This window comes from Centruroides vittatus, unplaced genomic scaffold (assembly GCF_030686945.1).
Source record: "Centruroides vittatus isolate TY-2023 unplaced genomic scaffold, ASM3068694v2 contig_436, whole genome shotgun sequence".
Classification (NCBI taxonomy): domain Eukaryota; kingdom Metazoa; phylum Arthropoda; class Arachnida; order Scorpiones; family Buthidae; genus Centruroides; species Centruroides vittatus.
Window position 1 is genome coordinate 1,014,585 of NW_027122237.1, and position 210,612 is coordinate 1,225,196.

At 31.1% G+C, this 210,612-nt stretch overlaps 2 protein-coding genes and 1 long non-coding RNA gene across 4 annotated transcripts; 2 read left to right on the forward strand and 1 right to left on the reverse strand.

Moving 5' to 3' along the window:
- Positions 1-1,188: 1,188 nt before the first annotated feature.
- Wbp2 (WW domain binding protein 2) lies at positions 1,189-37,981 on the forward strand. The gene is made up of 8 exons (XM_067272339.1): positions 1,189-1,334; positions 15,930-16,032; positions 20,375-20,513; positions 25,675-25,767; positions 31,626-31,772; positions 33,802-33,909; positions 37,254-37,360; positions 37,806-37,981. The coding sequence occupies exons 1-8, from the start codon at positions 1,279-1,281 to the stop codon at positions 37,848-37,850; spliced, it is 798 nt and encodes a 265-aa protein (XP_067128440.1). The 5' UTR covers positions 1,189-1,278; the 3' UTR covers positions 37,851-37,981.
- Positions 37,963-206,105, reverse strand: l(2)gl (LLGL domain-containing protein l(2)gl). 2 transcript variants are annotated; one of them, XM_067272309.1, is made up of 26 exons: positions 205,955-206,105; positions 176,390-176,476; positions 143,611-143,708; positions 139,689-139,770; positions 135,660-135,769; positions 134,814-134,957; positions 133,476-133,632; positions 131,740-131,866; positions 124,486-124,540; positions 114,888-115,042; positions 101,727-101,947; positions 97,810-98,025; positions 97,258-97,410; positions 96,952-97,127; positions 95,282-95,370; positions 89,332-89,485; positions 61,633-61,814; positions 60,156-60,272; positions 59,587-59,753; positions 57,697-57,802; positions 57,410-57,530; positions 56,099-56,395; positions 50,032-50,163; positions 49,813-49,949; positions 42,541-42,653; positions 37,963-38,590 (listed from the first exon to the last, which is right to left on the reverse strand). In XM_067272309.1, exons 2-26 carry the CDS (start codon positions 176,471-176,473, stop codon positions 38,519-38,521), a joined length of 3,465 nt encoding a protein of 1,154 aa, XP_067128410.1. In that variant the 5' UTR covers positions 176,474-176,476; positions 205,955-206,105; the 3' UTR covers positions 37,963-38,518. The 2 variants fall into 2 exon arrangements, with proteins under 2 accessions (XP_067128410.1, XP_067128411.1); XM_067272310.1 differs by lacking the exon at positions 42,541-42,653 and having other exon boundaries at positions 205,955-206,104.
- A 1,907-nt stretch (positions 206,106-208,012) lies between these two features.
- Positions 208,013-210,042, forward strand: LOC136976947 (uncharacterized). Its single transcript, XR_010881005.1, has 3 exons — positions 208,013-208,158; positions 208,242-208,402; positions 209,755-210,042. It is a non-coding gene; the product is annotated as an uncharacterized lncRNA (long non-coding RNA).
- The last annotated feature ends 570 nt before the right edge of the window (positions 210,043-210,612 follow it).

Sequence of the window (210,612 nt, forward strand, 5' to 3'; positions counted from 1 at the left end):
TTCATCATTATTAATAAATCTGAAGACGTTATGTCGGAATTGAAGATTACGTGGAAAATTGAGTTTCTAATTTTTCCAATAACGGGTTAATAATAAATTTTCGAATGTCACAACTTTCATTTGTGCTACAAATACGTAATATGCGTATAATTTATGGTGGCAGCCATCTTCTGTTTTCTGCAGTTCCTCCCTGGTTTTCAGCGCTTGCGAACGTCGTCGCACTAGCACTGCAGGGGCTAACTTAAAGCGGAAATAGCGTAATTTTCTTTTAACAAAGCGGCTTTACTAGGAAATGCGCCCGTGCCCATTACGATCCATTGTAATAAGAGACAAGGCTCGAAAATTTCTTAGTCGACCGCGCCCGAACCATTACCTCTAGCTATGTTTATCTAGGAGGTGTACTCGAACCAGGGTCCTTCAGAACATGTTTATATCTACAGTCACGTCCATCCGGCTGTCAATGGAAAAAGTCAACCTGTACCGAGAGACCCGGATTCGAGTCTCAACTTATGATGGCATAGGTTTATAGGAAGGAAAAAATCCGATAAATTTTTTTACACAGCCGGATGATTAATTTAACGTGGCGTAACCTATCGCTCTGGAAATCTGGGATCGAAAACGGACAGGTCGAAAAAATTTCGGGAATTTTTCGGGAGGTGGTCCGAAAAGGTATCCGGCCTCGTCACTCACCACCCAGCTGCTCCGTTGTGAACCCGGCCGAACCCATAACGAGCTTACCGAAAAGGGCGGAAAGCACGGCGGATGGCCGAGCAGTCGAGGTGGCAGCCTACCGCTCCGGGGAACCCGGAATCGCGTCCAGACGGGTCGAAAAATCTCCAGGAATTTTTTTGGGGTAGTCCCAACCGTCACCACCCGGCCGCCAAACCCATAATGGGCTTTCTAAAAGAAGCACTCTTAGTGCTCACAGGACGGAAAGAGTTGAAAAAAAGCTAAATTTGTTTTAAATAATATTGTTAATATTATTTAATGGCTAATAATAATAATAATATAATAATTTATTTATATTAAATATTATAATAATAATAACATTATATAATTTTTAAACAGATGGCATTTTTTTTTTTAATTTAATTTTCTATACTTCATTCTAATACAATTTTTAATGTTCTTGTGCCAAAATTTAAATAAATATCCTCAAATTATTAATATTATACAATTTCATGTTTAAAAAATGACAAGAGTTGCGTAAGCGATGACGTCATTAGTGCTTAGTTGCAAATTGCGGCGAACTTACGAAATTGACGACGGGAATCGAAAATGTCTTTGAACGTTGCCCACGCCAACGGAGGAGTTTTGATATTTAATGGAGAATAGTAAGTTGCGTAATTATTAAAGCCTTATATCGAAAATGACTCTTAATCGATCGATGGCGAAGATTGTCTAATTTACTTTTTATAATCAATTTATCATTTAATTGCGTCTGATCGCAATTTAGGGGAATTCCATTCAATTTCACTTCAATTTCGATCCAAAGTGTTGCATCCGTTGACGTTTTCGAGTATACCTATTTATCGATGACGTAATAAATATTTGTATTCCAATAAGTAAATAAAATCAATTTAAGACATGTATTTGTCTTAAATCCAGTAAAAAATAAATAAATCTGGAAAAATTGTAAAATCTAGCAATTGCGACGAGAAAAGGCCCATTGAAAGTGTTTACTTTTTCCGTAGTAAAGAATAAATGTTTTTATATGATATTTTTCAAGAAACAAATTTTGTGAATATAAATGAGACTGACCTCGTGTGGGCCTCGTGTTTAATTAATTGCCGAAACCGTTACCCGCGTTTTCGGTCCGCGCCGAGGTGCATTTCTTTAAAAAATCGAATTCCTCCGGTGCCGGCCTTCCGACTTCGAACGCGTGGGAGATTCCGACGCGCTCGAGTCCGAGCGTCGAATGCGGATCCGGAATGACCCGGGCGTGGGCCGAAAATGTCGCCGACGGTTTTTGCGATTAAATGCCGAGCCCTCGTGGGGTTGGCGAGTTTTATTTGTGTCGATTAATACCTTGCCGTTAGAAAATTAACTGTATAAATATTAATCTGTTTCTTTGAGAATTAGTGTTTTTACTGGTGGTGCGTTATCCTGTGGGCAAAGAGGGCAATTGCACGGAGCCCCAGACCGACGTTTTATAAGAAAATATTTCTCCGGAGACGTTTCTGCCCGGAAAAATGTCCGAAGTCGACGTCGCCTCCGATTTGAATTTGCCGGACCCCGCAAAGCTACGATATGCTATCGGTTTTTACCGTATTTTGGTACCGTTGGCAGGTGTGAAAATGTGAAAAAATGTCAAAGATATTTAAATTGGGTTGAATGCCGAAATATAGACCCTGTATTATGTCGTACGGGATGGTTCGTATAGACCAAACCGAAATTTTTTAATTTTAAATCTTAAATGAACGAACGAAAATCGACGAGCGTTTTGGGAAGTTTACTACCGCTCGTCTCGAACGTGTCATGGTAAATGTCGGAAGTGACGGCCGCCTTCCGTCGGGACGCGTCGTCGTTAAAATCCGATAACGAAGCCGGAACGGGTGGTTCGATTTTGCGAGTTGTCGATAACCTGTGTCGATATTGCATTGTCGATGTTTTGGATCTCGTTTCTAATGTTATCCTATAAGATGTCGATCGTGTCGGGTTTGTTATGTTATACTCTTCCATTAAGACGGTCCCACAAAAAGAATTCCAAAACGGTAAGATTGGGTGACTGGCGGCTATGGCATTTTGGAGACGACGTGGTTCAAAAAAGAGCTCTGGATTGTCGCCGTTGACTCTCGTGATGTGTGGCAAGTCACTCCGTCTTGCCGGAAGTAACCCCGTGTCGGTTCTGCGTCGTCCAGTTCGACAAATTCTGTGAAAATCCACGTACGTGTAGTGGTATTCGGTGTTTAGCTAAAGAAAACGGGGCTAAGTAATGCTGCTTCTGCCACCTAGTGGCCAGTTCCAGCATGATGTGTTCAACATAAGTGGAGAAATTCTTCCCGAAAATATCGTCAATTTCCATTCATTCATTTAATTAAGATTTATAATAATAAATTTGGTTTCGGGTTTATACGAATCGCCCTGTTTTAGGTACTTAATTGTAATTCGGTCGTAAAATACCATCCTCGTTCAATGCATTTTATCATTGTACTACAGAGCGTATAACATGTTGCTTGATGTTGGTTGTTGCTTGATGCTACAAATTGTGCAGTATTTTAGTGTGTTGCTTTTCTGTAATATATCAGTTCGGCAGCTATGGCATACTTAGTATCTGCTTATTTTAAATTTTACGGCACATTGCAATATCAATGTTAATAAGCGAGTTTAACAATATTTTGCTGTTATTTGTTAAATTATTAGTAAAAAAAATACATAATTTAATATTTTATTCTTAAATTTTCATTAAACTCAAGCCAAGTATTTTATTAATTAATGATGTAATTAGTAAAAAATAATTGTATTCTCACCTATAATATTCAATGCATTTAACTTTTCCTTTTGGAGACTACTTCAATGTCATGTGTTACTGGGATATTTTCACCATTTAATAATTTTTATTAAATTTACTGCCAAAGTTGTGAAATGCTTAGGCATAGAAATCTGTGCCCAATAAATTAAAATTTTTTATCAATGCACTATTTATCAGCTAGGACAGGTAAAATATCAGTAAATCAGTATGAGAAATTTGGATAAATAACCCAACCCTGCATTAAAGATTACAAGTTTATGCATTCTTCTTCAATCCCAAATTTTGTTCAATCTACACGAGAAAGATATTGATCATATAATCCATATATAAAGCATCCTACAAAATAAACTGTTCCAAGTAGATATGAGCTTTGTGATTTGTAATGCAAATATTTATCAGAAAGACAAAGTTAATGCAAGAGCAAGCTTCCTTTATTCATATTTTGTGATGAAATTCATCTCAAATTCTTAACTTTATGCAAGGGTTTTTTGAACCTGAAGCAATTTCCAATTGCAAAGTTGTATGTCTTAGACTTGGAAACAGAAACATCCTGAAAATCATTGACATTGGCCATGACATTTAAAGGAAACTGGAATCGCTTTTTGAAATGAAAAAGTTTTGGAGAGTGAAAAAAAGATTTATTTTTATCCAAAAGGTTTCTCATTATAGCTTTGTGATTTCAGACACTGCATTCATCAGTAAAAAATGAAGAATGTCAACAGAAGCTGTATGCCACAGTGTGCTTGAGTTAAAAACATTTACCTTGTTCAGGACATCAACAAAGTAATAGATTAATGGAGAATGTATTGTACCAAAAAATACCAGAATCTTGGTTCCTGGAGAGTAGAACAATGATTTTAGTATATAATACCCTGATGCAAATGATGATAGTAAAGAATCGCTTGATGTAGACTGTGTAGACTTAAAACATTGACAACAAAAAATCAAGAAGGCACATGTCACTGTACTATAGGATTGACCATTGAGCACTCGGTTAAAGTGTTCAAAATAAAGAATCAAGATACAGCAAAATATGAGATCTTCAGCAAGCTTTAAAAATATGTTTCTCTTTCTCACAGTGCAGATATGCAGATATTGAAAGAGTGTTTAGCAAAACAAAAAGATATTTTGTCCAGAAAGAGCAAGTATCAATGTAGAAAGCATTAATGGATTGAGAACCACTCCATTCAATATGGACAGACTCAATGGAAACCTATAGAAGGTTCCAATAACAAGACAGTTTCTGCAGTCAGCCAATAATTCATACAAACAATGTAAAGAAAGAATTACTAAGTAAAAGGAAGCAAGGAAATAAAAAGAAGATGAAGAAACTTTGTTAGGAGTACCAATATCTTCAAAAATTCCAGATCTATCTTACATCCAAACTCAAGTTATGAGGACATAATTAATGAAAGAAGAGAGAAATGCTTCAAGAAGCTTGTAGAAAAAGAGGTCTAATCAAGACAAAGCATCAAATGCAGTTTTGAAAAGTGCCATAGACATAGATAATGTAAGAGAATCAATTGCATAAATAGCTGGTAGTCCCATCAAAGAAAAAGAAAACTAACTGATCAAATAAATTGTACTGTGTAAATGGAAAATGATTCTGGCAAAAATAAAATGAAATGTGAATAAAGATCATTCGTGATCATACGAAAAAGTATGAAAAAAGGCAATTTTAGGTGTGGAAAATAAATGTGAATATTACATTTTTTATGCTAACAAGGGTAATTTCAAATCACATTTTTGTAAAATTAATTTGAAATTAGAGATTTTTGGGGAAAACTAAAGAGTAAATCTTCAAAGTTCAGTTCAGAAAACACAAAAACATAAATTAAAAATTCAGCGCAGTGTAATCTAAGACAAAACAATTTTACTTTGTAAGAGAATATCCAGCCCTGCACACTGCTAATTTAATTTGACAAGCTCTTCATCCACAAACAATTTTACATTGAAAGAAATTCTAGGGATAGTTTTGCATTGATCTTATGTTCAGTACTGCATACATTTCGCACAAATAACAGGCTGACCAATCAAATTTCATTTCATCAGCTTTTATTGATGATCATTTTTCCCATTAACCTTTCTGGGACTATCTTGAATGTATGTACAAAGTTACATAGAAATCAGTTCAGCCATTCTCATGTGATATGTGAAGAAGTAGACAACCAGATATGAATTCAATTTGATATACAGTGGGTGATTGGTTTACGAACATAATCCGTTCCAAGACTTTGTTCACTATCCGAATTGTTCGTTAACCGATTATCGATTTACCATAGGTTTTTATGGGAATTTGATTAATTCGTTCTGGAGACCCAAAAAAATAAAAAATACTGTATATACTTTCTTACAACATTTATTTATATGTAATAATAAAAATACATATATACACAGTCTGCATTTTTATTAGTCATGTTTCTTCTGTTGGTGGGGGTTAAAGAATTTGTCTGATGTCGATTGCTTTTCTCTTTTTGGGATTTTTCAGAAGAAATTAATAGGATCGTAATTGTCGAGATCCCTAAGCCTATTAACCTCAACCTGGTTTGGATGCCATTCTAAGACCGTCGTTCTCACATCCTCCCACTTCCTTCAAAAAAATGTTTAATAGCAGATATCGACATTAATTCTTTTTTTTTTCAGAAGAAAACATATCTTTCCAAGTTTCTTGGTGTTCTTCATTCAAGAGTTTTTGGCGTTCTTCTGTTGTCAGATCAATTTCCATTATGAGCTCTTCAATGTTCTTTATTTCTCAGATGTGATTTTTGTTACTCCTTAAGCTGCTTGAGTTTTCTTGATAATACAATATCTTTCTTAGATAAGATTGAACTTTGGCTACTGTGGACCTGTTCGAGCCATAGTGCCCGGCAACATCAGACATCTTCTGCCCACTCTCTACGTTTGCTATTATACTCTCACCTTTCAAAAATAAAAACTGATGCAAAATTTAATGAGTGCCTGCTCGACAGTCTCGCGAATACTATAAAAGAATTGTTTCTGTCAGAAAAATAAAAGGCTGGAATTACAAGGGAGAGTTTCAAAGTTTGGAGGAATACTATCTGATCGGTATGTTGAACGTCGACGTCTCTCACGCTCCAAAAAGTTTCGAATTGTTGCCCGAAGACAAGGGAAGACCAATCGGTATTCATTATTTTATGTTGATTCTTCTTGTATTTGTTCTGTGGTGTTCATTATCTGATCATGTGTTTGTTGTCTGAACATAAAAATCTTTTGCGAAAGTGTTCTTAACTGATCACCCACTGTATATAGGATAAAGTATACCCTTAACCGACATGTCATGTTATTCTCAATCTCTTGTATCATTTGATAGAAAAAACTACTCAAAAACAGGCAATTATTCAGGAGTATTTTTAAAACATATATAATGCAATCTGGTTCAGGCACTTAGTTATTTGTTATTGAAAGCTGAAATGATTTTCTCATCAGTAAACAACTTATCTAACAAGTTATCTACACAACTTGATCTCTGATTCAATACAAATATGTCTATGTACTATGAGATTTGTAAAATTTTTAGAGAAATGATAACTTGATTTATATAGTCTTACAGTAGTATCTTAGTTTACTATTAAGGGGCTGATGGTCCAAAGATTATGATGATAGTACTTCTGCAGTGGGAAAAATTGCAGATAATTTACATGTATTGCAGCAGTATTTTGAATCCCTTCAAAACATACATGAAATACCTAAAAGGCACCATTAAGCAACTCTCCACTGGGTTTCTAGTTCATTTAGGTATGTTTTTTGTAAGCATTTCTAAACATTGCTGTTCTGTAGTATTGACAGTAGTAGATAAGTGAACAAAAAAAAAAGAACACAGTTGAAAAGTAAAACAAATTGGCTGCTGACCATGTGTAGTCCTTGTAGTGTATGTTGAAAAAATTCATAAATTTAGACATCACAAATGATTGTTACATAGTTACTTTTATAAAACAACTTTGTAGTTTGTGTAAAATCAAACTTGTAATTTTAAAAAACAAATTTTTGACATCTACAAGTTTGATAAGAGAGGGAAAGAAGCTATCCCAGTTAGGATATTTCTGTTTCTGCAGAGTGGTGCTATGAAAGGTAGAAGGGGAAATCCCCCATCATTTTCCTTCATATTGTTACAGGGGTATATTTGGTCCCATATTGGACAGTAGATTTGGGAGAGATTTTATGTATGGAGCCTCTACTAAGAAATCTTGGATGCATAGAATTAAAGAGCACCAATAACACATCTCTAATATTAAACTAGTAAACAACACTGGCTCAATATGCAAGAGAGTCCAAGGTGTTGATAATCTCGGATAAGGCAAAACTGATGAGTCTTCGAAACTAAGTTAAGCCTGTTCAAAAACTAATAACCTTGGAAGCCTGGAAAATTTTCAATGCAGCAATCAATGGGAATTACATTAATATGGTAGTAAAGATTGTGAAACAATATCTGCTGCAGGACAGTTGTTGGTTGATAACCCTCTAAAGCAGGGGTCACCAAACTTTTTTCACAGTGGGCCAGATAACTGAGGGAATGATGAGTGCGGGCTATATAACCATTTTGTTCAATACAGCACATTGAATACACAAAAAATAAAGACAACTAACATATTTATTTACCAATACATAAACATGATTGCTGCAGCAAGCTGGTAATTTCTTTCCTTAGAAACTTCATTGCAGGTACTTATACAAAAAGTGCTCTGATATTCAAAGTTGCAAAAAGTTGTCAAATTTTTTATTTTACTGATTTATCTAAAAATTGTATTACTGTCGGATGCAAAAATCAGATTAGACCAATTTTGGCATTTTTACTTACAATCATTTACATTTTTTTACATAGTAAGTTTATCTGCAATCTATGATATTTCCATATAAATAATAATATTTTAGCTAATTTGTGGCACAGTGCGGCAACGGGCTGGTTGAACTGACCTCGCAGGTCGTAGTTTGGTGATCCCTGCTCTAAAGGGAAGCAAATAAATGATATTAGAGCAGGATGGTACTATATGTACAGTACGCAGTTACTGTAGTATGTGTGTTTATCTAGTCAAAAAAATAATTTTAAATGTTTAGTTTTTTTATTGTATACTAATAATTGTAAACTATGTGTAAAACATAACACATGCTTGTTAATTAATTCATTCATTTAGATTCAAAGTGCTTCCTTGCTATAAGAGAACAATAGACCAAGAACAATCATAATTTGTTCAATATGGCTTTACTTTTACATTTTTGAGTGTCACCTTACCCACGAACCACCCTTTATTTCTCTTATAATATAGCTGGAGATATTTATAGGGCTATTATATTTGGGTGACATACTTTTTTGGCCACTTTAAAAAATAATTTAGGCAACATTTTCTTTATTTATATTTACACATAAGCAGAAAAGTCCCGAAGGACAGTTGATATCTGTTCCCAAATTAACAAGTACACAAACATAAATATAAATGTAACAAATAAAGGAAAAAACAACAATTAATTAAAATTAAAAAATTACATTTTGAGGAATTCTGCTTTACTTTTCATAAAACCTATCTGGTAGCTTGTGAGGTTCTCACCAGACATGCTGTTTACCTCCCTCTTGCTTATATTATTATTAATTAACAAAAATAGCATTTTGTATATGTAGCCATATTCCATTTGCTTAATAAATTGTCTGTTATGTGCAGTGGTGATATTCGAAATAGTTAACAAAGGGTTCGCTAGCTGAAAATTTTTCCCTGACAATCACTGACAAATGAAATGGAAGTTTTGGCTAGAGATAAATACAATACCTTTTCTTGCGATATATCTAATAATTAGTGGCGTATTTAGAACCTAACAAGCCCTGGGTGAAGACCAGGTAACAATAGTATATTGCTGCTGTCAACTTTTTTTTTTAGGCAGAAAAATTTTTTGCCGCGAATGGCACTACTCATAGTAAACAGATGTGATCATCTCTCGTAATACAATATCCTTTTTATTTCGCTGTCCATAGCCCGACACGTCTTCCACAGCCATCTTGTATTATCTTGCGTGCGTGGGATTGTGGGATCTCTCTTATGACTGGATCTAGTTTTGAGAACTTTCTTGAATCGATTGCGATTAAACCTCGTTTCGGTCGAGATTGAAACAGTTGAGAGAGATTGCACCAAGACATAGTCCCCAACCTTGCTCACAACGTAGATTGAAATGCTCGGTGCAAACGGGGTATAAGGTTCTAGTTTAGTAGTAATACAGAGTATAATACGTATATTTTAATATATTTAAAAAAAAAAACAAAACCACTGAGAAATGTTCCGTGTGTTTAACAAGGTTCGGAAAACTGAAAATTTTAACAACCACCACTGATATCACCACTGGTTATGTGGCATTTGGCATATTGAATAGAAATATGTAAATCTTGGATAATTTGAAGTCGCAATTATTTCATCCCTTGAATTTTGAACTAATGACAATTTCCTGTACATTGGAACCTTGCTTAACGAGCATAATTTGTTTCAGAATGTTACTCATTAATCAAAACAATTTTTCCCATATAAATTAATGTAAAATAAGATAATGCATTCCATGCCAAAAAAAAAAAAAAAATACTCAAATACTTTATGTATAATGTTTATTCAAAGAAAATTATACAATATAGATTAAAAAACAAATTTCCAGCAATAAAAACATTTAATAATAACGTTTTTGACTGTTTTAAACAGCCATCATCAGTTAAAACGAACTTAAAAAACAAAAGAATGCAAGGAGGGTCAAATATGGACGGACATTTATAGAAAACCCAGCTATCAGCCCATTATTATACCAAAAAATTCTTTCGATCCGATGAATTTTAAATATGCAGCTTTTCATGCCTGGATCAAGCGTGCTCACACACATTGCACCAGTGTACCTATAAGGAATTAAATGACATTCGCACTGCAGCATTACAACACGGATATCGGAGTAAGGAGATTGATAGGCTTATCGACAAATTTCGGAAAACAAAAAATCGGCAGCTTCCTCCTATGAATCAAGGAAGAAAAGTGATTCTCAATTATTTTCCTTTCTTGCACACGATGATTAAGAAAGTAGCCAGAAATAACAACATAAGCTTGTTGTATCGACGTAATCCTACAATATATCGATTATTGAGAAACGACAAGAAAAAAGAGAACCAGAGTTTTAAGACAGGGGTATATTCTATACCTTTAAAGGATCGTCGGTTTAATACAGATCTGGTATACGTTGGTGCAACTATGAGACATTTAAAGCAGAGGCTTAAGGAGCATAGATACTCCATCAATAAGAGCTTGGATACTACTGTGCTAGCAGCTTTTGCTAAGCATCAGGATGTCGACGTTCATTGGGACAAAGCGTCTATTATTAGGGCCACAACCAACAAACAAATGCTGAAACATCTAGAAAAGCTTGAAATCTACAAAGCCCACGTTAACACTGGTTGCATTAACCATAGGGACACAGATGGTTTATCCACGGCATGGAAGTAGTTTTACCGAAATGCATAACGTTCTTGTAATAGAAATATTTTTGCGGCAGTATTTTTTGTTATTTTATTTTTATTTTTATTTTTTATTCTTACTACGATATTTAGCGCATGCGCTGTTTGTTAGTTTCTAATATACGACGGCATTTTTGCTTTGGAATTATTTTGAATTTTAAATATTTGTATTGCTTGGGTTCTTTTTTCTGCATTCTTTTGTTTTTTAAGTTCGTTTTAACTGATGATGGCTGTTTAAAACAGTCGAAAACGTTATTATTAAATGTTTTTATTGCTGGAAATTTAAGGTTTTTGTTTTTTAATAGTTTATTTTCCAGTAGCTAGTTTACTTATTACAATATAGATTGTTAAGGAGCGTGAATTATCATCATCTTTTCTTCTAGCGTGGAATGAACTAACCTGGAATACAAATTTGATTTACAGAAAACAAAAAAAATCAAAATACAGTAATTTTTAATATTTAATTATAGCCTTTACAGAGCCCAGAATTTGGCATGTCATTTGGCATGTTGGCATGTATAGGCTATGGTTGTTGTTGTTGTTGTTTATATGTAATATGTCTGAACACAAGTTTGGAAAAATGTGTGATCACAAGCAGCACTAAGATGCTAGTAGAACGAGTGCTAAACACAGACTGATGTAGCATGCACACAATCTGGGACTTCCCCTCTCCTTGTCACTCGTTATGCGAAACATTACTTGTTAAGCAAATCATTTTTTTACAATTTTCTTTGCTCGTTATGCAAATTACTTGTTATGAGAGGTGCTTGTTAAACAAGGTTCTACTGTATTTGTAAAAAACATTCTAAATTTAGAATATCTGCTAACATTCTGTAATGATCAGAATTTGAAGCAAGCCCCTAAAAGAGGCCAAAAACATTCCATTTTTATTTGATTTCAATACATATTTGCTGGAAGACTGTGTGTATGGTGCTTAGTTTTAGTTTGTGTACATTCCAGCTTTTGGAGAATTGTATGTTTATCTAAATGCTAATTTAGCACTAGATACATCTGAGTAAATTTTGCTTCATAATGCATGCTTAATTTTTTCAATATTTTCTTGTACTTGTTTGTCTTTGTTCATTGCATATTTGCCATTGAGAATTGGTCAACATGTTATCATCATAATTATTATAAAAAGAAATATCTTTATGATTAGATGAAATTCTGACCTGATCTCTATGAATGCAAGATGCCTCCTGTATCAAAGTTTTATACCAGATTTTGTCATTATATACAACACAAAATTATAGAAGCTATTAATGTTGGAAATTAACTGACATAAATCTGATTATCATTAAAATTATTGAATGAGTTAGGTTTTCCTATTCTCCTGAAAAACATCTAAAGACAACCAATTACCAGTTATTGAAAATTCAAGTAGTTTTTGTTAATAATGATGAAAGCCAGCTTAGCAATATATTTGAAAAAGATTTGTAATCTATAATTTTTAATGCCTGTCAATAAGGTGACCAATTGTCCTCCTTTAGGGAGGACAGTTGTTTTATAAGTTCTGTCCTCCCTCGAAAAGTGTTCTCCTTTTTGATATTTGAAGACTAATCCGTAAATCTCTCTATTCGATTGATGCCGAGCCGATCCGTTGTGTGTGACATGATGTGTTTGTATTTGATATGACAATTCATCAAGGCTTGGTACAGTGAGGCAAGATGTTATTACGAGATGCATGCACTCTGCACGGGAGATCTTGAGAGAGAGTGCCGCACACAAGTGGCTTTGTTTACTTCTTACCAAAACACAACACGACACATATGCATGCAATAGAGATTATTATAGTGTATTATTGTTGCAATGAATAAAATGTTTCTTTTATTTACAATATTTTTTCCTTCAATTTATTTGTGTCCTCCTTTTCATTGTAAAAAAATTGGTCACCATACTGTCAAAGTACTGTTAATATAATTAGACAACTACCAAAGAAGCTAATTACATGATTTGTTTCAAAGCTTATTTGTTATTTATGCTCAGATTTGAGATTTCTATTTTCTTTAAAATTTTGGTTAGATTGAGTTGTCAAGAATTAGAACAGAGATTATTATCTTAGGCAGAGAACTGGCATGACAACAGGACTAGACATCCAGTTATAAATAATCTAGCTTCTATAGTTAAGCAAGAAAATAAAAAGTAAGTTAAAAACTATATACATGCATACAAAATTTCCATTAAATAATATGTATTTGAATTAAATACAAAAAATGGAATTTGATGATACTATGGATAAATTAGTGTAAGTACGACATGCGTATATCTTCATGACATGATTTTTATTTGTTTAAAAGTTTAATTCTATAATAATAATTTGTTGAGTAGATAAAAATGTAACACGTGTGTTAAACATTGAAAAAATGGATTAAAGTTGAAAGGAAAACAATTTTAAAATACGTTCTAAAAATAGAATATCTAATGTTCAGTTAAGTTTGACGCTTGACGAAGGCCCTAAAAGAGGTCGAAAATGTTCCATTTTTTGTATTTAATTCAAATACAATATGTATTTGCTGGAAACTTTGCTGTTTGCTGGAAATTTTGTATGCATGGTATGTTGTTTTTAATTTATATACATTACAGCTATTAGAGACTTTTATGTTAGAAAGTGAATGTTGGGAATTCTCATTTAGGAGAAATTCCTGGAATTGATCCAATAAATATTGAAAGGTGCAATTAGAATAAGATTTCAGATGCTACATTAGTGCATGGAGATTTCTTTATAGAAATATGTAGATGACTGTCATCTGAATGTCCACATAATCAATACAATATAGGCAACGTAACTTTCTCCTGCCTGTCTCTACTGCTGAATTTGTGCAGACTCATCTGCAATGATTGAGATAAATTCTCTACCTTTGAAAAATTGGGAATCTATACCATTGGAGAATCCCGTAACGGGGATAAACACAAGGTACAGTACATTGGGGCCACAACATGAATGCTTGCTAGCCACCTAGCTGAGCACCAGGATGACATGGTGAAAGAAAGTTTACCACAGAGCTTGCAAAAAAAGGTGCTCAAACAGAATTATAACCCATTATGGGCTCAAACGATGCTACTCAGATGCTGCAGTGACCAGAAACTCAATGTTTATATGGGAATCTCTCCTTGCAACAACTTTGGGGCCATGTAACACTTCTACGCTTGACCTGCCCAGCATGTGGGTTGCTCTATATAAATGGTTGAATAGTGATATAAGTCTGTTATCACTCCTTTAATTAACATTGGTCTATATCCCCACATGCATTGCATGATGTCATAACATCTAGTGTAATCGAACTTCGTAGCATGCTCATGATGGTTTTTTAATTTCAGTTTTAAATAGTGTGTGTTCTACTTACATTAGAACATTGTATTCTATTTTTAAATTTTTGTTAGTCTGATGATGATAAGCATAAGTTTGTTAAAAGTGCTAGTGAAAATAAAAAACTGTTAATGCACTGAGTGAGGCACTCAGTGTGTCTTTATTTCCTCTTACCACATAATCAAATATTTGATACTTACAATGTTTGTTTAATAATTTTTTTACAAAGACTATTAAAGGTAAGGTGGTACTAATATTGTCTGCTTTGAGAGGCTATGTCAAACTTCTCACTTAGTAGCAAATGAAACTGCCATTTATCTGTTTTTAAGGATGCATTGCACTGAAGCAAAAAGTTAGAAGTAATAGGAGTACTGTATTTGAAAGTATCATATAGTGCGTGAAAAAGAAATGGTGAATTACAGAAACACATTCATTTTAGGAAAAAGATACAGCCACATAGTTTACCTTAATTAGTAAGCAAATTTTCAAGAAATCTCAATATGTGCATCATGTATTACTCTTACAATATCAACACCATGTTTAATCTCTCTCCAGGTATTATATCATTGTCCCTCTTGAGTGATAGTCAAAATTGTCACTGTTATGTAACATCTGTCCATGTCAGATTATACTACAAAGATGGTATAATAAACATAATTCTGACTAGGTTTATTATATAACTTTTTATTGTTTCAATATTTGTAACAGGTGTTTAATAAACCAGATCCTTCACATAATTCACAAGAAAAAACGCCAAAGGGATTTTGTTGGGAGTGGGGTATAAGTGAATTGGTACATATCATCCCATCATAAGTCAGGAAAAACTTCATTCAAAATTTTTACCTGCAGCAATAGTAGAACCCTGTGCTTTTGTAATGCAGGAAAAACTATATTTCATTGATAATTACTGAAGATTTGTTTTCCTTAAATACATAATACTTCTCATAAATTATCAGTTTTTCAGACACTTTGTATTTGTCTTTTCTGCTGTCTGCAAAATGAAAGGTCTAGAGAAGCCCTGAGATGAGCTAAGTAATGTGTCATATTTGTCCTTCAATCTCTGCTGAGCTTCTGTATGAGAAGGAAGAGAAGAATTAAAACATTTCTTGAAAAGGATTCTTCAAAAATATATGATTTCATGTAAACTTTGAAACTATAAACTAAATTAGAAATTGGAATCTCTTGAAGAAACAAGTAACATCAATCTATTTATCATACAAGATAAAAACATGTACATGTTTTATAATGGACAAATGCAATTACAGTTTAAATGTATTACATATATAACCTACAGATTATCTGTGTTTCAAAGACTGCTTGACAGAGATGTGGGTTATGTGATAGAGCAGGTTATACACAGATTTTAAATCTCAATTAAAAGCTTTTATCTATACAGCAGTCATTGCTCCATATATAGGTTTGAGTATAGAGTAATTGAGCTATGCAAAGATTTTATTTTTATTCTAGCAATTTTCTGTGGGCATACATCACTGTGGGTTATACACACAAAAATGCATTGTGTGCATGCTTAAATACATGTAATACTTAAAGTAAATATATATAATATATTGTATATGGAGAAAGTTGAATAATGATTATATTCAGTTTAATTTATTGATAAATGAATGCAAATATTGCTAATAATTTCTTATAATTAATTTTAGTATTCTCTTATACTGTGATGGAGTAGAAGTGCAGTTTGAAGGAGATGATGCAAAAAGTTTTCATGGAGTCAAAAAAGGAAGGATTTATCTTACAACACACAGAGTAAGTTCATAAAAGTAATTAAACTATTTCAATATGTTGAATAAATGAAGTCTTGCTGTGATGTTTTTAAAGTTTATTTAAATATATGAAAGTCAATGAAATAATTTTAAGCAATAGTCTTTCATTATAAACGGTAATTCATGGTATTATGAAATTTTTTAAAATCTGTTTCTTTATATTTATATATTAGGGCCTAAGATAATAATTGTTAAATTTGGTCTTATTTTACCAGTTAGATTTTTATTGATTAAGTTTTTGATTTTTTTTATTAGTATGATGATTATAAAATGTAAGACATTATATTATTTAATGATTTAATTCAGCACACAATGCAATATGAAAAAATTATTTGTTTTTATCTGTAGATAAACAAAATAATCATACATAGAAATTTAATACTTAATAGTTTGACTCTATATTGAAAAGTAGTTTGGCAAAATTAGATGTGTGCTTGTTAGAAAATTCCAAATTCAAAAATAAGAATTTTCCATACAAACATACTTTTTATACTTTTCCAGCATTAACTTTAATCACAGAAATAATGTTTTTGGACCAATTTACAGGCCTGCTTTGCATTGGAACTATTCCAAAGATGAAAGAGCTGTGTTGAGTTCTAAAGTGGAACAATTTATATAATTTATATGAATTAGTCTTTGAATTTTATTTAAATATGTAAATACTTAATTGCAACGTATGAATTTTAAGTAATGTCACAGAATGACTAGAAACAGCTATAATATAATATAATAAATTATGAGACAATTTGGCAATAGAGTTAGGCATTAGGTGCCATCTCTTGATAGATTTAATAATTATAATTTTAATTAAATAATTTAAATAATTTAGAACTACCGGAAGAAAAGAATTGGCCCGAAGCGAGACTCGAACCCGCAACTCCTGCTTACCGTACAGATGCGTTGCCAATTACATTACCCGGACCTCCGGTCCGATCTCCTCTTCCAGTATATATAAGAATACGTTATAACCATTGATGGCTATTACGGTGCCAGCTGGGGATGCACTCGCACCCTCATCCTTTAAACATCTCCTAAGGCACTTAACCGGCCATCACAAACCCTGGCAAGGCATATATATATATATATAAACAAACATCATTGCTAAACCATCTGGGCTGATTCTTTTCTTCCAGTAGTTCTGAATTATGTAATTAAAATTATAATTATTAAATTTATCAAGAGATGGTGCTTAACAGCAACTCTATTATCAAATTGTCTCATAATTTATTAATATTACAGCCATTTCTATCCCAATAATATTTGGCATTGGTCGGTGTGTAGCTTTATAATATATCGGGTTTACTGATGATGTTTGTCCACTTTAGAACTCAACTTATCTCTTTCATCTTTGGAATGGCTTGTAATCTGAAGCAGTCTTATAAATTGGACTGAAAACATTTGTTCTGTAATTAGTGTTGGAAAAGTACAAAAAGTGTTTTGTGTGATTTTATCCAAGAAATTCCAGCTTTTAAAATATATTTGATATTGAGAATTTTCTGTGATAATTTGTAAAAAAAATCTACTAAATTAGCATAATATCAGTTTAATAAAAGTTTCTTACTCTCAAAAATTAGTGTTTTATTTACTTAAAATAGATGTAATTTTGTAATTTAAATTATAAAACTGTAGTTTAAGAACATGCTTCAAATAAAGTAAACTTATAAACAAAGATTGCCAAAATGTTTTTAATATTATATAGTGAAGAGAGTTCCAGGTTTACTGAGTTATATTATGCTCTGTTTCACATTTTGCCAATAAGCAATTTCTGAGATTACCGAATCAATTGATATAGCTATTTTTTGGTTTTAAATCATATCAAATGTAAAAGAAACTATTAATGTTCATTATAATAGTAATTTCAAACTTTTCTAAAAAGAAAAAGGCACCTAGTATATCTGTGTTATAGCTGAAGGCCAAAATTACAATTTTTTTTATAATTGATCTCTGATGAAAAATTTTCTCAGTTAAGTCTATTTATATTTAGAATTGTATCTTTAGAATCTAGCTTTGTATACTCTCATTGTATTTATATTAATTTCTCCATACTTTATTTGTTGATCTTGTAAAATTTTTTCTCCTAACATTTTTTTCTACATTATTGACTGAGAAGAATGCATTGAATCAGTTATGCTGATGCTATTTCTCACAAGGAATGAAACTAGATAGTTATTTACATCACATTTTGTGTGTAATTTTGAAATAAATTGTTTTATTCATTATTGACTTAACTATTATTTGAATATTTCTTTTAGGTTTGGCAGTTAATAAGTTAAGAATCAGATAATCATATTATCTGATTCTTAAATTACATCCTTGAGTTATCAGAATGATTATAATTAGATATACAGTGGGTAATTGGTTAATGAACAAATCGGATAACAAACACTTTTGCAAAAGATTTTTATGTTCAGACAACAAACACATGATCAGATAACGAACACCTCACAGAACAAATACAAGAAGTGACATGAATACCGATTGGTCTTCCCTTGTCTTCGGGCGACAATTCAAAACTTTTCGGAGCATGAGAGACGTCGATGTTCAACATACCGATCAGATAGTATTCCTCCGAACTTTGGAACTCTCCCTTGTAATTCCAGCCTTTTATTTTTCTGACAGGAACAGTTCTTTTATAGTATTCGTGAAACTGTCAGACAGGCACTTGTTAAGTTTTGCATCAGTTTTTATTTTCGAAAGGTGTGAGTATAATAGCAAAGGTAGAGAGTGGGTAGAAGATGTCTGATGTTGCCGGGCAGTATGGCTTGAACAGGTCTACAGTAGGCTGCAGTTCAATCTTATCTAAGAAAGATATTGTATTATCAAGAAAACTCAAGCAGCTAAATGACATTTGAGAAATAAAATCACATCGAGGAGCTCATAATGGAAATTGATCTGACGACAGAAGAACAATAAAAACTCTTGAATGAAGAACACTGAGGAACTCGGCAAGATATGTTTTCTTCTGAAAAAGAGGATTAATGCCGATCTTTTGAAGAAATGGGAGGATGTCAGAACAACGGTCTTAGAATGGCATCCAAATCAGGTTGAGGTTAATAGGTGTAGGGATCTCTACAATTACAATGCTATTAATTACTTCCAAAAAATCCTGAAGAAGAGAGAAAAGCAATTGACATTAGACAGATTCTTTAACCCCCACCAATGGAAAAAACATGACTAATAAAAATTCAGACTGTATATATATGTATTTTTATTCTTACATATAAATAAACGTAGTAAGAAAGTATATATTTTTGATTTTTGGGGGGTCTCCAGAACGAATTAATCAAATTTCCATAAAAACCTATGGTAAATCGATAATCGGTTAACGAACAATTCGGATAGCGAACAAAGTCTTGGAATGGATTATGTTTGTTAACCGATCACCCACTGTACTACCAACAGTTATGAATAAACATAATCTCATTTTAATTTCCCGGCTGCTATGTATACATAACAAGGGGATGTATTGGAATTGTGTCAGATTTGACCCTCAGAGTTTTTTTCAAATCTCACATTTTGAGACATCCTGAATCCAAAAAAGTAAAAAAACAACAAAAAAGTTCTTTGTACGTGTTGGTATCTATTTTACTTAATAGCGAGGTTGAGGCCGAAGTTTTAAACGTGAAAACATGTACGTCGGACGTTCGGTGCCGCTTTCCCGTAAGCCTAGAAGTTTGACAATGGCATTTGGAAAGTCAGTGGAATCGTGCTCGACATTCCAAACGCCATTGTCAAACTTCTAGGCTTACAGGAAAGCGGCGCCGAACGTCCGACATACACGTTTTTACGTTTAAAACTTTGGCCTCAACCTTGGTAATATCTGAAGATGGGGTAAAGATTAAGAAACAAAATTTGGCATGGTGGCTTGTACATGAGGGGCATTGGTACTATTAAATGTTGGTGGTTAATGGTCAAGGGGATTGTATCTCCAGTAGGGTAAACTTAATGATGATTTTACTCATTGTTAACATTTATACTTTTTATAAAACTCATGCCTACCCTAAATATTAAGCTTTTTGCCATTTTATAGTAATTAAAAATATAGAAAAAAAATTTTATAATAAAATCTCATAACAGATAGTGCCACACACAATTTTATTAAGTTATACTGTAATTAAAATTATAAAAGTTATTTTCTAAATAGGATCTTGTAATTGCCAGAAAAGTCATGCAACTCATTGCTGGATTTTTGAATTTGTATTTATTTAGCAGTTGCTGGTTCTGAAAAGACTTGAGACTTCTAATGTACTCTGTAATAATCTCTTAAAAAGTAATTTTTAAAAATTTTTTAAATAAAATATTTTAAATATACTGTTTTATTTCAGATGATATTCACCAATAAAAATGCTAGTGACTTTCTTCAGTCATTTAGTTTCCCATTCTTCTCAATGACTTCAATAGAACTTGAACAACCGATTTTTGGTGCTAATTACATCAAAGGAAAAGTAAAAGCTCAAGCAGGAGGTATTTAATTATTAGAATATTTTTAATAATAAATATGTGCATATATGATTTTATAAATTAAAAATATAAATTCAAGATTGTCCTAGACTTCACTTTTATTTTTAAAAAATTAATGAAGGATATAAAGTTTTTATTATGTTCAAAGATATTTTGCCCTTAACAATCATTTATATCTCATAGTTCTGGGATATATAGTTCAGCATGTAAAATGTTGCTCTACTTTTATAATTCATTACAGGTGAACTTCTCTCAGTCTGTGAAATTTATTGACCTAGGTGCATTCGTCTGAAAAGAAACTCGTACAGGGATAAATGTGTGTTGTGTGGAGAATGTTTCATGATGTAACCTTGGTCAGATAAATCATATATGTAATCATCAATGCTGTTCTGCAGTCAATGTAATATCTTGAATAGCACTACTAGCAGTTCTGGATTAAGGACAAATGATGTACTAAGCACAACCAACCAATGGTGTCCTTTGGTCTTGACTTCTCCATTGCTTATTGAATCTTAATATCTCATATCTTAAGTACTGATCATGAAATAGTTTAAAAATTTATATCCTAGTTTAATTCTAAATTTAGTTTTCTTCCAGGAAAAATTTTACAGTTACATTGAATAAAAACTTTGTTTTTTTTTCATTTGTATTTATTTAATAAAAATACTAAAATATCAGTAAAATATATAAAAAAACAAAGACTTACCTACAGATTTACATTTATTTACTTTTTTAAAATATTTTCTTGTAGATTTTTTAAATACAAAACCCTTTGATCAAAGTCCTCAAAATTGATTTGGCATAATATCTTCTATACTTATTGTGGATGGGGCATTCAAACTGTCTTGTTGCATAGCTGTTCTGTTGGTATTATTAAATGCTTGAATAGAGAAAATGAATGTTCAGCTATGCAGTTTGTAACCATTGATGTTAAAAATATGCAAGAACTGTATTTACCAAAAGTTGTAGGTTCAAAATGAATGACTCAAATAAAGACAATCTGAATGAAATAAAATGTTGAACAGATATCCTAGTGTATCTATTTGTATATCCTAGTGAAAATTTACTAAATAGATTCATCCAATTCATCTAAATAGATTCATCCAAAGGTTGAAGATCTTAAACTACATCCTCAACATCCTGGAACAACCTAATATAGCTCAGCTATGGATGCTGTAACGTCTGTTCACTTCTGTCTTTGTGAACAAGTTTTACTCGTGTTGGCGGAGAAGATTCATATCAGAAAACTTAAATGGTCCCCTTTCCTTTAGTACTTTAATTACATATTTTGCTTAGATTAATCTGGTACTGACAACTAGAGTCGTAAGGCTTTTGAATGCAGTCTGTATGAAGTAACCTAAAAATTATCGATAAAAGCTGATTAAAACTAACTACATACTAAAAGTTTTGGGTCTAAATAAAAACAAGTCTAGACCAATCTTGAATTACTTATATGTAAATATATTACTAACCCATGATCACATATAGTTTTTTTTAATCACAGAATCATATGCATAAGGTGATGATTTTCTGCTAATTTTTCATTCATATAATTATACTGCATGTAATTATTGGTTCCTTGAATTTGATAATTGTGAAAAATCCTGTGATATGTATTCTCTGCACATACAAAATTTCAAGATCATTCATTCTTTAGTTTACAAGATACTGCTTTTTTTTTGTCGAACAATGTCCTTAATCTTTTTTCAAAGGAAACTTTCCAAATTTTGTGATAATGTGGACTAATATGAAATGAGTTCAGCTGAAAATGAATGATGGGAGGGCTGATGTGTTTCTCAGAAGGATCAGAAAATGATTTTTTTGTATTTTTCAGGCACAAAGTAAAGTAAAAAGAAAAAATTTAAATCATTGAAGGTCATAGTACCTTGGCTATCTTATGGAGACAAGCATTCAGAGCAATTCATCTTGTGGCATCATGCATAGTTGACAAACATCTGTAATGTCATGATTCACTTTTGGGGCAGTTTTCAAAAGCCTCCAAGACCAATGTCATTGAAAAATGATATGAGTGGAAAATTGTTACATATGCATATGATCATTTGTTAAACAATGTACACAATTTAGGATAAACTGTCTTAAGAAGATGCAAATTGTTACCTGACAGCAGCTTAGACTGTAGATACTCCAACTGCCCACCTCTGGGGAGTGCCAATGACGTCTCCCCAATTTTGAGGGTCCTAATTGGTCTGTAGGGAAACAAACAACGGGGTGTCCCATGTCCAAATAGATTCAAATCAGGGCCTGGTGTGCATGTTATATATAGCAAGGGCTGAATAATGTGGCTGCTAGCACAAACACACTAGTCGTTCACAGGCGTTTTTCATAAAACTGACTGACTTAGTCGTGCTTTTACAATATCCTCATGTTACGTCTAATTGTGTAAATATTTCATTTGAAAAAGTTTCTCAACTGAAATTTTTAGTTATCTCAGCCCTCAAGAAAACACCACTGCAGAAAATATGTTACACAAGATTTGTTATTGCATACAATTTTTTCCCTCACATAATCACATGCGTACATGGCAATTTTCTGCTCTAACATCATTTTTGGGTGACCCGACGTCGTCAAAATGATGTCGTGGAGGTCTCTCGTGATTGTCGTAAGAGACAATCTAAGCCATTTTGAATAATGAGTTACCACTGATTTCAGAATGCAAAATGCATCTTGTATAAAGACAATATTTTGCATTCAAGAATAAATAAATATATATAGAGTACAATTTGCTTGTGCCGGTAAATATAGGTGGCATATGAGTCGACCAAAATGGCTGCCACAAAGGGTATAGTGTGCCTGACGACATACAAGAGTTACTTGTATGTAGTCTTTGTAATAACTTTTCTCTCTGTAGTCAAAACATTTTATCCGCATTTGTGTTCGACATTAATCCTAGTTGATTTTGTAGTTGTTTAACCCCTTCCCGTCCGCGCGAATTTTAAAAAAAATCATAATTAATAATAAAATCATAATTAAAAATAGTCAAAACTAAAAAAAACGAAAGAAATGTGTTAATTTTGAAGAAAACACTTCAAAGTACAATTTCCTTTTTCTCGCCTTAGCGCGAAACTTGACACTGATGAGTCATTGTTTACACAGCTGGATGACCTTGAGAACAGCTGGTGTCGTCTTTCGCGGGACATTCTCATGAAACTCTCGGGAGGAGAAGGGTAAAAAGTAGGGTGAATACTAGATGGCTGGATATTTCAAAACTTTTTTTTTTAATTACGATTTTATTGAAATTTCCGACCCCCCCGACTTAATTACACGTAATTATAAAAAAATCTATTAATTAAAAAAATTAAAAAAACTATTGGATGTTGTTTTTTACATCAGAAAATAGCTTTAAATAACTTTACCGAAGTAAAATCGGTGCGCTAGAAGTTTAGAAGGATAAATAAAGTTCTATAAAAAAATCCCATAAAAAAACAATTAAGCGTTAATTGCCCGTCATTAAGGGTTAATTAAAATCGCAATAAAATTTTTTCGCGCGGGAAAAAATTTTTCAAAAAATTTGGGGACTGAAAATACATCCGAAAGTCCAAAAAAACATTTTTTTTTCGCCGATTTTTTTTCTCCGAGGGTCTAAAACACCATTTTCTTTGTAACGCTATGTAAACCGATCGAACTGAGTTCGATTGCGGACAGAAAGGGGTTAAGTCATAATGATTATACTTTGTGACATTTTAGAATATGTGGATGATCAAAAAAGATGTCTTATAGAAGGAGAGGAAATGCTAAAACTAATAACTTCATATCTATCCACCTCTTCCTCAGCAAATAATTCACTTCAGTTTCACCTACATCTAATTTTGCTGAGCTTAAGATTCTTTTATTTTTACAAATGCAGCTATAGATATTGGGTGCTCTTTTCTTATAAAAACTCGAGAATGATCTATAAAAGAGCACCCAATATCTATAGCTTGCTACGGAATGATAAAGACAGCATAAAAAAGGAAGAGAAAGCTGGGGTATATAAAATACCATTTGAAAATCAACAGTTGGGAATCAAAAAAGATTATGTGGGTGTGACTAGAAGAAACCTGGTGGCACGTCTGCAAGAACATAGATACAACATTGACAAAGGGCACAACACAACAACATTAGCAATTATGGCACAGGTCGAAGGAGTGGTTGTAAAATGGGAAGAGGTGAAAGTCATTAAAACGGTGCACCCTCCATTTATTGTGTTGGAGATGGAAAAGGTAGAAATTTATAAAAGTAAAATGAAAAACCCTTGTCTAAATGCTAGGGCTGCTAATGCATTTCCAATAGCATGGACATATATAATAGAAAAAAGAATGGGGCTTAAAAACCCTTAAATCATGTTTCTTTGTAGTTAGCTTTGTTTTGTATGTTTCATTTATTTATTTTTTATTTATTTCATTTATTTAATATATACACTTCTTTCAATTTATTTTAAAGTTAAATTATTTTTAAAAATTTTAAATATGTAAAATGTTTGAAAACGGCACATTCCATTTTGGAACATTTATAATATTAAACCTGACGATGACCTATATTAGATAGATAGGTTGAAAACATTTGTAAAAATAAAAGAATTTTAAGCTCAGCAAAATTAGGTGTTGGTGAAACTGAATTGATAAATTACTGCAAAAAAAGTGGGAAATAAAACAGAAGTTATCTTTTGGGAATGTGTGCGTATGTACTGAGTTTGATGAACCTTTAGACTTACATCCAAATACACAGCAATACTTACTATTTACCATTGTAGGTTGAACACTTTCTAAGTCTAATAGACCACAGACTTTATACCCATAGCAGCCACCATTATGTAGTTTGCACTAATACTGCTAGGTGTCAGATCTATCGTTGGCACAAGTGAATAATGATGTTTTTTAATTTAAATAAATGATATATAGAGAGCCATTCTGTCATTAGAATTAAGATTAATTTTTGGAAACTAGACACACATTCTTAATAATTAAATGTCTTGGTTAATGTATGATTTTAATTTTTTCCAAATTAAATCCTAGATATTTCTTTACATCATCTTTATACAGAATTTAGACAATGTTTTTTGGTTATATTATTTCTATGTAAATAGAATTTTATATGTCTATGTGTATTATATATCAATTTTTCAATGTTAAATTGATAAAATTAAATAAACATTTTAAAATTACAGGAAACTGGGCAGGCCATGCAACTTTTAAAGTGAAATTTCTGACTGGCGGAGCTATAGAATTTGGACAGGCAATGCTGCATGCTGCAAAAATAGGTAAATATTGAAATAGTTATTTGTTATATGTGTGAGGTTCCAGGCCGAGTCCAAACCTGTTGTTAATTGCACCAAAAAACTATCTTTAAAACAAAAAAAGAAATTGTATCAAATGAACGCGGCATGAAGCGATGTGAACATAAACAATGTGAGTTCCAAGTGCAACTCAGACACATGTTAGATAATAGATAGGTGTCAGTCCAGAGAGTTTGAACCTTGACTCTGATGCTCATTTACAAATGATCAAAATTAAACCGAATCGGAAAACTGGAAAGTTTAACGAAAGAAAATGTCACGTTTAGTAGTTAAAATTTCAAACTGTCAAAATGGAGACATTAATGGGTAAAATACAAGCACAGGTTTCAAAGTTCCATCATCTCGTGATCAGAGTTGAGAGATAATTCAAGTTGAATATGAAAGATAACCTTTCTCATGGCCCGATTCGATCTTATTTCCACCTGGAAACAAGGGAGGAGAATGATCGGGAAATAGTGAGAGGGAATTGGAGTAAGAAATTCTAGGATGAAATCCTTTAAATACCCCAGATTTCAAGGAGAAAAGTGGATTTTCTGACTTTTTACCAAGTCCAAAGTTCTCTCTCTCTCTGTTTTGTGTGCCATCATCCTCCATCCACCTGACTTTTACACAACACCATCCCAGGACTGCCGAGGAAACATTGAAGGGATACGTTTGGGCATTTTCTAACTTAAGATCATCATCTGAGAAGGAACATCTCTCGGAAAGACTTTGTAAGCTGACAATTTACATTTAAAATAAAAAGTTTTAAACTGTAAAGTTGCTTTGTCTCCGTATGTCCAACACCACTACCCACGTAGTCTTTTGTTCCTTGTTCATCCTTACTGGAGTCTAATTAATTCTCCCTTCCCCTAGTCAGCAAACTTCACATATACATGGTGAAATCAAAAAGAAATAGACTATTTTTGCTGTTTGGTGATAGTGGAATGTTTAGCTTTTTTTCTATCAAGGATTGTTACCCTTGGCACTTTAGCATCCGTTTGCCAAGTGGTACTGAATTTTCAAATCAAAATGATTGCCATATGCAATTTTGTAACATTGTGTTAGTGTCATTCTGCAATTTGAAAATGAACTTGAAAATTGACCAAAGAGAAATTTTTAATTTTGCATTAAATTTGGGAAATCTACCGTGGAGACACTCTAAATGCTTTGGGAGGCATATGTCAATAAATCATTGGGTGAGAGTTGGTGTTCTGAGTTGCAGTCATATTTGATAAAGGGTCAAACATTGCTGGAGCATAATGACACTGTGACACTGTGCATCAGCACTTTGGTATTTCATTTGGGAGCTGCTCAGACATCATAACAGGCAATATATGCATATATTGCATTGCTGCCAATTTTTCACTCATTTGTTGACTCAGAACCAGAAGACCATTGCTTCAGCATCTGCAAAGATCTCTAAACAGGCCACTGATGAACCTATCTTAATGCAGCAATCATTACAAGTTACAAGTGTTGAGGTATGGTTGCAACTTGGAGACCGCGTAGCAGCTGCAGCAGTCTCAGTGGAAGAGACAATCATGGAGACCCAAGAAGGTAAGGCAAGTCGGGAGTGTGATGACGATCTCGTTGATCATTTTTCAACTGTAAGGGGATTGTATACTGAAAATTTGTTCCTGTTAATTTGTTCCTGAAAGTAAATTCAAACTTTTACCACAATGTTTTTGTGGTGAGGATATTTGTTACAAATATCAAAACTGTGGTGTATCCGAACCTGGCTTGTCATCACAACAATGCTGCTGCACACAAAACTTCAAAATGTAAGCATTTTTTTGCTTAAAAAAAACACAAACAACAGTACTCTCACCCTCTTTACTTGCCAGATTTAGTCCCTTATGACTTTTTTTCAATCTGGAGAATGAAAAAAGTCATAAAGGTTTGTTATGGTTGAGGAGATCCAGGCTAATTGCAATCGATGCTTTAGAATTTTTAAGATTTAAAGACTTTCGTCGAGCATTTGAGGTTTGCCTGAATGATGGGATTGCTGCATAAATGCAGGAAGAACTACTTTGAAGTAAATTGTGGCCAAATTTAAATTAGTTATGTTAAAATCTTTATTGGTCAAATCCAGGTTTTTTGATTGCATCTTGTGTACACAAATTTTCTTTATACAGTACATTTTATATATATGTTTTATTGTTACTTTTATATATAAATTTTTTTGTTTGTTGTTTAAAAGATATATTCAAACATTGGCATTTAAAAACAAGAAAGAAGATTGAAGCTGTTAAAAAGTTGTTTATCTTAATAAATAAATAAATAGTATTAAAATGCATGGAAGCATTTTACAGTGGCTTCTTCATTTGCATGACAAGTTATTTTCAACATCTCATACAATTAAAATTTGTGTAAACAATTACCAAAAATGTGATAAGAATATGAGTTACCTCTGCTGAAAGACTTCTATCACTCTGTTCTTTCGAGATGATTTCTGTAAATGTGGTAGCCATGCATTATTTTAATTTCACATAAATTAGCAAATCATGATATTTGTAGTTTTGTTTATATATGAAAAACTTTATATGGCTTGCTAATTGCTGAAATTTCACAAATTTGTAAAATTATTTGTTGCCTGTTCAAAAAATTATGCATTTTTAGCAATTATGAAACTGTACCAAATTGAAACTGTGTCGTTCTAATTTTTGTTTTGTAAGCACAATATAGTGCAGTTAAACGAACACTAGGCATCATTTCATCCGTTTATTTCTTCTTCTTAGTTGATATGCATTTTTACATATTACGAGCCTTACAACACCCCTCTTCAGTCAACTAATTTTAAATGTACATAATTATTACATAACATCAAACCATTTAAATAATACATATAATTTACAAACATACCTTCTATTCCGTATTTTATGTTAGGCGAATTTAAGTTCTCTTCTGTTGTTTGCCTTTCTGAGACTATTTTAATTAATGTTTTAACAGATGTGCAAACATAGCATCTTAAAGTGGGTGTATGCATGGGTACAGAATTTTAATAATTCTTTCTATTCTGCCAAACGTGTAAAAATGCATATCGACTAAGAAGAAGAAATAAACGGACGAAATGATGCACAGTGTTTGTTTAACTGCACTATATCGTGCTTACGAAACGAAAAAACTTACAAAACTTTTTTAATAAATTTTTTATAGGCATGTTTATACTAAAAATATAATAAAACTTTTATTATATTAAACAACAATTATTTATTTTGTAGTTGTATCCTATTTTTACTTCAGAATTAGCATTGTTCTCCCCAGAAAGTTTTACTAACTGGATAGAGTGAAGTAACCAAGTACCAAAAGTGTTCTATGATATTTTTAACATTCTGCAGGTGCGGATTCAGAGGGGCAATGGAGCAATCGCCTCCCCAAGCTTCCACTATTTCGATAACCCAAAAACTCGGCATTAAAACTTAAAACTGTCAAACCCATTACATAAACCTCTGCTGAAAGACTTCTATCACTCTGTTCTTTCGAGATGAACCCATCTATGGCTCACTTGTATTGGATGGATTAGATTGTACCCAGTGTGCTGCTTCTTGATTTTTTTCATTATTCAATACAAATAAATAAATCAGAAGCACCGGTTAATCTCCCAAGCATGCAGAGTCACGTAGGATTAGGTGCTTGCATTTATATATTACATACACTTTGGTTTATATTATTAAATGCACTCCGACTGTCGGGGCGCCGACTTTTTTTTATCACCCCCGTGACAGACGTCTGGATCCACTGCCGATATTCTGTGGTTTTTACAAACACACACAAAAGTACACATACATGTATACGTACGATCAGTTTCTTCCGGTCCTCGACAATTTTTTTACTCTGTTCTGTTCTTACATATTCCTTCCTCGATTTCTCTCTTCTCCATTCTTTATATACCTTTTTTCAAGGTGTTCTCAATTTAATTGTTAGCATAAGATTGCTTGAGAGAATGAGTCATGCTGAAACACAACAAAAATAGATGTATGGACTTTATTAATTCTGGTGGATGTGCATTTTGGACAATATGTCTCTTGTCAGTCCTCTCTCAACTTTATATCAATCTGGTTTAAAAAATTAAGAGGACAGATGACGGACACGTCTGAAATGCATATCCTCCAGAATTAATAAAGCCCATACTTCTGTCTTCATTGTGTATTCCTGTGTGATTCATTCTCTCAAGCAATCTTATTCTTCCCTGTGGTTTCTATTTTATGGCTATCCTAACTATTCCTTATGTTCATCACTTCTTTTAATTTTTATTTTGTGCATGAATAATAATATGCATGATCTTGTCATTGCATCAGTTATAACTTCATTTAGTCATTTTTTTCATCTGTTTTGATATTTCCTATCTATTGGCTCTCTGTAATACATAATATACTTTTTACTATGGTGTTACAAATATTCCATTTTGAGATTTTAGCATTCCATCAGATTCCATTCAGAAGTTGCCTTTTTTTATTTTTTTTCTGTATCCTGTTCTCGGTTATCTCTTCCACATTGGCTTAATTCCACTCCTAAATACTTGTAATAGTCACTTATTGTAAGTTTAAATTTTCTATTTTTATACTCCTATATAGTTCCCTCGTACAAATAGTTTGTTTTTTTCACATTCATAAATAACGTACACAGACGTTAAAGTGTGCTCGAAAGAGTTTATACGGAAGTTAATTGACCACGTACACGAAATCTCCAAAGTCTTTATGGATAATTTATGATTCTGTTGTCTTCACTATCCTGTTTATTAGTTTCTTTTTAAAATAACTGAAGAATAAGGTTTTCTGACGTACCTTAAAGCATAGTTTGTATCTGTTGGAGTGGCAATACAGTATTTGAGAATATTAGACTGCAAACTAGTTGATATGACAAACCAGGAACATTATCGTGTTTTTTAGAGACTGTACCATATTTTTTTTTACAAATTTATGTATTTGAGTATCTGAATAACAATTTTTTCATATCCTTTCTTTCCCCTAGAAACTTTATATGGATTTTCATTTTGAGTAGTATTGTGCTGGGTGACATTCAATAGCTGTTTGTCCTTGTTTGGAAGAAGTTTGTTTGCTCCATCATATTTACCACAATATAAATTGTTTGTGTCTTATATAAAGTTCAATTTGTAGTCGACCGTGACACTCTTAGATACAATAGACAATTAAAATTATTGGACAGTCACTTTCTATCTATTCACTTTATCGGGGCCAACATGAGTAAATAAAATAAGAGACTAATACACTTACAAAAATACAATTGTAAGCTCAAAATTGTGACAGAGTTAAGGGGAAAAAGCGATAAATTGCTTTCGGGTTATTTTCGTCATAAAATCGTTTAAATACGGTAGAATCCCCAAAGTAACGTGGACCGACGGTACCTTGAATAAACGAAAACCGGGAACAAATGGACGGCCACGAGTTTTGGATTATAAATTTTTTTACATTGGCAATTTTTATGGTAGTGCTTTCCAGCCCTCTCACGTACCTTAGTTAATTTAATCGTATATATGAACATAAATTTCTACATGATTTATTATACAGCAATATACGTACACATTTTTTATTCTCAAAACTATTTTATTATATTATATTTGCTGCATTTTAATATAATCTGTTTTCTTGCATTGAAGTTAAATAAAAGGTAACAGAAACAAATCATTTTTTAATGCGTGTTATTGTTTCAAACTTTCTTTTGTGGGTTACGGTATAGGAAAAGTAGCGTATTTGCTTACGAATTTTTCTCCGTTAATCGGGGTTATCGATATATAAAAATTCGATTAGACGTGATTTTGTACGTACCGTGTTTATCCTATTAAATATTTTGTCCGGTATTAAACACTTTATATTTTGCAGTTTCTAGAAACATGCCGTCGGAACCACCACCCTACGTGCCCCCTTCGGGGCCCTATTATTCTCCTCCTCCTCCGGCATACATGGCACCGCCTCAAGGCTACTACGGATTCATACCCCCGACCGACGTTTTCCCCAACGTTCCACCAGGTAATTTATTTTGCATATTTTATGTTGTTGTAATAAATTTTTCAAATCTAATTGTAGGTTTTTATAGAATAAAATCTAAAAAGTTAGACGAGTAACGACTGTTACGGCGACTTCGGATTATTCCCGTTTGACATTTTTAACAAGAGTTTTTACTCGCGTAAGTTATGGGAACTTTGATGAATATCATTAAAATTACAGATGCTACATTGAAATTACCGATAATACTCCATCACGGAACAAGTATAGACAGGATAAATAGGTTATCTTTAATTGATAAAACGTTATAACTGATTTGTCATATTGCATTCTCAACACGTCGAATCCGTTCGTAGATACAGGGTGGTGTAAAATAAATTATCTGATTTTTAAAAAAATTTTTTCTTACAAAATCTCCAAACAAAAAGACGATTTTTTAATTGTTTTTTATTAAAAGCCTTTAAATTTTCTTACGTACGGAATAAAATATGTGACAAATTGCACTTCGAGCAAAGTCGGGTTTCTCTTACGGCATTTTCCATTAAATTTTGCAAAATTTCTGTTGTTGTTTTCAATTTTATATCGAATATTGTCTTTTAATTGTTGCAAAATGTCGGGCTTATTCGTGTAAATCTTTCTCTTTAGATAGTTTTGTAGAAAAAAGTCCGGTGCAGTCAAATTGGGCAATCTCGACGGCCCAAGAAAGTAAATAACCCGGAAAATCTTTCGGCTCCGGATTGTTTCTTACGACGGGCGTAGGTAGTGGCCGTCTCGCCAAAACCACACATCCCGGGGTCTCGAGTCATTCGACAGAGATGCCAAAAACTCCCGGATCGTCTCCCAATATTGCCCACCATTTACAGATATTGCAGTGCCAGAAGAATTACCAAAATACAATAATTTTTTCCAAAGAGAGTACAGATTTATTGTAAATTTTGTGGCATTCTTTGCAAATGAAAACAAACCATTCACAGAAGACTCCATTTACAAAAATGGGTCCCCGTTCGAATTGGATTATGTATTTCGCACCATCCTTTATTTAAATTATACAATTCCAAGGTAGTTTTAAGTGATAGTTAAAACTTCCTTTTGGGGTTTTTCTCCTAAGGGTGGGTTCTAGTGCAATGGCAATTTTGTTTACTTGTTTTAAAACGAAAACAATGTATTTTCTTCTCTGTTGCTCTCTCCTTATTAATATTCATATTTTGAAACAACAGAAGAGAAATTTCCTATGCATTTGCATTTTAATGCACTTGTCAAAGCCATATCTTGTTTGCAAAATATGTTCGGAAAGAAAGGTGCGGATATTTATTACATTTGAGAAGAGAATAACAAATATTACATATTGATCAAAGAAATTGGGGAAAAGAATTGGGAGCAATATTTCAATATTTTATGTAATTTTAAACTACATTTTACCCAAAATTTTTGTATTCGAGTAATTTATTTTTTAAAATACACAGGTAAAGTATAAAAGTGTCAATAAACATTTTATTGGGAATAACAACACAAAGAACTGAGGTATATGAAGCATGGAAGAACAGAATTTCCTTCCACTTTTCCTGAAAACTGAAAGAGAATAGAGGTGTGTTGTGGGTATAAATACAGAAGTATAATTGATGTCCTCTGTTTCATTCTCTCAAAATACAAACTGGGCTTTACAATTGCCAATTTACTTATAGTTCATCAAAATTAACTTAAAAATTGACACAGGATTAACTATGTTACTAATATTTTTGTTAAATCAAATAAATTCTCTAATAATGTCAAAATTGTATAGTTAATTCAGAAAAACATTTCAAACAATGGCAAATTGTTGTCTTGTGTTAAAATGTCAGAATTTTCTACTTTTAATTCTCAAACAGATTCATTAATCACAATTGGAAACTTTAATTTATAATATTTGAAGGTAATATCCATCAGTAGTAATTACGTCCAAACGTCTAAAAGTGGGAAGACGGAACGGAATCGAGCCACGGTCTCGCGTTACGATTAATAATCGGAAACGAATTTTAATTACAATTCGTAATTAACGATTTTTAATTAATTTCAGAAAATACGGTTTACATGACCGACATGCCTCCTCCTTATCCGGGACTCAATGCCGCCGGAGCCACGGGATATTCCGGAAATCCTCCACCCGCCGGATTCGTCGACGCAGGTTCGTATCGTTTTCGAACGTCTCGATCCTTTCTTGTTCGGGTCCTTTGCACCCACGTACATTAATTCGTTTTCCGGTTTCGCAAACTAGATTAGTCTAAACGACTAACGTCGTCCTCTTTAACTCTTAGCGACTAGTCGGTCACCGTTGCTTCCGAAACAAACAATAACGATCGAAACTTTAGCTTCGGTTAGAGACGGCCGAGGCATCGTCCCGCCACCCCGTGGAAATCCGATTCGAATCCGTGCCGGATCCACACCGTTCTAAATTCTAAAACGGCGTGGGCCGGACACGTCGGTAACCGTTCGGCCGAATTCCTCCGGAGGCCCGGGCAACGACGGATTTACAAATAAAACTCTCGGTTTCGACACGGCAGAAAGAAAAACAATAGAGTACGGGGCCCGGTTCTATAGATAGATCTTATTTGCATTCGACGAGCAGAAAAACGTAAGCGACGATGCAAAAGTGCATTTTCTTTCATATATCATTATTACCGTTTGATTACCCCATAGAAAAATTCACTTGTGTAGTTTATCGAGAAAAATGAATTTATTGCTTCAAAATTAAGTAAAACACTTAAGTGGTAATCTAGTAATTAGTTTTGTTTGTTGATATTGAAAATTAGCTAATATCTAAGGAGAATGCCATTCCTTCCAACAATTCTGAATTCTCCTACATAAATGATTTATGAGAATAAAAATTTGAAGCATAGGATGGAATGAATGTTTGACAAGTAAACTTGATTTTCCTTAGAGAAAAGAACACAATAGATCACAAGAAAACCTTAATAATTTGTTTTTTTATCCAACAGTTTACTAAATTTTTCTATTAATTTACAAAGAATTACAATTCTACAGTAAAGATAGTGCATTCAATAAAGATGCTAGCACCCGACATTTTACGAATAACGTGAAAAAAAAAGTCAAAAGCTCTAGAACGGTGTTTATCTCGTGCACGACGGAATCTGTAATTAAATTTCTGCGGTGGAAAAAATCACACGTTTTAAAGTCGTGTCTGTAAACATTCTGTCACTATATTATTTGCCACTTAACCTAATTCTTTTTGCGAATTAAATAAAACAGTATTATTGTTCCAAGCAGGAGGTTATAACAATAGTTATTTAAATTAATAATTTTCATTTACACAATAGAAGCAATTAACATCGCCTTAATATGCATTTAAAAGTGGCACAACAATTGCCTTAGAAATAGCAAGAACATTGGATAGACTTCTAAAGTTAAAATAATTTGAACTAAATATGGACAATTATAGACATTTTTGATTTAAAAGAAAACATCTTCTTCAATGAAATAAAAAATATATATGCATAACACCAAGTTACTGTTACGTACACGTTTACAAGTTTTTTTTTTATTGTTTGCACTTCTTTTGAAAATATTTATTTAATAACCTTCAAAAAATTTTATGGCAAACCAGCTGAAAATCACCATTCTAGAAACTGTTATTATCTGATTGTTCTCACTTATTTCTTCATAAAGACACATTTGTATACTAACAGAAAATAATTTATTTAGAATTGTAACTTTGAATAATTAGCCTGCTAGTGTTCACTAATAATAACACTCAAGTTAAAAAACATGTTAAATATATAAATTAATTTTTTTATTTTTAAACCGGATATCTACGAAACCAAATCGTCTAACTACCGATATTTGTCGTCGTCGTCGTCGTCGTCGTGGCAACCAAAAATTGTCTGCTCGTATAGCAAGGCATTGTTAATTTGGAAATGGCAAAATGGGTAACTGCGAGATTTTAAAAGGGCAAAGTAAGTGTTGTCGGAGAAGCCGGCGAATCAATAAGATTGATTGCTAAAAAATGGGAAGATCAGTTTGCACAAAGTGGAATTATTTGAAATCAGGCAATGAATATGGATATTTGAATATATATACATACACACACTTTTCTTAAATACACTTTATATTCTTTTTAAATTCCAGGAGATTGATTAGAGTTAAAATCTTGTAGCCTTCTGGGACTGTTAATAAGAGAAATTATGAATGGAACGAGCTCTTTCTGAAATGCTGCAAACCCCGAATACGGAGTCGGCTCGGGGACCGCACGAAACGTAGTTTGCCCCGCAAGTCGTCTCGAATATGCCAAAAGGAAGTCCGAACGGGAGTTTACGGACCGACTTTGGCCGGAAATCTCTCGACCCGGAAGGGACGGCAGAAGAGCGCAAATGTGGTCCGACGAGAAAAAGTTCGATTTGGACGTGCCCGACGGTTGCCGATACCATTAACACGACTTAAGAAAGGTGTGGAAAATCTATTCCAAATGACAAATCGGTAGAGTTTGGGTTGGGCTGCCTTTGGAGAGAGGGAAAACAAATATTACCCTTCTTGAAGGAAGGCAAAATTACATCCGGCAGCTAGAAATGCGTCTACTTTCCTTTGGAGAAAGACTAAGGGGTGGATCCGGCGAGATAATGCTCCCACGTTACTCCGGAAAGGTTTCCGGCCGAGATTCGAGTCGTGTCGCCGGATTCGAACCGTACGGAGACTTGCGGAAAGCAATACGACGCCGCCGCAGATCTACGGACTGCAATCGCCGAGAAACGGGAGGAAATTCTTCGAGTCGACAACCGACGGTTTTCTAAGTTGTAAACAAAGGAGGGTTTTCTGGTTATTAGCTTTCGTTACTAACCTTGGAAATATCATTTTCTGTCCATTATTCATAAGTGTTCTTATCATTATTGAAGGCTAAAAAGTAATTTTCTTGTGAATAATTAACCCACTAATTTAGTTACAATTATAAATGTTATTTCTGTCATAAAGATGCATTTGTAAATTAAGCGACGACTGGCTCTTAGAACTGTCGAGTTATTCGTAAAGTGTCGGGTATTCTTATCTTTAACGAATGCACCGTATCTTTCGAACCGGCAAAACATTTTATTAAAGGTGTCGTTTTTGGTATTTGCAAATGGGAGTTTGTGCCGGAAACGTGCACGTCGTCGGCCTAGGTCGTAAACCTCGCGTTTCCGGCGTGCTCGATTTTAGAGTCGTCGCATTTTGTGGCAATGAATTTTTAACTCTCGCAGACCAGTTTTTGATGCCTCGCATAAAATAGGTATTTTGGCAATATGAGGTTTGTGAACTAGGCAGATGTTATATAAAATTTCTGGCCAGACACTGAAAGTGTAAATTCAATAAAAACAAAAAATTTTTATTTTGTCTTTTTAAAAACATTGATGTAATTGTGTTGTGTTTTTTCCTGACACAAAATGTATTCTAGAGCAATTAGCCAAAAAGCCCTTTATATTAAAACTTTCTACTGTCAAGTTTGTATATTTGTACTATATTATTTTGTTTATGGATTTTTTTTAGATGCTAAAGCAAAAGAAGCCGCTCAACAACAGGCCTATTATAATCCCTACAATCCCAGTTATGCATATGTTCCTCAGCCATACCAGACTTCTCCTCCCATGCCTAATGTAAGTACAATTACACTTTTATGTCTATCTTGGCAACATTTTGTTCATCACAAAGTTGGTTGATATAAAATCTCTGATATTATACAGAATTCCTTTATTATGGTTTACTCCTCCCAAAAAACTTCTACTTGTTAGTAATTAAGGTGTGTTGTTCGTTATATTCTGTGTTGCTAGGTACTTAATAGTTAGTCTAGACTTGAGATAAAAATGATTTTTGCTTTATATCAAAAAATTACCAGTTAACGTATTCGTCTGCCAAGCCATTTTCTTTGTCGTCGACCGACCCGGTCAAAATTGCACGTCCGGCTTAAAATAAAGATTTACGATAATTTTTGGCACTAGAATGTAGAAAATGTCCGATTAACCTAGATATACGTTACCTCGTTCCGAAACATCGATTAGGTTAGCAGTTGGTACCCGTGCCTAACATTTTAAATTTTTTCAGGCACCGCCCCCTTCGTATTGGGATGCAACAAAGAAACAACAATGAAGAATTTTTTCTTGTTAATAATCAAATGTTTATTAATAAAAAAGACATTCCTATTTTTATTGCAATTCTCAAAATTCTATGTAATCATGTGTAAATAATTCTAGAACGAATAAAAGATTTAATCATCATGATTTTTATTTATTAATTACAAAAATCTGTCTTAACAAAATTTTTAATACAATCTTATACACACCTGTTGTTTTTTTTACCATACAGTATTAAAAAAATGAAAGTAAAATGTACTGATGGCAAGATATCTATAATTAACCACCACCAATCATTTGTAATGGTACATTAAAAAATGATTAACTATCACAGTCACAAATTAGCCAATTATAAAAATTACAATTTTTCCCAGCACATAAGTAAAAGAAAAAAAATTGTAAATTTTTCGGATGATAAAAAACACGGAACGATATAGTCGTGTAATTAATTAAAGCCAATGCACGAAAACGAATAAAAATTTCTACAAAAAAAAATAGCAGCACGTGAATGATTAAACCGATTACAAAATAGTATCAATATAATTGTTTGTCGAACGTTCTCTTCCCCTTCCTTTGAGCATAATGACATATTTGTTAAAATAAATTTGTTGGCAGCAAAACGTCCGACTTTCGGCGATTATTAAAAAAGGCATGAATTTGGTCGTCTCCGGCGGTGCGGGCCCGTCACGCACCCCCGTCCTCGTCTTCGTCTATGTGATTCAGTTCTTCGATGCGGGCGGTCGGGGCCCTCTTAGTCTGAAAAGAGTCGAAAGAGAACGGTGAACCTACGGCCCGGATCGAATTTTAAACACGCATTGTTAATTTGCGGGAAGAAAGTCAATAGTCATTTCTGCAGAATTTAATTTAGAAGCTGTAATTTGGAAATCTTAAATTAGTATTTTACGTATCAGATATTCACGCAGGGAGAGGCCGCGTACGTCGAGACGGACTCTCGGATAATGAAAATTACTAGATTACGTTCAGCAAGACGAAGCATATCAACCAGTAGTGTTAAAAAATTGTTGCTGCAACTAGAAATTGTGCTAAAATCAAAAGTTAGTGTTACAGCTTTAATAAATTAATATCTGTTAGATTGGGAAAGGAGAGAGGAAGGCATAATGCACAGAGGATAGGCACAATTCCATTTATTACATGCACATCAGGTAACGTTTAAATTTAATGAAATTGCATTATGCCTTTAATGTTATTAGAGTCGGGCAAAAGCATTTTATTTGTCTTATTATTGTTTACCGTCAACTTTGAAAAATGTTTTGCAGATTTCGTATATTATTTAAATCGAGTGGGTTATTTTATCGCCCTTTTTGCAACCTCGTTCGTCGTCTAAATGGATTAACACAAGTCGAGGCATTGACGACGTGTTTATTTCAAAGGAATGCTATTCTTCCGGGTGTCAATCTTAGGTTAAGGTAGTGTTCTTGCAGAAAACAGTAGTAAATAGAACATAAGTTGTAAACATATATATCCCAGTAACTTAAACATGCTAATAATTCTTGTTATATTACTATCTATTCAGATAATTCCGCAACCCACTTTGAGCACCATTAGTAACGACAGGCATGAATTTCCCGTAGGGGTCACTATTACAATTTTCTTTTTTTCCTGAGAATTTACTAGTTGGCAAAATGGACGATTCCCAATTACCTTTGTGACAAATAGTAGAACCAATGCTCATTTTGAAGTTGGAAGGCTTTATTTTTACAGCAGAAAAATCTATTGAGACAGACCAATCTTATCTTAAACATACAAATACACTGGAAACTGAAAATTCTGTTATAGAAATGTTTTTGGCTTTCTTGAAGATATTGTAGCTAGTTGTAACTAGTCAATATCTTCAGAAATAGCATTCTTTCTTTTCTGACATGTAAATTTAAATATTTGAATATTCAATGTAAAGTATGTAAAAATCTCCGTGCTTTAAGGATTCTAGGATTGTCAATGAATCCTGTCTATTCTGTGGCAAAAGATAATACAATTTGGAAGAAGCTTTTGGAAATTAATTAATTTGCATTACACAGAAAAATCTTTGTCTTTTGAAGCCACTCCGTCCTCACAACTCGGCCATTACTACCATTAACGTCGGGCCGGAAGAAACAACCTCTTAGTGCGTAAAGGGCAAAGAGGTAAAAAATACCTCCGATCTATTTTACGACACTTCAATTTTTGTATCCGCTGCCTATTATGCTAAAGAAGTCGACGGATCCTAGCTCTCGGTCGTCGAGTAATGGCATTTTTTAAGAAACGATAAACTTTTATTGCGTAGGTTTACTTTTTTTTGTTCCGACACGCAATTCAATAAAACCGGAAACGTTTCCACGAGAATAAAATTTTTGATTGCCTTAATCCACCCATGTATTTGTATGTTTAAAAGAAAATATATGATTATACCTTCAAATGTTTTCACTTTTCTATCAATAAATTTTCTTTACACAGAATTGTTTTTAATAGGAAACAATCCTCATACCGTTACTCCAATATCCAATATCACTTCCTAAGCCTTTTAAATTTCGGTACTGCATACGAAAATTAACAACTAACTAACGTTTTCGATCGCCTCCGCGATCTTCGTCAGGTTTTATCGACGGTTTTGAAAAAGAATGCAAAAGGAATTATTTCAAAATTCAAACGATCGAATCTCTCCCGCGTGCAATAATTGCGAATGATCTAACAAGCAATTAATCTCCCTGATACCATCATACAAATGTCTCTGTCCATCCATACAGGAATACTACACTATCCTGAGATGCTACCAATGCGGGTGCATTTCGGATACATACCGCCACGCATATGATAATACGTTGCCATCCTTGGAATTAATACATTTCCCCGATTTTGACGCCTTGTAAATCTCAAGGGTCTCCAAGGCCCTGATGCGGTCCGTGTCGAATGACGTTTTAACGAGGCTGGTTTTATCAAAATCCGCCTTTATCTCGGGGTCGGTGGCGTACGTCGACAGGGCGGTGGTGTGTCTTTTTTTGGCAACGTCATATTTGTGTTCCGAGATCCTTCTTTGAACGGACCTCTTGGTAGACCCGATGTATATTAGGTCCCTTTGGGACCTGTGATCCCTTATCGGGACACTATATACCCCTGGTGCTCTTAGAAAATCCGGTCTATCTTTGGCGTTCCTGAGTAGCGAATAGATCGATTGGGTTCTTGAGTACGCCAACTTGGTGCCCTTCTTCCGCGCTATTTCCTTGTATATGTCCTGCATACCTCTGTTGTACTGTACCACCGTGCGCCGGTTCGGCCCCGAATTGGACCTATCCCGTGTCAGCGAAGCGCCAAGTGCCGTGTTTGTATTACGGAAGTTACGCGCTAATCTACGGACGAGGTCACGTTTATAACCATGGTTAGCGGCTATGTCTTCTATGTGTCGCAGCTCTGTGAGCGTGTCCTCCCATTTAGAATTATGAGTGTACGCCCTCCTAACTAACGCCCTGAACGCCGCAATCTTATATGGATACGGGTCTTCAGACCCAGCAGGTATGTACATAGGTAGGTAGTCGGGCTTGTAATACACCCGCGTTTCAATACTGTTTACCTTGAGTTGAATGGCGACGTCTAAAAAGTGCACATCGGTGCCCGATAGTTGATCTAGTTTAAGCGTTAGCCCATACGAATTTTGAATTTTGAAATAATTCCTTTTGCATTCTTTTTCAAAACCGTCGATAAAACCTGACGAAGATCGCGGAGGCGATCGAAAACGTTAGTTAGTTGTTAATTTTCGTATGCAGTACCGAAATTTAAAAGGCTTAGGAAGTGATATTGTTTTTAATAGGATTCAAACAAATACAAAACACCATTTTTAATGCTTTATTGAAAATAAACATGCCAAAAGAAAAGGCATCTTTGTGCATAAGCAACAAGAATTGTTTTAGAAGGCATCTTCTATTCTACCAAATAAGTATGTATTCTCTAGAAATGTCTAAACAATATAAAAATATATGATGTGGATTGGATTTACTTTTTCTATAAGACTTGGTTTTTATTAAGAAAACTTTTGTCCATCTACTTTTCCATGGAAAAACTATGGAACATTTGAAGATATTATTATAATCAAATATTTAATTTAATACATATCTGCACTGGATGACTCGAAAAATAAAACTATTTGAGTAGAACAAAGTTAACTTTTATCCTTCAAAAATATAAAATAATTGCAATAACGATAACTAGAAAATAAAGAATTATTTTACGAGACTTCGTCACTCAAAGTTTTTTGTCACGCTGCTTTTAAAATCCGCAAAACTCGTTATTTTCACGAAATAATCAAATTCTCCGATTTTCGTATAATTACAGTTTGGTTTTCCTTTTCTTAGTTGTATGCTTAGGAAGTTCGGAATTTATTCCAAAAATAAAGCATAACCACAAATAAAATTTGCTAATGCCCCACTCAATTCTTTTGTTAAAATTTTAATTTATATTTTCTACACATCCATGGTAAAAGTTCAGCATAGTTAGCAAAATTCAGAACAACAGAATTATAAATCCTATAATAAATATTATAATTCCGTCATTCTTCGAAATTATATTCTCTTTTGCTAGCAGACTAATTACACACTCAAAAGCTGGTAAACTGCTAAACGTGCTAAACTTTTTGTTACGGGTGTGTAGTTTGTATCATAAGTAAAATTATCAGTTGTCAAAAAAGATATGGATTAGAATTTCTGGGAGGGATCTCTGACCTCATCTGTGGCAGACGATTTCGGAATCATAGTTGACGAAATGATAGCGGTACCGATGCCGGTGACGAAGGGAAGATCGTCCAGTAACTGTCTACCGGGTGCCTGTTGCTCGACTGCCGACGTACGGGCAAAATAATTAAAAAATTTAAATTATTAAAAATGGCATATAGATACACGGTACTTGCTTCTTCCCACACTTGACATTTTATTAACATTAAAAGCTGAAAGAAGAGTTGCTAGATAATCGATTCTAATGATTTAATTAACTTGGCTAATTATTGATTATATATAATAATTATTATGCAATTATGAAGTAATTTAATAATGAGATGTTATAAATAATAATTTCTATAAAATTGAGAAACTAGCCATGTTAATTTTGTTAACCATCAGAATTTGTTTACTAATTCAGAAAAGAAATTATATATACTACGGAATGCCATTATGTGAAGTTTATCAGACTCGCTTTAGAAACGTATTTTCATTCCCAGTAATATCGTCACAAGTTTATTTTATGTAGTCTTACGCATCTACTCTAAACATGAGTTCGTGCAGGAAATTTTCCCAATTGACCACACATTTGTAAAACTGGTATCGTTTGCTTTTTTTTTTTTACATATTACTATAATACAAAACAAAATATTAATTAAGCAAAATTTCTATTCTATTTAATAAAATTTTCTTTAAAGGCAAATAATTTCAATAGATTTGGAATGATTGAAAATGAATTTGAGCACTAAGAATAAAAATTGGCTCCTAAATTAAGTCTTATGTGATTTTTTCACTTTTGTTGTTTAGACCAATCCACAAATTTAATTAAAATTAAAAGATGAAATTGTCAAGATTTTTACAAGCAAAGACTGTGTATCCTATAAATAAAACTTTTGCCGACAAAACATTTCTGAGCTGTTTTCTTGCTAAACATTCAATTTGGAATTTAAAGATGGGAAATTGGTTTACCCTTTTATTGTGTTAAAAAGTTTTGCTATGAACAAAACATTGCTTAAAATTAAAAATCACCACCACCACCATAAATCTCAAAAAAATAACCGCGTAGAAACAAATTTCAATCGGCTTACTAAATGAGCCATAAGTTTCTCGACTAAAATCCGTCGAGAGTATTTTGCAACAACTAAGATTTTATTGTTTTGACAAATAAAATTTTATCCTTTTTCCCTTCTTACTATAAAAACTATATATTTGTCAGTAGGAATGCATGATTAGTCAGGGCAACAATGAGAAAGGATGTGAGGTCCCGTATGGAATTTGAAATTATGTGCTAGAATGTTAACAAATATCCGACGAGATAGTTAAACTCCCACCTTTCAAATGAAAAATTATTATTCCCTTGAGTTTTGAAATAACAAGGTTTTGTAATGTGTTGTGGAGACAATTATAAATTCTTGATGTCAAAAAGGTAAACACGAAAGGCTCGATCGAGTTACGAGAAAAGGTTTCAAAGTTGGTAAATATTATCTGATTAGCACGAGATTGGATGTCGACGACGACTTCTCCCGTGGCCCGAAAAGGTCTAGAATTGTCACCCAGAGACAAGGATGGACCGATCGGAAAGTGACGAGAGATACGGTCAATCGACTGGAATGCAAAATTGGGGCGAGAACCCTTTAAAACCTCTGATCTCACAGACACAAAGTTCTTTTCACAAGGATTTAAACCTTATATACAAAAAGTTCTCATTCCACGATGTCCTCTATAGCCAACCAGATTTACTTATCTGTTCTATGCTTTCCAAGTGGCCGACTGTTGGAACACGCCTCGGCCAATTCCAAGTTCCAACCCGATCCAAGATTCGACCGGACGAAGCGAACCCCGGGCAATCGATTCTCAGACAATTTATCGACTTTAAACGAGTGACATTCGAATCACTTCTAGAATTGATTAAGATTATTATTATTATGAATTGAGTCTGTCCCCAGGAGACAAACAGGCTGAATTTTTGTAAGCATTTCTTAACTCAAATAAACAGTTTTTTCTTTTAAGTGGTAACCCTAACTTAGTGTCCAAACTGCAATCACATATGATCTTTTGACCTGCTTGTTGTCCTAATGTAAATTTTGGCTATTTTTGGTTACTCAGTGACCACATAATATTTACAATATTGTATTTTCATTTTTGATAACACAAAGTTATACTGATAATTAACATGGTTACAGAAGAAAACCTTAAAAATTACAGTGGTACTTCGGTATATGTCTGCTTTAGAATATGTCCTGTTTGGACATAACAAATTTTGCTCAGTATACGACTTTTGTTTGGTATACGACTTAATTCAATTATACGCACCATCTATGAACAAGTAGCACTATCGGTGTACTAGACCAGACTAGATGTTCGCAGTGCCACGGTCTATAACTTTGTTAAATTTCTTCTGATTTTAATTTGTAAGTAAAACTTTATTAATTTTTATTAATCATGAATTGCAAAAAGGCAAATGAAAAGCAACAGAAAACTAAAAAAATGACTAGAATCACAATGGAACTGAAAAAAGAGATTGTTGAGAAATACGAAGGAGGCATGCGTGTTCGAGATTTAGCTGTTGCATACCGTATTCCGAGAACGACAATCGTGAAAAATAAAGACATTATTAAATCTGTTAATGTTGTGAAAGGGTCAATCAATCTAATCAATTTCTAAACAGAGGTTGGAGACATTAGATCATGTTGAGAAATTGCTTTTGCTTTTGATAACTGAAAAACAATGTGCTGGCGACAGCGTATCGGAAGCAATTATTTGCAATTATTACTGTAATAACTTTAAAAATCTATAATAAAATTTATTCTTTTATTAGTGTGCTCAAACAGTGTTTCAATTATTTTACAACCCCATTAATATACCATATCAAGAGGAGTTTTTTTTTACACAAGAATGGATTAATCATTTTTACATTACTTCTTATGGGAAAGGTTGGTTTGGTATAAGTCCAAACATCAGGAACGGATTAAGGTCATATACCGAGGTTCCACTGTATACGTAAAACTTTAAAAAAAAAATACCAAAAATATTAATTGTATAAACTGGAAATATCATCAAGTTCTGTAATATGCTTCTTGTCTAGTCTTGTCTTCAATTTTACAAGTTCTATGACTGCTTTTCTTTTCCGTTACACTTATTACACCATTGCGGAAAAGAAAAGCCATCGTAGAGCTCGTAAAATCGAATAGAAATATCATTTTGTTTTTATGGATGATGTAGTAGTAGTAGTAGTAGTAGTAGTAGTAGTAGTAGTAGTAGTAGTAGTAGCATTCAGGAGATAAAAATAAATTTAAAGATTTCATTTTTTTAAAAAAATCAGGTCATGAATGGTTTTTGTTAACATTAAAAACTGTTTCCAATATCAAATTAATCATATTTATCCATCACACAAATTAAGTGTATTATCCTTAATAATCTATAACATGTTTCTGCTTAATAGCCATATTTTCTGTACAAAACAAAACTGGAGAGGGATGAAAGTACATATTCACCTTCTGCAATTAGTAATACAGGATGAGAAAATGTAAAAATTCATTTACTCTCTACCTACAATTTTTTGTAACGACTTTGAATACCAAGACTGGTTGATTGAATCTTAGTTAATGGAGTTTCCATTACAACTTATGAAATTATCAGACCATAATGTATTATTATTTATCATTGCATCATTATATATGCATTGATAATTTCTGAGGATAAAAAATGCACTGACCAAGTATTTTTTTTTATTTCCGTTAAAATTTTTCCTGTTGAGAAATAATGCTTTTGTCAACAAAATTATAAACTATTACTTGATGTAGATCACTCATTGCCATTTCTTAAGTAAAATCCATCATTTGAAATACTTCATTCTGTTCAGTTATTGCCAATGAAAATATTAACCAACTATATTTGAAGTTTGAAAACTAATTTATGCAACTGGTAACTAATGCATGTTAATTAAATTTATCTGTTAACATATAAAGGATAATAAAGATTATTAAAAATCTTTTGTATCCTGATTTTTATTATCTAACTTTTAAAAATCAAGAAAATAAAATCTTAAACAGAATATCTGAACATTTTTTTAATTAGTAAGCTAGCTATATTCAGCATCATATTTCTGTTATTTAGCCCCATACAAAGGGTAGAAAACCATGTACTAATTTAAATAGATAAATATATATAAAATCACATGAATCTTACCAAAGAATTAACAGCATTTATTGTATCATTTTTTAAAAATTATACCTAACAACAATAATAATTCATACTGATTTACTGATATAAAATTAGAAATAAAGAACCTTTTTAACTGTCAATAATTAAAAATTTTTTTCATGTTTATTCAATCCTAAAATTTCATAACATTCTAAAGACAAAACAGTTATATCAAAAATATTAATTATATGTTACAACAATCTCTTACATAAATATTAGAAAAGAAGGTCACAATGTGATGATAAAAAACAAAACAATTCTAAACATATAGATATACGAAGTTAAAAAGTGTATTCTAAAAATCACTTTGTTAGTATCTGTTCTAAACTGAAGATATCCAAGTAATAAAATTACTTTTATTATTAAATATTCAGTATTTACTATGATAAAGAAGTTATTTTGCAAGATTTGGAATTAACTGTTTCAAAATATTTTAATCCATTGGTTTGATTCAAAATTTTTAATATGTATAAAGCTTATGTTCAAATATGTATAAAGCTTAGTTCACACTGAGCAAATAGTGAAAGTGAATGCGAAAAGCAATTTTTATTTGCTTGGCGAAATTGACCCTACAACCAAAAGTGAAAAGCGATTGTGAATTTTAGGCAGTCGATCGTTTGCAAGCAAGTGAAAACGTCGTCTCGAAAAACAAAATGGCCGCTTCGGATATTCCGTCGTTAACCACATTTGTTTATTTATTGAGAAAGAAAAATAAGTCAAAAAGAAAACGATGCCGGGTGAGAGAAATATTAAAAATCCGTAATTACATGTACTCTATTATGTGAGAAAGTTTCTGTAGCCATCTTGAGAACAACAAAAACGTGACAATTAGTGGGAATACGATTGGTGCAAAATTTTTTCGCTAGCAGAAAAGCTCGGCAGTTTCGAACTTCGAAGCGATTAGCAAAATGGTAAAATTCGCCGAAAACGACGTCGTGTCTGACGTGCCATTTGCTCTGTTTTTTTGCTTTTGCCAGCAAATCGTGCTCGGTGTGAACTAAGCTTAAGAATCAAATACTGTATAATTCCGTTTAGGCCAGATATTTGTAATATTTTACCTAAAATATGGTACTCTATTTGTATTCAGTTTTTACAAAGGAAAAACTGATAAACCTATTTTATGTTTTTTCAATATAAAGTTTATACTTGAGAGAAAAATATGTAACGTATAAAACATTTCATAAAATAAAACTTTTTTATTAAATACTCTGAGTGAATTGTTCCTGTTACTGTTTCAATATAATTATATTTAAAAAGTCAACATTTTTTATGACAAAAACTAATCTTTTTCTCCAAAATTATTAAACTATTTGTATAATGAATAATTAACAAGAAAACAGTCCAGAATTGTTATTTAAACCTTGTTATTTCATACAATAATTTTGCATGAAAGCAAACTGCTTTCTTAAGAAATATTTTCAATGCTTAAAAAATAATTTTAATAGCTGTTGCATTAAGAGTTTAAATCACATAATGAGTTTAATAAACTAAATTTATTGCTTTTCTAAATCAGATTATTATGTATAGTTTTATATATTCCTGAAATTGATATAATACTATAAATTTTAAATAATGTAATAGTTTGATACTAAAGGCTGGTTTATAGTTCAATGGCAATGAGTATTTTCAAGCTCACTCGCTAGCTGTTGCCGGCACATAACTTGTCGGAAAGTAGTGTGGTGGTTTACAGTCAAAACTGAGCATTGTTTAACTTTGAAACTGCATTGCTAATTTACAGTTTTAAATGCAAACCAGAAAGAAAGGAATGCTTCAATTGAATGGATACTTAAAAGAATTTTTTGTTCCAAATTAATAAAAGTCTTTAATCCAAGATTTTATTATAAACATAACATAATTAAGCAAATAAATTAGGAAAAAGATTCACTTGAAGTGAATAGTAGTAAAGATCAAGTCTTTTTAGTATCAAGCAATAAAGTAACTATTTTAACTAATTTTTTTTCTTAAAATTAAATTAACTGATAGTTTAATATTGACAATGGCAAAATGAAAAATCTCTGCAACAGATTTAACCAAACAGAATATGCAGTGATGGAATAATGCAGCACCAAGCATCATTGGTAGTTTGATAATTAGTAGAGCAATAGTATAGTGAATTTCACAGAACATCTGTCAAAGCACTACACTGCCACTGGACTATAAACTAACCTCAAAACTAGTTAATTCTTTATTCATACAGAAAGAAATAAAAATAAAATTCAAACTGTTTGTTACAGAAGCCAAAAATAAGAATTTATTAAAAATGTTTTTGGCCAGCTTCACTTAATAACATTCAACTAGACTTCAGTTGGATGTAGTAACCTGAAGGTGGCTGAAAATTATACCAAAAATATTCAAAAAACATTATTTTTGATTTCATTAACAATCAATCTGAGTTTTCTTTTTATTTAAATATGGTACTAAGTTTCATTCATTTCTCAGATATAGACTTCTATAAGTAAGGTGTTTTTGTTATTTCTATAATTAAAAAATACTTTATCATCTTACATTTAAATTAATATTTCATTAAGTAAACTAATCTAACTTAAAATGTCATATTTCAAGAAAATTAAACAATCAAAAAAATCTTAAATGAGAGATGCCAACAATATATATTTTACAAAGTTAAAGATAAAATTGTAAACTACGTTAATATTAAAGAAAATTGCTTTTATTACTAAAAAGCTGAAATAGAAAATAGTGTATAAAATAGTAATACAATTTTAATATTTAAATTCTCTTATATATAAAATATATTATTTCAGATTATATAATTAAATATTTAAGCAGAATAATTTTTATTAAAATCTTTAGTAAAATAACCAAGAAAAGATTTGAATTAAAAAAATACTTACTGAACAGTTATAAAAGAATTAACATTAATTTAGAATTTTACTTACAAAACACAGAAAAAATTGAAACACATTTGCATCAATTAAGACAAATATACAAACTATCATAATGTATTTAATATTTTGGTTAAAATGAATAAATAAAATTGTAAATTTAAAACTGGTTGATATGCTTTATATAAATCATAATTAAAATATTTAAATAATTGAATTAATAAATAATACATACTTTCTTCTGTTGAATTCACTATTGTTTCCCTAGTAACAGTTGTGGAAGTTACTTTCCTAACTGTTTCTTGTGTTCTCACAACCTTAGATTCTTCTCTAGTTTCGAGAACTGTAGTGGACTCGTCTGAATTTGTTGTCCTGAAAGATAAGAGAAAGTATTCATATATTTATCTTCCATTTATATATTAAGATGCTAAACATAGAAAAAAAAGTAAAATACCCTATATGATCCCTAATACTATCTACAGTAATATCAAGGTCTCTCCTCTCTTCGTCTTGTGAAATATTCCCATCTTGTTTAACTGGTTGATGTTCCTCTTCAGCAGCATCATTAGAAGTTTGTGTTTTGTCTCTATTAATAAAAATTTTTTACTGCTATATATTTTATTTAATCTAAAAACGTTTTTAACATAATAAACAAGAGAAAGGCAATTTATAAACAAATAAAATTAAAACTGTAAAAAAATTATTGTTTTCATTTATTTCTCATAATTAAACATTTGGGATAAATAATTAATATTTAAGATGAATTATTTCTTTATCCATTTATTTATTCTTTATCAATCAATAAAAAAAGGTTAGGGTTAACAAATTACAAAAAATTTTTTGTAATTAATCTGAAAATTTTGTAATTTGTAAACTTACAGATAACGAGGTGTCTTTAGGCTATGTTTAGGCTAGATTTTAAACATCAAAACTAAATAATTTGACTTATATGTTAGTGTAACTTTTTAAAAAATCTTTCAAATTATTTAGAGTAGATAGACAAAATTTTAAATAATTATTTCACATTGTCTTTTAATGACTTACACCAAATATCATCCTAATTGATTAATCCAAACATTAATTACATAAAAACAGCCAAGGTGGTGCAAAATTATACTGGAGATTTTACTATATGTAAAACATCTAATGGAAATGACCTCTATGATGAGAGCATCTCTACAAAAGAATAAATTTTACAAACAAAATTAAACATATACATTTTATTTAAATTAACTCAACAATCAATCAGTTGATCAAAGGAACTCTCCAACTGCAATCACTTTTTGGACTCCTTCCATTCTGTGGGCAATAAGAGGGCTTTTATCAGCCCCACAATGGGGCAGCTTGGTAATGAAAGACAGTAGGCCTGGCATACCTGGGATGGACCCCTGTAAAATTCCTGGGGTTTTTCAATCCACCTAGATTCTTCCCAGGTCCCTAGAGCAGTAGGCTGGTATATACCTTAACCATTTGGCTATCTGTAATCACTTTCAATTTATCAGTTTTGGGATTTTCTACTGTGTTGTAAGGTATTAATACTTACAGTGCAGTTGACTAGGTAACAATTAACAATTACTCTTATCTGTTTTTAAAAATGTAATTTTTTCAATCCTATTGTGAATAAGAGACATAAGTACTCGTATAAGTGAGGATAAGAGGTGACCAAATCTCATTCTTAAAATATGATTTTTCTGTTCCTCTACAAAAACCATCTGTTTGAAATGAAAGGTTGTTGCTTTATGGAGATTTTACTATATTTTGTCATTCCAATTTTTCCTGATATGTAATTCAAATGGAAATGCCTAAGTGAATATATTGTTTCATTCCTATATCTGTACTTACAACATATGCTTAAATTACATGATCATTTAAGATGTTACTTAATAGTTTGAACTTCATACTACAGAGTAAAAACAGACTAAAGTTTATTAATTGATCAGGATAACTTATTCCCTCATTGAAATTAAAGGCAGAAATTGATTCCTGCATTAAATCTAATGTTAAGTTTTTTAAAATTTCTCTTAACTATTAATTTGTTTTTACTTAAATCTATTTTTATTTGTTTGTAAATAGTGGTTAGGAGAATAATGATATAATTAGAAACTTGTTTGTAAGTAAAGTAAGTTATAAATATGACTAAATAGTTACATTAAATTATGATTAATTTGCATCCTTGAATAATGTTTGATTTTTATTGTAGTTTTTTTCCAGCAATATAACATGATGACTACCTATAGTGCTAAAACAACAATTAAATTCTGATAACAATGCATAAATAATGCATTATATTACAAGCAAAATAATAATATATTACAGGGATTGAGATAGACTGATGAAACAAGGCAAAGCAACACTGGTAATCTGCCAGTGCACTTTCCAAGAAGATATTCTATGGGAAACTGGTCCCAAGTGAAGAAAATCTGGTAAATTCCATGTGACCAGTCTATTGATCAGGAATGAACCTGGAACCAATTTTAAGTGTATAGTGGTTTTATCCACTTGGTCACACAATGTTAGAGGGACAGACGACAGAGACATAAAAATGTTTTACAAGTAGGCTTGTGGATAATATATGTAATTTAGCCAAATTCCTTTATTGATCCTGTTTGATGAAGAGATGATATAAATGCAATCTTTTCAACAACAGTTCAAATTTCTATGTTTTTGTTTTAAACAGTTTTTAATGTCTCTGATCATCTACTTAAACAACTGAAAGCCAAATTCTAGCAGATTAAATTATAAAACACAATCTTAATTTTTTTATTTTTAATCTATTGAAACAATTTTTTTTAATGTTGTTAAGAAATACAGTAAATATGAGACACAGATTTGCAATGATAATCTGAAATAAATTTGTACAATATTTTTTTCAAAATATCAGGAAAGGAAAAACAAAATTTAGATTGTGTGTGTTGATAAATTTCAGTATGATTTAAAAAAATCTTAATTTCATCATAAACTTTCATAAAGTTTTACTTGAATAAATGTTAAATTCTTTACTAAAAATTGTAAAATTTTAAAATGGATTACAAAAGATTTTAATCTATATAGTCAACTCATGCAACAAAACAAAAATATCTACTCTAATATTAAAAATGAAAAATTTTACTGTTTTATAGGGACTAAGATTTGGAAGAATCTTAACAGATCATAATATCTGTAGAACACATTAAAGTCTACAGCTCCCACATCATTTTGAAGATAATCTTTTAGATTGTTGTAGAATTTAAATCTGAAGGTTAGCACACTACCAATTCCATATTGAAATACATTTTAATAATGGCTGTGTCTAAAATGAATTTTTTTTGTTAATCTAGTACTAAGAATAAGAATATATTAATTACATGGTCTTTTTTTTTACAGTTATGGAAAACTTTTTACTAAACTTACAAATCTCAGTTTATTTTGTTTTTGCACATTATCAGTGCTTTCTGATGCGCATGTGTATGCTACACACTACTGTGTTTTATTTTATTGATATCTTTAAGATACATATTACATAAATAAATGCTTACATACAAAACTACTTTCATTTTCTCCCCTTACATTTAGATACTATTTTTAAACTATTTTGCAATGCAACTAGTTTTCAATTTATGGAATTTATTTCAAAATTATGAACAACAAATGACAAAGAATGAATTATAGTTTTGATTTTACCTGAATTACAATTATTTTGTTGTCTATTGTTTTATTAACCAAATTAATTTAATTCTAGTTGTTTTGATTACTAATTTACAATTCCATATATTTTTAATGAATAAATTTTAATTATTTAAATTTTTAAGATTTTGATTTAATTTTTCCTTTTGATATTTATGAATTTGATAGATATTTTATAATAATATAAGATATTATATGATACAAACAAAAGTCAAATCGTAAATTTCTTCAACATAATTATTTTTAAAGTCTTGTGATGCTTATCAGTTTTTTCTTTGGGTTATCAGTATTTAAATTTTTCAAAGAGAAACTTACAAAAATCATCAGTTTCAATAATATAATGTTACATATTCATAAATGATGATCAAGGATGTTTTCAACAGAAGCAATATAATGCTGAAGAAAGTTTATATTGACAGTGGTATTTACATGAATAATATGAACTTGTTACAGTGCTAACTAGAAAGTTAATCTGATTCCTATTGAATGTAAGAACTTTTTAGATTTGCTGGAGGACTTTATTATAAACAAATTAAATAAATATACACATTTGAACAATCTACTTAAAATGAAAATGAAAGTATAAGTAAAAGTATAAAAGTAGTGATGTAACGAATAGTATATTCGACCTCAGCCGAATACCGAATATTCGGCCAGGAGCGTGGCCGAATGGCCGAATATTCGGCCAAACTATTCGGCTCGATTAACGCACGTACAAAAATTGGCGCGCAAAAATTATGGCAAGGATCGCGCACCCTGCTCTCTATTTGCCCGCTGTCACTACGATTTTTTCTTCCAGTAGGTCTAAATTATTTAAATTAATTAATTAAATTATAATTATTACAGTTAATACGAGATGGAGCCTAATGTCTACCTCTAGGGCCAAATTGGTTTATAATTTATGTAACAGCCGTAAATAGCCCGATATGATTTGGCAGTTGTTGGTATTTAGATGTAAGTTATAACCTAAAAGTTATTTTATTTGCAATCGATCTTTTTAACTCTTTAATTAAGCACTAAAATTTTGTTTTTACTACGTATTTGTAGACTGAATAGTGCCCTAAGGATATACTTTAGTGGGGACGTACGGTCTAGTTTCTGCCCAGTTGTGGAACAGTTCGAATATATTATTGGGGGTTTTCTATTTGTGAAGTTTTGTGATATTTTGTTGCTATCGTTTTTGTCAATATTTTTAAAATTAACACGATTTCAAATGTTATCTTTTGCATATAATGAAAAAATGCTCGTTCTTTGTTTTATATATAAAATAAATTATATATTAGTTACTCATCTTCTAGAAATAGATAAATAATTCTTTCTTTAAATACGATAAGTTTCAATAAAACGTTTCGTAAATCATTTTAAAACATCGTAAAAAATATTAAAATATACGCGAATACGAATATAACATAATTAACTAAACAATAACATTAATGCCCGATACATTCTAACCTACACGCCATCAATGCCATAAGATATCGGGCTAGATAAACGCTATTATAATATTTAATTACGAAATAATTTAATACTAGAGTTAGATGCTATTTCTTATTAACTTTAATAATTATAATTTAATTTTCAGCATTAATAAAAGTTACCAAAATGATTAATTTACTGTGTTTTTATTATTTGTTACTCCTGTTTTTAGGTATTCGGTATTCGGCCGAATAGTGAAAAATAGGCCGAATACCAGGTAGTAACCGAATATTCGTTACATCACTATATAAAAGTGATTGTGAGAGTTAATTTGCACGTAATAAAGTATTTATATCAACTTTCTTCCTTTTAGCCTCTAAATTTAAAATGTCTAGAATGACAAATAAGTAAAAAATCCTAGAAAGTGAAGAAAGATATCCATAAAAAATTTATGGCATGTGAAATGAAACTAAAAATTCATTCCTAAAAAAAAAATTCATTGTAAAAAATTTAGCGTTTCCATGATGGTAAATGGACATAGCATGTTATCCAGAATAATTCTAGATGCACTGAATACATTGTGTTCATATATTCATTTCTCTTGTTTACCTTACTGAAGAAAAAAACATTACCTCAAATTAGCTATTTGATATGTGCTTAAAATATTATGTGAAAAAAGTCCCTTTCTGTAATTTTTTCTCTCCTTATGGAAACAGTGAACATATTAAAAAGAAATATGCTCATAATAATTTGTTGAAATAAATGTTACACTACATTTTCAAGTGATACAAAATTAATCAATGAACACAATTCGGAAATTAAACTAACAACTTCATACATTGATATATTTGAGAAAACTCAATTATAGTAAGCATATAAAATAAAATTTAATGGGTCAAACTGGTTCTTTTTAAAAAATCTATTGCTTTTATTTCAATTCACAAATACATAATGTAGACAAAACAATTAATTCATTTAAAAATTAAAAGAAGAATAAATTTTTTTTATCATTAAAATTATTGACTTATTTACATATATTTATTCCACAATTCTTTTTAATTTTATAAGATTCTTATAATTTGGCTTATTATAGTGTTTTAATTGTCTAATCAATAATAATCATTTGATATTATTAAATAAAAACTAAGTTTAAAATATAAACATTTTATTAAACAATGTAATAATAATGGAATAGAATAAAACATTAAATTTTGGAAAAATAAAAATCAAAAATATTTATTATTGTTATTAGGTAACATTCAGTGAACAGAAAGAACTATGAAAGAAGCAATACAGATAGTCACAGTAATATTAAAACTGTTAACATGTTTAATTGATAATACATTGTGATTAATATCCTGATTTACTATTTAAATTGCATATCTTTTAGAAACAGTGAGAGAAATACAATGATTTAAAAAAAAAAAATAGTTAAACCTTACCCAGTAGAATCAGCTGCAGGTACATCATCAGTAGTTTCTGCTATTTCAGTCACTTCAGCAGTTTCATTAACTATTACTTCTGCATTTGGTTCATCAACTTTATTCTCTTGTTCTTCTTTTGGTTCCTCTTTTACTTCTTCTTTTGTTTCAATTATTGGACGGCATCCTTCAGGAAGTTCTATGCTACACAAAACTTGAGTAATATTGCTTGCAGACAGAGAAAATCTTTCAAATTCACATGGTGAATGCAAATAAAAGCCTTCACCAGTCTTTGAAAATACCAGACTTGAAATTCCACTATTATAAAAAACAATAATAATAATAAGTTAAAATAACTTTACTTAAGATATAAATTAGAAACTTATTTGATTTTCATATGCATTACAAAAATATTTGTAATTAAAAATTAGACATGCAACAAAATTATTGAAATTTTATAAATCTAATAAAATTTCCAAACTGTAATGTTAATATCATATTAAGTTTTAGTACAAAATACTCAACAGCATACATTACACAAATTATGATAGGGACACTTTCAATGCCACTGGTAAAGATATCATTAAGCTATCATAAATAATTTCAGCAATAAATACATGAATTTTTTGTAATAAAGAAATCATTTTTTACAATACTTGTTTATAACTAATTTTTCATACAAACATTAATACTATTATTAATTTAATGGCCAAACAAATATCCTGGCATATTTGGAATTAAAATATGAAGTAATCGTTTATGAAAAAAGAATATAAAAATAACTAATATGTACAATATTGTGTAATTAATGTCAATGAAACTTTAAGAAAATTTACATATGAAATGTTTTAAAACATGATTTATATTACGTAATCGTTACTTTAAATTAATATTCATTAGTATTTCTTGCAAATTTGTGATTGATTTTACATTAAATGTAACTTTCTAAATCAGTGATTCTCAACCTTCTTTTCGTCACAGTACACTTTTAATAATTTAAAAATTTGGCAGCGCACACAGTTACTTTGGTAAGTACCGCAGAACAACCAGTGACGTCATAACAGCGATTTTTAAATGTGGTTGGTTATTTAGGTCACATTTTCTAAATGCCTTGGTAACTACAGGCTGTTACCAGTAACACTGATTACAATTTCCAAATGAGCCCTTGGAAGGTAGAACCGATTGAACTACTTGTCTGACGTCATTTATGTATGAGTATTTGCAGTGGCAACACACTTCAAAAATCTTGCTCGCGATTCTCAACACACTTCAAAAAGTGTGTTGAGAATCACTGTTCTAAATCAATAAAATATATAACAGAAATGTACATACTTTATATCTTCACGTTTAAGGCACAGTTGTGCGAGCTGCCTTCGAAGTTCAGGAATACTATAAATACTTAAGCTGCCTTGATTGGTAAGACATGTAAGACAATATTCACAATAGTTTTCATCTGAAATAAAAATATACTTTATTGATAATATTTTGAAATTATTGCAACCTCATAAGTGTGGTATTAATAAAATAAAGTAAACAATATATTAAAGTTTCACAAATTTAATTAATTTTTGGTGTCAGCAAATGCTATTCTTAATATATAGTTCAGAATATAAACTTACCACTTTTACTCCTGAAATTAGCAATTCCAACTCTTCGAACACGAGCTCCCTCGTGAGCAGTCAGTTTAAATTTGCAAAATGGTTTCAAACTAGGCAAGGTAAAAACCTGTAATAAAGAAATTACTTAGAATTAAAATCTTTTTTAAAAAATTTCATTTATAAAAATTTTAATGCCTTGTGTCATATGTAAATTACAATTCATTGTGTCAAATAAACAAACAAGAGGGAAGACACGGTTTCGAAAGTGAAGATGAAAAATTTTTTTTATTAGAAAAGTATAAATTGTAATTAGCTGTAAAGCAGAGATGATCTTAAACTAATGTAAGTTTAAGAACTTAAATCTAATTTAACTACTATACATAGGTAATTTTAACTGTAGACATTATCTACATTATTAAACTTTTATTAAAAAAATATATGGTATATTTGTGAAACAAATTATTATTAAATTGTGTTATAATTTAGTATAAATACTTATAAATGTTATCACTGGACTACAGTTTATATTACTATCTATTTGTGATATTCACAATAAATAAATAAACAAACAAAATTATGCAATGAGAGTCACAATTTTTCAATTTATTATATTTACTTTTCATGAATATCTTAATATTTTATTATTTTTTTTGCATCTAATGTTTTTCAATTATCATTATCATTTCATGAATTTTGATTGGCTTGATTGGCTCTATCACGACAACTAAGACAATGATTTGCACAATATAAATCTGTAATGAATAAACTTGAATTGAGAAATCAGATTGATCAGCTGTAATGGATAAATTACATTGTGTTTTTATAGATTTTTAAAAGATTGTAATAAACTCTCAATCATGAAACTTAATGCTTATAATATATGTTAAATACACAACAATTTTCTGTTAATCATTTTTTTCTCATTGTATATTAGTTACTTTATTGTGATTTTTATAATTATGATTTATGTGCAGATAAATCTGGCACTAATATAATTTTTCTAAAATATTTAGAAATACTGGAAGTACAGAAATTCCATTAATTATAAGGGCAAATATGACTTTAATTATTAATGTTTTAAATAACGTCTTGTTTAATATTTTGTAATTTTTTCCAAAAATATTTTTATTTCAATAATTTAAAAAATTAAAAACTTATGAAAACAATCTGTAGAATGAATGTCTAATGGTGAATTAATTATAAAATCTATTGAAATAATGTCAGTAAATAATAGTATGTTTTCATGCTTAGTATATATATGTATAAATAATAATGTTTGTACCCAAGAAACTTACAATGTTCTTCTACATATAATTAACATTTTCCATGCCTCATTTTATGATCATCAGAGAATAAAAATATTTTTTCTATCATAGATTTACAGTAATAACTGATAAATCTATTTTAATAAATGAGAACTGTAATTTATATTTATTTATTTTTAAGGTAGAGGAAATTCCATATGATGATAAAATACAAATTGAAAAGAAAAAAATAAAAATTATCAATAGTATACCCATAATAGATAAATAATTAAGATCATCCTCAAAATCTATATAAAATAATCTTGTTTTTTAAAATAATTTCTGTATTGCTAAATTGTATATTTTTGTTTTAGAAACAGTTATGAAGTATTAAATAAACACTAACACCAAAATCAAGCAAGGAAAAATACTTTTATAAGCAAAACAAACATTTTCAACTGTTTTAAATTTTCATCACCAGTATCAATTTATCAAGTAGAAAATAGATTTCCTCCCATTAGTTGAACAACATTTACATGTAATTATTTATAAAATTAATTCATTTTGTGAAATTAAAACGTTTAAAAATGAAACAATTTAAAGTTTTAAATTTATAGTTAAAATTAATCAACTTAAACAATAAAATTAGAAATAACATAAGGCTTACTTTAAATTGTTCTTCTGAACAGATAAGAACCCTATGATTTCCAGTATAATCTGGTGCTTTAGCCCTTTGATTTTCAATTTCCAGTGGTTCAGGTAATGGGTAACCATTATGATCTACAATCTGTATTGCTATAACAGGGGCTCTATGCTTTAACTGAATTTCTTTTCCTACATAAATAAATTAAATCATAGTAATAAATCAAAAGTTTACTAGTAAAACAGTTCTTGATGGCATTGTGAATGGCCCTGTATTTATTTAATATCTGAAAAGTATTAATTTTTAAATTTTTCAGTGAAAATTAAAATTTGTTTTAATATAATTTGCAAACTATAATTCCAAAAATAAAAAAAGCCTTAAAAGTAAAATGTTCTGTAATTTTTAATACATATTTTAAAAAATTTCATAAATTAGATTATTCTATGTAATAATCATATCCCTACATTCTTATTAATCAACTCATGTATTAAATTATGTTTTTATTAGAAACTCCAAAAAAATTAATTTTTTATTTAAAAATGTATAATAATTTTTTCAGCAATCAACAGTGAAGTATATTTCTATATACTAACCAAGCTGACAAGTTACAGCATCAGAACTTCTTTTTTCATTATTTGGTAGAGACATAGTAAAAACATATATTGCACCAGAATTAGTTCCAGCCCACAAAGTTGGTGTGGTTACAACATCTATAAGAAGAAAATTAAATCTATAACATGGGTTTGATTGTATATAAATGCTCTAAATTAGTATTAAAATATAATTTTTGTTTTGAAATTTATAAAACTTGTCATTCCAATTCATGAGTCATAAAAACTTTAAATAACTTAATAAAAAACAAGTTTTATACAGTAGCTTAAAACAGTAGAATCTCATTTTAATGGATTGCTCGGGCTGCTGAAAATCATTCGTTATTCTGAGAAACTGTTATATCACAAACAATGGATTCTCCACACACCCAAGAAAATATCTATTATTTGAAAAAACTTGTTTTTAACCTCCTACATATAAGAAATACCAGTACTTGAGACAAGTTGCATATGCTCATTAACGCTTCACTTGACTTCACAATTTGTTAAACTTGTCTATGTTCATTTGTTTTTATTCCACTTTTCTGCTCATTGAATACAGCACTACGTGATAGTAGTGATGTTGTGTACAGCCTGTTCATTTAAACTGAAACTTATCAGGAAGGTCTACATGACATGGAAAGATTCTATGGCCTCCCTAAATTTCAGCACTATACTTGGACCAGTGTCAGAATGTTCACTAGATGGCTCCTCCTCAATAGTATCAGCCTGCTGACTCTCTTTGTACAGTACACATCCCAGATGTAACAAGTGCATCTTCAAATACTATAAATTCTCAGAAATACCCAAATATTAACAATTGGAAAAACAAAACATTGGAAAAAAAAAGTTTACAATAGATAGGGCTACAAAAGAAAAATCTGTTTTTCCAAATTACAGATCCACTAAAAGTAGGTAAAATTACATTGATTTGGCAGAACCTAGGGGAAAAATCCATTGTTTCATGATCCATTAAAACAAGATTATACTCTAGATAGCAAATTAATATAAATAAGAATATAATTAATAAAAGGAAAAAATTATAAAGGAAAGATCATTTCAGAGAATTACAGAATAAAAAATTAATAAATAACAATACATGTTAATTTACTATATTCTTTTAATATTGTTTTTAATAGTATTAAATTATATCAGAATTTCAAAAATGACCATTAATTAAAAATTATTCAATAATGAATTTCAAGTAGTAGACACAGCATTTACACTTAATATCCTGCTTTATTGGAGTGCATTCTAAAGAAATCCCTAGTGCTTTCAAATCTCAGCTTATCCTCAAGAATTAAGTGTTGACTGTTATCAAAGGATGAGCTGAGAAAGCTTGAAAGTACTAAGAAATTGTTAGATCGATTATGTTCTAATAAAGAGAACTGCATTTAAATGTTACTTATCAAGAATTAGATATCAATATTTTCTATATACATAAAGAAAATTTTATTACATAATCAAGTAATATACTTACTGTTAATAATGAAGCTTTTTGCGAAATATAAGCAACGAACCATAGAACTTAAAGCATCATCGACCGAACGTGCTTCAACTTGTCTTTCTACAGGTCTTGAATCTGTTGCAATTGCAGCTTGAGTTGGAGAATGACTATCACCTGACGGGGCATCTAAATCTGTCACAGGTGATTGTTGAGGGCTGTAAAATATTAAATAATGATTTTTCTTAGTTTCTAATAAGAAATAATTGTAACCAAACAAATTATTATAAAAATTATTATATCATACTAAATATTTTCAAAGTAAAAATTAAACAATCTTATCAATTATATACTTGATAGTTAATTTAAGTTATTCTTATTCTCTCTTCTACATATATTATCAAGTTTTAAAACAAATTAATTTTAAGTTAAAGTTTAAATTATTCAGAATTTTAATTAATTTATTGTGTTTTCCATTTTGAAGAGTATGTAAAAAATTAAAACAGTTAGAACTCTAATTACGAGTAAGTTTTAGTTGTGACTTCAATATCGTTTAAAATCAGCAATCAAATATTTACTACACAAAAATTCATTTTTATTAATTAAATCAATAGTTTAAACATTAATTTTTTTTATTTCTGTATTTAGATTATTTGTCTGAAAATAAAATTAATTATTATTAATATTTCCAAAATAATTTAATAAGTAGTTTAATTTTAACTTGAATTCTCAAAATTTACAATCAGAGAATTAGAGGATTCTATTAACAAGATTTGAAATAATTCAACCCTGGGCAGCAACCATATCCCAACTAAATTCTTAACATCACTTCCACATTAAGCAAGAATGAAATTACTGAATCTATTTAACTCAATGTATAACGTAGTCTCATATTCGGACTCATGAAACTGTGTCTTACTATGATACATAAAAAGAGTGACAAATTATCTCCAAATAATTACAGACCAAGAGCCTTACTTTCAACTTTGAGAAAATGTTTCACAACTATAACAGCAGTCAAATTTCAGTATGCTTACACCAGAAATAAAGGCACAGAATCAGCAATCTTTTTGTTATTATTGCTAATACAACTACATCTAACTAAAAAACGTAGGAAAGTATAATGCCTCTTTTACTGATATCCAGAAAGCCTTTGATTCAGTCTATGTTCCCCAACTGGTGCACATCTTGAAAGCTAGAGGAGCTGGTGAGTGATTTTCATCAACAGTATTAAAATTATTTTCAAAATATAATATAAAAATTAAACAGGGAAAGAATATAACTCCTTCTTTTGATTTATTACATGGTATACTTCAAGGAGATCCCATTTCACCCTATTTATTCAACTTTGATTTAATTGAAATAGACCAACTTTTTCAAAATTCATCTGATGGTATCGAAATTGGTAACAGTCTTTCATCATTACATCTTATTTGCCGACGATCTTGTAATTCTGGTTCCAACTAAAGTCTCTTTGCAAAGGAAAATTAACCAACTGAATTTATTCTTTAAATCAATTCACTTAATAATAAATCCTACTAAAACAAAAATTATCATTTTTCGAAACAATAGCAAACTTTCAGAAAAAGAATCTAAACTATATCTTGGAAATTCTCTTCTAGAAACAGTAAAGGAAGTTAATTTTTTGAGTGTCACATTTGATTGGAATATCACTTTTAAAGCACAAATTTCCAAGTTAAATAATGTGAAGCAAGATATTGATAATCTGTTGTTCTTATGCTCAAACTTAAAAGCATCGAATCTGTTCATACACACGAAACTATACAACTCAATAATTAACCCTATGATTTACTATGCAAGCCCAATTTTGAGACTGGATTATTTATATAAATTAGAATGTTTCCATATTTATTTCCTTCAAAGACTACTCCATTTAGAAAGAACTGTTCCGGGATATGCCATTTGCCATGAAATTAATTGTATCTGGTCTTTTCCTTTTTTTTTTAAACATATAATTAAATTTTACTACCAACTACAATAATAATATTACTTTTCTACAGCAGGAAACAATCAAACAAAGCAAAAAAATCAAAAAACCATCAGTTTTGGCAAACCAAGTTTAACAAAATTTTGAATTCATTCGGAGTGTCAGATCTACTGTTTAAAAACAATATACAAGATTGGAAGTATGGCCACACACTTGTGTTAGACTCTGCAAAAATTTCACAATCCATATAGACCAAGAATAACCTAAGTCAAAGTAACTATTACCCTTGATACCTAAATATATTAAATATACCATCATCTCAACTGTATATAACTAAATCAGTACACATTAATGTAAAAAGATTAATAGCTCAATTACAACTCAACAAGTATTCAATATTTATTGGTAATTCATATATTAATTTTTCAAACACCGAGTGCTTTTGGTGTAAATCCAAGGATTTTTCTATGCTTCATTTGTTACAGAATTGTCAAGGACTTGCAAGAATGTGCAATCTGTGATATTTCACGAATATTTCAGAGTAATTAATCTCTTGACTTCAAAATTATTATAAATATGGAAATGTACAGAAATCAAAGATAATGAAACAGAATATGTTATAACATTATAAAATGTAGTAGATCCTGTAAGAATATTTCAAATAAAACTGTATTTTTTGTATGTCTTTAGGGTAGGGTATATGGGTCTTTACTGTAAAAATAAATGTACAAATTAAATAATTCACAAAAAAATTGTTCTAATACCCTTTATATTTCTTGTTTAATATATGTATTACCCCCTGCAACAGGAAATCATCTTTTTTGCTAATAAAGATTACAAAAAATGATTTTATAAAAATTATTATTAAGATTTTATTTTCAGATTTATTTGTGACTATATGGCAAGTATATTATCATCAGATTCAATTATATACAATTTCAAGTATCTGTAGTAAGTCTTTGAGATAATTAATACTAAATCATAACAGGCATGCCATTTATATCAAACTTGTTTGATGTAAATGGCACACTTGTTTCATATTCTCAGACTTAAGATATCATACAATTCACTACAAAAAGATCTATTTTCAAATGTTTATATTTTTAAAAAATTTACATATCCTAACAAAGAGTAAAACTAAAAGTTTGATATCCAAAATTTCTATTTTTTAGCCATACTGGATTATTTTTTCACCTGCCAACTTTTAAGAATATCTATAAAAAATTATTAGAATTCAAATAGGATGACAAGTTTTCAGATTTAACAGAGTTCACAAAGTTGTTCAATATAATAATGAAAGGTGATGCCATCATAGAAGTTTGAGGTTAGCCCTACTATACAATTGAGGAATTTTCATATGCTAGATAAACTATAATTTAAATAACTTATAGATATATCAAGAAGTGGAGAGACAAAAGGAACCACAGTCATTTATGTAAGAAATAAAAGTTATATATCACTTCAAGGGTGAATGGGAGCCTTCAAATTACTTAAACATCAACAAAAAATATTGAATTGTTTGTCTAATAGCAGTAATTGGACTCTCTTGGCTTTGGCTGAGACAATAAATGGAATGAGAAAGAAAGCCAATGCATGTGAGAAACTTTACCTTCACGAAGAGGTCAATCTTGAAGTGGCCCTCAAGCTTTTGGTGACAGTTTGAGAGAAATGTTCAGGAAAGAGCTTAGAGAAAAAACTAAGATATTCAAACAATGATAATTGTGTTCATTATTCTTGTTGGCCCTAGTTTACTCTCTCCAATCCTCTTCAGTTTGTCTACATAGATTATTCAGTCTTCCAGGTATTTATTCTACCAGATCCATTGGACCCAGAAATTTCTCTCTTAGACAAATTAACTTGTTCACAGAAATTGCAAAATATGAATTTCTGTGGTAGAAAGTAATAGAACAATTAGAATTACTATTCTTTCATGTTTTAACTAACTATGAACCTCCACTTATGTGATCCAATTTTGTCATTCTTTCAAAAACTGACTGGTGTAATCCTGATGAAATCTACTTAATCAAATAGAGTAACATAACTCAGTATGTTAAGACTTCCACAGAAAGGTTAAATTGAAAAATCAAGAAATATCAAGCATATATACATTTGTCCATAGCTAAATATTTTTTCATTTATTATTATTTTTACAAACTTCAAAACATTATTAAAGAGTTGCAATACTAAGCAATAATTTCCCCATCAGATTCATTAATATACATAATATATCAAAAAAATACACAAACAGAAAAAAATCCATCTTTTCATTACAATTATATTTTGTCATATAACATGAATAATATGAAATCTGAAGTTTATTTTTGTTTATTACAAAATATATATATATATTATACGACCTATAAGACTTAATTTTTCCTACTTTCATGTACAGGATATTTTATATAGAAATTCCTTATGTAAAATTGTATAGATCAGAACAAATGTCTATACAATGGATAGAGATGTTAAATGGAAATGTAAATACAAGGTGCATTCCATAAGTGATGTGACCATTTTTTCATGATGTGATGATATGCTGTAACTTGTTCTAACCTGCTGTGCTAGGTGGCGAGGTGTTAGCTTCAAAACTCACCTGGTCTCATTTGCCTACAAGCTGCCGGCGGGTGAGGATGTTCGTTCTCGTGAACCCCATTTTGAGTTAATGTAACACGACACGATGGATCATTTTGTGGAACAATGTTACTCTATCATATTTTGCATTAAACTTGGGAAGTCAGCCACCAAAACCTTTACATTAATTCAGCAGGCCTTTGGGAGTGATTGCTTGTTGAAATCACAAGTTTTCCAATGGCACAAGTCGTTCAAGGATGGCCAAGAGGAGGTCACAGACGAACCCCGCAGTGGACGTCCATCAACCTCCCAAATCGATAAAAATGTGACGCGTGTGCATGATTGTTTGAACTCTGACGGTTGAGCCTTCAATTGATAGCAGACACTCTAAACATGATGAAAACAACTGTTTATCACATTGTGACTGACGATTTAAACATGAAAAAGATGTGCACCAAACTGGTTCCAAAAGTGTTGACCAACAAACAAAAGGACATGAGAGTGCTCCAGTGCCAAGAGCTCTTGGAAATGTGTGAAAGTAATTTGAATTTTTTAAACTCAATTATCACTGGTGATGAGTCATGGATCTTTGAATATGACCCCGAGACAAAAAGGCAGAGTTTTGAGTGGCACACCCCAGCGTTGCCCTGCCCCAAGAAGGCACGCACGAGCAAGTCCAGGATCAAAACCATGCTCATTGTCTTCTTTGACGTCAGAGGCATTATCCACCACAAATTCATACCTGCCAGGACCACTGTGAATGAAGCTTTCTACTTGAAAGTGCTCAAAAGAATGAAAAGGAGAGTCGCGCGCTGCCGAAGCGACATCAAGGACGTGTGGAAACTTCATCACAACAACGTACCATGCCACAGTGCCTTCGTTGTCAACGATTTCCTGGCCAGGATCCACACCCCATTGGTTCCCCAGCCTCCCTACAGTCCTGACATGGCTCCCGCTGGCTTTTTTTTGTATCCTCGTTTAAGAGAGGCCAAAAAAAAAATATTGGAACACGACTGAATACATCAAGGTTTATGTCACATTGGCTCTAAAGGACATTCCAGAGAAGGCCTTCCGGGCCTGGAAACATCGCCTTCACAAGTGTATCGATGCAGGAGGATGCTATTTCGAAGATTTTTGACTAATTGTAAGAATACGTTCAATAAATGATTTTTTATAAATTTGGTTGCATTACTTATGAAATGAACCTTGTATAGCATTATTATATGTAAGATTATATTCTACATTATTTTATGGAGAAAATTATTTCTGGAGTTATATGATTAGTTAGAAATTATATGCAGAGTTGACCGTGTAAAATTCTGAAGAAAAGCTCTATAAATAACTAGATAGATAAATGTATTAAAATACATCAAGGAAGAAATTTATCTCTCTTTCAATGTTAAATTATATTAATCAAGAAACATTTTAATAGGATAATCAGGACTCAAAATTTCACCAAATATCATGCTAAACCCTTTCCGCAAACACTTCAAAGCATAATTTCTTTCAGATACACCAGTACACTAAATCACAAAATTCCAGTAGAAAAACTTTTAATCACAAACATTTTCAACCTTGTTTAATTAAAGGCCATCTTAGGGTTACACAGAATTGAATTAACAAACTGCTTAACAATACAATTAATACACAATGTGATATTACAATTGTATGAAATTCTAACACTAATTAATCATGCCTCTATTTCAAAAATAATAATAAGAAAATATTTATCAAATTCATTTCAAAAGCATTTCATATGCTTAAACTTTGTTATAAATAATTGCAAAAGTTAATATAGTGAAGGTGATCTGACAAAAAACAACCCTGTTATTGACTTCATTTAAATGAAATGAATATTCCAAATATACAAACTCGGCAATTATTTATTAATACAGATATCAATGATAATAATATATATATTATATGATATATAATATATATTTCATTATCATTGTAATATTTAATTTAGTTTTCATTTCATATTTTAATGCCATCTATAGATATAGAAAAAAAAGCTGTATAAAAATATACATAAATACAGTTTTTTATATCAGGTCAGTCCATAAGTTCATGCGTATTTTTATCTACAAAAAAAGCAGCAAAAAATTTTAATTAAATTTTATTTCGATTTATAATGTATTCATCATTATTTTGTACAATTTTTTGCCATCTTGATGGTAATTTTTTAATCCCGTCTTCGTAAAATGATTTCGGTTTTGAATCAAAATATTCAGAAATAGCCTTTTTTACATTGTTCTCATCCTCAAAAGTTTTCCCTTTTAAAAAATTCTGCAAACTGCGAAAAAAGATGATAATCACTGGGAGCAATATCTGGCAAATATGGTGAATGAGGTAAAATTTCCCAGTTGTAGCTTTCAAGTTTCTGTACAGTTATTTTTGCAGCGTGTGGTCTGGCATTGTTATGCTGCAAGAGAACCTGCTTTCTGTTCAATAACGACGGTCAATTTTTTTTTCAATTTTTCATTTAAATGTTCTAATTGCTCACAATACATTTGAGCTGTAATTGTTTGATTAGTTTCTAACAGCTCAAAGTGAATTACATCTGACATATCCCATCAAACAGACAAAAGAATTTTTTTGGATGCAACCCACCTTTTGCAGTCGGTTTTGGCTGCTTGTCGCGATCCATCCATTGTTTTTTCTCGTCACATTATTATAGAGGATCCATTTTTCGTCTCCAGTAACCAGCCTACCAAGAAAAGGTTCTAAAGCAATACGGGATAAAAGAGACGTGCAAATGTTTACACGTTGTTGTCGGTTAGCTATTGACAGTTCACGCGGTATCCATTTTCCTAGCTTTGAAACTTTTCCGATTTGTTGTAGGTGTCTACGAACAGTTTCGTGGGATGAATTTAAACGTTCCACAATTTCATCAACTGTTAAAGATGGTTCTGCTTCAACTAGTGCAGAGAGAGCATCATCATCAAAGTCGACAGATCTTCCAGTACGAGCCTTATCCTCCACACTAAAATCATTGTTTCTAAATCTTTCAAACCACTTCTGCGCAGTCCTTGCACTAATTACGATTTGATTATGTACAGTATTTATTTTTTTGGCTACATTTGTAGCATTCTCACCACTTAAAAATAAAAAGTATAAAACATGTCTTTTATATTCGTCCATTACTTCCATTTTAACGAAAATAAACAACTGAAATGTTCACAATTCTGAATAATATTATATGAATGAGATCCAATTTAACACTTCAGTGTAAAAATTATCACATTAGACTGACATTTTTAACAGCAAAACAAGATTTTTCTCAAGATCATAAAAATGTGCACCACTTATGGACTGACCTGATACATACAAACAGTATAAAGATAACTTATAATACAATAAAAAATCTAATAGGAATAAAGGTATTTTTTAAATGGTTTAATGTTTTCAAAAAACTTTCAGAAATTATAGCTATATAAACCAAAGTATCAAGTTATATAAAAATATACCTTGATATAATTTTTTAAAATATGGAAAATTTCATATACAGTAGAAAGATATCCAGTAATTTGATGTTCAAAGGGATTCATTAATTTAATAAAAATTAAGCAATTTGATGAATTAATCATTATAGTTTTTAAACATTGTAATTTAAAGTTTAGTTTTCCATGGTTTATTGTTACATAAGAAACTTTTAATTTAAGAAATAAATTCAATAAATTAAACATTTCTGAATTGAGAAAAATGCAGTAAAAATTTCAAAAATAGTTTATTAAGAGGATGAACTGATACATAAGCTCAAAATATCACAATTATAAATTTCTTTTTCTGTGTTTTTAGAATAAATTTAAAAACTTTCAACAATGCATTATATTGCTGAAGAGGATAGATATAATTTTTCATGTTTCAACAACAAACAAGTACAGGGTGTCCATAATTTATTCATTTTATTAAGAAACTCAAAAGAAAAAAACAGTAACATATCTAAAAGCAGTTTACTATACATTGCTAACTTTTCCTATGAATCTTTGAGATTGTGACAATTTATTAGCAAACTTCCAAATGTGGTTTTTTTTATTGCTCTTAGAATATCAAGTCTGTACTCAATTTCTCTCCAAACATTTTATAACATCTCTGATACCTCATAGGCTGGACAACCATCCTGCAATTTGTCCATGCTACTTATCTTCTTTACATATACTTTGTCCTTTATGGACCACTCACAGAAAAAAAAAAAAATCAAGGGGATGATATTGAGGAACCCGTAGCCATGTAACTTATCTTTCTTGGCTGATCCAACAATTTGTGAATCTCTCCCCAAGAAAATTACACATCTCTATGTCCTGATGTGATTTAAAACATTTTGAGTTAATAATGTATTGTTAACTTTTTCTTTTCAATATCTGTTATAGATTTTTTTCTATTAAGTTTCTTTTCGGCAATTAAATTACAGACGTTCTACATATATATATATAATGTATTTATTGTATTATATGAAAAAGAATAACCATTTAATCTTTTTAACATAGTTACGTCTTTAATTTATTATTATTATTATTATGTTGGGTTAAGTGAGATATACTCAGTTAACACCGGTGGCTGTGTATTATGCCGGACCAAAGTCAAGGCATAGTAACCAAAACAGAAATTAAAGAAGTGTATCAGTGTGTGTGTCTGTATTCAGGAATTTTCTCACAATATGACATGTATTCAATATAGTGGCCTTCTGTAGTGTGATGTATGTGTTTCTATTCAATTCTAATGTGCCCAGGCTTTTGTGTAGTGTGTGTGGTATGACACCTGTAGAGGAGAAAACAACAGGTACAATAAGCACCCTATCCATCCTCCACAGATGCCTTATTTCCTGGCGAGTTCTGTGTACTTGCTAATTTTTTCAGTGCATGCGTTTTGTATATTGTGAGTGTTTGGAATGGATATGTCTATAATGTATGTGATTTTATTGTGTTTGTCAATGAGTGTGATGTCTGGTCTGTTGTGGTAAATTGTTTTATCTGTGATTATGGCTCTGTCGTAGTACATTTTGTGCGTGTTGTTTTCCAATACTGTCTGTGGAATGTATTTGTAGTATGGTTCGTGGATGTCTACTAATTTGTGTTTCTTTGCAAGCTCTTGGTGTATTATATTTGCTACTTGATTATGTCTGTGTAAATAATCTGTCTGTGCCAAGAGCTTGCAACCAGAAGTGATGTGTTGTATAGTTTCTGGCATGATGTGACATTTTCTGCATGTCTTGTGAGTTGCTCTTGAGTATGTTTTCTGTGTTGTATGCTGATCCTGTATGGCAATCATGAATCCTTCTGTCTCCCCAAAGAAGCATCCCCGAGCTAACCGGCTGTTTGACGCAGTTTTGTCAACAAAATCCTGGGCCAGATCATAAGGATGCCTGCCATGGAGTGCCTTTTGAGCCCACGATTGCTTAATGGTGTCTATGCCTTTTATATGTTGTGTTGTGTCCATATGATGTGAGTGCAAGTTTAATGGTGTGTTATTTGAGTCTGCTAGAGTTACTGCTTTATGTAATTGTGATGTTTCTTGTTTTTTGTAGAAAAAAAAAGCTCTCGCAGTGACTGTATTTGTTTGTAGTGAAGGTTAACTATGTCAATCAGGCCACGTCCGCCATCTTTACGTGGAAGGGTTAATCTTTCTGTGGCGGATTTAGGATGATGATGTTTATGCTTAGTAAGTGTTGTTCTTGTTTTCCTTTGGAGTTGCTCAAGATCTGTGTGAGTCCAATGTATAACTCCAAAACGAATATGTGAGTACTGGGATGACATATGTGTTTATTGCTTTAACTGTGTGTTTTGCATTTAACTGTGTTCTGAGAATAGCATTTAACCTACTTTGGTATTCTTTAATTAATCTTTGCTTTATTTGTGTATGTTCTGTTAGTTTGGCCTGTTGGAATCCTAAATACTTGTAGAACTCGCCCTCTTCCATGGATTCAATAATGTCTCCATTTCCAAGTGCAAAATCTTCTTTCTTCAGGATTCCTTTTTCTATGTGAAGTGTTTTGCATTTATCTAGGCCAAATTCCATTTGTATGTCCTTGGTGTATGAATGTGTGATTTGTAGGAGTTGATGAAGTTGTTTTTGTGTGGATGCATAAAGTTTTATGTCATCCATGTACATGAGATGTGACAGTGTATAACTGTGTTGTTTTTTCGTGTCTGATATTGTAACCATATTGCGTGTTGTTTAACATGTTGGATAATGGATTCAGGGCTAGGCAGAACCAGAGAGGACTCAAGGAATCTCCTTGAAAAATTCCTCGCCTAATAAAAATTTGGTTTGTTTGTATGGAAGTGTTACTAACCCTGAGATGTAGTGTTGTTCTCCAGTGCTGCATAGTGTTTTGAAAGAATGCAATGAGTGATGGATGTATTTTGTACATGTGTAGAATATGTAGCAGCCAACTGTGTGGAACACTGTCGAATGCTTTTCTGTAGTCTATATATGCCATGTGTATGTTTCTGTGGTGTTTGTGTGCTTGCCGTAGAATGACTGAATCTATGAGTAACTGTTCTTTGCATCCCCTGTGGTTTCTACGACAACCTTTTTGTTGTTCTGTTAGAATGTCGTGTTCTTCAACATGTTTGTATATTTTGTTTGCGATACAGGATGTCAATAATTTGTACAGTGTTGGAAGACATGTAATTGGTCTGTATTGTGTGGGGTCTGTGGTATTGTTGTTTTTAGGTTTCATGTAGGTGATGCCCTGGGTAAGAAAATTTGGCATGTCTTGTGGATTGATGATGATGTGTGTTAGATGTTTAGCTAGTTCCTGGTGCAGTGATGTAAACTTTTTGTACCAGAAATTGTGAATGTTGTCTACACCAGCTGTCTTCCAGTTGTGTGTTCTGTTAACAGTGTATTGGAAATCATATATGTTTATTTCAACACAGGGCATAGTTGGTATGTTGTGCAAGTTTCTGTTCTCCTCCTCGATCCAGCCTGCATCAGCATTATGCGTGACAGCACTGGACCAAAGAGAAGACCAATATGTTGTGAGTTCTTCTTCTGTTGGTGTGCCACTGTGCTGTGTATCAGTGTTTGCTTTGTTATTAATTTGTCTGTAAAAGAGTTTTTCATTGTTTGTAAATAATTTATTTTGTTGTTTTCGTAGTGTACATGTTTTGTATCGTTTGAGTCTACGTGCTTTGGCAGCAAGTTTTTGTTTTAGTGTATCAATGTATTCTGTAATGCGTGTGTTGTGATGTTCATGTTTTGTGTGTGTTTTTATTTTCTTGAGAATGTTTTTGAGCTGTTTCCTTAATTTGGGTGTTATGTTGTTTTTAGTGTATTGTGTCAGCCTGCCTAATTGCTGTCTAATGTCATTTATTTGTGTTTCTATTCTTCTCTGCCAGGCAGGCTTGTGATAGAATTGTGTTTTCTGTGTATTTGTCTGTGATTGTACTTTCAGTCCATGTTGTGTCACTACTGTGACTGCCCCAGCATAAACTAATGTATGAATGTCTGCGAGTGTAGAAATTGAATGAATGTAGTGTGGTAGTAAGTGAGTGTTTACATAATTTAGTGTTTTTTCCTACTTCCTTTGACGTGTTGATTTTTGGTATTCGTGGTCGTTGTGTGGGATCTGTACCTGTATATTTAGTGAGTGTTTCCTGAAATATAAGTGAGAGCGTATTAACTAAATCCATGTCTATGTTATCAGTGATGGACGAGGAAGTGTCTGTAGTATCATTAGTGGTAATTGTTGTATGTGTGTTATTATCAATGCTTGTTGCTGGATTATCCTGACAGGTTACATGATCTTCATTAATGTTAGATGTTTCTGTCTGTTGATGTATTTGATCAGCAACCTGTTGTTTGATAAGTTCAAGTGTTGTTTGTGAGATAAGGTTGTTGTGTATAATTGTTCTTTTTTGATCAACAACCCTTTGTTCGGTAACAGTGAGATGAGGATATTGTTGTGTGAATCTATGGTGTAGTTGTTGTCTGTATGCTGTCATGTTTGTTTCGAGTTTTGTGATCGTGTAGTAAGTACGGATGATAAACTCGTTCATTTCTACTGTCCATTTCATCCGTTGGCGTGGTTTTCCAGCCTTTGTGGTCTGTGGATGCATTGCCACAGAAACACCAAGGCTGGGTTGGTTCCTCACATCTGTTGAGGGCATTGCAGTAGCCATGCTTGGGCCGGTGCTGCTTTCGCCACCGGTAACCAAGGGAGACTGTGGCCTATTTTTCGAACGTGAGCCTCTGCCTAACTCACGAACGCGGACCTTGTTAACCCGGGCGACGTCCGAGCCGGTATCACATTTAGATCTGGTTACTACCATGATACATATCTCCGCAGAATGTGGGTGTGTGGTCACTCTTAGCTTCATTTCTCCCCATAGACCTTACTGGCATGGGTGTCCCTACCAGGAGCTTGTGCTCCAGCCTGCATTGCCCTATGGATCAGTAAAATTACTGGGCTCTCCCACCACAACCAGGTGGTGACCACGAGAGAGTTATTATTATTATTATTATTATTATTACTATTTATGACACATGCGCATTTCAATGCTTTCTAATATGTGACTGCATTTTGGTATTAGAATTTAATTTGAACTTTTGAATTTTTGTATTGTTTGTATTCTATTTTCTGCATTCTTTCTGTTTGAGTTCATTTAACTGAAGATGGCTATTTAAGATAGTTGAAAATGTTATTATCACATTAAATAATTATTGTTGGATTGTTATAATGTTGTTTATATATATTAGTATAGTTCCAGTAAGAATTTTTGGTTTACTTAGTTTTAATGGCTATGCCAGCCAAGATTTATAGAAGAATTGTTATCAAGCTATGCAGAGCAAAAGAAAAAGTTTGAATTCCTTTCTCAATGCCGCTCAAATGGTGTTTTCCCAAGTTCCATTTATCATATACGTCTCCCCGTTGGATGTGAGTCTTTATTACCGAAGCTGGAATATCTTTGCCTTAACAAAGCCATCAGGGCTTCTAGAAGACGTTATTATGCCTTATTGCATGAGCTGATTCATATGGATGATCAACTTTTTAACCAAGATCCGCTACTTCTAAAGGATGTCAACATTAGTGTCTTCGATTTAGCGTGCTCTTTCGAAAGAAATATATGAAAAAGTTCAAAATACTGCAACTACTGCATATTATTATTTCCTCTAATAATAATAGCAAATGTATTAAACAATTCAAACAATTAAGTTACCAATAGATAGTTCAATATATTAATATATTCTTTCAGCTTTTATTAGAATTATTTTATTTTTTATAATGTTGTTTTTTAATTCTCTATTTGGATCAGTTCAAAATCCAAAAAACAACCTATTTTAAAATTAAAACTAAATAATGTCTCTCTCTGATTCTAAGATATCCTCAATTTTAAGATGATCAATTTATTAACTGTAAATTGAAAGTGCATAAAACTTTTCTATTAATCAGCCATTATATTAATTTGTCTGTAAAATTATCTATAACTTTCACTTTGACTGAAAAGTTTAAATAAATGTATACAGTGTATTTATTTATGCTCTGCAGCACTATTTCCATGCTCATTTGAATATATAATACATTTTTTTCGATATTACATCATAATCTTTTTGAATACACTTTAATTAGCAAATATACGACTGAAGTTTGGACAGAAATTCAACACACCACATTACCAACTGAAGTGTAAAACAAAATAAGCAGATATGATAATATTCATTCATGTGCAAATAATGCCAATTATTTTAACCTTATTCTGCATTTGTTAAACTACTAAATTTTCTTTCAACATTGAGTGTAAGAGGCATTCTGAGTTCAGAGACATTTAAAAAACAAAAGTGTGTATTTTGCAAATCATGGAAAAATACAAAGGAAAAGGTAATCCATAAAAATTGCAACTATACAAATGGAAAACTATAGTAACTAAAATGTTTTAAAATGTTTATTCAAATATTCTATAAATGTTTGATAAACTTAAGAGTAATAAGAATTAATTCAAAAACTGTACATGATCCTAATGTAATAAATCTATACTACTGATTATTTATGAATAAATTACTTACTTAATTAAATAATAAAATATTTAATTAATTTTTTTATTTATAATTTTGAAGTTTAGACTATTTAAAAAATAAAATATTTTTGAGTCTATCTTTAAATCCTTTAATCCAATCATAGAAGTAACAGCAATAATGGTTTAGAAGAATAAACTGCTTAAAACAAGGTAAATGTAGGTAAAAATTCACAAAGTTAAAAACAATCCAGTGTCAGCCTTTTATTGGAGGATCTGACACCTTTCTATTAAAACCACAAAGAATTCTTCTCACACATACTGTCCTTATCCCATTTTTAACTGCTTCTAGCCCTCTGGTGGTAGGTACGAGTCATCCACTTTATTTGCATATGGTTACAATTCTCCTGTTGACTCAGGATTAAAGTGATTGGATTAAAAGATTTAAGGATAGTCTGAAAAATATTTTATTTTTGTAAATAGTCTAAACTTCAAAATTATGAAGAAAATATCCCGAGTCAACATGAGAATTTATTTATTTACTTTAAATTTTATTACAGTAATAAAAGAAATATGTTTTCAGATTTTATACTAAATATTTAGTTGTTTTCACATCTATTTTTATTATTTGATATCATCATTAATCTCAGTCAATATCAATAATCAATACAGTCCATTACTTTTTTCCCTGTATACACTAGGGTTTCCCAATGGGGTCAGTATCAACCCCTTAATTGTTGATGAGCAAATAAGATACATATTGTGCATACATATGTAATATTTTAATATTGTTTAATTTAAATACAAACATTTAAAAATTGAAAGTATTTTCATTATTAGTTTCAAAACTTTATATATATATATTTAAAATGAATGGGTCAATGGAAAAAAAATTTTTCTTAAAAGGAGTTCATTCATGAAAAAAAGATTGGAAACTTGTGATATAGACAGTACATATGGAAGTGATTCCATTAATATATCAAAATTTAGTAAATTTGATATCTTGATTATAGTTTAGTTAAAATAATTATCAATAATTTTTCAAATGTTTTATTTATTTACATGTCAGTATTTGTTAAGCTTATATCCATCTAAACCTATTATTATGTGATAATCTAAACTAAGGATTACTTGTCATGAAAATAAAAAACAAAAATGCTATTTTTAACATTAAAAATAAGAATGAAATTTTATCTCACAAGTAAAAATATCTTACAAAAATAATTTTCATTTTCTTCATTTTAAAATAAAATGAAAACTATTTCAAAGAGATGGTAAGTTTATATTAGTTAGACTACAGTTTTTATTAAAATTAAAATAACGAAGTAAATTAGTTCACCAAAAAATAAAAATAATTTGTGAAGAGTCTAGTAGAAACAAAAATATTCTGTAGCATTATCAGTGTAGAATTTCTTTTTCCTATAATTTGAAACAAAATAATACTTATGAAAAGAATATGAATCATTGCAACTGTGCAATGTGATTAAGCAAGTTCTTTGAACAATAATTATTTTGTTTCAAATAAGGAAGATGCAATGTTTATTTTTTGAAACAAATGACATAACCTATATATTTTTTTAAAATATGTTATTATATCAGAGTAAATTTTTTCAGAACATTACATTATCTATCTATACAGTCAAACCTGTTTTTATGCGGGGGATAGGGACCGCATTAAAAAAAACGCATTAAAAAAAATCTCACGAAACTTCACGAATGGCTGTAAATAATAGTTTTCGCAACACAATTAAAAAATAATTTTTTTATGCGGTCAACAGGGACCGCATAAAAAAAGTCTCACATAGAAAATAACTCAAAACCGTACGAAATAGAATTTATTGACAACAGATGTCAGCACTTGACTGCATCGTCTGGTCTATCGTCTGTTTTACATATTTTTGTCCAGGTGGTGTTTTGTCGACTTAAAAAGTAAATTATTTCATTTTTCGCATATTCATGCAATAATATTACTATAATAAGTGCATTTATGCTCTAATAAGTTTATTTAGCTATAATAAGTCAACGTAAGACATGACGAATCGCACGAGTCTAGTCGCCAACTATACCGCACAAATTAAAAATTCGCATTAAAAAAATCGCACAAATAAAAATCGCACATAAAAGGAGCGCATAAAAACAGGTTTGACTGTAAATAAAAACAAACAAAACATAAAATAAATGAATAATCATAAAAACAGTAATATATAAAAATAATAAAAAATTTGTAATTAAGTCAGATTGATTTAATAAAGTTTATTAATGACGAATAAGAATATGTACGTGAAGAATTTACCTTACATTCCGTAATGGGAGTCGAGAACAGATTCAGTAACTGAAGAAATTCATGAACTCGGCAGTCAGAAAAGAGAAGCATTATTCAACAATCTGAGTTAACTGAGCAAAAGGTGAAGCTAACAAGAAAAAAAGGAAAGCAAAGTATAAAAGAATAATCAGCACAGAAATAGCAGAAGTAATAAGCATAGTGCTTCATGTAATAGTCAGACATAAAAACAAACAAAAAAAAATTAAGGAATGAAATTTTTATATACTTAAAGCATGCTTTTGTTTTTCTTTTAAGAATTAAATAAAATTTAGAATGTAGAAACAGTAAATTAGATAACAAAAAATAAAATTTTATTTCTAATTGATTTGTATTGTATTTAAGAAACTGATGATTTTGAGTTTATTATAAACTGAATTCTATTGGTAGGATCAAAACTTGAAGACCTACATATCACAAAAATTTTTTTTAAATTAAGGATGAAATAATTATTATGAAATATACACAAAAAATTTATATATAACTGTTGTTAATATTTTCTATAGTTTCATATAAAAAATAAATTATAACTTTTCAAAATCATCTTAATGTATAAAATACTTTTAAAAAAAGATTTCATAATTTTTTCAAGTAATTCCATAAGTGAATAGACAACTGATTATCAAAAATATTATATATCAAGGGGAAGTTCTTGATACATAATATTTTTGAATTCTGTTCATTTCTAGTCTTTAACTTAGTCTAAGTATTCAAAGTTTTCTTACACATACATTTCCTGGAATATATTTACATTCAATCTTTTTTTTCATTAAAAAAGTTTTTTCTAGGTGTTATATATCCATGAAACAGTTACTATTGCAAAATTCTGGAAAGTATGAAAGCTTGAATATATATATATATATTGCTAAACAGATTTTTAAACAACTTTTAGACAGATCCTTAGACAGTTGCAAACAGAAAGCACTCAGTGTCTATATAGTCTATGTCACTGATATGAGTGATCAACTGGTCACTGATATGAGTGATCAACTGATCACTGATTGGTTTGAGACTCGGCATACTGATGATTCTTGCAGACAAAGTGCTAACACATGTAGCATCGGTACACATATCTGAAAGTATAAAGCCCAGTTCTCACTACTGCATGTATTGTAATAGATCAGGCCTGGCCAACCCGCGGCCCGTCACATTAAATTGTGTGGGCCGCTAAGCGATATTATATATTTATTAGAACTTTTGTTTCCCGTTATGTGTATACCAAAACAATTAAATGAATGAAAATTTGCATGTGTCATTGTTATAATGCGCAAGTGCGAGTATGAACTCTTGGTATGACAATAAAAGCTTATTCATTTTGTATTTATTTTACTTTTTTAAAAGCATGTTTGCCTAAATTGTGGTGCACTGTAATGTTACGCATGATCAAAGTGGCCCGCGAAACAATTTGGGTTAGCCAGGCCTGTAATAGATGCACATTATTAACCTCAACATACATGTGCGAGTCCTTGTGAATATTCTATTTATGCACTGCCATATACATATAAATGCCAGTTAGGGGCAAATCTACATAGGTCTGGGGTGGCCAACAGTTTTTGCCCCCGGGCCAGATTGGAAAGAAAAATTTTTTCATGGGCCGAACAAAATATTAAAATTAAATCACATTAAATACAAACACGCTGACTTGAGTGGCAGGTCAGGTTTGTTCGAACAGAAGTTCCTGATGCAAGTGCAATGTCATTTTACAATGCGAAGAAAGATACAAGGAAAAAAAAAGTCGACAAACAGGTGGCACTGTGCGTCACATGTCAGCATAAACAGAGTGACACGGCGGAATGGCAGATGAGTTTCAGTGAGTGTGGGGTCTTTTGTTCTTCAAATAGTGTAAATTTATAACAGATGAATACAAAAGTTGTAAATCTCTACAATAGAATTCGTTTTAAAAATGAAGTATCGCAAATCATCCATTAGACCAATTATTGGATGTTAAGTAGCTAATATTGAAAAATTAATCACGGGCCGCTTAAACCCATTACGCGGGCCATATGTTGGCCACCCCTGACATAGGTACTAATAGGGCTTAAGCCCTGGGCCCCCAAATGTCAAGGGCCCACTAAAATTGAATTATCATCACCAATTTTTAATACTTTTTCATTAACAATGAGCACTTATCGTATAGTAAAAAATAGTTAATACAAATAATACTATAAATTATCATCATTATTAAATTATTTGTATTAACAAAAAAATGGGCCCATTGGACTTCAATAAGTCCTAGGCCCCAAAAAACCTAGATCAGCCCCTGGTGCCAGTGCTTACCAATAGACCAACATAGGCTTCAAAACATTTTGTCATCCAATCAATGAAGAAACCAATACATTTAACTTGCAACTTATAAAAGTATTTGTTCTTAGTGAACTGAACTTGTATGCAGATTTTCATATACAGAGGTTCCCTACTTAGATAATTGAACTTGTTCATTGTGATCTAGTATTGTCTGCAAACTTATGAACAATTTGACTGCATGTTTAAATTTTATGCAAATTCTGAAGTTTTCTTGCCAGCAGTGAAGTCAGTCTTTGTCCAATAATAAATTACATTAATTATTTCTTAAAAATTTGTTGAGTTATTTTTATTGCATATCGTCATTTTTTGTTTTCACACAAATTCTGACATTCTATCACTGCTGGTGGGGCGGCATCAAAGTAGGTAATGTGGAAGTAATGACGTTTTTCACTATTGTTTGCAATTTTAATAAACTTTTACAATTAGTGCTTCAAAAATGCATCTATAACTTAATAGTATATCTAACCGTAGAGATAAATGCAAGAAGTGTTCTCAATTACCACAGAAACTAAATTTGAAATTCTAAAACTAAATGCTTTGGTGAAAAAGCTGTTTGAAACACCTGGTACTAAGCAGTAGCAAATGGATAAATAAACTTAATGTATTCTATTAATATTATGTACTGGTACATTGAAAGATCAAACAGTAACAATATGCAGTTATTCTGTGTACAAATGTACTTTCTAGGTTAGTTTTTGACTTATGACAAAACCTCGGAAACCTAACCTGTTCGAAAGTAGGGGAGTGCCCATATAACATTTCTAAGAAAAAAAGCATTGTTCTACTAATCAATTGTGCATGTTTGAAGGAGTGTGTGTAGTGCATAAGTCAACTTGACAAATTCGTGCATATATTGACTCACATGAGAATCAAGTAATGAGTAATGACAACAGGGCTTAAAAAAAAAAGAATGTTCTATAGTTTTTAGAGAGTTATTTCATAAATATATAATTTACAAAAGACTTCCATAGAAACTACAATCTGTAGTGTATTGTATTTCTGCAATTTATTTCTGTAACAGTAATATTCCTTATTCAAATTATATAGTGCTTTACTATCCAATAATTTGTTAATTGGTTGGTTTTGGGGATTTTTGGCCATGGTAGGTTGAACTTGTTCATTGTGATCTAGTATTGTCTGTAAAGCTTTGTCATCTGAAGGTATCTATTGTCAAATATATTCTTCTTGGGCTATTTTGTATTAAGTGCAAGTTAGTAATATACGTTGCATCATAAGCCAGGGTGTGGAAAGTTGGACATTTTAAGTAAAATTACACTTCACTCTGACACCGGGGATGAAATACTAAATACTGAACCTGTTACCAGTGTAATTTGCGTGAAAAAATCTTCTTTCCACAAACGTTTTCGAGCTTTCCAAATTTTTTCTCTACCTGAAGAAGAGCTATTTGAAAAGCTCGAAAATGTTTGTGGAAAGAAGATTTTTTCACGCAAATTACACCGGTAACAGGTTCAGTATTTAGTAGTTGGACATTTTGGTTGGAATTCCCTTGTTATTAGATAGTTATGTGTTAGTCTTGTGTGTCAAGATTTTGGTTGGGCAAGTACAATTTCTTCTTCCCAATTTTTCTGTTAGCTGGTTGTCCATTTTATTAAATCTGGTTTTATGATGTATAGTTTATTGTTGAGCTATTTGTCCCAGTTCTTTTGCTATTTGTTATATATGTACGTATTGATATAACTATACAGGTCTTTATAGTACAGTCTGAATGTTTTTGCTTTGTTCTTGTTTTCTTATTTTGCGAGTTTGTCAGCTATTTCATTTCCTGGAGTCCTGTATATCTGGCAACCAGTAAAAGGCTATTGTATTTCCTGCATGTTTGAGATGTTGGAGTGTGTGTTATATAGAGTTGGTGGTCTATCATCGTACAACTGTAGAATGCCTGAAGTGTACTGTGTAAGTCCATATATACTATAGTCTGTCTGTGGTCATGTCTTTGTAGATGTTGGAGAGCCATAAGGCATGCCCAATAATTTGTAAGAAGCAAGCAAGAAATAAATATCTACCATATATAATTTACTTAATGAAATCTGATCTAGAGTGCCATTCCAAATCAATTTCATAACATAATTAATATATATTGTATTTAGTCTAATTTTATGTGCTTATTTACTTTGAATTATTGATGTATTTCCTTTTAGTCAGTATTTTATTAAAAACATGAAATTTTCCATAAATATTCCTTGCAACATATTTAAATATGTTATTACAAATAAAATTTAACATAAATTTATATATATAAACTAAATAACTAATATATAATAAAATAAACTAATATACAAAAATAACTAATAAATTCATTTGAAAATTTTACCATCAAAATTTTCAATGACATGCACACAATGAATGGATTGAATGGAACATAACTTACGCAGGAATGCACAACAAACATTGAAAGGAGGCTGTATGGCTCGAGGCACATATGGCCCCCTTTCAATGTTTGTGCGGCCCGCGGGAGGTACAGACCAAATCCCAAATCCTTTCTTTCAAGTGTGTCTATTACTCGCTCCATTGTGATGTGGGTCCTGTTAATTTAATGCAATGAAACAAACTCTTCCTGTGTTAAGTCTATGGAGAACCTTTTCCACTTCATTAGATGATAAAATTATTACTTATACTCCTTTTAAGCTCAGATTGGCACTTTCTGGCTTGACAGACTTAGCTTTATCAAATGAAAGTAACCAAGAATCTGATGCCTGGGAAAATTGCCGCTAAAACCACGCCCACTCGAGCTCTTTCATCAAAGTGGACTTGTAAACAAACTAAAGTAGCTATATTTTCTGTTTTTTAGCTCTAATTTTTCTGATTTTCATGTTGGTTGACTATTTAATAAAACCATTAATGTTTTATCTGAAACATTTAGCCGTAAAATTTTCCCACAAAACTAACTTTGTTACGTACTAGGCAAAAGGAAAAAAAAAATGTATCATCAAATTGAACTGATTTTTTTATCTGTTAGCTAGATAAGTTTTTCCTCTCCCAAACAAGTTTGAAGTTTCTAAGTATAGTTCATCAATCTAATGTCATTCAAACTAGAAAAAAAAACCAAACAGAGTTCAAAAAGGAATGTACAAAAGCTATAACAATCAATTATTTACAACAATGTCTCTCAACAATAAAAAAAAAATTTTTTTCACATCAAAATTTTTAATTATGTTGGACCAAGGAAATTAATAGTTGGAATAGAGTCATACAACTAAAAGGAAGCAGACTGCACTAAAAATTTTGATTTAATAATTATTTCAAACTGTGTCAAGCCATAAACTTCCCATGATTAATTAGTTTAGCCACAGGATATGTTGACAAACTCCTTGTGTTAACAAAGAGGGTTGTAAAATGGTCTGGCCCTCTGGTCAGTAAACTTAATCCTAACCTGGCCCTTCTTCAAAAAGGTTGTGCATCGTTGACTTAGGTAATGAAAGTGAACTGTCTCATTGCACATGTGCATGTATATGTGCAATAAATGGATTGAACAAAACATAACACTTAGGTAACACAAAAATTTTGTATATTATACTATATAAAATGAAAATTGATTTTCAAATTGTTCTTTGTCATTAATCAATCTTTTTGCATGTATTTACTTGATTTTCAAATGATCTCCTGGCAAAACTAATAAATGCATTTGCTGTCAATTGCTGTATTGAATAAATAAATAATATCTGACAGACACACAAAAGTCCTAACATAAGCACTTCACTACTTTAGTGGAACATGCTAATAATAGTAACTCTATCAAAAGTGAACTAGGTGCAACAATTCTACACCAAAGTTTTTGATTCTTGGACCCCTGCTAGGGGCTTTGAACCATAGACCTTCCTTCTAATATCCTATAAAATCATTACTAATTCAATCCCTTTTCTTGTTTACAACTATATACTTGCTTACAGATTTGCCTCAAATAATATAAAAATATAAACCCTGTTTAACCTAATTTTTAATATTAATGCCAAAAGACCACTGGATTGACAGCATGTTTGCATGGTAAGTGGGAGTTGTGGGTTTGAATCATGCTTGGACCAATTCATTTTTTCCAGAACCTTCTAAATTATTAAAATATCAATTTAATTATAATTATTAAATTTATCAAGAGATGGCACCTAGCACCTACCTCTAGGCCAAATTACTTAACATTTAATTATTAATAGTAGCATTAATATAGCCTGACATAAACTGGCAATTGTTTGGCATTAATAATATAATGCAGAACCTTGAATAATTGCAACTCAGATAATCAGGGTTTTGTTGCATGTATAAAATATTACATAAAGTTCTATTTAAAAAATATTCAAAGTAAAATGTGAAAATCTATTTTCTATTTAAATCTGAAAATCTGTTTGTATTTGTTGTTAAAAATATTAAACTAGCAAAGACTTGTCTTCATTGTTATGAAAAAACCAGTAAAGATACAAATTTAAAAAAAAACTATAATTAAAAATTTTTAATACTTAAAATATAACTTTTCTTAGCTGTATTTTGTATTTATTTATAATAAAAGAACTATAAATAAACAAAATTTTCACTTGTAAGTATAAAATAATAATCCATATTTATTGTTGTCAACAATTGACACATTACTTCAAGAAGAAGAAGAGAAATAGAAACGTTTAATTATTATTTTCTTTAAATTTTGGCCAGTGATTTTTAGAAACTGACATTTGACTGGACAAAAAAAAAAAGGAAATGATTTGGTCTATGAAGATTTTAATACTTAACTAATTTAAACCTATTTCTATCTCCTTCATAGTAGTTTCCTCCTGCATTTTATATAGCAATTCCACTACTTCCACCAAGTCTCAAACAATCCTTGCAAGTCATTGTTTTGAAAATTCCAAAGCACCTGTAGCAATTTGGACTGGTTTCTCCTCAAATGTATCAAAATGCTGTCTTTTGATTTTCAGTTTTATTCTTGAGAACAAAAATAAGTCACAAGGGGCTAAATCCAGCAAGGAGGATGGGGGAGGACTGTAATGTTATTTCTCACCAAATACACTTGTTTGAAAGGCTGTGTGCAAGTACATCATTATAAGAGTCAGGTTTGGTTTCAGTTCTGATCTATTGCAATCAAGGTTCTTCCTTACACAGTCATCACAAAAGTCTGAATTCACTCTCTGACTGGGACAAACAGATAATTCCCAATACACAATTACTTATGGTTGAAAAAAATGATGAACATGCTTTTTGTCACACACTTGCCTGTTTTTGGTTCTAAAGTACTTTAATCTCATCCACGACTTCATTACTATAGGTCTCCCAAATCATTTCAAGGTTTGTGAGGCCATTCCTATATGGCAAATTTCCTAGGTTTAATGCAAAATTTAACATTTTTTCTCTTCTCTCAATTTTTGAATTCATTCTTAAATTGCATCATGATATTAACACAACATTACAAAGCACTGTATAGCAAGTGTTATGGTTTGAAAAACTCAATGCCATTTGGTAGACTGGCACTCAAATGTCTATGGCAGAGATCCTTGATGAAAAAAGACTGTACTTTGCACATTATTGCAAACAGTGGAAACAGTCCAAATTCTTTTTGATCACATCAAATATATAATGAATAAATTTCAATATATTAAAAATCTTAACAACCTTGTCAACTTTTATTTTAAAAATATATTATAAATTCTATGAAGAATTTTAATGAATGAAGAATTACTACTACCAATTTATTTATTAGATAAATTAAAATTACAACATCAAAAGAATTTGAAATAGCACAATATACTATTTAGTTCTACTAGTTTTCATAAAAGACATGTTATAAATAATGTCACAGAACATTTTAATTAATAACTAGCATTTTTTTTTTTTTTTGCTTATTTGGAAATTAATAGAAATGCCTGAGAAGCAATATAACATTCACCAACTTTCAAATTTGAATTCAAATTTTATATAATGGAACTATATCAGAGTCAGCAATTTTTAATTCTGTAATATATTGAATCAATTGCAATTTTATTATGAAAAAAAGCAAGTAGCAATTTTTCTCAATGTATAAGATAAAAAAAAAATTTATTACAGCCACATTATAAATCAGCCAACATTGAAAAAGAAACAACAGCTAAAATATTGTATATATACTTTTAAAAATCTAAAAATACCAAAAAATTAAAATTTTCCAAATTTTTCATATTCACAAAATCCTACAACAACTAATATTTTCTTATACTCTAAAAACTACAAACCTTGCATACAATCTTCCAGCAAAAATGATTTGAATTAAACACAAAACAATGTTTTTGGCCTCTTTTAGGGGCCTGCATCAAGCATCCAAACTTTACAGAAAATTAGAATTTGAAATTTTAAAGCTTTTTAAAAATCGTTTTCTTTTTGATGTCAATTCTTTCATTTTTGAATGTTCAACATGTATGTGTTACATTTTACATATACTCTACAAATTATTATTATACAATAAAAATTAAACAAATAAAATTTAATGCAAATACATATTTGCTGGAAGATTGTATGCATGGTATGTAGTTTTTAATTTATCTACATTCCAGTTATTAGAGACTTTTATGTTTCTTATAGACTTGTGATGTAGCAAGAATAAATTGTCATATTATGACATAATAGTCTGGAAAATTTTTATTCAAATATAATGTATTTACCCCTAGCAGTATAAGCAAAGGTTACTAAAAACTCTTTTAATGTTTTGTCAACATTCATGTTTGTAGAAAGCGTTTTTATATAATAAAACAAGAATATAATATATACATACCACACTAACCTTATGAAGCTTTGCAAATATTTTCAACGTACCACAAACATTTTCAGTTCACTTTAGGACCTTCTTCAGGTGGAGTTCTATTAGAGAAAACCTTTTTCAGAGCAATTCCATTTCTGATGTGTTCTAATTTCCTTTTAAATTTTAAATTCCTAACAATGTACGCCTGCATCAGTTGCTATAACGCCTCGTCATACATAGCCTGCCACGCCCTCGAGAGTTGTTTTTCATCTTTAAAATTGATCGAAAGACCTTGGCATTCTGCTTTAAAATTTTCTAATGCCTCCAAATTCCTAAGTTGGTATCGGTTTTATGCTCACAGAGGTGTTGTTTGTGCGATCTTCTTGTAGATCTGATATATACAAGATCCCTATTGAATCTGTCATCCTTGAGCGGAATTCTATACACTCCCAGTGCTCTTTCAATGTTCGCTCGATCTTTCTCATTTCTTAGCATGGCAAATACATTCAGTTTATGCCTGTAGGCTATTTTTGAATTAGTATAAGTCCCAATCTCTCAATATAGGGACTGCATATGACGCTCATACATTATAGTCATATGATAGGGAGATGCATCCTGCTGCAGACTATTTTCTGGAGCTTTACCCAATTGATCCTCAAGTCAGCTTTTTTGTTTGTCTGCTATTTTAAACACCAACTTTTTGTTATAGCCATGGTTTTCAGCTACTTCTGCTATTCTTTTTATTTCCCTCCGCTTGTCTTGTTCCTTGTTACAGTGCATATGAGCTATTCTAATGAGTGCTCCAAAGGCTGCCATTTTGTAGTCATCTGGATCATTACAGCTAGCTGGGATGTATATTGGGATGGCACTCGGTTTACGGTATACCTTAGTATCATATCTGCTGCAATTAAAGGTGATATTAATGTCCGAAAAATGAGCTTCTTTATTGTTCATTTGTTCTAATTCAATCATAAGACCATATCCATTGTTATTCATACAGTGCATAAATTCTTCAATGTTTGGCTCTGTTTTCCAGATGATGCATACATCATCAATGTATCTTTTATATATTTCAATATTGGAAAGCAATTTGGGGAAGATTTTGGCTTCCAAAAGATGTACCACAATTGCTAAGGAATGAGAAAAATCAAGCAGACATCGAAAGAGCACCAGGAGTGTATAAAATTCCGCTCAAGGATGACAGATTCAATAGGGATCTTGTATATATCAGATCTACAAGAAGATCGCACAAACAACACCTCTGTGAGCATAAAACCGATACTGAAAAGAAGAAAAACACTACTGTCTTAGTGATATGTGCCAGTGAAACCCGAATTACACCAGGTGATTGTGATCTGGCAAACTCATCATATACACCAACTTAGAAATTTGGAGGCATTAGAAAATTTTAAAGCAGAATGCCAAGGTCTTTCGATCAATTTTAAAGATGAAAAACAACTCTCGAGGGCGTGGCAGGCTATGTATGACGAGGCGTTATAGCCACTGACGCAGGCGTACATTGTTAGGAATTTAAAATTTGAAAGGAAATTAGAATACATCAGAAATGGAATTGCTCTGAAAAAGGTTTTCTCTAATAGAACTCCACCTGAAGAAGGTCCTAAGGTGGATCGAAAACGTTTGTGCTATGTTAAAAATATTTGCAAAGCTTCATAAGGTTAGTGTGATATATATATATATATATATATATATTGTCAATGTTTTGTTTATAAGACAGATTTTATTAAAACAAGAATATTTGCAAATATAGAGACATGCTTTTTATTTTAAAAAACTTTAAATTCTTATATTTTATCTTAACTCATTTGGAAAAAAAGTATATATTATCTATTTATTTAACTTCTCAATAATGCACTATTAGAAAAAATTTCAATAATTTTCAAAAATTTCTTTAATAATTATATACCTTTGTTTTCCTTCTTCATTAGATGGTCTTGTTGGAGTCTTATCTCCTTTACTACGCTGAGAACGTCTTTTACGTAGTCTGCGAAATGACTCTCTCAGTGATTTCTTAAAAGATTTTCTCCTTGACATAGCTGCATCTCCAGTTGCCGACAAATCTTTAAGCATAAAGTAAATTTTTTATAAACAAATATAATAAAACACTGGAAAATCATTACTACTTACAAATAATAAAGTAGGAAGATAATATTTTATTTTTTTAAATTTTATAAATTTATACAATAACATTTTTCATGTATTATGATATTCATAAACATATTCTGTATTAAATAAATTCCAATTTAAGTAGGATTTTCTGATTAAACAAAGGATTTATCCATAAATTTATTTTTTAGGATAAACTGGACAGAAATTATAGAAAAAAAAGGGCAGCATGTTAGAAAAGGAGTAATAAAACATTAAAATAATAATAATAAAAAGTTTTTCAAGTTATATAAACTTTAATGGCATGGTGCATTGCAATCACCATGCATACAAATTTCGCTCTGTTAGTCCTCTGCAAATGGTATGAGAAGAGAGAGTTCTGTAACAAAGCTTCCACCTTATAGTGGTGAAAGATACTGCTGCAGAATGTTTGTGCTGGTCTCACAATCAAACAATTGTAAATTTCTGGTGGTTTGTCTGGGACATCCAGAACTTCTCTGCCATGTATGTTTGCCCTGATGTATCTATTACATGATTTTTGCTTCTTTTCTTAAAATTTAAGTAATTTTTAAGGAATTACAAGAGAAGGATTGCAAAAAAAATTTTTAAGTCCATATATCATCAGACATTAATGAATACTATATACCCAAAGAATTGAGTATAATAAGTCTTTTTAACCATTTAACATTAGATCTAAATCATATTGAACAGCATAGCATTTTGTTATAATTATGGCAGGTATAAATGACTTGTAACTGGTCAATGTTTAACAAATAAGCAAACGATCTCATACCATAAAATTTCATTTTTTATTGTTAGGTTTGTGATTAATTTATTCATTACTTATGGATTAAAATATTTCTTTAACAAAAAATTTAAATTATTATTAAAAATAACTTTACAGGTAATAGTTAATGCCCAAATCAGTTCACTATTTTCTTCTGTAATAAAACAAACAGTCCTTGACTCAGATAAGTGAATCATTCCACAATTCTATACACAAGAGAAAGCTAAATGTTTACAACTCATACTGTCAAACCTAATGGAAAAAATATTTGGCTGAGATTTTATCACAGAAATAGATCAATCGATAGATAATTTCACAACTAAAATAGGTGGCACTGGCCATCCCTTTGCAAGAAAATATTTGAATTTTATGAAATAAAGTAATAAATATTTCAGAAAAAACTACATTAAAATTAAAATTTTGTGTTTTAAAGTTTTCTAATAATGGAAATTAAAAGAAAAAGAAAAAAATAAAGAAATAATACAAGACTTGATCCACAGCTCATTAGTTCATTATTTACAGCTATTTCAACTATGCCTTCTAACCCTGCTAATGAAAATTCAATGTCTATTATTTAAAGTAAAGAATTTCATTAAATTCATATGCCATATAATCATCTTTCAATATGACCTATTTCACAGTAAAACATCAGCAAAATCTGTTTTCCCATTAGGTATAACTTGTTCTATCAATATAAATAAAAAAAAAACAAATAAAATTGCTGCAAGCTCCTATATATTCTACTGTACATAATTTCATGAAAATTCTAAAATTTATTTTGTAGTATAGTGAGTGATCGATCGGTTAAGGAACATAATCTGTTCCAAGACTGTGTTCACTATCCATATTGTTCATTAACCAATTATCAATTTACAATAGATTTTTATAGGAATTTGATTAATCCATTCTGGAGACCCCCAAAAATAAAAAATTACAGTATAGCATTGATTATCCAAAACAATTTGGGATTGGGGTTGTTCAGATAACTGATCATTTAGGAAAAATATATTAAACACAAAACTGTACTGTATTTATTTTGTATTACACATCTTACATAAAGTAGGCCTACAGTTTAGGTTGGCAGGGAAAAGGAGAGTGCTGCAGCACTAAAGCACTAGCCGAAATTTGAATTTGCAGACTGGAATGCTTTCAGTTACCTGATGTTTTGGTTGATCGGTATTCGGATAATCGATGTTCTACTGTATATACTTTCTTACAACATTTATATGTAATAATAAAAATAGATGTATACACAGTCGTATTTTTATCAGTCACGTTTTTTTCTGTTTGTGGTGGTTAAAGAATCTGTCTAATGTCAATTGCTTTTCTCTCTTCTTCAGGATTTTTCAGAAGTAATTAATAGCATTGTAATTGTAGAGATCCGTACACCTATTAACCTCAACCTGATTTGGATGCCATTTCTAAGACCGTTGTTCTGACATCCTCCCACTTCTTCAAAAGATCGGTATTAATCCTCTTTTTCAGAAGAAAACATGGTTAATGTTACCCTAGGTATACAAAATGGCAGCGCTTCCGGTAACCTCGATGGCAAGTGTTTTTAGAAAATAAATGTAGATGGTGCTGATAGTAATGCCGCCTTCGTATGCAAATATCCATCAAAAAATTCCATTCTGGAAACATTAGGAATAATGTGAATTTCAAATTTTGGTTACAATGTAGACGGATTATGCACGTTGTTAATTTTTTAAAGGTGTCTGTGATTGTAGTGTAGTGTCCGAGAAAATACACCATATAGTTTGTGTTCAAGTTGCAGTGTCTGTGATTTTTAAAAATTTGTACAATTTACTCGAAGTCTTTAAAGTTATCGAAAAGGAAAGTTTGTCAATGGTAAATATCATTTAAAAATTAGAATAAAGACTAAGTCTGCCCAAAATGGGATCACCTTTTTTATTTTGTGTTCCAAGACAAACACTTTTCGGCGACTGACCTTCCTTTTTAGGTTACTTGTCGCCGGAAGGTCATTAAAAAGTCCTTTTAAAACACATAAACGTCCTAATTACATAAATCACATAAACGTCCAATTTTGGGCAGACTTAGTCTTTATTCTAATTTTTAAAAAATTTTTCTCCATCGGACGAAAATTCAATGGTAAATATCATGTTAAACGTGTCCTTAATGTGTGTTAAATGTGATAAAAGTGTGTTAATAGTGTGTAAATGAGGTAAAAATTTTGTAAATGTGTTTAAATGTGTGTTTAAAGTGTAAATCTATTAAATGTGTTTAAAAGTGTGTAAATAGGTGTTAAATTTTTCATAACCAAGGATATGTAATAGTGATTTCCAATGCTGAAAAACAACATGAACGACACATGGAAGGTTAGGTGGCTGTGAATCACAGGTGCCACCCTCTATGGAGACGCTGCATATCATAGATGAAAAGGGGAGAGATGTGAATCGTAAGGCTGCAGTTCTTAAGAGGAGTAAAATTTATGTAGAATAAAATACAGGCAAATTTTGTTCGAACCACTGATGTATAGAATCTCGCAATTCACTTTGTCCATATGTCGATTGAATTTATAGATAGTATGATGACTCTTTTATTTTTCGTTTCTGGTCCAAGAGTAGGAAAAGTAACCAAAAGCAGGGGAAAACTAAGTAGCAAATTTACGTTTTAAAAATGTTTTAGTTTTAGAAAAAGTTTAAATATAGGTGTGTTTAGGTTATTGTCGACAGTCACCATGTTGTTTGCACACGCAAATGTGCAAACAAGTTGACGACCAGAAGCGCCGCCATTTTGTATACCTAGGGTAACATTAACCGAAAACATATCTCGCCAAGTTTCTTAGTGTTCTTCATTCAAGAGTTTTTGGCATTCTTCTGTCGTCAGATCAGTTTCCATTATGAGCTCCTTAAAGTGATTTTATTTCTCAGATGCGATTTTTGTTACTCATTTAGCTGCTTGAGTTTTCTTGATAATACAATATCTTTCTTAGATAAGATTGAACTGCAGCCTACTGTAGACCCATTTGAGCCATACTGCCTGGCAACATCAGACATCTTCTACCCACTCTCTACCTTTGCTATTATACTCTCACCTTTAGAAAATAAAAACTGATGCAAAACTTAACAAGCACCTGTCTGACAGTCTCACAAACACTATAAAAGAATTGTTTCTGTCAGAAAAATAAAAGGCTGGAATTACAAGGAAGAGTTTCAACGTTCGAAGGAATACTATCCGATCAGTACATATCACATTGAATGTCGACATCTCCCGTGCTCTGAAAAGTTTCGAATTGTTGTCTGAAGACAAGGGAAGACCAATCAGTATTCATTATTTAATGTTGCTTCTTCTTGCGTTTGTTCTGTGAGGTGTTCGTTATCTGAACATAAAAATTTTTCGCAAAAATGTTCGTTATCCAATTTGTTCATAGTCCGAACTGTTCGTTAACCAATCATCCAATGTATTTTTGAATAATAATCAAACTCTCTGTAATTGCATATTTAAACTGGAAAATCAGTAAGCATTTATAATATAGGGTCTTACTTGGAAAAAAAATGTTTATTTAATTATTTTTATAAAAATGAATTTTTCATTAAATTTATTAAAAATTAAAATCAATCAAAACATTCACAATTGAAATATTTCTACATGAGACTTGTATCATCAATGAATCATTGACAATAAGAATGGATTCTGGTAATTCTTTTTTTTAAAATTCATCCAAATGAACAACTCACTAATAAATCATCCCAGCTCTAAACCTTTGAAATCATGACTATAACCTATTCTGTTATCTCGTTTCTGATTAGTCAGCAGAGAATGATTTATGTAAAAAATATATTATTTCATGGTTGTTTTTAATTCATAAATTAGAAAATCAAGCACTTTAAGCACTACAAAAACATTAAACACTTTTAAAAAAATTCTAAGAATTTGTAAACACCATGGGTTCCCTCAGCTCAATGATTTGGCCTTTTGAGATTAGAGTAATCAGACAATTCTATCTGAGTGCATAATTTTTTTATGTCAATGAATGTATATCAATTTTAACAATTAATTTAATGCAGTTTTTCTTGCATATAATAAATATTTTTATTTTGATGAAAAAATTATTGAATGAAGTTTTTCATATTAATGAAAAATGACATATTTTCATAAATACAGTGGTACCTCGTATAATGTACGCCTCGAATAACGGACGCTGTGAACAACGGACTTTCTGTTTGGCCGTTACGTGACTCCAGCAACGGACTTTCCGGCATAATTGGTGACTGCTCCATGGGTGCGTTCTTTAATAGCGGTCGCTCTGCGTCTCCGCTACTACAGGAGTGCGCTGCTGTTTGTAGGCATTTAGGAACGACGGTGAAAGAAAGAAAGATGGCGGCGCCCACACTATCGATAGTATCATGATGGAGGAATCTATAATTCTGAACTATGAGCTTTAAAAGACAAAAGAAGGGTCCCAATTTAACCATAAAACGGATTATTTGTTGAAAGAGCATTCAAAATAGCCTCGAAAAAAATTCGTAAAGACACATCACCGCGTGCGCTAACTCACGCTTTCACAATTTCTAAATTCTCATTCATAAAACCACATAATGGACCTGGAAACTAATCTATCTGAGCCATGGAGAACGCCATGTTGCTTTCCACCGTAAACTACTGCTACAAGCGGCCTTTTTGCCGTTCGACGGCGTGCACTCCCACCGGAATTTTTTAACAGGTGTCGCTCGCGCAGAGTTACGCGGAGGAATAAAAGAACACACCCCATGTTCATTTTTTTTATGATACAGTACAGTTATTTTATGCTGCGGAACAAATTAGATGTTTTAACATGTATTTCTATGGGAAAATGCGTTTCGTATAACGAACGTTTCACTTAACAGATGTGCACCTGGAATGGATTAAGTACGTTATACGAGGTACCACTGTATACATATTTACATGAATGCCTTTTCCTTATAAATTACTTAATTTTATGTTAATTAAGCTTATAACTTACCATTTGGATTTAAAGTACACTTTGACATCACAACTTTGTCTTGAATATAATCATATAAAGTAAATCCATGTGCTGTTCCAGCTGCCACTCTAATATGATAAAATAATAATAATAATAATAATATAAGTCACATGACTATGAAGTTAAATAATAGTTTAATTTAACAATAAGAATAATACACATTTTTTAAATTAAATAAACTAATAGAATTTTTATCATATATAAAAATATATGATATCAACTAACTTAAAATGTGAACACAACTAGAAAATTATGACATGTTTAATAAAAACAATTTTTTTTGGTTACATATTAATTTATTAAAGAAATACAATCTAACTATATCAGAAAATAACATATATGAATTATTTTCAATTGTCTCATGTTCAGAATAATCAGAAGCATATTAGACAAGATAATGTACTTAATTTTAAATAATTTGGTATATAAATTTATTTTATTCACAGTAGATAAAAAGAATCTATTTAAAATGAAGAACCAACATATTATTATAAAATTAATTAAATCAACATAAAATCAAAGATTAATATTAACCAGTAATGTCTACGAACTATCTACACCACAATCTAATTGACAGATAAACTTTCATGAAGTCAGATAAGAAAGTGGCCAAAATAAAGATAACAATTCTAAAAGAACAGGGCCATAAATTTCAAATGGAGATTTTAAATCTGTTGACAATAAACTTGTTCAAGGTAGAATAAGGTTATTTATATGATCAAAGTCTGCATGGCAGTTTTTATTTCCTATCCAGCAAAAAACTTCTAATGAGAACAGTGCAACTTTCTTCTGGTCAATGTTGTACAGACTGAAATGGACAGTATAGGAAATATAGCACTTTTGGCATTGGGAAAACAGTGGAAAATCATTTGAAACTACTTCCACAAAAAGACACACAAATTAGAAAACATAACTTTATTCCATTCAGTGCAGAACCCAACTTCTCACTTCCATCATCATCTTACTCAACCTCCCTTCTCTTGCTTGCTACCTGATCTCTTACACTGATCACTACAACAATCAAAAACAAAGCCATAAATTTCATGGACCACTCATCCAGTCACCAAACTATATGTGCACATAGAAAGTAGAAACAATGACAGCCTACTGCCGAAGCAGTAACAATGAGGTTGAACTTTTGAATGTAATGCAAAATATTTCTCATTCTTCCCCATTTATGAAAATTTTGCTTCAGTTTCACTTATAATCTTTAAAGAAATGTTTAAATGATTTATATTTTTATAGTTTCAATTAGATTCTGACTGAATTCAACTAATTGCTTTATAGCACACAATGTTGCATCAAATATCTGTATGTAAATGTACAAAATGCATATTAACCTTTTTTGAATCATTGTAAGTAAAAATCCAATCAAAGGTGTGATAATTCTAAACTTTGCACTATTTTGCATACAATGATATAATTCACAATAACTAAAATTATAACTTAGGTGCCAATAACAATAATAATAATATATTACTTTTCACAATTAAAAATTTAAATTAGCAATATATTCAAACTGTGCATCCATTTTGAAGATATTTACTAGCATCAAGTTTATTTTACATTTTAAATAATAAAAAGATTAAATAATATTTTATATCTAATTTCATATCAAAAATACAATAAAAAAAAATCATAACACTTACAATGACCAATCAGAATGAAGAGCAAGAGCAGTAACTGCTGCAGGTGGTGATAGCTGCAATATCACTTTTGGTTGATAACCATTTTCTAATTTTTGAGCACCTGTTTTTCTGTTCAATTGACTATGTCCTTTCCATACAAAATTATCTCTATCTCCTACAATATTTGCTGGTGCATACTAAAAATAAAAATGAAAAATTTATTGTAATGTAATTTTTGTTGCAGCAAGGTTCATAACTATTATTGTTATATCCTATCATTTTCTAAATTTCTGTGTGGACTAAACATAAGAAATTAGATATACATGCCGTTATTTCTTTTTCTACTTCTTCACTCTGTAATTCTAAAATAATCACTTGTCCAGCAGTGCCTGCAATAACTAGAATGCCACTTAAAGTACACAAATTAATTTTTTTAATAGCTAAACGTGGGTCATCACTGTATGGATCAAAAGTTCCAATCTGTAAAATAAGCATTTACTTCTATAAAATTATTATAAATTATGGGATTTATTTCACATATATAAATAAAAACATACAAAACTATTAATTAAATTAAACTCATATTCTTTATTGTGAAAATAACAATAAAACTTAAGTGAACAAACAATGCACTCAAGTTTTTAAAAGTATAAATATATAATTATAATATTTATTATGCACTAAAAATAACATGTAATATTCACTTGACTATATTTACTTCTATAAATTACATTTGCTATACAATTTAAATTTCTTTATAATATACTGTATATTTGTAATTTAATTCAAATATAATAACAATAAAAAATAAAGTACTTATAATATGTATTTCTTTTAATATAATTTTACATACTATAATATTTAATATAAAATTTTTACTTTACGAAATGGTGGCCATTCTTCCATCTCTTCAGAGGCATTTTGTTCATGTTCCTCACTAACAAACAGGTAAGAAGTCTGCAGAGTATATAAATGATATAAAGATATTCCAGATGCATCCCAAAATCTTACTGATCCATCTTCATGTCCAGTCAGAAGTATATCAAATGTTGAAGACTTTTCGATCAAGTCTTTTCCTCCATCAATTGGCCAAATCTAAGTATTTATATAATTGTCATAAATATTAATATATATACAGTATAGACTATAACCTGTCAAAAATTACAGGAAAAAAAAATTAAAGCAATTTTAAACTGAAAGTAATTTATTTTTTTTAATTGTAATTAAATTGAAACTCAAAAGTTAACAATTAAAATTTAATAGTCAAACACTTAATCGTTAAGATTTAATGGACTTTTTAAGAAAAATTTGAATATGAACAGCAGTAAATTTCACTTTAAAAAGAAATTTTCTACAGATATAGGATATCACTAGGGATTGCAATCCAGCAGTGTTTTGAATCCAGCTGGATTTTTGCTGGATTGAAATCATTCCAGCTGGATCCAGCGCAAATGTATTTTTGGTGCAATAAAGTGTTATCTGTCTATCTATCTATCCTGCAATTTATGTTTTTTTAATGAAATAAATAAAACATTTAAAAAAAAAATACTTAAGAAACTTTTATTATTTAGACTGGTCACTATAAATCAGTAAAACTTACACATTTAGGTAGTAAACTTAACTTTGGTTCGGTTTAACGCTTGAGATAGAGATAATTAACTTCAAATGTTTAGTCAGATTATAATTATAATGTAATCTTTAAGTTAAATAAAAGCAAAGGTAATTCTACTGATTAATTTATATTAATATATTATAATAATGTAAGGACGGATAATCAGTGGCTAAGTGGCTATCAGTCTTACCAGTTTTCATATATAGGCTCTACATATTAGTCTGTAGTTATTTATAAGTATATAAAACTATGAACTGGAAGTAGAATAAGTTAAATAAACTACACCTTTATCAATCCAGCAAAATTTAATAAAATAATAACGTTTTCAATCGTTTTTAACGATCTTCCTCGGTTACAAAACAATAGAACAGTAAATATACCAGTTAGAATATAAAATGTGTTCGAAATAAATATAAAATTTAACAGAAAATGCCCAAATGAACAAAATATAGATAAATAAACAAAATAAATAGCAGAAAAAATATATACAGGGTGTTTTTTTTTTTTAACTGACGGTACTCAGAAACATCTGTAGAGCAATCTAACAGCCGGACTGTCGCCAAATTTGGGAGAGTGACTAAGGATGACATGGAAAAGTAGTACCTAAATTCGCCGGTAGATGAAGATTTGGCGCTGTTGTAGCAAAAAAGTTACCAGCACTTCACTGAAGAAAGGATCATCAGTCGCTTTTTTCCACTTACATGGCCGCTTCGCTCCCCGGATCTAACCCCATGTTACTATTTCCTGTGGGGTTACTTAAAGTCCAAGGTCTATCTTGGTAGTGTCCCAAACTTGATGACTTTGAAGGACAACATTTCTCAAACTGTGAGGAACATTCCTGCGGACATGTTATGTTTGGGCATAGAGAACACGGTGTTCAGGATGCAATGAGTTGTCCAGCAGGACGGTGATCACATTGAAGAAGGGAGAAGGTTATTTGCTGATTAATTAAACTTTCGTTATTACACTGAAACCTCTGTCTGATTATTTATTCGTGTGTTTGTTATTTGCAACTGGATTTTATGCAGATTCTTAGCTGTTTTGCTACAACAGTGCCAAATCCACCCCTACCGGCAAATTTGGGTACTACTTTTTTCTTCGCGGAATCTCTTTCACATGTCGTCCTTAGTCACCCTCCCAAATTTGGCGACAGTCCGGCTGTTAGATTGCTCTACAGATGTCTCTGAGTACCGTCAGTTTAAAAAAAAACACCCTGTATATAAGATCCAACGAAACCAGCATTGTCCATTAATAACATTAATTAATGTAAAAGGATCTCCACATGGTAGACAATGAGTCCACATCTCTATGGTTTATACACCCAGTTGTCATGTGCGCCTTGCACATTTCCAATCTCTCAAGATGTTTGACCGTTTGCCTATTCGTCGTCGTTTTTATAATTGCCGCTTGATCCCATTGGACGTTAACATCCTTCTGTCTTTCGTACGATGCCAGCGCAGTGTTGTCAAGGTTCTTACTGATTGTATATTTGTGCTCTTGAGCCTTTGTTTTAAACTGCGCATCATTGCACCCACATAAACAAGCTTGGAATTGAAATGTTGGTTCTGTAAAGGCACCGAATATATACCCGTTGTTGAATTCCAATCCTCTTTCCCTTTAGCGTTTCTTAAAAGTTTGAAAACAGTGGGATTACATCGGTATACAATACGAAAATTATCAGACCTGGCAGTGCATCTATGTATCTTGTTTAAAAAAATGGGATGTAATTAAGCACTATTCTTTTTATATTTATTCCAAACACATTTTATGTTCTATAGTTAATGTTGTCTTTTTTTGTAACTGAGGAAGATCGTTAAAAGCGATTGAATACGTTATTATTTTATTAAATTTTGCTGGATTGATTAAAGTATAGTTTATTTATAAGTAATTTATTTATTAGTGTTAGTAAAGTAGTGAGTAAGTAGTTAGTAGCAATCTAGTAGTTAGCAAAGCGGCAATGCGACGACGTAGACTTTTGCGGCATTATTTAGAAAGTAATTGAGTATTTGCGGATCCGCAGCGCTGGATCCAGCAGGCCGAAAAATGCACTGGATCCAGCTGGATTGCTGGATAAGGGATCCAGCAATTGCAATCCCTAGATATCACATCATTATAATAGTCCAATAATAATGTAGTGTAAAAATCCATGTGAGCCACTCCATTTATATCACAGCTGAAGGCTGGATAATTGACAGGCTAGATTAGCAAGAGTCTACTGTATATACATAATAACAAAAGGCAAAAGATGACCATTCCAAATTATTCAAATTTTAAAACTTACAATAAAATAAAAAAATTTTCTTAATTAATTGCTTAAATTAAATATATGTGGTACGATCCAAAAGTTCAGGGACTGCAGTAATCTATGACAACAAAAGCATGTATTTGAAGTTACAGCGTATGAAATGGAGTCTACCAAACCACTTCCACATGTTCAGGTTAATTTCACCCATGTCATGTGATTAAACTGCGAGCGCTGCTGTTTTTTCCGGAGATAGTTACCTTTGTTCTGCGATGTAATCAAAGTGGAGTTTCAAGAACAACCTCCAACATTTAAATTTTGTCAGCGTTTAGGTAAAACACCTACGGAGACTTTAAAATTGCTAAGAAAGGTGTACGGTGATTCTACCATGGCAAAGTCGAGATGTTGGAGGTTGTTCTTGAAACTCCACTTTGATTATGTCACAGAACAAAGGTAACTATCTCCGAAAAAAAAACAGCAGTGCTCGTGGTTTAATCACATGACATGGGTGAAATTAACGTAGAGGTGGTTTAGTAGAATCCATTTCATACGCTGTAACTTCAAATACATGCTTTTGTTGTCATAGATTACTGCAGTCCCCGAACTTTTGAATCGTACCACGTATTAAGTAAATTGATATATATCTATAAAAATATTTCATTATTAATTTTTTTAAAATCATGATGCAATTTGAACAATTCTACCAAATACTGATCATTATTTAAGAATCTGGTAAACTCACAATTAAAACTAGTTAATATTTTTTTATTAATTTGATTAATTTTATAATAATTCATAACTATGAAATTTTTACTTGAAATTAAACAAAACCAACTGATATTTATATAGTATAAAACTCAATTAAAAATAGATATTCAAGATACATTCATTACAATTTTTTAAATTTAAATGAATTATAAAAAGCTGAGTCAGAAATCTTACCCTTTCTGTATATTTCCCAGAAACTTGTTTATTTCCCGCTGTAACAATTTTGTTCCAAACATCTTGACCAATATTAGTACAATGTTGACAACATGTGATAGCTGAAGAATGCAAACTTGATAAGTATGGTAATCTAAATGGCAACCAATCTTCTGATTCTAAGTCAACAGCAATTAATTCTTCTTCAGCAAGAACAATTAAAGAATGTGGATTGTCAAATTCTGTAAAGAGATAGTTCCAATATATCTTAAGTAATCGATTTTATCTAAAACCAAAACTGAAAATTGAAGTATTATGTTTACAAATATCTATTTTATAACTGCAAAATATTTCAGGCATTAAAACTTTTAATTAAACAAAACTCCATTAATTGATTTAATGTGAATAACACAAATAAGCATCACGGAGAATTGCACAACTGTTGGGTATGATGAAGCTACTTGTCATGAACACACTGTCCCTACATTTTATCAAAATTTTTAGAATTTTTTTAGAATTCTGGTATCTGAGGAACTTTTCTGATTTTTTCTCAGATATTCTATCATATACAGTTGAGAAAAATAGTTAAATTATTACAGATATGTAGTTGGCACCATGTACAAACAGAGGATGTAGTTAAATACAACCTCATGTTTGACTGGCTATTGAATCTGTTCTTACCAGATTGGTTTCCATTTATTCTGTTTGGGTGAAATAAAGTTACTAGGTTATACCATGCTCGAAGAATTTAAATTATCTTACAGGCTGATTGGTTTAATGTGCTATTTTTATTGAAATCTTTCAATGTTATTTTATGTGAATTTGTCATTATACAAGTATATTACTTATATATTTTTAAATCTTGTATGAATGCTTTTTCTAAACTATCTGCACTTAAACTTTTATTTGAATTTAATATATTTTAAAATATAGGGGGCGCTGTTGACAGTGCTGGTTGCTGGCGTGTTTTTTCTGCGAGTTACTGTTTCGAACTACAATTTAATTGTCTGCTATTAATTGACTTTACAGAAGATGTCTTTTTCCACTGTGATACTTTCTTTTTTAATTTTGTTCTTTTTGCTTGTTATTTGAGGAGTTGAACTTAACCCAGGTCCAATGTCTCGCACACCACCTTCTTCACCTGGCAATAAAGCTTCGTTTTCCGCCAGTAAATGCCATCCAAGCTTACTAACATTGAAATCATCTCGACTAGACGACTATTTTGCATTGCAGGATACCTCTTCTCAACTACCTCAGCATTCTGTGTCTCCTTGAGGAATGTTTCGATACTATTCTATCAAAACTGGAGGAATTGTCATTGAAATCTGACTGGCTGTCTAATTCACATAAGAAGTATGACGAACGTCTATCTCGCCTGGAAGGAAAAATTACTGAACTTTCATCCTTCAAAACTGTATGTATGGATAAATTTTCTCTTCAAAATTATTATATAGACTAGGTACATAACAATTCAAAAAAGGATATTATTATCGTTTCTGGTTTGAGTGGTGATGATGAGGAAATAGTTAATAATGCTAATCGCTTTATTGAATTATTTAAAAGACAGAGCGGAGAGTCTATTCCTTTAGTTAATAGTTATCAAATATTGGGAACTCTGCTTTTTTGTTTAAACTCTGTAGTCAAAATGACAAAAGAGTTGTCTTTAAAAATTTAAAGAAAATTCAGGTGTCACAGTCATACTCGCACATTAGAGTCTTTGACGATTTGTCATACAGATCAAGATTAAGGTGTAGAAAACTGTTGCCTTTCTTTTGCGAAAGCAAAATCTCTGAACAAAAAAGCATTTCTGAAAGCCGACTATCTGATGGTCAATGGTGACAAATTCACCTTTAATTTGGAAACGAATGAACTACAGAAGATTGATACATTTTTAGACAAACCCAGCCAAAAAGGTTAAGTAGAACAACTGCTAACTAGACAAATAAAACTGAAAATGAGGATACTGTCTTGGAATTGCCAAGGAACGTTGGACTTAACAGTAAATGACCAAGAGTTCATTTATTTATTGCAAAATTATGATTTAGTTGCTTTAACTGAGACATGGTTAACTAACTATTACAAACCAGTTCTCTCTATGTTCAACCCAGATTTGTTTCTATATGAACAATTTGGTAAAAAACCAACTGGTCCCGGTTGTTCTTATGGCAGTCTTATTCTTGCAGTTTCCCAAAAACTGGGCTCCTCGGAAATGTTCTTTAACTCCGACAATCTTATGGTGATTAAATTAAATTATGGAAGATTTTTTTGTTCACTTAGTCAAAGTTTGATTATTGTTCTTGTTTATATAAGAATAGATCTTTATGATATTCTGTTTAAAAAAATGGAAGACTTGTTGATGAATTTCTCTGATGATGATATAGTTATTTTAGGAGACACGAATGCCAGAATAGGTGAAAAACTAGACAACTTTTTTGCTGGGAGTAATATTAATGTCCTAAATTCCCGAAAATCTAATGACTTAATATTGAACCAAAGAGGAAAAAGCTTTTTATAACTGATTAAATCGCACAGATTATATATTTTAAATGGTCGATGTGCCTCAGACAATCCGGCTAAATTTACTTTTCTTTCGACAGTTGATCTATCTGTTATAGATCTAATAACAGTAAATGTTAATTTACTAGATAGATTATTGGATTTTAGAATTCTTGATATTTTCAATTCTGATCATTTTCCAATCTCAATTTTATTCGAATTTACGACGGATAGCGTACGGACTCTGAAACTTCCAAAAATTCGTTACATATGGAAACAAGATAAATCGGATGACTATTTATCTTTGGTAAGCTTGCTGTATACCTTGATTAAAACAACCTTTTTGCTGGATGTGCAGAGTTACTATGATGAATTGTTAAAGATTTTGTTGACTTCGGTTTCATGATGTGGGATGGTTAAGAAGAACATTTCCTTATTGCCATTTGAGAAGCAATGGTTTGATCCACAGTGTCTACGTTTAAAGAAATCAAAGAACCAAATACTACAAATGTTTCGAAGAAACAAAACTAGAAACTTCTTGGACGAATATTGTAAATTAAATAAAAGTTACAAGTCCTATGTAAGGCAAAGAAAAAGATTTTTTTGGCTAAAATAAATTCACTATTATTGAAGACAAAAAATACTCGAGATTTTTGGTCACTAGTCAATAAGTTTTAAATTAAGAAACCATGTGAAAATGCTATATCTCCCTCGGATTGGTTAAACTATTTACAAGAGTATTTCGCTGGACCAGATACAGTAATTTATATTGATTTAAGTCTTGATAATAATGTACCTCTTTTGGATGACTTTATTACTCTGAGCGAATTAGATGCTGTAATCAGAAAACTAAGATCATCCAAGGCCTCAGGTTCTGATAATATAAGGAATGAAATGATAAAATGCCCTTCTACAGAAATACTATTGGATATGTTTAATTCCTTTTGGTCTAGGCGCTCCTTTCCACTATCTTGGAAACAAATTGCTTTGAGAATGATATATAAGAAGGGATGTAGGCAGACGCCAACTAATTATAGACCAATCGCTTTAATTAATGTATTTAGAAAGGTCTTTTCAACTATTATTGCAAATTGGCTCTGGAATTGGATGAATGAATTTCATATTGTTACACCTGTTCAAGGAGCATTTGTTAAAAATAGAGGTGTTGAATATAATTTGTTTATTTTGACTGGTCTTATTCAACTATCATTTTCGAGGAAATGAGGGAAACTATATACTGCATTTATTGATCTCAAGAAAGCTTTTGATACAGTTGATCATGATTTGTTATGGTATGAGCTTAGAAGCATTGGTCTTTCTTCGTTTTTTGTCAACTTACTTAAGAGTCTCTTCTCTAATACTAGATATTTTATAGAAACTTTTTCATTTTGTACTGATTATATTGAGTCCAATAGAAAGCTACCTCAAGGAGAACCACTGAGTCCTATCCTTTTTGTTTTGTTTTTGAATGATCTCCCTAAACTTCTGAGAATTCAAAGTTCCATGATACCATTATCTTCTCATGTTGAAATTAACTGTCTTCTTCCGTAGAGGTGGAAAACTTAAAAAAAAAAAAAAACAGATAATTTCATTTAGAAAGCCAGAGATTGGAAATTGTGTCTAATTTTAAATATCTGGGTATTTATTTTTCTTCACATGGTACATTCTCCTATCATTTAAACAAAGAGTTACTTGCTGCAAGATCTAGGATCTCCAATCTCGTCATGTTACTTATTAAAATTAAGGCGTCTTCATTAAATAACTACGTTAAACTACAGTAGAGAGTCGTTAATCTGAACCCCAGTAATCCGAATCACCGGTTATCCAAACGATTTTCAGTTGGACTGTGTCACGCTGAATCAAACGTTTTTGATACTAGATTTACTTCTAAAGTATAATTTTCATGTTTTTATATTCTTCAATATATTTATTTTGTTTGTACAAAATAAAGAAATAATTTTTAACGATACAATAGCCTCGACTATTATTATAAAAATTTTCGTTAGGCTTAAAATCAACGAAAATTCAACATGAAGCGACACGCAACGGAAAAAAATTCAACACGAAGCGATATGTAACAAAGAAAAATTTGAACATCAGACAGCTTAATATATTTTTTCATACATAATCGGTTATCCGAACAAATCACTAATCCAAACAACCCCTGTAACCAACTGATTCGGATTAACGACTCTCTGCTGTATTTGATTCTTTGATTGGACCAAGTATATTTTATGCTTTCCCAGTTTGGGGTGGTCTTTTAGTGGACAAGTTTAAACCGATACAGTTATTCTACTTTAAGCGGGTGTTCCATATTAACAGATCTGTCTCGGGGTCTGCATTGAGAATGGAATTGGGAAGACCTCCCCTCGCAATTGGATTGGTGATAAAATTGTTTAAATTTTGGAGAAAACTACTTGACCTACCGGAAGACGTTTATTGAAAATTGACATATACAAGACTTTCAAAGATGGATGGTAATTCCTTTTTGAAGCCATGGCCTGCTATTGCTAAAAGATTATTAAATAATATAGGATTGTCATATAGCTGTGTGTGTTTAAGTGAGAGTCTGTTCTTTCTGGATCGTGATCAACGACTGAGAGACCTATATTGGTTCAGGATGTTCAATATTTGACTGAAAGAGGTTGAAACAGTGAAATCTTCCTTAATGGAATGTGGAGTCCAGTGCCTTATTTATTGTCCGGTTTGAGTTATAAACTAAAGTCATTTGGTGACCAATTTAGACTAAATAGGTTCTCCATAAACCTAAATGGTAAATCAATTAATATCTCGGACGAATCAGAATGTTCTTTTTGTGGATCAGCAGTGATGGATATGAGAAAACACCTTCTTGATTCTTGTAACTTTTTTTGGATACCTGAGCTGCTACACTGCCATCTGATTTTTGTTATCAAATTATATTCGGTGATAATTTTTCCATGCTAACTTTGTATAAATTATACAATTTTTTTGTTCATGTAACTAACTTAAAACAATAATGTTCTTTTAACCCCCTTTGTAATAACAACAGTTATATGAAATAATAAAGATTGATTGATTGATATTTTATAATATATTGATTTTTTCAGAAAAATTTTAATTTTTAATAATTTTTTTGAATGTATATTTATGTTATGTGTAATTGTTGTTCAAAAATATTTACCCTTATTTTAAAAATTTTTTTAACATGGCTTTATTTCAAACTCTGAAAAGTTCTGTTCAGTGTTCCATTCAGAATTCTTTCACCTAAAGATGACAAATACACTCACTAAAAGTGCAGGCATTTAAGAATTTAATAAAATTCTTTCATGTTTAATGCCATAAGACAATCAGAAATAAGTAACTAATAAACTAATAACATTCCTATACTGAACAGTCAGCACTGAAAATTTGAAACTAACAAAAGATAGGTTGAAAAGTTCCCTCAATGAAATGTATAAATTTAATAAAATTGGACAAAACATCAGTTGTTTGACATTAGAGAATCTTAAAATAAAACTATATAAAAGAAAAAGCATTCAGTGAAATTTTAATATGAAAATATAAACTGAAGAACTCTGATTCATCCACATTTTCTAAACTGGTTGACTAATGTTTGACAATTTCTGATGAGTTTACTGGATGATTTTTGTATGGCAACAGCTTAATTATCATGATGTTTCCTTTGTAGAATCAGTCAATTTGCACATTTAAACATTCTGGTTTACATTGGTTCCCTTCAGTTTGTCCATAAGTGAGCATAGTTTTAGAAAAATATCTTGTAACAGCATGAATAATGTGGATAATTTTTGTTATATTTGTAAAGAAGAACTGACATTTACTTTACAAAAATATCACTCCACTGGTATGTATGACATATTTCTATTTTGATTATAAGATCACCAATCATACAACCAAAGTGGAGACAACATGATAAGAAATTGGCTCAAACAGTTGTTGCAACTGATTGAGTCCAACTATGCAACAGTTGCTGTTATCACTGTAGGGAAGGAACCCAAAGGTCAGACAACTGTTATTTTTGGATGGCATCTCCATTCAATAAAGGTCTTCTGAGAAGAAAATATAAATCATAAATTATAACAATATTTCATCTGTAACTTGATGCTGAGCTATCAACAAATATAAATCTAGATTTCTTGTTGAGTACAGATAAAGTTTCCTCATAAGCCAGAATGAACTTAATGATCTATCAATAGAATGAAACCTAGAACTGCCTAAAAATAAAGTTAGTTAGTTAGTTAGTTAAGGTTTATTGGCACAAGGGCCACACGGGCCAAGCTGCGCCACGACTTATGGTATATATAAGTACATAAATAACAATAAAAATGAACAAAACAAAAAACTAATAACAAAAATGTACAACAGTTAAACTGTGTATAACAACAAGATGTATATAGATATGAATAAATAAATAATTAAATCTCTCTATAAATATTTGTAACTTTTAGAAAGTTCAATAATTTATCAACATTTGGCCTCTGGCCCAAAATCTCTTTAAAACTTGCATTTCCAAAATGCTGCCTACGAATCCGTTCAGAGGCGATGCAATTGCTCAGTATGTGCTTAACACTTACATTACAGTTGCAATACTGACATACAGGCTGGTCATCACCCTTTAAAAGGTATTGATGAGTCAGTCGAGTATGTCCAATTCTCAAACGAGTAAGAATGACTTCAGATCTCCTATCATACCGTTTGTTGTGTGTCCAATTTTCTAGTATAGGTTTGATCTCGTAAAGTTTATTGTGGACTTGTTCATTCCACACATTTTGCCATCTCTCTGCTAGTCGTTTTTTAACGACCAGCTTCAAGTCACCTCCTTCAATAAACATTGTATGCTGAGAAGGACTTGCTGACTTTGCAGCTGCATCAGCTTCTTCATTCCCTCTTATACCTACATGGCCTGGGACTTAACAAAATTTTATAAAGAAATTCCTCGCAAAAAGATGGCAAATCAGCTTACGAATTTTAATCACTATGGAGTGAGAACTAGGTTCATACGAGATCAAAGCCTGAAGTGCACTAACTGAGTCAGTGTAAATCACGCAGCAATGATGACCTTTCCTATTTATATACTTTAGGGCTAAATAAATAGCCTGCAACTCCGCAGTAAAGATGGAAGAAATCGAAGCTATTTGTTCTGCCACAATTTCGTCTTGGCAGACAAAGGCTAAGCCAACATAGTCATCCGATTTAGATCCATCTGTGTATATAGGAATTAAATTCCTGTCACGATGTTGAATTTCTGCGAAGTGCTGTCTATAGACATAGTCTGGGGTGGTTTCTTTTGGAAACTGCTTTAAGCTTAAATCAACATTTATCACTGGGATTAACCAAGGGGAAATACTATTAACCTCAACCTGTGAAATGTTGCTTGTGTCCAGGTCAATCGTGCTGCTTACATTCTCCATTCTTATGTCGAATGTAGGGACACTACTTGGGCGAGCTGCAAATAATCTTTTCAGCTGACTATCTGAACAATCAGCTAAAAGTTTATTTTGAGATCTCTGTTTAATGTAATAAAAAAGAGACAACTGTTCTCTCCTAAGAGATAGTGGAGGCTCATGAGCATCCACATACAAACTTTGAACAGAGAAGTTCGAAATGCACCACTGCACAAACGCAATGCTTGATGGTGGATTGGATCCAGCATCCGAAGAGTAGATTCTCGCGCAGAGCCATACACAACACATCCATAGTCTAGCTTAGAGCGAACAAAAGCCCTATATATCCTGAGCATTGAACATTTGTCTGCTCCCCAAAATGAGCAGCAAAGAACCTTTAAAAGGTTCAGAGCTTTTAGACATCTACTCTTCAGATTGCGCAAGTGAAGCAAAAATGTCAATTTATGGTCAAACACAACACCCAAAAATTTCGCCTCGTTGACCATTGGGATTTTAACCCCATTTAGGTGTATTTCCGGATCCAGGTGCAAACCACGCCTTCGGCAAAAATGGATACACGAGGTCTTCTCTACATTAAAACTAGAAACCATTGGTCTTGGACCAATTGTCGATGCGATTTAGGGAGGTTTGCAGTTGTCTCTCGATGAAACCCATATTACTAGACTGGCAGGAGATCTGAAAGTCATCCACATACAGAGAGTGTTTCACACTGGGAGGGAGACACTTAGCTATGCTATTAATTTTAATTAGGAACAGAGTTACACTCAAAATAGAACCTTGAGGAACACCCTCTTCTTGTGTGAAAGGCCTAGACAAAGTGTTGCCCATCCTGACTTGGAATCTTCGATTCTGTAGGAAGTTTTCTTATAAAAATTGGCAAATTACCCCGCAGTCCAAATTCATGCAGATCACGGAGTATTCCGTATCGCCAGCAGCGATCATAGGCCTTCTCTATATCGAAAAACACAGACACTAAGTGCTGTCGTCTAATGAACGCTTCGCGTATAGATGTTTCAAGGCTTACTAAATTGTCTGTGGTACTTCTGTTCCTACGAAATCCGCTCTGATGTAAAGAAAAGTAGCTCTTTTCCTCTAAGAGAAACATCAGACGTCTGTTTATCATTCTTTCGAAAAGTTTACAGAAGCAACTCGTAAGGGAGATTGGTCTGTAATTAGAGGGATTCTTGTAATCTTTGCCTGGTTTGGGAATGGGAATAATAATTGATAGCCTCCAAGAGTCAGAGAAAGTATGTTCTGTCCATATTCTGTTAAACAGATTTAGAAGATTACTAAGGGAGTTTTCTGACAGATTTTTAATCATGCTGTAATGGATTTTATCCGGGCCTACAGCAGTACTCCCCGAGCGAGAGATCGCTGTATGTAATTCAACTCTGGAGAATGGCACATTATATTCTTCGTTAGATGAGGAAAAGAAATTTAAACTTTGTTTTTCTCTTTGAGCTTTATAAGCTTGAAAATTCCTTGTGTACATTGTATTGCTAGATGACGAAGAAAACGTTTCACCCAACAAATCAGCAATACCCTGTATATCACTGATTATTGTGCCATTATTTTCCAGCATGGACAGTGTGTGGGAAGCATATTTCCCATTAATTTTATTGATTTTATCCCAGACTGCTTTTGAGCTAGTGGAAGATGTTATGCTAGAAACATACTTCCTCCAAGAATCCCTTTGGCTTTGCCTCCTTATTTTCCTGGCATTGGCCTTTGCTTTATTAAAAGCAATCAAATTGCTAGCAGTGGGGTATCTTCTAAAAATACCCCATGCTTTCTTTTGCTTTGTAAATGCTGCCTTGCAATTCTGATTCCACCATGGTTTCGGATGCTTTGGATAACTGGTTGATGTTTTTCCCATTGTTTTTTCAGCTGCCTGAATAATACTGGAAGTGACAACTTCGACTGCATCATTGATATCAGCAGTATTGACCATTTCCTCAGTGATGTTAGCCAAAGAGGAAAATGCAGGCCAATCTGCCGTTTCAAGTTTCCAGCGTGGTGGACGGGCTGTTTCACAGCTTTCTCTACCTCGATATTTTAAAAATATTGGGAAGTGGTCGCTGGAAAGTGGATTAGATCCAACCTCCCATGTAAACGCTGAAAACAAGTTTGGACTAGCTAATGATAAATCAATGGCAGTGAATGTTCTTGTTGGGGCATGGAAGTATATCACTTCTCCGGTATTAAATATATACAGTTGGTGATTGCCTATAAATCTCTCAATGGCCCTGCCACGACGATTGATGTCGGGGCTGCCCCACATTGGATTGTGGCCATTAAAATCACCGAGTAAAAGAAATGGAGTTGGCAGCTGTTCAACCAAGTCATCCAATTCATTTTCATTGACTCCGACATCTGGCGGCAAGTATATGGAACAAACTGTGACAGTAACACCAATTGAAATTCTGACTGCCACAGCTTGCAGCTCTGTTGTAATTTGTACCGGTAAGGACGGGATACGGTTTGAAACCAGTACAGCCACACCTCCACTGGCGCGGTTGTGGCTGTTGTCATCCTTACGGTAGAGATCGAATCCTTTTAAAGAAATTCTTTCTCCAGATTTCAAATGTGTTTCCTGGAGTGCCACGCAGAGAGATGAGGTAGAGTATGTCAGGTGTTTAACGTCAGAGAAGTTGTTGCGAAGACCACGACAGTTCCATTGGATTATTTTGTAATCCATTATGTGTTTGTTGAGGCAGCATTTTTTGTGAAGGTATCCCTCTTTAACTTCACAGATGATTTTCCTTTTGAAGGTGACGTTGGTTGTGTCACCTCCATATTATTCTCTTCATCAGAGATATCAGAGAACTCACTCATAGATTGAGCCTCTGGTTTTTTAGATTTAGAGAGAGCTACTTTTACTCTCTGTTTGTTTAGTGGGTTCTTAGCAGCCTTTTTAGAACCCAGGTTTCTTGTTGTGACCCCTGTTTTAGGTAGGGGTGTTTTTGCTTTTACATTCTCTTTTTCTGGTGTTTCTTTTATTGGGATCAATAGACATTTCGCATGGCGAGTAAGAGATTCTGTTGGGGAAACTGAAATATCCGTTTGGACTTCACATGTCTTTGTGGATTTCAAAACAGCTGCAAATGTTTTTTGTTTCAATGGTGCACTTGAAGTGACCATGCGCCGAGCCTCTGGGTAAGGTATGTTGCTAACTGTTTTTACTCATTGGATTTCTTTCTCTATCTGCCATGCAGGGCATTTCCGAGAGTAGGCAGGATGGGCATCTTTGCAATTCACACAGCATGGAGTATTGGTACACTCAGTGCTCTGGTGACCTTCAGTTCCACACTGTGCACATATGTTCTTTCCTCGGCAGGATGTTTGAGAATGTCCAAACCGCTGGCATTTGAAGCAGCGCAGTGGGTTTGGAACATATGGTCGAACTGGGCATCGAAGATATCCCGCAGTCACGAATGATGGCAATGTCGGCTTTCCGAAAGTGAGAATAAGATGTTTAGTTGGTATCAACTTGCCATCACGACGGATGGAGATGCGTCGGACAGCAATGACACCTTGATCTGCAAGACCGATCTGGATATCTGATTCATCTTCAGACATCAGATCGATCTCAGATATCACACCACGTGATGAGTTCAAATTTGCGTGTGGTGTGATGGTGACTGTTATGTCTCCTAGAGATGTCATTTTTAAAAGCTTTGCTGACTGTTGAGAGGAGGCTGCTTCTATCAGTAAGTCCCCTGACCTCAACTTTTTGAATTAGGAAAGGGGAACACTTGGACATAGATTTTTCAGTAGTACTATGTACTATTAGGTAGGTTGGTTGGTTAGATGAACTGACCTCCTTTGCTGATAATACATCAGTCCTTGTGATTTTTGATTTTGTTGAATCCATGTTTAAAAATAACTATTCAGCTCCTAGTGACCCCACCCACCATGGGGCCCAACAAGGGGATGCCGTCACATGGGAGACTCCCATAGACCGTCACACCAGGGTTTCCCAGGAGCTATAGCCTCACAATGCAGTCAGGAAGAGCACATCTTGCCTGACGTGTCCGCCCGGTCTGCATCGATCGGTTGACTCCAAGCCGAGGTCAACAATGACTCAACGACCAGCCGATTGACTCAAACGAAGTCTGATTTGAGCCTCCCGTTTATCCGAAGCAGGGGCCAAAGCAGTGTGTTGGGGACGTTATGTTGCCCCTCAACTACCAAGATCCCCCTTTCCGGCATACGGGACACCACGCACGGCAAACACGTGGGTGGGCGTTCAGATCCCAGGGATAGTAAAGAAGGGTTACTAAACCATCTCTGGGAGGTCCCCTCACCACGGACAGGAACCCACATCGAGGGGCCTAAAAATAAAGCTGAGCTGCTAGTTTCCAGCAGGTCAAAGCAATGGAAACTCTTGAAAGAAGACATATCAGTGATACCCATTTTTTACTGTCATTTTTTAAAATGGATGATAATCTTGTCTTCTGTAGTGATGTAAATGGGCTTATTGGCAGCCATTGTTTTAAGCTAAAATCCATATGAATGAACAACTGTTCAGTGGTTCTTCCTAGACAAGCCAGAAAACTTTTTTACATACGAGAATTAATTATCTTCTGTTCTTCACTCACATGTATCAACAACATCCATGTAAGTGAGGAATGCTACCCTATGATAACACATGGGAATACCAGGGAATAGGTTAAGCAACATATCTTGGGTCAAAACATGATTACCTTGACCTGTCAAGTCATCATGTTGATATCTCATTTCTGCATCAGAACATTTTTGACACTAGATGTTGTTAGGTGGCATAATTTTTATATTAAAACTAACTTCTGAAATATAATTTTCTTTTTGTTTTTACATTTATTAATATGTCTATTTTGTTTGTGCAAAATAAAAAAAATATTTTGGACGATACAATAGCGATTATCTTTTTCTAAAACGTGAAATTTTTGTTAGGCATAACATCAACAAAAATTCAACCTGGAGTGACATGCAATGAAAAATATTTCAACATGAAATAGGCTAAGGTAAAGCATTCATTCAATGTAAAAATGATGTTGATATTATCAGTTTTGTGTCATGCAACAAATTAAAATTCAAATATAATGAAATAAATCTAGATTCACAAAGTGTTATTGAATATATATTGGATCAGATAATTTCTATACCAATCAATCACTTGTAAAAATAAGATCATTAAATATTTTATTTTGAAATTAAATTATTTAATTATTGTTATTTTTAATCTTAATTAATGAATTTCATATTTTAATTAATATGAAAAGCATATATTTTTAATTACCTGAATTTTCACCCATATTAGATATGGTAAAAAAATCAATGACTTTTGAAGTGAAATCTAGCACTTGATGACGATCTCCATGCATAACAGTAACTGTATTTCTTTCACCAAAAGTAGCACGAGGCATGCCACCAGAAAATATTATAAAATCATCTCTGCAAAAAATAAATACCAATTTTAAATCATCCAGATTATAACACTATAAATATAACACATTAGTAACTCTGGCATGACATAAAATATTTTAATTCGTTTTACAAATAAAAAATTACATGAATTATAATTTTTAGATTAATTAATTTTATATATATTAAAATTAATTTAATAATGATAAAAATAAACAGCAGATTATAAAACAACACTCATTATTTCTTTCTTTATATTTGTTATATATTTGAAATAATTATCTTCATCAACCCTATAAATTTATCCTCTGTATGGAACATTTGGTACATAAAAGATTACAAGAGCATCGATATAATACAGGGTGCGGCCGAAAAAACATTCTGATTTGGAACAACAATAAAAAAAAAATACAAAGCAAGATAGAGAAAAAAATCTTTTATACATGATAAGTACACAGTATGTCATTGTCATCCATTAGGTTTTGAAGAATACATCAGTTAAATGGCGACCATCAATGTCGATGCAGTTTTGAAGTCTTTTTCGGAAATTTTGCATTGATCTGTGGACCAGGTCCAGCGGAATCACCTTGATTTCTTGCAAATTTGTTGGTCGGTGTTGGTACACTTTTGATTTGAGATAGCCCCACAGAAAAAAAATCACATGGGGTCAAATCTGGCAAACGCAGTGGCCAACCAATATCACCCTGTAAAGAGAAAAGATGGCCCAGAAACAAGTTTCTGAAAATTCCAAGTGACCTTCTAGAGGTATGCGACGTGGCACCATCTTGCTGAAACCATACATCTTCCGGATCATGATCGTCAAGTAAACCGTTAACTAATGGACGAAGAAAATTTTCAAGCAATTGACAATAGCACTCTGACATTACTGTCACTGTAACACAGCCCTCTTCAAAGAAATAAGGACCCCACACCGAAATCACCTAAGGCACACCAAACTAACTTTTAGACTATGAAGTGGTCACTGGTGGAGTTCTCAAGGATTACTGTCAAACCAGTACCTAAAGTTCTGTTTGTTGACCATCCCCGATAAATGAAAATGGGCTTCGTCACTAAAGATCAGTACCGTTGTGGGGGGAATGCTCTGCAGAATATCCTGACACAAAGTTTTACGGATTGCATAGTCCCTATCATTCAACTCCTTGAACGACCATTATTTTGTAGGGATGCATGTGGAGCGAGCTGTGTAAAAGTCTGCGGAGACTTCGATCAGACATGTTTCATGCAGCTGCATGTTTGCGTGCAGATTGCTTGGGAGACTGCTGTATGGAAGCTCTAGCAACTTCCACATCTTCTGGTCTTGTTACGCTTCTAGAACGACCAAGACTCTTTCTTTTTAAAGCTGAACCTGTTCGTCTAAAATTTGAAACCAACAACAAATTGTTGGTGCAGCCGGAACCGGATCATGATACCCAAGCTGAAAGCGTATTCGGAAGGCCCGTTGCGTCATTATCACAGATTCACCGTTCGTAACAAACTCTTCAACAACAAAAGCATGATGCTCTCCACTCCACGCCATGACGATAACTACAAATGGCATGCACAAACAGATCAAAAGAGACCACGCCTACTGCTGTACCCCTATTATGAGCGAAGCAACGCTTCTGCCAAATCAGAACATTCTTTCTGCTGCACCCTGTACAATGTATAAAAAAAAAAAAAAAAAAAAAAAAAACACACCACCACCCTATTTATTTACGCTACAGAAAATGATGTGCAACTTGACATTCAAAATGTGACTCTGATCAGACAATCCATGTAAAATAACCATAGCAGGGCTTTTGAAGCTTTAGAAATCTACAAAGCTAACTTGATGGGCAATTGCATTAACTTCAGATGAAAAAACATGTAAAATGCTTGGCAATACTTTTATGATAAACCAAGCAATACCAACACACATTATATTGGGTTGTTCGGAAAGTTCGTAGCGATTTTTGATAGCCGACAGTTGAGACACCGATTGACGCAAAAATGATTAGAATTGTACAAACCAATGAATATTACGATAAATGACCTTGAGACGCGTCCGTTACAAAAAAACCGTTAAGATTATTCAAATAGCGTTTAATTTGGCTCATTGCAAAAATGGATGCGAACAACATGCATTATCGACACTTGTTTCTTTTCTTTTTTCGTAAATGCAAAAATGCTGTACAAACAGCAAAAAAGATATGTGATGTTTATGGTGGGAGTGCTGTATCAGAATCAACTGTTCGAAAGTGGTTTGCAAAATTTAAAACGGGTAATTTCAGCCTTGAAGATGCTCCTCGCTCAGGAAGACCTCCTGTTATTGAAGAGGACCAAATCAAAGCATTATTGGATGAAAACCCTCATTACACAACTCGAGAGATTGCAGACATAGTGAAGTCATCAAACAGTACTGTATTTCAACATCTAAAGAAGCTCGAATACGTGAATCGTTATGACATTTGGATACCTCACGACTTAATGGAAAAAAACTTACTGGATCGCATCTCCATTTGTGATTCTCTTGAAAGACGAAATGAAAATGACCCTTTTCTGAAGCGTTTAGTGACAGGTGATGAAAAGTGGATCATTTATAACAACATCAGCCGAAAACGATCGTGGGGTAAAAAAAATGAATCACCATTAAAAACTCCAAAGGCCGGTCTTCATCCAAAGAAGGTCATGCTCACTATCTGGTGGGATTGAAAAGGAATCCTGTACTACAAGCTGCTTCCACAGAATCAAACAATTGATTCTGATAAGTATTGTTCCCAATTGGATAAGCTGAACATGGCAATTAAAGAAAAACGTCCGGAACTGGCCAATAGAAAAGGCATTGTGTTTCACCAAGATAATGCCAGACCTCGCACGTCTTTACGAACACGCCAAAAATTATTGGAACTAGGCTGGGATGTTTTACCCCACCCCCCTTACTCACCCGACCTTGCCTCGTCGGACTACCATTTGTTCCGTTCTCTACAAAATTCCCTTCATGATAAAAACTTTGATACTTTGGAAGCTTGCAAAAACCACGTGGATCAGTTTTTTGCGGAAAAAACTGGAAAGTTCTACGAAGAGGGTATCATGAAGCTGCCCCATAGATGGCAACACGTCATTAAAAACAATGGCGCATGCATAATGGAATAAAAGTATATTTTTAGTATTAAAACAATTTCTTTTATTTCTCTTAAAAATCGCTACGAACTTTCCGAACAACCCAATATATTATTTTTGTGGTATATGCAGGGTTCCTACTCAAATTCTTGTTTTGAATTCCCTGACTTTCCCTGACCAACTTTGTCCAAATTCGCTGACCCTCACATTTCTTACAGTGTGGAATATCGACATAATGAAACAGCATTTTATTTACCATGAACATTGATTGAGTATATCTATCCCTCTTTTTTGCACAGTTGATATGTTTCAAAGACTGCCACATTAAAAAAATACAGTACATACCGGTATATCTTGTAGAAAAATGTTTGATAGAATCCAAAACTTTAATGTAATGAAAAAATAAGCAACAAATGAAACACGAGCTTTTTATTTTATCATTACTTATCATTATTATTTGTATGTAAATCTAGTAAATACAAGATAGCATAAAATTAACAAATGGTATTTGATATACAGTACAAATAGTACTGTACTGTGCTTAAAATGAACTCTTGACTTAGAAACACGTAATTTTAAAACCAATCTTTCAACAAAAAGAGTAACTTTTTTTTAAACAGCAACATAATTTTAACAAAAAGTTAAATTTAAAAATTTTCAAATAAAGCATTTTTTCCCTCAAAAAAATTGATCATGTAAAAAAAGAATTAGTTTTCTTTTGTCAACCACATTATATACAATCTATTTTTACACAATTTTAAAATAAAGAGGGATAGGTATAAGTTTACAGTATAGCTTCTCTAACAAATGTATCTAATTTATTGTAAAATCTTTTTATTTTTACAAAATGGACAATCAAAATACAGAGAAACTTCTTAGTATTAATTCTCTTTTTTTCAAAATACAGATAATTAGAAAATAAAAAATTAATTACAATTCACAAAATAGAAGAACTATTAATGTAGTTTTAACTTTTTCTCCTCAAGTGTATTTATTTTCATTTCAATCTCTTTTTCTTCCTTTTCATGATCTTTTCTTAACATTTTCTTGTGTTGTTTTAAATCCTTAAGTTGTTGTGTAAGTTTTCTTTTTTCTTCAGCCCTCAATGCCTGCTGCTTCTGAATATCTTTTTTCTGTTGCAGAGATGCAGTATATAGCTGTCTAGATCCTCTGACTGTTAACAACATTTTCTGGTCTATATTTATTTGATCAACACCACTGGCAAAATGGATCCCATCATAAACTAAGCATTGAGCAACTAAACTTTCTTCCTTAAGATTTTCACTCAACAGTGATTTGTTAACTGAAAAACCACTCTCAACACTTGCATTCCCATGTGAGAAAGAAAGAGAAATTTTGATAATAGACCATAGATCTTGCAGTTGCCTATCATCCTTCATAATTTCACAATAAAATGTGTCCAGACCATCATCATCACTCCTTTCAGATATGAAGTCCTCAAACTTTGTAGAATAGGGTTTTATGGATACTTTATTGCAGAGTATATTATATTGTTCTTTTGCTTTGACAGCACATCTTTCATCAATCCTGTTTGTATCATGTAGAATCTCCAGTAAAGCATTGAAATACAATTTTCCAACATTTGATTGCATTTTAATAATTTCTGGGTCTAAGCTGCTCAAAGCCTTCACACATTTGTACTTGACAGGTCCCTTCTCAATAATCTTCTGTGTCATCACTTTCAGCACTTTATGACAATCTCTTATAAAACACAGAATATCTTTATCGCTTACTTTCAATTCTTTTAAAACCTTTTTTACTCCAAAACCAATATCCAAATTCTTAAGATGTACCAAGTTTTCATTAGCATTTAAATCTATTTTTAGAAACTGCTTGTCGGTGACCCTGTCATTTTTCACAAACTTTCTCATCAGATTCATTAATAATTGAACAACTGCTTTATAAAGATAAGGTGCAAGAGGTTTGTTGCTCTGAAATCGGGTGAGAAAGCTCTCACTTTGTGTACATATTGACTGAAAAAATAAAAGTTTAACTTTAATAAAGGGGTCATTGAGTGCCTGTCTCAAGAATGTAGCCACCTTGCTGTCTTTCAACTTTGTACTGTTGTTTATGTATGTCTTCACAGATTCAATAACTTCTGCTGCACGTTCTAAGCACTCTCCATTCTCCAACCACCTTGTTGAACCAAACTTTTTGGGAAACAATCTGCTTCCACTTATAGCAATGTATTCAGCACGCCGAGTGGGTGAGTCTTTTAGCAAATAGTACAAATTCCGTAGCAGTGGTAACAAATTCCAATCTACTACTTTAAAACCAGCTTTTACAGCACCATGGACTACATGTAAACCACATGTTTCCATTCTCACAAATGATTTACCAACATTCTGTGTCTCCATGTGATCTTCTAATTTATTCAGAAAACTTATGTTTACATTTGGTCCGTCCATACAGATATGAAGAATTTTTGCTAGATCAAGATGAGTGTCTGAAAGGCAATTGAGAAATGCAGAGAGAAGATCATCTGCTGTACTATGATCCAGAAAGACACTATTTAAATATCTGGTCATAACCTTATCTTTACTCTCATCCCAGTGTTTTATCACAAGATCCATTTGAGTTCTTTGAGCAACTTTGTTTAGTGATTCGTCAAAGGAGATAGTAATATTATCACAACTTTTAACACCATCAATCAATTTTTCTCTGAAATAACGGGCTAGGCCATAATTTATTATATAGGAAGCTTTATCTGGACCCAATTAAAACTGTGTGGCTATAGAACAGGAAACATTTTTTTGAAAATGTTTTTAATATCAGCGTATGAATTGAGTGACATCTTTTTCTTTACAACTGCCAATGCCCAAGTTATCTCTGCTTTTATTACATCATCTTTTATCACAAAAGGTGTCAATGTGCTGCGAAGAAATGTTGATTTGATGAGAGACTGTTCATTAATGATCTTAGATTTTTCTTCCACAACAGAAGCCGTTTCACACACATTTTGTTGACTATTAGAAGAGTTTGAATTTGTTGGGGTTAAAAACCTTACCAGCGAAGTTTGTTCCGACTTCGATCTTTTATTTCAACATGACTAGAACTATTTGCATGAGATATTAATGCACGCTTTCCCATATTACTTAACGAGAAAACTTTACAACAAATGCGGCAAAATGCTTTTGTGTCATCTTTTACAGTTCCTAACCAGGAATTGAATTCTGGATGAATAGCTGGATCTAGCCTTTGGAGATTAAACCTCGTTTGTTTCCGTGCCATTATAATTTAAGAATGTAGAAAAACACAAACCTCGAACAATATTATTAAAAGACAGATGAACCAGATCAGATAGCAATGTGTAAAGACTTGTTTTGTCACAATACTAAGTACAACATTCTATTAATTAAAAGTAGTGTTGCCAACCAACTCAAAATTCAAATTTACAGCTAGACATTTTTTAATAAAAATACTCAAATCATACTGTTTCCATTAGAACTGTTTGGTTTTTTTAGCTAGATTGTTCATAAATCCACTAAATTAGCTGAATTGGCAACTCATTAAAAGAAAAGAAAAATGTTCCATTGCCGCCATTTTGATTTCGGTTTTTATGTAAAGCCAGAGTTTTAATAATTATTTTTAATAATTTTTATTTATTATTTATTTAATTTTGCATTAAATTTCATCTTTTCATAAAATTTTTTTAATAATTCAGACAAAATTTATTTATTTTAACCCTTAATTACAATTCTTATAATTATTGCAAATCATATCACAAACCATCTTTCTCACTTTTATAGCAAATTTTAATTAAATGAACTAATATTATAGAATTTAAATAAAATAAAATAAATACAGAAATAAACATCAAACGAAATTACAATTATACATTAATAAAATATAGAAGTTCAGTGCATAGAATCCTAACTATAAAATCTCATTCTTTTGCAACATAACTATAAAAATAGTTTTGGTGTTGTTTCGCACTAAGATACTAAAAAATTAAAATACATTTGATTAATTTTTTTTTAAATTTACCAGCTTTTTAAATTTATAATTAATTATAAGCAAGTTAACATTGGTTAAACTATTGGATTATCTAGTTCACTGTTTCTCAACCACCGGTCCGTGGACATTCTTGATCGGTCCGCAGAGAATTTTTACCGCTCTGCATTAAAAATTTTCTTATTGAAAAAAATAATGATAATTTAATAAATAAAAATTTTATAATGTATAAATGATAATAATAATTTTACAATTTACTTCTGTAGTAATTCTTTAATATATAGTAAAGTTTTTTGTTAAAACACCACCGGTCCGCAAAATTTTTTTCACAAATTTTATCGGTCCGCGAGCCAAAAAAGGTTGAGAAACGCTGATCCAGTTGATTTTCAAAACTATAACTACAGTATATCTATTACAGGTATGATCCCTAAATTTGCCAAAATCAGTGGCTATGTTACCCAACATCATTTCTGTTAAACTAATTATTAAACTATGTATCGAAGTTGCAGAAATTAATGGGAGAGGGGGAAAAATATGCTTGCAGTACAGTACTTTCAAGGAAAATTGTAACAACAGATGTAAAAAACTACTAATCAGCGCCAGCATTTTACTGTAAATGTCGGGTAGCTATTTATAATTTTTTTATGTTGTACACTAATGTTTTAAATGTGAAAAACAATTAAATTACCGATTTTTACTGATCTATTTAGCTATTTTGAAGTGAATATTCTAATAAATTACGATTTCAAGTTTTAAAAGTTTATAAACTAATTTTAATTATTTTTATTCTAATTAACAAATTTATCTTTTTATAATCGCTGAATTATTAAAATTAAAAACTATTACATAATAGTAGTTTATCCTGTTGTTAATCCACAACTGTAAAATTATATGGCTTCAGAACGGTGAAAAAGCCATTTCGGATTCTGGTATATTTTCTTCTTAAAGATTGCAGCATTACTTCTTGCCACCTGCAGATGTCTACGCTTGGTCAGCCATATTCAGCAAACGAAATCAACGAAGCAGCTAAGGAGACAGATTCCCTGACTTTTTGACAATTTTCAATAAATTCCCTGACTTTTTGACAATTTTTGACAAATTCCCTGACATTCCATGACTTTTTCCGAAACTATTGAAAATCCCTGACTTTCCCTGATTTTCCCTGACTTTCCAGGTGCGTAGGAACCCTGTATATGTATAATTAATTCTTATACTTGTATCAATTTTTATCTTGTACATGTTAATTAACTCATTGTAGATTGACAACCTAATCTTTATTTATTAATTTATTTTGTATTTTTATATCTTTATATTTTAATCCAAATACAGGTAAACTGGATTAATTCAAAGCTCAAAAGGAATGCAAAATAATTAGAATCAAACAATTTTATTGATGATAATTAAGTATTACAGATAAAATGTAATTAATTTGGTTGTCACATTTTCCTGTTAAGCTTAATTCATACCAAAGACAATTCGCTGGCAAAAGTAAAAAAACAGAGTAAATAACATGTTATATATGACATCATTTCTGGCAAATTTTAATTTTACCATTTCGCTAATTGCTCAGAAGTTTGGAACTGTTGAACTTTTTTGTTAGCAAAAAAATTTTGTCACTTTGTTGTCAGGTGTTTCTTGTAGTTTTTAAGATGGTTACAAAATCATCACACAACAGAATAGATGTCAAGATTGGCATGATATTCTTGCAATTCACTTATTAAATATTTCTCTCACCCAACATTCTTTTCTTTTTAAAATATTTTTCATTTATTGTAAAAAATATGCAACAATGATTAAAAACAGAATGTTGGAAGTGTTTTATTTTTATTGATGACAGTTATCTCTTGCTTATAAATGATTGACTGCTCAAATTTCAAAATCACTTTTTGCAGTCCAGACCAATTTTTCATTTGTTTTCTGCTCTTTGCTCAGTGTAAACTAAGCTACTCCAGGTTCAAATTATCCAAAAATTAGGAGGAAAAAAATCTGAATTAAACAGGTAATTTTTACACTACTGTTATAGTTCAGAAACTCAAAGAAATTTATAGAATTCAAATTAACCAAGTTTGATAGTATTTGAAATTCATGTTGTTCTTTTGTGCATTCCAATTTAGAATGTTATTGACCTGAAGCAGATCTTGTTTAAGATTGAAAACATTTGCCAAGTTTATATTAAATTTATTTACTGAGATTAGCAAGGTTTTGTTTGGTGTATTTCATTATATAATGTAAATTTCAGTACAGTTATTTTTGAAATACCAAATAGAATTTAAATTTTAATTGCTATTTTTTTTTAATATCATACTGACTAATAAATTATGATTCAAATTGAATGTTAAATAGATGATATTTTATAATATAATCTAACAATTACAATATAGAGTTAAAGATATACATACTCAGCCTTTGCTGTCTTCCATACAATTTTATTAATAGCTTTACAAGGGAAAGGACCTATATAAAATAAAAATTTAATTTAAGAAATATGCACAAAATTTATCTTTACTTTTATAATATAATTTATTATAATTATTTTACAATGATAACATATTTATTTTGTTACCGTATTTTACGGACTATAAGATGCACCTTAATTTTTCAGCAATTTAAAGAAAAAAAAAAATACCTATAAGACGCTACAGACTATAAGACGCACCTGAATTTTGGAGGCAATTTTTCGAAAAAAAAGTGCATCTTATAGTCCGTAAAATATGGTAAATATTAAAGCAGTCTAAAAGATACAACAAAAATTTTATTTTTTAAAACATTTTACATTAAAATATCCTTTCTTTAATGATTCTGAGAACTGGATATCTCAGTGTTCTCCCCATACCCTTTTGGATGGATATTCTGCCTGGATGAATTTAATGACTGCTCACCCAGCCATTTAATCTGATCTGATGTGCCAAAAGACATAGTTTCTTTAGCATTAAATGAGTCAAGTTAAAAACACAGCAACACGTTGCTTAACTTTCCTGGCAACATTAAAACTGCATGTGTGGTGCCATCTGTTACATTATTTTATTTTTAAAAACTTTTTATATTTTTAATTATTATAAACTGACAAAAAGCTTAACTTTCAAGGTAGGGAAGGGTTTTATGAAAAAAACTGTAAATACTAACAAGTAAAATCATCATTAAGTCCAACCCTACTCAAGATGTAGCATGATCCCCCTTTAACCACCAAAATTTAATAGCATCAACTCCCCTAATACATAAACCTCCCTGCAAAATTTCAGAAATTTTCAACAAAAATCACAGGAGTTATTAAACTTTGAAGAGGGTGAAGAAAATTGTGCCCCCCACACACTAATATCGATATGTATAAAAAAATTTTTTTTGCATTTCTCAACATTTCAAGATACTGAGTCCAAAAATGTAAAAATCTCAAGGGCGATCACCATACATCAGAGCCAGGAAAATAAAGTACCTTAACTTTTGTTGTGTTAAGTAGGAGCAGAAAGTCAATAACATTAATAACCAATAGAAAATGAGGATGATTGTGACATTAATAAATTAACATGGAAGACAACAAAATGTAATGCTGATCACTTACAAGGAAATGTAAACATACTGCTATATTAGAAGGCTTTTAGATATTCACCAATAACTTTCAAAACAAATGGTTAGAAATTGAGCATGAAATATTGTATAACTGATAAATAATTTGCTATCATCCATCTTCAAATTCTAGCATCACTTCAATGGCACTATGGTGCCATTGGAGTGATGCTAGAATTTTGTGGTAGGTGCCAAAGTTTCCGGCCTAACTATGGGTACGTTCGTTAAGTCGAACGAGTTAAACGCGTTAGTAACGAATCGTTCGAAAAGTAGTAGTCTCGCTCAGTGCGCATGCTCCGCGATGATGACGTATTGAACGAAACTCTAACGAAGCTCACGAAGGAAAGAGTTAGTTTACTTCGTTAAGAAAATGGCGCCCGACGATATTGATGTTTCTAGATCTACTTGAGTGTTTAAATTGTGAATTAAAAGGTGAAATGATTGAAATAACTGTCCATCTGAAGCAACCTAAGAAAAATATTTTGGATAAGGCTGCACTAGCAACATTCATATATTCGATTTTAGAAACAGCCATTTAGTTATAACGAATCATTTGAAAAGTCTAACGAAACAAGAATAATGATGATGTCATTCTCGTTTAACTCGTTTGACTTAACGAACGTACCCTATGTTTCAGATGTTATAGGTATAAAACAACTATGTCATTTCTCAATATAGTCTCCTTGCAGTTCAAAACACTTATTACATCTTGGAATTAGTATTTCAATACCCCTTAAAAAATAAGTCTGCAGTTTTATCTGCAAAATGCTCATAAACTACCTCCTGCAACTTTTCATCACTTTTTTCAAAAGTCTTTTTTGAGTTTTGGAAACAGATAATAATCACTATGAGCCAGGTCTGAGCTGTAGAGTGGATAGTCAAGCTCCTTAAACCTACACTTCTTCACAGCAGCATTGGAAATGACAGCTGTGTGCACTTGTGCATTGTCTTACAAGAGACAAGCATGTAGCAAATTAATGTAACAAGTCTTAACTAAAATGAACATTTCCAAGTGACTTATGCAAATTGCGGTTTTTAAAAATTTATTTTATTAGTCCACACACAGATGGCACAATCTGATATTGTCATTATTTTTATTCCTATCAAGTCTCTAATATAGTTAGGCCAGAAATTTTTGGCACCTATTTCATAATTATTATTTTAGACATTGTTTTTGAAATACAAAACAGATATGTACATAAAATTCTCTCTTATTTTTTTCATTGTTTTCTTAACTTCTCTTAAATGATTTCTTTTTCAATAAAACAAGTTCCTCATTAGCTGTTTTGCTGCTTGGAAAAGGAAACTTTTATTTTCTCTTGTATTTGTCCACAAACAAACAAAAACAACAACAAATTACTGATCTGTTCGTATTAAATTTAAAAACAACAATATTTTGTATTTATAAACTCTGCTTTAAACTTAAGCCAGAAAATAATATTTAATTAATTTAAGAAATACAAAACTGATAAACATAGCAGATAAGACATAAAATCAATAATATAATCATCAATTATTGATAAGAGATGTTGCAATAGCTTTGGTTTGTTACATTTGGTTCCCCACATCACAAATTAATTCCTGCACAATCTCTTTTAAATGCACTTCACTAGGTAAGTGTGTGTGTTTGGATTATCTATGAAAAAAGGTGTGTGTGTGGAATATATGGATAATATACAACTTTAATATTTGTAATGGTTACAAATTGGAGTATGGAAAAAATAAGGTAAAACAGTTTAAGAAGCTGAATGGAATATGATGACAGGCTAAAACCTCAAAAAGAATATTTATCATTTGGTTTAAAGAATATTCATTTTGTTTACAAATCAATTTATGGGTCCTAGGCAATTGTAAATATCTTGTTTGCCTAGACATAACTCCAGTCTTGTTTTAGGAAAACATTTAACGCTTTGAATAAATTTATAGTAGTATTTTGTAACTTAAGTTTGTACTTGATTGCCTCTCGTTTTCATTTTAATTGTTAGAAGCAAGCATAAAATTGCTTGAGAGAATGAATCATACAAGAACACACAACAAATATAGATATACAGGCTTTATTGATTCCAGAGAACATGCATTTAAGACAGCAAGTCCCTCATCAGTCCTCTTTTAATTTTTTTTGACCAGAATGATGTAACATTAAAAGAGGACAGATGAGAGAGAAGTCTAAAATGCATATCCTGTGGAATCAATAAAGCCTGTATATCAATCTTCATTGTATGTTCCTGTACGATTTCTCCTCTCAAGCAATTATAGTGGTATATTTATAAAATAAAATTTTGAATAAATTATGTAATAGTACAGGGAAAAAAATCATCAGATTGAAGAAATCATTGCCAAATTGCCAGCTAGCTTGAAATATTGCCAAATCTGGTGATAACTCACCAGATCTAGCAAGGTTGCTTGCACATTCCTATGAATTGCTATGCAGTGTCCCTACTAAGTTGGCACTCTGAAAAGTGACAACCACCATATATCATGTAGTCATTGGTGATGAATTACATGCAGAGAATACACTAAACACAACATGAACAATGTATACCATGGGTTAGTTTTACAGCCTGATGTGTTTATTGCAATGTTATAATGCATGTCATGGCAAAACAATGTAGAGTATGTATATTGAAAAAGAAAAACTTCAGTTTGTAAAATGAACCAATTCTGATATGCCAATATATTAGTATCAATTATATTTCAAATGAATAAATAATATAATAATAATAATAATTAATTATAATTAATTTTTGACTTATAATATATATATGTTATATATATTATAAGTAAAAAAAGTGACAGACAAACAATAAATTAATTAAAGTTGGTTAATATAATATGAGCAAGTCACCAAAAACCTTATTTTAACATTAACAGGAGTTTATCATCATTCATGTAGACATGAACAAATGTTTTCAAACTAATTATAAGTCTTAAACCTTTTGTTCTTTCCTGAAAACCTATAATTGGGTTGAGAACATTTGTCCACATCCACATGAATGACAATAAACTGTTGGTGTTAAAATAAGGTTTTGGTGCAGCTTATAGAAATACTGGGTAATATGATATGGTAATTTAAGAATTACAGAATCCAAATTGCCAAAGAAAGTCATGGTACAGAAAGTGAAAAATCATAGAAGAATACAAAGACAGATCTAGGAAGATCTGGAAAAAAAATAAATCAAAAATAATGAAAAATGAGATATCAAGGAAGAAATATGTATTAGCAGAACAGTGTGGAAAAATCTGTCTGAAGATCAGAAGGAGACATCATATTCCAGAAACTAATGCAAAATATACAGAAGTAAAAATAATACTGCACAGAATATTTTGTCCATCTGAAAACACCATTCCATCCAGCTAGTAAAAATTTCTGAAAAGAATACTGATATTCTAATGAGAAATTTTGAAGAATCTAGTTGGTATAGATTTCAATTATTACTGATTGATAAAACACTTTTTCTATCTCCTATTTTGTAATCATCACTCAACTTTTTAGGAGATTTAAAAAAAAGCACTTCTCTTTTAAAGCTTTTCAGAAGCTTTAGCTTCTGTTCTTAAACAGTTAATTAATTTATAAACTAGTTGAAAAATTAATCTCCCAAAAATCCATGCTAAGATTAGTGATTATTATTGATTAAACATAATAAAATAGGACTATATTATTGTTTAACTTAATTACAAAGGTATTAAAAAAATTCAAAACGTTTTCAAAACGTGGATAAATGTATTATTTAACAAAGAGAAGTAATATTGTATTTCATAAATGAATTTAGAAAAACAATGTAGTTGCAGCAGTAGTAATACTTTTTCTAATGGGTACCTGAGAGAACACTCTTTTTTGAACTAATTTTAAATGATTATTATATTTTCTACACATCCACAAGAGCCGAATTATCGGGCTAGAGTTGACTATAATAAATAAATAATTAATAAGACAATTTCGCACTAGAGCTCGACGTTAGGCGCCATCTCTTACTAAACTTAATAATTATAATTAAATTAAATAAATAATTTTAATAATTTGGAACTGGAGGAAAAGAAATCGGCCCGAAGCGGGACTCGAACCCGCAACTTCTGCTATCCGTGCAGACACGTTACCAGTTATGCTACCCGGACCTTCGGTCCGGGTAGCGTAAAATTATTTATTAAAATTATTATTATTATTTATTAAATTATTTAATTATTAAATTCTTAAATTATTTATTAAAATTATTTATTTAATTTAATTATAATTATTAAGTTTAGTAAGAGATGGCGCCTAACGCCGAGCTCTAGTGCCAAATTGTCTTATTAATTATTTATTTATTATAGCCAACTCTAGCCCGATAATTCGGCTCTTGTGGATGTGTAGCTTTGTAACGGGTTAGTCGTTATTTATTTATATTTATACGCCTTGCCGGGGTTGCGATGGCCGGTTGAGTGCCTTGGGAGGACGTGGGCACTTGATGTGTCCCCAGCCGGCATTGTAATGACCGTCGATGGTCGTCGTGTTAGCTTATATATACTGGAGGAGGCGATCGGACCAAAGGTCCAGGTAGCATAACTGGTAACGTGTCTGCACGGATAGCAGAAGTTGCGGGTTCGAGTCCCGCTTCGGGCCGATTTCTTTTCCTCCAGTTCCAAATTATTAAAATTATTTAATTTAATTATAATTATTAAGTTTAATAAGAGATGGCGCCTAACGTCGAGCTCTAGTGCGAAATTGTCTTATTAATTATTTATTTATTATAGCCAACTCTAGCCCGATAATTCGGCTCTTGTGGATGTGTAGCTTTGTAACGGGTTAGTCGTTATTTATTTATATTATATTTTCTATGGTAGCTGTATTATATGTTGATCTAGTAATAGTCTCTTTAATCAGAGGGGTCAGAGAAAATAATTCTGATCCGAAATGCATTTGTAAAAAGGCAATAAAGGAGTTTGAACCGGTTAAACTGTGAGACAGTCTACTGTCAAGTTTTCAGATTAAAGAGACTATTACTAGATTAATTTTAAATGAGTCAATTAAATCAATTTGACTCATAATACCATCTACTGATAATTCAATATTATTACGAAAATTATACAAAAATACTTTAATTTGATTATTTGCTTTATTTTACATTATGAAGTTAAAGAATTTTATTACAAATAAATCATTTTCTAATTCTTCACAAATCAAAAGCTAAATCACAATTAAAATTCTAACAATTTATACTTTTATGAAAAATAAACTTTGCTAATAACAACTTAGAATATTTTTTATATACAGTCTAACTCGTTTATGTCGTCATCCATGGGACCAGCTATTTTTTGACGTTATAACCAAGTGTCTTTATCTGCGAAGTCTATTATTATCATAATAAATTTATTATCATATGTATAAAAATGCTAACTACTTGTTTAAATCAACTTTATTTACATTATTATGTCTAAGTTTACATTGATGTAATTAAAAATTTCAAAAATTACCTATTATAAGAAATTTCTATTTGTCATAAGTTTCAATAATGGCGGAACTTGCGGTTTTGAGAATAATGTCGAATCAAAAGGCAACAAAAGGTTAAACTAATGTATGCCAATTAAAAATCATTCAATTATTTCTTTATAAACTATTTAATGTAATATGTTATATTAAAAATAATAGAATATTTAACAATTTAGCATAAAGTAATTTAAGAATGAGTACATAATCACCGATCGTCATGTCGTTAAAAGTGTAGCAAACCTCACCCCACCGAAGTCAGGTGGTAAGAGTACCACCCACAGTCGTTCTAGAAAGTGGATTCTGACCCTAGGACTAAACACGTAGTATTTTCTTTGTGAAATAAAATTTGTAATCTAATTTTGTAAATTTGGGAGTGCTTCAAATATGACGTTGAAACAGGGTTTTATGTCGTTACAAGCGGGTTTTTTAAACTTTGCTAAATTATCTAGTATATACATTATCTAGTATAGTAAAGTCGTGGGACTGATAAAAAGTTCACGTTACATTAGGGTTGTCGTTATATCCGATGACGTTATAACCAAGTTATACTGTACTAGATTGTAATAAACTAAACTGGAGACATGCCTAACATTAAGTTTTACATAAAATGAATAAAGTTAAGTTTTACCATAAGGCGTATGAGGTGCTTGAGAAGGTTTAGTTGAATCAGATTTATTCCATATTATATAGCTGCCATCATTGTGAGCACTCATGAACTGAGTTCCATCGTGATGCCAAGCAATGGACTCAAGTTGCTGAAAGAAATTTTTAAAGTTATTTTAGATTCTCATATAATACAAATAAAATACTAATATGTAATACACCACAGAGCATGTATTACATCACATTAAATATCTAAAATCCAGATAGAAATTCTAACAATAATATGGTCCATAATCAATGAACAGCAAAGTTAAATTTTCTCCCTTCAAACTTCTTAATTAGTCAGAGTTATGAACATGAATATGTACAATGTCAGACTAATGTATTAAAAAAAGTTATTTTCAAGTCCACACAATTATTCTTACTTACTAGTGATGTGATACAATAATTAATTGTTAAATGTAATATTCAGTAGATAATAAACAGTTACTAGAAGTTTATTCATACTTAACTATAACTTGGGTTTGTATCATTAAGTCGTCAAAAGTGATAACGAAACTAACTTTCTATAAAGTTATTTGGTCCACAATTATCATTTTAATTTCAATTTTAAAAAGTTAAAATGAATTAATAATAAAAATAAATCATTTCCATAAGAAAATTGCAATGCTCTCTTGAAATAATTTTTGATTCTTTTGAAAATGATTGACTGGTTTGTTTGATGAAAAGTTTGTTTGAACTTTGTCAATAAAATGATATAATTAATTAATTAATCAAAATCATAAAATGTTGAATAAAAATGCAATGCATGTACAGTACATATGATATTACGTAGACTTATGGGCAGCCTCAAACAGTATCCCATTATCACCATTACTTATGTTTGACTTATGATAGGAGGCCTGAAAAGAAATGCTATTGTATGTTGAAGACCATCTATAAATCTAAATACAAAGATTATGAATTATTATTTTAATTTCTTACAGCAAAATTAATAAATATAAATAAATATTTGACAATACTCTTTAAATATAAATAAAAATGTTAGGATACAACATAAGACAATTCTGGATAAACAAAGGCCTGTATGATGTAAGCATCCCATTGCTATTCTCCATATAGATTAATTTCAGCAATTCATAAAAAACTGAATTATAATAATGTAACACAAAATTTAAAATTACTATGTTCTTGTACATCCACTAAATCATTGATAGATCACAATAACAATCCATTAATTTTTCTGACTTAGGAATAATTTTTATTGAGACCTACTTCAAAAATGAGAGAAAGTCATTAATTAAAGGTAATTTCAGTATACAGCAGGACATGAATGCTGATGTTTCCCAGAAATTTGTTGGATGATATTACAAAGCAGTTATTTGAATACACATTACCCACTTGTGTTGTCAATCCTGATATATGCACATGCATAATGTCATATCAAAGAAGATCACTCTTATTTTCATATTCTTCATGAATACAAGAGAGTAATAAAGAACTGAAAATTAAAACTGTTTACAGAAACAATAAATATTTCTTTTATATTAATGAATTCTTTAAGAATAAAACAAACTAAACAAACATTTTAAACAATGCTCTTTCATTCAACCTTTTACCTTATATATATATATATATAAAAGGTAAAAGGTTGAAAAAGCTTCAAACTGGATTGATATTTTCTTTATAATGTGAATAATTTAAATGACATTAAGTAAATTCTATTTTGGTAACTTACATCAAAATTTATATTTTCCTTACCTGACTACCAACATAAGTGTTTTCTGCATTTAAAGCTTTGTTATCCCAGAGAACCATAAGACCTCTGTTATAACCTATTAAAATTTTATCTGCATTTGTTGGATGCTCAGCAATTGCTTCAACTGCTCCTGGATTTATTTTATAATCATCAGGGACACTAAAAGAATAAAAATTTACTTTAAATTAACTATACAGTCAACTCACCTTAAAACAAACACCGATAAAGCAAAATCTTGCATTAAAGTAAATTTTGCCATTGCCCTGGCAAATGCTATTGTCACAATGTTAGTTTTCATGTGATAAAGCAAACAAAAATTTTACCAGAATTCATTAAACCGAATTGTAAATTATCTTCCCAATCCTCAAGAAATAAACCTATTTCCAATAATGATTTTATTATTCACATCAAAAAGCAAAAAAAGCAAAGTGGTACTATAATAAATGTTCTATTTCGAGTAAAATAATTTTCTCTTACTAAGCAAAGATGAGTTCAACCTCGAGTGTAGAGCAATTCAAACATTTGGTTTTAGCAGACCATTCTACTGTAATTAGAAAATAGGGGTTAAAGTTTAAGGACACCCAGACCTTTAAATAGATGCAGTCCCTTGCAAACATGTGCTAGTTTGCATATCAGGGTGCATACAGTGATGCCAGGTTTGGCTCATTTTCCACTCTGTTGGAGCAAAAATATATTTTCTACTTTTTGAAACAATCTTCACAGAAAAAAAAAATCAGATTTCTTTTAACTTTGTTTTGTTTAACCACTCTGATCCATTCAAACAACTGTCTTCTCATTTTGTTTGATTTGAAAATCATTTAGATTGTTAATTTATTTTTGTAAAAGAATTTAATTTTATTTAACTTTATTTAGTAAATTAATTCAAAATATTATAATTTAGAGATTTCAATTTCTTATTAATCCTTAAACTTTGTAAATTATACAGTCTTGATCTTGACCCTGAAAATTGCTAATATGAATTTTCCATAAACTAACTACTGCTTCCCTAATGATTCTATTCATATTAATGCAAGTTGACTGTATTCAAATAAATAATATAAAAAAAATTAATTTTTAAAGATGCAATCAACCTAAATGGAATCATAAAATTTAATGTAAAAAAGATAATTTTAAGTATTTAATTCACTTAAATTAAATATTTCTAATCAGAAATAAAAAAATTCTTGAATTTCTGTACTTCACTGATAATTAATTACTGGATAAGAATATTGATAATGTATTGCAACTAATTATAGATATGATACTTCCTTAAAAAATGGATATCCGGTTTTTAAAAACTTTTATATATTTATAAACAAATATTAATACATAGAACTTACTTTTGCATTACAACATCTTGATAAATAATATGGTCTGTCATTTCAAATGATTTCACATCCAAAAGATATATGTTTCCTCCTTCGGTACCTATCAACAAATGTTCTCCACTTGACTGAAGGCAACAAGATGAAATCTTTTTAAATCTGAAAATATTAATATAAATGTAATTAAACAGAATTAAAAGAAAAGATATAAATTTAATTGCAGTTATAAAAAATAAATATAAGTAATAAATTCCATTTTTAAGCAGTTGCAATTTCAGGCTGATGAAGACCTAAAATAAGTCAAAAATGTTACTTCATGATAAATAAATTTGACTTCCTGAAGAAAGCAGTTTCAGTTATATAATATATTGTATTTTGTGTCATTTTTGCATAACAAAAGCAATGCTGAAGAAATTAACTTAAAATCTGACTTATTTGTTAACTGAAATAAGTTAAAAACATTACTGATGTAATGTAGAAAACAGAAAGACAACTGTAATAAATTCCAACAAACTTAATGAAAATTGACAAATGTTTTCAGTCTCAGGTGTAAGGTTTATGATCTGTTTCAGATCATAAACCTTAAACCTGTTAAATTATCTGAAGCAGGCATATTAACAGTTCTTCAACTTTCATTAAACATTTGCTGCAATTTTTAATGATTGTTATGTCTTTTAGAGATATATTTTCCAGTTTTTAAGTAAATTTTTTGGATATAATGTTTAACTATATTTTAATATTTGTCTATAAACTATATTTTTAAGCAAGATTTTGTATTAATTATCTGAACATAAAATTTATATGTATAAAAATTAAAATGGATAGAAAAAACTTTTTGCTATTATTTAAAAAATTTCATACCTTCCTTCTAATGAACATGATTTCACTTCTTCCATTATCCATTTTCCATCTTTTAAATTTAATTCCCACAAATGAAGAGAATTATCATCACAAAGACTTATCAAAGAACCCTGTTAAAATAACCAAAACATATAATTAATCTCAATTTCTTTTAATACAATACACTATTATGTATAAGAATTTAGTAAAATATAAAGTTAAAATGACTGTGTTAAAATTATAAATTTTATCAAATCAAGGCCATTCGAGAGTTTTCAATTTATTGTGTGAAAGTATGGGAAGTTTACATAAAACACTACTGTTGCACACAGACGTCCATTGGTTATCTCATGGAAAAGTGTTAGCAAGATTTTGTGAATTAAAAGATGAAATAAGAATTTTCTTATCTGAACATGCACCTCAATTAGCTCAAAAATTAAATAATGCAGTTTGGATTCAGAAAATGGTATGTCTAACAGATGTTTTTACCTATTTAAATGAGCTTAACACATCGCTCCACAGAACAAATATCAATAATTTCAAGGTACAAAGAAAAATTGACGTTACTTTTTTTAAATTGAAATTTTGAGCAGATTGCATTTTGAAAGGAAATATTGAATGCTTTCCTAATTTGCACAATATTTTTGTAGACAGTAATGCTAATCTCAATAAAAATGTAAAAAATAATTTGGTCCAACATTTATCGGATCTGCAAAAAACATTTCTTGAATATTTTTCTCTTCAAAAAAAAAAAATAAATAAATAAATAAAAAAAAATAAAAATAAAAAAAAATCTTGGATTCAAAATCCTTTGAATCACTGACTGTGACACCTATGAACTCCCAATAAAAGAAAGAAAACAACAAATTGATATTATGCATAATATATTATTATTTTCGTCTACTAGTATGTACTTTCTATTAGCAGGACTTATTAGACTGGCTTTAAAGATACTGCAACACAGTTTCACAGATCAGAAATTTGTTTTATTTGATTTACCTGGACACATACATTTTAATATTGCGTTTTGGACTGGTTCGTCCCTCCTCAGCAGGTGATATTGTTTTTAATTTATATAAAATGTATCACAACAATATCACCTGCTGAGGAGGGACGAACCAGTCCAAAACGCAATATTAAAATGTATGTGTCCAGGTAAATCAAATAAAACAAATTTCTGATCTGTGAAACTGTGTTGCAGTATCCTTAAAGCCAATCTAATAAGTCCTGCTAATAGAAAATACGTACTAGTAGACAGAAATAATAATATATTATAATAAATTAAGGACATTGAGGCATATTAATTTGATATTATGCATTCTTGGATTGACATTAGAAATGAATATCCTGAAATTCTAAGAAAGAGCTGTGAAACATCTAATGTCATTTGTATCAACCTATATATGCAAAAAAACTCCCTCTTTGTATGCTGCCACAAAAACAAAATACAAAAATAGATTGGATGCTGAAGATGACATTAGGTTGCAGATTTCAACTATCATTCCCGACATAAAAATGCATTGCAATAAAAAACAAGCACAGTCAAGACATTAAAAGAATTTTCTTTTTATTAATTAGTTATAATATAATATATTGTTCCTTTTGTTAATTATTCATAAAATGTATTCTAAAAAATAAATAAAATAAAATCTGATTCGCTACCACACTATTCATTGTCTTATTAAGATGTTTGTATTAAGATTAAATAAAGATACAAGAATAATTTTGTGAATTTGAGTAGAAAAAAGCTTTGATAAACTATTTTATCTGCTACTTAAACATGAGGTTCCTTCAAGAAAACCATGAGCTTGAAGGGTTCCTAAAAGTGTAAAAGGTTGAAGACCCATGAATTACAGCATTGCATCAGTTTATTTCATTAATATTATATATTTAAGTATAATGATTAAAGGATTGATAATTTTGAATTAGTTTAAGTAAAGGAACAGTCAGCTGACTAAAAATATTGAATTATAAATAAAAAAAATAACACAAATGTTACAGTGCAAATAAATCTCTCTCTGATGAAGGAGTTTCATTTATTGATAGCCAATCATAATTAATGATTATACAAATCATCTCTGATTATCTGAAAATTAATAAGTGATGACTGTGCTTACTTGTGGAAAGTGTAACCAAGCTATATTTTCTGTTTCTTATCGTCATATTATTCATTAATTGAAATTCAAGAATGAAATCAATTTTTCAATCACTAGTTTAGTATTTTTCACAATATTTTATTGCATTATAATCACATTTTACATTTCAATTTTTAATCTATCACTAACCAAATGCATATTGTTTCATTCTATCAATTCATTTTCTATGAGTTGTCTTTAATAGTTGAAATAGCAACATTGTGAAATGTTAGGGTTAAAAAAATGATGAATTTTGTTTTTTATTAAATTTAGTTGCTGGAAAACTATGTAAGGTGTATACTTGTGAGTCCTATGTTGATCTTTTTTTATTGCAACACTTATTACACCGTCACTGGACACAAAACCAACGTTAGAAAATCACTTTATTTTTCCAAAAAGAATGCATTTTGGACCTTAAGTCACAAATATATACAAGACTAGACAAGAAGCGTATCTTAGTATGTATGGCGTGTTTACTGTCTTTATATATCACAGTTAATTTAGACATAACGATATAGTTTACCCAAGGTGCTAACTGGGGTGACAGTGTCTACAATCTTTAATGGCACTCAATCAACTTACATCTTACCTCAGCACAGTTTGTGTGTTTGTATATATATATATATATATATATATATATATATACACACACATAACAACAACCACCAACTCAATACATTAAAGCTTCCAAATAAACTGCTGAATTAATAATGCTGAAAGCAGAGATTAGAAGATTAGACAAAGGTTGCAGTAGAGTAATTGGCAACACAATTTGCATGACAAGCAGGAGTTACAGGTTTGAGTCCTGGTCAGGGCAAAATCTTTTCTTCCAGAATATTCTAAATTTAAAATTAATTTATTTCTAATTACTAAATTTACCTCATGAGATGGCATCATACCCACTTACCTCTGGCAAAATTAAATTATATCTAATTATTTAATAGTCTTATAATTATTTACCACCTGATAATAATCCAGAAGTTTGTTTGGAAATTATACAAACATATAGCTTTTGGGATATCAACTTGAAAGTGACAATATGTTTGGATCATAAGAAAAACTTTTTGCCACAGAAATCTTTTTGGAAAATATCACATTGCTAAATTGTTTGCTAAAGTTGTCTTATGCCATTTCCTCTCTCTGGAAATGTAAGTTACTACTTAGACTGCAATGTTTTGTTTTCTCTTTCAGCAGATTACATGGCATCTTCTCATAAAATCTAATATTTTATTGTTTTTAACCTTAGTAGTCCTGTGAACTATTATACATTTCATATTTATACAATTTAGATACCAACACTCACAGGTACCTCTCCATCACTCAAGAATATTTACACATAATTTAAATGTCAACATTCACTAATAAAAATGAATCATTACATCATTATCATGTTTTATAACAGTGCAAGTCTTTAAGCTATAAAACCATTTCAAAGTCATAACATTCAAATATTTGCAATTTTCATCTGTTTGTCATATTCTAATTTCTCCAGAACTACTCATTAGAAGTTTTAGAAAATTTAAAATGAGCCAAATAGAATATTCTATGTATGTATTTAAAGATTACACACAATAAATAAGCTATTTAAAATCACTGTATATTAAATATTTAATTATACAATTTTAAACATAGAATACTAATCACGTTACTTACTATATAGTATGCACAGATATTATTGGAAAAATTTAAGTGTAATGTTTCAAATAAGAAAAAATTTCTAATACTTAATATCATATCAATCAACAACAAAATTTAAAATATCAATATTTATGAATGCATTCTTTTCAATAATATTGAATGATGAAGTTTGCAAATCACATAAAATTTATTTTACAGATAAATACATTGTATTTCTTGATAATTCAGTTATTATATATAAATCTATAGCTTAAAATGTCATTGAAATGATAATTACCTGATTAGGAAGAAAAAATAATTGGATAACGCAGCATTCATTTTGATGTTCTCCATAAAATTCTACTCCAGGTGTTCCATAACTGTCTTATGGTGAAGGATAAATAATTAAATTCTTGCTACCAATTTAATATTTATTACATTAAAAATATATTTAGCAAAGTTTCAAATTAAACATACCCATGTTTATAAGGATATTCTTTAGAATAATAATTTAAACAAAATGAAAATTTTTAATTTAGCAAATTTTTATGTTAAACAATATAGTCAAAATTGGAAAATAATGAATAGCTTGTAAAATTTAATTAAAAATATATAAATTTAGTAAATAAATCATAATAAAATAGCAATATAACATATTTGCTAAATTTAAATATAAATTAATTTATTACAATAGGCCAATTTAATAATTATATAAACATATATACAGACAAAAAGCACAAAAAAGAATAAATTAATTTCTTTACAAGTAAAGATATTTCTCTTTAATTATTTAAAAAACATCATTTATAACTAGTGTATGCTCACTAATCGAAACTTCATTTAATTTAAACCTGTTTTGTTCAGTTTTTTCTCCCATTTTTGTAACAGCAGCAATAACGTTTATAAAAACACTCCAAAAAAACCTAAAAACTTACATTAACAACCTTTTTAAGGTTTTTTGGAGTGGTTTTACCATTCAGCATTGCATTTCTCACTAGTAATAACTTTTATATGTTAAGTTGTGCTTAATTATATATATATATATATTAATTTTATAAGTTGTCATTTAAGATAAAAATATTGTCAAATATTGAGTCTAACAAGTCTCATAACAGAATATACATGGTTCAAAAGTAAAATTTAAAATTTATTTTCACTTTTGTTTGTAATTGCTATGTTGTTACTACTACAATAGTTTTTGTTGTTTACATCTGTTGTTCCATTTTTCTAGACCAGGGGTCGCCAAAGTGGTCAATATTGACCCCCAGGGGTCGATATAACATTATTGGGGGAGGTCAATTATCAAGCTTACGCTAAGGATAAAGGGGAGCTAAGGATCAAGCTTATCTGGCTCATTGATTGTCAGTTACAAAAATTAACAACAACAAATATACAATAAATGAAAAAAATGCAAAATTAAAAGAAATGTATGAAAATAGTAAATGCTTTGTTTTGCTTGTAACACAAATTTTTTGGTGGGGGTTGATGTGAGATTTCGAAAACTTGTAGGGGATCGACGATCAAAAAAGTTTGGTGACTTTTGTTCTAGACTAATTATTAGATAGATAGTAATGTTAACAAACTATGTTGTTAATAGATTCTATCACACTCAATTCAAATTACTCTATTTTTATGCTTGTAACCTGCATAAAATTGATAGAACATAAATAAAATTTTCATGTAACCTTCTCTCATCTTTGGAAGCAGCCATTGCTTCATACGCAAGATTTTGTAAATTGCATTTTAAAACTAGCATATACCCACATTGCCTAACCCAAATTCTTTTCAAATTGTCTTTTATAAACACAGACAACATGTGAGTTATATTCACAAAAATATGATAATCTGTTTAAAGCTTCTAAATAAATACCAGGCAACCAAAAAAAGTTGAAGTTTTATAAAGTTAGTAGTTTAAACATTAATTATGTAGTATTTGTTGTAGATGGCATGTCATTTTTATTACTGTTCTAAATTTAAACTTTCATAGCAATTTGTTTTAAAAATTTTAACTGTGTAATTGTTAACAATACATGCAAAAATAGACTTCAAAACATCAGTTTCAAATATAGTTATTCAAGTGTGTTAATTTCATGAATTTAAACTTGGAACAAATGCTACACAAGCTTCCCAAAAGATATGCACAGCATTTGAAGAAGTCAGTTAGTGAATGAACAGTTAAAAACTGATATATATATATAAAATTTGCATCAAGTGAATTTCTTGAAGAAGCACCCTGTGAAGGATGGCAAACCCAACAACATTCTTTAATTCACATTCAAATCAAACATGCAGAGAGCTTGCAGAAAAATTTGGTGAGGGTGATAAAGCCATTTGTCTGCACTTGTATCAACTGGAAAAATTATACAAGTTAAGTGAATGAGTTCCACATGAACTCATAGAAGAAAACAAACTCCAGAGATTTTCAATTTGTTTACCTCTTCTTTCTCGTCATAAGAATGAGCCATTTTGTAGACACTACTAATGTGGAATGAAAAATGGATTACGTGATATTAAGTAGCCTTATCATTGATTATCTTCTGAAGAACCTGCATCTCCCACATCAAAACCAACAGTTCATCAACAGAAGTTGTTCCATATTTGATGGAATGTAATATATATTGTTCATTATAAGCTTTTAAGATCGGTTTATAGTCCAATGGCAGCATGGAATTTCAAGATCACTAGCCATCACTAGAGTTGACAAAAATATTATCAATTTATAGTTGAACTCTGGCTAGTAGCTAATTCATTATAGCACAACATTGGCAGCAAAAGGCAAAAATGACATAGTTCAACTTTGAAGTTGTTTAGATATACAGAATCAGTACATGACAACTCACTGACAAATATAATTTCAAAAATGATATTCCAGATTATGGTATTTTTTGGAGTTAAACATTATTAACTGGAACTTTTCATTCAATTTCAATATGTTTATAAACTCATATTAATTAATCAAATCATCATGCCCAAGTACTAAAAAAATATTAATTACAGTATGGCATTAAAAATTTACAAATTTTATGTAATCTTTGCAAATTTCACACTTGATGTGAATTTGATATAAAGTAGGAAAAGTAATGAATGTCTATCTTTTCTGATAGGAATTTCCACCTTAATTAAATATAAATATCTACTTTAGAATGTTTAAAAGCCACTGATATGTAGAGATTTTTAAATTTATCAAAATTGTACATTTTGTAAACATATCCAAACTGAAAAAGGTATAACAAAATTTTTTCTTTTATATGCATGATATTTTTCAATTAAATTTCAGATATTAAAAAGATAAAAGTGCAAAATTAAATTTGAAAAGCTAAAAAATTTTAATTATTAATGAAATGTAATAATTTCATATGCCTCTTAGACTAATTATTGTCATAAATTACAAGAAAATTGTGGTTATTCATGAAGTAATTTTACATAAATGTTTTAATTATAATTTCTCTCATCAAGTTGACTGTGTTCAACCAGAAGCTTGTGTTTATAATTCTATATCTACTGGAGATGACAGTGAACATAACAGAATTACATTAATGCACCATCATGCTACTATTGGACTGTAAATCAACCTCTATTCTCAGGCCAAACAATCATGGGGAGAGTTTACTCTGCTCAGCTGCAGAGTAAACTTTCCCTATGCTTTAGAAGCTTTCCAAAAACAGCCAGTGCTAATTAATTACAAAGGTGTTCTGTTTCTTTCAAGATATTGCAAAATCTCACTCTTCAAGAATAACTTAAAAAAGCTCCATGGCCTTTCTTAGAAAATTTTATTCCATACTCCCTATATACCAGACTTTCATCATATGATTTTCACTTTTTCTAGTCACTTGACAATCATACACAAAACCAACAATTATAAAATCAAGAGGAATTAGAAAAGGAAATGAATAAGTTTTTTGCTTCTAAAAATATATAATTTTATAAAAGAGGAATTTATGAACTTCTTAACAAAGTTATTATTTGCATAAGTGTTTATTTTTCAGAATAAATGTCTATTTTATAACAAATTCTATGATTTTAATAAAACTTAATATATAGTGATAATATGCACCAAAACTTGTAAATAAAATAAAGAATAACACCTTTGGATGCTAAATTTTGTTAATAGAAAATTAATAATTATTGTATAAATTTTACAAATATTTTTGAAATTGTCTTTCTAAATTTTAAATTTAAAAAAACTGATTTTTTAAAACATTCAAAAATAATAAGGATACATTCTAACTGAACCAGTCCTTGTGCCAACAGCCATAAGATGAAGCTTAGGATCCCAACTAAGTGCACTAGGTCTATGAGGGAAGCCATGAGCAATAGTCTAGAAAATAACAATTATTATTATTAATAAAGTATGTACATAATAAAAATAAGAATATTTTTATTTAAATTTTTTTATTCAAAACACAATCAAAATGAATAATAAAAATATAACTGCATAACTATAGTATTTACTTACATAACATACAGTCAATCTAAAATTCAAATCACTTAGATAAAATTAACAATAAATTTATGTAAAATATCAACAGACTTATTTTGTTTCTAAAATAATTTATTACTGTTTAAAAATGATAAAAGTGCACAAATTCAATGATAAAATATAAAATGTTTTATAGTTTAGTGATAAAATTTTTTAATGTAATTATGAAAATGAACCAAAAAGATTGATAGAAAACAAGATCAAAAAAATTATCAATCTAATGATGAATTCAATAAAAACAATTTAAAACAGAATTTATAAGCCTACATTATTTGCAGATAATGTCTTATAGTGAAAGTTATGTAGTATATGCATAAAACATATTAAATTTTACAGTTAATGTTATCTACTGTTCAAAAATGGCAGCTCATCTCCGATTCCAGCAAATAGAAGAAAGGAAACAGTGGGGACGTACGTTCTAACCTAACCTAACCTATTCTAATAATTTTGTTGGCAATAATTATGTAATTTATTAGAATAGGTTAGGTTAGGTTAGAACATGCATCCTCACTGTTTCCTTTCTTCTATTTGCTGGAATCAGAGATGAGCTGCCATTTTGGAACCATAGGTAACATTAACCAATTTTACAGTTTAAGTCAATTCTCTTATTAGGATCTACTATATAAAGCTGAAAAAATGGACAGTCACCTGGATCTCATTTGTGAAACTAAAGAACAATATCAAAAAATGGAAGAACAAATTAATAGTTTAAAACAACAAATCGACAATTATAAAAATTTTAAAAATGGAAAAAGAACTCATGCAATATAAAACGGATGCTTTAGTTAACAAACTCCGTCATAATAATATAATACTGTATAATTATCCCAGTTCGAAAAATATCTCTAAACCAGTAATTCATAATTTTATTAATTCATCACTAATTTATAAAATGTGTCACAGAAAGATGTTTTAGAAATAACTCAATTAACCAAGTCAATGAACCCAGTTATAAGACTAACACTTAGAAATAATCAGATTTGAAATCGTATTTTCACTGCTTTCATAAAAAAGAAACAACAAAATCTACTGGAAGATTGGAAGAAGATGCAAATTTTACCAGACCTAAGAAAGGAATAAAGAAATAGACAAAAACACTTACTCCCATCTTTTTATGAAATAAGAAAACACAATTATCAAACTAAACTAAGTAATGACACTTTATTAATGGGTTGAGATAGACCAGTGATTCCCAAACTTTTTCGATCCACCGCCCCCTTTGCTCCATAAAGTTATACCTAACACCCCTTAGCCCATTTTCTCTTGTGTGAGAAAGGATTAGAAATATTCTTAGGAAAACTTTTCTATGAATCTCCCACTTTGTACATTGTTCTCAACATCTGGAAACCATTAAATGCAATGTTTCCTCTTATCCGTTTAACAGAGAAAAGGGAATGGCTGTCAGTGACCCCAACTTTTGCCTTTGGTCACCATTCAGTACCCGGACTCCAGCACCCCCCAGATATACTCACAAAGGAGCATTATCACCCACTTTGAGAAATGCTGAGATAGACTTACTTATAGTACTGGTTTAGGAAAGCTGTTTTATGTGGAGACTTTCTTGCCTTTTTCCATGTCAGCAGTTACAGCAAGTTGATATTCAATGATACAAAATAAACCTCATCAAGATAAAGCTATCATAAACAACCAATTACTTTCGGTTATGAATTGAAACAGCCAAGGTCTTAAACACAAAATACCATTATTCAACTCCCTCCAATTGAAATTTAAACCAGATATTATTGGTATAACTGAAACATGGATAACATTTGACCTGTTTTATAAATCAAAATTTTTTCAATGAATTTACAATAGAAACAGTTTCAGCACACAAGCCATTAGGTCCAGGACATCCAAGTGGTGGTTTATGTATTTTATTAAATAAGGATCTCTGCAAAACACCTCAAATCGAAAAATCTGATAACTTTATACTATTACTAATCTCAATGAACAAACCTATACTCAGAAATATAAACAACAAATTAATGATGATGATGATTGCCATATTCCTCCCGACTGCCTTGCAAAACTAAACAAAACTTTCAAAATATTAGAATTATGACAACATATCACTCCATATATTCTATTACTGGGGGACTTCAACTCACGTATCACCAAATTGATGGACTCCTAGTATGGCAGCCCCAATTCCCTAATTCAAAATATCCATCAATCTAAAGATAAACATGCCAATAGACTGGGAGCAAATTTAATAGAAATAATAACTGATAATAAAATGTATATTTTAAATGGATGCATTAAACCTGATTACCCTGCAGAATATACTTGTTTGGAACACAATGGAAAATCTACTATTGATCTTACAATATGTTCAGAACTTCTACTAAATTGCTGTTTCGAATTTACTACAACAACATTCGATGCATCCGATCACTTTCCCATTGTAACAAAACTTTTATTGTTTCCGCAAAAGAAACCAACTCATTTGCATAAAAGACATCAAAGGATAAGCTATAATATTCCAAGATATTTCGCTGAAATTGAAAACCGATTCAATAACATCCCAGAAATAACCAATCTTAACAGCAAAGAGATTTCAGCACTTTTGGTTCACATAATGAACAACTATATACAAATTAAAACTCACAAAGGTAATATTCATAATAGATTCAATAAACACTGATATGACTCTGACTGTTGTAAAATGAAAAAGATAAAGCAAACCAACCTAAAACTATTCAGAAAAGATTCAAACAATGCAAATTTTAATAACTACAGGAAAGCTAAACAAATCTATAACAATCTACTCAAGGCCAAAAAAAAAAAATTATTTTGGAAATCTTGAATCAACCTTAATCAATAACAGCAAAGACAGTAAATTGTTCTGGACTACAATACATAAATTTTGTTTCAATATAAATCTAAATGAAAACTCCTCAATAATAAATTATGATACACTGAGAATTTTTTACCAGCGATTTCCAGATATTCAACCAATTCTGTCACTAATGTCCAATACTGATCCCCACAACAAATATTTAGACTCCAAACACACAATTGATGAATTAGAAGACACCATTAATAAAACTAGAAGTAATTCAACCCCTGGGTAGAGACTACTATTAAATTTATTTAACTCAATGTATAAAGCAACCCAGATTCTTGAAACTCTGTTATACTTACAATGATTTATAAAAAGGATGATCGACTTTCTCCAAACAATTATAGACCTATAGCTCAGCTTTCAACTCAGAAAATGCTTCACAACAATATTAGTTGCCAAATTCCAACTATGGACTAAAGTAACGAACCTAGAAGCCAAATTTCAATATACCTATATCAAAAGTAATGGAACAAAATCTGCAATTTTCCTACTGTTATCGATAATACAATTACACTTAACAAAAAGCATAGAAAAGTATATGCATCATTCATAGATAATTCAGAAAGCATTCAAATCAGTCTATGTTTCCTTACTGGTATACAGTTTGAAAGCTACAGGTGCAGGTGAACAATTCTCATCAACAACATTAAAATTATTTTCGAAATACAATATAAAAATTAAACAGGGTAAGACCATTTCCCCTCCATTAGATCTATCACATGGTGTTCTCCAAGGAGACCCTCTTTCACATTATTTATTTAATTTTTATTTACTTGGAATAGATCAACTTTTCTACAAATCTATAGATAGCATTGAAGTTGGTAATAGTCTTTCATTATGTTCAATTTGCAGATGATCTGGTAATTTTAGCTCCAACCAAAATCCTTCTGCAAAGAAAACTTAATCAACTAAACTCATACTTTAAATCGATCTACTTAATGATAAATCATGCAAAAACAACAAAAGTTATCATATTTTGCAACAATAATAAAATTTCCGACAAAGAATCTAACAAGTAAGTTATATCTGGATAATACCTCTCTACAAACAGTAAAAGAAGTAAACATTCGATTGCAACACCACATTTAAAGCAAACATCTCTAGTATAAACAACAAAGTAAAGCAGCAAATTGACAATCTGTTGTTTATGTTCAACTTTGAAAACATCAAACTTGTACATTCATATGAAACTTTATAATTCAATAATCAATCTCATCATTTATTATTCAAGTCCAATCTGGGGTCTAGACTAACTGTACAAACTTGAATGCTTCCATATCTACTTCCTCTGTAAACTACTACATTTCGAAAGGTCTGTTCCTGATTATGCCATATGCCGTGAAACTAATCATATTTGGTCTTTACCTTTTTTCATAAAATGAATAATTAAATTCTATTATCGATTGAAATTCAAAAGTAACGATAACTATACACCAACCAATGCCAAATATTATCGGGCTAGAAATGGCTATATTATTAATAATTTATAAGACAATTTGGCACTAGAGTTAGGTGTTATGTACCATCTCTTGATAAATTTTAATAATTATAATTTTTAATCAAATAATTTAGAACTACTGGAAGAAAAGAATTGGCCCAGAGCAGGGCTCAAACCCGCAACTCCTGCTTACTGTGCAGATGTGTTGCCAATTATGCTACCCAGACCTCCAGTCCAATCTCCTCTTCCAGTATATATAAATTTACATTATAACTCATCGTAGACTGCATAACTTATCAATACAACATACTCAGAACACCTTGTAAATTTGCAGCCGTATTTATTAAATACTAACGTTTTTGGTCGTATTTAACAACCGTCTTCAGGAAAAAACAGCAAAAAATCAAACACTTAAAACATTTTCAGTAACAAACAAGCATTTTGGAACGTTTTTAAAAGATATTCTAGAGAAAATTACATGTGCCCTCTCTTCAATGGCTAACATTAAATAACAAAATTAATAAAATCACATTAAAAAAATCATAGGCTCCAGCAAAACAATAAAAATAAAAATAAAATACAAAAATAATAAAGTGCTAACCGAAATACGCAAGAAACATAGAGAAGGAAACGAGCTGGACGGAGACAATAACTAATGGGTTCTGTCCTTAAGCGTTATGTAAGCGTCAGAAAAGTGGATAAGCTTCCGCTTATCCACTTTTCTGACGCTTACATAACGCTTGAACGCCAAGCAGCAGATACTTTACTAGCTTCTCAAAAGTCGATAGATTGTCCTTTCTGGCTGGCTTTGCACATATGCCATGCTTCTGCGTATCAGAGGTGCTTTATGTCGCAAACTGTTTGTATTAATCTTGCGTGGGCCCATTCAACTTGGACTTCTTGGGTATTTGCTAGGACGTAAGTCGCCAGCACTGTGCAAGGCTGTTCACTTCTTATGTTTCTCTGGTGTTCCGACAGCCTTTCCTTGAGTGATTTTCTGGTAGCTCCAATATAAAACATTTTATTCTGCCTCCGTGTGTCCGTAATAGGAATTCTATAAACTCCTGGAAGAGAGTTCATATCCATAGCATCTTTATCCGTCTTTAGCAGCTGGTATAAAGGAGGATTCCTTTTACATATTATTCTTTTGTTTGTAGCGGTTCCTATACGTCTATAGATGCTGCTCAGTGACGCTCAATAACCCATCAGTGTGAACTCTGTATTTTGTAAATTTCACCCCTTATTGTGTGTCTTAACCTGGCTAGTAAAAGCCTTAGGAATGATCTCATAATTCTTAGCTAGTTTCGTGATGTAATTCATCTCTTTGTTTTTGTCTTGGGTACTACTACAATGTGTGTGTGTGTGTGTGTGTGTGTGTGTTCGTGCAGCAAACGCTCTGAATGCTGCGAATAAATACGGCTGCAAATTTACAAGGTGTTCTAAGCAGGGTTGGCAAATTTATGTTTTTTTTTTGAAATAAAACAATAATACACGTTTTATTTAGAAACCTTTGTTTTCTTTTATTTTAAAACAGTTTTATATTATGTTATAAAATACTGTTTTAAAACAATGTTTTAAATTTTAAAAAAATGTTTTATTACATAAATTTAGTAAATAAACTTTTTCTGACTTGTGAGCTAAATATGAATGTGGGAATGGGAAATTTTTTCACTGTCATGGGTTATAAAAGCACATGACACGCCTTTTATCACTAAGAGATTTCCTGACCACATGCCAGGACTGTTAGCAATACAGCTAATGTATTGTAATATTACTTGGATGGTAAAAAACATTATTATTATTGTTGTTACTTGTTAAGTAAAAAATGAGTGCAGGAAAAAGACTTGGTAATATCTGGAACCAGTACAAACTAATTTGTGGAAATCCAGGAAAACTGGTGTATGAAAACTACGTAGGAAAGAAATGGCCGGATTAGTCGCTTGTATGAGAAAACATATGGAAGATAACCACCTACAGGATGATATACAGGAATTGCAACAGCTGGGTGAGTATTTTGAACCATTATAAGTTTTAATTTTTTCTATAGCTTGCTATAAAGTTTTACCTGGGTCATAATTCAATTTGTACCTATATAGATATTCTTAAGTTCTTTGCCCGAGTTACATAGTTCTGCCCTCTCAGGCAGTTTACATAGCATTATGAAAAAAATGGTCCTTTTCCAAAAATGTATGGGCTAGTACATATACATCGTTATCTATGACCTACGAAAATTTTATTAATTACTTTTGCCACAAAAGTATTTTAACAACATTTTATTAATTAGCATATTAATTGCCTCATCGTTTTTATGAGAGTTTTTTTTAAAATCAAATTAATTAAATTGTTCTAAACTTTTATAGGACCGTTTTTACTTCGATAAAATTTTTAAAAAATACTATTGGATTATTTTTATGACATCAGCAGGTGTTTTTTTTGTTTTTTATTCAGTAGAATTTTTTATATATACCTTTTTTCAGTTTCTTCCCTATTTTAATAGCATAAAAATCAGAAATTTTGTGTTATACTGTCAACTGGTTTGTAAACAATGTAGACTGCACGCTGTGAATTTTCAGCCTGTCAAATGAAAGAATAACAATCCCTGCAGCTATATTTATCAAATAAAAGCATTTTTTGGTTATCTTAAATTTTTCATATAGTTTTTCTATAAAAACTCATTTTTTGAGGGTATTTATTCCCCGGCAATTATTTTGGCTGTCAGATTCGCTTTTACATGGAAATAATTATTTAATATAAAAAAATCAATAGATTAAAAATTTTCTGAGCAGAAATTAATTAGACTTTGGAAACTAAAGTCAATAGTATACAATTATATATCGTAATCATTGTGAACTGAACATACAGAAGTGTGGGTACCGAGGAGGGATGACGAGGTCAGACCTCTGTCTAATTTCGGCTAACAAGTCGGAGGGACTTGCCCACGTGTCAGAGAAGGCTTATTTGTCAGTAGGAATCCCGTAGGGAGGGGACTACGTTTCATCCAGTCGCGTGTAGGAGGGAAGGTGGAGTCGTGGTAAGGCGATAAGCGAATATTTGAGCAAATGAGACACCATGTAAACAGAATAACAACGATTTAATGAAAAAAAATACATTACAAAAATCTGACATTACAGGAGTGACATATATAAAAAGCTATATATCCCTACCACACAAAGAGAGAGAGAGAGAGCTCACATAGATGGGTTCCATACCTCTTAGAGCCGCCACAAACTAGCACTTTTCGAGAGCAAAATGCTAGCAAACGTGCCCTAGCACAACCGATGACGTCAAAGATTCCGCCCCTCTCTTCTTGCTCACGTGGTTTTTCCTTTGCTAGAGCAGCAATATGAGAGTACTCTCGCTGTTCACAGAATTCAACAACGGGAGCATTATGCTAGCAAGAGAGAGCAGCGGAAAATGGATGATTACATAAACATGCCACACGTCGAAAAAGAAATAATAGAATTTTATCGATGTACGTAAATTACATGATTAATACATTCAGTATTGAAAAGAAAATGGTATAAACGTTGTATATTAAAATAGTAAATAGTTATTTATAAATAGGCTTAACTAGTAGGCATATTTTTCCCATCCTGTTTCAAAGTTCAAAACGAAAACTGACAAGTATAGGTTATAATAAAATCTTTGTTCTATAGCCAATCCACATCTGTGGATTCCACGTCATGTGGACTAGTTACGCAAGCAAATGTTGTGTAGTTTGCGGCTGCTTCGTGCCCGAGTAGCTTACCTAGCAAAAATGGCCCAGAGCATCATGGGAAAAAAGGCGGGGCTTGGGAGCGCGACCGAACATACGCTAGCTCTCGCTTCCTGTAGTTTGCGGCGGCTCTTAGAACATCCATATTTCAATTATTCCGTTGGTCACAAAAATCAGTACTTCCTCAAAAGGACAAGAGTCTGTAACTCTCCAGGCACAAAAGTAAAATTCTTCGTTAGGCACAAGGATAAGATGGACTAGATTGTGACGCGATCTAGGATGATGATTGACTCCCTCCTCCAGAAGGAAGGAAGCCTCTTATATAGCTTTCTGCTGGAAAAGTTGGTCACGTGAATGTGATTAGGTCACAGGTGTTCCCGGGATTGGAAACAATACGGTGAATTCGGGCGCTAACTATAAACTTAAGTTGCAAGATGATCTGTACTCAGCGTAAGAACAATGGATAGTTGACAGTTATATGGCCGGGGACACATATTTTCTCGTCCAGAACCTTTTTTAGGCAGGATGTTTATAATAGGAAAATTTTCAATTCAATATAGGGAACAATTTATTATAATTCGGATTATATCCGGATATAAGAAAGGGGTAATTATTAATTCGGATATAATTTATTATAATTTTACGTTCAAGGGGATTTCCAGATCTCACAGAAGTGTGTAAATTATTAGACTCATGTATAAAGTGTATTATTTTTGGTTCTTATCCTAAAATGTATCATTTTATATTGCACTTGTCTGACTTGAGTCTAATAATTTTCACACGTCTGTATGCAGTAGTAATTTTAAAAACATACACCTAATTAGTAATTAATTTATTGTTTCTATATTTATTATTTAGATTAGCAGAAGTCAAAAAGTCAGGAGCCTGAGTCTGAGATGAGTGGGAAGTGCTCTGCCACCACTTCTGGCTCCACTAGTGGCACTGGCACTGCATCCCAAAGCAAAGTAAAATTGCAACGCATTGATTCATTTATTATAAAAACGTCAACTAATCAAAAAATGCAATTGGATGTCCAATGCACAAAATTTATATATACCACCAATTCAGCCTTTACTCGTGTATAACACCCCGAATTTATAAAATTTTGTCAGCTGTTGCGACCTGGATATGACCCTCCACACAGAAAGGAAATTGGGGGACCCTTGCTGGACACTGTACACAATTCCATTGAGAATGAATCAGCTGATGAGTTAAAAGATATTAGTCTGTATGGCCATTAATGGGTGGAGTAATATCCATAATGAACAAGTGATTTGTGTCTGTGTAACTGATCCTACTAAAGCAGTTCATTTGATTGACTCAGTTCATACAGGTGCAGAAAGCACACATCAAACTTCTTAGAAATTATTGCAACTGCAGCAATAAAAAAATGCAATCAAAAGTATGGCTGTAAAGTAAGAAGCCTGGTAAGTGACAATGCAAGCAATATGAAAAAAATGAGAGAAACATTAGCAATGACAGAAAATTTAGATATTGTCACTTATGGATGCTCTGCTCATATTTTAAACTTACTGGCTCAAGATATCAACATTAAAGAGGTTAAAGTTTTCATTCACCTAAACAACACTACTGAGCGTTATACATTTCTGAAAATAAGAAATTCTTCAAGCTGAAGAAGCCACTATTGTCAATCTTGTTTTGCTTTTGTACATGCAAATCTTAAAAATGCCATTTCGTAAAGAAACATTTAAAAATGCTGTATTTTATATTAAATAAAACATTCTGTACATTCCTGAGTCTTACACTGAAGTTTTTCTGATTTATTTTTATATTTTACTACTCATAGATCCCAGTGTTTTATTTTCCCAAAAAAAAACCCATGTTTTAAATGTTTTAAAACATTTTTTTTAAATCATGCCAACCCTGGTTCTAAGTATGTTGTATTTACATTATAATGGGGGGCGCTGTTGACAGTGCTGGCTGCTGGCGTGTTTTTTCTGCGAGTTACTGTTTCGAACTACAATTTGTTGTCTGCCACTAATTGATTTTATAGATGATGTCTTTTTCTACTGTGATACTTTCTTTTTTAATTTTGTTCTTTTTGCTTGTTATTGGAGGAGTCGAACTTAACCCAGGCCCAATGTCTCGTACACCACCTTCTTCACCTCGCAATAAAGCTTCGTCTTCCGCCGGTAAACGCCGTCGATCTCCAAGCGAACCAACGTTGAAATCATCTCAATTGGAGGACTATTTTGCATCGCAGGATATACCTTCTCAACTACCTCAGAAGATTCTGTCTCTCCTCGAGGAACGTTTCGATACTATTCTATCGAAACTGGAGGAATTGTCGTCGAAATTTGACTGGCTGTCTAATTTACATAAGGAATACAACAAACGTCTGTCTCGCCTGGAAGAAGAAATTGCTGAACTTTCGTCCTTTAAAACTGTATGTATGGATAAACTTTCTCTTCAAAATTATTATATAGACTCGGTTCATAACAATTCGAAGAAGGATAATATCATTGTTTCTGGTTTGAGTGATAATGACGAGGAAATAGTTAATAATGCTAATCGCTTTATTGAATTATTTAAAAGACAGAGCAGAGAGTCTATTCCTTTAGTTAATAGTTATCGAATATCGGGAACTCGACTTTTTTTGTTTAAACTCTGTAGTCAAGATGACAAAAGAGTTGTCTTTAAAAATTTAAAGAAAATTCAGGTGTCGCCGTCATTCTCGCGCATTAGAGTCTTTGACGATTTGTCATACAGATCAAGATTAAGGCGTAGAAAACTGTTGCCTTTTTTTGCGGAAGCAAAATCTTTGAAAAAAAAAAGTATTTCTGAAAGCCGACTGCCTGACTGTCGATGGTGACAGATTTACTTTTAATTTGGATACGAATGAACTACAGAAGATCGATACTTTTTTAGACAAACCCAGCCAAAAAGGTTAAGTGGAACAACTGCTAACAAAACAAATAAAACTTTGGAAATGAGGATATTGTCTTGGAATTGCCAAGGAACGCTGGACTTATCAGTGAATGACCAGGAGTTCATTTATATATTGCAAAATTATGATTTAGTTGCTTTAACTGAGACATGGTTAACTAAGTATTTCAAACCGGTTCTCTCTATGTTGAACCCAGATTTGTTTCTATACGAACAACTTGCTAAAAAACCAATTGGTCCCGGTCATCCTTATGGCGGTCTTATTCTTGCAGTTTCCCAGAAATTGGGCTCCTCGGAAATGTTGTTTAACTCCGATAATCTTATGGTGATTAAATTAAATTATGGAAGATTTTTTTGTTCACTTAGTCAAAGCTTGATTATTGTTCTTGTTTATATGAGAATAGATCTTTATGATTTTCTGTTTAAAAAAATGGAAGACTTGTTGATGAATTTCCCTGACGACGATATAGTTATTTTAGGTGACACGAATGCCAGAATAGGCGAGGAACTAGATAATTTCTATGCTGGGAGTAATATCAATGTTCTAAATTCCCGAAGATCTAATGACTTAACATTGAACCAAGAAGGAAAAAGTTTTTTACAACTGATTAAGTCGCGCAGATTATATATTTTAAATGGTCGATGTGCCTCAGACAATCCGGCTAAATTCACTTTTCTTTCAACAGTTGGTCTATCTGTTATAGATCTAATAACAGTAAATGTTTATTTACTAGATAGATTGATTATTGGATTTTAGAGTTCTTGATATTTTCAATTCTGATCACTTTCCAATCTCAATTTTATTTGAATTTACGACGGATAGCGTACAGACTCTGAAACTCCCAAAAATTCGTTACGTATGGAAACAAGATAGATCGGATGACTATTTATCTTTGGTTAGCTCGCTGTATACCTCGTTTAAGACAACTTTTTCTCTGGATGCGCAGAGTTACTATGATGAACTATTAAACATTTTGTTGACTTCGGCTTTACGATGTGGGATGGTCAAGAAGAACATTTCCTTGTTATCATTTGAGAAGCAATGGTTTGATCCACAGTGTCTACATTTAAAGAAATCTAAGAACCAAATACTACAAATGTTTCGAAGAAACAAAAGTAGAAACCTCTTGGACGAATATTGTAAATTAAATAAAAGCTACAAGTCGCTATGTAAGGCGAAGAAAAAGATCTTTTTGGCTAAAATAAATTCACTATTATTGAAGACAAAAAATACTAGAGATTTTTGGTTACTAGTCAATAAGTTTCGAATTAAGAAACCGTGTGAAAATGCTATATCTCCCTCGGATTGGTTAAACGATTTGCAAGAGTATTTTGCTGGACCAGATACAGTAATTTATATTGATGTAAGTCTTAATAATACTGTACCTCTTTTGGATGACTTTATTACTCTGAGCGAATTAGATGCTGTAATCAGAAAACTAAGATCATCCAAGGCCTCAGGTTCTGATAATATAAGGAATGAAATGATAAAATGCCCTTCTACAGAAATACTATTGGATATGTTTAATTCCTTTTGGTCTAGGCGCTCCTTTCCACTATCTTGGAAACAAATTGCTTTGAGAATGATATATAAGAAGGGATGTAGGCAGACGCCAACTAATTATAGACCAATCGCTTTAATTAATGTATTTAGAAAGGTCTTTTCAACTATTATTGCAAATTGGCTCCGGATTTGGATGAACGAATTTGATATTTTTACACCTGTTCAAGGACCATTTGTTAAAAATAGAGGTGTCGAATATAATTTGTTTATTTTGACTGGTCTTATTCAAATATCACTATCGAGGAAACAAGGGAAATTATATACTGCATTTATTGACCTCAAGAAAGCTTTCGACACAGTTGATCATGATTTGTTATGGTATAAGCTTAGAAGCATTGGTCTTTCTTCGTTTTTTGTCAACTTACTTAAGAGTCTCTTCTCCAATACTAGATATTTTATAGAAACTTTTTCATTAAGCACTGATTATGTTGAGTCCAATAGAGGGCTACCTCAAGGAGAACCACTGAGTCCTATCCTTTTTGTTTTGTTTTTGAATGATCTCCCTAAACTTCTGAGAAGTCAAAGTTCCATGATACCATTATCTTCTCATGTTGAAATTAACTGTCTTCTTTATGCTGATGATATCCTTCTCTTAGCTAATTCGGCTTCTTCACTTAGAGAAAGACTTAATCTTACTTGGAAATACTGTGAAGATAATCGATTGGCAATTAATTTGAAAAAGACAAAACTAATGATGTTTCGTAGAGGTGGAAAACTTTAAAAAAAAAAAACTTAAAAAAAAACAGATAATTTCAGTTTAGAAAACCATAGATTTGAAATTGCATCTAACTTTAAATATCTGGGTATTTATTTCTCTTCACACGGTACATTCTCCTATCATTTAAACAAGGTGTTACCTGCTGCACAATCTAGGATCTCCAATTTCATCACGTTACTTATTAAAATCAAAACGTTGTCATTAAATAACTACTTTAAACTATTTGATTCTTTGATTGGACCAAGTATGTTTTATGCTTTCCCGGTTTGGGGCGGTCTTTTAGTGGATAAGTTTGAACCGATACAGTTATTCTACTTTAAGCGGGTGTTCCATATTAACAGTTCTGTCTCGAGGTCTGCATTGAGAATGGAATTGGGAAGACCTCCCCTCGCAATTGGATTGGTGATAAAATTGTTTAGATTTTGGAGGAAACTAGTTGACCTACCGGAAGACGATTATCGAAAATTGGCATATACAAGACTTTCAAAGATGGATGGTAATTCTTTTTTGAAGCCATGGCCTGTTATCGCTAAAGGATTATTAAATAATATAGGATTGTCATATAGCTATATGTGTTTAAGTGAGAATCAGTTCTTTCTGGACTGTGATCAACGATTGAGAGACCTGTATTGGTTTAAGGATGTTCAATATTTGACTGAAAAAGGCTGTGAAATCTTCCTTAATGGAAAGTGGAGTCCAATGCCTTATTTATTGTCTGATTTGAGTTATAAACTAAAGTCATTTGGTGCACAGTTTAGACTAAATAGGTTCTCCATAAACCTAAATGGCAAATCAATTAATATCTCGAACGACTCAGTGTTTCTTTTGTGGATCAGTAGTGATGGATATGAGAAAACACCTTCTCGATTTTTGTAACTTCTTTTTGGATACCCGAGCTGCTACACTGCCATCTGATTTTTGTTATCAAATTATACTCGATAATTTTTCAAAGCTAACTTTGTATAAATTATACAATTTCTTTGTTCATGTAGCTACCTTAAAACAATAATGTTCTTTTAACCCCCTTTGTAATAACAAAAGTTATATCAAATAATAAAGATTGACTGATTGATTGATTATTTACATTATAACCATCGATGGTTATTACAATGCCAATTGGGGATGTATTTGGCATTGGTTGGTGTATAGCTTTAAAATATATCGGGTTTAGTGATGATATTTGTTTAGTGATAACAATCATAACTTTTTTACATCAGGAAATAATCAAAAAAAGTAAAAATTTAAGAACAGAGCAACTGTGGCAAACCAAGTTCTATAGAATTTTGAATACATTTGGAGTGTCAGACTTGTTATTTAAAGATAACCTTTAGGACTGGAAATATAGTTATACACTACTAATAGAATCTGCAGTATCGCAATCTATAAATAAAGACCAAATTAACCTAAATCAAAGCAATTATCACTCTTGGTATATAAATTTACAACAAATTCCATCTCTTCAACTGTACATGACTAAATCAATAAACCTCAATGTAAAAAGATTAATAGCTCAATTATGTCTCAACAAATATTCACTTTTTATTAGTAACATTTATATTAACTTCTCAAACACTCAATGTATTTGGTGTAAATCTGAAGCTTTCTCAACATATCATCTAATGCAAAATTGCCAAGGCCTTGCAAGCATATGTGATTCATGTGACATTATGTGAATACTCCATTGCAGTTCATCTCTTGAACTCAAAAAGAATTTAAACAATCTCAATAAAAAAAGAACTTTATAAATTATATAATCACTTTACCAAGATCGTAGGATCACTAAAAAACTAAATTAAAGAAACACAACATGTATTATTATAGTACAAAAGTTAACTGTCTCTGTACTATCACCTCTGATAAAACCATTTATATGAAATCAACCGTAAAATAATTGTATAGGTTTGATAATTTGAAAGTTGTTCCAGAACTTTTGCAAATTCTTATTTATTTAACTTATGTATACCTCCTGCAACAGGGAAATCTTCCTTTTTGCTAATAAAGATTGATTATGATAATTACAGAATTTAAATAAATATGATTAGAAAATATTAAAATTTCTTGAGAAGTTAGATAGATCATAAAATATCTTGGTCTCTGTATTACTGCATGTGATTATAATTTTTGACAGTAAGAGAAGAAACTAGTTTTTCAAAATCAAATTTGTTTATTAACTCACACAACAGCAAATAAGGACTGCATACAAGTATTCAAATACATAACACAAATTTTTGGAAACAAGAACTTTTTGCAATTGAATAGTTTTAAACTCTTGAATATATACCGTATTTTACGGACTATAAGACGCACTTTTTTCTTCGAAAAATTGCCTCCAAAATTCAGGTGCGTCTTATACTCCGTAGCGTCTTATAGTCCGTAAAATACGGTATATTCCTATCTTTAGTTCAAATCATTTTGGATTAATTTGAATTAAACCTAGTAATAAAAATTTTTATTATGCAATAAAGGTTTTACTGTAAAAAATAATCTGTGTGAATTTATCTGGTTTAGTTGATAGACAAAAAAAGAAAAAGAAAAAAAAGAAAAAAAAAACTAAAACTTGTTCAAAATGAAAACCTGACAAAACCATAAAAATATTCATACTGTGCAATTCTGGTTCGCACAAGTTTTATCATATAACTTATATTTATATATATAATAAAAATCATAACTAGAAAATCAAAAGTAATAACTTGTTATCCTGGTGCTTCTCAGAGGAGCACCAGGACAACAAGTTACTTTTTTTGATTTTCATCATAAACAATAAATATTCTACAGAGCTCTCCAGAAATGTATTAGAAAGTGATTTCGTGCCTTTATGGCCAAAAGCTTTACTATCGAAAAATTATTAATATATGGATTGCAGAACTATTTTTGTCTGGAAGTCTTTCTTTATAACAGTGAAATCCTATGATTCAGTTCTCAGAACTATGGATGCCATTTTTTTTTACTTTTAAAAAACTTAGTTTATATTTTAGTGGTATCATATATTCTCAAAAATAAAAACAAACAAAAAAAAAATGATGTAAATTTTCAGGGGTCATGCTACATATCCCCAAAATTGCCAATTCCACAATATTTTTATTAAGTGGCAATAAAAATCCTAGTCTGCTTATTTCAACATTCAGCATAAAATTGAATCACAAAGTACATTTAAAAAAAAAAAAAAAACAGCCAACTGTCATGCTCTTGTATGACGGGAATCCCATGTACCACATACCTAGCAATGTCTTGATGTCACACAGCAACTTCAAATAGGAAAGCAGGAAGTTGAGAACCAAAGGCTGTTTTCATGCAATGCTGTCTATTTGAAGATTGAGGAATCTTTTTTCATTGACTGATAAAAAAAAATCTGGAAAATGTTTTGGGGTGACTTTTTTTACTTTGATCTTTTTTTTTCAGTAGAGCACAAAAGCACAAAAATTTTGGCATGACAGAACCTGTGGAACACTGTTTAAGCATTGTAATCACATATATTATTTGAAATTATTCATTAAAAAAATTATTCTAAATGATTCTTATTTTTAAGCAACAGCTTACATGTTACTTTTACTTTCCAGACTCCAAACTCATAAGGCTACCAACACCTGCATTAATTAGTAAGTAAATTGATGGCAATAAATAATTTGAAGTGGCAAAAATAATTCAGAACTGGTGAAATGGTTAGCAATTTTTTTAAAATTTTCCTAAGCAACTCCTAAATTTCATACAGTTGCTGTAAGCATCCAATGACCATAAATCTTATATTATATTGTTTTGTACATTTAAAACTTGTTCATTGTCATTATGTTTCCATTAGCATTCAATCTAAGCTTTGAAAATTTGTTCAAAAATCTTCATTTTTGACAGGAACAGAAATTTGTAAATTACATACACAGAACCTTTTATGGTGTGATAACACACAAATATTGACAAAAAAATGTTTTTGAACCCCTTCTGGGCGCTGCATCAGGTTCCAGACCATTTCTAGATGGATGTTCGATTGCCATTAAATTTCAGTTTGATTCGCATGTTGTTTAAATATCAGTTCAATTGTAGGTTCAAAAGGATTTACAAAAAACCACGTCGTGCATGTGCAAGAAGTCAGCCCATCCATATATAATGGGTGACTAGAGTGTGCTGTGAATTAACTCTTGCCAGGCCAATGACAAAACCATCTCTTTAAAATTTATGCACGTGCTGGTGACGGAGGATTTAAAGATGTGCGTAGCCTCCAACAATTTGAGGTGTTCAATGAGAGGAACATTGTGGAGCAGATTTGCCTGGGTGAAATCTGCTACTATGTCCAGATCGGTTACATAAGTAGCAAGGGCCGTGAAGGTTCTGCAATCCATATATTAATAATTTTTTGATAGTAAAGCTTTCGGCCATAAAGGCACGAAATTACTTTCTAATACATTCCTGGAGAGCTGTGTAGAATATTTATTGTTTATGCTAACAAGTTACTTCTTTTGATTTTCTAGTTATGATTTTTATTATACTGTCAAACCTGTTTTTATGCGGCAGATAGGGACCGCACCAAAAAAAAAAAAAAAAAAAAAAAAAAAAAAAATCGCACGAAACTTCACGAGTGGCTATAAAAAATAGTTTTCGCAACACAATTTAAAAAATATTTTTTTATGCGGTCAATAGGGACCGCATAGAAAAAGTCTCACATAGAAAATAACTCAAAACTGTACGAAATAGAATTTATTGACAACAGATGTCAGCACTTGACTGCATCGTGTCGTCTATAGTCTGTTTTACATATTTTTGTCCAGGTGGTGTTTTGTTGACTTAAAAAATAAATTATTTAATTTTTTGCATATTCATGCAATAATATTACTATAATAAGTTCATTTATGCTATAATAAGTTTATTTAGCTATAATAAGTCAACATGAGACATGACAAATTGCACGAGACTAGTCGCCAACTATACCGCACAAAAAAAAACAAATCACACAAAAAAAGACCGCATAAAAACAGGTTTGACTGTATATATAAATATAAGTTATACAGTAAAACTTGTGTGAACCAGAATTGTACAGTACAAATATTTTTATGGTTTTGTCAGGTTTCCATTTTGAACAAGTTTTAGTTTTTTTCTTTTTTATCTATCAACTAAACCAAATAAATTCACACAGATTATTTTTTACAGTAAAACCATTATTGCATAATAAAAATTTTTATTACTAGGTTTAATTCAAATTAATCCAAAATAAGGGCCATGGAGGATATTTAAACGACATGTGAATTGAACTGATATTTAACAGCAATCGAACATCCATCTAAAAACAGTTTGGAACCTGATGCAGAGCTCAGAAGGGGTTTGAAAATGTTTGTTGTCAATATTAATGCATTATCACACCGTAAAAGGTTCTGTGTATGTAATTTTTTGAAGTAATTCTGGTGTGGTGAGTAGTGAGTTTTGGAATATGTTGACATATCTGTTCAATTTTTGTATGTACAGTCGATTCCGCTTAATTGGGACACGTTGGAACTAATTCATTTTAGCCCAATTAAGTGGCTGCCCCAATTAAACAAACTAATAATAAATTCTAAAATAAAATATGTATTACGTAGGTAAATAAATAAGTAGGTAAAAATAATACTTAAGTACCTATTTTAATGCTTTATTAAACCAAAATACAGAAAATATTTGTACTATAAATTTGCCAGACTCACAATAGATAACTGATTCACATCACGCTAGTGCTGCCAAATACAGTATTAGTAGTGATGTACAGTACACAAGGGCTGACCATTCGATCAGGAACGAATCGGATGATAAATAATCACCTAAAGCACTGGGTTGAATCACTAACACCTCCAAAAACCTTTAACCGGTAAAAGTCTGCTCAAAGTCCCTCAGCAAACGTTTACAGACACCTCACTATTTAAGTGTTTCAGTTGAAGTTTTATTCATTTGGAGTTTCTATGGAAGCTATTTGAACATTTTGAATTTTCAGTTGGCATGTGCACATGTGCATTACGGAAATAGGTGTTCGCTAATTCAAAAATCATTTTAAGAAGAGAACATAGCTTGAGAAAGGGTACAGTGAGGTGTCTGAAAACGTTTGCTGAGGGACTTTGAGCAGACTTTCACCGGTTAAAGGTTTTTGGAGGTGTTAGGGAATCGGACGATTTTTCCTTTCTCCCTTTTTAGTTAGAACATGTTCTAACTTAAAAGGGAAAAAGGAACAGGTTTGTCCAAAAGTCACCTTACGGTCTTCCTTTGAGCACAATTTCCTTTACTTGGAGATGGGCCATTTCGGCACAAGTGTCTGTAGAATCCATCAGCTCCAGATGCTGGTCTCAACAATCGGATGGCTGCTGTTTGAAACTAGATGTAATTATGCACACAATACCTTCAAAGGAAATTCTAGCTGTCTTCCAAATCAGTCGAGAGACCTTGAAAAATTGTCTGGGGATCTGTTCCTTTGCTTTTAAAGGGATCGTCCAGTCCAATCCGGAGCAGGGTCAGTAGCTCAGATTCAGGTCCATCTCAGACGGGATTCCCATGTGATACGTCCCACTAAGGTGACCCCCTCCGGAAAAACTGAACTGCCCAGTGAAAGACAAATTTGCTTTATCTCTGCCAATTGTTTGGCCTACACGACTTTAGTGTACGTAGCATCTACATATTTTCAGAACAATCCTAAAATATATCAAAACTTGATAAATTCCTTTTCTGCTACTGTCCCAATTAAGCGAAACGTTGTCCCAATTAAGTAATTTAATTATGTATTAATTTATTAGTCTGGTTTCCATTCTTTGGGATTTGGCCCAATAAAGTAGCTGCCCTGATTAACCGGTAGCCCAATTAAACAGAATCAACTGTATTTTAAATATGCTCTTCATTGCCTGAAGATGATATTAATGCAAAGGTACTCATGTATCTATTTTGTTTGAATTATACTGAAAGACAAAGTAATAAAAAAAAAACCACTTATAATTTTGAATCAAGTGTAATTATCATTTTAGTAACACTTTAAAATATTAATTTATTAATGAAAAATGAAATAATTATCCCAATGTAATAACTTATTATATATTGAGATTCTTTTGTAGACCCAATTTTTCTAATTTTAAAATAATTTTCTCCGTTCATAAAAGATTTAGTACTTTTAGTGACAAACTTTACACAGGCCTATAATTTCTTTCCTGGAAAAAGTCAAGTTCAAAGTACTCTTAATAGTAATGCTTCAATTGACATTATCATTAAGATTTTTTTAATTATTAGAATTTTCTAACGTGATAACTGTAGTGAAGGTAGGTACCAAGTTTAGATGCCTTATCAAGAAAATTCTACTTCAAAATTCAAAACATTTCAACATGATAGATTAGCAACTAATATCAACTTTTATAGTGGTTTTTTTATTAAATTAATTATATGTACTAACTTGATCATAGACAGTTCAGTTATCTGTATTGTTTTAAATACTTCATTTGATAATTAGTTAACAAATTATTAGTTTTATATATTTAACTTTTAGAATTCAGATTCTCTTCTGCTTTTAACTGTATTAATCAAATATTCTGAAAATTCAACAAAATATTTTTAAGCTTCTATATTTATGGAACACTGGGGATGTAAACCACACGTACAGGAACCACTTACCAGTGTTGGAAACAAAAAATGAAAAAACGTCATTAACGTCTTCGAATATTTTTAATTTTCATTGTATTATTTATATAATCTAAGTAAATTCTTAAGTATTAAAATTAGCAGTTATTTTTTAGTAATCACCATAAGTACGTTATTTGATTTTAATATTTTTTAAAACTTTATTTTTTAATTTTCTTTCTTATCAAAATTTCATATTGCTAACCTATAATTTTACATTTTAAACTTCCTACTAATATTCTACTGTCTACAATATGTCTGTTTATGCTACTTTTAGAACAATGATATGACCTATCTTATTTTTGACATTGTCCTTTTTTTATCTAGAAGTAATTGATATAGATAAATGTTTTATCTTTTTGTACTGTTATACCTATATGTGAATGAATGTAATATCCAATTTATTTTATATTGCTATATAATTTAGTATGATTATTATATAGTTTATTTTAAGAGAAACTTTGACATAACTCTTGTATAAATTAGTGTAATCATTATCACTATATTTATAATTTTAACAAGGATGCACAATAGAGATGATATTATAAAAAATTATTAAAGAAATTTAAGTTATGAATAGTTGTTTTTAAATAAAACAATATGCTGGATTTTTATCAGACTGTATTAAGAGTAATTAATTAATAATCAGAATACTTTCATAGCTAGGAATAAATTATTGGGTGAGAATAGAGGCAAGCTGGAAAAATTTTGGTTGATATATTTTTTCCCCTAGTCTGCACTAGGCCTATTAACTACAGTCTAACTGTAAAAAATGCAACAGTAGTCTAAGTTTATGTAATTAAACCAAAAGCCTATATTATATTGATATATGCTGCATATGGGCATTGCTGAGAGTGCTTAGCCATCTTATAGCCCCCTGTAGCTATGGCTCTGAATTAGATACAAAATAATTTGGCTAGAGGTAGGTGATTAAGCCATCATTTCATGATAAATTTAATAATTAGAAATAACTTAATTTTCAATTCTTAATTATTACTTTAGAATATTCCGGAAGAAGAAAAGATTAGCTTGGAGCAGGACTGAAACCCACAACTCCTGCTTACCATACAGATGTATACAAAGCAACAAAGTGAATTGGCACTATATACAAAGCAGTTTTGCTACAGATAGGCAGTTAAGCCTTCTATCTCTAGCCAATTGCTTTGTATCTTATTCCTAATTAGCCTTAATATACCCCGATAAAAATCCAGTGGCTTATTTGGTATTACATGTGTATTGGGATTTTGTGTATATTGTTATATAACTTTTTTAGAAATATAAACATTCAGGTTGAAATTATAAGAAAAGAATAATAATTTATATTGTTAAGGTAGGTAATTTAACCCTTTGTAGTCCACTTTTCCCCTCATTTTCCCATTCAGGTCCAATTTATATCGTTAAAATATCAAACACAAATATCAAACACAAATAATGCATAATACAATCACTAAAATCATTGATGCAGTTGACTGTCAGTCAATGAAAAGCATTTTCATGTTTATGTTGTCATGAAGAATGAAATCTTTAGTTTCTCGCAGTAAAATGATATCATTAAAAAGATAAAATACAATAGCAGCCACAGAAATTGCATTACAAAATCCTATAAAAATCTGTTAATTTTTAAAATTAAAGTAATGTGGGAACCAGGACTTCAACTGAAAATAATACAATTTTATAAAACAGAAACTGCACACTGGGTTGTATATAACAAAATATGACCTACTTGAACCTTTAACCAGTGCGTACAAAGTTTAATCATCCAAAACAAACGTTTTCCTAACCCCTTCTGAGTTCTTCTTCAAGTAAATCAGCTGGATCAAACTCGAATACGAAAATTTGAACTAAGCCGAATGATCTTATGTTTTGAATGTCCAGTTCGTTTGCTTATTCTGTCACGTGACGTGTTTGAATTTAACCATCAACCTCCAAACGGTAGTGAATGTTAAGTCAAAATACATAAAATACGTGTGTGAGATGAATCATCGATAATAATCGCGTGAGATTATTCCCAAAGTTTTTTCTTTACCAAAAAATTAAGAGTAGAATGCTATCTCTCCGTATGTAGTAAGGCCTGCCATGCCATAGAAAGTCCAATCTCGTCCCTTGTACTAATGCATGTGGATGCACTATAAGCCTTAAAAAATTTCAATCTCCTCTAACTATTTTAAGGTGGTCAATGTGTGGTGTGGTAACAATTAATTGTGCTCTTGTGAAGTCCGCCACAATTTCGGGGTCGGTGGCGTAAGTGGAGAGTGAGGTGGTACATCTACTGCATTGTATATCGGATATATGCTCCTTTAACCTAACCCCCAATGAACGTTTTGTCGATCCTATGTATATCAAATCTCTATTAAACCGGTTATCCCTAAGTGGGACGCTATAGACGCCTGGTAGTCTCTCCATACTGGATCGGTCTTTTCTGTTACGTAAGATGTCAAACAGATTAGGGCATCCCCTGTAGGCAAGGGTAACATTACGTTTCTTTGCAATGCTACTGTATAAAGACCTGAAGAGGGGGTTGAAAGTAAAAGGTATCCTCACAATATCCATCCTCTGGTCACCGCTTTGTGTTACTGCAGTAATGCTGGAAGAAGCCTGCGTCCATCAGTTAGGGCAGATAAAGCCAAACTATTAGTGATTATGAAACATAAGAAAGGGGCCTACAGTGCACTGAGGTTGAAATAACATGACTGATAAGCTGAAGTCAAGAATTAAATGTTTCTCTAATACAAAATTGGCTACTAGGTTAAATATGAAGAACATTGTAATGGACGCACCTGATGTCCCTAAATTGTTTGCCTTTGTTAAAACTCCCAAGAAGGACAACAATTACGCCCAGTGGTGGATAAGGCCAAAGCCCCCACATGCAAATTGGAAGAAGCTATACATAACATCCTTACTCTGCATCTTGAAGGTTACCAATTTACCATCTCCAACCCAGTGGATTTAATCAAACAGCTCAAGGTAACTACCTCCCCTAGTTATGTTACTGTCTTGGATTTTAGATCCTTGTACCCATCAATTGAGCTACCTCCATATTTCTGCACCCTCAGGGACTTTCTCTTTACAAGAGTGGACAGCATTGAATTACACCAACAGGTACTAGAATTGGCCCACTTAATTTGTTACAACTCAGTATTTCAATTCCGGGGGTGGTGTGTACACAAACTAGAGGTGTTTCCATGGGCAGTTCGGTCTCCGGGGGTTTCTGTGAATTGATTATTAGGCAACTGGAAAGCAGGACCCTTCCGAACTTCCTCTAAGACATTATCCTTTACAAAAGATATGTTGATGACATTATTATTTTATGGAGGACAACGCTCAACTCAACCCGCTTTCTAGACAAAATGAATGACAATTCCTTATGGGCTATCCCTGGAGATGGAGCAACATAGCAGCAGCAGGGTCCATTTCCTTGACTTGGATATCAGAATTGAGGATTCCAGCATCTACATGTCCGTATATCGTAAACTGTCTAGTACAGTGATTCCCAACCGGTGGTTCGCGAACCCCTGGGGGTTCGCAGTGTTTGCAGAGGGGGTTCGCAAAAATAATATTGTAATGGCGGATTTTTTAAAACGCCATTAAAATCAAAAGCAAAAAAAAAAACAAAACAAAAACACAAAAATTAAAGAACATACCCACTGTAAAACAGATTGTTCGCTGCCTGTTTGTTAAGAAATCTATAATAAATTTCAATATTTTCATTTCTTTTTTCCTTATTTGTTTTTCAAAATTACTTCATCAATATCAAATTATATCAACAATTTTATACCTTATAATTTATTCCTCTTATTCAAGTAATCAAATACTATTCTCTTTTTATTACAAACATTTATTTATATTTAAAACATTTTATCAATGTGATTAGTATCGTGTTCTGCTTTATATTTAAAATCATTGCAGCAGTTTTCCCTTCTATGTAATATTTTTTTTTACAATACAATTGGAAATAAATATCAAATTAAGGCAGTTTACTACAGATTTTAGAATTAGATACTTGTTCACAACCGGAAACTGGGAGAGTAGTGTTGTATTAACCGACGTTCATACACAGGCTTAGCACTTGTAAAGCTTGAGTGATAGTGATACTGTGACTGTCAAGTTCTCGTGTAAATGATTTAATAATTATTAATTTAATTATTATTATAGCTTATTTTTATTATGGATCGATGGTTAAAAACGGGTCGTTTAGAAACGAGACATGATAATCGAGATGATAGTACTGAAAGCTGTAGTGAGGTACCGTTTCACCAGACGAAAAACAAAGGAAATGATGATAGAAAAGAGAAAAAGCGAAAATATGACAGCGACTATCTACAATTGGGTTTTCATTTTACTGGGGATGAGTCGGAACCTAAACCGCTTTGTGTTATATGTAACGAAGTTCTTGCCAACAGCAGTTTAAAACCATCACTTCTTCGTAGACATATTGAAACAAAACATCCGACACACAAAGATAAACCTCTGGAATATTTCAAAAGAAAATTAGCAGATATCAAAAAGTGTAGTCTTTCTTCTTTCTTGACTTCAAACGAAGATAGTAAAATGGCCCTTGAAGCATCATTTCGAGTAAGCTATAGAATTACAAGATCTGGACAAGCGCATACAATAGCAGAAAATTTAATTGGACCATGTGCGAAAGATATCGCCAAATGTATGCTCGGGGAAAAGGCAGCAAAGAAAATTGAGCTAGTTCCCTTATCAAACAACACGGTGTCGCGTAGAATTAATGACTTGGCTAATTATGTGGAGAACGAACTTCTAAAAAGAATAAAATTGAATTATTTTGCAATTCAACTTGACGAATCGACGGATGTAACAAATGCCGCAGTCTTGCTTGTCTACGTTAGATATCTTTTTACGAATATTGTTCAAGAAGATGTACTATTTGCAAAACCTTTGAAAACCTACACAACTGGAGAAGCGATTTTCGATATGATCAATGGGTATTTTGAAAAGAATGGAATAAGCTGGTCTTATTGTGTGGGTGTGTGTACAGATGGTGCAAAATCAATGACAGGAAAATTTTCTGGTTTTGTGGCACGGGTGAAGAAGATCAACGAGAAAATTCAATGGACTCATTGTTGTATTCATAGACAAGCTTTAGTATGTAAGCGTATTCCTGCAGAGTTATCTACTACTTTAAGTAATGCTGTGAAAATTGTGAACTTTATAAAATCGCGTGCTACAAATTGCCGTCTATTCCGTACGCTTTGTGAGGATTTTGGAAGTTTCCACTTTCTTTACTACTTCACACAGAAGTTAGATGGCTTTCCAGTGGTAAAGTTTTGACGCGTTTGTTTGAAGTCTGAAGTTCAAGCATTTTTTATTGATCATCCATTTCATTTGTCTTCTTGTATATCCGATGTTCTTTGGCTGCAAAAGCTTGCGTATTTAGCTGACATTTTTTGTAAACTGAATGAATTAAATATGTCTTTACAAGGCGAGGGCGTCACCATTTTCAGTGTACATGATAGAATTGAGGCTATGTTGAAAAAGATCAATTTTTGGATTCAATGCCTGCAGATGAATGAGTATGGATGTTTCGATTCTGTCAGCACTTTTTTTTATCAGAAAATTCAATTAAACTTGACGAAAACATTAAAAGGAGTATATGTGAACATCTGAACTATCTTCGATTAACTTTCGATGACTATTTTCCCAACAGATGCAATATATCCATCTCAAACAACTGGATACGTAATCCATTTCAAGGAAATGTAAGTTCAGAAACCTCTCTAAATATACTGGAAAAAGAAAAACTCATAGAGTTATCTTGTGACAGTTCTCTAGAAGCAATTTTTAAAGATCAATCTTTAATTGACTTCTAGCTCAGTATACAAAATGAATATCCTGTTCTGTCAAAAAAAGCCATTGAAGTTCTATTACCATTTTGCACAACATATCTATGCGAGAAAGGATTTTCAACATATACTTATCTGAAAGATAAATACAGAAACAGGTTAAATGCAGAACCCGATCTAAGACTGAAATTGTCAGATATTGAGCCTAACTTTGAATTGCTTTGTTCTATCAAACAGCCACAAATATCCCATTAAGAGTTTTTCCAAATGTAAAACATAAGAACCAGTTTGTTAAATTTATCTTGTTTTCAACTTTTATAGCCATCATTTTAGTCTTATTAACGTTTTATTTAAATGTTTCACGATTAATATAATCAATATTATTCTGCAATATGTAAAATATATATTCTATCAAATTTTATTGCTTTTTTTTTACCTGTCATTAACGACTACATAGGGGGTTCGTCAAATTTTTCGGACCTTTCTTTTGGTTCGCGAGGAAAAAAAGGTTGGGAAACACTGGTCTAGTATATCCACATACATACCAATAAGCTCTTGTGATCCATTCCAATACAAGATTAGGGCATTGGTTAAAAGAGCCTACACATGCAACAGATGCTCGCAAAAGAATTAAAACACATGGAATAAATTGCCAGGATCCATGGTTACCGCAATATCATACGGAAAATCTCTGAGCGCCACAGACAGACGCAGGCTTCTTCTAGCATTACTGCAGTAACACAAAGCGGTAACCAGAGGATGGATATTGTGAGGATACCTTTTACTTTCAACCCCCTCTTCAGGTCTTTATACAGTAGCATTGCAAAGAAACGTAATGTTACCCTTGCCTACAGGGGATGCCCTAATCTGTTTGACATCTTACGTAACAGAAAAGACCGATCCAGTATGGAGAGACTACCAGGCGTCTATAGCGTCCCACTTAGGGATAACCGGTTTAATAGAGATTTGATATACATAGGATCGACAAAACGTTCATTGGGGGTTAGGTTAAAGGAGCATATATCCGATATACAATGCAGTAGATGTACCACCTCACTCTCCACTTACGCCACCGACCCCGAAATTGTGGCGGACTTCACAAGAGCACAATTAATTGTTACCACACCACACATTGACCACCTTAAAATAGTTAGAGGAGATTGAAATTTTTTAAGGCTTATAGTGCATCCACATGCATTAGTACAAGGGACGAGATTGGACTTTCTATGGCATGGCAGGCCTTACTACATACGGAGAGATAGCATTCTACTCTTAATTTTTTGGTAAAGAAAAAACTTTGGGAATAATCTCACGCGATTATTATCGATGATTCATCTCACACACGTATTTTATGTATTTTGACTTAACATTCACTACCGTTTGGAGGTTGATGGTTAAATTCAAACACGTCACGTGACAGAATAAGCAAACGAACTGGACATTCAAAACATAAGATCATTCGGCTTAGTTCAAATTTTCGTATTCGAGTTTGATCCAGCTGATTTACTTGAAGAAGAACTCAGAAGGGGTTAGGAAAACGTTTGTTTTGGATGATTAAACTTTGTACGCACTGGTTAAAGGTTCAAGTAGGTCATTTTGTTATAATACAATTTTGTCGTATATATAATTTATAAATGTTGTTCGATAATTGTGAACTATTACCTGAGAACATCTCATTTTACATGTTCTTGACACTGAAATCAACACTTTCCTGTGACCTTTTGGCCTCCCAGCTGTATGCCACTGACTTTAATACATCAATGGATGTGAATCTTTGAAGACATAAATACCTGAAGTTTGACTGATTGGCTAGTAGACATAGTAAACACCTTGTCATGGAAATAGAGGTGAAATCTAGGATTGTCCCAAGTTTCAGCAATGAAGTTAGTCCTATTAGGAGGCAACTAAGTATTCCATTTCAGCAAAGACATTAATTTTTGCAAGAGGCACTTAAGAGGTCCATTTGGCAACAAAGTTAATCCAACTAAGAGGCACAGCACAAATGTGATGGGTTAAAGAGCTAATGACAATTGTAACCATCAGAGGAACAAGCGGTGACTGCCTTAACATTAACAGGCTGTAGTGTGTTTTGGAACATAAGAAAAATGTTTTCGGTCTAGGAATGAATCATATCAGAAAAGATTTTTTTAGAAGGTCGTAGGGTGGACTGAAAACATTTGTGTTACATTCCAAAATAATTGCAAAGCATTATAAGGTTATTTCAGTGAATTTATAAATAACACTTTGTTTATTGGATAGATTTTATTGGAATGGCCACACTGGCTAAAACATATAGGAAACTTGTCCTAGCTCTAAACTTGACTTTCTGATTGAATGTACAGAATATCGAGTATATCCAATGTCTATCTTTTGTATCATATTGTCCCCTGGATGTGAATTTTTACTACCTAAGTTATGAATCATATGCCTGAGGAAAGCAATTAGAATTTTGACATAGTAAAATGTATATATCACGTAATCCTTTTTTCTTTTCAAATAAATGGTTATTAGTAAAATTGGCATTTGAGTAATTCACTTCCGACTTCCTCCACGTGACTCGCTGTCTCTCAGATCTCCTCCATCCCAAATCTGATCACCTGCACATGCGACTGCTCATGTGACCTAGCAACAACAACATGGACATTAAACAAAAACAGCCCTAGTTGCTGTGTGGTGTCTTCTATCCTAATGTAGTCATCGCCGAAGCAATGTCGACCCTTCAGTTAAGTAGCGCGGAAGCACAGGGGCCCTTTGCACATTGTCACAGTATCATTTTACTGAAGACTTGTAAGAAACTGTAAACATTTCATTCTCCATGACATCATAAACATGAAAATGCTAATTAGATAATTCTTGAAAATTCGTAATCTGCAGATGAAGGATTACAAATTTTCAAGAATTATCTAATTGAAATAGCTTGTGATCCCAATGAAAAAAAAAAAATGAAAACACTTTTCATGATTGACAAAATCTACTGCAGCAACGTTTCCAGTGACTGTATCAACGATTTTGCAAAGGCAGTGTGCTTTTATAAACAAAATGGATAGTTTTTGACATTTAACACTACATAAAAAGTCCATAATTGCTTTGAATGTTAAAGGTTTATCTTCTCATGAAGTAGAGTGCATTGTCATCAATCAACAATTATGCATTTACATTTTATATGGAAAAAAAAACCTTAAATCCAGTAAAAATAGAACATTTATCAACAAAATGAATGTTTTTGACCATAATGAATGGCCTATAATGAAATTTTCAAGTATATTTATTAATTTCATGTTTGTTCTGTTAATAAGCATTCTATTTCTTACAGGATTTAAGGTTTTTTTATATTAATTGTAATTGATACATCCAGTTTTTAGTTTTTCAATTATGCATTTGCAACAAAGATGTAAACATGGTAACATTGAAAGAAACCTGAACTAGGTGTTAAACATGTGAGTAAACAATGTTAGGATAGGATGCCAAAGTGTCACAACCTGTGAAAATGTACCACCAATTCTTCCAAACTGAAAGTAAAGTGGAACAGCAGACAGGCATAAAAGAGAATACATGGACTGTATGATGCTGACTATGCAACATGAATTTAAAAGCCCCCATCCCTACAGGAAGCCATTACCAATAAGTAAAACATGCAAACAGCAACTTATCTGAGCTAGACAGAAGCAATGACATATGGGATTCTGTTATGTCTTCTGATGAATCCAAATTTAACCTGTAGTTTGTCTTCAGATCCATGTGTTAGGTGTAGAAAAGACAAGCCCTATAATGGATTACTTGATGTAGACAGTAAAGTTTTTGATGAGTTAAATGTGGGGATTTCTATCTAGTAAAACTGCACACTGTAGCTACTATTGGCAGATCACACTTTATAAAGGAGTATGTAAATGCATAAAGGTATAGAAATATCTTATCTATTGAACTAATTCCAATAGTCAAAGAACAATCTTATGACACAAACTCCCGCATCTTTCATGATAATTCTGTACCATGCACCCTCCATGATAACAAGTATAATGGTAACCTTTTCTCTGTAATTTAGTCCTTTCAGCATTTTATTACACATTGTTGCATGCCTAATCATGATGTTTCTAAAAACATGGATATAATAGGGAACTTATAACCAACATGGTATGAAGAATGGAAGGGCTCTCAATAATCCTACAAAATTAGCAAATGAACAGAGGCAGTCTAAGGCAGGCATAGTGTCACACTATGATTATAGATTAACTTCCACATATAAACTAATAGCTAAATTCCGCAATGATGATATAACTTAGTTGAAATGCCATACTTATGATTACTAAATGATGGTACAGATAGAAGTGATATAGACAAGGCTACAGAGGTTTATTCTATCCTATAGTTGATACTAGGTTTAACTGCCAGCTAACATACATAGGATCCACAAACAGATCCTTATCACAGAAGATTAAAAGAGCATCAGTGTGACATTAATACAAATAAAACATGTACCGGTACCACCTCAGTACAATATGCCAGCAAGCCAGGGACATACGGTGATGTTCAACAAAATAACTCTCTTAAAGCTAGTATTTGAAAAGAACTGTTTATGAACATTAGAAACTTTGGAGATTTTTAAAGTAAATATGAGAGGAAAGTAAATTAATTATAAGGATGTGCTTCATTGCCTACTGCTTGGCAATCTTTATTTGATAAATATCTATTTTTCAATGATCAAACCCAGATTTTTGACAAACTGGATTTTCAACATTACTATATTTTGTAAAAATATAATTACATAAATCAGCAATGAATGATCTACATTATTGATATTTCATTTGCAACACTCAACAAAGAAAACTATCAACGAATCTGACGTAAAAACTAGTTTAATAATTAACACTTTTCTCCAACACTTGGACATTTCTGGATCTAATGACTTACTGTATTTTAACAGTAGAATTCAGATTTAAATAAAACATTTACTATCATTTCATAAACATTGATTTTGTCTTTAAGTTTAAAAAATTCAGCAGTAACAGCAATAACATGAATGTTTAGTACAGCAGTAACACAGAACATGAATGCTCCAGATGTTGAACAACTTGGAATCCAAACACTTTTCAAAAGAAATTTTGCCTCAAAAGTCAAATCTTTCTTGGAACTCAAACACAAACAAAAATAGTCATACTATGCAGTGTATGATATCTGTACTAGTATGCCTGATGTGGCTGTGTTGCCAGACTGAGTTAATTTTTATTTTGGGCTACAAATAATGAAAATCTATTACTTTTCTAAATTCATTGATGAGTTTGGGATGCATATTGAACAAACCCAGCTGCACTTGGTTCATCTCCTAAATTTTATTGCATTATTTATTATTTTCATTGTTTTATACATTAATTAAAACACTTAGTTATTTTAGCTTAACACATTAACTGCCACTATTGAAAAAAATTTGTATCCTACGCATCACTCTCTTTTTTATACAAATTTAAGTTCTTTTCATATCAGAAAATCCAAATTTGCTCTTTTTGCTCTTTAAATTATTATTATTTTTTAAAATTTGTTTTAATTTTAAAATATATATGCTTAAAGTTAAAAACAACCTACCATGCATACAAAATTTCCAGCAAATAATACATATTTGAATTAAATACAAAAATCAAAACATTTTCAACCACTTTTAGGGACCTTCATCAAGTGTCAAACTTCACCAAATGTTAGAGATTCTATTTTTAGCCATTTTTTGATGTATCTGAATTAAATACGTAATATTTGCTGGAAGAATTCACTGTAATAATGCATTTTTCCAAGCATCTTACAGTATTTTCTCCATAAAAATACATTTATTGTTGTTAAACATAAATTGAGGCTTATGTAACAGAAATTTATAAAACAGAGTAAATCTTTATCAACACATTTTATAAGTATCAAATCCAAAATAATATATTACTTTTCTATAGGTAAACAATTCTTTCTGCAACTTTTGTCGTTCTGCACTGATATGATGACCTTTTCCTCTGATGAATTTCAACATTTTCTAGCAGAGAAAAAAAAAATAAAAATTATTAAAAACTTAAAAAATACTTTAAATGCTTGATATTATATATTTTCATTTTATAAAATATAAAATACATCTTAAAATTTTGAATTTACATATATTTATATTAAATATTTTATATTAGTATTACATGAAAATAATACAATATTGACAATATAAGCATAAAATGATAAGTAATTTATTTTTGATTAATTTAATTCATCTAATACTTAAATCTACTTTTTCAACATATTAGAAGCTGAAAACTGTTAACATAAATAACAATTAATTATTGTTGTTATTATAGTAAAACTTTGGACTTTTTCTTCGCACTTGGATAAGGAATTGAGGTTAGCGTATTTATCAATTTTAATTAAACTAATTTGATAAAGTGTTTAAAACTAAATACAAATTGATATCTCTTAAAGTTATACTTAATAACGACTAATATGCAACATTCTCCATCAAAGGGAAGACTTCCATTATATTGAATCAAACCAGAAAGTAAAAAGAATCAACTAAGTTTGTCTAATTCTAAGTTTATTACTGACTTTAATCTATATGCTGTCAAAAACTTACAAGAACCATCCTCAGTAATTAATGATCTTCATATGGAAACACCACCACAAAGTCAATAGAATTCTCCAGGTGAGTCCAAAGTATCTTGTCCAATTTATCTGACTAACTCGAGTGACTCAACAAACATCCCAACAACAGCTTTATGGTTTAAAATCTCAGAATTAATAAATACCTCAAATGAAAAACTCTCTAACCAAACAATTTCCATAAAGAATGACTTGGACTTAATTCATAGTAGTATACGTGAAATCAAAGTACAATTCCAAAAAATGGAAGGTCAAATGGATAACCTAAAACAGCAAATTGACAACTTAAAAACAGACAAAGAACTGATGCAATACAAAATGGATGCATTAACTAATGAACCTCAATATAATAATATAATACTGTATAATTATCCTACTTCAAAAAATATTTCTGGATTATAAATTTATAATTTCATCCAATCCTCTCTAAATTTACATAACATATCACAAGATGATGTTTTAGATATAACCCAAATAACTAAATCAAATAATCCAGTCAGATGAGGGGGGCGTGTTCTTCCGTCGAGGCTGCTGGCGTTTTTTCTTGTGCTCCTGTTCGCTCATACTAAGCCTAAGAAACAAACGTTTTTGACTTTTTATTTCGTTAAAAGTTTAAATTTGTGGTTTACTAACATAAAGTACTTCAATAATAACATTATTAATAAATATGCAACGTTCTCCACCTAAGAGAGGAAGACCTCCACTAAATCGTGCCAAATCGGATACCAAGAAGAACCAACCTCATTTGTCAAACCCTAGGACGATAATGGACTTTAATTTCAATTCTGGAAAAAACCTTCATGAAGAACTTAGTGATGAAACGAATCCCAACTTAAATCCATCGCAGATAAGTGCAAACAGCATTTCAGGTGAGTCAACTAAGTCAGACCAACATTTTCCTACTAAATCTGACAACCTTCCAGACACTTCTACTTCAGAGTTATGGAATAAAATCTCGGACTTGATTAATACTGCTAATGACAAACTTTTTAGACAAATGGTTACGATAAAACAAGATCTAGAAATTATTCACGAAAACATCCGGGAAACGAGGGATCACCAGGTAAAAATGGAGGAACAAATAATTGACTTAAAACAACAAGTAGAAAAGTTACAAACTGACAAGGATTGCATTCAATTCAAATTGGACTCGTTAATTAATGAACATCGCTATAATAATATTATCATGTATAATTATCCAAATCAAAAAACCACCTCAAGAGCAGAAATACATAATTTTGTTACTTCTCTTTTAAATCTACAAAATATAGCTCAAGAGGATATACTAGAGATAGTACAACTGTCTAAAACGCCTAATATAACAATAAGAATCACTCTCAGTAATAAACAAATTAGAGATCGAATTTTTACTACTATTATACGGAAAAAACAACAAAATTTGTTAGAAGAATGGAATAATTTACAAATTTCTCCGGACTTAACTACCAATTCAAGAGCTAGACGGAAATTCTTACTACCAACTTTTTACGAACTACGTAAACAATATCCTCAGGTTAAACTGCGTAACGATATCTTAATAATCAACCACGAAAAGCTAACCTATAGTTTAACCACTGGAAAACTGGTACAAGCAGACACCTTTCTTCCTTCGTCAAGAACAGATATAACTAAATGACAAACTAACAAACATGACGATTTTCAAGTCCGTAAATCTTTTTCTAATAACCAATGCCTTATTGTTATTAATTGGAATAGTCAGGGCCTCAAATATAAAATTCCTCAACTTGATGTCTTTACTAAATATGAACCAGATATCTTGGCTATCACTGAAACCTGGATAACTTCAGAACTGGTTTACAAGTCGAATTTTTTCGAGAAATTTATAATCGAATCAGTAATGGCAAACAAACAAACTGGCCCAGGCCGTCCAAGTGGAGGCCTTTGCTTATTATTAAAAAAAGGTGTCGGTAAAATACTACAAACAAAAAAATCTAAGAATTTCATTTTGCTTCTCATCCAAATCAATAAACCTATTCTTGCAAATATCAAAAATAATCTAATAACTTTAATACTTGCTTATATTCCACCAGATGATATATCAACTTTGAATGAAATATCTAAACACATCGAGACTTGGCATTATATGACTCCTTACTCCATAATACTGGGCGACTTTAATGCAAGAATAGCCAATAGAATGGACTCCAAATATAAAGGTACTAACCCTTTAATACAAAATATTCGCTACTCGAAAGATAAATGCCTAAACAAACTGGGGCAAAAATTAATAGAAATAATAACGAATCTTAAAATGTATATAATCAACGGTCGCATTGAAACTGATACACCAGCAGAATTCACCTGTTTAACACACACAGGAAAATCAACTATTGACCTCACGATCTGTTCTGAATTATTACTAGATTGCTGCATGGACTTTAACGTTATCGACTTTGATATTTCTGATCATTTCCCCACAATGGTAAAATTTCTATTATTCTCGACAAAAAACTTTGACAAATTAACAGTCAAAAAACAACGAGCACAATATAAATCTCACAGATATTCCAAAGAAATTGAAAACCGTTTTGGCGACATCCCGATTGCAAAAGAGAACAATAGCGAAGAAATATACAGGTTAATGATTGATATAATGAATGATTATATTGTTCTAAATAATGGTAAAAGAAAATCTAATAACGGATTTGGACAAGGCTGGTTCGACTTTGACTGCTATAAAAAGAAAATGGAAAAAAAGACTAAATTAAAAATATTCAGATTAAACTCTAATGACATCAACTTCAACAACTATAAAGACGTTAAACGAACTTATAATAACTTAATTAAGACAAAAAAGAAAAATTACTTCAAGAAGCTTGAATTAAACTTAATTAAATATAATAAGGACAACAAATTATTTTGGAATACAGTAAGAAGATACCGATTCAAACCTAGCATAAGCGAAAATTCACTAATCATCGACTTCGATACTTGGAAAAACTTCTACCAACGCTTCTCAATAATTCATCTGGACTCACCAACAATATTAAATACACAGGCATACAACGAACACCTGGATGTTGACTTTTCACTTGATGATCTAAATGAAGCAATTCAAAAAATAAAAATCAATTCAACCCCAGGTCATGATAACATTCCCAATAAATTCCTAAAAATGCTACCTAATAGTTCCAGATTAAAACTACTTAATATCTTTAATATTATGTATAAAGCAACCTCCTTTCCTGACTCTTGGAACACTGTTATTCTCACTATGATATACAAAAGGGGCGACAAGTCTTCCCCTAACAACTATAGACCTATAGCACTGCTATCTACAATAAGAAAATGCTTTACTTCAATGTTAACAACCAAATTTCAACAATGGACCAAAGTCAACGACTTAGAAGCCAAATTCCAATACGCCTTCTCTAAAAATAAAGGTACTGAATCTGCTATTTTCATTCTACTAATGATAATTCAGCTTTATCTTACAAAAAAACACAGGAAAGTTTATGCTGCATTCATCGATATAAAAAAGGCCTTCGACTCAGTCTATACTCCATTACTAATAAATAACTTAAAAGCTTGTGGTGCTAGCAATAAATTTACAGCTACCATAAATAAGCTTTACTCAAATTACTCTGTTAAAATTAAACAAGGCAATACGATTTCTCCTCCATTGATTCTTTCCCGTGGAGTGCTCCAGGGTGACCCCTTGTCACCCTACCTATTCAATTTTTATTTATTGGGCATTGACCATCTTTTTAATAATTCTTCCGAAGGCATTGATATAAATAATCGAATATTTCATTATATCCTCTTCGCCGACGATCTAGTCATATTAGCCCCAAATAAAATATCACTTCAACGCAAGATTAATCAACTCAACTGTTATCTTAACTCAATCTACTTGGAAATAAACCCAACTAAAACTAATATAGTAATTTTTCGTAAGAACAATAAATTATCTAATAAAGAGACACAAATTTATCATGAAAATACTCCACTGCAAATAGTCAACGAAGTTACTTACCTAGGAGTCGTATTTAACTGGAACCTGACTTTCAAAACTCAAATTTCAAAATTAAGCATCAAAGTTAAACATGCAATTGATAATCTATTATTTCTATGTGCAACAATGAAAACATCAAATTTGAATATCCATCTCAAACTCTACAACACCATTGTAAATCCTATCATTTATTACGCAAGCCCAATATGGGGACTGGATTATCTATATAACCTTGAAACTCTACATATCTACTTCCTTCGAAAGTTATTTCATCTTGAAAACACAATACCTGGATATGCCATCCGACACGAGACTAGTCGTACTTGGGTTTTTCCCCATATATTAAAACGAATTATAAAATTTTACTACAGACTTAAATACAAAAGTGATGACAATACCGATTTTTTATATCAAGAAATGATAAAGCAGAGCAATAACGAGAAAAACAACCACCTTTGGCAGTATAAATTTCGAAGATTATTAAACTCTTTTGGTATATCAGAATTACTGTTCACCGACACGATTCAAGACTGGAAATTCGCCTATACTCTCCTACTAAATTCGGCTGTATCCCAATCAATTAATAAAGACCAGCTCTCCTTAAATCAAAGCAACTACCATCCTTGGTATATTAACATACTCAATATTCCCTCTTTTCAACCCTATATGTGGCAACCAATTGACCTAAACGTAAAACGTCTAATAATGCAGCTACGTCTCAATAAATACTCTCTTTTTATTAATAGAATATATATAAATTTTTCGACCAATTACTGCCAATTATGCCAATCTGATGGCTTTTCTATGATCCACCTACTCCAAAACTGTAAAGCACTAACTAAATTGCGTGAACAATATGACATAATAAGAATATGCAACGTTGGATCACTTCTTGACTTTAAAATTAACCTAAACTTCATCAGCAGAAATGACGCCTATAAAATTTATAACTACTTTGCAAAAATCACTGAAAAAATTCCCGATAATAACTAATTATTTGTTGTTGTTTATTTAGGCAAATTCTTTATAACAATACAACCCAAAGGTAAAAACAGTGCCTTGTAATAAATTATGTTAATTAATAATTGTTACAAAAGTATGTTTTATGTAATTTTATCATGTAAATTAATTCTTTGTGTAATACTTGTATTTGTACCACCCCCTTAGAGGGAAATTTTCCCTTTGCAAATAAATGATGATGATGATAATCCAGTCAGATTAGCAATTGGAAAAAAATCGTGACCAGTTTTTTTATCACCTTTATAACAAGGAAACAACAAAATGTACTAGAAGACTGGAAAGGCTTGCAAATCTCACCAGATCTAACCAAAGCACCATGGATAAGAAGAAAACACCTACTTCCTTCTTATTATGAATTGAGGAAACATCATCATCAAATAAAACTATACAATGATACTTTATTAATAGGTTGTAACAGAATAACTCAGTGTTTCTCAAACTTTTTGGTCTGCAACCCCCCTTTTGCACTTAAAAATTTCAAAGGATCCCCAAAGAATGACTATATGTAGGAAAACATCCCAGAGGAAGGGGGTTAAGTACCGTCTCACGGTCGCTCCAGTGCTGCCAGCTAAAAACGCATACCAACTAAAATAATATTGGAGTAGCCCAAGACATAGCCAAATATTGCAGTGTCACAGCACTAGTGGAAATTTAAATTTGCTGACTGAAAGGCTTTCAGTTGATCGGTTTTCAGATAATCGACTCCCTACTGTATTTCTAACTTGACTTGCCTACAGACCCAACGCTGCTAGTGAACACCGTTCCAAATGACAATGTTGTTCTATCATAGTTTAGGCTGAGAGTAGAACTCGGGGATTCCCCAATAGCGCACAAATTTATGAATATTAGGCTCGTATTAAAATATCTGTATTGTTTTTATTATTTATATGTGCAATTTATTTAAGTAAAAATTATTTTATCAATTTTTTATTTCTATTATTTCTAAACATGAATCCATAGCAAATTTATAAAATATTTGAAAAAAATTGATCTGGCATCAATTTTTCAGCAATCCCCCAAATATTTTTCATGACCCCCACTTTGAGAATCACTGAAATAACTTACAGTATCAATACAGATAAACTGGATTATGTGGATACTTTTTTGCCTTTTCCCGTGCCTTTTGAAACGACGAGTTGATATACAATTCATCAAAATAAACCTTACCAAGAAAAGGATATCATAAATAGTCAACCATTATCTGTCATGAACTGGAATAGCCAGGATCTTAAAAATAAATTATCATCACTCAATTCCTTACAATCAAAATTTAAAGCAGACATAATAGGAATAACCGAAACATGGATTACACTTGAATCGTTTTACAAATCAACTATCTTTAATGAATTCATAACTGACAGAGTTTTAGCACACAAACCACAGAGTAGCGGTCTTTGCATCTTAAGAAAAAAAAACCATCAATTTAAAATACTGCAAATCAAGAAATCTGACAATTTTATATTACTACTACTTTCAACAAACAAATTTATATTCAAAAATAATGACAGCAAGTTAATAATAGTGATAATTGCCCCCCCTTTTTTTTGCTGGACATCAAAGTTCTATGACCGATATATGGATAAAAAAACTTTTAAATGACATTCTATATTACGTAGAAGCTTTTACATTCGGAACTGTTGAACATGCGATTCAGTTCTTTCTCTCATATTTTAAAAATCATTCCAAAGAACTATTTTTTTTGTCTAAAAAATTGTTTCTAATGGTTTTTACCTGAGGAAGGACCCAGGAGGGGTCTAAAAACATTCGTAATGTTAAATTTTGATTCACATCCGTTAAAGGTTTCTGAGGTACGTTTTCTTTAGTAAACTCCGATGTGCGGTTGTTCATTTTTATTACTAGTGATAATTGCCTATATTCCTCCCAACTGTTTAGCAAAACTCAATGAAATCTTCAAAATAATTGATGCATGGCAGTACATCACTCTGTATATTCTACTACTTGGAGACTTTAACTCATGAATTTCTGAACTGATGGACTCTCACTACATTGGACCAAATCCTTTAATTAATAACATCCACCATTCAAAAGATAAACATGCTAACAAACTGGGAATGAACTTAATAAAATTTATAACTGAGAATAAAATGTACATTCTAAATGGACACATTCAATCTGATTATCCAGCAGAATTTACCTGTACTGAACATAATGGTAATTCCACTATAGACCTCAATATATGTTCTGAATTCCTGTTAGATTACTGTTCAGAATTCAATATAACGTTTGATATATCTGACCATTTCCCAACAATAACAAAAATCCTATTGTTTTTGCAAAGAAAATCATCTAGTCTGACCAATAAGCAACAAACAACTACAATAAGCCAAGATATCTAGCCAAAATAGAAAACAGATTTAATAACATCCCAGAAATAACTGACCTTAACAGCAAAAATCTATAATCTTATGATTTATATAATGAATGAATATATTCAAATCAAATTTATTAAAAGTACCATTCAAAGTAAATTCAAAAAATCATGGTATGAGTGACTGTTATAAAATGAAAAAGATAAAACAAACCAACTTAAAACTATTTTGAAAAAATTCAAACAACTTAAATTTTATTAATTATAGAAAGGCCAAACAGATCTATAACAATTTATTGAAGGCCAGTAAGAAAAACTATTTTGGCAACCTTCAATCTACTCTGATAAATCACAGCAAGAACAGTAAATCATTTTGATCTACAATACGAAAATTCGTCATTCATTGAAAGCGCTCGAAAGGAAAATATTTGGTAACACCGCACACAGTGAGTTCTACTACTTATTGATATTACTTGGCGTGAATAGCATACTAGACTATAATATGAAAATTCTGTTATAAAACCGACCTAAGTGAAAACACATCAATAATAAACTTTGAAACAAGAAAAAAACTTCTACCAGTGATTTCCTGATGTTCAACCAATTCCTGCCTTAACATCTAATACTGACTTTAACAATGAATACTTAGATTCTAAACTTACATTTAAAAAATTAGAAGACGCCATAAATAAAACTTGAAGCAACACAACCCCCAGAAGTGACTATATTCTCCGCCAAATTCCTGAAGACACTTCCATATCTCACTGAAACAAAACTATTGCACTTGGTTAACTCAATGTATAATGCAACTAAATACCCAGATTCTTGGAACTCTGTTATTCTTACAATGATATACAAACAGGGTGACAAACTTTCTCCAAGTAACTATAGACCCATAGCTTTACTTTCAGTCCTAAGAAAATGCTTCACATCAATACTGGCAACTAAATTTCAACTGTGGACCAAAATAATGGACCTAAAAGCTAAATTCCAGTATGCTTACATTAAAAACAAAGGAAAAGAATCTTCTTATTATCTTCATTATCTTCTTATTATCGTCATTAATACAACTTCACTTGTAACTAAAAAACAGAAAGGTATTTGCATCATTCATAAATATTCAAAAGGCTTTCAACTCAGTCTTCATTCCCTTATTGGTGCACAAGTTAAAAGCTAAAGGAGCAGGTAATTGTTTTTCATCCACAATATCTAAATTATTCTCAACATACAATATAAAAATTAAACGGGGCAAATCCCTCCCCTCTCTGTGAATACTATCCCAGGGTGTGCTTCAAGGAAACCCCCCCTTTCACCCTACTTATTTAATTTCTATTTATTAGAAATAGACCATCTTTTCCAAGAACCTACTGATGGTATCAAAATCAGCAATAGAATCTTTCATTATGTCCTATTTGCAGACAATCTGGTAATCATGGTTCCTACAAAAATCTCATTGCAAAGGAAAATCAACCAGTTAAACTTATACCTCAAATCGATACATCTAACAATAAATCCCAGTAAAACGAAAGTCATTATATTTTGCAATAACAGTAAAATCTCGGAAAAAGAATCTATGATACATCTGAAAAAAAATCTTCTGCAGACAGTAAATGAAGTAAACTTCCCGAGAGAAACATTCGACTGGAATCTTACATTTAAAGCACACATATCCACTTTGAACAACAAAGTAAAATCAGCCATCAACAATTTGTGCGCTCTACTTTAAAAACTTCAAATTTGTTTATTCACATAAACTTTATAATTTGATAATCAGCCCAATCATTTATTATGCAAGTTCAATCTGGGGCATGGACTATCTATATAAACTAAAAAGCTTTCACACCTACTTCCTCCGCAAACTTCTTCACTTGAAGAGAATGATCCCGATTATGCCATAAGCCATGAAACTAATCACATATGGTCTTATCCTTTCTTTTTTAAAATGATTAATTAAATTTTATTATTGACTAAAATTCAAAAGTAACAATATAACCTTTTTACACCTGGAAATAACTAAATATTGTAAAAAAACCAAAATCAGAGCATCTCTGGCAAAATAAATTTAACAAACTACTAAACTCTTTTGGAGTGTCTGATCTATTTAAAGATAATCTTCAGGACTGGAAATACGGCTACACATTGTTACTGGAATCTGCAATTTCTCAAATACACCAACAACTGCCGTAAATGATTGGGCTAAATTTTGGATAAATGATTATAAATTAGAAATAAATTTGGCACTAGAGTTGGCATTAGGTGCCATCTCTTATTAAAATTAATAACTATAATATTTAATTAATTAATTTAATGTATATCTTAGTCTTATATATGCTGGAAGAGGAGATCGGACTGAAGGTCCAGGTAGTGTAATGGCAATGCATCCACACAGTAAGCAGGAGTTGCGGATTCGAGCCCCACTTCGAGCTGATTCTTTTTTTCCAGTTTAATCTAAATTAATTAATTAAATACAGTATTATAATTATTAATTTTAATAAGAGATGGCACCTAACGCCTAACTCTAGTGCCAAATTTATTTCTAATCTATAATCATTTATTCATAATTTAGCCTATCATTTATGGCAGTTGTTGGTGTATTTGCTTATGATATCGGGTTTCGTTTGATGTATTTCTGCAATTTCTCTATCAATAAACAAAGATCAAGTCAGCCTAAGTCGTAGTTATTACCATCCTCCCAACTATACATGAATAAACCGATAAATCTTAGTGTAAAAAGATTAATAGCCCAATTACGTCTCAATAAATATTCACTTTTCATTAGCAACACCTATATCAATTTTTCAATCAACAGATGCTTCTGGTGCAACTCCAATGACTTCTTGATGCAACATTTACTATAAAACTGTCAAAGCCTTGCAATTCACAAGACTCATACAATATCATATGTATTCTTCAATGTAATCCATCTCTCGATTTCAGAAATAATTTAAAAACCTTAATTAAAAAAACCCTTTATAATCTGTATAACTATTTCACCAAAATCATAGAAATAATAAAAAACTAAAAAATCCTACTCAAGATATTTGAACATTGAATAAAAGTTAATTGTATCTGTACTGTTATTTCTGATAAAAATGTATTCTTTGTTTATATTACAACAGGATTACACAGTACCTACTGTATTTATGTGCATAAATTTGTTACTTTGTAAGCTGCTACAGTACTTTTGTAAATTTTTACTCAAAATATGTACTACCCCCTGCAACAGAGTAACTCCCTTTTTGCTAATAAAGTTTGATTGATTATAGTAAAACTTCTAATTTTGAATTCTCTCTTTCTCAAACCCCTCCTTACCTCAAACTAGAAACACACATGTACTATACATCAAACCAGTTACATAAACACAATACAGTAGAGCATCGATTATCCGACCCCGATTAACCGACTTCTCGGTTAACCGACCACGTTCTAGTCGGCAAATTCAAATGTCCGCTAGTGATGCGGTGCTACAATATTTGGTTATGTCTTGGCTACTTTAATATTATTTTTGTTAAATTTTTGCATGTTTTAGCTGGCAGCACTGGCTCGACCACGAAAGGGAAGCTAGTATTTAAACCGGGCCTAATACACTATACTAATAATGTATTTTTTCATACTTTTCGGTTATCCAACCAACCCCAATCAAGTCGGATAATCGATGCTCTACTGTATTTCTGTATTTAATATAAAAAATGTTTTTGTCCATATCAATTGGACATTTTCAGGTTACAAGTGTACAAGTGTGTTACACACAAAATATTCTATTTATTTTTTCATGACAGACAATTACTTTTTTACTACCTTTAATCACAGATTGGCAGGGGGAAAACAGTACAGAATTTTAAAAAAACCATACTTTTGTATACAATTTTTAACTAAAATAGATTCAGCTAAAAAAAATTTAAGTTGGTAGAACTTTATTACATATGTATTTGTTACAGTTTGTTACTAAAAAATTATATTAATTGAAACAAATAAGGAAAAGAGATTTTAGTGACGCACAGAAAAAACTGAAGGATACCAGCACAATTTGTCATAATGTGGCTATTGTCACTGCTAATCATCTTTACACCTTCTTCCACTCATAAATAGTCCATGTTTTACTTTCTTATGAAAAAATAGAAACATGGTAGAATCCCAGAAATTTGACTCTTAATAACTTGACATTTTATAAAATTCATTGTTGTCCAAAACAAAAAAATATATGTAATCTAATTTTTACTTCTATAATTTAACACTAAGATCAAATAAGTTATTGTTCTTCACTGGTGTGATATTTGATAACAGCATCAATTCAACATGTTAATTAAGAATATAATCATTTTCCCAACAAAATGCCACACAAATGTCACTAACTTGGAAGTAGACATCAAATAGTCAATAGCCAATATTTTTTTTAAATTACAATTTAACTACAAACAGAAACAGTCATTATTGGTAGATAGTTAATACATATATGAATTTGCACATATAATACCATTACGAAAATTCACTATTTAGACTAGCATCATCACTATGCTGCAAAATTTGTCATTTGCAATAACTCATCACTTTCTCAGTCCACATTAAGTTGAGTTCATGGGACTCTACTGTATTGATCATAGAGAAATATCCTCTTAGGTAGGTAAAGAGCATATGTTTAACTGCCAAATAAATGTTAGTGCTAAGAATCATACATATGCAGCAATGTTCTCCTTGTTAGTTAATCCAATAAACTTAGAATGATAACCCTAAGTATGAACTATATATAACCCATATATATCAACAAAACAGAGAAGCAAATATAAAAAGAAATTTTAATGTTTATTAAAACATTAAAATTTTTTAGTTTACTAATTTTAAAAATAGATCACATGAATGAAGAGAAATTTTATACAATTGAGGAAACCTTAGGAAATTTTACCACTCGATGATAGTGCAGAAAAGGTAGGCAAAAAAACTTAAAAAGAATTTAATGCAAGGATATTTCATCACAAAAAAAATGAACCTCTAGAGAAGAGATTTCCAAAATGTGTTTGTGATAAATCAATGAAATAATGATTAATCCAATCCAATCCAATTTTTTTTATTTACATTCCTATATATAGCAATAAATATAAATAGACAATAATACAATACAGTTACAAAAAAGCAATGCTAATAGTATGCAAACTAGTAATAAACAGTTTATTCTCAGATTTTTACTAGTCAAATCTAGTTTGTTATTCATCATGAATATTAGCTTAATTAGGGTACATAATGGTTCTAGGCAAAAAACAGAAAAATAAAATTACATTGTGAATGCCCCAAGAGCTGCTTGTTAGGATCTCACAGGTTGCAAAGTGCTCATAACTAGTCTAGATCAAACTCCACTTTTGTCAGTGAAGTAAGTGTTTGTAACTTCTAATAGATGATTTAGCTGTGCTTGTTTGGATGTGTGGTTTTTCTCATTAACGTACCTGAGATAAGATAATATATATTGTTTTGCTGTGTTTTATGTTGTATCCATATTTAGTATTATTTAACCTATTGAACAGTAGTTGCAAGACCAGAGAAAATCAGAGCAGACTTAGAGAGTCTGTGAAAAATATATCATTTTATGGGTATTTGGTTTGTTTTAATATACTGTATGTATCATGAAGTCTGAGGTTATACTATTGTTCTCTAGTGTTGCATTGTATTTTCTAAAAATGTAATGAATAAAAACTATATACTATCAAATTGGAAACATAAGACAAATTAATTCAATACCTTCCGTATTTGAAAGTGGCACGTGCCAAGCGTTCCAAGTAGAAAATGGAAGATTTTCGTTGGCAAATTTTTAAAAATAAATTTTAGCGTTCGGTAACTTTACCGAATTTTACCGAATGCTAAAATTTATTTTTAAAAATTCACCAACGAAAATCTTCCGTTCTCTACTTGGAACGCTCGCACGTGCCACTTTCAAATTTGTTCTTTCCTTTTTCGCCTGAAGACGACGAACATAACTTCGTCGAAAGTGCTTGCAGTATAAAGAAAATTTACTTTAACGCTGAACTCAGTGCTGTTTACCTTCCGTATTTCCAGCAAAAACAAGATTTAATCAAAACAAATGTTTTCAGCTTTATTCAATAGACCTTCAGATTACAAACTTTTGTTTTTGTTGGAATATACAAGATATTGAATTAATATGTAATGAGTATTAAATGTATTTTGTATAGATGTAGTATATAATACTAAGTTTAGATTGATATCAAATGCTTTCCTGTAAGGTACTATATTTTACAACATATAAGATGCAACTCCCATAGGTTAATAAATTCCCCAAAAGGCTCTCAGTACACTATAACTAACCCATTCTTAAATAAAAATGCTACTATAACTTCACTTTTTCCAACACTGGAATGTAATCAATTACGTACCTCAAAGCCTGTTACTGGTGTGCAATTCACATCAAAAACAAGGTATTTGAATTTCGAATAATATTCGTATTTAATGACATTCTAACAGAAATTTGTCACTGCCTGAAGAAGAACTGTCGAAGGTTCAAAAACATTCATGAAATTTATTTTTCATTTTTGATGTTAATTGCACACCAGTAACAGGCTTTGAGGTACATAAAAAATGCTACTGTTTAATTAAATATATTATAATTATTATTATTTGTTTTTGTTATAGCTAACACAAAATATACAATCCACAAACCTCAGAGAGTCCAGCAGAAACTAAATATCACTTTTATGACATTTCAGCATACTCTGAGGCCTTCCACAGGAACATCAGAACAAAATGGAATGTTCAATGAATCTTGGAACAGGAAATTTAATTTTAGATCAAATAAATCTAAATTGATCGCATCATGTGAAATACATGTAGTGATTGAATAACTGCCTTAAAAGCTAAGCTTAAGCTGCTTTTGCATACATTATGTAGAATATTTTAAGGGTAAATGATTTCTTTTAAACTCCTGTTTTTCCTGACAAAGTGTTCATTCTAATTTTACCTTTTTTTAAACTGGAATACAGTAAAAAAGAAAAAAAACTGATTCCAAGTGACAAAGTCAAGGAATGAATTAAACACATTAAATACTTTTTCCTAAACATTTTGTTTTAAAATGATGGTGTCTTATGTATGCTACATGTCATTTTCTGTGTTGTTATATCGACATATAGCATAAATAGACTAACTGACTTTATTAAGTTAATAAATTCAGTCAGTCTATGAAGTTATGTAGTTCTTTGCATTTCATGTGGTTTCTAACATCAGCCTTTTGTAGTTCTGTGAGAATGTTGTATTGAACACTACATACTGTATGAGGGTACATTTTGTTAGTAATGCACAAAGTGAGTATTCTATAGTGTATAGGAAGGCATGTACTGTATGGTACAAGGTCTGATGTTTTTGGGTTTCATATATGTGATGACTTATGTAAAAATTTTGACATGATCTGTAAATTGTTAATTGTGTGTGTAAAATGTTTGGCTAGTTCCTGGTGCACAGATGTAAACTTTTTGTACCAGAAATTGTAAATGCTGTTTGTGCCAGGTGTCTTCCAAATTTTGTATTGCATTATTATTAATAGCTCTATTCAGTTATTCAGTAAGTTATATTTTAAATTTGATGGCAGTCATATTGATATAACAGTCATTTACAAGCATCAACATTAAATAAAAATGTATTATATTAAACAAAGTAAAAACTCTTCAAATAAATATAAAGTGAATTTGAGATATGCAGAATATAATAATACAAGCAAAAGGCCTGATGCAGGCATTGGGGCATACTAAATAGTTAGCATGCATAGCAATGATAAATAATTAATTACAAATGGTTTACCTAAAGTACAGAGACATTTGGTAGAACACTGTTTCAAGTGAACTGCCCAGGGTAAATCGTATGCAGAGATATCTCCATGTTACCCCACTGGCCTCCAGTATTTTGCAGGCACTGGTGGTTTTTCAAAGACCCACAAAGTTTACGTTTTAAAATCATGACTGAAGTATTTCCTGAAACACAACGTTTTGGGTAAATACTCTACCATCTCCCATTAAGTCCCCTTGTAAAGGTGTTTTAAGAATTTGAACTTTTACATCTGTTCTTATAATAATGAAACAAAAAAGCATAACTATCATTGTCATGCACTATGACCTACATCACTATATCCAATTTTTTTTAAATAACACAGCAAGCAGCATGCATGCCAAATACTATCAAAAAAGAGTTGTGCATGGACTCTGGCAATTCCTAGGTTTGCCGCTATGCTTTGCTGGCGCTTGATACGCTGACAGACTGGCCATTTTTTCAGTTTTAAAATAGACAGATAAAAATAATAATAATACTGAATTCCTATTACAAATAAAAATAATAATATACTGAATTATACTGTACAAAATATTGTAACATACAGAAATTTTTTTATTATATACGGCATGATTATTATTTCATGAAAACAAATAATCATTCTTTCTTTTAAAAACACTACTTTATTATATTATTTAAGTATAAAAGTTTTACTCGGAAACCCAATGTTCTAAAAACTTTAAATACATCTTCAAGATCATTCTATTAAAATTCTCATAAAAATGCTATAACAGTAACTTTCAGAAGTTCAACATAAACATATTTCCAAAAATAATGTTAAAAATCATAACTTCAAACTTATGAACCAAATGTAAAAAAATATTAATTTTAAATAATTGAAGTCTAACCTTAATTACTTTCACTAATATTGAAATTTTGATATCCAAGGGTAACAGGAGACTTATGCATCAAATTCAAAGCCATACCACACACAAATGCATTGGAGATAGTTTCTTAGGTGCTTATATGAAGTTTGATGTTCAAATATGCAACGTATATCTCTTATTACTAATTTTCCAACAAACAATACAGTACTCAATAAATGAATTTGTCATTTATTTTCATAAAATAATGAATATTCATGCTGCACGTAAAAAAGTATTATTTTTTTTTCTATTTCATAATTCAAAAGAAATGTTAACACCTATATATATATATATAGGGTAGATGTACCAGTTTTGGCCAGTGTAGTACCAGTTCTGGCCAGAAAACAAATTTAACTTAAAAATATAATCACAAATGAAATAAACTTTTATTGTTAACTGTGTGAACAGTTAACAATAAAAATTCGTTTCATTGGACAGATTTGAATATATGGTGATTATATTTTTAAGTTAAATTTGTTTTCTGGCCAGAACTGATACAGTACATCTACCCTATATAGTAATTTATTGATAAATAAGTACACTGCTGAACAAAGATATTTTAATACAAAGTTATATTTCTTACAGAAAAGAAGTTTGACTTACAGTAAACTATATCTTTTTTCTAGAAAATTATATTCTCTCCTGTAATCTTCATAGCAGATTTTTTTTTTTTTTTAAATTCAATCTGTAGTTACACTTTCCTGATTAAATCATTATCATGTAAAAGTAACATATATAATTGCTTAGATAAAATTAAAATTACATATAAGTTAAAACCACAGAAGAACTTTATATATTTATTTATATTGTTCATGTATATGTTTACATTTACATATGTATGAATAAAAAAAAAGTTAAATTAAAAATTACAACAATAATATACTGTATTTGTATTATTATTATTAACAGTAATTTGGAGATGCTACATTCATTATAACAGATGATGGACTAGAAAATAACACATGTCAGGTAAATGTAGTTCAACTGAAACTTACATTTATTTAAAAATTAGTAAAAAATTTAATTAAAATCTTCACAAAAATGACATAATATACCAGACAATATTTGATAAAAAGTTTTAACTTTTATGATGATTAAGTTAAAATGCAAAAATTCAAATATGTAGATGAATAACCAAATCAAAATACATAAATTAGCTATCAATGAATATATTAAAATATAGAAACTTATTTCTATTAAAAATTAACAATTGAAGGCTAGTGATCCAGATATTTTAACCAATCACCATGTATTTTATGGTCAGAGCCAACTATTTATCATTTTAATGAAAACATTTATATGTATTGTATATAATTTCAAAAATATAAAATTATTGTTGATAGTCATAAAATTTAATTTTTTAAACTTAATTTAAATTTTATTTAATAACATTCAAAATACTGGAAAAAAATCATTTATATTAACCACCTGTTAACTATTTAAACACAGGAAAAATTTTACTACTGCTTTATAAATTCATATCCTCTGTGCTGACATCAGCATTTTGAAAATGAAAAAGTCTTTGTTGATTCTGAATAGTAATTAACTTATATGGTTCGTCTACATTAAACTGCAATCAATTTTTGAAAATGGAGACAATTCTCAATGTTTTCCAAAAGCAAATTTTATCAAAATCAGGCTTAGTTATTAATTTTAACAAGTAGTGAATTAAAAAGGAACTTGGATTAATTAATAAAAATTGATTAATTTGATATACTGATATTTCCTTTCACTATTATTAGAGTTGTGTATGGAAGTAATTAATTAATTTAATACAAAGTGGACATTAAGATTAAAAAATATGTATTTTAAATAAGTGATTTATTATAACAGTTGCACAATTACTGTCATTGAATATGTCAAAAACATCTTTATTATAATAGAATTTTACTTTAAGAAATTATATATTTTGATTTTTAAAAATCTTTAGAAGTCAATACATTTTTAAGTTTTATAAGAATAAATTCAAAGGTATCATTTTAATTGTCTGCTGTAATTATCAGATTAATTTAATTTCAATAAAAATTTTCAAAAATAAAACTGCACGTAAAAAATGAAAAAATTTGACAAGTTTCCTATGCCAGAGTTTTGTTAAATGCAGAATTTTTTTACTTTTAATTTTTATTTTAATCATAAAAAACTTAAATAACTAAGCAAATTATTAATAATAATTTTGAAAACATTTCCATCATATTTTAATAAAAATGTCACTGTTTAACAATACTATAACTTTTTAACTTAAAAAAAATTACAATGACCAGTAATAAAAAAACTGATCTGGGTCTGTAATGATAAACATTAATTCTTGCCTTATCAATACAGATTTTTAAATTATAAATCAACATATACAAAAAGAATTTTAATCATAGAGATTAACCAGAAATTAACTTCCTAGTCAAAATTAGATTGATGTTTATATTTAACTCCATACATTTGATAAAAATATCAAAGACACTACATTTGTAGATGCACAATAGTTATGAAATATCAGAGTATAAAACTTTCAAACATCAATACCAGATTACATAAAAAATTTACATAATCTGTAATTTGTTATTTAAATTATTTTAGAAAATTATGCATAAAATATAAATGATTATTTTTATAATAAATGTTATTTTCCTATATCTAAATAATTTAAATATGAAAAAATTAAGCAACACACACACACAAACACTTAAAATGTATTTTTAAAAAAATTATACTTTTATAGAATAATAAAAAAACTTAAGTTAAAGAAACCAAAATATTTATTAGAAAATAAGCATTTTCAGACTAATTTAGTCCAACATCAGCTCTCAAAGTAGAACTTGAAATATTCTATTTTTGAATTGTATCTAATTCTGGAGAGCTGACACTAGACCAATCATAAAATGTTTAAACACAGAGAACTAAATAAATGCCAGCAACTACGTAATTAATAAATAAATAAAATATTTACTAACATTTTCATCTATTTAAAATAGACATCACCAGGTATATATGACAGAACAAAAACAGCTAAAATAAAAATCGAATGTGTTTTACATGTTCAAATTGAGTTTGTAAGTGGAACACATTGCACTTATAATTTAAAATCATATACACTTTAAAATTATATCCTGAACAAATGTCCTGAAAAAAGTTATAGCTATAACTTTTAAAACTTTTATAAAAGTTATAGCATAACTTTTTTCAGGACATTTGTTCAGGATATAATTTTAAAGTGTATATGATTTTAAATTATAAGTGCAATGTGTTCCACTTACAAACTCAATTTGAACATGTAAAACACATTCGATTTTTATTTTAGCTGTTTTTGTTCTGTCATATATACCTGGTGATGTCTATTTTAAATAGATGAAAATGTTAGTAAATATTTTCTTTATTTATTAATTATATAGTTGCTGGTATTGATCTGGTTGTCTGTTTATATGATCCCAGTTTTGAAGAGTTACTTAAAATGTTTATTTTCTATAAATATTTTGATATTAACTTAGCAGTTTATTTTTGAATTACTGAATATGATATCAAGTTTCATGTAATTCCTTAATTCCTATAAAACAGGAATTCCCAATCTTTTTCTTCCACTGACCCCCCCATACAGAAAATATTCTTTTCAATCAACCCCCTTAAAATTTAAATTAAAATTTTTATTTTCCAAGATTTTGAGTAATGATAATATCAAGTAAATTACTAAATCAGTTAATGAATTTCTCCCATGATGGTTATTATCATTTGAAAATTATCTGAAATTCTCAAAAAGTACAGTAATTACCTGATTTTTCCCATCAACCCCAATTGATTCCTTGAGTTTCATCAACCCCTTTCAAAATTCCATTAATCCCCAGGAGTCTGTATTGACCCCACTGGGAATCCCTGCTATAAAATATCATAGACAAGAAAAATTTCATAAATCTTTCTTATTCAAGAGAAGTATATTATTATAATGTTTTGAAGATAGCATGTAATTTCTGATTTTAAATTCTAAAAGCAAATAGCCACCATGATACATGATTAAAAGAATAAAAAATACAAAACATCAATTGAAATATGCTGGATCAGCAAGTGCAGCTCAATGAGTGCTAATAAATAATCTTAATAAATTTGAATTATAAAACTAAACAGTTGTAACAATTAAATAGTAAAACTATCAAAGGAATTAAAGCTACAAAATCCTTAAATCTTGGTTGCTTGTTGTTCTCTATTATATATATTTTCTTAGCACAATGTTGCCGTTGAGAACATATCACACAAGAAACACTTTCAGTTGGAAAAAGGTTGGTTTATTGCTGTGAATGGATATGCATTTCGGGCTTAATGCCCTCTTCAGTCCTATTATTACATATTTATCAGCAAATTGATTACAGGTTTACAAATTTACAGAATGCATTGAAAAAATTAGGATACGCATACAATGGTTTATACAATAAAACTTAATTACCTGAGATAGTGACAGTTAAACCAACATGACTCATGAGAAGATATATACATAGTTGAAAAAAGGAGAAGAAAATGGAGCTAAAAATTCTTTGGCTCCACACTTATACACATTAGGACAGTATAACATGTGCTAAATAAAAAAGGGATAAACTTAAATCTAAAATCAAGTATATATTAAAAGATGGAATTTTTATAAAATTAATAATGGAATACCTGTAGGGTGTGAAATAATTCTGATGAGATGCACAGAGAACATAGACAAGATAGGAGAGGTTAAAAAGATGTGAGTATTCCCTGTATCATACACTGAAAGTTTGGTGTGTTGACTTGCACAGTGGGGTATGATAGAAAAAGGGTGGTAGAACATCTCGTAGCAAACACTGCGTTTCTTTATGCAGTGCTCGAGAAGCGCTTTACAGCGAACACACCGAAACTGGTTTCTAATTGGCCAACATTGCTCGTGACGTCATTTCGCTACACTCTCGCTGCATAAAGAAATGCAGCCAAAGTCTCTTGTATAATTTTGCATAGTGAAAACAATATCACTACCAACTTATTGCTTGTTATTATTCTCACATATGAATGGCTATAACCAGGGGCATAGCTACTATGGAGCAGTTGGAGCAAACTGCTCCAGGTGCACGAAATCATGAGGGTGCCAAATTAGATGGGTAAAATAAAAACTTGTAAAAACATTTGTAAAAGAAATTATAATAAAATTTCAAATTTTCGAACAAAACAAAAGTAATTAATTTATAGAAATTCACTGAACGTTGTAGATTTATTAGTCACACACACCTGGCTTTTAGACAAAATGAACCTCTTATCTCTAGAGCTGACTAAGTATTTTATTGCCTTGTTTACTCCTTTCCTGACTAACTGCATGGGTGGTCTGCCACGGATAAGTTTATGAACATATGTTAGAGTTTGCACTTGCCCAGTATAACTTTTGCAGATGTGTGTCCTTTAGTACCGTTTTGCTCATCTGTCTTCATTTAACAAGAAATGTTGAAAAACACAAAAAATCAAACCAACATGGAAGTTCTTGCAAAGTTTACTATTGATGGAAAAGTGGTTCAACCATACATGTTGTTAGTCAGCAAGAAATTAACAATGTGGTAAATTACTGGTGCAAAATGTTGTAGCATATAGTAGATGTAACTATAACGCTTGCTATAAATAATTTACCTTTCCAAGATCATAGGATTACAGATCTTTAAGATGTAGGAACTTCTTAAGGAAACTTTCTAAAAATAATTAAGTTACTTTCTCGCTATGATGATGTTTTAGTACAGGGATGGTGAACCTTTTTGTGTTCGCGTGCCATATTGTAAGCATACTTAGCTTTAAAGATGTTAATGCGTGCCAAAGTTTCAAACTTTGAATAACGTTAATTAGAAACGCTTTAATTAGAATAACTGTAAAAAAGCTGATTGAAAAAAGGACGATCAGGTGGTAAACCAAAAGGATGATTGAAAAAGACAGAAATCGTATGATACATTACATGCCAGATGATTTCTCCTTACGTGCCACTTTGGGCACATGTGCCATAGGTTTCCAACCCATGTTTTAGTAGATCTATTAAAGAAACCAAAGGCAATACCAATTACTTGAGTCCCGATATACAAAATGAATGAATTAATTTGATTGCACATGAAATAAACGTCCAAATTAAAAGTGAAATAGAAGAGGCTGCTTTCATAACAATAATAACAAATACAATGCAAGATCTATCAAAACTCGATCAGCTAAGTATCGTATTCTATTATGTTTTAATAAAAAAAGATGAAAATGAAAAACCAAGCTGCAAATAAAGGAAATGTTTTGTGGATTTATTCAAATTACTGATCAAACATCACAAGGATTAAAAACAAGTTTTAAAACGTATTAAAAATTTCACTGAGCTATCAAAATTGTGTGATCAAGGTTACAACGGGACTGCGAATATGAGTGGTGCCTACTTGGGGTTACAAGTAAGAATTAAACAATGAAACCCCGCTACTAGATTTGTACATTGCTGTTCTTATAATTTGAATTTAGTGATCAACGACAGTGTCACCAATGTACAAGAAGTCAGGCAATTTTATGAACAGTTAGAAAAAAATTTTTTTTCAGTTCTGTTAAAGCATTGGGCAACGGTTAATGGAAACAAATCAAACCAACTTAGCAAAAACATTTGTCTTGGACAAACATCGTGTTGGGACAAACTCTTGAAAAGAGTTTGTCCAACACGATAGTCTTCCCATATTAATGCTCTTGACGCACTATGTTCTTGTTATTTTGAAGTAATTAAAATATTGACATATTTATCTATGAGAAATAAAAAGACGTAGTCGCTTCCAAAAAACTTTTGGTAGATCACCATTTATTTCCTTAAAATGTTCCATTAGAGTAAAAACTTCAGGACGACCCGACCTTTCTTTGTAGGCTTCACAGCCGCCCAGGAAACAATTCTTTAAAACAGGAAAAAAATCCAATTAAATTTATAAAAATTTTTAAAAATCGGAATTGGTAATCTTACGACGTCTTGGTTGCATCCATGACTTCCACTCGAGAGCTTCAGACTTTTTATCCACTTGAAAATTGCGCTGTAAAATGTAGATTATGTTTTGTCCTCCCTCTGGCGGCGAATTATCAATAAATTTTTCAATTTTAAAATTGAAAAATTTATTGATAATTCGCCGCCAATTTTAAAATTGAAAAATTTATTGATAATTCGCCGCCAGAGGGAGGACAAAACATAATCTACATTTTACAGCGCAATTTTCAAGTGGATAAAAAGTCTGAAGCTCCCGAGTGGAAGTCATGGATGCAACCAAGACGTCGTAAGATTACCAATTCCGATTTTTAAAAATTTTTATAAATTTAATTGGATTTTTTCCTGTTTTAAAGAATTGTTTCCTGGGCGGCTGTGAAGCCTACAAAGAAAATCGGGTCGTCCTGAAGTTTTTACTCTAATGGAACATTTTAAGGAAATAAAGGGTGATCTACCAAAAGTTTTTTGGAAGCGACTACGTCTTTTTATTTCTCATAGAATAATTTTCATCCAGCGAAATTTTAAAATTGAGATATATTTATCATTAAATGAAAAAAATTTTGATGAGCAACTTCAAAATTTGATTAATTATTTTGATAATAGTACAAAGTAAAATACTCAAACTGATTAATACAGTTTCGAAGATGCTGTAAGGTGCTCAAGATATAGAGAAATCCGTTGAAATGATTTCATCACTCCTAACCCAATTCCAGGACTTAAGGAATAATTGGGAGTTAAAAACAATGCCCATGAGTTATCAGCTATATGGAATATTAAACCTTCTTTTCTCAAAAAAAGATTGCATCATGTGAAAAAATTCTTTGACGAATTATAGGTAGATGAGTGCATTGAAAACAGTGAACAATGTTTCAAAGTCAAGGAGTTTTATAAAGTAATGGATTTAATAATTAATCAATTAACTATTAGATTTCAATTCATTCAAGAATTATGTACATTTTTTAAAGTGCTTATCACCTGCATATCTTGTTGCATCATCTGATAAAAGTACACTGGAAAGATCAGAATTGTTACAATCAGCATATCCCGAGTGTGCCTTGCTCCAGGGTGCTAAATATGTAGCTATGTCACTGGCTATAACCTAAATACAAAAGTTATTCCAACAGTTCTCTTTCTTTTTATGTTGCCTAGATTTGGACCTCAATTGCTTTGATTTTAAATGTGTTTTAATACTCACTTAAAAGAAATTACCTCTATACGCTAAGTTACCGAACTAATTTTAATTCACACTGCAGCCTCAAGAGGCTTTTCCGACATTATTGCAGCATGCCTCATTTTTTAACTTTACCGGTGACGACAGCAACAGCAGAACAAAGTTTTTCAAAATTGAAATTAATCAAAACGTATTTAAGAAGGTATTCAACTTTCATGTTTTAAAGATGAAAACTTCGGCTGCATCCTTGCTATTATGTATTTGTTATTAAACTAAACTTGCATGCATTTTGTCAATACAGTTTATATAATATGTAGTAAATATCATTAGGTATTCTGTACTTGAAGAATTTTATTTCGTTTTGTTATTATATTTGCATTTATTAAATTAAATATCTTATTATTGAAATGCACTGAATCTCAAATAAATTATTATTGAGTAAAGTTTTAAATCAAAATAATTAGAAATATTTTTTTAAATTAAATGTTCAAAACAAATTTTGCAAGATCTCTTCCGAGGAACTAGGAGGAACACCGACTCTACTTGCTCCAGGGTGCTAAATATGTAGCTATGCCACTATAACCTAAGTACAAAAGTTATTCCAACAGTTTTCTTTCTTTTTGTGTTGCTGAATACAATGATCTTTTCATGTTGCTGAGACAAATAGTTGCTGAAAGTTATTAATGAGAACTATATATATCCTAATCTACTTAGCTATTCAAATTGTCTAATGTCTGGGAAGATTTCTAGTTGTCTGAACCTCCTTTTCAAATGTAGAATTGTTTATGCAAAAGTTAGATACACCCTTGGAAAAAATTATTTTTATGTTTTCTTATAAATGGGAAAGTTTCTCAGCATCATCTTCAGGTATCTTATGTAACAAAAAAAATAAGCTAATTATATTATGATCTGAACTGATGTTCAATATTATTTTGAATATTAATTTTAATGATTCATATAATCCCATTTTCATTTAAACACATTAAATAAAACATTTAAGTTGTATTCTGACTTCTAAAATAGAGCTGCTGTATTTTTCTGAAAAACATTCTTGAAATCTTCTGTTGAAATTTTGATGGATCTAAAGCTATAATTTAAGATTCTGAGAATGATTTTCCAAAATAAATCATATCATGATTCTTAAAACAGAATTAAATGTTTTTTTAATCCCTTTAAATTTAATATTACTTTGACCTCTAAATTTAGAAAAAAATCCTTAAGAAATAAATAACACTCTTCAACAAAACATGATAATTATAAAATAAAATCTGTTATTAATGCAAGTTGTATCTTAATTTCTTAGGAAAGTGCTATTCAATAACATGAAATTTTAAGTTATAACTACAACAGGATAAAAATTTACAAGAAAACAATCAATTATAATTAGTATCATGAGAATGAAGACTGGCTGCTGAAAACTGCTGAATATTTCTTCATACTTTTTTTTATTTAGGTGGATGCTGAATAATTTTTAGTTTTTTTAAATTGTTAGTAACTTAGCAAGACTGCTAAAACTCTCTCATATCAAAGTCTCTCATATCTTATTGACTTTGAAGCTTATCTATTTTTGCTTTGACCAATCACAGATTTTTCTAAAACAACAATAGTATTCCTGGATATTAATTTTTAAATCTTGCACAATTCATAATATGCCTGTATCAGTTATTCTCAATCTACTTTAATTAATGCATAGAGCACTAAATACTTATAGAATCTACTAAGGAACCTCTGCTTGTCTATATCCCTTTCCCATCAAAAGTTAAGATTCAAGTTTGTTTCATTAACCTGAAATATATACATATTTTATTAAATTTACTAATATATATTAGTAAATTTAATAAAAATGAAATACCAACAATTATGTCTTTTAAAAAGTATCTGTGGAGTAACATAGATAAGTTACTTTTACACATAGTTTACAAAAATTTTTTGTATCTCCTAATAATGGGCTTGGTTACCCAAGAAGTGCTTGAGAAAATCATTATTAGAGTAAACTCTAATAAAGCAGAATTTTTGTTGTTATATTTTCTAAAGAATCTGGGGCTTAGAAGAATTTTTCTCATTATTTAATTTTTTTTGTCATCACACATTTTTGTCTCACTGAACATACCTTCATGGAATCTCTAGGTCAATGACTGCAAATCTTTTTCCACAGCTAGGTCAAAATTGAATTCAAAATTTATTAATGCCAAATCACAGGTCAAATATTTAATTTGAGTTATATATATATATTATATATTAAAACAAAAACAAACACTATATAAGTGAAGAAAAAAATGATGTGATTATAACAAACATTCTACTCCAAGTATTAAATAAAATATTTATTTATTTATTTGGTAATTTTTCTATCTGAGGTTAATAATTAGTAGCCTTTGAGACTTTTCATGGGGTCCTAAAGCTTTAAGACAGCTTTAGGACCCACTGCATATGCAAGTTTTGAAATTATTAAATATTTTTTTACAATTTATAAAACCTAACACTTTCTAAACATTGAATGCAGATACCATAAAATCATAATGCCGGTCATAGGCTTGTCATCCCCGCTTTAAATTCTGTAAAACCTAATTTGAGAGCTCTAGGTCTACATTAATAATAATAGTAGTAGCTAAAAATTTAAAGATATCCTAGAAATAATCTAAAGAATAAATCTGATTTTAATCGATTTTATTCTAGGCTACTATTTTAAATTATATTAGAATATTTTCTACTAATAAACATTATTATTTCTAAAAAAACAACAATTCTTCGAGCATTAATTTCTTAACAGGTTATATCTAAGCTACTTTGGGAACATCTTGTTTCAATGAACTGAAAACAGTTTCTCTGCTACAGATCCAGAGCATGACAGACATTTTTCTGCAAGCAAGCCTGAAAAATACAATTCTTTTCAACTTTTCTTTTTGAAGTAAACTTGTTCTAGACATTAGAGTTCCCAGAATATACATCTAGATTAAAGGAAACTTAAAAATAATTAATGCTACCACTCCAACTTTTGCTTCACCTTATCCCACCCAAAGGTGTATTGAATTGAATGACTGTTTTTTTAAGTTAATAACTAAGCATGGTTTATATTTTTTAGATTTTTATTTAAAAATTATAGTTTATCTATCGACTATAAACATTTTCAAATTTTAATTTACTTTAGAATTTAAAATATTTAATTGTAAGCCAATCCATAACCTTCTGGGGAAGGTTATAGACTGATGTATAATGATGGCGTATGTTTATGCAAAAACCCACCACCACAATTACAAAACAGTACAACTGAAAAATGAAAATAAAACACAAATTGCATCCTTTATTGAACCAGAAAAGGACAAAGACAGTTTAACTAAAATAAAGGACTGTCCTTTCAAATAAAGGATGTCTGGTAACCCTAAACAATAGTGTAATTGTATAGTCAGACTAAATCTTCTCTTTTAAACATCTTAGTTAAAATAAATAAATATTTTAAAATAATTCATACAAATAGAAATATTTTAATATGGAAGTACAGTATATGTATAACTATTGTCATTTAATATTTTAATTACAATACTTATAGATTACTCATCAGTATCATTGTGATTAAATTTACCTGTAATAAAACATTTACAATACAAACACTTATTTTAAAAGCAACTTTTTTAACTATTAAAAAGATAATTTTTTTAACCAAATTTCTCCATTTACTTTAAGTTTATGGATTACAAGGATACATATGTGAAAGTATCCCTTATGTTTATCATTGTGTTGTGATTGTAACAGTTCACTGCACAACAATTTTCAGGAATTTCTTTCAAGAAAATACAGTATTACATACATAACATTAGCCCCACATCATGTTTTCACCTTCCACATACAGGTACTTACACTCGCATGGTAGTCATGATGTCTACAGATAAAAGCCATCCATTGAACACTTACAAAAGAATCTTAAGCTGTTTATAATATAAATTTTTGAAAATTTTATCAAATATACATTAATCTATTACAAAATTTAAAAAAAATCAATCTAAATTTGAATACTTAAAAACTACTAGTAGTATATTTTATTACATAAAACTTCATAATATATATAAAGTTATGCAAACAAATAAGTAACAGAGATCACAATTTATCTGCATTCTTTATCTATAAATGTCCCTCTTTACATATATTTTATCATTAAATTCATAAAACTTTGAGTTATATTCTTCACTGACCAATAGGGGGGAAAAATTCCTTCATTCTCACCACACCCAGATCAACTTATTACTGACCACTAGAAATTTTATTTTAAATTTTTTTAATAAATAATTTAATCATTCAACAATGTCAATAGTTTTTAAACAAAAATGCATCAAAAAATTTACTTTTTTATTAAGTATTTCAATCATTTATAGTTTCATTTGTTTATTAAATCAATTTCCAAGGTTTCTACTGTTAAATAAACAGTAAAATGTTATGTTTTATTGTTTATTTTTTCGATAATAAAGTCAAATCGTCACACAAGACTACTTAAGTAAGTAGTGTCTACTTACTTAAAAATACACACACGAACCACATAAAAATAAATGATTAAAACAAAGCTTATTCGATCATCAATTAGTTTTAATTAATCGTTAAACAAATATTTCTCGTCTATTTTTAATCATTTACTTCATTATTAGATTGAAAACCGGCTTTAGAAAGTTCTCCCTCGACCAACCATCGCTTTTATTTACCTTTATTTATATATAAATTAAGCAGAAATAAAATATAATAAGTTACTTACTACTTATATAATGGAAAATAAGAATAAATTGTAACGAATATAAAAAAATCACGTCGATTAACTGTAATATTTCGATTTTTAAAATTTAATTTGATAGATTTACAACATCTATCAACCGTCCACTCCCTCACACACTAAGACGAACGATGACATCATTTCTGTATCAATCCGCTTATAAGTATATTAATACAAAATAAATTTATTTATAAGTGTAATTAGTACTGGAAAACGTTAAATAATTCCACGTTTCGAAAAAATATCCCATTTTTTCAGCTTTTTTCTGTTCATTGGTGTGTTAAAGTATAGAAAACATGCAGAACTATATGTCGGAATGACCCATCACTTAAAAAAATACACACTTTCGACCGGCGTCGCTTTTGTCACGTGAAACTGGTCATCGTTTGGCGTGACTTTTATCTCATCTTTTTTCTTTTTTTAACTTAAAACTTTTATATCCATTTTTTATTTTTTAATTATTTCTTTTTATTATTTTAATTCAAAATTTAATGTATAATCTAATCACGAAATTTATATAATATATATATATATATATATATATATACATACATACATACATACATACATATAATAAAGAAAAGATAGGCGCTATCTTATCTTAAAGCGCTTCGTAATTACATAAAGCAAATATTAAAAATGCTTAAGGTTTTTTTACAAGTAAAATATTTTTAAAAATACACTTACATTCTGTATAATAATAATAATAATAATAATTTGTTACAATATTAAAAAAATATAAAAAAAAACTTTATTTTAAGAGAACGTACTATACAAGAAACAATTATTTAAAACAATAAATAAAATATTTGCAATTAAAAATAGTTATTAAATATTTTTATTAATAATATACAAGTACTTAAGATGATTTTTTCTCGTACTTATTTAAATTATATTTTTTTAAGTTTATATGATATTCAATTTTTTTAATTATTATTAATAGACATTTTTGTCGTGTTTAAAAGTTAAAAAAAAAAACAAAAATAACATTTAAATTAAAATTTTTAATTATTAGCTAATTCCTTTTAAGCATACATTTTGATTTGATCAACTTTAAAAAAGTACACAGAAATGACAAAAAGCTAAATCAGCCAATGATGTGGTTTGATATGAAAAGGACTATTATTATTTAATATTTATTAAATATTTAATTATTTTTAAATATTTTCATTATATTTATTTGTCTCAAAAATATTAATATAAATTACTCGTAATTAATTCATTTCAAATAAAAAACATAAGCAATTAAATGCACATTAATATAAATAATTCACTTGCATTAAAATAAATTAATATTAATATTTGCTTTTTTAAATATAAAATTAAAAATTGTGTTAAATCTTCAAACAGCAAATTTTACTTTCTTGAATTTAATTTTTTTTAAAGATTATTAAACGGTTGTCGAACGATGAAAGCGTCCTCTGGAAATTGATAAGACAGAGAAAAACCACACAAATTTTCTATACGCACACAAGTGGAGACGATGGCCACGTGACTTTGTAATTGGACAGCAATTTGAAATTGTAGACCTATAAATTCCCACTATCGTCAGTTCGTCTTTCCTTAATCTCGAGAATGGAGTTGGATAGATGAAATCCTAGACCAGATAAGTAAACCTTGGGGGCAGGCGGCCCCGATTATCTATATAAGAACGTCTGATACAAACCAAAAGTTCCGTCATTTCAACTCAAAACTTCCCCTAAAAGCAAATAAAATAGATGACCGGCATGACTCTATTATTAAAGGAAAAGTATAATGTACAGGGGGAAGCCACTACTAATTTGAGGTGGAAAGCATATATTTTAAGTTAAATAAATTAAAGATATGATAAAAAATTGCAGCCAGGCTTTGCGACCATGTCACAATAAGCGCGCGTTTACATTAGCATCATACTGCTGGTATCATTCAGTATCCGTATTGGGAGGGGCCGATCGCTTTATTTACTTCTAATCTCTGAATGTCGTTTATTATATTACAGAATTATTATGGTTAAATCTTGCTCAGCACTGAGGACACATAGGTCACTTCGGCATATTTGCTAACTCGCTTTCCTGTCGCCACGAGGGGGCGCCAAGTGAGCGTTCAATACGGCGACGGGTGGAAATGCATCTTGTTCCGCTGTTTTTTGTAAAAATTATAAAAAGAAAACGCCTCATTTATCTGTTTTATGTTTCAAAAGACGCAGAAAGGTGCTGTATTTGATTTGTTTAATTAGAAATACGAATTTAATATTGGAATTTCCGTGAAAAAATGATATGACCTGTGTTTACAGACGAACTCAGTAGTTGGATTTTGTGAAAACAGTCGATCTGCTAGACAAATTTCCTAAAATGTTATGTAGAAACTATCAGGTATGTGTAGTCTACTTTGAAGACACTTACTTTATGAATAAGAAGAAAAATAAACTTGTTTGGGATGCTGTTCCAACTATTGGTAAGTTTTGAGATACAAACCAGTGGCTGTTACAATTGCAGATATGAATGATGCTGTTAAGATCTTAACAGAGCTACAGAGCATGTCCTAGGGACAAAAATGTCAAAGTAACCGTACCTCTGAATGTGACACACTTTGCGAGATGTGGCCCCTTGAAATTGACTGCGTGTGATTGCAAGTCGCGTCGTGTGACGTGTGCTTCGCTAAGACTATTTAGTCCGTGCAACTACGCTGGTTTCGAGTAGCCTACTTGATATATAGATTTAGGAGTTGTGGGGCTTGCCCCCGCTCGGATGCCGAGGTGAAAACGATAACGAAATCCAAAGTGCACAACTACGTGCGGAGTGTCGGTTGAGGTGAGCGATGGCAAGCCTCGGCGATGCAGAGCGTGAAGAATAGCTAGTAGTACCAGTTTGAGGAAAAACCATTTTAGGTCAGAAGTTAATGTATTTATTATTTGTTATGGGCACCCATCGCAATACCTATAACGTAACTTGCTTGCAAGCTTGATGTTCGCCGGCAAGATGGCGATCGGAACTACAGCCATTTGGTTCCACATTTGGAGGCGAGTATCTTGCAAATGGTTGGGTGTTAGACTTTTTTTTATTCTTTGCCAATAAATATCATTAGAATGTCTCATCACTATGCTGTATTGACTGTTAAACTCATGATAGGCTTAGCAGTGTACATGGCATGACTCCATACAGCTCCTGGAAGATGGCTTTAAGCTGATTTCAGAGGGCTATATCTCAAGAAGCTTTGCATTTAGAGGTTGACTTTTGAGGTCCTTTGACTTTTTGCTGCTATGAGTGTGCTCTACAACTTTGTCAAGATCCCAACAGTGTCATTCTCATCTTCAATCTTACCCAGTGGTGCACCCAGAGGGGTCAAAAGAAACTAGTAAATTTTCTAAAAATTTTTTCCTAATTAAAGTTTAGTTTTTATTTATATTATGTCATGTTTTCTATTTCTATACTACTTATGAATTAGTGGTTGCATTAGGTGGAAATTTTATTGAGTTTGCATTAAAAATTTTTTATCTGTTTGACTTGGCTCCTCAAGATTAAATCTTGAGTGTACCATTGATACAAACTATTCGTTCTTTTATTTTATTTTTTATTCATTTTTTAAAAATGTCACATTTCATATATTAATATAGAAAGAAATCCATCTTTGAAAGAATTTCAAAATGTAGATCTGCAACAATCCAATAATGATGAAATCAAAACTATATGTTTGCTAGTTTAAGAGAATAAAATATGTAAAATATGTTTTTAAATGTATATTATATTTAATATATATATATATATATATATATAATGTGTATGTATGTATATTTTTATTTATTATAGATTTTGAATTCATCTTAAAATATTAAAATATTCAGAATAATATCAATATGTCAGTTGGCATATCTAAAATCGGTCAACAGTCTTCTAAGAAGGCAGGAATAATTTTGACAGGTAAGAATTTAAATACAGTGGTGCCTCATATAACGTACTTAATCCGTTTCAGGTGCAAGTCCGTTAAGTGAAAAGTCCATTATACAAAACGCATTTTCCCATAGAAATACATGTTAAAACATCTAATTTGTTCTGCTGCATAAAATAACCATACTGTACCATTAAAAAAAATGAAAATGGAGCAGTCACCAATTATGCCGGGTAGTCAGATGTGAGGAGGAGGTGGAGGAACACTTTTTTCACACATTCATACAGAGACACTCTTTTTACACATTGCAGCAGGTCTCTTTTTTATTGTTTTTTAATCAGAGTCAGATTCAAGAGAGGCTACCGGGGCTTGCAGGGTCAACTCCTCTTGTTCCATCCTTTGTATTTTGGCAGCTGGCTTCTTGAAAAACATGTCCAAGGTGGTCTGTTTCTCTCTCTTCTTCAACACCTGTTGGAAATGACGGGCAAGGGTGTCATTGTAGAGATCATTGATCCTGTTGGCCTCAGCTGTGTTTGGATAGTGAGTGTTGGTAAACTCCTGAACCTCTCCCCTTGACAAGGAAGTCCTTGATGGCATCAGTTGAAATTAGTTGATTGGATTGCTCCTCCGCCTCGTCAGATAAAGCTTCCCTTTGAGCTTCATCGTGTTCCTGGGCCAGAAGTGCTTGGAGCTCTTCAGTTGTCAGCTCTTCTTGGTGTTCTTCAATGAGCTCCTCCACATCCTCCATTTCCACCTCCAATTCCATCTCTCAGGCCGTT

Coding starts and splice junctions, on each gene's coding strand:
- Wbp2 (XM_067272339.1), top strand. CDS start 1,279: ATGTCTTTGAACGTTGCCCACGCCAACGGAGGAGTTTTGATATTTAAT. Junction 1,335..15,929: donor TTGATATTTAATGGAGAATA/GTAAGTTGCGTA, acceptor AATTAATTTTAG/TATTCTCTTATACTGTGATG. Junction 20,514..25,674: donor AGTAAAAGCTCAAGCAGGAG/GTATTTAATTAT, acceptor TTAAAATTACAG/GAAACTGGGCAGGCCATGCA.